Raw genomic sequence first — 223946 nt, 5'->3', positions numbered from 1 at the left:
GCCTGGAATGAATTTAAAGTGGTAGTGAGGTGCCACTTAGGGTTTTAAAGTGGTAGTGAGGGGCTGCCTGGTTATTTAAAAGGTAGTTAGGTGCTGTCAAGGACAGTGAGGTGCTGTCTGGTTGTGTTCTGGTGTGTTTTGGGTGTTTGAGGGACAGTCAGGTGCTGTGTGGTGTGTTTGGAACAGTGAGGTGCTGTCTGGTCATTTTAGGGACAGTGAGGTGCTGTCTGGTTTTTTTAAGTGGGAGTGAGGTGCTGTCTGGTGTTAGGTACAGTCAGGTGCTGTCTGGTTGTGTTCTGGTGTGTTCGGGACAGTCAGGTGCTGTCTGGTTGTTTTTAGGGGCAGTGGGATGCTGTATGGTGTTCTAGGGACAGTGAGGTGCTGCCTGGTGTTTTTAGGGATAGTCAGGTGCTGTCTGATGTTGGGACGGTGAGGTGCCGTCTGGTAGTTTGTAGGGGCAGTGAGGTGCTGTCTGCTGTTTGTAGGGATGGTTTTAGGTTTATGGAGGTGCTGTCGGGTTGTGTTCTGGTGTGTTTTGGGACATTCAGGTGCTGTTTGGTGTTGGGACAGTGAGGTGCAGTCTGGTGTTTTTAGGGGCAGTGAGGTGCTGCCTGGTGTTGGGATGGTGAGGTGCCGTCGGGTAGTTTGTAGGGGCAGTGAGGTGCTGTCTGGTGTTTTTAGGGATGGTTTTAGGTTTATGGAGGTGCTGTCGGGTTGTGTTCTGGTGTGTTTTGGGACAGTCAGGTGCTGTTTGGTGTTGGGACAGTGAGGTGCAGTCTGGTGTTTTTAGGGGCAGTGAGGTGCTGTCTGGTCTTTGTAGGGGTAGTGAGGTGTTGTTTGGTTGCTTGGGGCAGTGTGGTGCTGTCTGGTGTTAGGGGCGGTCTGGTGTATTTAGGGACGGTGAGGTGCTTTTCCCTGGTTATGTGTGCATGCTGCCGGTGTTTTAGGGGCAGTAAGGTTGTTGGGACGGGGAGGAGCCGTCTGGTAGTTTGTAGGGGCAGTGAGGTGCTGTCTGGTGTTTGTAGGGATGGTTTTAGGTTTATGGAGGTGCTGTCGGGTTGTGTTCTGGTGTGTTTTGGGACAGTCAGGTGCTGTTTGGTGTTGGGACAGTGAGGTGCAGTATGGTGTTTTTAGGGGCAGTGAGGTGCTGTCTGGTCTTTGTAAGGGTAGTGAGGTGTTGTTGGTTGTTTTTGGGGCAGTGTGGTGCTGTCTGGTGTTAGGGGCGGTCTGGGGTATTTGGGGACGGTGAGGTACTTTTCCCTGGTTATGTGTGCATTCTGCCAGTGTTTTAGGAGCAGTAAGGTGCTGTCTAGCGGGCAGTTAGAGTGGGCAGTTAGGTGTCATCTAGCGGGCAGTTAGGTGCCATCTGGGTCATCTTTGGGGGCAGTGAGGTGCTGTCTAGCGGGCAGTGAGGTGTTGTCTGGGTCATTTTGGGGGCAGTGAGGTGCTGTCCATCAGGTAGTTAGGTGCTGTCCAGCGGGCAGTGAGGTGCAGTCTGGTGGTTTTAGGGGCCGGAGGTTCTGTTTGTGTTTTTAAGGGTTGTGAGATGCTGCCTGGATTAAGGGGGTATTGAGATGTTTCACTGTGGTGTTAAGGGGTAGTGAAGTGCTGCCTGAAACATTTTTGTGGTAGTGAGGTGCTTATGTTTTGGAGGTTTTAGGAAAGGCAGGAGTGGTATATATTCATTTTAGGGAGTGATTTTGGGGTGGCATAGGGAGGTGCTGATGCCCAGTTGTTTTAGGTATAAGAGGTGTTTTGGGGGGCAGTGAGGTGCTGCTGGTATTTTAGGGACAGTGAGGTGCTGTTATTGTTGTTATTCAGCTGGTTGATAGTGGAGTGTTGGTTCTTCCATGTCGTGGTTTATTCAGCGAGTTTGTAGCTGAGTGGGCTCAGATTCTGGGGAGAGGTTGTGGTTGAGTTAGTTATCGGTTTTCCATTTAAGATCTGGGTTAGATTTATAACTTTTCTGGTAATTTACACTATGGTGGGTTTCCATATTGGGTATAGTTTGGTGTTATTGAAGAGAGGGGTCTATGTCATATTATGTGCTGGTCATGATTATGGCGATGAGTGTTGTGTTGGTTAAAGAGAGGGACATATGTCATAATCTGTGCTGTGAGTGATTATGGCTATGAGTGTTGTGTTGGTTGAAGAGAGGGACATATGTCATAGTCTGTGCTGTGATTGATTATGGCTATGAGTGTTGTGATGGTGGAGTGTTGGTGTGGTGATGTCACTGGGACTCTGGTGGAATGTTGATGTATGTTTGGTGGGCAAGGTTCTACTGGTGGCAGTTGGACCTAAGCTGCTGGGCTAGATGGATGTTCCAGTGCTTCCTCTACTTAATAACTAAGAGAATAAACCTACATGTAAACTACATACCTTCTGGTCTTTGTCTTATGGAGAAGGAGTCATAGTTTATATCATTATGCTCTTCCTTTCCCCTTCTGCGGAGAAGAGATATCCCTTTACATGTGTCATGGCCAAGGGTTCCTTGTCGAAGGCAGCCACATTCTGGTTTGCGGTTGGCGCACCATTATGACATCTCCTGATTCCAGATCATTGTCTCTTGTTCTCATCCGCTTGGCTGTTCATGTTTTCCTTGTCCTGTTCCCGCTTTTCTGCATCCCCTTTGTATCTCACTTCTGAGCTGGTGGCATGGGGTATTCTCGTCCATATGTTCCTGCCGAACATTACCTCCGATGGGGTCTATCCTGTTGTGCTATGGGGTTTATTGCGGTAGTCTTGTAATAACTGGTATAACATCTTCTCTACGTGTTCCCCTGTCAAATGTGCACATTCCTATTGATGTTGCTCATAAAGCGCTCCACCGTGCCATGGGCTTGTGGCCATAGCGGTGTGATCCTTCGGTGCACGAAACCCATGTACTCAGCAAACACTTTAACCTCTTAAGTGCCAAGGATGAGATAGCAGGGATAGCGCAAAACTGAAATCCAACCCCTGGGCTATGGGAGGGGGAGGTTCCTCCTCACGGCCCGGGGGTTGGATTTCTTTCATTTTCGGCTGCTGCAGTGAAAGAGAGAAGGTGAGTGCCTTTCTCCCTCTCCCTCGATCTCTGGCATTATTGTGCCATTGAGATCGAGGGAGGTGTCGTTGGAAAGGGGAGAATCTCCCCTTTCCAACTACACCTTTTTTGAAGCATTGCTGGTTGTGGATCGGGCGCAGAGCGCTCGATCCGTGGCCAGCAATGCCATTAGACCACCAGGGATCTGTTTGTGACATGGGGGAAGGGGACTGCTTACTATGTAAGCGGCCCTCTCCCCCCCATGACCCCAAAGCATGGGGCTGTAGGTTTGGGCCCATCTGGGGTCAGATGGGTGCCCATCTGCCCCCTAGGGAAGTGCCCAAACAAATGGAATAAATGAAAGGTAAATTTGGGGGGTCCACTAGATCACCAGGAATTATTATGAAATGAAAGGGGTTGGCCCTCTCCCCCTACCCCAAGTGGATTGGGGGCACCTCATGTAGCCCTCCCTGGGGGCAGATTTCTGCCCTTAGGAAAGGGCATCTGCCTCCAGGGAGGACTACACGAGATGCCCCCCATCCATTTGGGGTGGGGGGGGAGGGCCACTAGAAAAGTGTGGACAGGCCCCCCAAAGGATGTGGCCGCAGGTTTGGCCTCCCATGGGGCAGATGGGTGTCCATCTGCCCCTAGGGAAGGGTCCAAACAAAAAAATAAAAATGAAATGAAAACATGGGTGGATTTGGAGGGTGTGGGGGGCCACTAGACCACCAGCAGAATTTCCAATGAAAGTGTGGTGGCCCTCCCCACCCTAAGTGGATGGGGCACCTCATGTAGCCCTCCCTGGGGCTGATTTCTGCCCCTAGGAAGGGGAATCGGCCCCCAGGGAGGACTACATGAGATGCCCCCACCATCCATTTGAGGTGGGGGAGAGAGGGCCACAAGAAAAGTGTGAACAGGTCCCCCAAAGGAAGGGGCAGTAGGTTTTGGGCACCCTGGGGGCAGATTTGCACACTACTGTGCCCATCTGCCTTAGGTAAGTGACAAAACAAAAAGATAAAAGATCAAGAAATACCCGTCCCTGTAGGAGGGTGTAGGGGGCACCCTAAACTACCAGTCATGTATGTCATGAAAAGGGGGTGTGCCTCTCCCCCCACGTACGTAAAATGGAGGGGGGGATCTCGTGCAGCCATCCCTGGGGGCAGATTTCTGTTCCTATGTGATGCTACGGAGGGCTACTTGAGATGCCCCCCCATCCATTTGGGGTTGGGGTAGAGGGCCACCAGAAAACTTGGGGAAGGCACTCCAATGGATGGGGCAGTAGGTTTTGGGCACCCTGGGGGCAGATTGGCACACTAATGTGCCCATCTGCCCCTAGGTAAGTGATAAAACAAAAAATAAAAAATAAAGAAATACCTGTGCTTGTAATGGGGACACCCTAAACCACCAGTCATGTATGTCATGAAAAGGGGGGTATCCCTCTCCCTCCCCAGCCAAAATGGAGTGGGAGTCTCATGCAGCCCTCCCTGTGGCAGATTTCTGCACCTATGTGTCACTACGGAGGGCTACTTGAGATGCCCCCATCCATTTGAGGGGAGGGGTAGAGAGCCACCAGAAAACTTGGGACAGGCCCCCCCAATGGATGGGGCAGTAGGTTTTGGGCACCCTGGGGGCAGATTGGCACACTAATGTGCCCATCTGCCCCTAGGTAAGTGGCAAAACAAAAAAATAAAAGATCAAGAAATACCTGTGCCTGTAAGGGGCGCTGGGAGGAACCCTAAACCACCAGTCATGTATGTCATGAAAAGGGGGTGTCCCCCCTCAAAATGGAGGTGGGGCTCTCATGCAGCCCTCCCTCGAGGCAGATTACTGCCCCTATGTGTTGCAACAGAGGGCTACTTGAGATGCCCCCCCATCCATTTGGGTTTAGGGGTAGAGGGCCACCAGAAAACTTGGGACAGGCCCCCCAATGGATGTGCCAGTTGGTTTTGGGCACCCTGGGGGCAGATGGGCACCCTAATGTGCCCATCTGCCCCTAGGTAAGTTCAAAACAAAAACATGAAAGATCAAGAAATACCTGTGTCTGTAGGGTGGGCTGGGGGTAAGTGGCAAAACAAAAAAGTAAAAGATCAAGAAATACCTGTGCCTGCAGGGTGATCTGGGGGGCACCCTAAACCACCAGTCATGTATGTCATGAGAAGGGGGGTGTCCCTCTCCCCCCAACCCAAAATGGAGGGGGGATCTCATGCAGCCCTCCCTGGGGGCAGATTTCTGCCCCTATGTGATGCTACGGAGGGCTACTTGAGATGGCCCCATTCATTTGGGGTGGGGAGTTGAGGACCACCAGAAAACTTGGGACAGGCACCCCAATGGATGGGGCAGTAGGTTCTGGGCCCCCTGGGGGTAGATTGGTACACTAATGTGCCCATCTTCCCCTAGGAAAGTGACAAAACAAAAAAAGAAAAAATCAAGAAATACCTGTGTAAAGACTGGAGGGGGGTGTCTGTACTCCTGCTCTCTATATGGTAGAGGAGATGCACAGAGGACCCCAGCCAAGATTCTCTATTGTTGGTAGCAATGGACAAGCATTCAAGGCCTAGCTTCTCACGAGTTGATGCGGGCTGGTTCTTAAGTACAGTGTAGTCCCCAAGCACCCACAAAGGAATGTCCGCACACTGTATTAGTGAAAACACAGTCTTTATATAATTAAAGTTCAAAGTTATATACACAATAACTCATTTTGTGCTCAGTTAATCTACAATGGCAAATATATGCAGTTCTAAATGGTATCACAATTATTATCAGATTTCATTAAAGTGTATCAACTGTACTCTGGTCAAATGTCACACAAATCGATTAATAAAGGTAACCAACAATAGACATAGGAGGAAAGCAGTTGGTTAGAACAATTGGCAGAATACTGGCCCCGTTACCCAGACACAGTTCTGTGTGGAGATCCCCCCACCTGGGCAACCTGTAAAATAAAGATATACTACAAGCCCAGTTCATATATTGTTCAATGAGTCTTATTTCCTTCTAAAGTGTTTCTACCACCCCAGTGTACCTGGAATAGCAGAGTTCCTTGAGGAGGCGTCGATGGATCCTTCTTGAGTGACTCCCTTTAAAGCAGGAGCCATGGATCGTCGATGGGCCTCGTAGAAGGTGAACTTGGCGACGAGGCAGCAGCTTCGGTCCTGACGGTGCTCGTCGACGACGAGTGGAAGACGTCCTGCAAGGATGAGGCGTGCGGGGCACCTCGATGTCGATAGTTCAGGACCGCAAAGAGTTGGTGAAGAACTGTGGTCCAGCAAGGGCGTCGAGTCGTCCGCTGTCTCTACGGTCTTTGGGTGGCGGGAAGCCCACCGGCGGATGCTCCTCGGTGGGTCAACACCCTGGACGTCTCCGGCAGGATAAGGCAGTCGGCGGTGCGGACGAGCACGTCTGGGAATCAAATGTCTTAGGCAATGCAGCGTTCCGGCTCCAGTCGTCGACGGCACAGTGTCAAGCAGTCCCCGCTTCTGGGCAACTAACTTCGACGGGCCTCCAGCGGTTATAGCAAACCTGCGAACCCTGGTCGACGACAGTGGACGGCTGTCCGGTGCTTCTCTTTGTTTCTCATCTGCGGTCCCCGTCTCCGGCTGACAGTCTTTCGTAGGCTGACTTCCAAGGCGCTTCAGCAAAGATTAGCAGTGGACGATGGTCCCTCGTAGCTCGGGAAGAGGGCGCCTTACCAGGTCCTCTCTGGATCAGTTCTTGAAGACACAGCAGCTTTCAGATCTCGACTAAGTAGAGCAACAGCACTACTTCTCTTCCAGCAGGGCTTTAAGGTTAAGCTTCAGTTTCAATGTCAGTTTCAACTCCAGCTTCTGAACGAATTCTAGCAGTGAGAGGCTCCCAGATATACTGCTGATCTCCCATTCATTCTGCTGGGTCACACTCAGGTAACCAATCACTCAGAGGGGCATTCAGGCACTCAGTCAGCCAACTAGGTGCACGGTGCATTCAGGACATTCTTCTCCATCCAGACATTTGCAACACAGAATGTGGATTCGGACAAGTACCACGCCATTCAACACTACACACTGCATGCATACCAGTTTCGGGCAGGGCTGTCTCAGTCATTGTGTCAAACACCAGATACTAGACATCCACAACACAGAATGCGTATTCGTCACACACTCCATTCACCCAGGTCCCACCCACAGGCATACCCACAACATACGGTCGTTGGGAAGGCTCCAGCCAGTCTGGTCAACACATCCCCGCACTGCCATACATGGAACTTGCACCCAGCAGCCAGTCAGGGGGAAGGGACAGAGTCGGGGCTTCCAGGGACTTTGGGAAAACCAAGGTAACAGGCGATGGAAGGCAAGAGGCCACAGGGGCCATCTTGTTTCCATCAGGAATCTACTGATTCCAATGACATGGCCTGGGCATCTCAAAATGGAGGATACTCGGACCACCTGTCAAATTCAGCATGCGGCTGCCATTAGCCCATACCCTGCTCTGTGGGCCTCACACAGGTGCCCAAAAACATACACTAGGGGCACGGGGTTGTACCCCCACCCATGGGTGCCATAAGGGTATCCAACGGGTCTGTACACCAAACCAAAAGAGAGAGCTGCACCGCCAGGAGTCCCACATGAACTCCTGCACGGAAAACACGACAGAACACACGATAAAAAGCAGTAAAGGACAAGGATACAGCATCACAACCTGTGCCTATAGGGGGCCCTGGGCACCCTAAACCACCAGTCATGTATGTCATGAAAAGGGGGGTGTCCCTCTCCCCCCCCAGCTAAAATGGAGGGGGCGTCTCATGCAGCCCTCCCTGGGGCAGAATTCTGCCCCTATGTGTCGCTGCAGAGGGCTACTTGAGATGCCATTGTATATTATGTGGGGGGCGGATTGTTAGTGGGGATGGAGTGTTGGTTGTGTGAGCGGGAGTGGATGCTTGGGGAAGGTATTGTGGTGGCCTGGGACACACTTGCAAGGGCAGGCCACAAATTGCCCCCAGGCCAGCTGAACAGTGCTGTTCCCCTGGGAGGGTAGTTAGCCAATATGCCATCTGCAAAATGTTTACATACCGGTGGGGATTTCCATACGCCAATTGGTCTTATTCCCATTTCTTACCAGTGTGCAGTTCACCCGTCCATGGTGGTAGATGACTGGGATGTGCCATGTATCTGGTTGAAGGAATCAAAAAGTTTGCAGATAGCAGCCTGAAAGTTTGGATTGGATGTATTATTGGTGGCTGAGTACAGATTGTAATTCTTTTGAGTTTCCTCTGCAGTTCTGGCTAATCGAAAGCTTTCGCTGACTTATGAAAGTAGTACAACATTTCCTTTTGTTAGTATGCATTGTAATGTGGTGGTGGATGGTTACTGTGGTGGGAGGAGCTGTGGCTGTAGTGTCATTGGTATGGGTGGAAATGGGTAGTGGGGAGGTCATGTGGGCAATGATGGGTGTGGCCTGAATAGAGGAAGTTGGCTGCTTTGTAGAAAAGAAAAGAGTCAACATAAAGAATACCAATTTCTGAAATATGTTTGCGCTAGTAATGCAGATGGTCATTTCTTCTGAGCATGCAATGTGCACTTGGTATGGAGATCTTTCCTTTTATTGGAACAGTCACCATTTGTGTCGTCCAAGTCCAGCAGTGGTCCCAGTGAGCCCCGCCAGGATCCCCATACTTTTGCAGGGGGCAAAGCTGCAACACAGACCAGCCAAAGGGCCAGGACAGTCGGGGTGATGTTGCTGGCCTTGTGCGCCCATCTCCCATGTGGGTCTTTCACCCCCCAAGTTCAGCAGTGGTTGCAGGGAGCCCCGGTGGGGTCCCCATCCCTTCCTGGAGGGGAAAGCTGTAGCGATGGCCAGCCAGAGGTCTAGGATGGTCGGGGTGGATGTGTGTGACCTTGGCCGCTTCTCTACCTTGTTGGTCGACTGCCCCCAAGTTCACTTGTGGTCCTGGATTTTGGCCGAAGCTCTCACAATGAAACTGCCCAAAATGTTATCCATTTGTGATGATTTGCGCACATTCTGTCAGGGTGCCTATATTCAGAGAGCATACAATGCACACTTGCTATGGAGTTAATTTCCTCTGTCAGAATAGTGACCCAGCCAAAGTATCACGGTGCAGTACGTGCAAGTCACCTTACCACTGCGCAGTACATTCGGTGAGCCACAGGAACAGAAACCTTCACTGATTACAATTGTGCCAGCACAACTGTGCCATTGGCACAAAGTGACATAGTGTGTCCTTCACCTCTTTCCCAGAAAAGTATGTGCCAATTATGTATTTATCTACTGTTCTCTCACATGTGAAGTGCATGTGAGATTGGGGGGAAGTGTGTGTCTGGGATTGTTGCAAGAGACATGTGTTGAAGCAATAGTTGTGCTAATTGATAAACTGTATGTCTGGCCATTTTCATGGGGGGTTTTCATGTTTCCATTTCCTAGTGAGGATGAGGGTTGTGTGGATTATCATCCAAGGGCTGCAGGACATTTCAGAGGGCCAACCACATCTGGGTCTCAGAGGGATGCTCTCTCCGTCCACTGGTTTGGTGTCGGTGGAATGCACCTTCAGCAGCTCAGAGGAGCCATCAGCAATGCCCAGGCAAAAGGAGATGTCCCCCCCCCGGACCTTATAGTGGTGCACCTGGGAGGAAATGATTTGGCATCTATGGGACGGAAAGGGGTACGGGAGCTATTGATGGCAGAACTGGAATGGATATCACAGAGGTTTCCAAACACTCTGGTGGCCTGGTCCCAGATGATTCCCAGGAGGGATTTGAGAACTCCAGGGAAGGAAAGGGCCATCAAATCCTCTGTGAGGAAACTGAATGGCGAGCTGGCAAGCCTGACAAAGGGCAATGATAGAATTCTGACAATTTACCATGGCTTTATCAAAGGTGATCTGATGTTTCACTGAGATGGGGTGCACCTTTCAAAAAGAAGCATGGACATTTTCATCGCAGACATTTTGCCCTTTGCCCAGAGGCTATGTTGCGGAGGGGAGCCCAGTAACTGATGGATTTACTGGATTGTGTGGCATGGTAATACAATTGTGAGTAAATATGTTGACAGTGAGACTCCGACTTCCTAGCAATTGATTAGTACGCTGTGTTCATGGCATGTCAATGTATTCAATATGACGGTGCTGCTTATTTCTTTACAAACCATCACCACTTTCAGCAGCCTAATTCCACTTGCTGGCCCTTGCAGTAGTTCCATCCTTGTGACCTTCCCCCTTCTAACACAGAACCCTATGTGAATGAGCAGGGGGTTTTGTCGAAAGTGTGCCAGCAATTGTCTGGAAGGGCCTGCCATGTACTTTCCTTATCTTCCCTGTCTGCGTCTTGAGCACCTCTGCCTTTTCAACTCACCCAATCACTAATGAATTACGTGGTTGCTTCTCACCTCCATTCCCATCCACCTGCACCCCATGGAGGAGGGGAGGGTGCAACGCACGTTGGCGGTCTCTGAATTGGTACTGTGGATTCAATCCTCGTCCCCACACTTGTATTTGTGTAAGGTATACCTGAAGATGGCATCTTTCTTAGATTTTTTGTTGTCTTTGTTGTAGGTGCAGGTGTGTTGTAGCTGTCTACCCACTTGTAAGAAAGCAGTGAGCTGGTCCTTTGCATTTCAAGTGAGTGTTTGCAAAATAGAACTCTGTGCATCATATTGCAGAGGGCTGCTACAGTTTGTGAGCAGAGTCTGGACATTTTGGCGTACTTGTGTGGTCTAGGTCTGTGGCATTGAATACCACTTACTCTACTAGGTTCCATACTTTGAGAAGCACACATACTTATTGATTCAGTCTTTATCTGTTCTTTGGGCTGTCAAAGGTTCCATAGCGACAGTAGTCATGGCTCCTCGTCGAACAATGTCTGGTGCAGAGGCTTTCGCTGCAGTGATGGAGTCCGGCTCCATGCAAGGCACAGAGCCGGATGTGCATTCTGAAACAGATAGTGCTTTTGAGGGTGAGCAGGAAGTTGATTCGGGAAGTGAGTTTTCGATGGATGCTAATTCCTTCTCCTCATCATCTGATGACAGAGGATGAAAGAGTACATGCATCTTTTCCAACACTTCCCACATGCAGGGGACCTGTAAGGGTGAGGGGACATGCAGGACGTGCTAGGAATGTGCCAGATCCTGACATGGCTGATGAGTCGCAGTGGGTGCCTCCAGCAATGGCTCAGCCTGTTGTGCCCCCTTTCACTGGTATATCAGAATGCACAGTGAATACAGAACAGATGGGTTTCAGCATATTGACTTTTCAACCTTTTGCAGATGTGGTTCAGCAAACAAGTTTGTACTCTGCACAGTTCTTGAGGTCACAGGGTCCCACTCTCAAACCCTATTCCAGAGCACAATCATGGATTCCAACGACCAATGTTGAGATGAGAAAATGGTGGGTCCCATTCTGCTCATGGGAATATCGCTGAAGCGTCTATCTCAATGTACTGGCCTACTGAAGCTGTATTTTTTTTTTTTTTCTCGTCTGTTTATTAGTTTTCAAAATAAAAGTTTGACAATCATATACAGGCATTTACAACCGAACGGTTAGGTACAAAAAAAATAATAATATCACATCGATAGCAAAACAGTGTATAAAAACGTTTGGGATCTGATGCACATCGCATAAACTTTGAATAGGTTCATCAAACCCAGTTACCCCTACTCTCCCCTCTCCCCCCCTTGCACATAGTACCGTCTGAAGGGCTGGAAGAAACCAGTATCTATCTCCGAACCACTATTAACTACCTGATATCGCATTCATAGACATATTACAACTTGCAAGTTTGGCCTAGCAGCGAGACTCAGCCATCAACCATAATGCCTCCAAACATTGTAACGCTTTGCACACGTTTTTTATATCACATATTTAGCCCGAAACTCCGACCATGCATTCTCTACTGAGGTGCGATCTCCATGTAGGACCGCCGTGAGGTTGTCCATTCTATATATATTCAAGGCCACACTCAGCCATTCGGTCTTTTTAGGGAGCCTTGCTCTTTTCCACACCATGGTGAGGCACGCTCGAGCGGCCAGCAGTAAACCCAAGACCATTTTAGGTGCTTTCTTAATTGCGTCTTCCGTTTCAAACAAGCCAAATAAGATCAGAAGTGGGTGTACCTCTCTGTCCTCCTCATCCAGCTCCTTGATCCAACTGAGGACCTCCGTTCAGTAGGCTTGGACCGCCTCACACCCCCACCACATATGCCAGTAATCGGCCCGTTTTCCACAGCTCCTCCAGCAATGTGGGCTTATTCCTTGGTACATTTTGGCCAACCGGACCGGGTCATATTGCCATCTGTATAACAACTTAACGGCATGCAATTTATATTGGCATGATATGGAAGATTTGGCTGTCCTTCTGCAAATTTGGAGCCATAGCTTTTGTGAAATCTGCCTTCCCATGTCTGATTCCCATCTGTTCCTCAGTGTGTGTGATGGTGTGATATCAACCTCAATCAGCGCTGAGTACATTGCACTTATCAAGCCCTTTGAACCCGTGCATGTGTTGAGAATGCTTTCAAACGGGGTGTGATCCCTTTGTAGTTGTTCCTTCCATACCGCCCTTGTCATCACCCCCTTGAGTCTGAGATATAGGAAAACCGAGAGTGGGCCTATGTTGAGCGCCTCCTGTAAGTCCTGAATTGCAATAAAGGCACCATCTCTCCAGAGTTGACCAGCCCTCTCTAATCCCGCATCGTACCATGTCTCGAAGCTCCCTGGTTCTGGGATAGCGTCCCGAATCCCCGGTGACCACAGGTGTCCAAGGGGAGATGGCCAGGTTGTTACTCCCACCATTTTCCTGCCTGGTGTCCAGATTGCCATATTGTTCCAATAATAGGGTGGTTTTTAACACTATCTCGCAATTGGGGCCCCGGAACCCATAACCATTCGCTTAGAATGAATGGCAGGAGATGGTAGTTGTCTAGGGCTATCCACTGTGGCTCTGACTTTTGCCTGATGTGCGGGACAAGGACACGTAGTTGAGCTGCCCTGTAATATGCTTCTATATCCGGGAGGCCCACTCCCGCATTGTCCTTCCGGAGCTGTAGCAAGGATCTGGGGACTCTCGGCTTCTGGCCCTGCCACAAGAAGGCTGAGAGGGTTTTTCTCATGCACGTAAAGTATTCTTTGGGCATTTTAATGGGGAGCATTTGGAACAGGTAAAGTATTTTAGGGAGAATCACCATTTTTATTGTATTTAATCGGCCCAGCCAGGAGATGGTGAGTCTGGACCACCTTTGGATGTCCTTTTGGAGGGAGAGCGATAGTGGGGGAAAGTTAGCCTCATAAAAGGAGTCAAGGTCTCGGGTCACATTAATACCCAAATATCGAAGCGTGGTGAGGCTGACCTTTACTACTAAGGGAGCGAATCGATCTGCCTCAGAGTCTCGACGTTTGTCAAGAGGAAGGAGGATCGACTTTCCGGTGTTGATTTTAAGGCCAGCCAGTTCCCCATATTCTTTGATGATGCTGATCGCGGCCGGGACAGAACTTAGGGGGTCAGTTAGGTGCAGTAGTATGTCATCCACATAGAGGCCTAGTTTGTATTCGCAATCTCCTACCATAATGCCTTTTTACCCTAGCATCCTGCCTCAATCTCTGCGCCAACGGCTCAAGAGAGAGCACAAATAGTATTGCTGACAGTGGACAACCCTGCCTCGTTCCCCTTTCCAGAGGGAACCATCGCGAATAGCCCCCGTTTACTGTCACTGATGTTGTGTGCCGAGGTTTCCTTCCTGCTGCCCTCCTCCCCTATGCCCACGTTCTCCTCACCTGAGCTGTTGGATTCGCTGGTTTCCTGGAGGCGTCGCCGGGTGAGGTAGTCTCTTTTCTTTTTGGGATGCACTTGCTTGTCACGGAGAGAAGCCACAGTGACAGCTAAGGAACAGCTGTCCTGTGGCTCCCCTTCCGGAATCAAGCCGGAAAGGGAAAAAACCCCAGAGGGAAAAACCCTTGATGAAGGACAGGCTCTTCTTTAGAAGTCTAATCCCCAATGGTGCTGACTGGAGGAGGAGGAGAAAGTTCCAACCGGAGGACATAGGGAGCGATGTCACAGAAGGTAAATTGCAGTCCAGTAGATGGAGATTCTGGACGAGTGAAAAGGAGTAGAAGACTCCACCGGAAGAAGCAGCCGTCCTTACTGTGCAGGGAGGAGAAGGAGGCGGTAAATGCACCAGGTCCAGGAGCGCCAGGAGCAGGTAAGAGCGCTACGGATACCTGGGTAAAAGGGAAAGACCCTGAGGGTGAGAGAAAAGAGAGAGTGAGAGAGAGAGAGAGAGAGAGAGAGAGAGAGAGAGAGAGAGAGAAAGAAAGAGAGGCTCCGTAGAGCCAGAACCGAACACAAGAGAAAAAGTAAATAAGCCAGGCACGGCAGGGAGCCGTAGAGAGAGGAGGAGCAGAAGAGGGGGGAAAGCACAACAGTGCAAAGTATCGCCGAAGCGAAATAGCTAGTCACTGGCAGAACCGAAGGAAGCCAGAAACTCAAAGCGAGAGGGACCCGGAAACAGGAAGCATCCTGAATCGAGGGTTGCAACGCAACGCATCTCCTGTGGGCGGAGCTTAAATACTGCACGGAGCTGTGCGTAAGGAAACAAAAAAGGGACTAAACCCCTCTATGTCGGTTTCGCCAATTCCAATGAGCAAGAATCCGCCAATCTCGTCCTCTGCCATAACGGCGGATGACATGTTGTGAGAGATGTGTACAGGGCCGTAATGGCACGGCGTAACTTCGGTCCCAATCCATTCCGGACTAGTACTCTTTCTAAGAAGTCCCAGGCAACCCTGTCGAAGGCCTTCTCAGCATCTAGTGAAAGAAGAGATGAGCCCCCTCCCATTCCCTGCGCCTCGTAGATAAGATGTAAGGTTTTCCTCATGGTGTCTGCACCCTGTCTCCCGTTGACAAAGCCAACCTGATCAGAGTGAATTAATCGTGTTAAGTATGTTTCGAGTCGGGCTGCAATGACTCTTGCGTATATTTTAGCATCTATATTCAGAAGAGAGATGGGGCGGTAGGAACTGCAACGCGTGGGATCCCTCCCTTCCTTCGGAATGACAGCGAGAAGGGCTTGTGAGAAGGACGGGGGCGCCTGGCCTGTTTCGGAAATGTGATTAAATAAGGATGCAAGGAAGGGGGCGATGAGTGTAGAGAAAGCCTTGTAGAATCCGGGTGTGAAACCATTGTCTCCCGGGGCCTTCCCAGTCTTTAGACGTTTTATGGCCTCTGTGACTTCTTCTTCGGTAATTGGCGTGTCTAAGGATTTGGCTTCTGTGGGTGTGAGTGTGGGGATCCTAACTTCTCTAAGGTAAGTGTCAATGCTTCCTGGGGGAGGGGGGGTCGCATGTGTATAAATCCTCATAAAAGTAGGCAAATGCCTCCTGTATCCCCTCAGGAGACGTGACGATCATATCTGTGAGGGTGCCATCAACCCTTTTAATACTATCTACCCATCTTTCAGCTTTCTGTGCCCGAAGACGTGCCGCCAGAAGAGCATCTGCTTTATCGCCCCTTTCATAGTATTTTTGTTTTAAATATTGTAGGGTTTGGGCTGTTTTACCAACGATGAGTAGTCGGAGCTCTTCCCTGAGCCGTCTGGCTTCGGCCATGTGTTTGGGTCTGTCACACGGGGAAGATTGTACTAATTTCTGGGCTATGTGGAGCTTTTCCCTGATGTTTTTTTCTATGAGTGCACGTTCTCTCTTTTTTTGCGCCCCTTCCCTAATGAATACCCCCCTCCAGGTGGCCTTAGCAGCTTCCCATACGTGTACCTTCCCGACCTCCCCCGTATCAATGGTAAGGAAGAATTGCTCAATCTCAGTTTCAAGGGTTTCCTTGAAAACCGAGTCAGTCCATAGGGAATCGTTGCACCTCCATTTGGAGTTTCGAGGTGCCAAGTCATCGCAGCACATATGGACCACGACCATGTCATGGTCTGACCACGCGGTGGGATGAATACTTGCCGCACGAAGTATTTGCAGGAGGCCGTTGTTAAGGAAGATATAATCAATACGCATGAGTGTGTCATGGGGGAGGGAGTGGAAGGTGAAGCAGCTATCTGCTGGATGCAGGTGACGCCAACTGTCAGTGAGACCATATAGGTCAAGGGTAAGTTAAATTTCGGCTACATCTTGAGAGGTGGGTGGGTCCTGCACATCTGCCCTAGTTTGTCTATCCATCGAGCTGTCCATCCAGGTGTTAAAGTCACCCCAAAGAGCTATGTGTCCCTGTGCCATGGTGAATACTTTCTCCGTAATCTTATGGAGGAACCTATTCTGCCCTTGGTTGGGTGCATAAAGTGTAGCCAGTGTGAAAATTGTGCCGCGAATGTTCCCCACCAACACGAGAGCCCTTCCCTCCTTGTCCGTCCACGTGTCAAGAGTCGCCATCCGGAGACTTTTGCGAATAAGAATCCCCACTTCCCCTTTTTTTGTGATATTGGAGCACCAGAAAGAAGGGCCCACCTCGCGAGATGGAATAAGTATCTCCTCCCCTCTGCGGTATCTTGTCTCTTGGAGAAACAGGATGTCTATGTTCGACTGCCTAAATTCCCTGGCCACCATGGAGCGTTTTGTGGGGGAGTTCAGTCCCTTTACATTCAGTGTGCATATGCGTAGCGTGTTGTTAATGGATGCAAGTGCAGGAGACATCACAGAGTTTATGTGAATATTTCAATGGCTGAATCGCCTGCTTCATGGCCCTTGAGTCGATTGATAGGACGGGGCGTGATCCGTCTTTCTCAGATTGGGACCCAACATGTCCTGAGGAGGCCAGTGAGTGACCCGCCCAGTACGCCTTCGGTTCCTTCATCAACTTGCCTTGTGTTCTTCCGCCCCCCAGGTTTGCCTTCCAGTGTACTATGTGTCGACCCAATCCCCCCACCCATCCCATCCCCCCCCCGTGCAGTCGGCGTCCGGTCCTCCCAGGTTAACATCACCCAGTCGGCCTCGGACCACCAATGGGAACCGCAAAACAAGCGGTCCTATCAACGTATAAACCAATATAACAGTGAGCCCCCAACTTTGCACTCATAACATTCATCAATACCAACTTGTAAATACGACTTCCAGCCTCGATCTTGGGCATCTGTCCAGTGTCTGTGTCTGACAGTAAGGCAAGTGTTCAACCTTTATGCCGGGCATATCAGTGGCGCGCACCGGGAGTCAGATCGACATCAAGTGAGCTGAGTTACTCCACCCATTGTTAGGGGATGCTCATGTTCCCGGGCCTCACCTTGTTATCACCTCAGTGTTTCTTTTGCTGAAGCTGTATTTTCAACCCGTTTTATCCAGCAACAATGAGTAGAAATCGCTTTCAAGCACTGCAATGTATGTTGCATTTCAGTGAAAACTCAGTAGCATTACCCGGAACTGACCCAAATTGTGATAGGCTATTCAAACTTCAGCCTCCATTTCTGAAGCATTTTACTCAGCGATTTTCAGAGGTCTATGTTCCTAGCCAGAACATATCCATTGATGAATCATTGATGTTGTTCAAAGGTCGACTAGTGTTCAAGCAGTTCCTTCTGAGCAAGAGAGCACGATACGGGATCAAGGTTACATGTTCCTACAGCATGAGAGTCTACACTGGAAAAGACTCCACCCTAAACCCTATGGGCTGCCCAGCCCATTTAGGGGTAAGTGAGAATTTTGTTTGGGATCTTCTCACACCATTGCTCCACAAGGGTAACCATTTGTATGTGGACAATTTCTACACAGGAATTCCACTCTTCAAGGAATCGTACAATATGGGCACACTGGCATGAGGTACAATCCGCAGTAACAGCAAAGGCTTCCCCAGACAACATATGTGTAAGAAGTTAGACAAGGGAGCATGTATGGCATTGCAGCGGGATGAACTGTTGGCAGTAAAATTCTGCGACAAAAGGGATGTGCACATGCTAAGTACTATTCATGACAAAAGCACTTTACTAGTCACTGTGCGTGGGCAGGCTCAGCAAGTGCGGAAGCCCAACTGCATTCTGGACTACAACAAGTACATGTGTGGAGTAGATAAAGCAGACCAATTGCTTCAGCCATACCATGCTGAACGCAAGTTGCGCATGTGGAAAAAGTTGGCCGTACACATTATGCATATAGCTACGCACAATGCTTATGTGGTGTACTGTGTAGCTGCTCCACAAAACAACCTCTTGTTTCTGAACTTTGAAAAAGAAGTTGTACAATCTCTGACTATTGTCCATGTACAAACTCCCTCCTTTCCATAGGTAGAAGATGTGGCCAGATTGACATGTCAACATTTGGCTGATTATGTTCCTGCCACAGCCATGAAGACACAACCTTACAGAAAATGTAAGGTGTGTACAAAACAAGGAATGAGGAGGGATACTCAGGTGTACTGTCCCCAGTGCCCTTCCAAGCCAGCCCTCTGCCTACATCCTAGTTTCCTTTTGTATCATACAAAGGAAAAGTATTGGGAGATCGACTGATTTCTGGAAATGCCCATCATTCCTCGAAGGGGACCCATAGGCTCTGAATTCGTGCAAAACTTACAAAGGAACGGCACTCCTGCTCCCTGCACTAGAGGTGTACCTTCAATAAAAATGCAACAGCATTTCAATTCATTTCACTTTATTTAGTGTGCCTTGACAAGCATTGCTAGTCCTGCTCCCTCCACTTAAGCCCTGCCTTGGAAAGGCAAACCACTCCCGTACCTTTCACTTGAGGCCTGCCTTTGAAATAAACATCAGTCTAGCTCCCTCAGCTCGAGGCGTGACTGTCAAACAAACGCGATTCATCCTCTTTCCACTTCAGGCGTATTTTGGAAAGGAATGCCACTCCAGCTCCCTCCACTTGAGGCGTGCCTTGGAGAAGAAGGGAACACCACTGTGGTTCACTCCCCTTTGGGGTGTCTTAGCAAGGCATGCTAGAGCAGCTCTCTCCACTTGAGGCCTGCCTTAGATGGAAACGCCAGTGAAGCTCCCTCTGCTTCAGGCGTACATTGGAAAGGAATGTGATTCTGGCTCCTTCCACTTGAGGCTTGCCGTCAATGTTCCCTCTAAGCTGTGCACATGTGCGCTTGCCCAGCTTCCTTCTGGGTGCCGCTCAGAGGATTTTTAGCAGCGCACACAGGCAATTCTCACCTATTCAAAAAGATTTAATAAGGCACAAGCCACAGCAATTACCTGACATTTTCGTTCTCTTAAAATAACTAGTCTTGATATTCCAGCTCAACTATCGGATACTGGCTGTAAGTAATCAGACTACGTGGATGTGTAACCTTATCCCACATTTCATCTTCTTTGTACATATGACACGCAAGTGCTTTGAAGCGGTCCTCTTGCAAGTTAATACATTATAAAACTCAAATATTAATTTGCCCTATAAGGACTTTGTGAAGCCAAATGTACTTTAGCATTGCTACCATTACCCTGTAAGTGGAGAGCAGCCATGCAATATCATTTACTTGACCTACAAGGGATGATGGGTATGGACTATGCCTGACATTAGTGGTCTATAGTATCAGGGCACCTTTTCACACAATCTGCATCCTTTCCAAGGTGCATAGACATTCACACATTATATGGTAACTCACTGCCATATAAAAACTGTTTCACTGAGCGCTTGTATCCCACACAATGATATAAAGGGGGGGGGGCATGCTGCAAACAATCTTTTATGAACTGCAAAATAATTGTGTACATGCAGAGTCATGACATTCTTAAAATGCACACAATATCATGTTGAGGCATATGCCTTGCTTGCAAATTTCCCAGTGATTGTTTACTGCTACAATCCATCACTTTTTACAGTGCTCTATCAATTAGTATTGTAGGCTAGCACAGGGTCAGGGAAGAGTATGGGTGGAAGGGCACAGGTGCACACTCCTTGTGGGTGATGAACAAAGCAGCAAATTAAGAAAACAAGTCAAACGTTTTGGTAATACAGTGAAGGACATGTGTTTCTTGTTTGCTAAAGGATAGAAGATTCTAGTAATATTCTAGACAACAGCACCTTCGTTTTCTTTCAATGCTCAGGGCTTTTCAATATAACTATGTGCATATGTGCATTCTCTCTAGCATCTCCCTCCATCTTATTTAACTGATAAAGAATTACAGAAGAGGGATCCCTAGTTACAGAAGAAGGCACTCAATCTGTTGCATCTCTGAGAATGTATTCTATTAACTTAAAAGGCATACACATGTGATTCACATCGTTGGGGATCCATAATAAACCCCATTAAGGCTCTTGTTTAATTTTGTCTAGGCTGTGGTGCGGAAGGTTGGTAAAAACTATAGACGTCATTATGTTCCCTGTAATTTCACTTTCTATCTCTGAGAAAGGTTTGAATCCTATTTTGTCCCTTCTTGGGGTCAAATGATTTTTCAGGGAGTAAAAAAGTAACTAGCTTTGCCAATAAGGGTTACATTGTGCTAATTAAAAGATATTGCTTCCCCTTAAAATTCCTCTTGGGATCGGGCATTAATATTATTAGAGTTTCTTCCTATGCCACTGTTCTGCTGGTCACTGAACAAATATCAGTGGAGCTTTGTGGGTTGAAGCGGGGGGGAGGGGTAGGTTCCTATATGTTCATTGTTTCTTATTTCTGTTAGGCACTGTTAGGGAGAATTTTCATTTCTGTGCCAATGCCGTTTGAGCTTAGAGACCCCCAGATCATTTGCTGGACTCTGGGCTTTTTTACTACTGAGTGAGTGGGACTTTTTTTTTCACTCCCTCATGTATTTTCCTGACTATAATTGTCTATGTTCCTTACTGTTTTATGGAGTCTGCAAAAGCAGATGCCTATGGGGTTTATCATTGTGGCACACAGCACCTTTTGTGCAGTACCACTGAGAAGTCCCTTGGACTTCTTCTAATGTTTAAGTGTCATCCAAGTGTCCAAGGACGTAAAAACCCTGGGATTCTATCTTGATTCCACCATATCTCTTGACAAACAGCTAAAATCCCTTGCCTCTTCCACAGCTTACACGTGCAATTTAATAAGAGCCGCTAAACCTTTCCTTTCCAATAAGAGCTGCTTAATCTTGGCTAGAGCCTTAATACTCTCTAGGATTCACTACTGCAACACTCTCTACACCGGAGCGAATAAAACTATAATGCAAAGACTACAAATATTACAAAATAATGCCCTGAGAGCAGCACTAGGCATAAACAAAAGATCCCAACTCTCTGCCGCCAGACGCCATCACAACTGGTTGACCACTGAGAACAAAATAACACTTAAGATGTTATCCCTGACCCACAAAGCCCTTAATAACTCCGCCCCCAAATACCTGATTGACAAATTCCACAGGAGAACATCCCTCAGACCGATTAGAGCTGTCAATTCCAACTGCCTGACAATACCGAACTTTAGACTTAAGACGATCGGAGGTAATAGTTTTCAGGTAAAGGCTGCAAAGACCTGGAACTCACTACCACAAGACTTGAGAGTGGACTCACCCTACCCTCGCTTTAGAAAAAATGTCATCTAACTCCTCACCTCGACTGACCTCAGCTGACCTCACATGACCTATGTCACCTACAACCCTGATTGCCCTCAGTTGAACCTTGTATATTTGTAACTATCTGTGTCCCATGTATATTTTGTAATTATCTGTGTCCTATGACCTCACGGTATATTCTACTGTACATTCTGCCATGATGTAACCTGTAACTTGATTGACCTTTCTCGAATGTGTATACTTTGTAATCACTGTATTTCATATTGCACGCTATGCTCTGATGTAACCTGTAAGCTTTGCATTTTCTTGTCCCTGCGCCCTACTACCCCTGGGTCTGGTGCGCCTAAAAAGTGAATAAACAAACAAACTACATTTTCTTGGGTGAAGTACTGTTCCCAAGAATAATAAGATGACCCCTGTCTTACTTACCTTTACTTTATGGGTCCGGCATATACCACCCTATGTGGAGTGCTGGGGGGTTACATAGTAATTCCTTTAACCCATTCCTCATGTAACATTTTGTTACACTAACTCACTCGAATGGCTTGTGGCAGTGGTTTAATTTTTACGACCTAGTGACATGTATCTGCAGGCTGATACCTCAGCTGCTTTGCCACACACAAGGGTGACCATTTTCTAAAAATGGCTGCTGTCTTCTTCTTTTGCCATTTCTTGTTAGTTTGTTTCTTCTAGGCTTTTACTCTGTTGTTTGCATCAGGTTTGAGTCCTTTGTGTAGTTTGCCTTTGGCGGGCTTCATCCCTGAAGCCCGACCAGGCTCCAGTGTAAAGGCAGAAAGTGAGGGAGGGGCCTGAAACTTCCCTGTCCTTTGTCTCTAGGTGTGCCTGAGTGAAACCAATTCCAATTGGAAAATTGGAAAATGGTGTGAAAGATATCGTTAGAGACACAGTTGCATTATGAGGTGATGTCCACTTGCTGTGAGTGTGCAGATACGGTTAGTGCCACATGACATTTGAATGCAGACACAGTAGATATGCAAGTACTGGAAAATGGAGTGAAAGATATTGCTAAAGACCTGGTTGCATTGTGAGTAGATGTCCACATGCTATAAGTGTGCAGATACGGTTGCTGTGGATCAAGTGATTTGGTAGAGGTGCGACTGCTGAAATGGATGCCTACTGTCTGCAGACACGAAAAATGTTTAAATAAAGGTAGCAGGCGCTCCTCTCTAGAAAGAACATGACATGATAACCTGTTCTGAGATGAGAGTTTGCAGCACACGCTTTTTGCTCACTGTACCTTTCACAGATGGGAAATATCCATTTGCATATCAGTCTTTGTCCACCCACATGGGCAGTCCAGCACCGAATGCTATGGGAATTCCTCTCTGAACAAGAGTACCAACAGCAACCCCATACACGTGTTTCAGCCTTGTTGGGCCTCATCAGTGAGGTGAAGCTGTGCCTCTCTGAGCACAGTGAGCAGGGAGACACGAAAAAGGTGTATGAATGGCCAGTAAAACGGTTGGTGCCTTGACGTGGCTTTACCTCTCACGTGAACTTCCCTTCATGTGCTGAACCAACCCTGTATGTCCTATTGCACTGTGAGCTGTATGTATGAGGGCTGTGAGCAAAGGTGCATGTGAATGGGCTTCAAGAGGAGAAACAGGGTGGCACTGGGTACTACACAGTGATTCTTTTATTCCCAGAGCAGTTACTGTATGGATGATTTACTCATTCTCACCCAGGTGACGACACCCACGCATACAAGGTCTGCTTTTCATTGGGACACCTGTGGGAATGCAGGAAGGTAGGCCATGTGTTGTTGGCAGCGTTTTTCTGTCAGTTGGCGGTGGGAAATGTCTGAAAATTGTGTTTCTTTCCCCTAATTTCCGACTTTGTCAGGGCTTGTGGGTAATACATTCTGGGGTGATTCATGCAAGTCAGACCTCTGTGGATTCCCAAGGGTGTCTTCTTTTCGGAAATGCATGGGGTTCCCTGTTTTCCATGGTGGCTGTGACACCCCAGGCCCAAATCTGTAGGTTGTCCACAAGAGCAAAATTCCTCAAAATCTGCTCTGCCGAAAGACTTGGGGTTACCAATGGTTTGCCTTTTTTCTTTCACCCAGGTAGGTGCACCCGCGCATGTGAGGTACCATTTTCGTCGGGGCACCTGTGGAAACGCGGGAAGGTACGACATTTGTTGTGTTTGCGTGGTTTTCATAATGTTTTGACCAATTTGCTGCTGTACTTTGTCACACAAACCTTTAATTTCCCAAATGTGACCTACATTTAGTCACTGCTTAAGGCACTATACACTTTTGTAACCTGCACAAGTCACCTACCCTTCAAAAGGTCTGCCTGTGCTCTTTCAGAAAATGTATGATTGCCCTTTCTCACCACATTTGTTTTTCTTATTTAAACATGCTAAGTACGTCTGTTTAGGCCGTAAGCATAAAAATCCTGTGTACCATTGGCACGGTTTTTGGCTTGTGGTATTGCTTGTTTTGTGAAACATTACAAAAAATGTATTATTTCCTAAATGGAAGAGTCAGGGGAATGTAGCAGCTCATTGTTTTTCTCAAAATTCACAGAAGCCATTACCTTACCGGGCCAACCATGTCCACCACATACTTACACATTTTGTCTGTCATTTTCCCGATTTTTCCCCAAACTGTAGAATTCTTCCGTACATAGTTTTTGCCTGACCTGCGCAACTCACCCCTTCCTAAACTTGGATTTCTGTCTACTTTTCAGAAATGTATGCCTTTCTGTCCTCCCATTCAGCTTTCCTACCCTTCTCTTCCATTCCGTCCACGCATGTCCTATTGGGAAAAAGGCACAAATCGCCTACCTCTCACAAAACGGCTGGTAACCATATCAAAATATGTTTTTTTGGTTTCCACTCAACCTGCTCTTGAGAGCCTTGGAAATGCGAATTCAGCACAGCAAACCATTTGCTCCTAGCTCTTACAAGGAACAAAACACAGGCTTCTTTGTACATAATTCTATTGGCATTTTCTGAAAAAAAAAACATTTTCTCCCTTTTTGGTCATTTTCTCTCACCCCCCTACAGCAAACTAGGATTCCTTGGTGGTGTTATGACCACCTAAATGTGGGGAAAGAAGGGGCCACATTTTGCCGAGATATCTTATGTAACAAAAGGTCGGACGGGGGGAGGGGGGGACACCCATGGCAGTTAAGTGGTTAAAGTCTTGTCCCGTGAAGGGGGGTCCGTTGTCTGATTTCACGACTCTCAGTATACCATAAGTGGCAAACATCCTGTTGAGTGCTGGTATGGTGTGGAATGGGGTGGTGGATGACACTAGCTGCAGATCAGGGAAACAAGAGTATTCATCAATGGCCACTATTATGTATTCACCCCCTTCTAGTGGTCCAAAGAAATCTATTGCAATTTCATCCCAGACCTTTTCTGGGAGGTCTGTCATGCGTAGTGGCTCTGGTCGTGTGTGGGGATTGATGACAGCACATGTGGGACATAGTTTGAGCAAGTCTTCCACTTGGGAGTCTAGATGAGGGAACCACACCTTCTGCCTTAGCATTCTTTTTGTGGACACAATGCCTCTATATCCCTCGTGCGCTAGTTCCAGCACTTTCCTTGGCAGAGTTTGTGGGATTACTATTTTTGTTCCCTTTAGTAGGAGCCCCCCGTCCGTCTTAGCCAGTTCATCCTTAACAGCCACCAGGCAGCTGATGTCCTGCCATGCTTCTTCTCGTGTGCTTTTGCCCATTTGTTTGGCCTGTTTCCAATGACCAGTTTCTATACATCTGAGGATGATTTGCAGGCCTTGATCATTTCCAGTTTCTTGTGCAATCTGGTGCAGGCTTAAACCACTCTGAGTGTTCTCATGCACTATGTAGTCAATGTATTGATCCGCAATAGAGTGGGTGAGCTGTGATTCCTTGCAGGGTTGACGTGATAGGAAGTCTACAGGATTATTGTCCTTCCCTGGACGATGGATAATATTTAAGCTGTAGTCTTGTAGTCTCATTGCCCATCTGGTGATTCTAGGAGGCATTTGTGCTTGAGGATTTCCATATATAAAGAGTAGTGCTTGATGGTCGGTGAGTACCGTGAAGGGTTTTCCATATAAGAAGAGGTGGAAGTGCTCACACGGCAACACCACTGCAAGTCCTTCCTTTTCTGCCTGCGAGTAGACTTGTTCTGTCTTTGAGAGGCTCTGGCTGGCGTATGAGACAACATGCCTCGTGCAGTTGACCTTTGGGTCGATTTGTGTTAGAATGGCACCCAGGCCCACCGAGCTGGCATCGACAATTAGTTCTGTTTCTGTCTTGGAGTTGAAGTAGGCCATATTCTTGGCACCCGATATACTCTGCTTAATTGTTTGGAACGCTTGCGTGTTGTTTCCTAAGCGCTCTAAGAAGCTTGCTTACTGAGGCGAAGTCCTTAATGTAGCAGAGCAGTAGCTAACAAGCCCGAGAAATGATCACAGGTCTGAGACGTTCTTGGGTGGTTCTGTGTCGGTCAGTGCTGTTACCTTTTCTGGATCCGGGTCATTCCCTGAGGTGAAAATAAGTGTCCAAAGAAACAGAGGGTTTGTTTCCTAAACTCGCATTTCTCTTTGTTGAGAGTGAGCTGTGGTTCCTCCAAGGCAATGCACACTCGGGTGAGGGTGTTGTCATGTTGTTCTTGGTCTTGTCCAAAAACAAAAATATCATCACTGTAGTTCAGGCAGTTGGGTATGTGCTTTATGATGTTATGTATTTCTGCCTGAAATATTTCTGCAGCTGATGTAACCCCAAAACTCAGGCGTTTGTACCTATAGTGAGTGACAAAAGTGGTGATGTAGCGTGATCCCTTGTTTAGCACCAGCTGGTGATACCCCTTGTTGAGGTCTAGCTTCAAAAACACAGTGGCACCATTGGGTAAGTGCACCATGTCGGTGATTCGAGGAGCTTGGTGATGTTGATGTAGTATGGCTTAATTTGTTCATTGCATGTCCACACATATGCGGATATCCGTGGAGTCCTTTTCTGGTATGAGGACGAAGGGTGACACCCACGGGGTGGGCCCTTCCGCTGGCTCTATGATATCAGCTTGAAGTAATTTAAAGAGCTCTTCCTCCATTTGTTTCTGTATGTTTATTGGTATCCCTCTGTAGTGTTGTGACATGGGAGGCACTTGGGGGTCAATATGGAATTCAATCTGCTGCCTCTTGAACTTTCCTAAGCCTTTGAAAAGGGCAGGGAATAATTGTTCTATTTTGGTGGCCGGGTCGAGGTATTTGTGGGCCATGAGCCAGTACAGTACATGTATGAGGCCCATGTCAATGGCAGCCTTGAAGCTCAGGATACACCTACTGTCTGTGGTTGCTTCTAGGACATGCATTGGAATCTTCTTTATCTGTCCTTTATCTGTCCTTTGTAGCTGCATGACCCCATGAAATACCCCTTGCATGGAAGTGGCATTTTTTACCCCTAGGGGTCGATGTGGACTTCCGCTGGTCGAAGTCGTGGGGCATGTGGCAAGCTGTAATACACTTCTTCACTTATGATGTTTACAGTCGCTCCAGTGTCTACTAAGAATGTGGCCGCCATTTTGTTTATCTGGATGAGCAGGACTGGGCTATGTTCTTTTGCTGTCTGATTACCTAATGCGTATAGCTACCCCCTCTTTTAAGGCTCCTCCCGCTGACTATTTATCCTCCTGCTGTCTTCTTCAGATGATGCACTAGACCTACTGTCAGTCTGTGATTGTTCAACGAGGTACTGCACGTACGTTCTGGGTCTTCTGGTCCTGGATGATGTTGATTTGTTCACTCGCCATTCTCCCGAGGTCCTATCTTGTGGTCTCTTTTCCCCCCTTTCTTCTCTGGGTCTTCGCTATGAATGACTTGATGTTCTGATTGGACTTTGCATTTGGGTTCCTGGCAGGCTTGAGATGGTGTATGGGTACCATCTTGGGTATAGGCTTTATTGATTACTTACTCTGTTTGTGCATTCTCATGTTTCCAAGGAGAAGTGGCCTCTTCTACCTTAACTGCAAGTCATTTTATACCATCATCACGGGACCTAAGGCAGGCTCTTATAACTTGGAAAATTGTCCAAATCAGGATTAAGATGATCCAAATTGGCAACATTATTCAATAAACATTTTTCAACCAGTTCAGCAATCCAACCAATCACTGTCTTTTTTAATTCCCCCTCATTTCCACTTTTACATGATGCAGGGCTTTTATTACCACTGTGGGGGACCCGTTATCGTTTGGGGGATTATATGTACAACAGGAGCAGCCCATCCTCTTGCAGACTCCTCCTTTCAGGCTGTAAAAAGATCTAGGACCAATGCTGTTTTGAAGGGCCATAATGCGGATCACCCTTAATAGTTCTCTTATGACATTGAGTCCATGTTCCATTGCGTTTTCAAGCTGGACCAGGTTCCAGCATGTGATTTGCAACCACTTTGCATTAGTGGCTGCTTGTATTCAAGGGGCTTAGAGTGAAGCAAAGAATGTCTCGGTTTTAGTAAACAGTATGTATTGAGTTGGAACTTCTTCCAGGACCAACAAATAATCCTCAGGGATCAAGGGAACTGGGGTGTGCAGATTCATGAGGGAGCACACCCCATTCAAAGATGATGGTAGATAGAAGTAGGCATTGGGTCTACGCTGCCAGAATAGATCCATGATTGTGGCTGTACCGTCTTGCAGTAATGGCATTGTGATGGTTCAATTGCATCCTTTGTTTTGACCCACAGGCAAATTTCCTTTGTCTCTGAAACAGAATGAAGAACGGGTATCTGTTCTTTTACTGGTACCATAAAAATTTGCTTGAGGGCAATCGTTTCCACTTATATATCAGAGATGCTGAAGCTATGCTTGTCTCCATCATACAAAAGGATGCCAGCTCTTTTTGGCGATTGGTGAAAGAAACTTTACATTAGCAATCTCTCTAGTGCCAGCCAATTAAAGCAATTGCTGGGAGGCACATTTCTCCAAATTATACTGTAAATCAGGGCTAGCCTTAGATACGTCTTCTTTTGACCTCTGCTGGTGGAAATATATCAAAGTAGAACTGTTGGATGTTAAAAATATGATTAGAAATAGCAACGCCTCAAATGCTCCAGGACCCGATGGTTTGGCAAACCCCACCCTCAGATCCAACATAAATCTATGGTCCGCTATCCTGAACGTCTTCTTTCAGGATATCTTGAGGTACAATGAGCTCCCTCTTTCTTGGAAGAAAGCATTGATTGTGGGCATATATAAGAAAGCCAATAGGTTAATCCCATCAAACTATCGTCCTATCTCATTGCTGGATTCCTCAAGTAAAATCTTTGTGGCATTAATTCTGAGAGAATTGCAGCTTTGGGCATTAAAGAATGGTTGTATTGATAAATACCAATCTGGTTTTAGACCTAGCCTAAGTACATCTCATCACTGTTTTGCAATTCACTTGCTACAATCAAAGGCAATCCAAGAAAAGTGGGTTATCTATTGTGCTTTTTTTAGATATATCTCAGGCCTTTGATCGAGTACATTGTTCTATTCTATGGGAGAAATTGCATGATTTGGAGTGCCCACCCACACTGATTGGAATGCTAGTTGCCCTAGAGTCAGACACCAAAGTGACGGTCCGATTAGATCAAAATGGCAACTACTTCAGATGAATAAATATCCTTTGTGGTTCACATCAGGGTTGCGTGTTAGCCCCATTTTTTATTTAACATCTACATAAATGAGTTGGGCAAGGCCCTAGGGCAAATAAATAACTTTCCACCAAAGTTGAGAAATCTAATAATACGCTATCTAGCCTATGCAGACGATATAGTCCTGTTTGACCTGACCCCTATTGGTCTTCAAAGATCATTGACAGCTATTAACTCCTACCTTACATCTTTGAATTTACTATTAAATGTATCTAAGTCAAAAATAGTAATGTTAAACTATACAAGAAAAAAGAGACAGCTCCTAAAAGGTCCATAAACCACACTCGTTTAGAAGTGGTTTCTAGTTTTAAATATCTAGGAGTTGAAATCTTTGAAAGACGCTCAGGTCGAACAGTCTTAATTAAGATGAAAACTAAAATTAGATTTAATTCTTTTGAACTATCAGCCTTTGACAAAAAGTATGGAAGAGTTTCGGGTCTTCCGGTTTGGAAATATTACCATCAAAAGTCAATTCCACGTTTGCTTTATGGGGCTGATAAAGGTCTTTTAACACACAAATGGGACAGACTAGAATCAATGTTACTAAAGAGGATGCTCTTACTCCCTAAGGGAATTCCTATTGCAGTTCTCTGACTTGAGATGGGCCTGAATTCCCTCCAGACCTGTGCTTATTGGAGGAGACCCGGAAAATCCCTTAATATTTGCGCACAGTACTGTTTACAAGTTCTTGTAAAGTTCTGCTAAAATGGGTACAGGACTCCTAAGAAATTATGAGAGGATATCACTTAGATCCACTTGCACTGATGATTGCCTCAATCAATACTAAAAGGCTTCTTTGTGAATCTGACTGGATTTGAAACAGAGGTAGTTATGAATTAATGACTTTTTAAAATAATCTTAAATATGAAATAAGAGCTGTTAATACACTGCCTTCCTATATCACACAACATCCATCCAGAAAACACAGATTTGACATGTTACATTTTAAATTAATTTTGCTCCCGACAACATAGGTTGTTGGTGCGAGACAGGGCATTCCTCGCTCAGAGAGAATTTGTAGGTACTGTGCATTGAAACTCTCTTTCACTTGATTATGCTATGCCCCATCTTGGCAGATTTACGGTATGACCTTTTCAGCCACTTTGTCCATGATGATGGTTTTTAAAATTCTGAGAGGTTTTGGGCCAGAATTTTAAATAGCAATGAACTTTCGCTGGACATCTCTATTCAAAAATGGATTAGCTTTGTAGTGCACTTAGCAACTTGTTGTATCTGTTTTGTACCACCTGTTTTAATTTGCTTTATTCTCTTTTTAACATAATGAGCTGAGAATTTTAAAAATAGTTGAATTGGTGTGTATGTGATCAATGCCTCCTCTAATTGGTTCTCAGATTGCATCAGATTGATTTGTGTCGGAATCGGCCGTTGTTAGTTTCTACGGTCACGGTGCGGCTTGACGCGGGACGTTGTTACACCGAGAGGTTCTTTCCTCTAGGCTCGCCAAGCCTCGCCAGGTGAAAGTCACGCCGGCTCGTTGCTGGGTACGCCGAGAGAGCTATGGAAAGTTATGGGGAAAGTTTTGCACCTTATGCACCTTGTACTTTGCGCGGCGCAGCACCAAGTTTATGCAGGTGCTGCTTGACACTCCTGGGCAGAGTCCCGTGCAGAGAGCATAGAGCGGTAAGCGGTAGGCTTGCAGTTAGCAGCATTCAGCCGGAAAGCCCTGAAACTTCTTATTTCTAATTTCCATTCTTCTGAATTTAGACTGCTGCTTGTCACTTCTCCTAACCCTAACTCTAACCTTAATCCTGTACACCGCCCCACACATGATCGCCTCGTGGCTGGCTGTTGGCGGAGATTGTCTTATTTACTCACCAAGTTCCTTGTTTAGTGCCTGGGGATTGTGGGGGGGGGGTCCTTGATTGGCTTCTTCGTTTGAGCCAGGACCACAAGACATAGGAACAATGTAGCTTTAATTTCTAAACTCTAAATTTTGCGTTACCTGTTGCTGGAAATATTTCTATACTGTTCCTAGGGACTACAGGGTGTGACCATTGGTCTCTCCCTTTGACCTAGGAACACATTTACGTATGGGGGATCAGCCTCATTCTTTTGTATACTAATGTTCTCACCTTGCTGGGCCGACGGTCTTAGCCTAATAACCTATGCGGTCCGGGCTACGAAGCAGGGCCGGACTGGAATTACCAACTCAAGACCTGATGACGGACAATGAGACCTTCAGGGCTAAGGGGGATTTGCCAGGGGCCCCTGACCTGCAGAATTCCACCAGTGGAGCCCCCCCCCCAACGGCTGGCTATTTCAGGGAACTTGCCCCTTGAACTGGTGGGGACTCTCTCTCAGGAAGAAAGGGGGGGGGACAAATCCAGGGCTCTAAACCAGCTTGACCCAAACCTGCCATCAAACCCAGATTTTCATTTTTGCCGGTTACCCCCCCCATCAAACATCTCTATACCAGCTGAAGGCCAATTTGTGGATAAATGGATGCGGGCAAGCTCTGCACTATTTATCTTGACATCCTCGCATTGGACACCAAAAATCTACCCCGGGCTCTAGACCTATTTCCGGGCAACGGATTATGGATCATTACTTTGTCAAACTCGCCAGCACTAGTACTGAAATAAAAACCAGGTAAAGCAATGTTGGATCATTTGGTTATGTCCTCACAGCCTAACTTTCGTGAACTTAAGGACCTCGCGGATATTAGCATCACAGAACTTGCAGATCAGGCGGAGGTAGAACTGGAGGCTAACTGCTTTAACCCTATTGAAAGTGGGATTTGACAACCATGTGAGGCATGTACCATGGACTCACCAACCCCCTTGGCTGATATGCTGAATGGAGGTGGCCCCCGGACTTGATCAGTGGTGCCCTCTCCCACCTCCTTCCGAGGTGGGTTTTGGGGGTCAAGATGAATCATCAGCTTTGCAACACACGTTGAGGGAGATTGGTGAGCGCATTTGCTTGACTCACCGTACAGTATCTGCCCTAAATATGGTGCTGAGCTCATTTGTCTCTCTATATGATAATATATGGGCAGAGTTAAAGACTACTAATGCTGTGTTGGCTGATGTCACGATCAAACTTGAGGAGATTGGGTTAGAAGTCAGGTGTGGCCAATATGACCGAGGGATGAGGGAGGCGGAGGCTGGATTGAGGGGGCAGTATCCGCCACCCCTATCTGTCTGTGATGCTATTGATGTAATTCAAATCTCTGATAATGTTTTTGTGAACGACCTTCCTCATATCCTGTGCCGGATAATGAACCTGATGTGAGCAACATCCCCACTAGCCTCCCTGTTTCTGGATCAGGGGGAAATGTCCTCCCAGTTATTAATCTCACTAATTATCTATTTATGGGGGGGGTTTAAACGTGGGTCTGGGATGTGGGGGGGAATTGCCAAATGGCCCGTGCTGCCCCCGCACATTCCCTAAAACTACCAATGTTGCGAAAGGTAAATTGCTGAGACGTAAAACGTGAACAACAAAAAATGAATCAAACTCAGTCCATTAGAACTGCTCACTGAACCCTATTTCGCACTAGATTGTCCCCTGTCCCTTAGCATGGGATCATGCACCCCGAGCCTCCGCTTATTATCAAGGTGGCTGATTCCATAGTCCAAACTGATTCTAACGCATTGGGCTGGTCGGGGGGAATTGATTCCAGAAACGTACCTGAAGTCCATGCCCCCCCAATTTTGGCTTTTTCCAATATGGGGAATAGGAGTGCTCCCCCTGAGGTCACTGGCTCTACTAATGGAAGTCTTGATATGGAGCCAATTGGTCAGTCCGACATCCCCCTTCCCTCTATCCCATGGGGTGGCCAAAATGTGGGAGTGCATCCTCCTGGGGCAATCCTTAACTGCATTGAATCTATTTGGGGCCCATGTGAGGGGGCTTCTACTTCAGCACTGCTACTCCTAAAGGAAGGGGTGGGACAGTCCATGCCAATAAGGAGGTGCCGAAACAGTTCCCAGCGAATCTCAATCGGGAAAGACTGATTGATGGAAATCGACAAGTATTGCCCATGAATTCTGTGGGGGGCACTCCTGAAGAACTATTGTCTAATCCCAATATTGCTGTTAGCCTTGCTAATGTGGGGGTTGGGTGTGGAAGTGGTAAGTCAAGATTCCTTAAAGACCTGGCGGACATACCACCTGAGGCCAATCACCCCGTGTCTGTGCGGCGATGAAAGACCTGTTACATCGACTACACTATCCCACCAGATACATCCGAAGGGATTGCTCTAAGGGTATGCCATCTAAAAGTGTTTGGCAACACAGGTCCTTGGGTGGTATCCAGAGTGGAGGTAACTACCCAGTTGACTCTAGAGGTCCAGTGGCTCTAGGGCTGACAATGAAAGGAACTAATAACAGACTCTACCAAATTAAGTTCCATAGTACCCTGGAGCTGGACTATCAGATTTGCCTTAATCGTCCCAACATCTTAGCCATTCTCTCTGCTATCCCCTGTTTGGCCTTGGTGGTTTCGGCCGACATTGGGAGGGTCTCCTTTCCTGAGAAGGATGATGTGGGTACTAGTATTATTCACTTGACCTCTCCTCTGGTAAGGGAACTTATCCTCACACAAAGTGAAGCCCTATTGAACCTGGGATTCGGAATTTCATCAATGAATGGGGAGAATGAGGGCTTACCTACTAGCAGAGATGTACCACCTCAATCAGTTGTACCAGTGAAAATGGCCCAGAGAGATCATAAAGATGGGGAGAAAGATATGGATTGGCCTCTATAATCTCCTCCCTGTGGCAAAAACTGGTCCTATGAAAGGGAAAGGATTACCTGTGAGGTCCGGGAGGGCGCCCCGTTATGTCTAAAATCTTGGAACACCCGAGGCAATTCTTATCTTTTCTCAAATGTGCCCTGTATTCAAATCTTAAGACTTGCAAACTGCATCTGCTTACAGGAAACCTGGCTGACCTTTGTACCTATTTTGGATGGTTACAGTGTTTTTTCTCAGCCAGCCAAGGTTTGTCCTGGTGGAAGGTCTTCAGGGGGGTCTTGATTGCTGTTGAAAACTACTTGAGCTTTAGCATGCCAGCAATTGTTAATCTTCCATTTGGTGCCCCGGGAGTGGGTTTCCGCACCAGAGATGGGCTGACTAATATCTTATTAGTGAACATCTATTGGCATAGGGGCATTGAACAGGTATACCTATTTGTAGATAAGGTATGCCATTCTATTGATGAGTGGGCTGGGAGCCATCTCAAAGGGAAAATTATTGTCATGGGGGATCTGAATGCAGACTGTGATCTACATGTGGGGGATTTAGATGAGACATCGAATGGACACTCAGGAAAGATATATTTGGGCCAAAAGTGGCAGGCAGGCCTGGGGGGATGGGGACTACAACCTATAGTGGGAAGGAAGACTGACCACCACTCTGTTGGGGAGTGGCACACGTGGCATAGTGGCAATAGTTCCTCCCTTATTGATTACATCTATGTTGACCTGTTCCTGATGAACCTCTGCCGGTCATTTAATGTAGAGAGAAATGACTGGAGTGATCACTCCATTTGAACTGCATTGTTCGACTGGACGTTTTGCCCTAGAGAATTCCAGCCACACTTCCAAGTGACTGCCAACATGGTGGGTAATGCAGTTAGATGGACTGATCGGAACATCTGCCAATTGAACTCGAACATCAAACTGGCAGTCAATTGATCCACTTATGATTGGAAGTTTAACAACTTCAATGCAAACGAGTTCCAGTTACTTGTTGGCTCATTGGTTTCTGGGTTGGTAGCAGGGAGGGGAAATAGAGGGACTGGACCTGCTAGGCATACTCATTATTACAATCCTGAACTAGCGGAAGCAAAACAATCTCTGAGGAGGGAAGTGAAACTAACCCAGCGCACCAATTCTGATAAGGTTATTTGTAAGCCGCTAATTAGGAAAACTACTGCAAATCAATCAAATCCCATATCCTGCAGCGAGATGCTGAAATGATGTTGGGGATCCTGATTAACTCTGAGGTTAGTGCCTTTTGGTACTTGGTAAATGGGCAAGATCCCAATTACGCAATCTCTCAACTGAATTCAATCTCCGAACAGGAATGGCTACAGTTTTATGAGGAAAGGTTTGGGTTCCCTAAGATTGATATTGCAATGGCTGCTGATTTAATAGGAGGGTCAATTTGGGATCCTCATTTAGACATTGCTGTCATCCAACATCTTATTAAATGTAAGAGATCTCGGGCCCCGGGGCCTAATGGCCTCACTAATAACACCTTCAAGGACAATCCAAACATTTGGGTTAACCTTATTTATCTGGAGTTTAGGGACATTCTCGCCAGGGGCGTAACCCCGACCTCCTGGAACACAGTCCACGTGGTACCCATCTTCAAGTGTGGTAGCAGGACTGATCCAGCTAATTATCATCCCATCTCGCTTATTGACGCCGACTGTAAGATCTTTTCGGCGTACCTGCTCTCACACCTTCAACAATGGGCCAATATCTCTCATCCGTTAGACCAATTTCAGACTGGTTTTAGGAAGGGTCATTCCACCAATATCAACAGCCTGGCTCTCAAATGCGTGCAGGAAGAGGCCTGGATGACAACTGGGGGATGTACTTATATGGCCTTGATGATCTAACTGCCGCATTTGACTGTGTTGACCGGGGTAGACTTTGGGCCAAATTGGCAAAATGGGGCATGCCTGATGGGCTCCTAAGACTTATTAGTGGGGTCTTTGACAATTGCAGTATCCAAGTGCGTCTCAGCCAAAAGGGGGACCTCTCGAAGAGAATTCGACCTTACAGGGGGGTGAGACAAGGCTGTACCATGGCCCCCTGGCTCTTCAACCAATATCTCTCCGATGTCGCACTATCACTTATGAAGGAAGGGCTTGTTGCACCAAAGATAGGCAAGGAAAACATTGTATGGCTTGCCTATGCAGATGACCTCCTGATTTTTGATCTTACTAAGGTGGGGTTACAAATGTCTCTTAATAACTTTGAGACATATGCCAAAGATAATGGGCCTCATTATAAGTATGGCAGTAAGGGAACAACGGTGCCAGTAGCGCTAACCGCACCGTTGCTACCGTACCGCCATACTACGAGTTCTGCTCACGGCTACCACCAGCCTCGTAATGAGGCCCAATGGCTTAGTCATCAATGCTGATAAAACCAAGATCCTTTCCTTCAGAAAAGCGAGAGCGAAGACCAATGGGCCTGCTGGCAAAGTCGGGGGTATTCCCTGGCAGCTCTCAGAGTCTGTTCGATACATGGGCTTTAATTTTTCGGCTTACCTAGGCTCTACCGCCATACTACGAGTTCTGCTCACGGCTACCACCAGCCTCGTAATGAGGCCCAATGGCTTAGTCATCAATGCTGATAAAACCAAGATCCTTTCCTTCAGAAAAGCGAGAGCGAAGACCAATGGGCCTGCTGGCAAAGTCGGGGGTATTCCCTGGCAGCTCTCAGAGTCTGTTCGATACATGGGCTTTAATTTTTCGGCTTACCTAGGCTCTAGGGTAGTTACTGAGCCTCTGCTACAGAAGGCAAATTTGTTGGAAGCACAGATTGTTAGGATTGATAGTAAGTTTGGAACATTTTCTCTCAAACCTGCAGTGATGTTTTTTGAGGGTATAATCGTCCTCAAACTGATCTACGGCCTAGAACTAAAGTCTGATAAAGTATGTAACACTCTTAACAGAATTGAGGGACGTATCTGGAGGAGAATTCTGGGGCTTCCGAATGCGGTACCCATATCAGCCATCCGCTTTGAATTAGAGATTGGTTCCTGTGGGCACAGGTACAATGGGCTTGTCGATCTCTCTATGCAAAAATCAAGGCTCCAATCCCAAATACCCTGTACCATATAATGGGAAGAAACTTGAACTTCTCTCGGGCACTTCTCTCTATTAGGGACAGATCAGAACAGGTCCTGGATGAGATTGGTGTGACTTTGGAGACCTTGATTGAGAATCCTATGAAGGCCAAACGAGCCTTATTTGATTCTAATTGGATTCAGACTATGGAGGACTTTCATTCTTACCCCTCCTTGAGCCATTTGAAGCATGAGCACAGATGTAGAGGCTCTTTAACAAAGATTCTGCTCCAATTCCCAAACAGATTATATAGAGGCACTCTACTTAGGGCATGGTGGAACGGGCTCCCCACCAGGGATATTCAAGTGAGCAGGTCCTTAATTCCGGTGGAAGCAGCGTATTGTAGGTTTTGTTCTAAGAAACTGTGGCCCTTAAGGCACTTAGTTTTTGGGTGTGTGCCACTAGAGAGCCTAAGAGCAACATTTTTCGAGCCCTTGACTGTGAAATGTATAATCTATACTGAAGAGTGGTTATAAAGTGTTCTCTACATTCATGATATTCATGAGGGATTGGCCCTTTCGGGTTTCATTCAAAGTCTGAATCTGTAGAGCCTAAGCATCAAAAAATCGTCTGCTTAAATCTGTTTTACTCATTGAGTCTCTTGGCCATGGCTTATGATTTATGCGATGCTAATGTATCTCATTCCAAAGATTCCGTTTTTGACTGATACTTTTTGTACATGCCTCAGTGTTCTAATTTCTTAAAGTTTTCTCTCTCTCTTAGCATTATCAAATGTAAATAATTCTGATTTTACCTGCTATGTTTATTATTATTTATTAATGTATGTTTTGATTTACTTAAGTTCTTATTTGCTCTTCTTGTTTTATTTTGTAAAGGTTTAATTAAACCAATTGCAATACAAACAAAATTGAATTGTATTGTTTTATTGTATTTTGTCTTCATCTCTATTTTTAACAGAAATTCGTCATTTGCTGTTTTTATGATTGTTTTGTATTGCAAAGATTTTGTATAACCATAAGCAATTAATACATTTTTTTAAAAAAGTAATCAAAACTTAGATGAGAGTGAGTGAGCTGCATTTCTTATGGTCGCCGGATTTCCCTACTTTATTTGAGCTGACAATAAAGCAGTACTTTGCCATATTCTTTGAGTCTGTCCGGTTATTTGGCTCCGAGGTCATTTATTATGGTAATTGCATTCTGGGCATGAGAGACGCTCCAAGGTGCTACTGCACAGGGGCATAGCGGACATGTTGTTACAACACCGGCATATGGAAAATAGTGAAATCTCGTAAATGAATCCTGAAGAGCCCGTTACGGGAACCACTGAGATCTTATAAAACGATGTTGTGGTCAGGCCAGCTGAACATTCCTCAGCGCTGGTAGAGGCCCATTTCAAGATGATGTTTGGGGGCACCCTTGACTATAGGTTGGGAAATCTGTCTGAGGCAACTGCAGGGTGTTTTAATTATAACAAATACAAAGGAATACAGCGAGGATGTTAAGCGCTGCAGACTATCATGGGTCAGGCTGCCAGCGGGGAGCTGAATCACGAAGGGCCTGATTTACAAAACATTCCGAACATGGTAAAGTGCATGGTAAAGTGTACAAAAATGTGTTGTAAATCAGGCCCTAAATGTCCACTGAAAAGCTAGTAATTGCTTTTCGTAAGCAGGGTGTTAATGTGGACGAAACCAGAGTAAGAGGCAACCAGGTCATAACACTGATGGATACTGGGTGTCAGCAAAGGCAGCCTGTAACATGTGTTTCCAAAGCGCACATTTGAAGTTTAGAACTAAGGTGCCACCAGCCAGCAAATGCACCCTGTAAGTGCGTGTGGCAAAGCGCACATTTGGGCGCTGATTCATGGATTATTTGCGCCGAAAAAAACGGGATTTGTGCTCCATTATGCCCGCAAATCCCTGTTTAACAAATGGGGATTTGTGGGCAGAATGGCGCACAAATACAGTTTTTTTCGGCGCAAATAATCTATGAATTAGGCCATAATGTCATGAATTAAAGAAATATGTTGCTGTATGGTAATGGTAAGACTGGCAACATGGGCACAGCTGCTGGACGGCCCCTTCTGGCTTGGGCCCCATTTCAACTGATAGCATTGAAAGGCCCTGACACCTTCCCTGGTTGTGGTGCACCAAATCCAGGTGCATTGGCGCAGCCTTGGCTTGGCCCTGTGGTGACCTAAGTGAGGCAATGCAGCCATGAGGTACTACCCCAAGGCTTTAATTGGGCGCAGTCTGGCAGCACAAATAATATATAGGTCAGGAGTGAGGTACACTGACAGATCTGGGAAGGGGCACCATTTAATATTCAACGGGGACATTTATGACAGGAACTGATCAAAAATCAATGATAAAGCAGCTACAACGGAAGTCTTTGCTCAAGTGTGAGATTTCTTGCCAAATGCCAACTATTCACACATACACACCAATAGCTTACCAGCATCAATAACATGAATATTTTGCTATTTTTTAATATTTAAAAAACATACAATCTGTGCATTATCAAACTTCATATACAGTTATTTCGCCTATGAAAATAATCAATTTCTTTCTATACATACTTTTTGCAAACCTCTTTACAATGTCTGGACACCTCTCCATTGGTAACAGTTAAGACGAGGCACATGAAATCACATTAAAATAGATTCTCCTTCAAAGTGTGCATCACACATTTATTAAAGTTTGATTCCATTTGATGTTCTGCTGTTCTTGACTACTGTAGATCAAACCTAGAAAATTCTACTCCGCACTGTTGTATACCTTTCCAACAAGTAGTGGAAAAGTAAAGGGTTCAACACGGACCTAATCGCCTTTACACCTTAGTTTTCAACAGCATGAGTGCAAAAGTGGTAATGTCTCACACATTAGAGGATTCTGGGAGGCACTTACAGTGGATTCCTATGGAATCTGCCTGCTATTAGCAGGTGCAGAAGTCAGTTGGATTCCATAGGAATCGGTTGCTTTACCACCAGCACGATAATCGCATGCCGGCGGTAAGGCAGAATGGATGTATTAGGACCATCCTGCTCCCCAACTGTGTCTGAGAAATTAATGAAAATCCATCAGATCGGTAAAAGTGTACGGCTACTTTTTCCACCATTTTCACCAATCCGCCGAGCTTGGCAAATGGCCCCTTTGAAATAGTTTTGCAGGTGGTGTTTCCTTGGCTAGGCTGGTCATGGGGCAATACATGCCTCATTCTATTCGGAGCATGCAAGGTCAGTCTTAAGGCCTCATTACGGGTCTGGCGGTAACCGTGCCGGTGCTACTGGCAGCCGGGAAGTCAGGCGCCGGCAATTTCGTTAATTGCCATTCCCATAGAGTCCAGCAGGACTCTATGGGAATGGGGACAGAGAAGCATCAGCACCGTTGTTAGCGGTGCCGGTGCTTCCGTGATGGCTTTTCCTGCTGTGACCACTGTGCCCGGGAGGGTGAGGCCTGTAAGCTTAACGGCACTGTTGTTTCCGCACCAGCAAACCCAGAATGAGGCCCTTAGTTTCTTCTTTGCACTCTGGGACTTGATCTGGATTTACATGGGAACATCAAGGACTACACGTCTTAGATTGCAAAGAAAAAAACAGTACTGTGCTGATCTCACCCGAATGCAATGGGGAATGTTGGCGTGCATGCAGCTACCAAGCACTGCACGCAGCGTTGATTTAAAGACGATGCTATGGGGATGTCCTGTGTAGTGAAGGGCTCTTCCTGGTGTGTGCTTTAGTGAGGCATGAACTGCATTGTATTACCTGGTTTCATGGATGCCCTTTGTGAACGTGAAGTTGTGGCGAGGGATGGAAACCACTTCATCCAGTTCTCACAGAGAGATAAGCAGATGGAGGAAGGACTTCGGAAGCGGGCTACTTTGTCTCATGTAAAATAATTGCAAGGGGATCCTCATGATCTGGAATCACCGGCCGTTGCAGATCAGATCCCTGCCCGTGCTAATCCCAGGTAGGAAAGAACTGAAAACTGTGCTGTCTCCTGGTACAGCCACACCGAATGTGATTCAGCAAACTGATCCCTGCAGAATCTCTTGGTTCAAATCCATTCCAAAGGTACACTTTAAAACATTTTGAAAACACCCGACTCCCTCTCCCCTGAGTTCATATGTGTGATCTTTGAATGAAATCCCTGGTTATGATCCCTCTATGATGCTAGATGACATCGGGCCTCATTAGGAGTTTGGAGGTAGCCATGCCAAACTCGGGTCCGGGTCTGGGTTCCCCGAATGGGGAAATACCGGGCTATTTCGACCTCGGAGCGCCCGGTATTTCCACATTCAGGATACCCGGACCCAGACCATCCCCATTCCCATTCCAACCCCCGATAGGGCTCAATGGCAATGGGGAGGGAGCTAACAACGGGCCCGTTGTTAGCTCCCTGGTCCCCTCGCGGGACCCACAAAGGACCTCTGGTCTGACCAGATATCCAGAGCGGGTCCCGCTAGGGAACCTCGTAATAGGGCGGTATGGGTTTAACGGCGCCGGCACCTTTAACGGCGACGTAAAACCCATACCGCCAGGGTCCTAATGAGGCCCATTCTCTTAAAACCCTAGAATATTCTGCCAAGTTTTGCATGTGATCAGACACAAACGTCCGTGCAGGGGCATCATCAGGGGTGATACACTCTGTGTTCATATAATTGGATTTGTAGACTCATCAGTCATCGATAAAAGTAGCCTATGTATTCAATGAAGCATCCATCAATGGCTGATTTTGATGAAGGCTTGAATGTTCCTTTGTAAAGAGAGTACAATTCAACTAAGAAGTACTCTCATAATTGCAGCGTTATTTCCACCATATTTAAGGCAGTCTCTAATACTTTTGTGAGCTATGTATGGCTAGGAGAGCTCATACGTTTGTCAATAAACAAAAACACCCCTGTGTGGACCCTTCATCCGCCCCTAATGTTAGTGAGTCAAAAGCCAAGCTGGAATCTTTCTCTGAGCGACCTACAGAACCTTCCCCTGCCCGGTAGAACCATACCAGCCAATCGGTACATGCTTGGAATCTAATGACTGACTAATTATACCCGTAGACAGCCATATATTAAGTGACACCCATGAGGTCATGATACAGATGAAGCTACCCAAGTTGCACAGCTGAAATACAGAGCGGCCTCAAAGGAAATCTAGACATCCACAGACGTAGACTTACACCAAATATGTTATTTGCAGGAAACATGGGCCGCCTGGTCAATTTAGAAAGAAGGCTACATTTCATGTTGTATTAATTACATTTAGAAAGACCAAATGGGTGGGTATTGGAGGGGTAATTACCTGGTGTGGCTTTGCTTCTTGCATTATCACTGAAAGAAGTAGACACAGGGAGCGACAATGCACAAAATATCAAGTGGACTGACAGCATGCTAAATTAGAGAATTAGGAAGTGTACCGTACCCCAACAACTGAGTTCTAATGGGCCCTCACCTGCACCACTACATTTAGGTGAGCGATTTTCTGAAAAGAGTAAGAGAAAAAAAGCTCCCATATAAAATAGCATATTCAGTTCACAACTGTAAGTTTAGGACATGCAAATAAAATGTAGTTCATGAGAACATAATCTGCGGGTGGCACGTGGACACTCTTTAAGATCAGAAGAAAAAGTCACAGGGGCATCCCTGGTGGCATCTCGTCCTCGAGGCCACAATGTGAGACCATTTACCAGAAAGACCGGTTCAGACTATTCAACAAATGGCAGCGTTGAGGTGAGAAACAAGCAAAGCCTGGTTGACTGTGTGCTAATAATTTTGGCGAGTTGGGAATAAGTGGTCAATATGAAGGTAGAAGTGAGGTGAACTTTGTCATCCAAGCTATCTATATCTGAGCCTTCTTGAGAAATGAATACATGCATCAATGTTTTCCAATGCTGTACATGCACTCAAGTGGACATCCATCAACAGTGATGAAATGTACTGTGAGGTCTCTGGGGGGTGGGGTTAAGCAGTCCCATTCCAGAACGGATGGGCAATGAGGGCAGCATACTTGTGGCCAGGGAAAGATTAACAATCCCTATCCAAGTACACATATAACCGCTGCTCCGCAAGAGCACCGCTTTCATGGTAACCTATATGACAGCACCTATTTCAGATCTCTGTTGATGCTCAGGACTAGGGCAATGTTAGAGATGATGCTAATTTGCTTTGGGGAAAGAAGCCTTTGCACCAAACACTGTACTTAAAATTACTCCTATATTGGATACGGGTCTCAACCGAGAAATCGTCGACCCAGTCTTACGTTAAAAAGAAACATTCATTGATGATTACAGAAGAGTTCTGCGAACCATTTTCTGGAATCTGTAATACTGCCACCTGGACCTTGACACCCAGAGTTAGCAAGGATTCACCAGTTCAGTCCATCACAATGTCCTCTGCTGTGCAGTGATGTGGAAGGTCAGGCTTTACAGAGGTGGGCACACCTCCACTAGACAGTGAGCTTATAAGTTGCCTATCAATGAGTGCAGAATCCCAAGCCTCTGCGAGCGGGCTTTGACTCGGCCCTCCCATCATGTCCATTTGTAATCTAGTGACTCCACTCCTACCATATCTGCTGTCGGCGGAGCTCAATAGAAAACTGGGGGAGCAGTCCAGAAAACCCAGAAAAGGGCTGTAATAAAGAATGAAATATGTAGAAAGTGGACCATAACCAATAATCCTACTGTGCTAAAGGCTAAAGTACTAAGAACCAACCTGAGGTTGTGTGAATATTCAAAGGAGTGCGACCCTAACCAAGGGATCCAAACTTGATGTTTTTCACTAGCTGACCATGGCCTGTGCACAGCCCTGGTTTTGATTTCCTCAGCCTCTTTTTAGCTTCTGACACGATGGCTCAGTGTATACTTAAAGGCCACTTCAAAGCTGTTACAGGAAATTCTGTTGAGGTATTTGGATGTTTCAGCTTACTTATGTGAGCTAGGCTCAACAGGTTAAGCATACTGTAGATGAGGATAGCTCAGGGGCAACATGCTCGACTTGGAAGTAAGACCACACGGAGCAACACAGGTTATATTCCCGGGTCGGCGCTTAGAAAGCTCTGGGTATTAAGCACGTTATAAATAACCAATCCTATATCACATCATTGCTCCCAGCTAGTCTGCTGAATGCCAACCCATAGGCTTCTCTATTGCCAATTCCTACTTTTTAAAATGTATCGTAGACCTCCTAAGGGCTGCATCTGAGGTAATGACTCGCAGCTCCACCCTTACACTAATGCCTTGAAGACATATTGGCACACCTCAGCTGTGCACGACAGTTCAGCACACTCACTACTGGTCACCATGTCAAAGTGAAAACTGCATGACTTGGGTTGTTTTCTAAAGAGAGACGATTGTCACAGGAACTAGGGGCATCTCTCACTGCATGACTAAACTCCTTCATATACCTCTACCCCATATTCCAGGTCTCTCGTCTCTCTTTGATTGAGTTTCTGGAATAACCCCCACTCATCTACAGATGATTCACAATGTTGGAGTCATAATGGTTTCTGGCAACCACAAATGGCCCCCCATTTTTCCCTAATACTCATCTGATTACACTGGTTGATGGTCAACAGCCAACCCACCCCAAAGTCCTGTATAATCTCTACAGTGCTCTTTAAGGCATGAGGATCTTCATAACATTAGAGCACTTTTGATTAATCGCTACCTAAAATACCCCCTTTGCACCAACATTTCCTTACAGTGCGTAGCTCTGTGCTCTCCAAATGTGATGCTGTTATAGGTCCACAGCTCTGGCATTGCCTACTGACACAATGGCCCTCATTACAACTCCGGCGCTAAACCATGGCGCTATTAGCACCATGGTTGGCGCCGGTGTTGTAACGGGTCCAACATGGTTCAATGGGCAATTACCACCCCATTCCAAGGTTGGCGGGGCGGTAATTCCCCATTGAACCATGGCCCTTCCCCATTCCCATTTTCACCACATAAGCTCTATGGCAATGGGGAAGGCGCTAAGTACGGTACCGCAAATTGCGGTACCGTACTTAGCACCAATGTCCCTTTGCAGGTCCCTACTTTAACGGCTGGTGTAGACCAGCCGTTAAGGTCGGGTCCCGCAAAGGGACCTCGTAGTAAGGCGCTAAGTGTTTAACGGCGCCACAGCCTTTTACGGCGCCGTTAAACACTTAGCGCCAGGGTCGTAATGAGGCCCAATGTGCACTATCATCAACTCCCAGCCCTTTCACTGTCAGCGCCTTTGCCAGAGTTCTTTAGAGGTACCTTTTCAAATGCATTTTCCAGTGATATTTTACCAATTGTGCCTAGAAGTTGTTCTTCGAGGCATCCAAAACCTTGTCACCATGAAGCTCACATGCCGCCTACAGGAGCTTGTTTCCAATCAAGCACTGAGATGCAGTTGCAGTCCTCTCCATATGTAGAACTGCACTCTGCCGCTCAGGCTAATGGTCACTATATGTAGATCAGCATGTCAGGTAGCTATATATTGAGAAGTGAGATGGCGATCATTAAGGCACTTGCTGTCCACAGCATGTTGGACACAGTGGCTCATGTAACATTGCTGGTCAGTCAGGAGTGGCTGCATCCCCGGACTCTGCAATGCAGGTACAATGCAGTACAGAGGTTAAACATTCTAATTCCAAAAATGTGGAATTGCGTGTGAAACTTCCCGTCCACCTCAGAATATTGATCCCGGCGTGCCCTCAGCCTCAACTTGAGGACGCAGAAAGCCCTCAAGGAGCTGCATGACCACCAAGCCCCCTCTCGTCTAAACCTTAAGATATGTATGTTTATTTATATATGTATTCAGTGGTTCTAATGCTCTTATACATACAACATGGGATTAAACGAGGAGCACTCATCAGCCATCTCTTTATGGTGGCAGTGTTCAATTGTGTTGATTTCTAATCATTTCCTATCTTTCAATTGTATGTGCTGCATCGGCTACCATAGGGCTGGTTGAGTTGGCATTGCGAACATATGTGCTGGCGGGAGAATCCGAGTAAAGGATGAAATACTGTGAGGAAACAGATTGCATAATAGATGCATGATTATTGCCTGGACTGAGTTGCTGATTTTTAATGTGGACATAAACAAACTGAAAGAGTTTCATGAGTAGCACAGCCATTCTGCTCTTGGACAGAGAATGTGTGCTATGTTTCCTGCCAATTTTGACAAAGAAGAGAGGTATGTACACGGAATAAGACATTCTGGAGCATTCTGCTACTTAGCACTTGGTAGGATGCCTTCTTAGCATTTAAGTCATTCATCGTGATCAATAGCTCAGTCAACTTTGTTCCGCCAGTTCCTGAACCTCCACATAGTCCAGGAGCTGCTCAGGAGGTCACAGTTGTGGTAGATGAACACTCCCAACAGGGCAAGGATAATACCGGCATAGCTGAATGGCGTAAGGATGCCACCAAAGAGAACCCGTGACAGGACAAGGTTGCCGACCAAGCTCAGGTTCCCCAAGACATGTATGGTGACAGCAGATGTCAGGGCAATGACCTGAACACCGGCCAGGTTGAAGAGTACAGAACATATGCAGCTGAGCAGGATGAAGAGCCAAAGCCTGGTGTCACAGCGCGCAGGCGTGTCCCACAGCTCACCAATCTCAAGGAACCAGGCAGCTAGAAAGAGGATGAGAAAGCTAGGAATGGACGTCAGGTACAGCAAAGTCACAGAGTTGATTTTCTCTTCCTTCAGAAGACAACCTGCAATGAAAGAAAACATACAAAGAAGAAGCCATTAAAGTCTTATAATTGTAATTCTCTAAGGATGTCTCTGTGTCCTATATCTATAATGTTTAATTTTGTGTTCTGGCTACTGGTTGTTTGGTAGTGTTGCTAAACCCATACATGTGTTGTGGTATGCACAAACAGTAATAATTAACGAGTAATTGAAATAAACAAGCACAGGTATAGTGCCTACATTGTGGTCCTCTGGTACCTTACAAGATCTGGCAGAGCCCCAACAACCCATGTTGCGTCTATCCATATCCCTTTACCTCCCCATTCACACAATGCTCCCTCAGTAAGAAGGCAGAACCTCTGCAGGACACACGCGATAACAACATCTGTCTCTAAATACCAGGCCCACACCCCAGTAGGTGCCTTGGTTGCTGCTGCTCTCCTTCTACCCTAATAAACACAGCACCGCCTGACAACACTTCCTCTGACATATCTGTGCTCTAGTCTCTGTGCTGAGATGCTGTCCGCAATGGCTGCAGTGGCTCTAGCAAACACACACCCAACAATGCGACTTCGATACAGAGAAAGAGAGAGAGACAGTGTGTGTGAGAGAGAGAAGGCGAAAGCTAGATCCGCATATGATAGGCTGGGAGCAGCTAATTCTAGAAATAATTACCCTGTTCTAAATGGTATCATATCATAATTCACTTTCAATGGACATTGCTTAATCATTTTTAACAGCAGTACATGTGCTTTAAAAACAACATGCACTTCACAATTCTAAATGGCAAAGATCCAATCAGGTTCGATGGGGCAGAATCCTACCAAGGCAAGGTTTGGCCTTTTGGTTTTAGTAGGTGAAAGGTACACCAGTGGGATTACATGCTTTTATCATAGTGGTCATATAAAAATGCAAGGGGCTGACCCGAACCTACTGGCTAACTTTTGCCCTGTGCCTCTCATTCTGCAGTACTCTAAAGGGTTGTGTTCATCTGTCTTACCAATTTGTTATACATTCACAACCTTTGAGACCTCCTACAGCAGGTTTCCGCTCTTGTCACTCCATGGAAACTGCTCTCATGAATGGATCCAACTTCATCGCCTCTGATAAGCACTCAAACCTATCCTCTATCCTATTTCTCCTCGGCCTGTCTGCTGCCTTTGACACTGTCGATCACTCTGACCTCTTTAAAACTCTCTTTCTTCTTGGGATTCACGATCGAGTCCTTGCTGAATTGAATCCTACCTTGCACCTCGCCAATTCTATGTCTCCTGGAGCAACAATACCTCTCAACTCTCTCCTCTAACTGTTGGTGTTCCACAAGGTTCTGTCTTGGGCCCGCTCCTCCTTACACTCTACACCTGTGCTCTTGGGGCACTAATCTCTGCCTTTGGGTTCTCGTACCAACTCTCCACAGACGTCACCCAAATCTTCTTCTCTTTTCCTGAGCTCTCCTCTAATCTCTCTATCAACATTTCCAACTCTCTCTCTGCCATTAAATACTGGATGGCTGCACACTCTCTAATGTTAAACTCTACCAAAACAGAGGTGCTCTTCTTCCCTGTCAAAAGCTCTCTCTGATCTCTTCACTTGTCTATCCAGTTCCCACCTGACACTCTCTCTTACTCTTCTTCAGCTAGAACCTCAGCGTCCTCTATGACCCTTCTCACAGCTTCTTTGCTTTCATCTCCAAAACTGGAACAGCAGCTCACCCCATCCTAAATATTAGGAAAATCAGGCACCTCCTTCCTATCAACACCACCAAGCATCTCATTACAACTGTTATTTTTTGTATTTGTAGAAAATCAGCCTTAAGACAGCTATTGGTGCCCAATGTTGTTGATGTGTGTAGGTTATTTAGTTAAAGATTCTTCCTTTTTGTAGTCAAACTGGCAGCTATAATTCAAAATACAGTTTCCCTCAGGCTGTCCAAGGGTTGAAAAATTGAAATAAACAACAGAACAATACTGTATTGATTGAAATGGCGCCTTTTTATTAAGCATTCATGTTGTTAATTACTGCAATAAGTGTCTTACAGTTGTGCACTTAGTTTATCACTGTAATAAATGTCTTACAGTCTGTTGATGTGCTCATTATTTTCTCTTTATTTAAGTCCTTTATCCTCTTGCTTTTTGCTTGTTCCTCTTGTGTCCTCTTTATTCTCGTCCTCTTTTGGATTATTTGTGTCCTCTTTTCTTTTTGCTTGTTCCTCTTATGTCCTCTTAATACTTGTCCTCTTTTGATTTATATTGTTTCCTCGACACGTGTTTCCCTGTCTACTTATCTGACGGTTCTTCAGGAGGATCTTTATGTTTATCTGTTCTACACAATTGCCTTGCTTTGAGTTTGCTTTACTCAGTTGCCTTTCCTTGTTCCTTGTTAGGTTTGATATTTGTTTGCTGTGGTTTTTTATCCTTGTATTGATGGTTCGGAAATCACCGAAATATATAACTGTTCTTATGCATCTGTGTTTCAAATTGCCTGTAAAAGAAAAACCTGCATCACTGTTTTATTTGCTTTCTGTCGCTCTGTTGTTTAAACTAATACTGATCATTTAGTCCAAAATGAAAACATGGTTATTATCCAATATGTATGAGACAATAATTCTTTTCGGGTTTGACTGTTTCTAAAAAATGCCTTGTTTTCTAAAAAAAGTCTTTTTGTCTCTCTGATTTTCTTATTTACATATTGAGCTTTTAAACAATTGTGTGTCCGTTTTTAAATTCAAACTTATTATTACCTTGTTATTTCTTTCGGAATATCAGATGTTATGTTCGTCATTTATGTGCTCCTTCGCTGGATTCCAATGTTTTTTCGATACGTCTACATGGGAAATGTGAAAATAGTAATGTTTTAACCCTTAGTAGTAGCTGACTCGTAGAGATGTTTAACATCTACTTTCTCATAAAGCACAATCATGCGGTCCTAATCTATCCGAGTCTCTGACATGCTTGTTGCCTTACCGTTGTTTGTGTGATCTCCGTGCTTCCCCCGTGTGCGAAGGTCCGCCTTCGTTTCTTCTGTTTGTCGTATTCGATTCTCGCGGATGTGTTAGTTTCATTTTGATGCCGGTGTTCCGCATCACGTGTCACTCAGGCTTGCGATTGCGTGACGTTTATTAGTTACGATCGCCATTTAAGTTTGGGCATGTTATTCTCTCTCATTTTACACGTTTTGAAACTACATTTGTTATTGCTTCCTTATTTCAATTCGAACTTGTGGTTTTCCTTCTTATTTTGCATTTCATTGGTACCTCGCATTTTGAAAAAAGCATTTCCTTGTTGCGAATGTTGTATTTGTTCTATTTTCTTTTTTACAGGCAATTATTTCTATGTTATTGGGTAGATTCTTACTTTTCTTACATTTCGTCCTTTTTGCTTGCCAGACTTCTAATGTTGTCATATACTTGTATATGTGTTGTTAATTAGCCCAATGGCATGCTTTATTCATTGATGTTGTTTCAGAGGAAATGGTGCATTTCCTGTTCTTTGTTAAGTCCTGTGTGGCATGTATCAAGATGACAAATCCAAAATGCCTCTCTTTTCATTAGCATATTTTCTACATTTCCACCTCTGGGTGGAATTACCATTTTTTCAATGCCAAAATATTTAAGCTTTCCAATGTCAGTTAATGAATGATATTGCTTAAAATGGTATGCCAGAAGTGTTTCGGGTATTTCACTTCTTATTGACCTGATGTGTTCTCTGATTCCGGTCCTGAGCATGCGTTTAGTGCTTCCAATATACAGTTTCATGCAGATACATTGTATTGCATATACTACCAATTTACTGTTACAGTTGATGAACTGTTTAATTTTCTTAGTTTATCCATTGGGCAATGAGATTTCTGTTTTTTTGTTGTCTGAAAATTGACATTGGTTGCAGGATACACACTTGTAATGTCCTGTCATTGGATTTCTTAACCACATTTGTTGTGATGGGGTGATGTAAGTTTTCTCTGAAACAAAAGTGAGATGGACTGAGTATGGTTTTGAAATTTTTAGCCCTCCGATAAGTAATACTGGGTTGCGAGTCTAGTAGTTCTTCCAAGTTTTTGTCGGTTTGTAGTATATTCCAATTCTTGAGAATATTGTTCAAAGTTTTATTTTTACTGTTGTATGTTGTGATGAATCTTATGGTTTCTCCTGTTTGTGTTTTCTTGGGATTGTTTCTAAGAAGATCTGTTCTTGTTTTGAGGTTGGTTTTCTGGTAACTCTTAATTAGATGTTTATAGTTGTAACCTCTATTTTGGAATTTTCTAATGCTTTCTCTTACATGTTTTTCAAAATCTTGTGATTTTGTACAGTTGCGTTTAATCCTTAACATTTCCCCATATGGTATATTTTTAGTTATGTGGCTTGGATGATTGCTTGCAGCATGTAAAATGCTATTAACTGCTGTTTCCTTTATGAAGAGAGTTGTATGGATTTTGTTGTTTTCTATGAGGAGGTTCAGATCCAGGAAGTTGATACTACTTTGGCTGTATTGTATGGTCAATTTCAAATTGTAGTTATTGGAGTTCAAAAATTCATGGTATTGTTTCAATTCATTTTCTGTGCCGTTCCAAATCATGATAATGTCATCAATATATCTAGCCCAATATGTCACCTGGTTAGTTATGTAGAAAAAAGGATGGGTCCACGCATGTTCTCTCTCAAAATGTCCCATATAGAGGTTGGCATAAGAAGGGGCATATTTTGCCCCCATTGCTGTTCCTTGAATTTGTTTATATATTTCTTTGTTGAAGGAAAAAATGTTATTGCGTAATGTGAAGTCAAGCATCTCTAATAGCATCCGATTTTGTTCTAGAAATGATATTGATCTTGTTTTTAAGAAATATTCTGTGGTTGTTATGCCCTTTTCATGTAAGATACTGGAATAAAGACTCGATACATCTAAGGTAACTAACCAGAAGTTGGGTTCCCAGTTGATGTTTTCTAATTGCTGGATTACGTGTTTAGTGTCCGTTATATAGGATGTGAGTCCTGCTGCCAAAGGTTGCAATTGGTGATCTATATATTCTGAGATCCTTTCTGTTAAGGACCCTATGCTGTTAATTATTGGTCTGCGTTGTGGTAGTCCTTGAAATTCTTTATGTATCTTTGGTGTGAAGGAGATAGTTGGCATGATAGGATGGGTACAGTTCATGTATTGATATTCTTCATCAGTGAAATAGCCCATGTTATTCCAATGCTCGCTCATCAGTTTCCAGTCTTCTTTCAATTTGGGAATAGGATTTGTGGTTAATTTTATATAGCATTGGATATTACCCAAATGTTGGTTAGCTATTGTAATATAATCCATGGTGTTTAAGAGAACTATGTTGCCTCCCTTGTCTGCCATTTTGACCGTGATGTCTGAATTGTTTCTAAGGTTGTTGATGGCTTGTTTTTCTTTCAAGGTTAAGTTTTGTCTTATTCTTGGTTGACTGTTTTTCAAATATATGATTCTGAGATCTTTTTGTACCGCTTTGTAGAATATGTCTACCACGTTGCCTTCTGGTAAAATTGGAATGAAGGATGATCGAGGTTTTAATTTTGTGCTGGTTGATAATCCTAAAATAATGTTTTGTTCTTCTGAGAATGATTCTACTGTGTGTATATCTTCTAATTCCGGTAGGTTTAAAAGTTCTAAAGTTTTCAGAACATGATCCACTGACAATTCAGATGCTGGTTGATTAGTAGGTCTCCGATTTTCACTAATGCAGTTGAGAAAGTTCAATTTTAATTTGAGCTTTCTGCAAAACAGGAAAAGATCGAAGTAATCCCAATTACTGGAAGGGCAGAATGATAAACCCTTGTTTAATGCTTGAATCAATTCCGGTGGAAGATCAGTGTTGGTAAGATTCACAGTTAAGTTTTCCTATGTAATTGTAGATTTTTTGATCTCGTTAACATTCCATCTGGGTTCTGTGTTTCACTTCTTCTGTACATATGATCTACGTCCTCTTGACCCCCTGTACCGGTATTTGGTTGTCTGTTGGGTATTTTTGCCCAACTTGGGTAACTTCTCATCTTCTTGTATTGTTGGTATTCTTTTTTGTACTGATATAGCTGAATACAATCAACTTTTCAATATATTGATCATACAATTTACAAAACAATGAAGTAAAATTAAAACCATTAAAAGATTTAAAAATTGTCAACATAGATTACATTTGAATTTTGAAACAATTATCATATATTGAAATGCACAGTAAAAATTGTGTAGACAAAATGCAAAGGGCCTCATCACAGGTTGGGCGGTATCCCTGGAGGTATTACCGCCGGGGCTATTAGCGTTACTGCAAACCCCCTGGCGTTATTAGCGCTGGATCATGGGTTTGGCGGAACAGTATGTCCCCATTCCCCATTTGGCCCATTCGGGAATTCCCCATTCCCCACTGGGACCAATGGGGAATTTTCGGTGCTACTACCGCCTGTGGTGTTTGCGCAACTGTAATAGCGCTGAAAATCGGCAAATTCACAGCAGATTTACCACCAGCTCAGAGCTGGGGTAAATCCTGCCAAACCCGCGATTTGGCAGACACTTAAATGCGGCAGTAATAGCATTACCGCTGCATTTAAGGGTTACTGTCAAACTCGTGATGAGGCAGAAAATCTAGTTCACAGTTTTAAATCTGGGTTACATAATAAAATGCCAGTTTTGATTACATATGTTAATACATGAAGCATTGTAGCAAGCTTGTCTCTCGACCAAATATTCATTAAACAGGTTTACATTGTGCCTTTGTTTTGCTGTCGGGGGAGTGACACATCATCGTTATATGTTCGTTTTCTGGGTTATGACAAGGATTAAATGGCAGCTTGCATCTGTTGCTGCTTACTACTATTACAAGTATAGATGTATACAGGTTTTAAAACATTAACCAATTTAACATATTTCGTCCTGAATGGTGATTAGGGGCAATCTCATCGATTTTTGGATTTGGGCAATATGCCTGTGTATCTCTGTATCCATATTAAGTGCGTTCGCTCCCCTCTTACTTCAGATGCAAGGCTTGTAAAAAGCCAACTATAGCGACCCTTACAGAGGTGTAACGAGTACAAAAAATGAGCTGCCACAGAATGTCCGGCGTGCCAATTCTAAGATGCTGAAAAGTGTTTATTCAAGTACAAAAAAATGTTTCTGATTTAGCATGGGGCACTCCTAAAATGAAATGGCGCAGAGTCTCAGCTTGTTTGAAATTTTTGCAGAATCGACAAATGTCCTTTTTGATGATGATTTTCCACCTCGCTAGGACGTCATTAGTGGGCCATAAATTAAATCTCATTCGTAGAACGGCAGATGTATACAACGGTGAGGGATATTTCATCAGATACAACTCCGTTGTGCGGAATTTCTTAACAACAATGGAGTTATCCCTGAAGTCTCTATGGGCTTGGCACTGCTCACGTGTCACAATCCAGTCAGTTTGGAACAGTTTCAACTTGGCGCGGGTCGGATTTGTCAACAAAAGATCTAGCAGTAGGTCTGCATCCGCTAATGTTTTCAAAAAAGTGGTCTTCCACTCAATTATAAATGTTGTAAGTAAACTAAGTAGCATGGTTGACCTGGGCACCAGAATGCACTTCCTGGCACAGAGCTGCCATAGATACATGCAATGCAGAGAGATCAAGCCCAGCTCGTATCTGAGAAAGGCTACCGGAAGGTATTGGGGAAGATTTAAAACGCACCTCCAGAATTTCCCTTCCATTTTTCACCAATAGAGCTCCGGGAAAATCCTCTTCGTCTCGGCTCCATGCAGAATTGTAGGTGTCACCTTCTGATCGTAATAAGTTACTGCTGGTATTAGCGAGAATTTGCCATACCTTGCAAGTATGATTTTTGTCTGCGAGATGGCGGTGGAGAGTTTAGTTTCCAGGCTACATAAGTAGGCCTTATCATGATCTTCATCATTTATATTTATGCCCAAATACAAATATTGATGCACCAATTCTAATTCAGTACCTTGTAGGGTGCACTTTAGCTCTTTCTTTTCGACGTGTTTTTACGCCACAGTGCATGACCTTGGTTTTTTGCTCAGGTTAATGGAGAGGTGATTCTTTTGCACATAGACTGCCAGGGCATCAAGTAACCTCTGCAGTCTCTTGGGAGTTTTAGATAGCAAACCAGGTAATCTACGTATGGTAATGCTGGTATCTGTTTCGCTCCCATCTTCGGAGCATCAGTTATGATTTTTGCGAACGATTCCCACAAATCACATAAGAAAAATTAAAGAGGGCTGAAGCAAGGATGCACCCCTGCTTCAGCCCATGAAATGTGGGAATAGGCGCAGATAAGATTCCCTCTAGCGTTAGTCTGATCTGTATGAAAGTATTTGTGTGCTTATAGTCGTTGGACAGTGTGACTTGTGTAGTTTTAGTGGTTCCCTAGAGATGGAGTCAAATGCAGCACGAAAGTCTACAAATGCTAAATAGAGTGGCTGTTTAATGGAGTGACAATGTGTCTTTATTGCCTTCTCTAAACTGGACTACTGTGCCAACATCCTCTTTCGCCTCCCCCAACCATGCTTTCTGTCCTCTCAACAAAATCATTAACTTCGCCACCAGGACTCTCTTTGAACTACCTCACTTCACACCTATTTTCTCGTACCATCACCAGGCTGTATGGCTGACGATGCAAAACAGGGCCAGGTTTTTATTTGGTCCTGTAATCTCTGCTCTGCCTCCTAGACTACCCTTGCGGTTCCTCACCCTCCATGTGCTTCCTCTCACTTCTGCTCCTTCTCTCTTCTTGCTCTACTTCCATGGAATTCACTTCCCCCGGGCATCTGAGAAACAGTCCACATGCACTTTTTTAAAACCAAACTAAAAGCTACCTCCTCACCTCAAAGTTACCCTAACCTACCTCTCATCTGCCTGCTAGCTAAAAGAAATTCCCTCGTCTCTAACCTGCCTGCACCTGTCCTTCACTTCCTCTGCCTCCACTCTAGCACTTCACCTATCATGGTCGCATCCCAAGCACAGCTGGCTGTACCACCTACCTGCCCTTAGAAATGTCCAATGTTCATTGTCCTTAATCTATGCATGTCCACTGATGTATTGTCGCCGTTGACTGTTCCATTTACTCTCCTTCACAACCTGGTCAGAATGTCCTTCAAACTCCCCCCATTGTAAGAAGCTCACAGCTTCCCGTCAATTCTGATTTCTTATCTATTCTACGTTCTTTTGTGAGCAAAAGAGCATTTTTCCTCCTGTATATACATATAAATATATCCTTAGTACCAACAGTCAAGGGGATGAGTGAGTCAGAATGTAATTGGTGGATTATGCTAAAGTGGAAGCAACTTCTCAGAGACACAGAACTACACACATGAAAATCCTTAGAAAAAAGCCTCACATTGGTTCCCACACTTGCAGTGGGCACCTGTTTTAATAGTGAGGAACAAATGTGACTGGAGAGGACTTATTTGTTACTTTACTAGACTTGTAAGGACCTAGCTGACGCACAACCTACTAGTGGGGAAACAAGTAGAACCTCACTATATCAAAACACAAGATGTGTGTTTGGCCATGTTGTGGTCTAATTTACTATTTTCTACTGTTTGTTCCATGGATCCTGGGGATGTATGTAACTCATATTTCATTATAGACACATAACCAAAATATACGGGCCACATGACAACTGATAACAGATGAGCCCGCAGAAGAATAGAAATGGTTCCCTAAAATGAACCCATTCAGCTACAGGTTCTGCTGCCCACGCCCTGACTTGTTCTCATCTAGATTGTGCCAACACCCTCCACAAAGGCATCGTGTGATACACCCCAGCCCCTGAAGGCAGACCACCGAGCAGCTGCTCGCCACTTTACCAGTGAAAAAGAATTCCACGATACCCCCTTCTTCTCAGGCAACTGCATGGATACCCCTACAAGCCCTCTTGACAAGCATGCTATTCTTTTAGCCACATGGCCTCATCATGAGTTCAGCGGTATCGGGATACCACCTGGGCTAATAGCGTTACCGCCACCTGGACCGGCGCTATTATCGCCGGATCAGGGTTTGGGCAGTAATGGGCATTCCCCAATCCGCCCATTGGACCCAATGGGGCATTTTTGGCGCAATTAGTGGGCGCTAATTGCACCCAAAAATAGGCGTTCAATCAGTGCATTTACCCTCAGCTTGGCGCTGCGGGTAAATGCTGCCAGACTCGTTATTGGGCGGACCCGTAAATGCGGCAGTAAGAGCGTTACCGCTGCATTTGAGGGCTACCGCCCAACTCATGATGAGGCCCACAGTAAAAAAAGAATTACCTCACCTATAACAAGCATTGGCAAAGCCAATAGTTTGGTCTTTTGAATAGGCACTGTACAGGGTACAAATGCATTCAGGGTCTTGCTCCATTGTATCTCGGCTCTCTTGTCTCGCTCTACATCAACACATATTCTCTTTGCTCTGAACTTCTCCACCTTCTCTCTGTCCCCAAACACACCTGTGCCTCGACCCATTTTCCTTTTTTGTTGCTTTCCCTCAAATTCTGGAATTCCCTCACGGTCTGCTCTGCTACCTATCTTTATCCTGTCCGTGCTGCTCTGAAAAATAATATACTCCAATTACCCCAATGTGTGCTTTCTGTTACATTCTATGTGCCATATTTCAATTTACTATTTACTGTTTTTATTTTCTGAATAGCGCTTTGGCGAAAGCACTAATCAAATTCAATCAAATGCAAACACGTGCACGTTTTTGGCAGCTATTGGCACTTGCACCACCACCAGGGATTGACTTCAAATGTTCAGGTTCACAAACCATTTAGCTGAGTTTCCCTGAAATGCCCAGGTACACAAAACATTGTGTGTGTGCGTGTGAATGTGTGCATGCACTGTGTAGTGTGCAGTGTTTATGGGAGGCAGTTTGTATGTGTGTATGAACAGCATGTGTGTGGGCAGTGTGAGCGTGGCCAGTGTGAGTGTGTGTAGCATGTCTCTAGCCAATGTGATGTTTGTGAAAGGGCTGTATGTGTGGGATATGGTGTATGTGAGGGATGGGTGTAAAACAAGTACATGTATGGGGCAGCATGTGGAGGCCACACTGTGTGTATGTGTGTGTGGAGCAGTGTCTTTGAGGGGATGCAATTGTGGGGCTCAGTTTGCATCATTTGGGGGCAGTGTTTGTATGGGTGAACAATTGTGAGGAAGGAGGACGTGTTTGTGTGCAGGAAGCATTTTGTGTAAGTGAGCAGTGTGTTTTGGGGCATCGTGTGTAGTGTGTTTGTGGCAGTGTTCGTGTGTGTGGGCAATGAGTTTGTGTGGAGAGTGTTGGGACAGTGTGTGGGGGTGAATGGGTGTGAGGGGAGCGTATCTGTTGGTACACTGTGTGTGGATTCAGCATTTCTAAGCATGGGGGAATGGGTTAATGTGTGCATGTGGGGGGCAGTGTGTGCGAGGGCAGTGCCCTTGTGGGGAGCAGGGTGTGGCTGGGGCAATGTGTGTGGGGTCAGTGTTAGTTTGTAGGGACAGTGTGTGTGTGATGGGGCGTTGTGGGTGCCATATGCCAAGTCGGCTGTACATGAGCAGGGTTACACTGGGACTAGAAACCAGCCCGGGATGCAATAAAAAAGTGGCCCACAACAAACACAGAAAAAGTGGCCCACATCTGTAAATTCCAGTGGTTCTGGACTTATTGCAGCACGCTGTTTGGTAAGATGGTGGAAGGGTGGCACTGCGCACATTGGCCTAATTCACAGAACCGTTTTATAATGGCAAACCCTCATTGGAAAACGCTCTGTGAATCAGGGCCAATTGCACACAATGCTTTGAAATTGAATCGAGCTCACATTATCGAGAGGATTACATGACCTGGGATCTGCTGCCCAGGTGCTAGTTGTCTCCTGTCTCCTTACCACCCATCAATTGCACGGACATAGCAAGAACAAGTGGTCCTTTGATATATGCGCATTCAGGCGTCAGGTGCACATTCAGTACACGATATCATGGGCGCACATGATAACTTTGCCCTCCAAATGAGATTTACAGAAGAAATAAGGCATGCAACCAGTTCACACAAAGCAAACCTACCAACTTCAAAAAAGGATTGCCCACCCAAAGAGGCTAATCTTTTGGTGCTGGAGAGAACACGGATTATTGCAGAAGCATATCCAAAAGATATGCTTAATACACACAATTACATACCAAAGTGAGAAAATGGGGACACTGTGGCTTTTGCTAGCAAAACACACTACCTATTAATATGAAGGCCAGCATTGGATTGTATGCCACCTTCTGTGAGCCCTCCCTGAACCATGCCAAAGTCAGCCCCTGTTGACAAACGTTTCTAATGTTTAAAACCTGATCTGAAACGTTCTCTTATACATCCCCATGTACTGAAACACATAGAATGGTTCCCTTTTCCATGTGCGTCAGACTGCCTACAAAATATTTGGCGACCTTGCTTCTGGCTACAGTGTACATGTTTTATGGTATTGCCCGCTGACCCCCAAGTGCATTTTTTGGGTAGTGAATTGCCAATGTCTGTATTTTAGGCAAAAGTGTATTGCACAATATTTTTAACGTTTGGTACCGTTTTATAATAGGGGGCAAGAGTCTGTAATCTAGAGCTGTCATAATAAAAAATGCACACCTTTAATTCCTGTGAATGCAGTTTTTTCTTTTGAAGGATGGTCAACTGACTGATTGAAGGAGTCTCCCACGGGTTATACTCTCTGCTGACTGTATATCATAAGCCTTCTGTGATGGCGTCCTTAATGAGATTGTGGTATGTTGCATCCTGGGTATCAGGTGAGCCAGGAAGCAGCAGCGGGAACAACGCAGGATCCAGGAATATGCAAAAGGAATGTATTTCAGTGTTACAGGTTACAAGGTAAGTGGTTTGCAGGAGAGTAGAGTATAAACATCCACCAGGTGACTACTCCCTTTCTGGACTCCCTCCAACCGTCCCTCCTGCAATCTAGAGAGCCCTAGATTCCATGTTTCATCAGGCAATCCACTAGTACATACCAACTCATGCACCCAAGACAGAATAGCCCAGGCACACAAGATACCACAGTGTATTCAAAGGTGGCCTTTTGTACCTCGCGTCTTGAGTTGCACAAAAGACATCAGACTGCACATAAATTCTGTTCATTTTATTTCAAAGCAGGCCATCGTTCTTGGTCCCACATTCTTGACCCTCCACCATGTACCAGTGTGTAGAGGCCTCCCTACATTACCTTCTCATTCTCAACAAAGCAGACATGTGTGCATTAGGGAAGGCCTTATCTAGGTTAAATGGAGCGCACAGCCTCCTTGCAGCTGAGCACCCACATTGACAGACAGAGCCTTGTCGGTGTGCTATTTGCAAAGAGAAATACATCCACAACGTTCCTATGACCTGAAACCTGAGTGTTGCTCTGCATCACACAGTGTTAATTTACGTCTATCTGCTCTGATTGGAAAAACAAAGGTCCTCTGGCTGAACATATCCCTTTCAACTTCTGAAAATAACAAGCCTAGATTCTTGCTTTGTTTTATTGTTTACAAGGTCTCTTTTTATATGTAAAAATAATAGACTTTCAGTGCTTTGTGGTGACAGAGCCACTTTCGAATACTCCCGCTGCCTGAACCGGTGCTGCAGCCGTTTCTTCTCAGAGGCTGAGCTCAGCCCCGTGTGTCGGCCTGGACTCCCTGTTCCTCGGGTGGCATGGCGGCCCACATGTACGGAGACCCCTGAACTGCACGATGCTTTGCCAGCTGCCCTGCTCGTGACCACTATTTAGGCTCAAACAAAGGGCACACAGCACACGATTTCAAAATATCTGCAATGACTCGCATCTCACGCAAGAGGCAACGTATGCACGTAATGCCTCAAGTAGGAACCTATGATGTCAACCGTTCTTGACGCATGCCACGATTACCAGGACATGGGAAAAACGTGCCTAATAATTAGTTAAGTCAGCAGCTATGCACATAGCTCTCAACTCACCCACTTTGGGTGTCACCCGCCTTGCAAGCAGCTGACTCACCCGCCAAGTCCCATATACGCCCATTCACTTCTATGGACTCTTACCTGCCAAAAAGAAAATCGTGTGTTTTCACCCACCTTGGAGATACAAAAGGTTGGGAGTTATGTATGTAGGAAATTGAGTTGCAAGGTACGTTATATTAACTTAATTTTAGTGAAATACAAATCTACAGTGCCTTTGAGCCATACAGGTCAATCCGATGTTGTACATGAGTAGAACAACACATGTGACCAGCTTCAAAAACAGAAGACGAAAATCTACATGGATTGGACACAACATACAAAATCACCCAAATTATGTGTAGGAGATCATGCACTAATTAGCAAAAATTACACAAGAAAGCCAGTCACCTGGCTTGATGCTATGCCCATGAAGGTGTAGAGGAGCAGGTGAATGCTTTCTCACTAGTACCCACCCCCTCAATTCTGACATATTTAACAGCACACAAAGGGCTATGGTTGGGCCCCCTTGTGTAATCCCACTATCGCATTTAGTGTTATGCACTCAGACAGCCATATCGAATGTACCCTTGCACTGAAAGTGTGGAAGGATGCCAATTGGAAGGATATCAGCACACACCTATGGAAATCATGGAGCATTAAGTGAAATCTGACGAGGGCAGAGTTATGTCATGACGAAGACATATGAAACTATGCTGAAACGATATGACAATGTAACTGAAACACCAAGTGGAATATGTACCTAAAGCTAAGGTAAACATGGATATAAAGAAGAATAAAGTAACTTACTGATCAATAACTGTAAATATGCAGTAATGCAAGATAGATGAGTCACATAGAAGCTTGCTATAGAGGAATATATAATGTGGCAAGGATGGCCATGATAGGAAAATGGACGCTGGCTCATGTTGAATTTAACCAAGCTACCTCAGAGGCAGATCAAGGCTGCAGAAGCGGGAAACACTGGAAATACAGTTTGTGTGCACACCAGCTAAGAGTCGAGGTTTGCCTAGGATCAAGGATACTATTTTAAGAAATAATTGCAAAATACAAGAGGAATTACGCAGATAAGCCCTGAATGTGAGACATTGCCCTTAGATTAAGGAAGAAGAAAACATCTGAAACAGCCAAAGTATTGGACAATTAAAAGTGTATGAAGTCTATGCAAGGTAGAGTGAGCACGTCTCTAGAGGCCAAAACGAGCAACAGCACCCCGCATAATTGAATCAAATAGCAGTAAATAGGCTGAAATGGACCTATTCATGGTCTCTTAATATGTGACTGAGCAGTTGAAGACAAAGGCAATTCATTAGAACCTCAGACAAAGATAGTGGGGTGCTCACACTCCTTCGAATGCTCCAGGACAGTGAGCAGGCTAAAAGGTAAACTGCAGATGGAAGACTTTGGCTTATGGCCACCCAATGAGGGATGATGGATTAATTGGGATGATGGAGAGTAAACTGACGCAATTCAAAGTACCTAGGTTTCGTTTCACGAAAGTGCTGCTAAAGAGCCGAAATTCCAAGGTTGGCATAGTATGCCAACCAATCAGTGGGTCTAAGGGGCATCCTAACATACAATGTTGCATAGACCAATCTGCTGCTATTTTGTCTCCTGTAAACAGAACTATATGTATTTAGAGGTAGTTCAAGGCGTGTCTTACAGATAAGGGGCTGACAATTATTTATTGATTCTTATATGTTCTATAAGTAGATATGTTCCCCTACCCAAACTCTCCCTTCGATAGTTTTTATGATTTGCCACATAGGATGTCATAGATGACGCATATTGAGGTATAAGACCTCTGTGTAATCAAGTTTGTGCATGAGTGTGCATGCATCATTCCGATACCTTTTTTTTTTTTTTGTATAAATTTTGCAGTCCTTTGCGGCTTTGATTTCCTATAATTGGCGATTTCTTACTGTGCAGTAATGAATGATTTCTTTGTTACCTGGATGCTGCACCTGTTGGAGTGTATATTGCGGCTGCTGCAATATTAAACAAACAATTCTTTTTAACTGTACACTTCATTGGAGTGCGCTTCCGGTATTCCTTTTCTGAACTTTTAAATCATACAAAGATACATCTTTGATTGGTTATGCACATCTTTGTTTTTTATTTCCTTTCAAACATAAACTTTCTTCTTCAAATAACCATATCCCTTTTGTCTCTCAACACGTGTTTCTCCACGTTTAACGCACGTGGTTCATCAGGAGAGTTTTCTAATATAAAACAAGAAAAACATTTTTTTGCTTAGCTATATCAACTCAAATACATTGTTTATGTACAACAAATTAGGTGGTAGAGGCAAACCACCAATTGAAATATTCATTTAACATACTCACCAATTTTTTCAAATTCGATAATATTCCCAACTTTTAAATCCTTTTGTTAAAGTTATTTTTTTCCATTTATAGCAAACATTTATCCTTTCTTATCTTCTAGAAAAAATATATGGGATTTTAAACTCTCTCAAGTTACTTTTCACTATATCAGCAATTCTTTTGAATTTAGTTAGACATTTTCACAACCCCCAAACAATTTTTAAATTTCAAACAGAATTTCAAAAAATAAATCATTACAACCAATAACTCATTTCATTATCTGAATTTAGCCCTGTATTGCAAGTGTCCAAAATACAGATCCATTTCGCTTCTCTTCTCCTTAATTGTAGCTCTCTGTTTTATAATCTATTTCGTCTCTTAGGAAAGCATTGGAAGAAATTAAGATACTAAAAGAAACAATTGAGAAATTGAACTTACCTGAAATAACGTTTAAAAATTATCAAATATTAGATGATTATTTAAATAAATTCACTGAAGAATTAAAATCTAAAAAACAAAAAGCATTCCTAAGAGACGAAATAGATTATAAAATTGGAAGAGTATACACATATCAGAGAAAATATGACACCAAAGGAAGAACTACTCCTATTTCAAAACCTTATTCTAAGGCAAAAAATGTGAATATACCATCTTCAACTACTCAATCTTCTGACACAGAAACGGTTAGTGAAGCAGAAAGAGAAATGGAACCAAGTACATCAGGTAAAACACGTGAATTGGGTATAGAAAAAATTGAAAGCATGGAGAGAGGAGGCAACAGAGAGCTACAATTAAGGAGAAGAGAAGCGAAATGGATCTGTATTTTGGACACTTGCAATACAGGGCTAAATTCAGATAATGAAATGAGTTATTGGTTGTAATGATTTACTTTTTGAAATTCTGTTTGAAATTTAAAAATTGTTTGGGGGTTGTGAAAATGTCTAACTAAATTCAAAAGAATTGCTGATATAGTGAAAAGTAACTTGAGAGAGTTTAAAATCCCATATATTTTTTCTGGAAGATAAGAAAGGATAAATGTTTGCTATAAATGGAAAAAAATAACTTTAACAAAAGGATTTAAAAGTTGAGCATATTATCGAATTTGAAAAAATTGGTGAGTATGTTAAATGAATATTTCAAATGGTGGTTTGCCTCTACCACCTAATTTGTTGTACATAAACAATGTATTTGAGTTGATATAGCTAAGCAAAAAAATGTTTTTCTTGTTTTATATTAGAAAACTCTCCTGATGAACCACGTGCGTTAAACGTGGAGAAACACGTGTTGAGAGACAAAAGGGATATGGTTATTTGAAGAAGAAAGTTTATGTTTGAAAGGAAATAAAAAACAAAGATGTGCATAACCAATCAAAGGTGTATCTTTGTATGATTTAAAAGTTCAGAAAAGGAATACCGGAAGCGCACTCCAATGAAGTGTACAGTTAAAAAGAATTGTTTGTTTAATATTGCAGCAGCCGCAATATACACTCCAACAGGTGCAGCATCCAGGTAACAAAGAAATCATTCATTACTGCACAGTAAGAAATCGCCAATTATAGGAAATCAAAGCCGCAAAGGACTGCAAAATTTATACAAAAATCTTGTTCATAGGCTTTCCAATAGGCTGACTTCGTGCATAGAATCAATTAAACCCAAGAGTAAATCAGAATAAATCAAAAAGAAGATAAAAAAAGCAAAAATGTCAGATATATTCGAAAAAAGAGAGGCAGAAGCTGAAGAAATTTTCCTGAGACACAGACAGACACCTGGCGATGTACGTTCAACTCAGACATCGACGTCATTGAGAAATCTATTTGAAAGATTGGAAACAGTTTCGAAAAAAGAATTAGCCAAGTGGTGGGAAATGAAAACCCTGAGAATGTATATGGATATGGAAAGAATTCCACGAGGACTTAGAATATGTATTTTTCCTTCCTTTGAAGATGAAGATATAGAAGACTTGAAAAATTGGGAGGCTCTCCTCGCAAAAACTTCAAAAGATATGATGGTCAGAATAATCAACCATTCGGCAATAGCCCATGAGAAAGCATTGGAAGAAATTAAGATACTAAAAGAAACAATTGAGAAATTGAACTTACCTGAAATAACGTTTAAAAATTATCAAATATTAGATGATTATTTAAATAAATTCACTGAAGAATTAAAATCTAAAAAACAAAAAGCATTCCTAAGAGACGAAATAGATTATTAAATTGGAAGAGTATACACATATCAGAGAAAATATGACATCAAAGGAAGAACTACTCCTATTTCAAAACCTTATTCTAAGGCAAAAAATGTGAATATACCATCTTCAACTACTCAATCTTCTGACACAGAAACGGTTAGTGAAGCAGAAAGAGAAATGGAACCAAGTACATCAGGTAAAACACGTGAATTGGGTATAGAAAAAATTGAAAGCATGGAGAGAGGAGGCAACAGAGAGCTACAATTAAGGAGAAGCGAAATGGATCTGTATTTTGGACACTTGCAATACAGGGCTAAATTCAGATAATGAAATGAGTTATTGGTTGTAATGATTTATTTTTTGAAATTCTGTTTGAAATTTAAAAATTGTTTGGGGGTTGTGAAAATGTCTAACTAAATTCAAAAGAATTGCTGATATAGTGAAAAGTAACTTGAGAGAGTTTAAAATCCCATATATTTTTTCTGGAAGATAAGAAAGGATAAATGTTTGCTATAAATGGAAAAAAATAACTTTAAGAAAAGGATTTAAAAGTTGAGAATATTATCGAATCATTCCGATACCTGTCAGTTCTCCCTGCTTTATCAAATGAGAATAAATCAGTACTTTGCCATATTCCTTGAGTCTGTCCGATTGTTTGCTCTGAGATCTTTATTTGTAATTCCATCTAGCACAAGAGACACTTCAAGGTGCTAGAGCACAAAGGTGACCAAGGTGAATGGATCTGTAGTGACTGCAGACACTCTGGACAAAATCATTACAAGGAATGCCTCCTACATTAAAACATTTTTTTAACAGTGAACATTTTGAAAGAAGACTCATCTGGTCCATGAGAAGAGCACAACTCTGGAAAGGATGCCACAGAGCCTGAACTGCCAGCACATTAAGGCGTCATCAGAAACATCCATCGCCCATCCAATGAGACTGATGGAAGAAGAAATGCGAGATGACAATTGTTTCTTGTGTTGTTTGCTAACCTGGGGAAACTGTAGTGTTCCAATAACGTTTGAATGTGTCTTGAGACTAAGAAGGTTGGACTAATATGGGGAAATAATCTGTATGCTATTGGTGGTTACGACTTAGTAACAGGCGTTGTGGGAGACCTGCATTCTGGTGTCAAGCTAGTAGACCCGCCTGCAGATTCTGCAACAGCGTGGACAATCTATGGCATAGTCCTCTAGAAAATATAGAGTTTAACTGGTTGGCTATTTTGTGTTCTCGCATTCAACGATACAACACCTCCTAGGAACTCTCTCTCCTCTCTACCAGGGAAGGAATTGGGCCGGAACAAGACAGAGCTGTGCTCTGGCAAGAATTGTCTTGTCGGAGCACCATTCCGTGGAGACAAGAGGGCCAAACCCCCCCAATTTCAGGAAGCTCTCTGCCCCCTTATGTCCAGAGTCTCTTGATCGCCACGATTTACTTTTGAAATCTCAAGGTATGCGACAACATACACCTGAGTTACGCAATCTGACATTCGTCCTTTGCTCCCCCGGGAAGGCCAAGCCTGAATAGTAAAACATCCCAATACTTTGAGCACATTTCACTGTTATGGTGAGTTTTCTGATAGATGCAATGAGCAAAATAACCAGTTTGATTGCATGGTCAGACGAAATGCATTCTTGAATTACTATCACAGACATGTTTAATAAATTAAAAAATAGTCCATAGGCGTCTCTCTGCGAGAACGAACACGGTCGGCTGACATTCTTATGTTCCAAAAGTGCATTTTGTTTCTATGCAAAGGAGCCAGCATCCAACATACAGCTCTATGTACTGAGCGGCAGCATTTGCTTGAATATACTGTCAACCAAAGCGCTGCATTTTCCCGTGCTTGTGTTGAGAATATATTTAGCAAAACATAAACATCTCGGTGCGCAGGTCCCTCCGTCCTGCTGGCCGCAATCACAACAGGGTACACCTGAAAGGGAACTGCGACCAAAGCGCCGTGCTGAAACGGCTGGCAGCGAAAGGGCTGAGCCGAAACGTCCGGGATGGAAGTCACAGCAAAGTGAGCCCTTCTGCTTTAAGGTGGGAACAGGGGCTGGCATTGCTCGAACTCTAGATAAGCCACTTCCCTTTATTCTGACCCGGCATGTATGATGTCCACCCTCATCTGATTGTGTCCCACGTCTTGTAATGCGGGTGGGGTGGGGATCTCTGCCCTGTCGATTACCGAAGGAGTGCAGGGTGTTTACCAATGACTCTGCCTCTAGTGACGTTTACCATAGGATCGGTTCCAGTGCCACATGCAGCAGGTGGCTGCAAAGCCATAAAGGTTACATTATTATGGCAGCGAGTACCCGGAAAAAAGGAAGCAACCAGGCACGCAATGTTCCCTGCTGCTAAAAATAAGACTTAAAGCACTCCTCAGAGCCTCACTTTTATCTTCCTTGTGCATTACAGCACTGGTAAACACACGGACAAGCCTGGGCCGACCACACATAATCAGTCATCATAAGAACGGCGAAGGTACAACCCTTCTCCTTTTCGCTCTATCAAAGCCTCTTTTCAAGTTCATGTTAGTTTCTTTTCTTCTTCCAAGCAATTTTTATTTAAACAACTGTGAGCCAGGAGACAAGTGCACGCTGTTTAGATCCAAAACATCAACCACAATGGTCACCTTCCCCTTGATTTCCACAAAAGTAAAACCCAGTCCCCCAACCCTGGATACCCCTCGTACAGCGCCTCCACCTTCCAACCGGTCTCCCGCTCAACCCAGTCCCCAACCCTGGATAACCCTTGTAGAGCGCCTCCACCTTCCAACCGGTCTCCCCCCTCAACCCAGTCCCCCAACCCTGGATACCCCTCGTACACTCGTACAGCGCCTCCACCTTCCAACCGGTCTCCCCCTCAACCCAGTCCCCCAACCCTGGATACCCCTCGTACAGCGCCTCCACCTTCCAACCGGTCCCCCCCTCAATCCAGTCCCCCAACCCTGGATACCCCTCGTACAGCGCCTCCACCTTCCAACCGGTCTCCCCCTCAACCCGTCCCCCAATCCTGGATACCCCTCATACAGCGCCTCCACCGTCCAACCGGTCTCCCCTTCAACCCGTCCCCCAACCCTGGATACCCCCCGTACAGCGCCTCCACCTTCCAAACGGTCTCCCGCTCAACCCGTCCCCCAATCCTGGATATACCCCTCGTACAGCGCTTCCACCTTCCAACCGGTCTCCCCCTCAACCCGTCCCCCAACCCTGGATACCCCTCGTACAGCGCCTCCACCTTCCAACCGGTCTCCCCCTCAACCCAGTTCCCCAACCCTGGATATCCCTCGTACAGCGCCTCCACCTTCCAACCGGTCTCCCCCTCAACCCAGTCCCCCAACCCTGGATACCCCTCGTACAGTGCCTCCACCTTCCAACCGGTCTCCCCCTCAACCCGTCCCCCAACCCTGGATACCCCTCGTACAGCGCCTCCACCTTCCAACCGGTCTCCCCCTCAACCCGTCCCCCAACCCTGGATACCCCTCGTACAGCGCCTCCACCTTCCAACCGGTCTCCCCCTCAACCCAGTCCCCCAACCCTGGATACCCCTTGTACAGCGCCTCCACCTTCCAACTGGTCTCCCCCTCAACCCGTCCCCCAATCCTGGATACCCCTCGTACGGCGCCTCCACCTTTTAACCGGTCTCCCCCTGAACCCGTCCCCCAACCCTGGTACCCCTCGTACGGCGCCTCCACCTTCCAACCGGTCTCCCCCTCAACCCGTCCCCCAACCCTGGATACCCCTCGTACAGCGCCTCCACCTTCCAACCGGTCTCCCCCTCAACCCAGTCCCCCAACCCTGGATACCCCTCGTACATTGCCTCCACCTTCCAACCGGTCTCCCCCTCAACCCAGTCCCCCAACCCTGGATACCCCTCGTACAGCGCCTCCACCTTCCAACCGGTCTCTCCCCTCTCCATGTGACAGTCCCTTGAACCTTTACAGTGAGGAGAAGTGTCTAAGAAGCGGATCGCATTCTGCATAGTCCATGAGCGGCTTCCATATGGCTGCATATTTTACCTATCTACCTTCACATAAGGCTGTAATCTTCTCCGACACCAGGATGTCCCAACATGTCACCCACCACATATGCAGTATCAAGCCACCCAGACTCCTCCAATTCCGGCCAATTGTTAGCCTAGCTGCCAGTAGCAAATGTCCTATGAGAGATGCTACTCGTCCCAACATTGGAAAACCTCCATCCCCCGTGTCCTCCAACAACACCTCCAGCGTCTCCATCAGCAGTTTCCCCCCTGTAATCTCTTTAATCTTGCCCAAATATTCCTTCCAGAAACACAGTTTTCCCACATTGCCACAACATGTGGATAAGAGATCCTCATGGTATTTTCTATGTGTTTCGAACAAGGTCATCAAGAAGGGAATGTATGTATCGACTCTGTCCTCTAGCGTTGGGCTACATGGTGGAGTTTCCTTGTCTGAATTGAGAACCGTGGTTTGTGGATGGATCACAGAGAGCTTTCTGTGTAGTGATTCTCTACCCGGGCTGAAGGCGCATGCTGCGCTCTACGTATGCCCTTACCATACCCCAACTTACCATCTCCAGACGCTTAGTTTTGACTGCTTTCTTGAGATAGCACATCACTGACAATATCCCTGGGGTGAGGTTAGTACTATACAAGTATACTGGCTCCGCCTGCCTGCCAAGCATAATTCCTTCACTGGATAATACATTTGTATAGGTGTTCCCAAAACAAATTTGATAGACTATTGTAGTGTATGTGGCCCTGGTGCGGGCAAGAGTTGTACACCTTTCTCATCCCAGGCCAGGGAAAGGCATCCTGGGGCCCACCCCAAGGCCAGGTGGATTGGGAGGGGCGCCGCACCTGTATAATGACACTGCTGTTCACAGGGGAAGAGCTGCACTCTGAGTTCATATCTGACTTCAATTGGACACAGACACCAAGGTGGATTTTTTTGGGATCCCACAGAGTCTCCTCTTTATTCATAAAAACACTTACACTTTTTAAAATAACATTTTTAACGCCTAACTCTTAACAGTGGCGCAGGCAGTTTTTGGTGCCGGTGGTGGAGGCGGAGGGGGGGATTGGGGAGGGGGGGGGCGAAGGGGTGGCTCCTAGGCAGGCACCTCCATTGTAAATAATTCATGGTCGGTGACCGAGCATATTGTGGGAGGTGTAACCATCGTAGGTCCACTCATGGGGCTGAGTAGAAGGGTCTCCCCACCGAGAATGTTTTTTAAAAAATGAGTTCAAATGGAGCACTAACAAACATTTTCATGCAGAATGTGTCCATTAAAGGCCAGTGTTGCCTCATGGGATCACATTTGCATGCTGGTTACACCCTTTATATACTACCAATCCACTTTAATGGACTTTTCGTGCTGGCTGTGCCCAGGAAATGTGAATATTGCACTGTAAGAACCCACTTTCATGCTGGTATTATCAAATATGCCAGCATGCCACTATATGAACATTTTCATGGTGCCTGTGCCCAATGTGTTTGAACGTTGCTCTTTAAAAACATTTTCAGTTCATCCAATATACACCATTAATATGGGTGCCAGGTGCACAAAGGCATATGTGGTGCCCAGGAAGTAACGTGAGGTCACCAAAATGGCAAGTGTAGTGGGAGTGACATTCTGCCCCCCCCTTTGTCACAATTATATCCCTGTGAGTAAGATCCCATGACTACTACCCCCAGTCAAACCCATGATTACATTACAGGAATTGGGAACAATAAGTTAATAAAACAAAAAAGTCTTAGGAATACAAATGTACAGTAAGAAAGATGCACAGTACATTTTCTCACAGAGCTGCCAATAGGGGAGCGCCCTCCTTCCATAACAGAGTTTTACAACCATTTGTATAACTTTCTCTCCCTTGCCTTGTTTTCCATGTAGTGGAATTCCATTAAAAAACAATGAGCCTTTTCTCTGAAGGTTGCAGATTGTATGTGCGTGCTTACGTCATCTCACAAGTAAAGCTCACCCACGTATTTGCACATATGCCATTATTTCTCAAGTCTGATTCCAGATTATCTGCCCCATTGATTTACAGCACCCACGCCATGTCCCACAGCTCTAAACATGTCCATGCCTCTTTAGATGATTTGCATTCTGGGACGTGTAGTCATTCCATTGAAAGGGAAAAAAAACGGCACTATCAGAATACTAATCATAAAAACAGGAGTGCATAGTCTCCACCCACGGGGATTGGTCTAATTGAGCGTCCACGAGCTCTGCCTACCTTATTTTGATGGCGATTACTGCAAGAAGCAGTATTGGTGGATAGGATAACCAGTGCTCATTGTATCATTGTATAACCGAGTGCCTCCTGAGTGCTGTTACGCTGCATGGAAGCTGCCTCGACGGTGCTGCTGGTTTTGTCCCTGGAGAAAGCTGTCTAATTTTATTGAATAGGCAGATTTATTGGACATTTCTGCCTAAACACTGGTGGCCACGCCCCTGGCGGAAATACATATACTATTAGCCTTCTGTGCGCACCTGCGCACCCTGAGTGTCTCACTGAGTGCTGTTACACTTTTAGGTGGTTAAGAGGCCTGAGGGCCAGGCTATAACGTGATTATTCTGTTTTTTAAATGTCACAATTGTCTGATTGTTATTTCAAACTAATCGGTTTATTCACCTTGATTTGATTTGAGAAGAGGCTTGTCACTAGACTTCCAGATATCCAGATCTATTTTCTCCTATACCAATCAATCGGACACAACTAATTAATTGTATATTTTGACGTAGGAAGTCTTGGTAATGTCTTATGCTTATACCCTGAAATCCACTATATCACAAAACCAGCTCCCAGTATGTGATGATGATTTCGCCAAGAAATCCCATTTGAGGATGAAAGACACAGCCTGCGATGGGTTCTTCCCAGATTCTAGGGCGGTTATGTTTCAGCAAAAGGCCAAATCCTTAACCTCAGATATTAGAGGTTACTGATGTCTCGGGAGGATAGCTCAGCGGCAACGTGCTCGCCTTGGAAGCAAGACGACACGGAGCAACACAGGTTCAATCCCTGGTGCTTAGATACCTCTGGGTATTAAGCGCGTTATAAATAACCTATCATACTGTAATACATTAATAAAAGGAGACTCACTCAATACTAATATTCTGCAGAGGGTTGACTTGCTACCACATCATAGGGTGCAAACATGTGAAAATTGAGGTCTTATGCAGGAGCTCCTCATGTATTATGAGGGTATGACTAACTCGGCTTTGATGGAGGGAATTGCTCAGATTTATTTGGGCCGTACACAGGGTTGGAGGTACACAGGGTTGGAGGACCGTGGAGCTCCCCGCTAATATTGTAGATGTTCAAAAACCTTCTTGGTCCTATACTCCTGCAAGCCACGATAGCCCAAATACACAATGCCACCATTCAGTCTCCGAAATGAAGAACTCTGAGAAACCAAATGGCGGTCCTACAGCAGGAGGCTAATCTAGTTCAGATCTGAACAATATACCTCAGCAGGATTTGGCTTCTCAGCCCAATACTCGTTTAATATCTAGACATTTTTTGTTCACACTCCTTGTCACCCTCAGCTCATGGGGCAATGGAGAGTCCACTGGTACAGGAGATGCGATTGCCAGCACTTCCCTCTGCTCATCGTTTAGATTTTTTGGGATCACTGATACTTTATCCACACTCTTCTAACTCTTCTTCTAATTCTCCCTTGCCCTTTGTGAACCTCATACCTCAGAGATCATTTGGGTTAAATACGGAACCCACTCCCATGATTGAGGTCACCTTGTCAGCAATGAGCACAGCTACAATAAGCCTAGCCAAGCTGTATGAAATTTTACATGGGAAAATTGGCATTCAAACAGCTCTTCTAGTAATTGTGATGGAGAAGATTACTAAAATGAAACAGCATATGGGTGAGCTGAGGGGCGCTTTGGAAAATGCAAAGGTGAACTCTAATGTGATACATTTAGACAATAATGGCTTGGGGAGGTCTTGGAGAAGGGAGGCTTCTCTTATGAACTCTGATGATTTAAGTGCAGAAGCGCTACTTATGCCTCCTCAGGAAGATACCTCTACTAATTCTATTAGAGATGTAATGATCCAAGAGCCACTGGATGAGATCATACAAGCAATAGAAGAAAATAAGAAAAACAAAGAGCCCATTTATTAAATTTTTGCTAAACGAAAAGGGGGACAAAAATCTAGTCAGCAGCGGAAAAACCGAGAACACTAACTACACCCCCAACAAAATCTCAAGAAAAACATATAATAGAAAATAAGATCAATACCAAGAAAACAAAAACACAAAAAAAGTAACCTCCCCATTATCATTGGAAGATAGCTCACAACACAGTCTAATCCAGATTGATCATCCAGATCCAGAGGAAATATATTCAGCCCTCGGGATCTTGAGCATCAAAATCCTACTACATACTCAGAGATAGTAGACTCAAACAGGCAGACCATCAGATTGCAAAGTGGAGAAAGGCCCAATAGGAACCAACATAAAAGGGTCATATTTAATTCAGTTAAATGGTCTACCACATAAACTCCCCCTTCTGTGAACAATTCCTCAAGTTGGAGCAAAAGAGGATTAGTTTACCACAGCTGCATGAAAAGCCTACTTTTAGGCAGCAGGGGGGAAACTTAATGAGGGAAGATAGAATATTGAGGGAAACCAAAATATTGAAGAGACACGACTCTCAAATTAGAGCTGAAGGCCTTGAACAACAAGAAGCCAAAAATGAAAGGGAATATAATCAAAGAAGGCAGAATTCACATTCCTCCATCCTGGCCTTTTACCCAGCCATATTTAAAGAAAGGTTCTAATAAATCTCACTTTTTGACGTTGGGACCTATGGGGGGCTTTGACGAGGACTCAATACTGAATAGATCGACCATCTTGGCAATAATAAATGATATACCAGGATCTGAGGTTATCCATAGGTGGAATCTATCAATGATTTTGATCTAGACAGGGTTACATTGCAAATCCCATCGCAGCTAGTGGTAAATGTCCTGATGAGGCTAAGAACCTTCTTTAACATCAGGGGTCCTAATAAAAGAGGAGATTAGATTGGGCTCCCAAATGCAGAGGAGGGACGACTCTTCGGTCGGTCTCCTCTCATAGGTTGAACACTTCAAGTAGGCAGGTATCAAGGGTTGCTCAGTTTCAGGAATTACCCAAAACCTCTAGAGAAACTGACTATTCAGAGAGGGTTCCTAACAATGAGGATTTGGATTGGTCTTGGTTACCGACAGCTCTAGAAGGGAGCAGCCAGAGTGTTATAAACTAACCATCGCCTATAATCGAAGGTACGATATTAAAAATAGCAGTCTGGAACACAAGAGGGTTCAAGCATCTCCTATTGGAGAAACATAATCCATTAGGGGGTTTGGATATTATTATGCTCCAGGAGACATAGCTTTTGAACCCACCTGTGTCGGATGGCTATGCATTCTCCCTGTTACAGGCAATTAAAGCCATTAGAGGAAGGCCTATGGCAGGGCTGTTAACAGCCTGCAAAATGATCCTAGGGGGGATCTTAGAGTCGTGGGCCTCATCTGATCCATTCACACAGCTAACCAAGTGGATTTGTCCTTCTGGAAAATATGCATGATTGAATCTGTATTGGAATCCCATCTTGCTTTCAGATGATCTTTTTCTGGATGGGATTCAGGAGATACTAGACTTGATTACCCTGGAACCTGCTGTAAGCACTGCAATAATAGCAGGAGATTTAAATATACAAATCTTTCCCGCAGGATCACAACCACTTGGTATGAGAGCAAAGAAATGGTTGGATCTAATGAGTATGAGCGGTTTTATTATGTTGAATGGTACTGTAAGTGGGGATGTTCCAGCATGGCCAACCTGGCAAAGAGGGGCACAATCTGCTATTCATGATTATGTTTTTGTGAAGAAGAGATCCTTGATGAATGTTAAGGATCTCCAAGTGATACCTAAGTAAAACAGTGATCATGAACTCTTGCTGCTTAGCTGGGCATCCGTTTTGGTACCCACCCATGTATCCAATTAAGATTTTAAACTTGAAGTCATTGGAGGGAGAAAAAAGCTCAGATGGTCTAAAGAAAACTCTATAAATCAAACACCCGTATAAAGGATTTACACTCAACACTAGACCCAAATTTGGTGTTGTAGCATTGAGTCTATTTAATGAGCAAAAGGGACTGGGTACTAAAACAATCTTTAGGCATAAGCATATTTTTGATATAGAAATAAACGAAAATAAGCAATTTTTGAGGCAAAATACAAAAACGGTAGCCCATCTAGATTCAATATATAGGCTGCGAAAGAGGCCTAATCTAAACTTGAAGTATCAGAAACATGGAAAGAATATGCTTAAATCTATAGAATCAAAGAATACTGCTCAAATATGGAATCTATTACGGACTGGAACCAACCAGCTCCAGCTCCCCCTGCAGAAAAACCCACCCAAGAACAGTTCTGGACCCACTATTTCAAGATATGATATGCCTCCCAAACCCCTTTGCTTTTCACAGAGAATAATAATTGGAACCCAATGGACTCACTACATGTTGATCTCAATGACATCCTAGACTATATAAAAAGTTAAGCACATCCAAAGCTCTGGGGCCTGATGGCCTCACAAATTTTAAGCTAAAAGCTGTGCCTGAAGCTTGGTCCAGGGGCCTGTTCACAATCTTTGAACAGGTAATAAAGACTAAGTTAATACCACAATCCTAGGAAAAGTCTGTAATAATTCCATGTTTTAAGAAGGGGGACTGAGAGAGACCAGAGCCCTTTTAGACGATCTAGGGAAATATTTGCCTGATTGCTATTGAGGGATATAAAACTCTGGCTAAATGGGGTCTCCCTCTGTGACAAACATCAATCGGGTTTTGTCTCGGGGCTGGGAACTTCCGTAAACCTTTTGGCTACAACTTTGGTGAACACATTGTTATTCAGTCGAAAAACAACTGGTCTGTATGGCCTCTACTGATTTTAAACAGGCTTTTGATTCAGTTCCTAGGGATCTATTATTCTTGAAAATGAAAACGGGGGTCTGTCCGGGATACATTCCGTCATTTGTCTCTCAGCTGTATTCAGACACCACAATACAAGTTAGATTGAACCAACGAGGCTCCTTGCCTCATCCAATTTTAATTAGCAGAGGTCTTAAGCAGGGCTGTATTGTGGCCCCTGCTCTTTTTAAATTTATTATAGCACATATTGGTCAACACCTAGAAACAGTGGTTTTATATCCGCCCGATTACCGTGGATTTTATATGCAGATGGTTTAGTGTTATTGGATAAAACCCCAATGGGCCTTCAAAGATCTTTGCCTTCAAACAATATGCTAATAAAAATCCACTGATTATTAATATTGAAAAATCAAATATTTTAATGTTAACAGCTAATAAGCCTCATATGAAGGTATCTTTTAAATGTTTTTATATAAAAAGCCTCAACTAGTATTGGATGAATATTCTTATCTGGGCGCGAACACTAATAATAGCATTCAGGAAGCCCCATATAAAGCCAACATTTGGCGCAAGATGCAATGTTTGGCAACACAGGGGAAGATGATTCAAAGGAAGTATGGGAAAGTCTCATGTAATCCCCTGGTTTCTTACTATAAGCAAAAGGTGGTACCAATTGTAATCTGACATATCATAGAAGGTCTCTATTGGAAGAAAGTCTTGTCTCGCCTGTTAGGTTTGCCAATCCAAATGATACGTCACAAGTTTGGGTTACTATCATTAGTTATTGTGTATAAATGGCGGACCTTGACTATGTTAAGGAAATGTATCTTACATCAGAACAAAATAACAACAATAATCCCTTCTATAGCCAAATTGCTAAAACCCAACTCGGATGTTTCTATACAGACTTGGAAGAAAATCTGTCTGTCTATTATGTTGGAAGCAGATTTTACTTTAGAATTGCTTTTAACGAAAGCGGATTGAGCTAAGATCAAACTATGGCACTACGATTGGAGAGTAACATGGGACCAATGTGTGCAATACAAGACTTTTAGGGAGGGTCATTTCCAAATGAAGCCACTTAATCAAAAACAGCAATATCTCTTGAAGTTCCCTTGTGCAAAATATATAGGTATGTTTCTACGATTTAGTTTTAACCTCTGTCTACTAGACAAGCTTTAGGATACAGGTTAAAGTGGCCCTTAAATCAGCGAGGATGCTGATTCTGTAAAAATGAAAATTAGATTGAAACTTTGAAGCATATTCTGGTAGTTTCTCCTAACTTAGTTACACAAAGAAAATTGTTTTTCCAGAATTGTTTTAAGGATTATGTATGTTTAACACTCAATATTGTATGGGAAAAGATTTTTAATGCCTACTGAACTGCAGTCATTTTAGCAGCTGTAAAACTTGTATTATCCTTAGAAATGTTGTAATTATAATATATTTTGTAATTGTTGTTAAGAAATTGAATTATCAAAATTCAAATTTTAAAAATGCTATCTATTTTTGTCTATGAATTGTATAAAGTTTAATTGAATATTGTCTATTGAAAGGTTGAATTGTGATTTCAGCCATAACAATAAATACACATTTACAAAAATCACTGTTTTGCAAGTGTGCTTACCCAGTCCAGCCACCAGCTTTTTAAGTCAGCCTTAAATTATTACAAGATGCTATGTCTTAATCTTTGGGGCTCGTAGCACATGCTCTCAGCAGGTTAGGCCAGTACACAGTCTGAGTTGTGTTCCCTGATGGCATACATTCAAATACTAGCAAGTCTTAACCAGACCTTTTACCTTTTGAGAGAAAACACATCTGTTACTTACTGAACTACAAAATAACAGAGCTATAAAAGTAACTGATGTAAAAAAAAAGATTATATGCCATTTCGGATTACCATTATCTTTTTAAATGGCAGGGAAGCTTGCAATAAAGAGAATTGTGAACTTTCCCCATGGCATTCGTGACTACGTGCTCCAGGTAAGTGCTCTGATACTGAATTTAAAATCGAAACTTTCTGCAAAATGCAAAGGTCAAGACCAATTTATGTATTCTTTACACCACTCCATGTAGTGGTTACACATTTGTTTAAAATAATGTTTCTTTATAGGTGAGCTCAAAATAATGTTCTTTCAAGGGAGGGGTGGTTTTGAATGCCTCTCTTGTAATTTCCCGATTCTCTGTGCACTGTGAATCCTTATACAGAACTTTAAGTAATCCCAAAATGATTAAGGTTATTCATAATTTGCTATTCTCCAGTTCGTTTCATCAACCCAGGTAAGAAAGAAAATCTGTTCTGGGTGAACCGTTCACACATCAATCACAATGTTTTAAAATGCTTTCACGGGGCATCGGACAACTTGAAATGTGTGTATACTCGCTTTTGTTTTGTTTAAAAATCATAAATTCTGCACACACACGGGTTGCCCGGGGAAAATTCCTGACAGGACGCCCCATCCAGAATATGATTATATATCGAGAATACAGAAGAGACAACACATATGAACATCGCTACATTTAGCAAACTGTTGATTGTTTGAGCTATCCTAGAAGAATCTAATACATCAGCAGAAGTAACTGTCAAGCTTCAGTCACGCCTTATACACAGTACAATGGGAAAGATCAATTTGCGACAAATGGTATTACATCAACACTGTTTAATTATCAGCCTTGAAAAAGACCTTGTATCCAAACACGTGTCAGCTGTGATCAGAAGGTAATCAAAGCATAATAAATGTAACTCTTGATTATGTACGAAGGGTACAGATTTATCTGTTGATCAAACTTGTTTATGATGGAAACATTCGTGGCAAGTGCAATTGACTAGTGTAATCAGCTATCTGTTTACTATGCATGAGGCTAAGGGTAGCACCTCGACATACTAGTTTTGCAGCATGCCATTGAATCATTGGTCTAAGCGCACTTATAAGCGGTCTTACCCTGACTATTGTAACCTTGTTGTGGATAAGTGTAACACCCTAGGCCACATCAGTAGCAGGCACCAGTATTATAACATCTTCAGCTGTTGTGGAGCACGGTCTGATGATGTCCAGGACATGACATCCTGCACAGTGGGAGGGACCCTGGGCGGATTTAAAGATAATGATTATCCAATTGGAAGACTAAATGTATATACCATTGTATGTGACTTTATTTTAACAGCTAAAGGCAGCTATAAATATTGCTTTTTTAGGAATATGACAATGTAATGTGTTTAGTTATAACCCCTGAAGTACCAGGAATTAGTTGACAATGTCTGTGGACCTTCTACTGGCTGAACGGATCAATAAAACTGGTTTCTACGTGCACTGTGGGTTGCTCCCTTATTTTGCTTGTTGGGGATTATTGGGAGCAGGTTCACATAGGCATGGGAAGGCACTTGCCAAGCACTATTAACTGACCATTGAAGGTAGCAGCTGCAAAATGGTGTGAGTATCTGGGCATCTATTAGCAGTGCCTGGCAAATGCTTATTACTTAAACATCAGCCCAAACTGTTGGCTTTGCCAATGCTTGTGTTTAACAGGACTTCAGTAAAGGCCATGCATAGTGCATATAAATCGAGCGACTGAAGACAGACCTGGTTAAGACATTTGGATTATGCTGTGGAAATGAGTCTCCAAGGGTGGATACCTGTTTTCTCATATAGGTTACTTGTTGCATTTTAATGTATTTTAATGTATTGTATGTCACTTGGTACATGTTCATTTCCTCAAATGTTATTTTACTGTATGCGACTGCACTTGCCCAGACACAGGGGAATGTTGCATTTCAATGTATTACATGAACATTGTTCCCACCCCAGGCACAGCTAACAGCTGGCAGTTTTACAACCAGTGTAAAATCGTCAGCCTGAGAGCTGGCCTGCCCTTTTCCTGTAGTAAACTTCCTTGAGGTCCTGGAAATAGCTGCCCCCCCTCCGAAGGGGGCCTGTCTATGTTTGCTAACCTGCCTCTTTTTTCCTGTCATCTGCCCCTCTGCACCCTGGAACAGTTGTGTGGGAACCCTTCTTCCCATCTTGGGATGTTCTTTGCCTACTTGTCATGTCCCTGCCCACTTATGGTCCCTCCATCCTCCTTCTTGGGATAGCTGTGAAGGAGGGTCTGTGCATCCAACACCCTGTAAATCTCCACCTGTCACTTGGACCCTGGGAACTATTTAGATGCCCTGAGAAACTCTTCTCCTTGCCTGTGGAGGGGAGAAGCGACAGCTGTGGAAGGGGGACCTGTGTCTGCATGTGTCATCCTACACCCTCTAATCCCCACCCCTTCCTCCTTGGACCCTGTGGACGGGTCATGCAGGAGTGGAGCAACAGCCTTATAAGTGGACAGAGAACCAGGGCTGTGGTCTCTTTTTTGGCTGCAGTGCTTAATGCGTGGGTGGGGACAGGTGAGCTACAGAGACCCTTAGCAGGTACACTTCTCCCAGTCTGGCCTACTCCCATTCCATCCCATTGTGTCCCTTCCTCCCCAACCTGCTCTCCTCTGCCCCTGCCTCTCTGTGTGTCCCTCTGCCTCTCTCTCTAATTATATCTCTTTTTCTTTCTCTGTCTCCCACTCTCTCGATGTCCCTCTCTCCCTCTCCCATTCTCTATCTGTGCCTCCCACTCTCTGTGACCCTCACTCTCTCTCAGTGCCCCCGACTCTCTCTGTGCTACTCTCTCTCTATATATATATATCTCTCTCTCTCTACCACTCTCTCTGGGCCACTCACTCTCTCTGCGCCATTCAGTGCCACTAACACTCTATGTGCCACTCACTCGGTGCCTCTCTCACCCCTCTCTATTCTCTCCATCCCCTCTCTCTCTACCTCTCTCTCTCGCCCCGCCTCTCTCTCCCACTCGCATCCTCTGGGTTTGCAGGCAAAGAGCCTACTTCCCTGTCTGTAATAAACATGTTGCCTGATTTCTGCAAACATGTTGGTGCCTTCTTTCTTGTGTAGCCTGCCTGTGATTCCAGGGGAGGGGGGGCTGAGCCCACATACACAACGCACATCTCACCAGGGCCTGTTAATTCTATGACCCAAAAGTGTGGCTCTGCCTGGGGTCTCTCACACGGCCATCCCCATTTTGGCCTGCCTTCCACTTCCACAACACGAGTAGATTGTTTAAACTCCATTTAAGTCATTAACTCTCAAGACTGCTTTGTAAAAATATGGGCAGGCACGTTGAGTGTAAAAAACCTGTTGGGTTTGTATTGTGCTGGCTTATTCCAAAGGGATTCAAAGCATATGCTGTTGATTTTGCAGAATAAGAATGCAACAGCCTTCCGGAGAGTTATTAATGAATTTGGTGCCAACCATCCTGATAATCAATAAAATGCGGTATCTGGAAAATCTTGGATTAACCACTTTGAGGCGGTGTTCACAGGTGGAGAAACTTCAAGTTACACTGGAGCTGCTTTGTTGTCTACACTGGGGGAGGATTGGAAACTTGACTTTGACCAGGGATGTATACATGATATAATATGCAAAATAAGTAATTCTCGAGCTCCAGAACCAAATACATTATCGAATATACTTCTTAAGGGGAATCCGCCCATTTGGGCTACTATTTTAACAATTTTACTGAAGCAGGTAGTAGCCTGAGAAACCTATCCAGGTTGCTGGAGCACTGCTTATATTGTCCACATCTATAAAAAAGCATCAAGATTGGATCCAAAGAATTATCGTCCCATCTCGATCCTTGATGCTGACAGTAAGGGTTTTTCCTCACACCTGCTAATACATTTAGAAAAGTATTCAAAGGAAGCTGGTAGATTTAAGAAATGGCAGACCGGATTCAGAAAATACCACAGAACTATTCTCAACGGTTGTGTGCTCAAGTGCATGCAAGATAAGTCATGGACAAAAAACATGATTCTATTTTTGTGGCGACAAATATGTCTGCCACCTTTAATACAGTTAACAGAGGACACCAGTGGACTAAACTGTAACATTGGGGGATAACATCTGGACTGCTTTGTCTAATTATTGGACTTCATGACCATTCTAATATTCAATTAAGGCTTGATCAGGGAGATTCTTTGTTCTTTGTCCAGGAACATTTTTACTCACACTGGAGTTAGGCGGGGATGCATTTTGGCTCCCTGTCTTTTTTTTTATTTGTCGTAGATGTCGAGGATTTCATGCCCCTTTAGCATTTGTTTCCCCGAAGGTTGATTTTTTGAAGGTCGACTAATTGGAGGAAAATGCCACCGTCTTTTTGTTGTTCACCTGTACTCAGATTGGGCTTCAGCGCTTGATTAATGCCTTTGCTAATTTAGTTAAAACACATTTTTTGAAGATCATTTCTGCAAAAACAAAAATTATGCAATGCACGGTTAAGTTGAATATGATGAATTTTCACTGGTGGAATGGTCCTGACAAATGAGAGAAGGTAGGTCATTTTACTGCAAGCCCATAAAACCCAGCCAAAGGATTGGATGCAGCGTAGGGATGCTGCCCTTGCCAACCACATTTCTAAAGATGACGCGAAGTATGGAAAATTCTCAGTTATTCCAATTTTAAAATTCTATGGGTGCAAAATAGTTCCCAAGATTTTATATGGCATTGAAGTTTTACATCTGTGGGTTTTAGACCTTCCCAGGTTAGATGTCTGAATTTTAAATTGTGTGTATATTTTATAAGTTTATGTGTGTGATGACATTATGATGAAATTGTAAAGTTTTGCACTTTTATTCTTTTTGTTGTGATGTCATTTGTTAAAGGTTATTTATTAATCAATGACAATAAAAAATAAAGCGTCCTCATTCGTAGCACTGTGGTGGCGCCTTAAAATGAGTGTTCCACCGCTGCTCACCATATGTTGAAACTGCTTTAAGCATCTACCCTGCCCATATGCTGGGTGATTAAACAGGATTCCTGACAGAATGTAGCATTCCTATTTTGGAAGTGCGATCTCCTGCCACTGAGTAGTGCCTTCGGTGTTAGATGGGATTGGGGTTAGAAGCCTGTGGCGCAAATGTTCGAGGGAGAAAAGACCGAAAGTTTTTTTTTCTGAACATTTACAATTCATTGTAAGCGGGGAGATGCATACAATGTTTTACAAATGTCTCTGTAATGTTTATGTGCACATCTATGAGATCAGCGTTATAGCTATTACCTCTCTACACAAATGTATGGACACATAGACGTTTGAATGAAGTTGTTATTTCTGGAACTGCCGGATTGCGATAGTTTTAGGGGTTCCTGTGAGGCGTGCTGTGGTAAAACCTCAGTGTTCTGACAGGTGGAGACACTTTTATGTTACAAAACACCAGGAGTTCACAATGGTTGCTAATGCACATTGAAGAGCTTAGGTGTACATAGTGCGCTCTCATCCTGTTGGCACTAAAGGTTAGTAGCATTAGTGTGCCTTAAATTCTCCACAGGGCACTTTTATCGAAGTTAGGAACATATATGTTTACCTCAGGGGGAAAAGGGGGTTTCCTTACATCAACCACCCTTCCTTAAAAGAACAAGCATTTGTAACGCCAACAGTTTGAGCTTTTCTGTAGGCATGGGAAAGGCACTTGCCAGGCACTGCCACACTGGTATCAACTGGCCATTGATGGTAGGAGGTGCAAAATGGTGTGTGTCCTTGGGCATCTAATTGCAGTTGCTGGCAAATGCCTAATACTGTTGGCTTTGCCAATGCTTGTTTTTAATAGGACTTTAGTGAAGGACATGCATAGTGCTTATAAATCGAGTGGCTGAAGCCAGGCTTGGTTAAGACATTTTTATTACACCAGTAGGACGTTTACGGTTCCAGTTAAGTAAACTCACAGAAGACTGCTTTGAAAAAACACTGGTACGCACTTCGAATGCAACGTTTTATGGTAAGGCTTGTTTAAAGTGAGCTCAACGAGTTCCCATGGGGATGTGTTTTGAGCAGAGCGGAAGGGAGTGGGTGGCAATGGCCATGGGGATTAGCGTAGCCATGGGCAGTCAATGGGTGGGCAAACTACCAAACAACACCTACAAGCTGTGTGTCCCTCCTCATATGTCATTCCTCCCTATCTATACTTTAATGCAATAGATTGGGCTTATAGGTCGCACAAGTGCCACCTAATGGCCTAAACTAAATAGTGGGGATGCTCATTAACATATGAAATGAGAAATGATGCCACTGTAAGTGAAAATATCAAAGTGAAATATTTGAATTGCATTCAATTGGCCTTTCCTAATTATAGAAAGTGCATGGGACAAACAACGAAATGTGTCTAAAAAAGTGCAGCTTCTAAACCCAAATAAGCATTGGCAATGGGAACAGTTTGGGCTTTTATGCCATTTCTCCTTTTCTGTACTCTAATGCAATAGTTTCACTTATAGGTGGCGCTTCAAAAGCCCAGACTAAAAATGAATGAAATTATTGCTAATAAAAGGTATCAAAACTTGGATTTGGAGAGTTAACGGAGGAGCGACCTGGCCCTTGATTGACAAAAATGAGGCTAAGCGAAGGGCACTTGAAAACTATATCTCAGCAATAGAGGGAGTGTACAGCTGCCTGCTTTCGGCAAATTAGAATCAACATTTTACTGGGTGCATTACTTGTGTCATGCGTTGCATCAACAGCAGTTGGATCATCAGATTATCCAAACCAAAACTGCGAAGGGCTAAAATTCAGCAAATTCAATTTTGTAGAAAAAGAAGAAAGACAACAACAGCTTTGTCCCACAAAATATACCTGAAACGGCACAAAAAGGCCAAGTACACAAACAGACATATAGCTAGAATCGGATTATATCTGAGTTTGCTTTAAGGAACATTTTGGGGGGTTGTTTGCTTCTCTAGCAGCCATTTTAGGGTTCCTGCACCCATTTTAGAAGCATTGTTTGTAGAGTAAAATGCAAAGCTCTTTTGGCGATTAGGGGCCTTTTTTTAAAAGTCCCAGGATGCAATAATGATGTCATAAGAACCCTTAGCCCTGTACAGCTGCTTTCGTTTAGCACATTCTGTTTGCGCTTTTCACCTAACTGATTTTGTTAGTGATGTCATCTGCTGCCTGGCCTGTGCTCTTTGCATCACCTGTTTACCCTGTTTTATGAATGCATTTGTGACAATGTCATTTGTAATATGTCAAAAGTATTGGCTGGTGTAGCTATCCATTATATGCATGTCTTCATTCAATTGTCTTCTGGATTCATGTGTGATGATCAGAAGCATCAGTCGTGTGCAGCTGGCCACGTTTTGCATCTTCTGCGCGCAACTCTTACTGGTGAAAGGTTATATTATCAGCAACAACGGTCGTTTCTGATGCTAAAATACATAACATCAGACTGGCCCCCTCATGCAAAGCACTGCTGGTGATGTCGGTAATGACTTCAGTTTATCTGTGTGCTTGTGAGTATATGTGCATTTACGTGTGCGTGAGTATTTTTGTGTAAACTGCGTGGGCGTTCGTGTGTTTCTTCAAGGGTTTTTGCATCTGCGAGTGCAATATATGTGCCTACACGTGTGTCTATTAGTGCATCAGTGCGAGTGCATATATGTATGTGTGTGAAAGGGTGAGAGGGTTAGGGAGAGAGAGTTGGGTGTGTGTTTATGTATGTATTAGGGTTCTCCCCACAAAATGCAATCTCCCCGCCCTCACAATGATTTCCTGCATATGTTTAAGCGGGATGGATTACCTGGGGTTCTGTAATGCAGCAAAGAATCCAGTCAAGGTGTGATCTATACTTCACACTCGTCTTCATTTTCTCATTTATTTATTTTATTTATTTGGATTTGTATAGCGCACATCTGCCCAGGGGCATCGTGGCGCTGGTCAGGTAGTCTCACTTAGTACATGTCATTTCAAGATGCATAATTCACAACCGGTAGGTGGTTTGAACGGGTTACATACAATAGTTACAAGTGTAATTGATACAAACTGTTGTCACAAAAAAACAATATGCACGTTGTTATAAACAGATGTCACATACAATCACTAGGTAGAGAGAGTTAGTTGAAGAGGGTGGTTTTTAACAGTTTGCGGAAAGCTTGGTATGGTTTTTTCGTTCCTGAGTGCCGTAGGAAGGGCGTTCCAGTTTTTTGGAGCTAGGTGCTGGAAGCCGGAACCCCCAGCTTTACTTCTTTTGAAAGTGGGTTCATAGGTCTGGTTAGACAAGTGTGATCTGGTGGGTCTGGAGGACGCGATGTGGGTGATCCTTTCAGATAGATAGGGTGGGGCGTCAGCGGAGAGGCATCTGTGAGTAATGGCCATAGATTTGAAGAGGATACATTCTTTTATAGGTAACCAGTGGGCCTCTTTTCTAGCATGGGAGATGCGTTCCCTTTTCGGAATACCCAGGGCTGCTCTTAAGGCATTTTTCCGAGTGAAATGCATTTTTTTAATGTTATTTTGTCGAGGTGTCTAAGAAGCGGAGGACGCTATGGCATTTACCTGCCATGACATGGATAGGGTTGAGTCAAGGTAAACTCCTAGGGTTTTTACAGCAGATGAGACTGTGATGGTGGAGTTAACGATTTTGAAGGTTTTGTATTGTGGTGCGAGTTTGTTTAAGGTTTCTTTGGTGCCAACTATGAGGGTCTCTGTTTTGTCTCCGTTTAGGGAGTGGACTTAGCTGTAATGATGGCTTTTTTATATTGAGTGGCCAGTGATTTAAAAGAGGATAATGAGGAGGCGCTAGGAGAGCTTTGCAAAGAGTTCAGTGCTTTGCGTTTTTTGGTGCTTAGTTCTTTTAGTTCTGATAAGAACCAAGTGTTAGAGTGTTTGATATTTTTTGATTTTTTCTTTTGTAGAGGGACGATGATGTCTATAGCTGTACTGATAGTGGATTTGTAGATGTCCGCCAGTACTTCTGGGTCTAGGGTGGCTGAGAGGTTGTTAGTAAGAGTGTCTAGATACAGTAGGAACCTTTCTTTAGTAAGGTTCGTGGCGCTTCTTGCCAAGGCTGGTGGTGCGGGGCTGATTTTTTTCTCTGTGCTTGCGAGGGTGGGGATGAAGAAGTTAATAAGCGAGTGGTCCGACCAAGAGGTGGGTGTGATGGAGCTGATATCGATGCTACAGTTGTGGTCCGCTAACCAGACCAGTGTGCATCCTTTGCAGTGCGTAGGAGAGAGGATTTTTTGTTCGAAGCCTAGTTCTTGTTGTGCTAGAGCTAGGGCTGTGGACGGTCTGTCCTTCTTGTTGTTAAATCCCAGGTTGAGATTGCCTAGGAGGATAGTTTTGGTGCTTGTTTTTAGGTTTTCAGCTAGGAGGTGGGTAAGGTTTTGATGGAAGTCAGATATGGGGCCTGGAGGGCGGTATACTAGGTTGATGGTGATAGTGGAGTTCGCTGATAGTGAGATCTTAGCTGTGATGGAGTCAATTTTGTCTACGAGTTCCGATGAAGACTGTCTAATTTCTAAGTGTTCTTTAACTATGAGGACTACTCCCCCGCATGTAGTTAAAGGTCTGTCCTGTCTGAGGATGGTGTAGCCTGGTGGGATAGCTAATGAGAGGGCAGGGCCAGCGGCACTGTGAAGCCAGGTTTCCGTGCTGGCTAAGATGTCGAGGTCGAGGTTTGTTAGGAGGTCATGGATTTCTGTGGCGGGGGCAGGAAGGAAGTGGGCATTGATCAGAGCACATTGGAAATTGGAGGGTGCCATGGCAGTTGACTTTCCATTTTTGCTTGTGAATGTCTCCGTAGTCGTGGCTGGAGGTGACAGCTTGTGCGTACTATGTATGTTAGGGTTGGTGTCATTTTTAGGGAGGTCTGTGGCCTGGTGGTTGGCAAGATTGGCAGGCGGGGTTTTCGGTGGGTTTCTAGAGCAGAGACCCAGTGTTTGGCTTCTGGAGCTGGTGTTTCTTGGGCGTGTTGTGTAGATAGGGTTAGGTTTCACCTGGTACACTTGTGGGTTGGGCTTGGTGAAGAAGGTTGGGAGGAAAGGGGTTGGAGGGATGAGTGCTGAAGGGGGTGCGATGTCGGTCATGTTACGACGAGGGTTGTGGATGGATCACCAATGATTAGTATGGGTTTGGAGACGGTAGCAACCTAGTTGTGGTCAGTAGTGCGAGGGCAGCACATCCAGCAGCAATCAATTTGGGCATAAGGCAGCAATCAATTTGGGAGTAGGGCAGCAATCAATTTAGGCATAGGGCAGCAATCAATGCAGTAAAATTCAATTAGGGCATGGGGCAGCAATCAATGCACTAACAATCAATTTGGGTGTAAGGCAGCAATCAATTAGGGCGTGGGGCAGCAATCAATGCAGTAACAATCAATTTGGGTGTAAGTAATCATTTGCTGTAACCTCTGATGGTTCCAGCGCCCAAACTTTAAATTACATGTATACATGGTGTGATGCGCAGGTGCCTAGTTTCTGCATGTGCAGAGCCAGCACATATATCCATTCACTACCAGGCAGCGCAAGGCTTACCCACTGACATCAGTCATCGGAAAGTGTAATTTATTTTCCTGCTATGAACGCAGCCCTTGAAAGATACTCATGTACATTATGCAACTCTTATGCATCCTATCCCAGGGTGCAAAATGTCAAGTTATAGGCCGGTAGCCACACGCAAAAGTCCCTCGTCCCCATTTGTGAAAGACGCCTGATGGAAGACGTGCCAAGACTTCAGCAATAGGATACACATTAAAGTGACCTGAGATCATTGTCCCTGAAGGTGAAGCATAATAGTCTATAATTCCTAACATGTACATTGTCGGTAGATGTAAAAAGTGAGCATTACAATTGTGAAGGGCATAATTTGTTGTAAGTGCTACTCTTACAGAAGAGTGCATGGAGACCTCCATTATTCCTGTACAAAAGAGCAGAATAGGACAAAAATGCAATGCCTCAAATGTAAGCGAAGACAGCCTGCGCGGGTGGATCCTAGACGTTGATTACCAGAAATGTTCCTATGTGGTGGCAAGAGGGATATCTACCTCTACTCCAATAATATTAGCCTTGTTTTCTCCCGGCTCTAATTCCATCACATTGTACTCGTTAGACACTCCTATCAGCATACCCACCATGGGTCGCCCAGCCAAACCCTTTTTAGCTACTGATTGTATTAAAGTATAACCATCAATTACTACTGGGCTGGTTAGCCAGCACTCGTCATTCTCACACAGCAGTGCATGGTCTCCCTTTTCACAAGTGAAGTATAGATGACCATGCCTATTCCAGGAAGTCATTCTGAGAGCTCATGACCTCTGTTGTCTCACAGGCAAGAAATCATTTATCCACCCCACTCATAACCCTCCATACTGTTCGCACGATCGCTCCTATTGCACATCACCAATCGGCCTGTATTTCCAGATGTTCATTTCAGGCCGCCTCTAGTTCTGATCTCCTCCACCCTACTCAACACAGGTGCAGGTTCACTGAATTGTGTACCAGTAGAAAGAGCACAATAATGTTGTGTCTTTAGTGGCTCTGTGACATGTTGTATCAGATCAATGTCATATCCCATCTTTAACAATCGATGGTGGTGGGTTAGAACTAAGTCAACCGTAGCATTCGTATAGCACTGTTCTTTGGAATAGGGCAGCTTAACATCCTCCTGTAACACAACATACTCAATGTCTGATGATAATAGCATTCTTAATTGTGGAATTATATAGAGAACTTTCAGTATAGTTAGCCTACGTTTCCTCTGTATATGGAAATATTCTGCTGATTAAGAATTTTTGACAATTGCCCTCCAGGGATGTCGGCCTTCTCATTCATACTCTCTCCTTGTGCCTTTTCAATTCTTGCAAGAAGCGCCGCCTGCATGTAAATATCCTCATGGATCCGATTGCAAAGTTTTCATGGAATTTTAACTGCGAACTGCAGCGTTTCTAGAGAATCGTGACTACAGTGTACATGACTGCAAGCGGCTGTACTAAGTCCTCCCCACAATTTTCTACAAAGAGGGCTGGTGAAGCCGATAGACGGGTTTCGTTTGGAGCAAGAGCCTCTACCGTTGCCTCCTACGCATGGGTAGCCTTCCCTGTACCAGCTATGGTGATATTCTGGTCAAAGCTATTTATTTCTTTTTGCGAGGAATAACATGGTTCCAAAAGTCAATTATTGTTGTCTCTAATGGTGGACGAGGATTCCGGTGTAACATTAATCCCTTCGCCTTCCGTCTGCAGTGTAGTTAGCCCAGGGTTATTTGGTTCAGCCCTCCTTTGAATCCATCATTTGCCGAGTTTCAGTTTTAGTCGCCATGCTTTATAGCGCGAGGGGCTGTCACCTTGCTTGCTCTCGGGTGCAGATTATATTTACTAACTGTGTTCTTTCTGCAAGGGGGCATGGCAAGCAATGCACAGATGAGCCACGAACTTTATGGAGCACTTTCGCACAGACCTTTGGCACATGAAAGGCGGATCAAAAACAGCCAAAGAATACAGCATTTAAACATCTACAGAAAAATCATTTCCAGTCACCCTTTGTTCTGCAGCAGACCACAGCATCAGGACACCGGATTTCTCAAATGCATGCTGGTCGCCTTTTTATGTCAGCAAACAGGCAAGGTGACGAAGGCAGATGATTACAGCCAATCTAGTCAAAAGCAGAAAAAAACATGGATCTCCTCAGAAATCGTTTAGCTGCCGGACTGCTTTCATACTTGCAACATAGTTCTCAAACACGTGCCCTGTAATGCACAGCAAAAGCTCGCCCCAGTCCAGTTTTCACTCGCCATTTGCGAGTGGCGAGGGGACATTTGGATCCCTGTCCTATCCAGAAATAAAACTGAAATATAACAAAACCATGAAAAACAAAATAAATGTACATTAGCAATTTAAAAAATATTACACTCACATGCTTGAGTGTATCTTTTTATTTGGAAGCTACATGGTATCTTTAGTATTTAAAAATGACCACTAGTTTCAGCTTGTTTCCAAAGAGCTTTCTCAGAGACAGTCATTCAAGATGGCTGCTTTCATGGAAGAGCTCAGAGCTCAAAGAGTTCCCGAGATGGGCAGGAATAGGTGGGATTAGCGATAGGGGTTAACATAACTAGGGGCAGGGAATGGAAGGGATCAATAACCAAACAACACCAAATACACAGTGTATCCCTCCTCAAATGTCATTTATGGGTATCCCTTGTCAGAAGCCTGTATTCCTATGTACACATGAATCAGTATTTGAATGCGATAGTTTGAGCTATTATAGATGTTACCCAAACATGCCCAGCCTGATTAGCGTCTCCACTGCCGTAGCCACTCTACAGCATTCAGGATCACCACCCTGGACTCTGTATATTTCGATGGAACTATGTGCACTTCTGCGAACAAACATCATACTGCCAACACTACTGCTCGCTGCTCCGACTCTCATTCTGTTCTCGGCATTTACATCACCCCAGCCCTCTAACTTTAAGAACTTTACAAATGTTCACTCAAATATACTCATGCCCTAAGACATTCTTGCATCCTTTCGTCCCCCTCACTGCCCAAGTCACCTGTGTTTATGTTGTATTACCTCTGCCTGTTTTCCCGTTTCACTGATGCGAATGCCTGCACTTGATACATGCTCTCTAAATGTCTGCTCCCTGATCATCCGTATCCCTACATTATCACTCTTGCCGCCCTGCTGAATGTTCTAACTGCAGCCGTGTAACTCGTGGCTAGCACCATGTATTCGCCTTTGTTTTTTGCAACTTGTAGTACCTTACATAATTGTCACTGCTATGCTACCTTATCAACTTTGACTTTATGCATGGAACAGTGTTGCGACCCTTCAAGATGGGGTGCGCACCTGTACCCTGCCACCTCACCCATTTTGACCTATGCATGGTAAGGTGCTGCCACCCTTCAAGATGGGGTGCGCACCTGTACCCTGCCACCTCACCCATTTTGACCTATGCATGGTAAGGTGCTGCCACCCTTCAAGATGGGGTGCGCACCTGTTCCCTGCCACCTCACCTATTTTGATGTATGCATGGTAAGGTGCTGCCACCCTTCAAGATGGGGTGCGCACCTGTTCCCTGCCACCTCACCCATTTTGACCTATGCATGGTAAACTGCTGCCACCCTTCAAGACGGGGTGCGCACCTGTTCCCTGCCACCTCACCTATTTTGACCTATGCATGGTAAGGTGCTGCCACCCTTCAAGTTGGGGTGCGCACCTGTTCCCTGCCACCTCACCTATTTTGACTTATGCATGGGAAGGTGCTGCCACCCTTCAAGTTGGGGCAGACACCTTTTCCCTGCCACCTCACCTATTTTGATTTATGCATGGTAAGGTGCTGCCACCCTTCAAGTGGGGCATGCACCCGTTCCCTGCCACCTCACCTATTTTGACTTATGCATGGTAAGGTGATGCCACCCTTCAAGTTGGGGTGCGCACTTGTTCCCTGCCGCCTCACCTATTTTGACTTAGCACCCTTCAGATGGGGTTATGCACCTGTCCTGTGCCACACTACCTGTTTATATTCTGCATTGTATGCGTTGCCACCCTTCAAGACGGGTTTGTTCATCTTGTATGTGCCACTTATACTGACTAAAATGCAAATTTGTATGTCCTGCTAGCACTTATGTAACCAAGTAAGCCTTCTTAACAGCGCCACGATGCCCAAGGGCAGTTGTGCGCTTTACAAATGCAAATAAATAAATAAAATAAATAAACAAACTAAAAACGGAATACAACTAGACCCAACAGAGAAAAATAGAGCTGCTTTTTATTAGGTTGGGCTATTAGGTGTTGCAAGCACCACCTAATAGCCCAAACTAAAAATAGAAAATGGGGCCAAGGGGAATCAGAGAATGAGGGTTTAATGTAGTGTACATGGCATAGTGTAAAATCCCAACTGTTAGTTGTCTTCTGCTGTGCAACCTTCTCAGCCATTGTTCTTGAGATGCCATTTCTGAGGACACTTGGACTTTCTCACATAGTGGTATTTCATGACAGCCCTGCTCTCTTTGGTCAGTGTCTGCTTACCCAGTGCTGTACATTACTTTGTGTCTTGTTCGAGCAAGTTCGTAGCAAAGTGCTTGTCCATTTAAGTATAGCATTATCTGCGTAATGTTCCACACTCTTCATCTTCAACTAATACAAAATAGGACTGCAAGGCTCTCTCCAGCCCTAATTTCTAGCAACTGGCTCCCGGTTGCTGCTAGGATCAAATTCAAAACCCTCTACATCATCCACAAGACTTTCAGGGGCCCGGGACCGCGCTACATCCAACATTCTTTCCCTAAATATCTCCCTACTAGAGCCCTTTGGTCTGATAGCTCCAACTCACTGCAAATCAGACGTTCCTCTAAGCTGAGAGTGGGGGATAGATCTCTCTCCTCCTCAGGAGACTCCCTCTGGAATGCTCTCCCTGCCCCTCTCAAGCTTGAGCCGGATCCCCTTATGTTCTGGAAGCGCCTCAAGACTCTCCTTTTCTCCTCCTCCTTCACTCTCCCCCTCCCCTGCTTACTACATTGCTCCAGGCCCCCTGCTCCCAGTCTACCCCACACTTATCATGTTGCCCCTCACCTCTGCAATCCCTGCCACTTGCCCTCTGGCCTCCCCTTAGCACTTGTATCTCGTCTCTTCCCCCCTTTCCCTTCCCACCTTAGCACTTTGCTTTTTGCGCATTCCAGCACTTCCCCCCCAAACCCGTCTCCCTCGTACCTCTTGTTCTGCACTTGCATGATCCGAATGTCACAAGATCTAGTAGGACCGTTACTGTATCTTTCTCCCTTGTCCCCCCTCACCATTCTTTTGTCTTGTAGTGCCTTGAAACACCATTTGTTGTATAGGTGCTGAATAACCAATAAAATAAATAAATAAATACATAGAATGGCTGTGTTCTGATACACTTCTACTAGCAGAATGAAGGTGCTGCACTTTGACTGTGTCCACCTGTCTTTGTGTTCATATCTCACCTTTTCCCAATCACCTTTCTCAAAGGAGTGTAATTTAGCAGCCTTCCTTTTGTAATGAATTCCCTCCTCTTTTTCTGTTGGAGGTTTGCCTGTTCTTTGATCATCTGCCTTGGAGGTAGTCTTGACACCATTCTCTGAAGAACCCATGCAGATTCTGGTAGATTTCGTACCTGCCTGTCTATCGGGAAAACACATTGAATCCCTAGTCACACGTTTGGTGTAGCCCCGTCAGCTGGTACTGTTTATGGCTTCCTTACCATTCAAAAGTCCTAATATCATCACATCCTACAGGGTAGCTTTGATGAGCTTGTTCATCCTTTCCACCTGTTTGTTTTGTTATAGGGATGCTCTGATGTGATGGATGCCATTCTTTTGTAGGTAAGACCACATCTCCATCAACAGGAATTGAACTCCATAATCAGTCACCAGTTGGGCTTACCTCACTGTCGAACACATAACGAAAGAACTCACTGGCTGCTTTTGTAGCAATGACCTCAAGGAACTGTTTCTCCACGCACATTAAGGTGCTGTTGACGACGGGCACCACAGTCTAACAGTATCAGGATGGCATGCTGTCCATTGGTCCTATAAAGTCGGATTCAACTTTTTTCTAGACCTTCCTTTCCCACACTACATTTATCATCACAGTTGGGCCTTTGCTGGGCTTTGTGTGACCTTCTGAGCACACATGGCATACCTGGGTCCATGAGCAAAACCAGCAGTGCTATCGCAGTCTTTTTTTTTGTCAGAGTGTTTCTGAAAATTCACTTTATGTGCCAGTTGGATGAGTCTCATGTTGGCACTTGTGGGCGACACAATCTCAATGGTCTGAGCAAGATGTTCTAACTGTGCTGTTACTTGGCAGTACGCCTGTTTGTCACCAAGATCGTTTTTTGTGGCCATCCCTTTTGTATGCAACCTATTACTCAATTCTTGAAGGCACCTTCCAGCAGGAAGATTTTCCATTCTTCCTGGCTGATAGTTCCATTGGCATGGTATTGCAAAGCATGCCATGTATGCTGGTCACCACACAGTACATTGTAGGTATGATTATTCTTTTTCTACCCAGATATCTGCTTGAGTGTTCCATGATATTATTGAATCTTTGATGGGATGCCTGCCCAGTCAGACTGTCTGGTTTCCAGAGATGTGCGGGTTGAGTTTTTACTGAGGGTCTCTGGTTTTTCTGGAGACAAATATGTTTTTCTCAGTTGTATGAAGTGGGACGTGGTGGATGTGCCTGCTAACATTTCTATCTCAAAGAGTGAGTAGTGTCTTTCCATCTCTTTGAGGGATTTATGGTGGTGCAGGAAGTGTTTTCATCTTTCTGCAATAGGGTGGCTCCACAGGCCGCATACACTGGCATCCGCTATCACAAGTAGTTCTAGATTTGAGTTGAATTGGGTCAGACAACCTCTTTCGTAGACCACATGGCTTCTTTCATGCTATTCATATACCACAAGGGAGCCCCGAGACATTCCGTTGTGTTGTTGTGGAATCTATGATGAACTTTGCACAACAATCTGCCATCCCCATCAATGGCTCCAGTTGATTTTTGTGTTTGGTGGATGGAGCTTCAGCTATGCTTTGTACCAGACTTCCCTTTGAGTCTATGCCCGCTTAAGAAATTGAATATCCCAGGTAGCCCAAATGTGACTGTAGGAAATCACACTTGCCTTTTCTCAGCCACAGGCTACAACATGGTAGCCGTGAGGAGTCAGGAAAGAATCTCGGACACAAGTTACCCATGTTTTTGGTCAAAGACATTTATTAAAATAAACAGGTTGGGAAAAGACCTCTCTGACGCTGCTCTATGATGAATTTCCCTACCTAAACCAAAAACTAAGGATCTGTCTGTGTCAGGATGTCAAAATTAAAACTGCACTTGTGTCGAAAAGTTCTATCTGACACCAACATTATAAACTAAACAAAAAGGTGAAAAGTGAAAAGTCTTTAACATTTGATGCCTTTTGAAAAAGTGTTTATAAAGAAAGAATATGTAGCTCCAACTCAAAGGTTCTTTAGGGATAAAGAGTCCTTGTTCCAGAGGGTGACTCCCTTCCACTATATTCCTCTTTACCACAAACAGTTCTTTATAGAACAGTTCCTTGTGTCTTGTTGGGTCCTCAGTGGCACTGTTAAACACACACAAAGATCTATGGTTCTTCAGAGTTCTGTGACCAGGATGTTGCTCCTGCTTGTCTGGCCAACATAGTCCTAATATCCTGGTTTACGACATCTTGTTCCAACACATTTGTAAATTGCCTGGTATACTCTCCTGCTGGGGCTTCCTGGGTATACACCCTTGTGGTTTCCTGGTATAGTCTCCTGCCAGGATCTCTTATGTTCACACCCTCGAGATTGCCTGGTACACTTTCCAGCCAGGACTTCTTGTACTTCACACAGTAGTAATTGCCTGGTATACTCTTCTGCCAGAGCTTCGTATACATATGCACTTGTATTTGCTTGGTATACCCTCCTGCCAGGGCTTCTTATATTCATCCGCTTCCACAATTGTACATTTACTTGGTTGGATAATATATCCTCTTGATATATTATTCGTTTCTGTGTGCCCAGGTGTCCATGTATTTGCATTCCATGCATTTACAAACTGGTAAGGGCTTTAGTTTCAATTCACTTTCCCTTCATACAATTAATCTCTTCACTTTCTCTTGTTCTTCAATCTGTTTTACTTTTATTTGCATCTGGCATGCCCACCGATAAGCTTGGTCCCCGCTATCCTTGGGTTGACTCACCCGATCTTGTTGGGGTTCTCAGGCTCGTTCACTGTCAAGCTGTGAAGGTACTCTGCCTGCTTTCCTTTTGTGACTGCTTTCCCGGTGTCCTTTTGCCTCCCGTGGCTTCCCTTCAGCACGCCGGTTTCAGTTTGGGTTCTCGCATGTAAGGTGTTTTCTGCCTCCGTAAATGCCCCAGAGTCTCTTCCTGTTTTCCAGCATCTCTGTAGCGTGTCATCTTCTCGCAGCATTTCCCTTCTTGCCCTGCTTTGAGCCGCATGGCTCCAGCCCTACCTGTTCGTTACCTCGAGCCTCACAGAGTGGCAAAAAGTTCTCTCACCAGCATTTGACATTGGGCTGCCAGACTTTAAATTTCCCGGGTACAGGTATTTTCCCCAACAGCGAGAGTGCTCGCTGGGTTGGAAGCTTCTTCTGCTCTGTACTACTCTTTTCTTCCTCGTCCCAGTATTCAGGGAATTGTGGGAAACAAAGTCTATTGTAGATGTCTGATGAAAATAGTTTGGAAAATCACTTTCAACATGGCTGGATGGTAGAGCAGTTCTGGATGATGAAGAGATGTTACTGATAAAGGCATTCCTGTAACTTCCAGGTGATAAACCACAGCTGGGAGTTTGTTTTATATGCATTGGTGAAGAGTCTTTTCAATTCTTCCAAGGGGAAGGTGTAGAGGTATGGCAATAGGCCATGAGGGTACTGGGTATGGGAGGATTATTTTCAAGGGCAAATGGGGGATACCATGTCTCATTCAATGAAGCCATGACTTCACCCCAGAGGTTGTCTCCTCCCTTGTGATCTTCCCTTGTGATTAGGTAGCAGCTGTTGTCCCCAGGCCACATGGGAAAAAGTCACCACTGGGGTATCACTAATGACTCCATTGGATTCATTACCTAGCTCAGGAAGCTATTTTACTTGAAGAGTGTCGCGCTCTTCGTCTGTTTTTCCATATACCATGGTTTTGTCCTGGAGTATTTGAAACCGCTTATGCCATTTAATAAAGGTCGTTTGTAGGCCATTGATGTTTCAGTAGACCTCAAATCCTCATGGATTATTCCACATAGTAAAATGTATTCGTTTTCAGCTAATAACAAAGAGATGCACAAACAAGGTCAGCCTCCTTGAACAGGGTGTAAAGTCGCACTGCAATTGGCCAGAAGTATGAGGTGAAGTTCTTCCCCAGGCACAGAATGAGAAAGTCAGATTTAATCAGATGTTGCAACTATGAGCAGACCCTGTCAGTGGGAGCTTTAAGAGCCACTCAGGGACTGGTAACAAACAGGCGCAGCAAGGTCCCTCACATCTACCAAATGAAACATACAATTAATGAAGTTCCTGCCCATGTTCTTAGAAACTAAAATACAATGCCTTAGTTTTGTGGGAACGAAGCAATGTGAAGAGACATGCACAAGACAAAGTCACATAGACAGAAGAATTACACGGCCCGGCGGACGAAAATATTCACTTAGAAGTAGAAGCAAAGCACCAGACAAAGTGAGCACCTTTACCATGTATACACAGAGATAGGCAAATAAGATTGTGTATTAAGTGATGTAGGAACTGTGATTAATCCAATGGGCTCATCGGGGACGGCAGCCACTACTTGGTCCTGACCCTGGGGGCGGTTATTTATTTTAAAACGTTTTTATTGGCATTTATAAATACACAATGGTACATATTTCGAATTTTTCTCAATAAAGTTATGCAATTGTATTTAGTTTGTATGCCTTTTAGTAACTAGAAAAAAGGACAAACAACAACAAAACCAACATTCAACACAAACTGTCTTCACTTTAAGGGTTACACTTACTACTTATTCACTTACAAAGTTGCAGACGGTTCAGGGCGCATCCTGAGATCTGCTTTTTCCCTCATCGTGGCACCCCCTACGAATAGCACTTGCAACATGCAGTTCCCAACTACACCTCAGGATCATGCTATACTCTGAGTGGTGTATAAGCATTCACAGGGGCTTTTCATCTGAGGGGTGGAACATGTCCCAGACTAGCACCTTCCAGACTTCATATGGGGCACTGGCATCCGCCTCCGATCTAACCACCACGTCTCCAGACACTCTCATTTCCACCTCTGCCCAACGTTCACATTCTTTGTGCCAACAAGCACATTGCGGGCCCCCGGGTGATTTCCATGCCATTGCAATACATCTTTTAGCCAGCAAGCATGCCATGTCCATACATTTCATGACATGCTTAAATGTACCATCCTTGGGGTACGCACCTAGCACACATTCTCTTGCGCTGCAGGCATATCGTGAAATCCCTGCCCTTCTGCAAGCGTGTTCTATTCTCTCCCAGAATCCACTTACATGCACGCATCCCCAGATCATGTGCATTAAATCCGCCCCAGTCTTGTCGCACCAGGGGCACCTCGGTTGTGCAGCCCTATTAATTTCAGCCACCTTTTGTGGTGTCATATAGGTACGTTACAGTAGATTCAACTGAATTAGTCTAAAGCAGGAATTCCTAGACACTTTGAGGGTGTAGTAATATGCGTTCCCAGTCTTTCTCACTTATGTCCTCCCCCGGGTCTGCCTCCCATCGCTCCTTCAGTATTGCGCTATTGTGGTTGGGCCTGTCCATCAGGAGTGTGTACATTCTGGATATCGGTTTCCAGACATCACTTAGGCTGTACATAAGGGTCAAGAGGGGGCTTACTGTTGGTTCCTCTGGCCATTCCACCCTTTTCCCTTTTGCGACCCTTCTCTCTCTCTGGTACCACAAAAATTGTCCCTTGGGTAGCCCCTCCTGCTCCAATGAGGACCCAAACTCCCTAAACATGCCTTCCACATACAAGTCCCCCCATGTGTAGATAAACCAGTTCTCCCAGTGCCTCATCACCACCAGATCCTCCCTGCTCTTACAGACATCAGCAGCCATTGGGGCCTCCGGTAAATAAGGGCGCTCCAGTTTTAGCAGTGTCAGGGTCCTGTGCCAGATTTTCCGTACCAACAATACAAACATGGGTGTGTTATCTAAGCAGCTCAATGGCAACCACAGAATCTCTTTCAGGCACGCCGGGGCAACCAGATGCTAAAACAGCACTGATTCGGAGGTAGCATCATCTGAAAGCCACTTGGCGACATAGCTAAGTTGGGCTGCTAAATAGTACCGCTCCAGGTCTGGAAGTTGCAACCCTCCTTCTTTGTGAGGGAGGCAAAGTGTTGCCAGCGCAAATTTATGGCGAGCCATACCCCATAGGAATTCCCGTAATAACACTTCCAGTAATCGAAAGAAAGAGGCCCTGACATAGTAATGGACATTGTTAAAGAAGTACAAAAATCTCGTTAATTTCATCATTTTAGTTATATCAATCCTGCCCATCAACGACAGAGGTAGTTTGGACCATAACATCATGGACTTCCTCAAGCTCTTATCACTTGCAGTGTTGCTCTCATGTATTTCTTCAGGCGTATGCCTAATGCACACACCCAAGTACCGGAATGAATCTGGTTGACACAGAAGCCTGACCTCTGCCAGTTTTCCCTCTCCGACCCCCTTCAGACCAGCCAGCAGAAATATGCAGGATTTATTTTTACTGAAACAGATTCCGGACACTTTTGGGTAATTATCTAGAACCTCCATAATTACTGGGGCATTTTGGAATGGGTTTTTCAGGTATAATAATACGTCGTCCGCATATAGTGAAATTAGATGTCCTGTCCCCCCTATCCGTATACTCGGCTCTGGGAACTGCTTACGCAAATAAATCGCTATCGGCTCTAACCCCAGCACATACAGCATGGGCGAGAGCGGGGATCCCTGTCTAGTGCCTCTCTGGATGTCTCAAGTGGATGACACCAACCTCCCAGACTTGACCATCTCCATCGGTTTAGTGTTTAATATCCATACCCATTTGATGAACTGTTTGCCAAACCCGAATTCCCTTAATACTGCCAGTAGCCATTCCGAGTATGTTGAATCAAAAGCTTTTATTGCATCCAGCGAGAGTATGGCATATTGCTCTTGAGAATCAGCAGTTTGTGGAATGACGTGTTGTAGACGTCGTAAGTTCATCGGTGTACTTCTACCAGGGATAAAACCATTCTGATCCCCATGTATCAGGCCCCCAATCACCTTGCGTTGCCGCCCAGCTAAGATTGTAGTAAGGATCTTTATGTCATAATTCAGCATGGCCAAAGGCCTATAAGAGTCGCATTCGTCAGTGGGTTTCCCTGGTTTGGGTATTGGGATCACTAGCATCTCCCTCATGCTTGCCAGGAGCACCCCCTTTGTATAGGCCTTGGTGTATACCTCGTGCAACACTGGTGTCACAACTGACACATACGTTTTTTAGGACTCTGGAGGAAGTCCATCACTGCCCAGGGTCTTACTAGTGGCCAGTGATTTAATTGCTTCCCCTATTTCCTCAATCGTTACATCTTGTTCTAGTGCCACATGTTGCGGTGTACTCAGCTTGGGGAGCCCTATTTCCTCCAATGTACTCAGAATATCCTCTTGGGGAACCTAAGTGTCATGCTTATATAAGTGAGGATAACATTTAGCAAACATGTCATTGATCTTTTGTTGGGTCCCGTGTATAGCGCCAGTTTCGTCTTTGAGCTCTGTAGTTAAATGTCTCGGGTATTCCCTCTTGCAGAGCCACAACAGCAATCAGCTCAGTTTGTCCCCCTCTGCGTGCGCCCTGGTGTTCTTAGTCATGTAATCTAATTTGGATAATCTCCCCCAGGCTTCCTGGCACTTTCTCCTGCCTACAGCCAGTTCCACCTCCCCCACCCCATCACCTTGCGTTCGGTTCTCTATTTGACGTATATGATCTTCCAGTTCCTCCAGCTCCACTCTAAGTGTTTTGCGAATACCTCCCTGAACTAGTGATGGCATCTCCCTCTCACCACCACTTTCATTGCCTCCCACACTGTGCTCCAGTCTTGTACACTACCCACATTGTGCTCCAAGTATTCCTCTAGCTTGACTTTGAGCCTGTCCCTACAAATCTGGTGGTGGCTATATGACGGAGCACCACATGAGAGGAGACAACTACCAGGGGGATAGAATGGCCCCATTGGATGATGCGTGGTAACCCCCCTTTACCCATGGAAAATACCCCCTTAAATCCAGTACGCTAATGGCCTATTGACATCTATCTGTACCGCCCTTTAGGGAAAGAAGAGAAACCTATTCCCAGCAGCTTTCAAACCCATCTCCCATTTCTCTTCTAGGGAGTAAAAGTTCTAAAAATACCTTTTCTAGATGCCCCAAGAATATCTTTTCTAATGGCTCCAAGAATAGATTTTTGTTAAACTCCAAGAAAACCGTTACCCAACAATCTTTTTGGCCAAGCTCCCATCCATGATCCAGAGGATAGAAGCTCCAAGAGAACCTTTTTTGGTTCTAAGTTCCCTTAAAGAAGAACTGATTTGTCATGTGAAATCCTTAAAAGAAACTTCCCAAATACCGAACATCAAACAACATCTGTGGACTTCGATTCCCATAACCACCCAATTACTGGGACGAGGAGGATGAGAGAATCAGTGCAAACCACGGAGAGCCTCAAGCTCATTGAATGTACTAGTTGTTTGGGAAAAGCACAGGTACGCGGGACCTTTAAAAATGGCAAATGGATTGTGAACAGCAGCCCAGGGGAAGACATTGGATCTCCCAGAGAGGCCAGTGTGGTGAGGCAGAGAGGTCAACCACAGAGAAGGAAAGTCACGCTGGGTGATTAGAAAGTGCTGTGGAGATGCCAGGAGTGGAGCGGGAATTCCTAGGCACTCGGCAGCTCATGGAAGTAGTGTTGTCCCTACCAGAGCCTAACCAGAAGCAGGCGTACAGAAGCAAAGCCTCTCAGAAAGCAAGAGAGACGTCAGAGTAACCCAGATTGTGCAGCAAGCGGTGGAGGAATGCTGTGTAAGTGCAAAAGGGACCAAAGACGTTGTGACGAACCAGTGAGTCAGCCCAGACCAGGTTGGGACCCGGGACATTTTGCCGACCGAACCAACGAGAACCTGAATATTGTAAAGCTACAGAGGCAGATAGAAGCAGAACTGTGTTTGAAAGTGAAAAGGGCAGAGAGTCAAACAAGACTCCAATTACATATGAACATCTGGATTGCAGATGTGGGGGGAAGCCTAAAACAGATATACCAAGACAAAGAGGGTATATGTAATTGAGAAAGCAAAGAGAAAATGTGAAGCACGAGAGAGAAGTCAGAACACACCAGGCCTTTGAACGTACAAAAGTGAATTCCTGGCAATAAACATACCAGGCAGGTGAAAATACACAAGAGTAGTCCTGGCAAGAGAAGCCCGCCAGGCATTTGAAAGTATACAAGTGAAGTCCTGACAAGAAGCATAGCAGTCTTGTGAAAATGCACAACAGAAGTCCTGGCAGAAGACTATATTAGGCATCCGAAAGTATAAAACAAGTCCTGGCAGGAGAGTACACCAGGCATTTGGAAGAGACAGTGGGCCTCATCAGAGGTTGGCAGTATCCCGGCGGTAAATCCACTGGGATACTGCCAACGCAAATAGCTGTCACACCGCGGCCGTGGAAACTCTGGGCAAGATGGAGGCGGTGTTGAGTCTCTACAGCGGTCCGCCTGACGGTCTAGTCGTCTAGGACCGGCAGGTATAATAGGAGACCACGCCCCCCTGCAACTTGCGTTGCAACTCGCTTTGTTAGTCTCCTGACTTTCGTCTGCTTGCAGTGCCCCGTCAAGCGAATCTTATTACTTTTGCTTCATCTGTTATTTCGCTATCCTTAGCGTCTTGACCGATCTTTCTCTACTTCTGTCAGCCCTCGCTTGATTCCTCTTCTCTCGTTCCTCCCTGTTGTACCTGCTTGGATTTTCTATCTTTCTTTCGCGGTGTGTTCGGTGTCAGCTGACCCGTGCTACTCCCGCGCCTATTACTCTTTCTCTCTCTGACGCTCGCTTTCCCTCTCTGTCTATCCCTCTTTCATTCTTTCTTTCTCTCGCTCTTCCGTTCTCTTTCGCTATCGCTCTCTCTCTCTTTTCCACTCTCCTTCACTCCTACTCTTTCACTACTGCTCTCTTTCGCTCTCACGCTCACTTCCCCTTTCTCTCTCGCACTCGCATCCTCTCTTTCTCTTTCGCGCTCACACACTCTCACTCTCTCACGCTCGTAGCCTCTCGTTCTATTTCCTCTCTTACCTTGGTCCAGGATTCTTTTGCGTCTAACTACTCCTTAGCCTCCGGTTGGATTTTCTCTTCGCTTCCCGAGAGTGGCCAAACCCTCATCTATAAGGATCAAACCTTGAGCTTGCATTTACAACTGATACCGGACTACGCCAGCCTCTCCAGTCTTCACATCGGACATATCAAGAGCCCCAATTGAAACACAGGGTTTTTTCTGCCTTATCAGGCTTTTTCCCTGTTTGAGGAGCGGACTCCCCTGGGTCCACCTGACTGCCAGATCTATAGGCGGGCAAGGTGGCCTCGGGGGGAGACCGCCCCTATCTCTTCGAACGAAGGAAGGGAAGAAGGACTATTCAGTCAAGTGAAGAAAGTCTACAAACGGAGAGAAGAAGGAGACCGAAGTCTTCAAACCCTGCTGAAGAACCAGGTGAGGAGTCTCAGGGGGCAGGAACTTTTGCACATTGTGACAGATTGCAACGCCAAACTACCGGCATGGCCTCCTTAGAACAATTCCAGGAGATGGTTACAGCTATTCAGGGCCTTCAGGCCGAGGTACAGAATCTCCGGACCGAGAACGCTAACTTACGCCAACAGGTTGCGACACGAGAAGAATCCCGAGGCGATCTACCTCCTCTGACCTTTTCTTTTGGGAAGTACGATGGTAATCCGAAACACCTAAAGGAATTCCTGAATGCCTGTATGGTTTACTTCACTTTTCGGCCCAGGGCATATGAATTGGATAGAACTAAGGTAGGGTTTCTTGTTTCCAACCTTACGGGTAACGCTCTGGCTTGGGCAACCCCACTGATAACACTCGCAGACCCTGCGCTAGCGGATTACGCTCAGTTCACTCAACTGTTGTGTGCCAGGTTTGAGAGACCAGAAGTCCAATATTCTTCTTATGAAACCCTCCTAGATCTCCGTCAAGGCAATCAAGATGTACAGACTTATGCCTCTACCTTTACCAAACTGGCCACAGACTCCGGATGGCCAGATTCGGCTCAACAGACCCTTTTTCGCCGAGGTTTACAGGATGAACTCAAGGATGAGCTGGCCAGAATGGCGCGTCCTACCTCCTTCCAAGAGTTGGTGACTTTATCCCTGCAACTGGAGTACAGATTGCATGAACGAAGGTTGGAAAGAAGGAGATTCAGACTCCATCCCATAGGAGGGAATCCCTCGATAGGTTCTCCTAACAGACCACAACAGGAAGAGCCTATGCAAATAGGAACAACCCGAGGTCCTTTGAACCCCGAGGAACGCAAGAGACGCAGAGACCTGGGTCTCTGCATGTACTGCGGATCTTCGAAACATTTGCTCCGAACCTGTCCAGATGTGCCCCCGAGACGTCCGGGAAACGCGCCTCCCCGGTCTTGAGCAGGGAAAGGAACCGGGCAGGATCAAGGAATCCCTGCAATTCTACTCACCAGGATCCCTCTGCGGATAACAACAGTCTTATGGTGTTTTCTGTGCGTCTAACATTTGAATCCTCCCTATCTGTTGAAGTACTAGCTATGTTGGATTGTGGTGCGGCCGGTAACTTTATTGACATCCAGTGGGCTCAAGAACAAGGCATACCCCTACGTCAGAAGGCCTGCCCTTTGCCTGTAGAAGGAGTCGATGGTGTACCCCTTTCATCCGGTCCCATCATTAAGGAGACAGTTCCGGCTAACATGTCTTTGTCTCAACACCAAGAACGGATTGTCTTTGATGTTATAAGAGCAGCCCATTTCCCAATCATCCTAGGCATACCCTGGCTACGGAAACATAATCCCAGGATTGATTGGTCCGCAAATACCGTCTGTTTTTTGTCACAGTATTGTTCAAAGGAATGTCTACCACAACCCTCTCCTTTGATGAAGAAGGGGAAAGCACAATCGACATGCACTACAGTGGTCCAAACGATTCCACCGCATTATCAGGAGTATGCTGAAATCTTTGAAGACAGGCTACCTCGTTCTTTACCCCCACATCGAGCAGAGGACTGCGGTATCGACCTAAAGCCCGAGTCATCTGTTCCTTTTGGTCGTATGTATCCTATGTCCCTTCCGGAAAGAAGAGCCTTGAAGGAGTACTTGGATGCCAATCTGCAAAACGGTTTAATACAAGAATCCCGTTCCCCAGCAGGAGCCTCAATGTTCTTCATTCCCAAGAAGGGAACCACTGAATTAAGGCCGTGTATAGACTACCGTGGGCTGAATAGCATGACCATCAGGGATAGGTACCCCATGCCTCTCATCAAGGAGGTACTTGAAGCTGTGGAAGGAGCCTCTATCTTTACAAAGTTAGACCTTCGAGGAGCCTATCATTTGTTGAGAATAAGGGCAGGAGATGAATGGAAGACGGCATTTAGGACTCCCATGGGACACTTTGAGTATCGGGTAATGCCCTTCGGACTAGTGAATGCTCCTGCCGTGTTCCAAAGGTTTGTTGACAAGATCTTCTCAGACATGTTATACATCTCTGTGGTTGTCTATTTAGACGATATTTTGATTTTCTCTTCCTCCCTCTCTGAACATCGAAGACACGTCACGCAGGTCCTTCAAAGGCTGAGAGAACATCAACTACTGGTCAAACCTGAGAAATGTGTTTTCGAAACCTCTTCAGTATCCTATTTAGGATTCATCCTTTCTAAGGAAGGAGTACAGATGGATTCGGAGAAGGTTAAGGCAGTTCTCCTATGGCCTACTCCCAGGAATCCCAAGGATATTCAGAGATTTCTGGGACTATCTAACTTTTACAGAAGGTTTATTCCCAACTTCTCGGATATTGTACTACCAATAACCCGTTTGCTTAAGAAGGGTCAGAAGTTCGATTGGGATAAGGAGGCGGATCAAGCCTTTCTCTTACTTAAGAAGACTTTCACCACCGCTCCCATCCTAGTGCAACCTAATCAGTCTCTTCCTTTTGTGGTGGAGACGGATGCTTCCGGAGGTGCCATAGGAGCTGTTCTCCTACAAGCAAGCAAGGATGGAGCAGAACATCCGGTGGCCTACTATTCCAGAACTCTTACACCGAGTGAGAGGAACTACTCTGTTCTGGAACGAGAATTACTGGCTATTCGTCAGGCATGTATAGAGTGGAGACATTTACTGCAGGGGGCTGCCCATCCCTTTCTGGTTCGCACGGACCACCGGAATCTCAAGGTTTTGCAACAGATGGAATGCCGTAATTCTCGTCACGCCCGCTGGGCGTATTTTTTCTCCCAGTTCGACTTTGAAATAACCTACCTTCCAGGAAAGGAGAATACCTTAGCTGACGCTCTGTCCCGCAGTCTGGAGCCCAAGGAAGAACAGAGCCTGGGTGAGATACTTCCTGGTAAGAGAATCTTAGGAATTATCAATTCCTTCATACAAGAAGTTGAGCGTTCGACTAATTTCCCTGGTGTCTCTTCTGACCATAGGACCAGTATGGAAAGGAGAGGGAAACTATTTTTTCATCAAGGATCACTGTATTTACCGTCTGAGAAACTTCAGACACAAGCCTTATTCTGGTGCCATGATCTCCCTTCGGCAGGACATAAGGGCCAAGAAGCAACCCTCCATCTGATATCCAGATATTTCTGGTGGCCGACTATGGACCAGGACGTCAGAACATACGTGAAGGCTTGTCCGGTTTGTGCGGCCAATAAACCCATTACTCATCGGCCCATGGGGTTACTCCAACAAGAACCTCTACCATCACAACCCTGGGAACACATTTCCACTGATTTCATCGTGGATCTCCCTCTTTCAATGGGATCAACGGCTATCATGGTTACGGTGGATACTTTGAGCAAGATGGCTCATTTTTCTCCCTTGCCTGGCCTGCCATCTGCATCCGAAACGGCTGAAGTTTTCCTCAAAGAAATAGTAAGACTGCATGGTCTACCTCGGACCATAGTGTCCGACAGGGGCTCCCAATTCACATCCCGATTCTGGTCGGCTTTATGTAGTACTCTAGGAATAAAGAGAGCTTTATCCTCTGGTTATCATCCCCAAAGCAACGGACAGACAGAACGCCTAAATTCCACCCTTGAACAATATCTCCGTTGTTTTTGCCATCAGGAACAAGATAGGTGGAAATCCTTTCTAACTCTAGCAGAATTCACCTACAACAACACTGTACATTCGGCAACTGGTTGCAGCCCTTTCTACTTTACCTACGGATATCATCCGAGACATATACCTCTCTTTGGAATACCTCCAACTTCAGTCCCTTCGGTAGATCAACGCCTGTTTGAGCTCCGATCCATCCAGAAGGATGCTACTCAGCAGTTGGAGGCAAGTAGAGCTCGATACAAGAAATATGCGGATAAAAAGAGATCTCAAAACCCCGAATGGGAAGTGGGAACCAAGGTCTGGTTGTCAACCAAATATCTCCCACGTTGGGTTCATCCAGGGAAATTCTCAGCCCGCTTTATAGGCCCTTTTCCCATTTTGTCTCAAGTAAACCCTGTGGCTTTTCGATTACGTCTTCCATCCAGGCTGAAAAGGATTCACCCCGTTTTTCATACTTCCCTTCTGAAGGCTTATCATCCTGATCCCATGAACCGTCATATACCCTCTTCTAAACTCCAAGAACCAGAACCGGAAGAATATGAAGTGGAGAGGCTGGTGGATTCACGTTACCGACATGGATCTCTACAATACCTGGTGCAGTGGAAGGGGTATTCGATCGCAGAACGGTCTTGGGAGCCCAGAAGGCATATTCACGCCCCACAACTTTTAAGACAGTTCCATCGCCTACATCCGGGAAAACCTGGGGGAGAGTCGATGAAGAGAGGGCATACTGTCACACCGCGGCCGTGGAAACTCTGGGCAAGATGGAGGCGGTGTTGAGTCTCTACAGCGGTCCGCCTGACGGTCTAGTCGTCTAGGACCGGCAGGTATAATAGGAGACCACGCCCCCCTGCAACTTGCGTTGCAACTCGCTTTGTTAGTCTCCTGACTTTCGTCTGCTTGCAGTGCCCCGTCAAGCGAATCTTATTACTTTTGCTTCATCTGTTATTTCGCTATCCTTAGCGTCTTGACCGATCTTTCTCTACTTCTGTCAGCCCTCGCTTGATTCCTCTTCTCTCGTTCCTCCCTGTTGTACCTGCTTGGATTTTCTATCTTTCTTTCGCGGTGTGTTCGGTGTCAGCTGACCCGTGCTACTCCCGCGCCTATTACTCTTTCTCTCTCTGACGCTCGCTTTCCCTCTCTGTCTATCCCTCTTTCATTCTTTCTTTCTCTCGCTCTTCCGTTCTCTTTCGCTATCGCTCTCTCTCTCTTTTCCACTCTCCTTCACTCCTACTCTTTCACTACTGCTCTCTTTCGCTCTCACGCTCACTTCCCCTTTCTCTCTCGCACTCGCATCCTCTCTTTCTCTTTCGCGCTCACACACTCTCACTCTCTCACGCTCGTAGCCTCTCGTTCTATTTCCTCTCTTACCTTGGTCCAGGATTCTTTTGCGTCTAACTACTCCTTAGCCTCCGGTTGGATTTTCTCTTCGCTTCCCGAGAGTGGCCAAACCCTCATCTATAAGGATCAAACCTTGAGCTTGCATTTACAACTGATACCGGACTACGCCAGCCTCTCCAGTCTTCACATCGGACATATCAAGAGCCCCAATTGAAACACAGGGTTTTTTCTGCCTTATCAGGCTTTTTCCCTGTTTGAGGAGCGGACTCCCCTGGGTCCACCTGACTGCCAGATCTATAGGCGGGCAAGGTGGCCTCGGGGGGAGACCGCCCCTATCTCTTCGAACGAAGGAAGGGAAGAAGGACTATTCAGTCAAGTGAAGAAAGTCTACAAACGGAGAGAAGAAGGAGACCGAAGTCTTCAAACCCTGCTGAAGAACCAGGTGAGGAGTCTCAGGGGGCAGGAACTTTTGCACATTGTGACAATAGCGTTATCACAACTCGATCCAGCGCTATTAGCTAAGTTGGTAAGTGTGAGAAACCAGAAGGTGTCTCACCCTCTAATCCGCGGGCATCTGTCAAACAGGTGGCCCGGACACGGCCATCGCTTTTGGATCCAGTTCCTGGGGGTGAACCATTGCGGGAGGATCACCTGGGTGAAGGGTATTTGGGGAGTGGGACACCGGATGGTGAGACGTGGTATCCCCTTCCCTGTAACACCTTTACCCCATCCTACCAGGTAGGATATTTAGGAACTCTATCCCCACCCTTTTATAACAGAAACACTTTCTCATGGACAGCATGCTATGAGAGAAAACAGACTAGCACCGAGCAGTATACCTAATGTGTCCCAATACAATGGTCCAGCGAGGTCAGGCAATTACAGACCATCACACACACCTGACTTCCATTAAGCTTCCCTACACAGGCCGAGCATGAGAGCACACTCTGAATGAGGCAAGCACATGAGGAAACAGCAGTTTTGAGACGGCAGCTGAACGAGAGAGGAAAGACGTCGAAACAGAAGGGGATCACAAGGAGGCAAGTGCACTTGACCTTTTCCACAAGGAACCATTATGTATAGCGGTGACAACCCCTCTGCCCTCAATTGAATATAGATAACATGATAGGCAGATCAAAGGGTTCCATCATTGAAGAAATCAGGATTAGATTGCCTTTATTAAAGAATTTGTGTGATTTTCCCGCGACGGAAATGTTCGAGGGAGAAATGACCGAAGATTTGCTTGAAATAATCTTCGGTAATGTCTCCCCTGAACATTCCTGATGAGTCCAAACCTCTACCCAAACCCCCACCCACACCCCCACCCCGCCTTCTGTCTCGCTGGACCCAGAAACACTGGTTCCCTTTCACTTCCGTGATCGGGAACCGGTGCCGCAGGGTCCTTTTCTTTTTTTGTTTTCGGGCAGCTGCGGGGGTGTTCCCCACAACCCCTGCTCACTATGCTGTATAATAAGGGGGGGGGGTGTTGCGGGGGACACCCCAATCCCCCCTTTTTTTCTTATTTTAATTTTTTCTGGCAGCTGCGGGGGGGTGCAGTGGGGGGTTAGTATAGTATAGTATAGTGAGCAAGGTGTTGCGGGAGACACACCCTCAGATTTAGTTTTTCTTTTTTTTTTACCTACCCCAACAAAACATACATACCACAAAAGGTTCTAACTTTTGGTGTTCAAACTTTTGGTGGTGCTGTCATGATGCCCGCTCCCGGGGAGCCGGTTCAAGCCCTGCGTCCCCGAAAGCGGACATCCAGTCCCCAAGGAAGGACCCAGCAACCCCATATAGGGGCCCTTTGGACAGTGTCCTGGCGCCTATGGCGCCAGGCTCATAAAAGACATCAGTCCTGGCGCCATAGGCGCCAGGCTCATTATGGGAGTGCTTGGGTGCACTTACCTGATGCAGACCATGCTTCAGGATCCAGGCCTCCTTGAGACCTGAAAGGAACTACTTTACCTGTGGGACTAATTTACCATCCGGGCGTGGTCGGGGAAGGATACATACCTGATTGGAGGAAGGATACATACCTGGAACTTCTTCCAAGGCTATTTAAACCCCACCCGAACAGCCACACGTGCTTCGCGTTGTTCTGCATCTAGCAGCTGGACGCTCACCGTGTCTGCTCCTGCATCCTGACTTCTGCCACGTCTGCCAGCATCCTGGATCACCTGCAAAGGAAGAGAAGAAGAGAACCGAAGAAGGAAAAGTCCTTACCTGCTAAATCCGCATCCCAGAGACATCTCGCCGACAATCCTGAAAAGGAAGACTTTTATTTAAAAGATCATTGCGTCGATCGCTGCAGCGCCGCATTCCACTCACCATTACAGGGCGCCTCCATGTTCAGCAGCGATCATCCGGATTCGCAGTCACGCCCCAGTGCCTGGGGAGAAAAAGACAAGAACAAAAGGTGATAGAGAGAAGGGAATAAGGAAAGCTAAATCTCCATGTTAAGACTTACCTGTTGATTCATTCCCTCTTCATTTCGGGTCCACGCCGCATCCTGGCATTTCCGGACCCGGCTCCTAAGGGGAAAAAAAGCCATCAGCGTTAATGAGCGAATGAAAAGACATTACCAAAAAACGCTCATTAAAGACTTACCTGATTTCTACAAGGATTTCACCTCTCATCTCGGGTCGGTGCCTGTTCCCCGGCATTCCGTACCCCGGCCCCTATGGGGAAAAAGACACTAGCATTAGTACATTAATGCATGGACACAAGGGGAACCTCTTATCAAAAAAACTTACCTGGAAGCCAAGCAAGTTTGGTTCTCACCAATCCGAAAATCCAGTGAAGTAACTGGATCCCAACGCGCCCCTGCATCAGAAGCAGGATGGAGAGCTCGTCCTTCCAGACCCTAAGGTGTGACGCTACGGGGAATCACAGAAGGGTTTCGAGGAGGGTGAGAGGGGAAAGTGGGAGGCCGATTGCATTAACCCGCAGACAGTTAATCCCCTATTTTCGCCTACAGAAGGATACTTCTGCGAGCCAGACAAGCCAGATTTGGGTGCCCGGTCCAGTCCGTCTTCCGAACCGTGCGCATCACCTTAGAAGAGGTCACAGCAGCGCGAACCAGGCCAGCGCCTCCGTGGGAGTCAAGTGAACGTTACAGGTATGCATTCTAGGTCTTATGGTGGGGTAGGTAAATTGGATTCTGTCATTTCCACTGAATCCTTATTAAAGGTAAAAAGTGCACATTTCCTGGACTTCTCTGCAGCGTTTGACCTAGTGGATCATGCAGTTTTATGTAACCATCTTAGGTCGGCGGCGCACTTCTCAGGGGAAGCCATAGCCTGGGTCCAATCCTTCCTGGCCAACAGGACAATGCGAGTCTTTTCCCCACTAACGGCTGCTGACCCAACTCAAATTTCCTGTGGAGTACCCCAAGGATCCTGTGTCTCACCCACTATGTGTAAAATCTTTACTAAGCCTTTGTTCGACAAATTGGACAGACTGGGTATCACTTACACAAATTATGCAGATGATACCCAGATCCTCATTCCCCTTTCTGGCAACTTTCTGGAGGACACAGCCTTAGTAAACAGAGTATACCTCCTCATTCAGGCATGGATGGCATCTCATGGCGTCTGCCTCAATGACGATAAAACTGAGATACTAATCCTAGGGTCTGAAACAAACATAAAAAAACTCAGCCCTAACTATACCGCCGTCAAAATCGACAACAATCTCATCAAGGTGATGCCAGCGATAAAATAAAAGGCTTCTATCTTGATGCCACTCTCTCGCTTAAGAAACAAGTCAACTCACTCGCATCCTCTACAGCTTATACCTGTAAGCTTATCTGAGCCTTCAGACCATTTCTCTCCACCTCGAGTTGCATCACCCTCGCCAATGCCTTTGTAATGTCGAGATTAGACTACTGTAATGCTCTCTACTCAGGCGCCAACAAAAATATCATTGACAAAATACAAAGAATGCAAAATAACGCCCTAAGAGCAGCCCTAAATATCCCTGGGAGAGAACACATTTCTAATGCAAGAAGAGAGGTTCGTTGGCTAAACATATCTGACAGGATACTTCTAAAAACAGCCTCCCTTACCTCCAAATGCTTAAATAACTTGGCCCCACCCTACCTTGCTGAAAGGATAAATAGAAGATCGTCCACATGCCCAACGAGAACAGCCAATGCCCATACCCGGGAAACACCTAGATTTAAACGTGTCACAGCTGGAGGATCTAGCTTCCCAGTTATTGCAGCACAAACTTGGAATGCACTACCGCATGACCTCAGAAAGGAACAACCATATCATAAATTTAGACTCAATGTAATTAAATGACTACGGACAAATGACTGCTAGCTTACCTTCCCGGTACCTTACACTACTGTCTCTGCTGCATGTCTCTTAACCTTCTTCCTTCTGCATGCCACTGTAACTATCAGGGTAGCCTATCGTCAAATTGTTTTGTATATTATATGCTTCTTTGTACACATTATGTAACCAAGTTTAAGTTGTCTTGACCTCTACTGCGCCCGGCTACCTAATGGGTTTGGCGCGCAATACCAAATAAATAAACAAACATCCCACTGTGCATATTTGGGTTAGGATGACCTAGGAAATTAAGGGTGCTTTAAATATCACACACATACCAAAAGTGTATAAAGATGTATTATGAATAAAGGATATACAGTGAGAGATACTTAATTCAATAAATAATAGCTCCCTGAAGAATAAATACAGTGTCAGACAAAAATATATTTCAAAATGGATAACTCAAGTGCAAAATGGTTTACAGGCCAAAGCCAGGTGTGAAGGACTATGTCCCATGCCAAGAGTTTTCAGACAAGCAACAGACACTGATACATTGGAAATAGTCTTTAGCAGCATCTCACAGTGAGTTAATTGGGTTTGTTAGGTTAACATTGGAAGTTGTCAGGAAAATCAGACAAGATTATGATGAAGCCAGATAAGTAAGGGAAGTTTTAGATACATTTATCTAGGTTCATAATGAACAGGGCACAACGTGTGTCATGAACACCGTTCTGGGAGACCAATCTGTATTATTTGGCACCATATAATAGAGCATATCTATTTCTCTAACAGTATAAGGCACTAATAACTAACTAGGCAGGACCTCCAAAATCAGATAAAGATTAGATATTGGCTCATCAAAATGTCCTTGGCAGAAGTTGAGCACTGTCATAGTTGTGTCCAGCCAAGTCTAAAATAAGCTTATCAGTTTCATGAGTCAGAGAAAATTGTCGATGCCAGATATGCTAATGGTGGCTTGGTGTACACCAGATAAGCCATCCAATGATATTGAAGGGATGTGTTTTCTCTGACTAAGGGGACCTATCAGAAACACACCATGTTGGAGGTAGTCATTTGCATAAGGATGTTACATCCTCCAAAATGCCTATAAAGCAGGAGTAAGGGAAACATTTCTTTGAGTGTCTCGTGAGTGTGTTGTGTTATTCCAGCAAATAAAGACCATGATGGAAATGCTTCCAGGTGTCTAATTTTCTCTTGTCTCTCTCTGAGGAGTGTTCATAGATGTCTGGTGCTGATGGAAGATGGGGACCAAGGCCATGAGTTCAGTTATTTTCCTGAACCCTTGAGAATAGAAAGTGTAAAGCCAGGAAACCAGGCTGAAGAATCCTGCATTGTGTGTCTGAGATACCCGGGGCCCGCCTGCGTCAATAATCAAGGAGCAGAGAATCACCAGCTGCCATGGTACCATCCTTGGTTCCAAGAACAAAGCAGCGTCAGTGAAATCAACATAGCCAGTGAGTTGAGGAGACCGATACAGGACCGGTCTGTGTTGAAGCCAAGGTTGCAAGCAGAAACATTGTATGGCGAGCGCTGGGAGGAACATTGTTAAAACACGTGTGATAAGAAGAGTAAAGTTGAATTGCTAATGAGTGACTGAAATTTAAAACCAAGATACAATACCTTTGGCAGAGTGGTCTGGCACTGCGTGGGTGCTCAATCGTAAGGTATCCAGCTGAGGAGTGGCAAATGTGAAAGTGAGAAAAAGTCATGTCAAGAAGAGAATGAGTAATTGTGAATCGAAGTGGTCCTGCGACGGGTCAAGCTAAATTGTGCACACAATCGAAAGTCTTAGATTTTGATGAAATAGAGACATTTGGTCTGAGCCCGACGGAGGGAGACCGATTGAAGGTTTTGTGTTAAAGTGGGTCTGATCCCGGCGGAGGCGAATCCGGGGTGAACAGTAAATCACCCGAGAAGTTGTATATGTGAAATCCTAAGAAGAAAGGAACTTTAATGTTTTTTGTGTTAAATCAGGGCCTCTAAAATAAGAGACTTTGAATTCTAAAGAGACTTTGACTGGGACTGCGTTATTATTATTTGATGGTCGTAGCTTGCTCCCATTTTTAGATTTAGGTTCAGATAGGCATTTTTCAAACCCAATTGAAGTTCAATAAACACCCTTGAACTGTGATCACTTGTGTCTGTCTTACTGTTTGATATCATTCCCGCCTTACATAAAGCTGTTACTCCCCATTTTGTTAAGAGTCCATAGGACTCTATGGGGCAGTATCAGCACTATTACCGCCAGCACCCTAGTAATAGCATTGTAAATGGGCAGAAAGTGGCTAGATTTACCTTCAGCAGAAATCTGGAGGTAAATATGCTACTTTCCGTCCAAACACAGGATTGGGCGGAGCGGTAATGCAGCGGTAATAGCATTACCACCACATTCTTACTGCTCTGCCCAACCCCTGATGAGACCCAGTTTTTTGAACCAAGAGGATACTTGTGTTAAAGAAAGACTTTTAAAGATAAATAACTTTTTACCTAACAGGAGTATTGTGGGACAAGAAAAGACACAAGGAACTCTTATACGAAAAGACATTGTTGAGGCATTGAAGAATCCAGGAGAAGGGAGTCACCCACTGGAGCCAAGGTTTTTCCACCTTGAAGAACATTTAAGTTGTAGCTATTCTATTTTTATTTAGGAAACACTTTTTTGCCAATATCAGGTTGAAACAATTTGCCTTCTCACTTTGTTGTTTTGTTTCTAGTGTGAGGGTCAGGATGGAACATTTGGACACAAGGACAGCTGTTGATTTCTAACATCCTGACATCCTGACACACAGTTCCATAGTTTTTGGTTTTTATATAGAGGAGTAGGGAATTCCTCTTAGAGCAGTGCCAGAGAGGCATTTTCCTAACCCATATCATCAAACTATATAATAAAAGGCCAGATGTATGTTTGTCTGAAGCCATCCTGCCAGCTTTACCTGTTATCACTGCTAGTGGGAGCTATTGCCTTACACATACAACAATAAGACTTCAAATTCATCTTCCAGGCGAACAAAATGTGTATTTCAACAATGATAACATGCAATTATTTGCAGAAAAGACCCAAGGGATGGATAACACTTTAACAGCATACTTAAAGTTGCATAGACAAAGAAAATATATAATTTTTTCTTAAACATCGAAATAGAAATTCATTTGATAAAGCACTATTTCTCTAACAAAAGAAATTACTTTTGTTCAATGTACTTATGTATTATGTAATTATGAATTGTAATATTTCTTAGTATGTATTATTATATCAATAATATTCGTTATGTACTTTTTAAACTTTATTTGACTTCAATTTCGTTTTTTTTATGATCTCATGTCTACTTCGAATCATGTTGCATGTGAATTGTATTACTCCGACATCTCTCAACAATATACATTTGAGCCCAAGTGGAATCCAAGACAATGAGGAGAAAATACAACAATTGGCCGCATGTACTATGTTGAACTTTCAACGGATTCTGTGAGATTTTGTTTGAGGTTACTACTCCATGTAAAAGGAGCAAGACCCTTTACAATAAAAAATATGTTTCTATTAACAGAAATTCCGTTAAATTGCACCACATACTATATTTACACTCTGGAAACATCTTCCTTTATGCACATTAGCCAGTGTACACATGCTTTCCCACTAGTAATTTAATAAAAGTCTTTAACCAAAAACATGACAACTTTATGTCCGGCATTCCTTTCTGACCCCTCACAGGACATAACACATAGAGTGTCCTGGCACTTGTTAAAACACACCTGCATTAGGTATTCAGACCATGCACACCCACCCATTCATTGAATACACTATTTAGTCGTGCCAAGAAGCACGCCACATGAAGTCAAGTAGGCACATTATGGGAAAGGAAGCTAAGGGTCACATTTTTTTCTACGAGAAGTCGCCATATTAATTGTCCAGTGAACAAGGTTGAGAACGGTGAGCTGGTGACAACCTTTTGAGTCTCATGGGAACGGATGTGACATATTCTTTTTTGTTGCTACACTGTTCACACCTCACATTTTTATTGGTCACTCATAACAGAAGCAGCCCACCCTAAGACAACCAAAGAGGCCAAGCCAATCAGCAATAGAGTTATATATGAAGCATGTCAACTGTCCAATCAAATTTGATTGAAACTAGATGGTCCCACCATGGGATCATCACCCTGAGTTAGTCATTAGAATGGTCATGAGGGATAGGAAAGGCCAATAGGGCTGGGCATTGTATAGAATCACCTGTAGAACAACCAATACTGTCCAATCAGTGAATATGAATTTAAATGCATCTTGAAACATTGTGTAAAACTTCATTCCACTACTTACTTCCGGGCACTTATTGGCCCTCATTACGACCCTGGCGGAGATCGTGGTGCAATATGCACCATGGAGCACGGCGGAAAGCTGCCGATACCGCCATGGGGGTTGGCGGATTTACCGCCCCATTCCGACCTTGGCGGGGCGGTAAATCCCCAATCCCCATTTTACCCTTCCCCATTCCCATTTTCGCCCCATAGGGTATAATGGGAGTGGGGAAGGAGTTAATTACGCCACCGTAAATTACGGTGGCGTAATTAACGACGAGGTCCCGTAGCGCCAGGGATTTTTCCGCCCGGAAAAACCGGGCGGAAAACTCACCATGGCGCTACGGGATCTCATAGTAGGGCGGACGGGTCCGCCGCGAATACCGCTGGCTTAGACCCACTCCGCCAGGGTTGTAATGAGGGCCATTGTCTCATTGGATTACTTTTATAACATTTTTTTGGGTCTTAACATACAACCTCCACCCACACCTTTTTCAATTGTCCTTGTGTTGTTTTCTTTCATACATAAGCACTATAGGCAATATGAACATGAAGCTTATTTACACTGTTACACAGTAAACCTTTGGCGTGTCTGGTCTAGGGGTTCTGTAGAAAGCCACTTTTGTTTAGTTTCTGTCTATAAAATATTTATTATTAGCTGAACTGAAACCCAGGGGCTGGGCCAATAACTCTCCACAAACAGTTCGCAACTCTCTGCTGGCATGCACCATGCTGTGTGTGGTAGGTTTTTGTGTATCTACAAACCTGGGGCACCTGGCTGATAGTGTACTGAGTCTTTTCTTAGCTTCTTGCAAAGGCCTGCCCTTTGGTCTCTTTGTGTCTAAACAGGGGCGATTTTGCACCTTTTCAGTGGGTTGTGTTTGCCTACATGGAATGCAAGGCACGTCTGTGAGCTCAAATGCACTTTGGCTAAAGAAATGGCTCTTGGCACATAGAGGTTTGATGCAGTTTATTTGAACACATAATCAGAGCCAGGGCATGACTCCTCTTCGCCTGGTAGTACAAAGCCACTTTGCAGCCGTGTTAACGTGCACATTAAAGAAAAATGGCCTTGTCGCATATTGCACTACTGCAGTATATGGAAGTCCACAGTTTTTGTTAAGGTTTACTAATACTCTCACAGGAGCACAGGGCATTAAGGCCTGTGAGCAGAGCTAACTAATTTTGTGTAGCAATGTATTTTAAAAACACAATCTGCACTCCTCTCTCAGCTGCTTAAGTCATTGCTCCAGGCCCACTTCTTACCTCCCACTGCCCGCCTTCCCCGAACACAGATTGGTGCTCCGTAAAGTCGCGTGATCCGGAACAACGCGGGATCTCGCCCAAGCTCAAATGAATATTCGATAAATAACACTTAAAAGAGTTTCATGAACTTGCAATATTAACTTACTTTTGTAAATTGTACTTCAAATAATATTTCGTAGAGTTAGCATCAGGTTTTAGTCTGGAGTGCAGCGAACCTATAAATCTCCACATCTATCTCAGAAAAATGCTTAGAGTGCTAAAATAATATGAATAATCTGCAAATCGCAAAGCCCATCATGCCTAGCCAATTTGATCAATGGTGAGGGATCATGGGAGGTGTAGTCCAAAATATCTGGAGAGCCGCAGGATGCTTACTCTTTGCTTAACATAAATAATACCCATACTTTTCGCCAGCCTTTCCTTGCAAGCCAAACTCTTGTTCAAAATACACTTTTTGTTCCCACTCATTATCTCAAAAAAATCTTTCTTTAAGCCTTTTCGTTTCCAATTAAAAGTCACCAAAGCAATGTGCTCTGTCTCGCATCCCAATGTAGATCAATAAAGCCGTGTCACCCTCCTTTTTTGAAACCATTGAACTCGAATCTGCGCCATCTAAAATCAAGGAACATCCCCATAGCAACAATTAGTGTTATTTATGCATGCATTCTCCTTCTGCAGCCAAAATCAAAAAATAACACCTGCAGGAACATCAAACCTTTACCCGAATGGTTGTGTCCCAACATACATAAGAGGACCCACAAGCACTTTTCCATATCATGTCTAACCGCATGGTATGTGTGAGGAAATGACTATTGCCCTGCAGAAGTCTCTGAAAAGGTAATGGTTTCTAAACTCATACTCAGCCCTACATGGTTACTAGAACATCAGTGACCTCTGTCGCGAAGGTGAAACCGGCACAACATGGATGAATAACAGAGACCTTTGCCTCTTTAAGGTAGCATAGACCAAAGGCAGGCTATTCTCTTCAAGCGAGTGTGAGACAGCATGAAAGCATCCAAATAAAGTAAATGTCCATGTAAGGTTCTGTAAAAGTAAGACTTTTGTTAAACTAAAAGGACAGACAAACTATTAAAGACACTGAAAACCCTCCCTGCATAGAGATGAACAGAGAACACATACTTTGGGAGAACAGAACAGGGGCTTCTTTGTAAATGGTCTTGTAGAAAATGTAAGCAAGTTCAAAAATACGTAATTGAGCAAAAGGTAGGTTCCTCAATATGACAAGAGCCCATAAAAGCAGGCCAGGGAGACAGTGCCACTGATAAATACCGTTTCATCATCTTTCAGGGTCTCAACAGCATCAAGCTGGTTTTCTGGGCGCTTTCGGGTTTTAGTTGGTGAGCTGGCTCAACGGGATTCAACACAGCAAAGCAGTTCATCAAGAGGAAACGACTTGTGGCTCAAAGAAACCTGGGACAGGAAGTGATGTTTGTGTCGGCGTAGCTTAAAGGTGCTTGAAGCAGCTTCATTTTGTGAGAGAGTCATGGGCATCTGTGTTGGGTTTTTGCAGCGGCTCAAGGTTGCTTCAAGCACTCACAGCGACTTGAAGAGGCTCCACATTGCAGAGGATACCAAAGGCAGCTTCATTTGTTACTTGAGGTGCTGCGGGGCCCTGGTTTCAGAGGAAAGGTGAGTCCATCTTCTTCCCTTTCCAGCCCGGAATGGTGCCATGGATACTTGCAGGGCTTTCCACGACAACAGGCAGAGTCCTGGGTGCCAGTGCCCAGCAGCAGTAAGGCTGCAGCAGTACATCACTTCAAATGTTACGCAGCAGTGGTTAGGGACAGGTTCTGCACCCTCTTTAGAAATCCTTGTCCACATCCAAATGAATGGGAACTTTGGCCAGCCTTTACCCCAACAAGGCTTCAGGTTAATTTTCTTCAAGACGTTTCCAAGGTGATCCTTCAAGGTGATTCAAAGAGGATACATTTAAGATTTAAGGGGGGGGGGTCACCTTCCTTATCTAGTGACTTTGCCACAGCAGTTTGGTCCATTTCAAGCCTTCTGTAAGAGGCCTGTCCTTACTGTTGTAACAAGCGTCATTCCTGGTGATGCCAGCTCCCAAAGAACCTTGTCTGCAGGATGTTAGGATGTGGCTCTGAGGGGTTGCCTGAGGAAGAAAGTGGGGGGGCTTTTCAAATTCAACATAGCCCCTTCTGTAGCTACACTATTCTTCTCCCTCGCCCCTGTCAACCTCAGATCAAAGGGGCCCTTGGTAATTATCTCTCTGTTGTAACTTACCCATTGTTTGCAGAGGCCCCTTTGAAACTCCCAGCTCTCACCCCGTCTCCAGAGAAGTATCTCTTGTAAAAGATGTCAGAGCTTCACAGCAGAGAAGAAAGAGATCCTGGACAAGGAGCTCCATATGTTGTGGGTGAAACCTGCAGTCCAGATGCACCACGCAAAATGCTCAGCCCTGCAAGTCCAGTTGAAAGCAAGTGAAAATAATACATTACATCAGATTGGGCTTTGGCATTTTTAACTGTGCCTCCCCATCATCCACTACATAAAAGTGGATATAGCTTTATTTTGCACACCCTAGCAGATGGTATTCTGTCACAGTATCGTATGCTATTTTATACTATGGCACTTTTAAAGCGCAATACTAGCTGGGCTGCAACAGAGTGCTGCACATAAGGGGGCTGACCCAGGTAGTTACAGGCAGGATGCAGGGGTTAAAGAGTTTGCTCGAATGGGTTGTGGGAACAGAGGATGGATGGAGTTCCACAGAGAGAAAAGTAGGGATGCGTGCCACAATTAACAGTTCCCAAGATTGTATCTAAAATGTAGGGTCTTCAGGTCCTTCCTGAAGTGTAGGATGGAGAGTGACTACCTTATTTTTTTTTTTTTTTTTGTTTTTTTTTTTTTTGTTTTAATCAAACAAATGATTTTTACAAATACTTCTCCGTTTGTCGATGTGTCGAAGTTTTGTGGGTTCACTGGGAATTTCAGCCAACTCGTGGCCCTTTGAGTTTGACGTCTTATGTTGAGTTAGTTTCTATTTTGTTCAGAGCGAACTGCAGTATTTTAGTAGTCGCGATTTGCCAGGTTGATCTGTCTCCACTAATCATCCTTGACCACCAACATGGCTCGGACTCCAGCGTTAGGTCAGATGTGAAATGTTGCATGTAACTGGACCTGACTTTGTCAGTTTCTGTGCAGTTAAGGAGAAGATGCCTTACTGTTTCTTTTTCGTTTGGTATTTTGCAAAGTCTGCAGTCATTAGTAGCTGTTAAGCCTCTAATAAAATTGATCTCGTTCGTTGGAAGCAGGTTTAGCCTGGCTCGCAAAAGATAGTTTCTTGCTTGCTTGTTCGGAAATTTTTTTACGTAGCCCTGGAGGTCGTTCAATTTTTTTATGTTTGGAGGCAGATGGAGCGTTAGTTTGTTTTCTGAGGCTTTATCCAATGTCCGAATCCAATCAAGATCTTTCAATTTTCTTAGGATCCTTGATGGGTTAGACCGCAGTTCCTCTTCATTACTCTCGATTGATTCCAGTAGTGTCAGCATCCTTTTTTTCCAGCGCTGGAGCGGTTTGTTGGTGCCCTGGTCCAGCTCCCTCTTTATTAACTTAAACAAGAAGGGGCTCGTTGGCATCAGACATTTTCTGTATAGTCTTAGAGAGCTACATTCCACTGACCCTAACAGGGACAGTAAGCTCAGTTCCCTACGAATCGAGGCAACAGGCGTAGAGGAGGGCAGTCCCAGGACGGTTCTCCAGTAGTAGGCTTCGAGTTTGTGCCAGATAGTAATCGGAAGCTGTAACATAGCCTCCACTCCGTATGTAATAGAGGGCACAACTTTGGATTTATAGAAGTTCAAAGCTGGAATCATCGAGAATCGTCCAAATTTTCTATCGATTGCTTTGCCTTTTGTTGCTAGTTTTCTCATTTTTGAAAGGAGCGCTTCCTGCATAGCTAGGTCGTTTTTTGTACTATCCAGAATCACACCTAGATATTTAAAGCTCTGAACTTTTTCAATCGGGCACGAGTTGTAGTACCATTTATTGTTGTCAAATTTCTTCACTGTTCTTTCAAAAACAAGGATTTTTGTCTTTTCCTTGTTTACCTCTAAGTTATTTGTTGTCACATAGGAGTCAAGATTATCCAGCTGACGTTGCAAGCCCACTGGAGTCTGATCTATCAAGATTAAATCATCCGCATAAAGGAGTCTGCTTATTTTTTGCGCCCCCAGTTTTGGTGGGAAGGATCTTACCATAGGTTCGGTTAGCTGAAAATCTCCAATGTAAGCCAGAAAGATTGCAGGTGCCAGGGGGCATCCTTGTTTAACTCCTCTGTTTGTCGCGATAGCTGTAGTGAGAGATCCTTTACAGTTTAAGCGAATTCTAACCTGTGTGTTCGTATGGAGGGCTTTGATGGGATCCAAGATTTCTTTTGGGCATGCCCAAGCTTCAAGTTTTTCCCATAAGAGTAGTCTATCGACCCTGTCGAAAGCTTGAGTAAAGTCAATGAACGCCAAGTATAGCCTGGAACCTCCTTCCATCATTCTACTTTTGAGAAGGCTCAGTGACAAGATGTTAACGGTTGCTCCCGTGTTCTTCTTGAATCCAGATTGGAAATGGTCGTTACATGGGGCTTCGTTGGCCCAGGTTTGGAAACGTTTCAGAAGCAGGGAGCCATAGACCTTTCCAATAGGGTCTAATAGGGCTATTGGCCGATAGTTTGCAGGATTGTTTGGATCTCCTTTTTTGTAGATGGGGACTATGATGGCCGTCGTCCATGAAGCGGGAATCGTTCTAGAATCCGAACATCTTGCAAAGACTTCGCTGAGGAATGTTGTCCAGGCCACCGGGTGAGCTTTCAGGTCAATGTTGGTGATGCCCTCTGGTCCCGGAGCTCTTGAGTTTTTTAGCGACATTATTAATTTACAAATTTCATCTTTGTCGTCCAGTCTGGCCCACCTGTACACATTTTCTGTGGAAGTGGTAGATTGTTTGTCCGATAGTGATTTAAAGGTTTTTTCTATATGGATTCTCCACGCACTTTCTCCTATTGTGTTTTGGATCTTTCTAGAAGGCATCGATGTTGTAGCGTTTAACAGGGACCAGAATTCTTTGGAGTTCTTTGAACATATAGATTTGATGATTGCCTCAGCGTCTTGTTGATGCATGTTCAGTCTATGGGTTCGAAGCCATGAGCGGTAAGTGATTTTTGCGGCACGTTTTAGACTTTCGGCTTCCACAGAGTTTTGTTTTGATGCGTTTCTCACAATTTTCCGATAGATCCTTCGCTTTTCGACTACTTGGGTGTCGTAATTGTGATTTTTTAACTTTGGTGTCAACTGGGTCTTGGTACTGGGCTTCTCGTATAGTGTAAGTAGGGGACCGTAATCGGTCTTATTGGGGCGTTTCCTAAATTTGAAGGTTTTGTAGTTATCCGTCAACTCCTTGATGTTTTCTGCTGAAAGACGGAGTCTGTTTCCTTGTCTGTTCGTTTCCAGTTGATAGCCCAAGATCTCCACGGGTTCGGTAGAGGTTTCCCAGGTAACTGATAGCAAATTATGGTCACTGTGTTTCGTTTTAATTACCTCAAAGGTTGAGATCAGATCCAGAAAGGCTCTCGAGGTGAATATGTGATCAATTGTTGAGCTCGTTGCTCCATTTGTCCATGTTGCAGTGCGGTCCAAGTTAGGGAAGACCAGCTCAAGGTTATGCAATTTTCTAGAGTTCATTAAGTTCTGCCATAGCATTCCTCTCTGATCCGCAGGGGTGCAATTTCTTTTAAGTTTTTGCGAGGGAGTAGTTGAATTTAAGTCTCCACAGATTAGTAGATAAGAGATTTGGTAAGTAGCCAGGATATCGTCAATGGCCATTTCCATTTCCTTCATGTATGTTCCAGCTTCTATTTTATCCGGGTTCCAATAGGTGTTTACGATTGCCACCGGCGATGAGTGCGTTTCGTTACCGGTGACTGACTTGTGTGTCCATGTTAGGAGTACCGTCAGTAGAGACTGGTTTGCTGTTAGTGTTTTGTCCATCTTTAATCCATGGCCAATGCGGATTGCTGTCAATAGACCAGATGATGGGCGGCCCTTAATACTCTTTTTCGCCGGGGCTAATGTTAGTTCATAGCCGTCAAGTCTCGGTGGTTTGGTGAGCCAGGTTTCTTGTAGGCACAGGATATCAAAATCGCCCAAGTTTACATCTCCTGAAACAGTTAGATGGCTAAAGCCTCTAGTATTCCATGATCCAAGTCTTATATTTGTTACTGTTGGTTGCAGCCGTTCCTCGTCGCCCTCAGAAGGGGGTCTTTGTTGCTATGAGGATTTCTTTTCTGTGAGGGCTTTTGGCAGCCATGCCCAGAACCTCGAAATAGGCGTAGATTTAGGTTTCAACTTTTCATCCCTGGCGCCAGGTTGCCTTTCTTCTCTAATGATTTTCCCCAAACCAGAGGAGAGTGGCTTCGTTTCTACCAATCGTTGTGTGTTTGTGTTGTTTGTTCTTAAACCAGATTTTTCCCCTTTTATCGTGCGGCTCTTTAAAGATGTTGGCTGATCATAGTAACTATGCCGGGGTCGTAGGATCTCAGAGGTCTGTCGTTCCACGCTCTCTGATTTGGACAGTTTTCTGCCTTCTTTCGGGATGGTGAGATCGTATCCAAGCCGGAGCAGCTCTTCAGCTTCGTTAATCAGGAGATTTTTTATGGTTTCTGAGGTGATGTAAAGATAAGTTTGTGCTCTGCCCTTTATATGGCTAGGTTCCACAATCTTCAGGTCGTCAGTTGTTATTGTTCTCAGATTGCGCACATGGTGGAGCAGAGTTAGCACTGATCTCCTGTTCAGAGTTATGTCGTCAAAGTTTTCTTTAATTTGCTTCAGCTTTATTTGCCATCGCCATTTTATTTTTAGTTTTTGATCTTTATGATATTTGTCTGTCTGCGAATGGTATCGCTGGTCTGAAGAATAGGGTTTTTTTGAGTGGGAATTGGGTGACGAGTTTCTTGTTTTTTTTTTGTTGTTTTGATGAATGACTGGGTGAGTCTGTGCTATTTTTTGACCATCGGACTTTCTTTGCTGGGCTTTCTAGCATAGGCGATCGTTGTCTTTTCCCTACGGACTGCTGGACTTTTCGAGGCTTATACTCCGTTCTAGCTCCTACGCTTTCTATCGTCTTTGTTCTTAGAATTTTTTTGCGACGTTCTTCGATTATCAAGAAAGCTTCGGGGCTTTGGGTTCTGTTCTTGGTGGAGGACGTCGCTTTTGGGCTGTCAGGATAAACTTCAAAAGTCACTTTTCGAACTGGTGATAGATCAGGGTCGCCTAAGGACGGTTGTCCGGAGTCTTCTAGGTGCTGAGATAGGTTCATTAGGCTTTCGTTTTCCATGAAATCAACCACCGTCTTCGGTGAGTGTGTGACTTGGTCTTGGACTTTGTTTAGGAGCAGCTTGGAACAATGGCTTTCTTGCAATCCCGGTCTTAATGGTTGAGGGTCAGATAGTTTCTTCTTAGTTCCATTAGTGGGTTCTTGCATCTTTTTTTCTCCTGAGCAATTTCTCTCTATTGCTAGTACTTTTGCTGGGTCAGGAGCCTTTTTTGTAAAGATTTTAAATGGCTCGGTCGTAATGGCAGGTTGCGAAGTGTTGTTTTCGTCTATAATAAGAAGAACTTCCGTGCTTCTGCAGTTTTCTGCTGCCGTTACACATTTTTTTGCTGCTAGTGTAGTCCTTGACTTGCAATCTGAAGTTAGATGGCTTGGAGTTGTCAGATCAATTTGCGTTGATTTTTCGTGAGGTTTATCCTTTACTAGTTTGTTTGCCGGACAGCCATCGTTTAACAGAGATGGTAGGGCTGCTGAAGAACGAGTGGATAAGTTGCTGTTCAGGTTTTCTTCCAGCTGTTTTTCCCGGTCTGTTTGGGCCGTTACGTATCCTTCTAGATACGTCAGTTTTGTGAGTATCGTGGCCTGAAGTGACGTATGGTCTTTTAAGGTATCGTTCATGGACTCGTAGAGTTTTATGAAGGGAGCTAGCGCAATTGTGATGGCTGACATGATGGTTGTCATGTCGGGTTTTTTTGTCGGGGTCTCCTTTACTGCGAGTGATCCCTGGGTGGGGGTCTTCCTTGGTGTAAGAACGAAAGAGTTTGTCGTACTCGGCGGTTTTTGTTGCAAATTGTTCCAAGAGGTATCGAGTGAAAGGCCTCTATGCAGATGTCGCTGGTGCCTGACGTCCGGTCCTTCTTCTCGGCCTTCACATCTTATGTGCCCAGAGTGGTTAGAGGCTGGCATCATTATGGATAGGGAGCCAGAAGTGGAAAGGGGCTCAGTAGTCTCTCCTGCAGTTGCGCCTGCCGTCCCCCTATCCAGCAGATTTGATGGGTCCGTCTCCTGCTGGGTGGTCTGGTCGGTAGGGAACTATTGGATGCTTGTCCAGCTGTAAAACTGGGGTCAGGTATTTTGAGGGCAGGTTCTGGAGGTGGTTTCGTTGTCGATGCCAAGGGGACATCCTCCCCAGTTTGTCTCCCGTCTCTCTCGTGTTTTGAGCTAGTCGTTAGCGTTTTGGTTTTTTTTTGGGGTTCACCAATATGTTCCCTGTTTTGAGCTTTTTCTACCACTACGGGCGAGGTTTCACTTTCCTGTTCTTGTGTGGGCGGGACTGTTTTCCCTCTATCCTGCAGTTCCTTCGGGTTTAGGCACACCACCGAAGGGATCTGCTGCTCTTTTGACCCCACGTTAATTGGCTCTTTTTGCAGAGCTTCCGGTGCTAGCGAGCTTTGGGAAGTTGATGGGGGATCAAATGCCGCTTGTCGTTCCATCCTCCTATATTTTGACAGGGGTGGGTAATCTTTAATGGCTTCTAATATTTCCAGATCAGTTATTTCAGTGTTGGAAGGAATGCGGCCAATACTAATGCCTTTAAAGAAGCTCATTAAAGTCGGCTGGGAGGGTGGGTTTTCGTTCTCTTTCCCCTTTTTCATGTTCATATCTTCGGTCTCTCTGCCGGTGCTTTCTTTGAGGGTATAGTTTGTCGCTGGGCGTCCCGGCCTTAGGCGGTACTTTTTGCCTCGAAAGATGTTAACTCCGTTCTGTATAGAGAGGCCAGATGCTCTTGGTCTTTTTTTTGCGTTACGTGCAACCGCCAGGCCAGTTTCGATTGTAGTCGGTGTTTTCGGGAGTCCAGCGTCCACGCCGACTCCTTGGCCTATCTCTCTCGACTGGCCCGACTCCTTTCCTTTCATAGCTGGGGCCAGGCGTACCTCCAGCGGCTCCATCTGCTCGACTCCCGTGTGGCCATGGATCTGTGCCTGTACGGCGATCAGGGGGGACGGGTCCTCCCGCCCCTCCCCTACTTCCACTATATCTCCCTCCAACGGCCGAGCCCCTTCGTCCCCTGCGTCAGTGTCCGATGTTGCAAGCATGGCACTTCCTGAGGTTTCCCGCGGACCAGCTAAACCGGGAACCACACCACCAGGCCACGCCGACTTGGACCCCCCTCCGGGAGTGTCTGGTAAGCGGGGCAATGTGTGGGGGTTTCCCAAGTTCGTGATGATTGATGTTGGCGTCTCCGTTGTTGGGATGCACGAGTTTGTTGTTGTTCTCGAGGGAGATTCGGAGCTCTTCCTTAGCTCGTTTTCGGTCTCGGCCAAGGGCATGGCCGTTGTTGATGGAGGATTTAGGTGAGGTTCAATTGGGAAAAAACCATTTGAGGGTTTAAGCATGTCATGCTTAAGGGGTCTTCCTCGTTTCCCTTTTGGGCTTTTTGCGCCTACAGTTCTTTTGGTGGCTGACGAGTCTTTAGGCAGCGGTTCGTCAGAGTCCCAGTTGGGACGTGTACTGCGCAACCTGCGCTTCTCCTCAGTTGGGGGGGAGTTGACGGCGAACGCAGCTCCCGCAGCCTCGGCTGCCATGACTGCAGGACTGCCACTCGCCGCCACTCCGCGTCCGCTCCGCGTCCCGCGGGGGTTCTTGTAGGTAGGTTTAGGTGAGGCTCCTCCTCCAACAATGAGAGGCAGGGAGGACAGACTCTGCTTGCACAATAACCTGCAGGACTGCCACTCGCCGCCACTCCGCGTCCGCTCCGCGTCCCGCGGGGGTTCTTGTAGGTAGGTTTAGGTGAGGCTCCTCCTCCAACAATGAGAGGCAGGGAGGACAGACTCTGCTTGCACAATACCCTGCAGGACTGCCACTCGCCGCCACTCCGCGTCCGCTCCGCGTCCCGCGGGGGTTCTTGTAGGTAGGTTTAGGTGAGGCTCCTCCTCCAACAATGAGAGGCAGGGAGGACAGACTCTGCTTGCACAATAACCTGCAGGACTGCCACTCGCCGCCACTCCGCGTCCGCTCCGCGTCCCGCGGGGGTTCTTGTAGGTAGGTTTAGGTGAGGCTCCTCCTCCAACAATGAGAGGCAGGGAGGACAGACTCTGCTTGCACAATAACCTGCAGGACTGCCACTCGCCGCCACTCCGCGTCCGCTCCGCGTCCCGCGGGGGTTCTTGTAGGTAGGTTTAGGTGAGGCTCCTCCTCCAACAATGAGAGGCAGGGAGGACAGACTCTGCTTGCACAATAACCTGCAGGACTGCCACTCGCCGCCACTCCGCGTCCGCTCCGCGTCCCGCGGGGGTTCTTGTAGGTAGGTTTAGGTGAGGCTCCTCGAGAGGCAGGGAGGACAGACTCTGCTTGCACAATAACCTGCAGGACTGCCACTCGCCGCCACTCCGCGTCCGCTCCGCGTCCCGCGGGGGTTCTTGTAGGTAGGTTTAGGTGAGGCTCCTCCTCCAACAATGAGAGGCAGGGAGGACAGACTCTGCTTGCACAATAACCTGCAGGACTGCCACTCGCCGCCACTCCTTATTTTTGCATTCAACTGTTTAATGATGCCAGATTGTTAAGCTAGTTAGTTTAATTTGCTACTGGCATCATTTCTGAACGCTGGATGGATGGAGTTATAACATTTCTCTTCTGAATTCTAGAGGTAGTCTATGTTATGTTATTTGGTGTTATGTCATGCTGCATTATTATTTGCATGGTCTCTTGGTGCTTTGGTAGATGTGAAATAGAGGGTGGGTGAGGTTGGCCAGTGGGGAGAGAGGGAGGATGGAAGATATATATGCTGTTGTGTTGATGCTTGCAGTTCAGAAGTACATCGGTACACTTTGTTGGTGTATTCTATGTGGTTCATGTCAAGAGCCCTTGCGGTATCTGTGTCTAGAGGGGAACCTTGTGTGCCTGGGTGCAAGGATACATTGGCAAGGGCTTCAGACTATATGTTGGTTGAAGAAAAGTAGGGTTTGGATGTTTGATGTCTTTTGGGGGGTATTTGGTTGTTGTGTGTGGCTGACTTACTTGACATGCGTGTTGTATATTGGAGCACAAAATCTGAGTGTGGGGAGGTCAGTGGAGAGCCTGATGACAATCTGAGGCTACCATCCGAATTGGTCAAGGTTACATACTGGTGGTCCTGCATCTCTTTAAGGTAACTATTAAAAGAAGATCAGAGGCACCCCAGAGTGACTGCACTCCCTAGCAGCAGACCATGGGCAGCGCCTCGTCCTGAATCACAGAGGGAAAAGAGGGGAAGAAATACTAGAAGGCAGCATTGGGTAAAAGTCAACAGTGAAATTATATTGTTCCAGGGTAAAGCACAGTAGGTACACCCAGGAGCATATTAAAGTGTACGGATTCAAGTTGGGACACCTACAGGAGAATGATAATTGACTAAATCACAATGTGACCCCCAAAGACCAAATTGTGGTGGGACACCTTTGCGCAAGGTATGGTGGGGCACCTAGAGTGATCCGCAGTGGGGCAGAATTGCTGTGGAACATCTTTGAGCGAAATCACACTGTTCATATATATCGAAATGTTATGTTTCTTTTAAATAATCAATTCAAATATATGGCTGAACTTAATTTTGAGATCAAGGTACAATTTTCTAAAATAGTTAATGTACCATAGTTACTGGTTGTACCTATGTAAACATGTGTGTGTCTCTAAGGATGCAGGTTTCTGGACAGCTGAAAATAAGGATCTAGCCTGCTTGTGATAGGAATGGCTGGTGGTTGAGGACAGTGAGAAGGTTTAGCAAAGCAATATTAGCACATGCAGAGTGTCCTTTACTTAGTTTCTCCTCTACTGAAGTTTCTGTAAATTCCATGATATATTTGGCTTTGTTGAGATTGCACAGAGCTCCTGATGGCTGGGAAACAGTGGTGATGTTATGCACGTCTGGACATATTATTATTTATTTATTTTATTTTTACATTTATATAGCTCACAGACAGCCCAGGGGCATTGTGGTGCTGTTACTTGCAGCAAACTTAGTTACATTGTGCATAAGTCACAACATTGGCACACGGAGATGTAGTACATGTTATACATAAAACGAGCATAGTTAACATATCCATGGACGTCATGACAGGGGTATGGTGATCAGGCGAATAAGGTGGTTTTCAAGGTTTTGCGGAAGGCGGTGATTGAAGGTTCAGCTCGCAGGGCAGTGGGGAGGGCATTCCAGTGCAGGGCAGCTAGGTAGGGGAAGCTGGCACCACCTGCTCTTGCTCTTTTTACCATGGGTACGGTGAGTAGGCTGGCATAGGGGGTCCTATTTCGTCTTGAGGATGAGGCAGGGTGGGTCCTTTGTGGTAGGTATGCTGGTGCGGCGAGGTGAATGGATTTGTGGGTGAGGGTCAGGGCTTTGAAGATGATCCTCTGTTTTATGGGGATCCAGTGGGAGGCTCTTCTGGCAGTACAGATGTGATCTCTTTTGGAAATGCCTTGTGCTGCACGTAAGGCATTGTTTTGAATAACTTGCAGTTTCTCAAGATTTTTTGTGGAGGTCCCTAGCAAGAGAACGTTGCAGTAGTCCAACCGTGATCCAGTGATAGCTCTTGCTATATTTGTGCAGGTGTCATTGGAGAGGTAGGGTCTGACTGCGTTGAGGAGTTTAGCATGGTAGGCAGCTGAGGAGGCAATGGCATTCACTTGTCTGGTCATGGACAGACTTGAATCCAGGTAGACGCCTAAGGTTTTTACTGACTCGGACACTGGAATTTTGATGGAGTCAATGATGAAGTGGCTAAACTGGTCATCAAGTTTTTTGAGAGTGTCAGGGGGGCCTACAAGCAGGAGTTCGGTTTTGTCTGAGTTGAGACCGAGGCTGTTAGCAGCCATCCAAGTTTGGATGGTGTTGTAGATGATGTTAAGGGTCTTGGAGTCAGTGTCATAGTCGCCTGTCAGAGTGAGGAGGATCTGCGTGTCGTCCGCGTAATTAGTGTAGGAGATCCCCATGGCGTCAAGGATGAGGAAGAGGGGGCGAGTGAATATATTGTAGAGGGTGGGCGAGAGGCATGAGCCTTGTGGTACCCCACATAGCATGATGGTGGGTGAGGCAGAAGCTAGATCAGAGAAAACCTGCATGGTTCTTCCTTGTAGGAATGAGGTGATCCAGGCACTAGCATGGGCTGAGAAGTTTGCAGTGGAGGTCAGGTAGTGGCATAGGATGTTGTGATCAACAAGTTTGAACGCGGCAGAGAGATCGAGAAGGAGCAGGACGGGTTTGCCTAGGTCTCTTGCATCATCCATCTGGTTTTTAAGGTCGAGTAGGGCGGTCTCAGTTCCGTGTTTGGGGTGGAAACCGGATTGTCTCAGACCTAGGAGTTTATTCTCTTCGAGAAATTGTTGGATTTGCAGGTAAGCTGCTGTGTCTAGAATTTTCAGAAGGAAGGGGGCGGTGGTGATGGGCCTATAGTTGTTGGGTGAGGTAGGTGTGTTTTTTTATGAGAGGCCTGACCCACGCTTCCTTGAGGGATGAAGGTACTTTCCCTGAGGTGAAGGAGGCATTGACAAAGGCTATGAGAAATGGGGCGAGGGACTCGGCGCAGTCTTTGATAATGGTGGCGGGGCAGGGGTCTCCTTTGCAGTTGGAAGGTTTGATGCCTTTCACTAAGTTAATGATGTCTTTCTCCTGGATGGTTTTGAAGGAGAAGGTGGAGGAGGCATCTGAGGTGTGAGGGGGGGCGGTAGTGGTGGGGGCTAGGGAGAGTGAGTCTGGAGTTCATAATTTTGGCTTGAAGCAGGTCCAGTTTGTTACGCATGGCCGTTTGAATGCCACCGCACCAGGCCTTATCTTTAGTGAAGTTTTGGGGTGCGGGGGTAGGGGTTTCAAGTTCCCTGAATATGGTGAACATTTCCTTTGTGTTGGATTTTGCTTCGGTAATTCTGGCTCCGAAAGATTTGGCTTTGGCTTGGATGATGCCTTTTTTATACTCCTTGGACCGGGTTTTGAAGTCAAGTTTGTCTTTGTCATCTTGGGAGGTTTGCCAGCGTGCAAGGGCAGAGCGTTTGTCCGTCCGGAGTTTGAGGAGGTCTGGGGTGAACCAGGAGTTGGTGTGGCTCGTGGGTTTGGATTTCCGAGGTTTGAGGGGAGCAATGGAGTTGATTGCTGCCGATATAGCATTGCTGTAATTTTGCGCCAGGGTTTCTGGGTCGTTGGAGAAGTGAGGTCTGAAGGCAGGTCCCTGAAGGAATGTTAAGAGTCTTTCTTTTGTGAGAAGGTGGGCGCTTATACTGAGGGCAGGTGGCAGGGGTTGAGGAGGGTGGGGTGGGGGTGTGGTGGTGGGGATGTCGAAGATTATGATGTGGTGGTCCGACCACGGGGTGGGAGAGTTGCCTGTGATTGTGAGAGGGCAGTTGTGCTGTGCAATCCAGTCAAGTGTCCTCCCTAAGGAGTGGGTGGGGTTTGTGACAGTGTTTGTGAAGCCCAGAGTTTCAAGGGCTGAGTTGAATGATTTAGAGGCAAGGTCTTTGGGGTCATTTAGTCCAAGGTTGATATCCCTGAGGAGGATAGCTTTGGTTGACTTCTTTAGATTGTCGGTCAGGAGGTGGGTAATGGCGGATTGGAAATCCCCTATGGGGCCGGGTGGCTGATAGATAAGATGGAGAGTAATGGTGCAGTGGTGGGAGATAGAGAGTTTGAGTTGGAGGTAGTCGCTGTTGTCATTGGTAGTTTTATCATTTTTTCTGATGGCGATGGAGTCTTTGGCTATGATTGCTACTCCTCCACCTTTGGTAGGGCGATCTTGCCTAATGACAGCATAGCCTGGTCGGAGGGCAAGGGGGAGTGTGGGACCTGAGGCTTCGTGCAGCCATGTTTCGGTGACCAGGAGGAGGTCTATGTCATTGGTAGTGATGAAATCATGGATGTCCAATGCATGGGCATTGACAGACCAGGCGTTGATCAAGGCACATTTGAGGTGAGAGGGATTGGGTGGGTTGGATTCTGGTACGGGTACAGAGGTTTCAGGGGTCACAGGCATACAGTGGCAGGTGCATCAATACATTGCAAGGTTATGGTAGAAGAATTGGCAATAGTGGGGGTCCCATTTTCAGGGGTCACAGGCATAGTAACAGTGGCAGGTGCATCAATACATTGCATGGTTATGGTAGAAGAGTTGGCAATAGTGGGGGTCCCATTTTCAGGGGTCACAAGCATAGTAACAGTGGCAGGTGCATCAATACATTGCATGGTTATGGTAGAAGAATTTGCAATAGTGGGGGTCCCATTTTCAGGGGTCACAGGCATGGAGGTTAAGGTTGTGTGCACCGTGGGTTCGCCCTTAGGGGGTTCCAGTGCCTTGGTGGTGGGCATAATGTTTGTTGCCATAGCGGCAGTATTGTTTGTAAGGCTGGATAAGGGGCAGGAGCCTTGGAGAGAAGTCAGCAGGTGGGTGGTAGCGCATGTGGTTATGTGGCGAGAGAATGTACTTGCAGCAGTCAAGCAGAATAGTCTGGAGGCAGCACATGGCCTAGAAGGAAGGCGTGTATTACGCGTGCTTGTGGGCTGCGGTAGAGATCTGTGTTGAGGAGTGAAGGTACGTGAGCGTAGATGTTCACGTCTGGATTCAAATAGGTGGGGCTGCGTAGGAGGAGATGCGAGGACCCTCTTACCTGTGAGCATTTGCAGCAAGTCGTGGCAGGCGGTAGGCGGCAAGCAGCGAAGAGCTGCAAAGAGGAGCACTGGCCTTTTTCTGCAGCCTTCTTCTCCCGGCACATATGTGGCAGAGTGGTCGATGGAGGTGGATGCAAGAAGCGTGTCAGTCATCGTGAAGAAGTGTATTGTCCCTGCTTGTGTGAACTGAACAGGTATAGTGGCATTTCTGGAAGGATTCAGTTGAGACACCATTTCTGAATAGTTGAATAGTTTGTAGACCTCATCATGGCATAGATGTATCCTTTTTCATGTATATATCTGAATGCTCATTATGTACGTCATCCAACATGACCAGGTTTCTATGTAAGCAAAGGGAACTGTCTAGTAGCTATGAATGTGTGGTTATGTAAGCCCCATAGTGATGTAATGGTGTAGACACCACATGAGGGGAAAATTGAAAGCATTCCAATGTGGGGGTTAAGTTCAATATTGCTACAGGAACACAAAGATTTGCATGCAGAGGACGCATTAGGATTGCACTATACCTCTAAGGTGAGTTTTAAGGGAAAGCGTGGTTGAGTGAGACAGCAACCCTTGTTTCAGAAAACGACTTGTACACAAAGTAAAAAGACCACGTATATATTTGTATAATCTCTACATATTGGGATACCCCAATATGTGTAATGATAGAAGTCAGATACCACAGGTGGTAACGGATGGATAAACGATCAATTCTAAGCTCCTGAAAATTATGAAAAAGGGCTCTTCCATTAGATCTAAATCTATAAGTTAAGGCAATTAAAGAATACAACAATCAACCCTGTGCCCATGGGTGTACAGGACCAGTAACAGTCCCCCAGCCCGAGCCTAGGTGGGCCTGAACAAAAATCTCTTTCTAAATGTGGTAAGTCAATTGCTGTGTATAAGAGAAAGATATTAAAACGAGGACATTTTAAGATCTGTAAAAACTTTGGAGGTGTGGCACATCAAACCTGCTGTGTACTATTTTTGATCTGACTATGGAAACTCTTCAAATGCTTTTAGATTATAAAGCAAAAGTAGAATGGTCTACTATCTAGTTTCATGACATTTAGGGAGAAAGGAAGACAATTCTTTTGCTTTTTCCCCACTAGATTAATTTGAAAAAGACTTTGAAATGAAAGGATTTTTGAAGGATATACTTTTTTTTTGTTTCAGTATATAACAGGTATGGGACATCCTCCGTACATTCATCATGAATTGGAATGAGCCTGAAGAAGGCTGGGTTACAATTATTTGTACAGTATTTCTAACCATGTACAATTTTCAATCAGAAAAAACGAAATTAAAAAAGATGTATGTTATTTATTTAACACGCAAATTTGAGAGACTAGAGGTTTTTGGTCTATATTTTTGTCTTGGACCTTCCTGCAACAGCCCTCCTAAAAATACTGCCTACAACATGGTATTCAATGTGCAGAAGGTCCCTTGTTTTCCACTATTCAACCAGCTATTAACCATAAACACGTCTTATTTCAATTAAATTTTGACATACTACAAAAGATTTTGTATCAAAAAAGATATCACAATTTTCATATAAAAATATATATAGCAGCTTCATTACATGTAAAAAAACATACATATTTCATCAACTTTTAAGACAAGCAATTTTTCAATTTTTTCTTATCATTTTATAAATTGTTGCATACAAACGGTCGACTTTATATTCAACAAACCTTTTCAATAATATATTTCACAAAGGCAAATCATCTTATATCTAGTGTGTTATTTAGATAAACCAGGAGTATTGAATTTCACCTTTGTTGTATTTTCATGATGATAGAATGACAATGTTCGTAAACAATGTAAATCTCTTTTGAAATAATGGGAAATGTATGAGCAGAAAGAGCACATAGTCCCTGGTTGGACATAGTTTGTATATTTGATTGCCATATCTTCTAGTTCATATACGAGGTTAAAGGGGTATTCTCTTGTTGTTGCAAGCACAGTTTGCCTACAACCTTTAAATAGAATCGTACCCAAATTTCCTCCAACATGGAATGGGCCAGTACACAATACACAATGTAGCAGCCAACGAGTCCTGGAGATCAGACTTATTTCGGTCAGTCTCCTCCTCTCACCCTTTAAAACAAACAAGAGCAGTAAGAACCATTTCTAGCACATAGAGATCGTTATCGACCTCTTCTCAGCTAATCAGAATGTTCAGAGTGCAGTCAATACCTACTGGTATTGACTGCATTCTGAACAGTTTGACTTCAAAAGCAGACAGGGAAACAACAATGAAAATGTAAGGCAATTCTTTTTTAACAAGACACTTCCTCTCTGGAAGTATAATTATTTCAATGCAACATCCAATTTGATTCAGCAAAGAGAGAGCTAAAACATGGGAACATATATTCACTTTCTTTTAGGGAACCGTTTCACTGTACTACATCTTATGTATGCTCATGTTAAACAGTTCCAGTTCAACCAAGTTTGCAATTAAAATGCTTAATTTATGAAGACAACCTTGCTATTTAAATACTACAAAATAAAACCATATTTAATCTACTGTTAATCTACTGTTTGTGTTGCTGCTATGTGCTAATAGCCTTATACATCTTGGGAGAGGTCATTATCACTTGCGATAGTGACCTTTCTCCAACTTGTGGGTGGGTCACAATCCCGCGACAATCACCCCTCCGTATGTCTATAAGGCTATATTAATAAAAATGCTAACCAAACAGTCTATCAACACAGAACCAAAGGTTTACCAACGACTTCACCACTGCCCATCCCCCTCAATGCCAAACACACCTTTATCTCTCTCAACCAAACACGACTCACACATTCAACCCTTGCACATGGCAGCAACTACCTACAAACACACCATACTAACTAAACCACACCACTGATCACTTCTTGGGCCCTGTAAGGTCCTCCACGCTAGCAGCTAACTGTGTTGCATACAACTCAGGGGTGTATTGTGCGCGTTGCCGCTATTCAAATACATAAGAATCCCCTGCAACATCTTAGGTTCAAGACACCTTGAGACACCACTGCTGGAACGCCATGATATGTAAGGACCTCGTTATGAAATTGGCAGAATTTGACTCACCACTATTGCATCCAGTTATTACCATTACGGCATGAAGTAATAGAGTGTCTCTTCCTCATTATGAGAAATACACCAATACGTGGTAATGCATGCAGATTCTCAGAAATGCTTCAAGCTGTATTTTTGAAATTCTGCATTCAACATTTATGTATATATTTGTTATTATCCATTTCCACCCCCGGTATGAGGGTGGAAATGGACCATGTACAAATAATACCGCTAATCTACAATTGTTTTTTTCCATAACCTTTTATTTGCATTTTCAAACAGTAACACATTCCAACTTGAATGTAACCCCCCCCTCTCCTCAGCCCATCCTCTCTTGCCCCCCGCCCCGGTCCGAAAGAAGTCCTTGTGTGGGCAGGCTCCCTTAGGAAGCGCTGAAACTGGTGTTTGCAGTCTGTTCGGCATCTCAGCCTTGCGTTGGTTCGTTGGCGGTGTCTCCTTCATATTTTCCCTTCCCCGGGGTGGTCTGTTATTCCCAAGAGGCCCATGCTCCTAGGGCACCATACTCCACGTGCCCCATCCCTTGGATATCTCAGTAACCTTGACCAGTCTGTACTGAACCTTTTGTAGTCCCCTTGAATGGGGTAGGTAAGCCACCCCAAGGCAACAAAGCTCCAGATTTTTGCCACCCATTCGTGGTCTTGTGGGGGGTCTCTGGACTTCCACTTACGCACCAGTACCAGCGATGCTGCCATCATCATAATGATGTAGAGCGTGCGGCCCGGCTTTGAGGTGATTTCCTCCAGAGCCCCATCAAGTCTTATCATTGCTAGTCCTCTATTCCCTTTGCTATTCACCCCTAGGACCTGCTTGATTGCTATTTGTATGCCCCCCCAGCATGGCCACCTTAAGCAATTTTGGGGCCCTGGGCATGAACATCTTTGGGGCCCACCACCACCAAACTAAAGGAATTAAGGGATCAAGAATACTGGTTGCGCCCCCCCACTCGTCACGCTCACAACATATAGGTTGATATGCTGTCTTGCAGCATGATAAGCAAGTTTACTCCCTTTAAGTGCCCATGCCCTCTTCATTCTTGCTCTAATAAGAATGATAAACAAGTAGCATTGGAAGACCAAGATTAACAGTCTACAAAGGGGATACTTTTCTAGTACATACGGGATACTTTTCTATCAATAACATCCAGGAACGTAGATGTAGTATTAATGCAGGACCGTATGTTAAAGGTACATGTAACCCATAATAGACAGAGAACCCACATTCGCTGCCTCACAGAATGCAATAGAGCTCATGCATGGATAGAGACCACCAATTGGAAGGAAGGACACATACCGTAGCATGGATAGTGGAGGAAGATTAGAAGCTACCAGGAATGTGTCTTTATCCAGACAGACTGAGATTAGAAGTGGGATATGGTTTTCAAATAGTGTTGCCATTGGATATCAATGGAACAAATGCCTGTGGTGTGCAATATGCTCACTATAACACAGTGAAACGATTAATAAGGCTTTTATGAAGATCATAACATGAGAAGGCAATCACTCGGAAGGGCTGAAAATTTTGAAACGTTTAGGGACTGGCAATATTGAGAGGTTCGGCAATTCAAGATTAAATGAGACGCCCAGGATCACACATTGGTTAAGGGGTGAAGGGGTGAAGCTGGGATTTGTGCCAACTCTGCAATTTCTGCATTTGAAAACTTTCTTTTCCAGTTCTTACCATGAACTAAAACAATCTGATTTTATGTAAAAAAACGGACTTGGAAAGTACACAAATCACATTACCAAACATGCCCATGTTTAAACAAAATATTATCGAAGGTTGTTAGGCAAAAGGGGAATGATTCTAGCTTCATTCTTTCCATCATCAAGGGAATTATATAAGAACCAGCATACCAATCGATGTGATTTAACAAATTTAATCTGGGTTTGTCTTTTGTATTTTAAAGCTTTAAATACTTCCAAAACAATGGCTTGTGACATTCTCATTTATAAACGTGCATAAAAACCTTTGACCTTTCCCAAAAAGCAAACAGTTTTTTGTGTCAAGCAGACCTTAAAATATGCTTGCCCGAGGCCTGCAACATAAGTTCAGCTCTCTTCTGTCTACAAACCCTTCCACCCAAATGGCTTACATAAGAAGAAAGATCGAGTAATGGGCTAAGTGATACCAGCAGCATGCAAGAAGGCAAACCTCACAGAATACAGCACAGTAATGTAAGATATGGTGGATGATTTGGCCAGGATCACTGTATCGTCTGCTGGCAAATCCAGGATACAAACATGAACACTGTCGTTCCCTAGTCGTGAATTTGGATACTTATTCACCTCTTGGACTAACAGTTTATGCCATAATTGGCAGCAATTTCCTAGGTTTTACAACACCCCATCTGGACAAACCAATTTCTAGACCTTCACCATACGTATGATATGTTTGTTTTTATAGCAACCCCTATCTGGTACAGGTACACTGCTGATAATAGCAGATGTTGTTCTGCAAATCCAAGTACATATGCAGGCAGGTTTATAAACTTCAGACATAGGAAAGGCCCAGCCAGCCTAGTTATATCCTGTCCCAAGGTGTCCCTTTTCTCTTCAGTTATTTGTATCAGGTCAACCTCATTTATATAAGATCTCTGGAGTGCTGACGATGGATGATCTGAGCTGTAAAGCCTAGAGTAGAACTGGACACATTCTCTCTCGATATCGTTATTGTTGGCACTAGTCCTACCTCTGTTGACTTTAATTTTCAGAATAGTTTTATCTTTTTCTTCCCTCCTCAGCATGCTGGCCAGCAAGTGATGGCCTTGTTTGCTTTAATGTAGTATTTTTGCCTGAGGTGTAATAAATTGCGTTCCACCGCCCTTGTCTGTTTTAAGTCTAGATGACCCTGTGTAGCCCTATACTCCCTTTTAGTGGCTGGGGTCTGAGCTCTTCCCATCTTGGCCATTATCTCCTTTAGTTTATCCTCTAGCCAGGCCTCCTCCAGCCTCATTTCCCTATCTCTTCCTGCTTTTATCACTATGATTCTGCCTCTTATTGTAGCTTTGAACGCGTCCCATCTGACCTGCAGTGCCTTCTCCCGACTCTGCTGGTCTCAAAGAAGGCCTCAGTTTCTTCTGCAATTTCCCAGACTAGCATGGCGTCTTTAAAGAGGGGGGCTGGGTAGCGTCACCTCCACAGGTCGGATGGGCGCTGGTTCCTTTTCAAGTTGAGGATTATTGGGGCATGGTCCGAGAGTATGATCGCGCTGAGAGTAATGCCTGTTGCTCTTCCCAGTAACGCGTTCGAAACCCAGGTGTAGTCGATTCTCGAGTGTGAACAGTGTGTGTAATAGGTATAGCCCTCCCTGTCCCCCTCCAGTTCCCTCTGCATGTCTATCAGCGCCAGTTCTTGGATTTTTCCCCTGAGGTCTCCTGAAGGTCACCACTGTGAGCCTGGAAAGTTGCTACTCCTGTCTTTCGTGGGCATAGACGTTTTTATAGGAGGGCAAAAGGGGCACTTGCCTAGGGCCCCCACCTTGGAGGGGGCCTCACAAGGCTAGCTGATGTGAAGAAGTAAGATTCCATAATTCACCAGTCTTAAACAGCACATGTCAGGATATTTTATGGGGTGCTGTTGAGGCTCTATGTAACGCTCACCTGATTCCCGCAGAGGCGGCAGTCTTGACTGGGTGAATGCCGTATCTTCAAAGGTGATGTGTAACACACGGTTGGCTCTTTGGGCTGGACCTCTGTGCACTGTATGTCTGACTCGAAGAGTAAGATGTCTTAGGTAAGTGAACGCCGAGCTCTCCATCTGCCTCGGGGCAGGGTGCCGTAACCAGTTTCTTCACTGGATAAGGGTGCAGGCCTCTTGACCTCAGAGGACTGCTGTCCGTCGTTAACTGCACGAATGGTAAGTTCTGGGCACTTCAAATGTCTTAAAAGTCTTTTGTAATGATATCTCTTGTTTTGCAGGGTTCCGGAGATGGCGGATGGCGGGCTGATGAGAGTTGAGGATCGAACCCGCGTGAGGAATAGAAGCGCCTGGAAGCACGTAAGTAAGCGCTTGTAGCCTGCTTCACGATGCGCACTAACTGTCCCTTTTATCTTGCAGGTACAAGTTCGGAGCTTTAGAGAAGCTGAAGGGTACTGGAATACCCACTGGATTCGGCGTGGGAAGGAGTAATGGCACGTGTGTAATAAAGTTGCCCAATGTCTTTAAACGCACCTTCTTTTGTCTTTCAGATGCGGGATGCAGCGCCGAAGGCCTCCGGAGCGTGCGAAGAGCTGGTAAGCTATTGTCTTTCAGATGCCGGAATGCAGTGCGAAGACCTCCGGAGCATGCGAAGAGTAGGTAAGCCTTTGTCTTTCAGATGCCGGAATGCAGCGCGAGGCGTTGGTGACAGCCGATGGACCAGGTAAGAGATGCGCTGCCACTGAAGACCGTAGTGCTAACCTGTTCTTTCTTTGTCTTTACAGGTGCTGCTGAAGACTGGATTCCAGGATGGTAAGCCTTTGTTCCCTTAGGCCCAGGATCAGAAGCAGAAGACACGATGAGCGTTCTGCTGCAGAGAATGCAGAATAACACAAAGCAAGATTCATCCATCGGGTGTGGTTTAAATAGCCTCCTGTAGTGCTTAGGTGTCTCCTTCCACAGCCACGCCTAGGTAAGAAAAGAGTTCCTGCTTTCCAGAAGAGTTCCAGTGTTCTGAACCTAGGGAGTGGCTCCTGCCCCACCCAACAGGAAAAGTAGTCCCAAACAGAAGAGGATCAGGGGTTCAACTGGCAGGTAAGTAAGCAGCATGGTCTGCTGCAGGTAAGTCCACCCAAGCATTATGAGCCCGGCGCTTCCAGCGCTGGGACTGGGCATTTTTATGAGCCTGGAGCCACTGGCGCCAGGACAGGGTCCAAAAGGTCCCAATTGGGACTGGCTGGCCGGGGTTATGGGTCTGCTTCCAAGAGAGTCGGGCAGGTCCTGATCTTTTGGAAGCAGAGATCATGACAGCACCCCCCCTCAAGGCCCCTCCCAAACCGGGCTTCTCCGGGGGTTTGGGCTTGTTAGGAAATGTTCGATGAAATCTTTTGATTAGACGAGGCGCGTGGACATATTCTGCAGGTTCCCAGGATCTTTCTTGGGGACCGTAGCCTTTCCAGTCAATCAGGTAAAATAGTTTAGATTTGGAGATCTTGGAATCCAGGATGCTTTTGACTTCAAACTCGAGTTCTCCATCAACTAGAATAGGTTTTGGAGATGTAGTTAGTCGGGTTTGAGGTTGCACGGGTTTTAATAGAGAGACGTGGAAGACCGGATGTATCTTCATGTGAGGGGGCAAGTCCAACTTGACCGCTACTGGATTTACTATGGTAGTGATGGAATAGGGACCAAGGTATCTTGGGTTGAATGTGCGTGGTCCTTTTAGAGGTAGATATTTGGTGGATAACCAGACTTGATCTCCTACTTGATATTGGGGGGCTTCCTTCCGATGTTGGTCTGCTCCTTTCTTGTATTGTTCTTTAGCCCTTTGAAGGTGAGAAACGGCTTCCTTAAAGGCCTGGGTGATTGTAGAATACAGGTGGTCTACTGCTGGTGTTCCAAGATCTTGGAGTGGATCCAACTCCGAGGTTCGAGGGTGACTACCGTATAAAAGAAAAAACGGGGTCTTCCCAGTTCCCGAGTGGACAGAGTTATTGTAGGCATATTCGGCTATCCAAAGGATATCTTTCCAAGTTTTTTCAGTTTGTTGTAGCATGCAGCGCAAATACTGTTCCAGAGTTTGATTGGTCCTCTCGGTTTGTCCGTCGGTTTGAGGGTGGTGGCTGGTCGAAAGTCTCACATCAATTTGAGCCGACCGACAGCAACTTCGCCAAAAATGAGAAATAAATTGACTACCTCGATCCGAAATTAGAACTGAAGGAAAACCGTGCAGTCGGACGATGTTTTCGAGAAATTCTCGGGCCAGAGTTGCTGCTGTTGGTAAGCCTTTGAGTGGAATGAAATGCGCCATCTTGGAGAATAGGTCCACGATTACTAGGATCGTATTGTATCCGGAGCATGGAGGTAGATCGGTGATGAAGTCCATAGAAAGTGTATGCCAAGGGCGAGGCGGGATGTCAATAGGGCGTAAGAGGCCGGCTGGTTTTTCCTTTTGACTCTTGTTTTGGGCGCATACTCCACAGGACATTATAAAGTCTCTGATATCTTTTTTCCAAGATGGCCACCAGAAGTAGCGCTTGATCTTTTCCGAGGTCTTGGTCATACCGGGATGTCCTTCCATTAAAGAATTGTGATAACAAGAGATTACCTTTTTCTGTAAATCTGTGCTGGGCAGGTATAACCGTTCTTGGAAATATAATAGGTTGTCCTTCACCGTAAAGTCCTTTCCCTGCAGATGCCAATTCTGTATGTCTGCTGGAGTTACCAGTAGCCTGGCTTTATCCTTAACTTCCTCTTTGGATTGTGTGGCGATTACACCTAGAATTCTTTGTTCGGGAATGATAGGTACAGGTTTAGGATTGATCAAATGTTCTTCCACTCCCAACCGAGAAAGGGCATCAGCTTTACCAATTTTTGTACCAGGTCGATAGGTAATTATGAAGTCAAACTCGGCAAAGAATAGTGCCCAACGGAGTTGCCTAGAGGATTGAGCTTTTGCGGTTTTCAAATATTGCAGGTTTCGGTGATCTGTAATCACAGTAACGGTGTGTCGGGCCCCCAGAAGATAATGCCGCCAAGCCTTAAAGGCGGACTTGATAGCTAGAAGTTCCTTATCAGTAATAGTGTAATTGATTTCAGGAGGCGAGAATTTGCGGGACCAAAATGCCACGGGATGCAACTGATTGGTTACTGGGTCCTTTTGTGATAGAACTGCCCCCATGGCAAGGCTCGAAGCATCAGTTTCAACGATGTAGGGGAGTTCTGGGCGAGGATGTTTTAAGATCGGTGCAGAGATAAATCTAGTCTTCAAATTCTGGAAAGCTTGTTCCACCTTGGTAGACCATTCAAAACGTTTGTTTTTCTTTAACAAGGCGGTGATGGGCTGGACTATTCGAGAGAATTCGGGGATAAACCTGCGGTAAAAGTTAGCGAAGCCTAACATGCTTTGAACACCTTTTACGGAGGATGGCGATGGCCATTTGAGAATTGCATCGACCTTCTTTGAATCCATACGCACTCCGCTAGGTGATAATATGAATCCCAAGAATTCAACTTCAGTCACGTTGAAAACACATTTTTCCAACTTAGCGAAAAGTTTGTGTTGACGCAATCTCTCGAGGACCATTTTCACGTGTTTCCGATGTTCAGTTTCCGATGAAGAATAAACGAGGATGTCGTCAATGTAAACAACAACACACACATCTATGAGCTCTCTGAGGACATCGTTCATAAAATATTGAAAGGCGGCCGGGGCATTGCAAAGTCCGAAAGGCATGACCTGATATTCAAATAGCCCATACTTGGTGCGGAAGGCCGTCTTCCATTCATCGCCCTCTTTTACTCGTACCAAGTGGTAGGCTCCTCTAAGATCCAGCTTTGTATATATGCATGCTTTTCTGACTTGGTCCAGGAGTTCAGGGATCAAAGTTAACGGATATCTATTCTTAACGGTGATCTGGTTCAGGGCGCGATAATCTATACAAGTTCTAAGGTCCCCTTCTTTTTTTGGAACGAAGAACAAAGCTGAGGAAGCAGGGGACTTGGAAGGACGAATAAACCCATTCGCTAGGTATTGATCCAGGTATTGTCGGAGGTGAAGATTCTCAGGCTCGGTGAGGGCATAAATTCTACTACAAGGAGGAGTAGATCCAGGTATCAGGTCTATTTGGCAGTCATAAAACCTATGAGGAGGTAGAGAGTTAGCCTGATCCTTCCGGAAAACATCTTGGAATTCTAGGTATTCAGGAGGTAACTGGGGAGCCTCCGAGGAAATTGCTGCCAGTGCAACACCAGGTCGAGGGTGACAAGTAGAGACACATTCTGGAAACTGAACCGTTCTTGCTCGCCAATCGATCTGAGGATTGTGCTTCTCTAACCAAGGAATTCCTAGAATAATCTGGAACTGAGGGGCCTTGATCACATCGAACACGATCTTCTCATGGTGTCCATCTTGACTTACTAGCGTCACTTCTTGGGTGGTATGCGTTACGGGTCCGGAGGCTATCTCCGTACCATCCACCGTAGTAATGATGTCCTTTACAGCCTTTGGACAAAGAGTCAGATTCATCCTCAAAACCATTTCATGATCCACATAATTGCAGATGGCACCGCTGTCGACGTAAGCTTCAATCGCATGTAATCGATCCGGATGTTCAGGGCTAATGAGGACCATAGGTATCACGAAATGCGAGGTCACTGAACTGGTTTTAACGCTCGGCAAGAGGACCTCTATTCTTGTCGGGCGAGGTCGTTTCCCTGCTCAGAGTTTGTGACCCTGGTAACTGCAGCTCCTACTGCCTTCTTGGCTGGTTTCACCGGACAGTCTCGAAGAAAGTGCCCCGAGTTTCCGCAATAGAGGCATAATTGCAGCTGTTTTCTCCTTTCCCGCTCCTTTTGTGTTAGTGGTCCTTTCAGGCCCCCTATTTGCATGGGTTCCCCGGAGTCTACTCCTTTGGTAGGAGTTGGTGGTTTGGAAAATACTCGAGCATCAAACTTGGAACGATCGGCCTTCCTGTTCTGCAGTCTGTGGTCAATTTGAACGACTAAGTCAATATAGTCCGAACAGTCTTGCGGGGGATTCACTACTTGGGCTAACACATCTTTGAGCTCTCCACGTAGACCTCTATAAAACAGCGTAATCCTTTTGTCCTCAGGCCATCGAGTTTCCACTATCAGTCTGTTGAAAGACGCAATATAAGCCAAAAGGTCTTGATTACCCTGTCGCAATGAAAGGAGCTCATTGTCCAAGGCCTGCCCCTGTGAATGTCTTGCAAACAGTTTTTCCATACTGAGCTGAAAAGCTTGAAAATCATGGAGAACCGGATCATCTTGATTAACTAGAGGGATCGACCAGTCTGCCGCATTGCCACTAAGGTACGAAAGCACGAAAGCTACCTTAGCTTGATCAGTTGGAAAGGCTGCTGGCCGGCATAAGAAGTGCAACCGGGACTGATTAATAAATACTGCAAACCTCTTTGGGTCACCAGAAAATCGTTCGGGCGGAGCCAGAGGTACATTCCCAGGTAGGTTGATCTGCACTGGGTTCGTAGAGGATGTTGAAGGAAGATTTGCCCCTGATGCGGGTAACGGAGTTTGTCCAGCTTGTGACTGTAGCAATTGTCTAGCGAGATTGTCTGTTCGCTCCTTGGAAATAATCAGTTCCCTTCTTAGAGCATTCGTTTCCTGACGGGCTGCATGTACTTCTGCTCTTAGTTCCCCAAGTAACTGGGCTAGCTGGTCGGGATCCGAGGTTTCCATAGCGCCTGGGTGGGAGTTTTGCGGTAGGCTTTGTGTTCTGTAACGCTCACCTGATTCCCGCAGAGGCGCCGGTCTTGACTGGGTGAATGCCGTATCTTCAAAGGTGATGTGTAACACACGGTTGGCTCTTTGGGCTGGACCTCTGTGCACTGTATGTCTGACTCGAAGAGTAAGATGTCTTAGGTAAGTGAACGCCGAGCTCTCCATCTGCTCCGGGCCAGGGTGCCGTAACCAGTTTCTTCACTGGATAAGGGTGCAGGCCTCTTGACCTCAGAGGACTGCTGTCCGTCGTTAACTGCACGAACGGTAAGTTCTGGGCACTTCAAATGTCTTAAAAGTCTTTTGTAATGATATCTCTTGTTTTGCAGGGTTCCGGGGATGGCGGGCTGATGAGAGTTGAGGATCGAACCCGCGTGAGGAATAGAAGCGCCTGGAAGTACGTAAGTAAGCGCTTGTAGCCTGCTTCACGATGCGCACTAACTGTCCCTTTTATCTTGCAGGTACAAGTTCGGAGCTTTAGAGAAGCTGAAGGGTACTGGAATACCCACTGGATTCGGCGTGGGAAGGAGTAATGGCACGTGAGTAATAAAGTTGCCCAATGTCTTTAAACGCACCTTCTTTTGTCTTTCAGATGCGGGATGCAGCGCCGAAGGCCTCCGGAGCGTGCGAAGAGCTGGTAAGCTTTTGTCTTTCAGATGCCGGAATGCAGTGCGAAGACCTCCGGAGCATGCGAAGAGTAGGTAAGCCTTTGTCTTTCAGATGCCGGAATGCAGCGCGAGGCGTTGGTGACAGCCGATGGACCAGGTAAGAGATGCGCTGCCACTGAAGACTGTAGTGCTAACCTGTTCTTTCTTTGTCTTTACAGGTGCTGCTGAAGACTGGATTCCAGGATGGTAAGCCTTTGTTCCCTTAGGCCCAGGATCAGAAGCAGAAGACACGATGAGCGTTCTGCTGCAGAGAATGCAGAATAACACAAAGCAAGATTCATCCATCGGGTGTGGTTTAAATAGCCTCCTGTAGTGCTTAGGTGTCTCCTTCCACAGCCACGCCTAGGTAAGAAAAGAGTTCCTGCTTTCCAGAAGAGTTCCAGTGTTCTGAACCTAGGGAGTGGCTCCTGCCCCACCCAACAGGAAAAGTAGTCCCAAACAGAAGAGGATCAGGGGTTCAACTGGCAGGTAAGTAAGCAGCATGGTCTGCTGCAGGTAAGTCCACCCAAGCATTATGAGCCCGGCGCTTCCAGCGCTGGGACTGGGCATCTTTATGAGCCTGGTGCCACTGGCGCCAGGACAGGGTCCAAAAGGTCCCAATTGGGACTGGCTGGCACTCGGAACCGGGGTTATGGGTCTGCTTCCAAGAGAGTCGGGCAGGTCCTGATCTTTTGGAAGCAGAGATCATGACACTCTAAACCCATTGGGAACAGAGGAACACAAGCTCAATTACCCCTCTTTATGTCCGCCTCGCAGAAGGGCAGGGACAGAGGGATTTTTTGGATAGATATATTTCTTGTCTATCTGAGAGTCGCATAAAAATATTTCATTATTCAGGGAGTAGTCACAGTAAAAAACATATTTTAATAGTATAATTTATACACTTTTATAGGTGGTTGGTGCTTTCCACTCTAAACCCATTGCCTTTCTCTTTTGGCAAGTGCATTCTGCTGTGATCAATTCATCATGTATTGCTTTCTGTGTTCATTGTGGTATACATAGTTTGTGTGTTCCTTATGGCCTAACTCTATAGCATTCTTTATTTCCGGTGGGAATTATGTTGTTCGTGTGCAATAGGTAATGGTGAAATGCATATTGATAAATTGAGTTCCACAATGGTTCAGAAGTTAGCTCAGTGTGTGAAGCACCTATTGCAGAGATATGGGTTCATATGCAAAATTAGAATATCACATTCCAGCAACGCTGGCTTAGCCTTTCCTATGTCTGAAGTTTATCAACCTGCCTGCATATGTACTTGATTTTGCAGAACAACATCTGCTATTATCAGCAATGTACCTGTACCATATAGGAGTTGCTATAAAAACTATCATAGCATCCGTATGTTGAAGGTCTAGAAATTGGTTTGTTCAGATGGGGTGTTGTAAAACCTAGGCAATCGCCTCCAACGATGGCATAAACTGTTGGTCCAAGAGGTGAATATGTATCAGAATTCAAGACTATGGAAAGACAATGTTCATGTTTGTATCCTGGATTTGCCAGCAGAGGATACAGTGATCCTGTTCAAATAATCTATCTTAGATGACTTTGCTGTCTTCTGTGAGGTTTGCCTTTTTGCATGCTGCTGGTAAAGTTTAGCCTATTACTTGATATTTCTTCTTATGTAGGCCATTTGGGTGGAAGGTTTGGTAGACACAAGCGAGCGGACCATATGTTTCAGGCCTTATGCAAGCATATTTTAAGGTCTGCTTGTTTGACACAAAACACGGTTTGCTTTTTGGTAAAAGTCAAAGGTTTTTATGCACGTTTATGAATGAAAATGTCACAAGCCATTGTTTTGTAAGTATTTAGAGAGAGCTTTAAAATACAAAAGACAAACCCAGATTATATTTGTTAAATCACAACGATTGGTATGCTGGCTCTTATATACTTCCCTTGATGATGGAAAGAATGAAGATAGAATCATTCCCATTTTGCATAACACCCTTCCATAATATTTTGTTTAAAAATGGTCATGTTTGGTAATGTCTGTTTTTTAAATAAAATTCGATTGTTTCATTACATGGTAAGAACTGGAAAAGAAAGTGTTCAAATGCAGAAATGACAGAGTTGGTACAAATCCCAGCTTCACCCCTTCACCCCTTAACCAATGTGTGATCCTGGGCATCTCATTTAATCTTGTATTGCCTAACCTCTCAATATTGCCAGTCCCTAAACCTTTCAAAATTGTCAGCCTTTCCGAGTGATTGCCTTCTCATGGTATGGTCTTCATAAAATCCTTATTCATAGTTTCACTATGTTAATAGTGAGCATATTTATATCACACACCACAGGCATTTGTTCATTGATATCTAATGGCAACACTATTTATAAACCATATCCCACTTCTTATCACAGTCTGTCTGGATAAAGACACCTTCCCTAATATGCCGTCACTATCCATGCTATACGGTATGTGTAGCGATCTCCTTCCTTCCAATTGGTGGTCTCTATGCATGCATGAGCACGTTTGCACTCTGTGAGGCAGCTAATGTGAAATTTCTGTCTATTATGTGTTACATGTACCTTTTACACACTGTCCTGCATTAATACTACATCTAACTTCCTGGATGTTATTGATAAAAAGTATCCTGTATGTATTAGAACAGTAACCCCTTTGTAGACTGCTAATGTTGGTCTTCAAATGCTACTTGTTTATCATTCTTATTAGAGCAAGAATGTAGAGGGCAAGGGAATTTAAAGGGAGTACCTGTGCTTATTATCCTGTTAGACAGCATATCACACTATAGGTTGCGAGTGCGACGGATAAGGGTTGGGGGGCACATCCAGTATTCTTGATCCCTTAATTTCTTTGATTTGGTGGAGGGGAGCCCGAAAGATGACTGTGCCCAGGGCCCCAAAAGTGCTTAAAATGGCCCTGTTTCTGGGGTCCCATGCTATATTAAAGTCCCCTGTTAGTATAAGGGGGGTCTTCGGAAACCTTTTGAGCCTAGTCAGTGCTTTTAGGATGAAGGCGCCTTGGCCGGTGTTGGGTGCGTAAAGTGTCGCTACAGCGTAGGCCTCTCCTCTCCCCCCCCGGAGTTACTGCCAGGTATCTCCCCACATCGTCCCATTCCTTCCCTGTCATGGTCAGGTCCGGCCTGTTTTTCAGTGCCAGCAGAACCCCTCCTTTTTTGTTGGATTGAGTGGCCTGAAGGATTGTAGTGTACCCCCAGAATGTTATTCTTCGTCTATCCCGGGTATGGATATGTGTTTCCTGCAATGTAACTATGGCCGGCTGCTCCCGTTTAAGGTATCTCTCTTTTTCCTTTTGATTGGTGAATTCAGCCCATTGACATTACGGATATGATCTTTAGCTTATCATTACTAGCCATCATTGCTTGCGTGAGTCTGTCCTATTTGTCTGGCTCCCAGAGTAAAATTGTAGCTGCCCCTTTCGTACCTCTGCCCTTCCTGTTCTGCCCCCTGCACTAGAATTTTGGCTACCTCCGGACCTCCTCCAGCCCCCCCTTTTCTCCCCTCGTCTCCCCTCCCCCAACCGGGCAGGTTTGACTGGCCTCTAGCCCCCCTTGAATGATGGTCTCGAGAGTTGAACCCTAGAGTTCCCCCAGGTTTGCCCCACGCAGGATCACCCAATCCCATTCCAAGATTCCCCCCTCCCCAGGTGAGCTGTTGGAGCAATAGTGCTTCCTTGTGCTGTGGTTTCAGTTCGGAGTGTCGACAGGGTTTACTGGCTGGTCCTGCTCCTTCCTGGGCTGTGGGCCCCTGACGAGTAATTGGCACTCCTCCCTTCATGGACCTTTTGGATTTTACCGTGGACCATTCCCACAGCCTACGGGCGCCATGTTGGATGGCAGGTGAGACGGATGTTGGTTGAGCTTCATGTTCGATTCCCAGAAGGGTCGCTCCTTGTTCCAGTGTCTTGACTCTTTGTTGCTTCCCTTGCCAGCCGAATGGGTGGGCCCATCTGCAGCGAATTTCTTGGACTCTCAAAAATGCTAGAACTGGGCCCATTCTCCTCCTTTTGATGAGGGTTGCTTGTGCCAGGTCCTGGTAGAGGAATATTTCCTCTCCATTGTAGGTGATCTGTTTCGCTTTCCTGGCCTTACCTATTATTTGTTCCTTGACGACGTAGTTATGCATGGCAGCCAGGACGTCTCTTGGTCTTGCTCCTGGTTCCTGTCGACGGGGGCCTACCCTATGGATTCTGTCAAATTGGATCTCCGAACCTGCTTCGGGGTTCAGGAGATCTCCAAAGTAGCTCTTGAGTGCTTGAGGTAGGTCCTGGTTCCTGCGTCTCTTCTGGTAAGTTTTTGACTCGTATGTTAGACCTCCTGAACCTATTCTCCAGGTCCTCTGCCTGCAGTTCAAGATTGTGAGTGGCCGCTGCTAAGGTTTCCAGCAGGGTGTTCACTTTCTTTGCATGTTCAGTCAGCTCCTGGATTGCTCGCTCATTAGTGTCTACCCTCTATTCCCTTTTATTGATGACTTTCTTTATTTCCAGCAGTGCCTCCGACAGGTCCACACTTCATGTGTCCATTTGTTTCTGCCCTGACGTGGGGATCTTATCCACTATCTCGCTGAGAAAATGTTTGAGCAATGATTGTTTTACTGGTTTATCCTGTTGCTCCTGCGTGGGGTCCTCCACTGCGTCTGAGATCCCGTCTGTTGTGGTGTGCCCCCCGGCGGGGTCCGTCTCTTTGGCCCATATCTTTGTTAGTGCACCTTCCTGCGTCTTTTTGGGGTTCCTGGGTGCCGGTTGGGACTCTTTGTCCCTGTTTTTCGACATCGCACTCTGGGTATAGAATGCCTGCTGTCAATGGGTCACCTGGTCTGTGCCGAGTCTGGTCCGGTTCCGCCGCTGGGGTGTGCAGCTAATTTTCCCAGCCCCATGGGGTATCCGAGGCGTACCCCTTCGTGCTGTCTAGTGCCCCCCTTGGGCGGTATCCCTTTCCCTTGTGTTGAGGGTCTGTCCTGGGAGGTCCCCTTGTGTCCCCATGGGCCTCCTGACCTCTGCTGTATGCTCTCCTTATATGTGGAGAGACCGGCGCACGCTGTAGTTTGGGCTGTTCCTCCCACCCCTGGGTCACCTCTCTTTTCCTGTCTAAGTGTGCGTTCTGTGACTCCCTCTTTTCGGAGTAGGTGGGTCCCCTGGGTTGCTTGGAAATCCCCCGGGCCGGGCCCCCCTTCGCGTGTCCGTCTGGCTCCCGTCCATCACTTGATGTGTCCTCTTATTGGGCCCGACCTAGGGGCGCCCCCCGGCTGCATCTGCACACTTACTGTATCTCCATGTGTGGGGAGTCCCACTCAGGCAGATCCTCTGAGGTCCCTGGGCTCCCCCTGGAGCATGGAGCTCCACTGGTTTAGGTCTTGGCTGCACCGGGGGGAATCTCCCCTTGCCCTGCGTGGGCCTCTGCTTCCTGGAGCCCCGGTGTTGTTGTTGTGGTTTCCCTGGCTCTCCGCTTTTACCGCCTGATGGGGTCATTTTGCGTCTCCCGGGTTCAGGCCCCTCTTTGACCGCTAACGTGTGGGGATCTTAGTAGGGCGTTCTCCCTGGTCGCGTGTCACTTTCCCCAGCGTGTTTGTTGGCCTTATTGGGAAGGGGGGGCATTGGTGGGGGTGCTCCACTCCTGCTTTCCTAATGTTCCTTCTCCCGTCCTGGGTTCCGCCTCACCGTTGTCTTGCTCCTGTTAGAGCTCCATGCTGGGCCGGATGCCTCGCTGGTGGTCTGTTCCTGGTTACTGCTTCTGTCCGTCGCTGGTAGCCCTTGGTCCTCTGTTGTGCTCTTATGTCCCCCTGTGTCCTCTGGCGCCTGCCAGTGTCGGTCGGGCCGCCTGTTGCCTGACAATGCTTGCGGTTCTTCCCTGTACCCCCTCTCACCGTTGCGCCACCTGCTTTGGGGGGGAAGGGGAAGCAGGGTCTCGTTGAGCTCACCCCCTCTGCTCCTTGTGCTCGGTTCTCAGAACTGGTGCCTTGCTCTTTGTATGGTGGTGCACCGGAAGGGTCTATGTGCTGCTGTTCCTCTTCCCGACCGTGCTGGCTGGGGTGTGGGATTCTGTGGGTTCTGTCACCAGGTGCGTTCTTGGGCTCTCTCTGTAACCCGGTGCCGTTTGCTGTATCTTCGGTTGCCTGGGGAGGGCTTGTTCACAGGCTTTGCATACTTCTGCGGCCTTGCTGATCGGGAGCTCAGTGGCCACAGTGTTCACTGCAGTGCGGCCATCTTGAAATCTGCTAATATACAATTTTTAATAATGCACAGAGGGGTCAGTATTGGAACCCACATGCAAGATTGTTTTTCAATTGAGGCAACGGATGCGCTAATGCATCCTTGCACCTCAAGGAAAATAAAAACTGCTGGGAGTTTTTTCAAGAGAATTCTATGAGATATTTGACCTCACAATCAGGGAGTATTTACTATTTTCAGTATACTAATAAATACCACATGAGGTATACACCCCATATACCACTGAGTATGGTAAAACAGGCATCATTTCCCAATCCTGCCTGTTTTTACCATTCCATTCGACTTCAGGGCTTAGGTTTTTTAATTGTGCTTAGAGATGCACATGGCCGAAGTTAGTAGTTGTCTTTTGTTTTGTGGGATCAATGCCGAAAAGGCTCTGGGCCCGTGTAGCACTCAATTGCATTTTCAGCTGGAAGACTCTAGCCCATAGCACAAGGTGCCTGATCAACCACTATTGTTGTCTCACCAGGAAGTGTCCAAACCCATACTGGCCTGGCACTCGCAATCTGTGTGTGTTCCAGTAAAGGCACAGGGTTGCCTTCTACTGATCCTCCCAGGCCCGCCACCGCGGCTGCAATTATCCTTGTTTACAGCCCTCGGCTGCCGAGCATTTATTTTTTATTACAAACAGAGCTCTTATCGCAGGCGCCTTCCTTGACCGAGCACCAGTGATTTTGACCTATACATTTTTTGCCTTTAAAATCAGTTAACATTTTGACAGCACTGCATCATTTATTACATCATCTGATTAAATTCCTTTTTGTGTCTGCAATAAACCTTATGTAAACCTTGAAGCAAAACTTGCATGCAATGTTTTCCATTGTTTCTTAAAACACTATAGTCAAATTGGTCATCAATGGTCAGATGACCATCAACTCTTTTGTCAGTTGCATTTCCAGCCTTTTTACAAGCCATGGAAATCTAAAAAGCTGCAAAGCCCTTTCTGAGGATTTTCAACCTGCAGGAAAATGGCCGACCATACCAGAGCTGCAACCACGCCCGAAACCACTGAGCTGTCTTCAGATGAAGATGATCGTAGAATTGACATTATGGGCAGGAAAAAGAGGGTACGCAGTAATACTGCCTCAAACTCTCCCTCTCTTCACCTTCTAAGAAGGCAAAACAACGGCAATCACAAATCAACCAGGTGGAAACTGGCAACCACTCTGCTGCCCTTGATGGCAGTCACTATGAGCCACCAATGACTACCTCGTCAAGTTACATTCACAACCAGCCATACGACGTATGGGCGGTGGATGTAATTCCATGCTCGTAGAAGGGGCAGGGAAGAAATCCATTATTTTGCATTGCTGCAAAGATGCCGATTTTCTGGCTTTGGGATGGGCAGAACAAAGTCGAAAGAGGGGCAATAGTTACTTCCGGCACCGAAAGGTCACTGTTAGAACCAGATTAGGCAGTGGGCGTGTGATCAATTAACTCCCGATTTGCAGGAATACTTGGCTGCAGTGTTTTAGCTATGCCAGGCTCGGCAGGGGCAAGGCATTATTCCAGTTTAAAGAAATGTTTCCGGTGACGTAGCATCTAAGTCAGAAGTAGTCTCTGACTACACATTTGTAGGCTGTCCTTGTTGCTGGAGAGGTCAGTACACTCAGTTGGGACATGCAGGAGTCTGTTGTTGGATACCGATTTACTTTGAAAATCGTACATTACGGATATCCAACAGTTGGTAATTTAGCACTCACCCTCACCAACCTTATAGTCCAGATCACCACTCCACGCAAACCTGCAGATCTGAGGACAGTAGACTGCTCTGTACTTAGCTCAGTAGATAATACAAAGTGTACACAACTCACCTTTCCACCTCGAGCACTCGCTCAAACTGTTTCGACATATCTACCGCCGCCTGTTCACTTTTCCAAGCATTGCCACCATCCAGTGGTCACAGGCTCGCTGATAAGAATAAGGGGCCCAGGGGCCGACCCGTCCATGCGGTAGCCAGGACCAATACCACAGGGAGGTCAAAGACGGAAACAGGGACCACCACACAGCCACAAAGCGGTGTTGCCATGCACGCAAAGACAACAAACGAAGCATGAGGAAAGCACCACAGAACGTGTCTCGCTCACAAGAGGTAGCTAATAGGTCAGCTTTTTGCTGCAATATGGTACTTGGAGTAATAATCTGCCCATCTTCCAGTATCTATCAAGTTATGTTATGTTATTGGGATTAATACTGCGCACCACTACATGATCCCTATGCGCTCTGATGGGTGGGAAAGAGAGGGGGAGTTATGCTAGAGGGGAGAGAGGGGAGCTTTGCTGTTGCATTGACACATGCAGACCGGAAATACACTGAGCTCTACGTGCAGGCTTGCATCTAGGTGTCTCGTGTCAAGAGCATAGAGGCATTTGTGTCCAGAATGTAGTCTTGGATGCATTAGCAGGGACTGTGATATATGCGTTGATTGTAGCGGGGTAGTGTTCTGTTGTTTGATGTCTGTTGGGAGGGTTATTCAATTGCTGTGTGCGAGTAGCTTACTGTGTTAGAGTGTAGCAGTCAAGGATAGTGCAGGAGTCCTAGTAGGCAACTTGCAGCATTCTTTTCATGTGGCCTCAGTGATGTCTCAGGAGCGGTGCCATTCAGGTGGGCCAGTTGTGTGGAGATGGTTTGAGGCAAACTGGAGTGGATTGGTATCTCTGGCAGTGCACAGGAGACTGGTCCTTTATGAGATTGGGGAACATGGAGAGGAGTGGAATATATAGAGAGCATGCACCAGTGGGTACTGAAAAGCCAGTCGGTGTGATTAGTTCCCATGGGGAGTTCAGAGTAGGGATTTAAGAGAGAGCAGATTTCCGGTGGGGGCCTTAGGAACATCTCCAAATATTACAATGTCAGGGTGCCATATTTGGACCCAGTAACATGAATTACATTTGGTATCAGAGAGCAAAACACGGTAGCACACTAATTGCACTGGGCACCAGGGGCAAAGTCACAGTGGGACACCATGGAGGAACAGTACAATGGGGCATGTGGTAGTAACGCCCAGTGGGAAGAATCAGAGTGGTGCGCTAAGGTGCAGTATAGAATAAGGAAGAAAGCCCAATTGTGAGCAGGTTAGCTAGCGGTGCAAGCAAACAAGACACATATAGCAAGACATAACATGGCCTAGCATGGCCTGATATGGTCAAGACAAAGCATAAGAACATATTAACAGTTGTGGCAAAGCATGAAAAGGCCTAAGAAGGAAAAACAGCTTGTTCTCCTCCCTGCACTCTTACCACTGGCAATTTCCTCATTTTGCAACTGTCAATCACTTTCTCTCTCTTGCTCACTCTCTCTCTTCCTCTTTTCCTAGGAATTAGTAAATGAGAGGAGGGTACACACTGGAAACTCCAATACTTACCCCACCATCAGGAGCTGTACTAGCTGTTAGTGCGCACACGGTATAGGAATGAGGTGCATGCATGGGGCCTGTAACAAAGAGAAGAACACTGATGGCCAGTATAGCAATAGGTGGAAGCACTGGAATGACTAATTCGACTTAAAACAGGAACAGACATAGAAAACTCATTTGGGAGGAAAGACTTATAACAGCCAACAGGCACAGAAAGGTGAGAGGGTCATTAAGATTTCAAGCACCAGTTCAACTTTTTGAAGAGCTTGCCAAATGGAGTGACAGCCATGTGCGAATTGTGTTGCTAGTTTCATAAGACGTGAAATGAGATAGGATGTACATTGGGGTGCTAAGATCCATCAACTTCTGGGAGTTCTGTGAACAACAAAATAATTGCTGGGTGAGTGATAACCAATTAACTGCAGGGGGCAATAAGGAGATCACATTTCAAGGCAATTTCCAACACATGTCTTTGCAAATGGGAAGTTATGAGGGACAGATCTGAAATTCCATTAGACTGCGATGAGAAGTTGGAGAAGTGGTCCAAGATGTAACCATTAGTGTAATACATGGCGCAGCTTGAGACTTTCCCCGAGGAAAACAGGACCATTGACTCTCTCACCTCTCCACTTTGGTTGAAAATTCAAAAGAGACTTTGAAGCTAAACAAGAGGAACTACATACAATTACCTATAAGGCCTCAAATACAAATGCGTGAGGCTTATTTGTTTCATGCAATCCCAGGAGAGCAGAAACTGAGCCAGTTAACCTAGTGGCGAGCTAGTCCAGAGAGTGCTTTGAGGGGGAGGTATTCGTTCTTTGCTGAGGCTGGACCAAGCTGGTGGGCTGCACAACTGAATCCAGGTTGTTGGTGAGGCTCTAAGGCCTGAAACCAGTAGTGGTGATCTAAGTCTAGGAGACAGTGTCACTATAGGACCAAAAGACACTGGCTAACCATTGCAAGAGCTGGGAGAGCTCCTGTGCAAGCTGAACATATGTGGCAGATATTTGTAAAGCAGAGAGGTGTGCCACAAGAAGACACAGGTCACACCAAGGGAACTGGTGAGCTAAAAGGCCCGAAAACCAATGGACTTCGTAAGAGAAATTAAGTGAACATATCAAAGCATCTAAGAGACATTGTAAGATAAAAGGGAGCCCTGATGATGCATTCCGGGAATCGCAGTACTAGTACCAAAATGTAAAGAAGCGGAGTGGCGTATAGTGGCAGTCCTGCAATCTACTTTCCGTTGGTCTGTTTTCCCTGGCCACTCTTACCTGAAGGAGGAGTCAAACCTACCCACCATAAAGACTCTGTGCTACCGCGGAGCGGACGCGGAGTGGCGGAGAGTGGCAGTCCTGCAGTCTACTTTCTGTTGGTCTGTTTTCCCTGGCCACCCTTACCTGAAGGAGGAGTCAAACCTACCCACCATAAAGACTCAGACCTATCGCAGAGCGGACGCGGAGTGGCGGAGAGTGGTAGTCCTGCAGTCATGGCTGGCATGACTGGACTGACTGCCCCCCCACTAACTGCTCTGGAGGAAGAAAACGGGCACCTAAAACGTCTGCGACCCCGTCCACACTTTGAAAAACTCCCTCTAGAAGAACCTCAAAATTCACCAAATACCTCAGCACCCACCATCAAATCCGCCAAAATTGCTGGAAATAAAGTGGGAAAGAAAGTATTCAAACTACCCACACAGACTTTAAGTAAAAGCCTGTGGCCTGTGCCGAATGACCCTCAGCTCTCAACTGATCCTCTCTTGAAAGCACCTGAGGAGCTCGAGACATCTACTATTCAGTGTCAACAAACAAATTCAAACACCACTCCAAGATCACCAAACATGACCCCTCCCGCCACGTCTCTCCTCGCTCGCTTACCGGCTCACCCCGGAGGGGGTGCTGTGTCTGCAGTCGTGGAGCAGACCTCTGGTGGGTCCGGATCCGTGTGTTGGTCCACGGGGACAGTGGTGGAGAGTCTGGAGACCCATCCGGCCTCACTGGGCTCCTCCGCCTTCCCTGGCGTGTAAGCGTCGTTGGGCCCGGCGAGAAATGTGGTCGGAAACCCTGATGCCTGCCTGGCCGCTGCAGACTCTGTGGCCGGCGATGCTCCCGCGGCTCCGCATTCGGTCCTCGCCCTCGTCCACGCGGAGAGAGGGAGCCTGGAGCCGCGAGACTGCTGCAGCGAAAATACGGAGGCGGTTGGACCCAAGCTTGCTGCGATCACAAATCGCCAGCTCCACGCCCTGCCCGCAACGTCATCAGATCAGGAGCTCTGTGAGATCTTTGAAGATCCTGGGCCACACCTCCCAGATACTCAACCTACAGAGAGACAGAATGCAAGCCCAACCAACTCAAAAAAACGTCCGCGCCAAGCACAAATGACGATGAAAAGAAAAAGAAAAAGACAACTCAAAGTCAATACTACTTCTGAAAACAATGCAACAGCACAAAAAAACAGCATAAATATGAAAACATGCAAAGCCAAAAACAAAATCTTAAATATAAGACCAAAGCTTTCGCCATTGTCAACACTGACAAAGTTCTTTAAAAAAAAAAAGGGGGGGGAAACCACATAGACGCACGATATGAGCTTACAGATGCTGAACTACTGGATGCAGCACACGATCTACAACCACTCAGCAAGCACAGAAAAATTGAAGGAAATGAAAAGGACACACCAACCTCTTCAAAAGCCAAGCCACTCTATACAGGACAAAAAGCTACTCAACTTGCTAACCTAGAAAGCGATTCCACACCAGACAAAACGATCAGCATAGTGATTCCTGAGGAATTTATCTTTGGCCAAGCCCCGCCTTCACCACAAATTCCAGCCAGTTCATCTTCTCCTGTGATTATTCCCCCAAGCCCATTAGCAAGTGAACCACAACGTGCTATAGACCCTGAGATCGCCCCAATTGCTGTTCAAAACAAGAAACAAACAACTATTCCACCCTCTCCGCCAATGTCAACACTACTCTTCCCAGTCTCACAGGATACAACTATTCCCCCATCCACTCCACCAATTGAACAACAAGATTTAACACACCAAGAACCAGAAGAACACAATGAACTTAACAAAACTGGTCACACAAATCGACCACCCCAGGAATCCAGAGACAAAAGGAAATCACATTGCGATTACGACCCACGCCTGGACAGATCAAGTTTCTACGTTCCATCCACTCCTACACATGGGCCAAGTAGAAAATAGTCTGTAGCTGCAAATGAAACACCTTCAAAGAAACCGGACTTACTATCATATATGTCGGCACTATCAATTTCCATGATTCCCTTTACCAAACTATACGAATCACTAAATGAAACACTAAAAGATCATACAGCACTTCAAGCCATGATCCATACGAAACTTACTTTCCTTGAAGATCACGTCACAGCTAAAAAAGACATAAAGAATATCCCCTGGACAACCTTGGCAGAGATCAACGCCCGCCTACAGACAATAGAATCAACTCTGAACCTCTTAGAAAAACGATCAACAACAAATGCACCAACTATCCAATCCAATACATCTGCTCCACCTATTGATCTCACAGCTGAAAACGTACACAAAAACATTGCAGCTAAACAAGTGAACTCGATCTCCAAAAAAAACCAACAGCATCTACTTCCTCCCACAAATGGATCAATTACCAACATCGTTCTAGTAATCGATGACGAAGAAAACAGAAGCAAAGCGGCTAAAGACCAAATGGAGCAACCCTACTCAATCTTTGATTCAACTAGACCCAAAAACTCAAACAATCCCACAGTCTTAGACGCTACCAATAAAACGCCTCTTCCATCAAAGAAAATTACCACCAAAAGAACTAATCCCGATATATTACCCATGAGACAGCAGACTTCTCAAAAGAACGTACCCCAACAGACAAACATCTCATCGAGCCATCAACCTTCACTTATTACCCAAGCCACCAGGGGCTCACCGACAACATCGGAAGACTTCCTACAAAATTCAGACCTAATGAATCCTTCAGAGCACTTAGACCCAACACCCGATACGGGAAATATATCTCACCTACAAGAAGAAAATACCAGTCCTTCTAAAGCAGACTTGAAAAGCAAGACTCCCAGGATTAACACTAACCTCGAAGAACAAGAAAGCCCTCCGACTTTCTTAACCCTGGAAGAACGTCGACAGAAGATAGAACGCTCAGCTGAAATCAAGCAAAGAACAGAACCAAATAAAATTAATATGCGACCAAGATTTGTTAGCATGAAGGGCGATCAAAAAAATCAAAAATCAAGTGCTGAAAAAGACAACATCCAACCAATATGTCCAAACGAATCAGACCGATTGACTGCTCCAAAATACTCACCTAAATCATCGTGAAGTAATCGTGAACGAAGAAATAGTCAAAGACAAAATATTGTCTACTCTACTCAACAACAATACCCCAAAATAAACACACAATATAATTCCACTAAATCCGACGTCAGACGGAGAAATGGATTCTGAAATTAGAACAAACGAAAGACAACAGAGATGAAGTCACACTAAACAGAAGAGGAGTCCTGACGCTGATACATCTTGTTCCAAAACTGACCCAAATAATATCAGACGATCTAAGAATTGTTGAACCAAACCACTACCATGGAAGAGCAATGTGTCACCTCCACATCACCTCGAGAAGAATCAAAAACAAACTGTTAGACCGAGAAAGAGACTTTCGCAACCTGGGATATCATCTCTCACAACAGATAATCAACTACGAGAACTCAAGCTCTAAAAACACAGTACTCACACTAAAGAAATTGCGAAACAACAGAGAAAATGCCCATTATTCAAGACCCAAATACAACACAAATGGTAGCTCATATGAACGTAGACCTTCATATCGAAATACCTCAACGACTGCTCAACAAAACTCAAATATGCTACCATCAAGTCAGCCCCAAGTTCCATCTCAAACCGCTCGAACTCCAACCAAACCAGATGCTGCTATTAAAGACAACCAAAAAGCGAAAATACCCTTCCGAAAGGAACGACATGACCAGCATAAGAATCTTACCAAAACCATCCACTTACCACAAAATCCACCTTCAACGCCCAAAACCAATAATCCGACCTCATCTAGTTTTTGGGCTTGGCTCCCAAAGGCACTGGCAACACATCAATCGAAATAGCAACTCATGGACAGGACCAACTTACAAGATTCAACAAACACCCAAAAGAGACCACCTCGTGATCTGAAACTACAATCATGGAACACCAGAGGATTCAAGCACCTCACCGCACCCAGCCATGTCAATTTAGGATCAGCCGATCTATGGTGCTTCCAGGAAACCTGGCTGACCAAAACTCCATCACTCGACGGCTTTGACCTCCGTTTAGCACCAGTGTCAAAACGATCAGTTGGTCGACCATCCTCAGGCCTCCTAATCGCATGCCGTATCAACAGTGGTTTGGCAATAACAGACATTATTGTCTCAAACTACTCACTACTGGCACTACTGCTAACATGGGAACTCCCTTCTAACAATGAGGCACTCCATCAGACGATTCCGGTGGCAATACTAAACGTCTTTTGGAACCCCGCTGCAATTGATGAAAAAAACGTTTTGGCCTTAATCGAATCCACTGTGGACGAAGTACGTACCACCTACAACACCTACCACATTATAATATGTGGCGACCTAAACGCCCATTGCAAACAAAACCCTACTAAAGCCAATACGCAGAGTGAACGACGAGGCGAAGCATGGACCAAATTGATGAACTCGAGACACCTTCACAACTTGGACACAGTATACAAAAGCAACACCCGTCCTCCAACATGGGCAAACAACAATTCGGCATCAACTATTGACTACACTTTTGTATCTGAACCCATGCTACCTTTAGCAACCTCCTTTGATGTCCAGCTAACTACATCTAGCGATCACAACATCCTGGTAACTACATGGAAATCACCACACATCAACCGGGACAAAATTGAGAGTGGACTTGAGCAAAATAACCAAAAAAATAGACTGCGCCTCTCAGCCCAAAGCATAAGAGATCTCACAAACCGATACTCAAAATCCAGCGATACACCAGAACATGAAACTACGGACTACGCCCCTCTGCTTATTTCATACAAGACACAGCGAGCCAATCCAAACAAAATCTCTCAAATACCTATCCATACGTACGACAAACTCCTGGTTCTTAGACGCCGTGCCTTCAGGAAAGCAAAAAGATCTGCAGCAGTATTCCCCTTGAACAAAAGAGAAACAACAATTAAAGAACTAACTAGAGAATACAAATCCTGGGTGAGAAGACACAGATGGACATTACACCAACAAGATGCCGAAACCATGCTAAAAACCATCTGCACAAACAACTGGAAAGAATTCTGGTCACTACTTAACAAAACATCTTCACTTACCGGCCCAGAAATTACGAACTCAATTGACGAAGCTACTTGGGCCGCCCATTTTAGATCACTCTTCGAGCTGCCAAACACCCTATCTAAATATGAGCCTCCAAAACCATTGTTGACTGATAGGAATCCCCTGAGCCAAACTAACACCTGGACAAAGTTGGATGACTTAGACAACATCTACGATATCATCAAAAAATTGAATAAATCTCGAGCCCCTGGACCTGACGGAATCACCAATTTCGATCTAAAATCACATCCTATTGAATGGGCTAAATTTATAAGAACTGTGTTCACACGATGCGTGGCTACTCAATCGATACCTCCAACATGGCTGTCCGCATTAGTGGTCCCGATTTATAAGAAAGGTGATAAGCAAGACCCCACAAACTACCGTCCTATCGCACTACTGGACCCTATAGGGAACGTTTTCGGGTCTCTTCTCCTAAAAAAATTCCAATCTTGGGCCTCATGTGCCCCGTGCAATGACAACTTCCAAGCCGGATTCAAAAAAACACTGGGAACCACGATCAACATCTTTCTCCTAACCATCTTGAAAAGCAAAATAAAAGACGGCCATCCAAAAGTGTACACAGCCTTCATAGACTTCTCCAAAGCCTTTGATAGAGTCGATCGCACCAGACTCTGACAGAAACTACCTCTCTGGGGCTGCCCAAATGACATCCTAAATCCGATTAAGGCACTTCACATGGATACCAACATTAAAGTGAGATTAAACCAGCAAGGCAATTTATCCATCCGAATCGACACACAAAGGGGAGTCAAACAGGGCTGCCCTTTGGCCCTGGCACTCTTTATCGCTTACATGGGAGATTATCAACACTCCGAAACTTTAATCAGATCCTTCCCACCAAAAATAGCACAAACGTGCATCAGTAGACTGCTATACGCGGACGACCTCATCTTGCTGGATTTAACGGCCATAGGCCTCCAACGCCAACTCACCAATCTACAGTTATTCTGTAACGAGAACAATCTGGAAATCAACATCGACAAAACCAAAATCATGGTGATGGAGCGCAAAACCAGAGCACGGGACAAATCTAATTGGTTCCTAGAAAAAACGAAAATTGAAAGAGTAAAGAGCTTCAAATACCTTGGCGTAATTCTGGACAATTCAGCAAAAGAAACGTCTATGCAAGAATCCCTACTCGACAAAATTCAAAGCCTGGCAACAAAAGGCAAAGCAATAGACAGAAAATTTGGTAAATTCTCCACCATTCCACTACTGAACTTTTACAAACAAAAGGTGGTTCCCATTGTAACATATGGATCAGAAGCTATGCCGTGCTTACCAAAGACTCTCTGGCCTAAACTGGAAGCCTACTTCTGGAGGACGACCCTCGCTCTACCGGATTCAACTCCAATTACACTGATTCGTCGAGAACTCAGTCTGCTTTCCCTCCAAGGCACTGTATATTGCAACACTCTGATGCTATACAGGAATGTATTCTTCCAAATTGCTCCTTCCTCCACGACCTGGTGTCCAAAGAAATCTTAGGGGGAAGCTGCACTATGCTAATCCAATGGAAAAATGAAAACCAAGCTCTACTAAAAACCATTGAAAGCACAGAGGAGGATCTGATTAACAACCCTACAAGAATAACAAAAAAAACAAAAGATATGGACTGGATCCGCACTTTAGATGCAGCCTCAGAATACAAGCTTGTCTCTCACTTACCCTCGCTATGGAAAAAATTAGACGATCTACAGAACTACATCAAAAAATTTCCCAGCCGAGCGGCACGTAATCTCATAATGAGAGCAAGACTGAATCTTGTGGACACAAATGAAATCCGCCACATAAGGAACCAATCGCTGACTAACATCTGCAGATTTTGTGGCAACGAGAAAGAGACCATTCAACACCTTACACTGTCTTGCCCAAGTTTGACAGACATCCGTCACCCCTATATGAAATATATCTGCCAACATTCTGCGGTAACTGATGAAGAAACATGGTGGAAAAGGATGATAAGTGGTGATCGCACATCGTGGCAACTAGCGACATTTAAAATCCTTCACGCCTTAACAGAAAAACTCACTGTGAAACAAAATGAAAACTAAGACTCTTTCTTAAAGCGACCAGAAATACGAACACAAATCCCAAACCAAAGAGTCAAATGATGACTATACTCGAGTAAAAGAAAGAGAAAAATAACGAAGTTATAAAAATCAAATTTTTGATTAAATACTCAAAAAAAAAAAAAAGAAGACAGAAGATAAAGAGAACCCAGTCGCTGCACTCAAGGCAATGTGAAAGTACCAAAACATCACAAAAACATGTAGAGACAGAGTCTTGAATGCGCATTCTATGATACAAGTGCAAGAGTTAAAAAAGTATTGAGAGATAAAGAAAAGCAAGCTCTGATGCAGCATACTGAGAAACATAGTGAAAGTACTAAAACATTATGTAAGTCAAAGAGAGGTCTCAACGAATCAGCAGGAGATTTTATCAAAAGAAATGCCAATCTGACAATGACATCCTGGAAATTAAAAAAATAAAACTTGTAAATAGAATCTGTGCATATGCTTCTGCTGGTTCACCACAACTGTATAAAATACACTTTGTTAGGTGTTGTGAGGAATCAGCAATGAGAGTCAGACACAAGGTTGTCATTTTGTGGCTAAAGACTTTTATTAAAGGAAAATGGGTTGGGAAAATGCCTCACTGACCCTATTCTAAAGAGGAGTTTCCTTACCTAAAAAACAAAATGAAGGATTTGTCTGTGTCAGGATGTCAATAACTGAAAAACCGTCCTTGTGTCCAAAGCATCCTACCCTGACCCTCACGCTACAATCAAAAAACAATAAAGGGTGCAAAGAAGTGTCTTCAACCTAATATTGGCAAAAAAGTGCTTACAACTGAAAATAAGAATAGCTCAAACAAAAATGTTCCCCGAGGTGTAAGACCTTGGATCCGGGGGTGTTCCCCATCCCTGGGATTCTTAAGTAGGATGGAAATTGTCTTTTTTACCAACAGTTGCTTTGTATCTCTCTCTGATTCACAAGGTTCCCGCTTATGCTACAAGTTCTGCAAGAGTCTTTATTTAAGACAGTTTTCTCCTCTGTTTAGAAAACACTGTCCTTCTTTATTATTTCTGGTAGCTTTGCAAATCGCCTGGTATACTCCGCTGCCAGGACTCTTAATGTAATTCCAACAACCTGGTGTACTCTCCTGCCCTGCCAGGATTCCACATTCAATTCCAACAACCTGGTGTACTCTCCTGCCAGAACTCCTCTTGTGACTTCACTGCCTGGTATACTCCCCTGCCAGGACTTCGTATGTGTTTCAATTGCCTGGTATCTTTTCTTTGCCAGGACTTTTTAAGAATTTCACAGTTCCTCTGTATCACCAAAATTGTATGTGTGCGGGTGGATCTCTGATCACCTTAACCCAAAGTAGGCCCACCACTTAAGAAGCGAGTGCACGTTTGTCCGTAAAGCAAATTTATTGTACAAACGGCTGAGAGGGGCTAGATGACATTGTAGAATCAAACTTACCCGAGTCACCCTGAACCACAAAAACACTTCACATTATATACATTTTGCAACAGTTAAAACACTCCCACATATTTTATTACAAATCATCCCCCCGCACATGATTGGTCAAACATATACAAAAGAAATTCAATCTTCTCTAATTCCCACATTCTCATTGGTCACATTTATCTAACTACCATCATTGCTCAGATTTACAGTACACAGTTTTTTGTGATTTGTCTGTGACATTGTCACATAGTTACACATTTAAACACAAACATAATTCATTACAAGTTGCAGCTGACCTGGGACCTTCCACCCCCAGATGTGATGCACATGGTTTGCAAGGACACTTCAAACAATATGGGGAGGGGGAGAATTAACAAGTTTCCTTTGAACTGGTGATAACTTTCTCACCTGCCCAGGCTTGCTAGCATCCTTGTTTCACTATAAGCTAAACAACTACTAATTCAAAATGTGTGGCCTGCGGACACAACATGAAAAAAATAATCGAAACCCATAAAGTATTGGGCAACTCTGCCCTTAGGTGTCCCTTCACCCCAGGTTTATTGTTTGGTCAAAAGCAGATGGCCGGGCTACCCTGAACAATGAGTAACAGACTCCCATGTACTTAAAAAGATTGTATCTCCTTTTTGCAATAGTGCCAAGTCATAAAAACCCAGCCAGGCTGTAACTGACCATTTGATAATGTTCCGGCTACTCATTGCCTTCTCTTGGCCACCAACCAAGCAAAACCAGTTTTCCCAGTTCACCTCGGAAACCCTGGCTGCAGGGCCTGGCCAAACTATGAAAAAGCACACGGCATACAGATTTGTACATTCCCCATGTACCCTCAACTGTCCCAAAACACATTTCCCATAAAATCCCCATGTATGAATATCGGTGTATATAAGTTCTAGACTACCACATCCTTTTTTTTACAGTCGTTCTTCATTGCAAATCTCCTTTCTCACATGCGCATTATGAAGCTCCTCATTGCCCAGTTTCTAGATGCTTCGTGGCACACCATACCTATATTGCATTTATATTTCACCTGTGATTTTGGCATTTATCTTGCTGCACGTGTGCAAATCTAAAGGTGTCAACTTAAACACAAAGTGACACTAAAAGTACACATATTCCATTCTCATGAACTACGCTAAATACATGTAAAATTGCAACATTGCGCCAACTTTACCATTCCCCCCAGTCACCAATATGGTGCATGCAACGTGAACCCCACTTTCTCATTCGTACCTTTCCTGACCATCCCAACATATGTGTTGTTTTTGGTTTGCTATATATGTTTGCTGTAATGTTCGCTCAAACTTTGCCTCACATTTGCATCTCATGCATCTCTAGCTCACTGGGGTTTGAATCTGTATGTGTCTTTTATGCCTTCAAACAATCTTCTTGTAGTCTTAGCAATGGTATCACATTCAAATTGTCATTGGCGTGGTCGCTGGTACACCCTGGGGTCCCCACTGGTTTTGGGTTGACTCACTGGTTCTCTCCAGCGTCTCTGGACTGGTTTGGGCATCTGCAGTGAGGCTCTTCCACTCATTTCCCATTCTGGAGTGTGCAGAGGTCCTTTCTGGCTTGCTTCACAGCTATGCGGTCACACGCCTGCTTCCCTTCAGGTCCCACTGTGGAGAACGCTGCCTCTTTGAGCTGCTGAGCATCCAGGAACTCTCTCAGGGTTCCCAGCGTTTCCACAGCACTTCCTGCTCGTGCACTTCGTTTCTCCTTCGATCTTGGCAGTCTCCTCTGCTCTGCCACACTGGTACGTGTTTCTCGCATTGGCAAGCCTCTGCATACGCCTCTGCATACCAGCCGAAATCTTCTCCTGCACTACAACACAAAGTTTGGTTACCATCAACTTCAAAGGGTCTCACCCCAGCTCGTTAAGCCAACAAACTTTCTCCAGCCTCCCCCTCAGTGAGGGATAGTGCAGTTTCCTCTGGGCTGGGGCACTCTGGGTTCTCCTTCTTCCTGGACAGTGACATCTTGATGCAAGGGCAAACGGGGCTCATGCCCTGGGCCCCCATCCTAGGATTGTTTGAGGGGGGGCCCACACCACTTTGGGGGGGTCCGACCCAGGAACAGTAGTGTTTGTGTATTGCTTTCACTCAGACATTAGCTGCCGCGCAGTTGTGCACATGTGCTGCTGAGCCGAAGAGACTAGAGTGACACGTGCCTGCCTGCAGGCACGCATGGTTTGGGTTCAGCTTGTGAGAAAAAAAAAGCTTCAACAATATAATTGAGGTGAGCAAGCAAGTGTGAAGTCTCTGATGATTCTCTGTCTGCACTGGTGCTCCCCCACGCCATATCAAGCGTACCAATCACAGGCCACGTGATCACTCCTAGTGACTGACTTCACCTCCTCTCTTTTAACTTCCACCTCAAATCTCCTCCTCCTTTGAGACTTTAACATCCACCTTGACTCCACTGTTCCTGCCTCTTCACTCTTCCATGATCTCTGTACCTCTCACTCCTTCACTATTCTCACTTCCGGCCCTACCCACTCTGTCGGACACACTCTTGATGCCTTCCTCCCCACTGATCTCCCTTTCTCCGACCCTTTCACTACCCCTCTGTCTTGGTCTGATCACTCTCTCCTCTCTTCTCATCTAGGTCCTCTCGGCTCCATGACCGAGCCCCCACCAGCATTGCCAGCCTCCTTCGCAGTCATCTGACTGATGAAACGAGTGTCATCTGCTGCGTTTGCCTCCACCTTCATCCCTCCCATTTCCCCTCCTCTTGACTCTCCCACTGACTCTGCCCTTGCCAATCTTCATCTTGCTATCACTAACACTCTTGATATTCTTTCCCCTGTCGTGAGGATCCGCCTAGAACCTGCCTCCAGCGTAACAGCTGGTACAACTAAGATCTAGCAGCTCTGAAACACAAGTGCAGAGTTGCTGAACGGAGGTGGCAGACCTTGGGCTCATCCTCTGACAAACTGGCCTGTCGCCTACTCCAAAGGCTATACTGTCTCTCTATCCATTCCAAAAAGAGGGCCCACATCCAGGTCTGTATCTCTGGTGCTTCGAACAATACGGCCGAACTCTTCAAAATCTGCAAGGAACTAGCCAATCCATCTGCAGTCTCCACCTCGCCTCTTCCTTCTCAGGCGCTCTGGCCACCCATTTCACCTCCAAAGCGCAGGACATTCTGACATCTCTCTATCCTTCCCCTTCCTCCACTCCTCCCCCTGTCTCCCTGCCTCCCTTGGCTTCTCTTCCATCCCCACCCACTCTCTCCTCCTTCTCATCTATCACAACAGATGAGATCTCTATTAAGGACAACATCTTCTCCCTCACTCTGGCTCTTGCTGACTTCTGCAATCACTCCTTAGCAGCTGTTTCTTTCCCTTCTTCTCTCAAGCACTCCCTTGTGCACCCCCTCCTAAAAAGCCTTCAGCCTTCATTTCTGGCCTACTGCCGCCCTATCTCTACTACACCCTTCTTTGGGAAACTCCTGGAGAAGCTCGTCTTCCCCCAACTCACCCAAAACACTGAGCTCGTTGGTTGTTTACACGACCATAACATGATGACATGATCAGCCTGCTAAATGGGGCAAAAATATTCTCAAAGCTTGACCTAAATAAGGGGTATCATCAGATCAGAATAGATAAACAATCCCGATACATCACCACCTTTGCCACACCTGTTCAGATACAAGAGACTCAGCTTTGGCATCTGCATCAGCTATAATTTTCCTGGAGAGTGTGCCGAGGGTCATTCGCCACGTGCATAACTATTTTAACTACAGTGATGATATCCTGGTGTTTGGAGCTACCACCGCACAGCATGATCAAGCCCTTCAACAGGTGCGCACAGCGTTGGTAGAGGCCCGCCTGACACTGAACCATGATAAGTGCGCCTTTCACTAGTCTCACCTCAAATTCTACAGACATATCTTTTCACATGAGGGCATGAGCCCTGACCCAAGCAAAGTTGCTGGCATCTCAGAGATTTCAGCCCCAAGAGATGTCAGCAAGATCAGGCTCTTCCTAGGGATGGCTATTTACTGCAGCCGGTATCTTTGAGATTTCACGACCTCCAATGCTCCTCTCAGACAACTCACCAAGCAAGGCAGGGTATTCCAATGGTCACAGCAATGTGAGGAAGAATTCGCACAAATAAAGAGTGCCATCGCCTTGACTGAACGCATGGCATATTTCAATCCGAACATGTGCACAGAAGTAACTGTTGTTGCTATTCCCATTGGCCTGGGGATAATCCTGGTGTAACATCGACCAGGGCGAGTATCTTCCAGGACAGGGATTGCCTATGCCAGCAAGAGCCTGTCAGAAGTAGAGACAAGATACTCACAACCTGTAAAAGAAGGACTTGCCCTTGTATGGGTTTGCGAGCACTTTAAAATGATCCATCTCGGTAAGCCATTCATGATCGTGATGGATCACCAAGCCCTGGTGACCATCTATGGCAACTCTCAATGCAAGATGCCACCACGAATAGAAAGATGGGACCTGCGACTACAGGACTTCGACTTCACGATTATTCACAAACCAGGAACGGAATACAACCCAGCCGATTTCATGTCTCGACACCCACTACTAGACACGTCCACCGATGACTCAATGGCAGAGGAGTATGTTATTTTCTCACTCATCACTGGCCCCCAAGGGCCATTATGCCACCAATAATTGTGGATCAAACGAGGCAAGATGCCATGTTGAAGAAGTTGCAAGAGTTGATTAAGTACAGAAGGTGAAAGTGACCTGAGTGAGGATGCGAAACAGATTTGAGAGGTGGATGCCTGCAAGAAACAGGACATGAAGACATATGCTGACAGCAGAAGATGAGCCAAGAGCACTGACCTGCAAACAGGGATAAGGTACTTCTATGCAAACGACAAGACAGGAAGCTGGATTCAAGATCCGATCCAGACTATCTGACAATATCTCACGTGAATGGAACAATGCTAACTGCTCGCTCCCCCATGAAAGGGATCACACGATATGTTTCCCATTTTGAGCTGTACAAGGAAGAGGATCAAGGAAATTACGAGGTAGACAACTCAGCAGCATTGCCTGATGGGCCGGTGAGAGAAAAAGCTGAAGAAGAGAAGGAAGAACGTTGGGTAAGAATGGCAAGGTGCATCAGAAGGCCTGTGCGTCTAATTGAAGAAATATGAGGACAGAACTGTAAGTGACTTTTTTGTTTTGCTCCACTTGGGGAGATGTCGTGTCCAGGAGAGGGCACAGTTGCCAAGCTGCATAGCTCCATCATGAAGCACAGGGACCAATGAGAATGCACACATGCGCATTGGGGACCCCGCGCAGCAGGTTCAGTTTGCTGCCTCCAAGAATAAAGATGGCTGAGTTTATAAGTGGCTTCTGTGACATTGCACGCGTGGTGCTGTGTGTGTATGCATGTACATTAGCCTTCTCACTGAACACCTCTTCTCCAGCAGGAGACACCCCTAGAGACCTGGAAGAATTCAGACACTATGGTGAAGGCAATGGGTCCCTGCTTTCTGATCTTTTCTGATCGATTGTGGGTCTAACAGTTTTATGGGCAGTGTTCTGGGACTGGCTGATACCTTGGAATGCCAGGGGTCGTCGGATGGGGGCATTTGATTGCTATTACTTAGAGTTAAAAGGGGAAAGGTTGGAGGCTTGTGCCCTCCTTCTCATGGGATCACTCTTTACCTAGAGCTCTCAACCCCCTCATGGCCTTGAACAGCGCATTCTTTCTGGGAGACGAACACTGGCAACAAGAGACAATGAAAGGTCTATAAATCTCTACAGCTCTGGCTTTTCTCACCGATGCCCATGCTACAATCTATTCTCGCATACAATCACCTACTTCCCATGTGTGCCTTGGGGCATGTGGTGCTAACTGCAGCGCAAAGCTAGCCTCGATTTTGATATGGCTGCTGTTATACAAGATGGTGTTTGGTTCCTCATGTATTGGACTGTAGAAAAAGGAACTAGGCTGTTTAGCCATCGGTGTGGGCCACACACCTATAATTACCACGTGTGGTTAATTGTTTTGTATTATACTTTGTCAAAAAATAATAAGTACCAACAAAGTTCAAATAGTTTTAAGGTAATTTTCTTTAATCCACTAAGTTGTGAATTAATAAATGCTTATCATTTGTTGAAAAGCACCAATTTGCAATATGCTGTTTTTTAGGCAAACGAAAACCCTATGGCTAATGCATTTCGGAAATGCTGATTTCCTTCTTCAGAGCCGGGTAAATCTACACAGGATTACGCAAAATTGTTCTTCCATTAAATCAAAAAAATCATCAAGAATTACACATTCATGTTACAATAAACAGATTGTAAAAACATTTGGAAAGACAAATTGCAAAAACATTTGGAAAAACAGGGTACCCACAGGGGACAACAACGATTAACAACCAAATATAAAGCGAAAGAGAAAAAAGCATATGTCGCTATTAGTGACTTGTGTTAAAATACCTGTGAGTTTATGCAAGGTTCTTATTTAGCTAATTCTTTACACACTCATAATGCAATGGTAAAACATGTTCCACATATTACAACAATTTAAAGAACTATATATCTCATCTTCTCCGTAATCATAGAATTACTTATGCATTTTATCTGGTCAATCCATATTATTTAGCGCTGGTAATTGAGCTAAACATTGTTAGTTCTCACCGAATGTTGTGCTTATTCATACTTTCATTTAGCGTATGCGGGCACTAACCTGCAAATGCTTCTACGACCCGGGCGCTATCCGTACTGGTCAGCGTTATCGGTTGTGTTCAAATAACGCTGTAAGAGGAAATTAAAATAAGTTGAACGCGTGCTGTAGCGTGTTTGTAATGATAAAGTGCATGGCTGCTCTTGGTTAAGTGGCTGCTTATTGTTTCTTAGTGCTTACCTTAAATGCTTTGCTATCTGTAAACTTAGTTCTTACGAGTCTTCCCTTCTGAGCTGCTGCCTGGCTCGGTGGTCACAGAAAAGTGAGACGTTGTCTAGGCAACGTATATATCCAAAATGGCCACTCACAGTAGAGCAAGTCGGCCATGTTGGTGTGCGCATGTCAATGGTACCTAATGTGAGTTACTGTGCTCCATCTCCGTGTTCAGCTAATTGTCTGACTGATCGATATTTGATGGCTTAAGGCAATTCGTAAATGTAAATAGTATGTTTACAGATTATACTACCATATATATCGGTAATTGAGTAGCAAGGTACGTGTGTAAAGCGTGTATGCTACTTTGTGCACATTAAAATTATGATGTTACGTAATTGGCTGGTTGGTGCCAATGCAAGTAAGTGATGCCCATAGATGATGTTTCTATCAGGCTTATGTTACGTATAAAAAGTAAAAAGAAAGTGAGCAACTAAGCCCTTCTGAAGATGTAAATATGTGATACTCTTTTAAATGTTTACATACCGAGCGTGCATGATTAGCATAAAGTAATACCAGTCTATCTATGTGGATACATGATACAGCGCTTGCAAAAACTTAAATAATGAAGAATGACAATACATAGGGCCTCATTACACGGACGGCGGTAAGGGTTTACCGGTACCGGTAAGGGCACCGGTACCGGTAAACCCTTACCGCCTTACTACGAGGTCCCTTTGCAGGTAGGTACTTTAACGCCTGCTGTTTAGCAGGTGTTAAAAACCAACCCGCAAAGGGACCAGGGTGCTAATTACGGTACCGCAATTTGCGGCACCGTAATTAGTGCCTTCCCCATTCCCAAAGAGCACTATGGGGCAAGAATGGGAATGGGGAAGGGCAATGGAGGAAGGGGGAATTACCGCCCCGCCAACCTTGGAATAGGGCAGTAATTCCCCTTTCCACCAAGGTGGTGCCGGTATTTTCCCGGCATGGACCAAGGTGCTAATAGCACCTTGGTCCTCCGCCTACCGTGTAATGAGGCCCATAATGTTGTTTATGCAATTTGCAAAGTAATTAAAGAAAACAATTCAGATCAAATTCATCATTAATTCCTCTCGGTGATAATGCCTCTAGTCGATCAATCCAATATGCTTCTCTCTGCTGTCTCTTCTTTTTAGTGTCTCTGGAGGTCTTGTCAATTAGTTCTAGTTCTTGGAATCTGAGTTGTGAGATATTGTGATTTTTCTCGTTGAAAAGTTTTGTCACTGCTGAGTTGGTATTTTTATTGCGTATACAGGATTTGTGTTCATTGAGACGTATGCGTAGTTTTCATCCTGTTTCTTCAACATAGTATATACCACAAGGGCAATGTATACAATATACACAATTATTCTTTTAAGCTCATGAGCTTTCATCCACAAAACACACTACGTAACTTGCCCTACGGGCAAATGTTGCGTCTTAAAAGAATGATCAGTGATCAAAGTGAATTCGAACAAGAGCTAATCAGATTGAGCAAAAAGCTTGAAGACCGGGGATACCATGAGGAGGATATATTAGCAGCAGCAGAGATGGTTGCAACAAAAACAAGAGACAGTACCCTCATGCCAAAAATCAAACCATCATCACCATCACTGGTCTATGTATCAAGATTTCCTACCCAGAGCACGCAAATTAAGAAATGCATAAACAAACATTGGCAAATACTGATGAAAGATGATAGAACCAAAGATCTTTTTCTGCTCCCCCAACATTTGCGCATCAGAGATCAAACAACCTGTGAGACTTACTTGTTAACACACGAGAAGACAAACCCAGAAAAAGCATAGTGACAAAAAGAACTGGAACTTACCCGTGTTTAAATTGCGGGAATTGCAACAGCATAATAAAAGGAGGAACAGTGGTACATCCCTACACAGGAGAACAGATTAAATTAAAATGCCAAGCAACTTGCAACACAGAAAATTGTGTATATTGTATACATTGCCCTTGTGGTATATACTATTTTGGAGAAACAGGACGAAAACTATGCATGCGTATCAATGAACACAAATCCTGTATACGCAATAAAAATACCAACTCAGCAGTGGCAAAACATTTCAACGAGAAAAATCACAATATCTCACAACTCAGATTCCAAATACTAGAACTAATTGTCAAGACCTCCAGAGACACTAAAAAGAAGTGACAGCAGAGAGAAGCATATTGGATTGATCGACTAGAGGCATTATCACCGAGAGGAAATAATGATGAATTGGATCTGAATTGTTTTCTTTAATTACTTTGCAAATTGCATATAACAACATTATGTATTGTCATTCTTCATTATTTAAGTTTATGCAAGCGCTGTATCATGTATCCACATAGATAGACTGGTATTACTTTATGATAATCATGCGCGCTCGGTATCTAAACATTTAAAAGTGTATCACATATTTACATCATCAGAAGGGCTTAGTTGCTCACTTTCTTTTTACTTTTTATACGTAACATAAGCCTGATAGAAACATCATCTATGGGCATCACTTACTTGCATTGGCACCAACCAGCCAATTACGTAACATCATAATTTTAATGTGCACAAAGTAGCATACACGCTTTACACACGTACCTTGCTACTCAATTACAGATATATATTGTAGTATAATCGGTAAACATACTATTTACACTTACGAATTTCCTTAAGACATCAAACATCCATCAGTCGGACAATTAGCTGAACACGGAGATGGAGCACAGTAACTCACATTAGGTACCATTGACATGCCCACACCAACATGGCCGACTTGCTCTACTACGAGTGGCCATTTTGGATATATACTTTGCCTAGACAACGTCTCACTTTTCTGTGACCACCGAGCCAGGCAGCAGCTTGGAAGGGAAGACTCGTAAGAACTACGTTAACAGATAGCAAAGCATTTAAGGTAAGCACTAAGAAACAATAAGCAGCCACTTAACCAAGAGCAGTCGTGCACTTTATCATTACAAACATGCTACAGACCGCGTTCAACTTATTTTAATTTCCTCTTATAGCATTATTTGAATGCAACCGATAACGCTGACCAGCGCGGATAGCGCCCGGGGCGTAGAAGACCTTGCAGGTTAGTGCCCGCATACGCTGAATGAAAGTATGAATAAGCACAACATTCGGTGAGAACTAACAATGTTTAGCTCAATTAGCAGCGCTAAATATTATGGATTGACCAGATAAAATGCATAAGTAATTCTATGATTACAGAGAAGATGAGATATATAGTTCTTTAAGTTTTTGTAATATGTGGAACATGTTTTACCATTGCATTATGAGTGTGTAAAGAATTAGATAAATAAGACCCTTGCATAAACTCACAGGTATTTTAACACAAGTCACTAATAGCGACATATGCTTTTTTCTCTTTCTCTTTATATGTGGTTGTTAATCGTTGTTGTCCCCTGTGGGTACCCTGTTTTTCCAAATGCTTTTGCAATTTGTCTTTCCAAATGTTTTTACAATCTGTCTATTGTAACATGAATGTGTAATTCTTGATGATTTTTTTGATTAATGGAAGAACAATTTTGAGTAATCCTGTGTAGATTTACATCCTCTGAAGAAGGAAATCAGTATTTCCGAAATTCATTAGCCATAGGGTTTTCGTTTGCCTAAAAAACAACATATTGCAAATTGTTCCTTTTTAACCAATGATAAGCATTTATTAATTCACAATTTAGTGGATTAAAGAAAATTACCTTAAAACTATTTGAACTTTGTTGGTACTTATTATTTTTTGACAAAGTATAATACAAAACAATTAACCACACGTGGTAATTATAGGTGTGGCCCACACTGATGGCTAAACAGCATAGGTCCTTTTTCTACAGTCCAATACGAGAGTCCAGCACGGAGGCACTTCTTAGTGGGCTGCACGCATGGCAACTATTAACTAATCAGAAGTTAACACGAAGAAAGTTACAAAATTATTGAATACATAGCTGTGCACCCTCTCCCTTCTCAAATCATGGTTCCTCATGTATACCAGAGTGAAAATCCTGCACCACACTCCCCGCATTACGGCTCCTATGGACACCACCTCCCACTGTACCTTTACCTAACCCCTACTGCACACTGCCAGACCTCTGCCTCATCCGAAAACTTCCCTCCTTCCCAACAGATGCCCTGCTGGTATTGCTTGATTTGACCATCACATTTGATATCATGGACACGCAGACTGTCTGGGATTTAAAAACAGCTGCGGCCAGGGTGTCACACCATGCACTAAGATGCTTTACACGTTTTTTTTTTAATCTACTTGTAAAATATCTATGTCTCTCTTTCAGGTCTTGAAACTAAAAAACAGAATGAACTGTGGTGTGCCACAGAGGTCCTCTCTCCGACCTGTATTATTTAATGTATATCTCAAATATCTCCATGGTCTACTTTTTCATTTAGATGTTGGACACCACAGAGATGCAGATGATACCAAACTCTCTTTTAAATTCGCCAATAATCACATTACGGACAATACCAAACTGCTTTCAACTTTAACTACCACCAAAGTGAGGAAACGTTCACATTGGTTGAGCTTACATAGTTCAAATCCTGAGTTTGCCAGCATTTGCAATCCAGCAAATGCAAAAAAACTCTCGAGTAATCCCACACTTTTGCAATTTGACATCCCAACTATACCTATTCTATCTAAATGAAAACATTGTGAATTTTCCTTGACGCACTACTTAAAATGTTCTCGCATGTTAATTCCATTGTTAGCTCTACAATGCATTTTCTCCAACTTTATTTGGAAAATTTGCTCATTTTTGGATAAACAGCATTTGGGTCCTTTTGCAAGGGCGACCGCAGTGCCAAAAATAAAATACTGTAATGCTCTGTAGAAGGGTTGCACACAAATGTTACTTCTCACTTACAGATGCTTCCAAGCAAATTTGCTTTTCTCACAGGTAAATATATCTATTATATACTTACTATTTAATAGCTCATGTCTTCAGGTTTAAATCTGCTGCCATTAAAGCTTGGTGGACGAAGGTAGACTTATCTGGACTGAGCTTCTGATCACACTTAGATCTCAATCAAACCTTAGCATATGTAAAAGAAAATCTAAAAACATTATTTGTTTCATCAATGTCTGAGTGACAGACTATATCATGTTTATGCTCGCTGTATCTAGCTACGCAGGGTTACACAGTAAAGCGCATTAATACCAAAGGGTCTTCTGCACATACAACATCCGTAAATATAAACATAACCATCCATAAGAGGGAGAGTGCCAAAAAATTCAGACACCACAAGAAGGTGATAAAGAAAACTAGCCGGCTAGACTGCAAGAGACAGCCCATCCAATGACTAGTGGGTAAGTCTGAATGCAACCCACCACCACATCTCCATGTTCACAGGCAATTATTTTGTATGTATGAGGGGGAAGGCATAATGCTCTGTAGCATTTATACCTAGAGTGCCTATATTTCTGGAAGGAACGCTTAAGAGCTAAGCACTTGCTTTAAACATGAAGTAAGCCTGCACATCGCAAGTTCAAATCCTTGTAGGACCAACTCAGCACTTAAACCTTCCGAAGTTGATAAATTGAGTACCATCCAATTGTGTAATAATAATCCCTATTATTATAGTGCTCCGTAAGAGGCAGGAAACGGGCTTGAAATTATATATAAATATCACATTATCATTAGAGATAGCTTGGAATCATTTTAGTGAGTAAATTGCCACAAGGAGGTACAACCTGATATTTTGGATTAAGAGGATGGTCAAAGTGATATGTAAGAGAAAATAAGAGATCCTGTGCTCTTGTCATTTACATGAAATTAATTATGGAGACCTCGGAGTGTCCTCGGAGAACTATCTGGATACCTGACAGATACTACACTGACACTTGATTGAGTATAGGCGTGTAGACCCATGTGGGGAGACTGGGAGTGGAGACTGTTTTCTGAAATCAAATGACGGAGCCTCAAAGCTAGACCAGCAAGGGCACTCTGAAACAAGCCCCAACTAGATTTCCATGATGTACAACCACCCAAATTGCAGGGTGGTAGACATCGGGGCCCTGAGAACGGAAAGGAATGGTGAGGAGTCTCTCCTTATTTCCTGCTAACACGCATCTCTCAGTGTTAACAGCTCCAGACGCCTTTGCTGGGGTGGCGTCCAACTGGATCTCAAGCAAAGAAAATCAACATTCAACTGCAAGAAGTCACTGCTCGTTCACGTTGTTAGACATTCATTGGGAACAAGTTTGGATAGCATGTGGCTTTATTTTTCTTGCATGGGTTAGAGGTTGAACTGAACAAATAGGCTTTGTCCCAGACAACACACAACATTATTTCTAGATTGTCACCTTTAATGAACACAGGTTACTGCGCTGAGGGACAGTACGTCAAGCAGTACCTTTGAAGATTCTACATGAGTTATAACTCCCTAATGATAGCCTAGTTTGGGATTTAAGGAGAGCAAGGGAGAGGATTCCTATGGCTGTGACGATAGTTCTGTATCATGAGATGACACAGGCTACATCTTAAGGGACATCTTCATGATTCTTAGATGGGTGCAGGTGCTGCAGGATGACAGATTGCTAGAGGGGAGTGTTCTGTGAGGGCATCCCCTTTAGCTGCAAGCAGAAATCTCCACACAATAGAAAGGGTTCTGGTGAGCTAGAGCTAATCTTGCGGCCAAGGGTCCCAATCCTGGGACTTAAATGTTGCCTCTCCTGAGGGATAGGAACCAGAGCTGCAGAACAGGTCATGTGTGACATGGCTGAACTTGAGGCCGCAGGGGGAGCGCTGGGCAAAAGTCAAATGCCCATGAAAGGGGTTAAGCGCCTGAGCTAAACATGACCAACTGGAAGAAGGGCTCACATACAGTGTGGCTAAAGAAAGTTATCTAGAAATTCCACTCCAGATCAGAGAGTTGGTCAACCAGATTTACAGGCCTCAGGTTGTCATACAAGCGGAGACGTAACCATAGAGCTAGAGGTGCTAGGTGAATCGTTCATAAGCCTTGGGTTTGTCCTCTGTGACTACCAGGTGGACAGGTCAGTGAAGGGAAGATGAAGATTCCATCCAACATCTCAAGCAAGGAGGAGGGCAGCCCCAGAACGGAGACACAGTGTGCAGCGCACTGTGCAGATAGTACCCAGATAAACGAGCCTCAAGAACTCCGAAGGGATGCCGTTGCAGGTCCTGGCAGAGCACAGTTTGGGATACATTGCAAGAGATATTGTAAATTCCATATTGGATCATTGTAACTATCTTTTATCTGCATGTCCTAAACATCAAATATCACACCTTCAAATTTTAGAGAACTAAATTGCCCCCCCCCCCAGTGGCCAACATCCCTGTATTTGTGCACAGTACAAAGACTTTGTATAATAATAAGATTTCGTTTAAAATTGCCACTTAGCTCACAGGTAATTGTTTGATATCCCTGGAGAATGTTTTAAACGATTCTTATTCTGGTACTTTCCTGGTCGTTCTCTCAGACCTTCGGACGCAAATCTGTTAGTTGTCCCCAGATTTAATCTTAAAAGCAGGAAGGCACATCATTTGCAGTTCAAAGACCACCAGGATGAAAAAGACGCAAAGTGAATTATGGAATATTTAATAAACAACTAAAAACCTACTTATTTTCAAAATCTTTCCCAACAGTCTCTTAAGAGCCCTAGAATTGCCAACAGCAGTTAAAGATTGGTTATTAGCGCCTTAATGCCTTCAGGTATTCCATGCGATATAAAAGAAATTAACACAATTTATGGGTCTTTGCCTGAATACTGATAAAGGGTTCAATGAGCAAGTAGAGGTTCTAACCACAGCCTGTGCCGAGTGAACACAGAGAATGAGGACTTGAGATGGGTTGAAAGAGCTCTGACAACTAAAAGAGGAAAGGTAGGAAGTTCTTTAGGGGCTTCCACTCATCTCTTGAATGAGGTGATCCTGGTCAGTAGAAAAGGTGGCTGAGGGAATTGGTAACTACAGTTCAAGAACATTTCCACAAGCCTCTTCTTTCTGACACTGGAGTTGCTCTGGACGCAGCCCAGTGTACCCCTCATCCTTATCTCAGATGTACAAGTGGTTGCTGACCTGCTCTATCTGCAGGCGTCGAAATAGTACTCAGGATGGTCACTTAAGTGAATAGTTTGGTAGCTCTTCAACCACTAAGGGATCCATACAAGATGCTATGGGCAGGTGCGGGAAGATGTGAAGACGGGTATTTAATCCTCTTACTGTGCAGTCAATGACCTGTTGTGCTTGCTTGGCAAAACACAGATTAGAAAAGCACATTTACCTGTCCGCAACCTGTTGAGAGTACCCGAGAAAAACTAATTCCACCTTGGAAGCAACCAACAGTTGTCAATTCAACTATGCAACAGCAAAAGGCCTTCGAGGATTTGCAATATAACAAGTGTGTAGCTCCTGTTCCCAAGCCCACTAGGTCCTCTAGGATTTAAATTGTACAGATTCATAAAAGTAATTCTCATGTTTTATGTAGCACCCCTATCACCAGAGATCCAGACTCAGAGCGCCTGGGTGGCAGATGTTACTTCTTACTGTCATTATTACCCGCAATGTAGTACTCAGCATCAATATGTGGGATGGAAGGGTGAAGGGATGCACCTATGATGCACAGCATCATCCTGTTCCCACGGTGAACTAAGATCAGGGCTTTATTAACTGAATGAGAAAGAAGCAGACCAATAAGCAGCTTTAATCAAAAGAAAGCCCCATCTTTGAGAAAGAAGTTGAGTTTACTTTAAGAGAAATGTTTAGCCAATATCTTGGTTTAAAATAATGTTGACCATACATGTTTGGTACTCATTGCAATGTCCAGACTGGTCACCTTCCTTTGTAGTGACCTAGGAATATGGCTTATCCAAATAAGAGATTTAGATATAACTGTGATTCATCAACTAGGCCATCTTCATGAGAATGCTAATGGATTAATTAGCGCTCATCATATATCACAGTACAGGGAGAGAGCACCAACCAATCAGAAGGCCTGATATTTGTTACCCACTGGTCGCAAGCCCAGGCCCTGCTCCTGCCCCTTAGCCCTGCAATCCCTCACGTTCCTTTGCTGCTTTCTGCTCATGATCTTTCTCACCGCACTCTCTCATCATCACTCGCTTTCCTCTGCATTATAAAGCAGACTAGCACACAGGTACAGTCTCAAAAGCTGCTTTATTCACTTCACAAGCAGGTATCAAGTGCGTGGGTAGAATGGGGCCCCCAGCTGCTCCAGCTCCAATCAACGTCCCCAACTGGCCCTTGACTTCTAGATCCTGGCCACCTTCTCATCACCCAAACATGTCATCCCCAAGGCGGCTCCAGAAGATAATACATTCCCTCCCAATGTCACTGCGTACAACCCACTTCAGATACATATACATATAGCCCAACGGTAAATATTGAATAAAACAATACTACACATCTCCCCCACCCACACAAACAAGCTCTACTCCCCCGTTTCCTTTTCTCCATGGGCTAATTTTCCTTTGTTCACACCTGACCATCCTCCATCACAAGAGCATATTTCAGCACCCTCCTGATGGTGTGTGGTCCCCAAATCCTGCTCTCAGATTTTGGAACATTACCTGCTCTCAAAATAAGCATTCAGGAGTCCACACTCCTCTCCTCACGTGTTACTGCATATCATAACCATCCTTCATGTTCATGTTCTTGCACACCACCCTCTCTTTCAAACCTTGGTCATCCCACTCCATGAACCCATTCATCCCCACCACAGTGGATTGGTTGCGGTGTGAGGCTTCCTTTTCCTTAACTCCTCAAACAGGATGAGCAGTAGCATGCAGAGCCAGGTAGTAGGAACAAACCCTTTTTCCACTAACACCTCCCAGCTCCTGCCTGCCTCAACCACCATTCTGAATCCCTGCATAAGTGTGTGATTAAATCACTCCACAGCTCTGTTAGTCTCGGGATGATGAAAGGAGGTGCGAAGATTACTTACCCCTATACCTTTCAAAAATGATTCCATGACCCTCCATGGCAACTGCACACCAGAATCGCTCTGGGAAATCCTTCCTTCTCGAACACAGCATTTAGAAATTCAACCACTGCCCTGAAGTCGGCTTCCCAAACAACTTTAACCTCGTCCCACATGGAAAATAGGTCTATCAACACAATGACATACTTCTCCACACCTCTGTCCCCACTTATTGGACACAGGATAGCTAATGCTATGAACTCCCAAGGCATGCTGGGCAATTCTATAGCGTTCAAAGGCTGTACAAAGTTCCTAAGCATCTTGTCTGCCTCTCCACACATATCACAACCTTTGACCAACTCCTCAATATCAGAATCTAACCCAGGCCACCAAATAATATCCTATCAATATCCCTCTAGTATTTGACATTCCTGAACCTCCCTCTAATACTTCTTGGCGGCACCAAGCGACTTGTCTTACATAAGTACTGCCCTTCCAAACTTAATTCATCTCCACTCTATGAAAGGCTGACAACCAGTCCTTGGACCCCACCCTCTCCAAGCTGGCCTAACAATATATTATGACCTGCTGTACCTCTTTGCCCAGTCATACTTCTTCTGCCCATTCACACTCAGTGATGGTCTCTTCACAAACCAGAAAAGCTTGTTCTCCAGCTTCATTTAACTCGTCACTATCTAGATCAACTTGTATCTGGTAGCTTCCCCTCGACAAATAGTCTGCAATGTCATTCTCCTTACCAGGTACATTCTTTACCGTGAAATAATGTCCCTGCATGGACATACACCACCTCATTATTCTCCTTGAGACCCCTTCCAGGCCTTTGCACATAAGCACATCCTTATATATTATAAAGGGTCTTGCCCACAGGAAGGCTCTACACTTCTTCACTGTTTTGATCATGCTGAGTGCCTCCTTCTCAATCACTGAGTACCTTTCCTCCACAACATTCAACACTTGTGAAGCAAAAGCAATTACTTTGACAACTCCACACTGCTTTTGGAGCAGAACTGCACCTAAACTTGCATCACTAACATCGCTCATGATGTACGTCTCACACGTAGTGTCAAAGTTACCCAATGCTGGTGCTGCCATAATGCCACTTTGAATGTCTTCAAATTCTGCCTGACAGGCACTGCTCCAGACAAACTCACAACCCTTCTTACACAGTTCTCTGATGGCCCCACATCCGTACGCAAAGTGCTTTACAAATCTATAATAATATTCCATTAAACCTAGAAATTACATCACCCTTCCCTTATCTCTGGGTGGTTCCACATTGACTATAGCCGAGACAAATTATTTCCTCGGTTCCAGCCCTCAGCAACTCAGCTTGTGACCCAAATAATCAACAGACTCTACCCTGAATATACACTTTTCCTTTCAGACCTGCCTGAGCAATTATCTCTAACACTTCATGTAGTCGGTAGTTATGCTCTACAACATCCTTCCCAGTGATAAGAACATTGTGTTGAAAGTATACCACATCCTTAATGCTTTTCAAAAGGCTATGTATCACCCCCTGGAAAAATATGGCCACTGAAAACAGCCAAAATGGCACTCTTTTGAGTCTAAATGTGGTGTAATCTCTCGAACCACGACAAAGCCTAATCTTATGGTAAACCGAGGCCAAATCAAGTGTACTGAATACCTTGGCACCCACCGATAAACTTACTAATTCTCAGATATTAGGAAGGGGATGTTTGTCCACCACCACAATGTTATTAAATCCCTTGAGATCGACAAACAGCCTCACCTGTCCATTGTTCTTCCGTACAACACCCACTAGAGTTGTTTCTCTGATGTTTCCACTTCTTCAATCAAGCCATCCCTCAACAATCTCTCAATTTCTTGTTTCACCTCTACCTTCAAGGAAATCGGAGGAACATCCTTGACACATGCCACAATGGGAACAGCGCTATATTGTATTCAAATCTTATGGTGCTATCCCTTGAGACATCCTAAGCTCCTCTAGAAACACATCTCTCATTTGTCCTTCAGGGCTAACATCATCCCTCACTGTAGAAATATTACATGGTACGCTTGGATCGATTTTAAACCCCATGTCACTTGGTTTGTACCAACCTAAAAGATCCCCCCCTTTTTGCTGAGACATACATTTTAGCCACCGTTTTTTCCCTTTAACATTCCAAGAATGCCTCAAACATTCCTAACATTTGTATGTGGACTCCCCCAGAGGCATTCCCTCTCACATTCGGTGATGGCACCTGCATCCCTGCAAACTTCTCTTTCCACACATCACTTTCTATGCTAGTATAATCAGATCCAGTGTCTAAAAGCATGGGGACATCAACACTGTTTGAGACGACCTCCATGTGGGGTTTCTGCCTTTTCCTTTGTCTGTACTCAGCTTGCATGCCAGACCAGCTTACATATTCAGTAAGAAAGCACTGGAGTCATCTTCTTGACCATCTTTATTAGGCAGTCCCACAATCTCCTTGATAGATTCACATGAAAAATGTTCATAATAACGGGGAAGAGTGACCCTTTTTTCCACAACTGAGGCACTCAGTTTTGATAGCAGGAAATGTTTCAGAATTTGCAAAGTGAAAGGTGCTTCTGCACCTAAAGCATCTCTTAATTGTAGAGGGTTGCAATCCTCCGGCTCTTGCCTTTTTCATCTGTTCGCCCATTTGTGATATAATGGGTTTCTTTGCTTCCATTTTGTTTGTCCCTTGCTGTGGTCTAAAGTTGGTACTCCCCTTTTCTCCAGTTCCTTTACACATGTCATCATATGTGCCATCTTCTTAGTGAAGTCTAGCACTTCTTCCAAACTGGGATCTTCTTTCATCCATATCTCTTCTCTTATTTTATTTTCACAAACATTAAACATGAACTGATCCCTGAGTCGTTCATTGCAAGTTGTGTCAAAATTGCACTGATTGGGCAGCTCTCTTAATCCTGTTATAAAATCCTTAATGGATTCTCCAACACTCTGTTCCCAAATGCCGAAATAATATCTTTCCAGAATTATGCTGGTTTTCTTTTCAAAATGAACATCCATCTTGCGCAGGATAACTTCATATGTGTTCAGCGTCTCGCTAGTAGCTTGTCCTTGGTGTTCCCCGCTGCCAGACACACTACCGGCGTCAGGGAGGATTTTTTTAATCCTTCGCCCCTCAAACCCTAAGCTGTGCAGTAGAAGCACGGGCTTTCTACCTACACCCAATGATGGGCCAAGAATTGCTAACACACAATCCTGAAAATCTTCCTTCCAAGTGTCCCACCTCAGCACAGGTTCTCCAGGGTTGAGGAAGAATTGCGGTGATAGGTGTGCCATTGTATTTCTTTAGGCACCTTTAGTAGGCAAATATACGTGTTCCAGCTGTGTGCAACTCCTATAAGTTAAAGTGGGCCTTGACACTTTATGAACAACTTATTTATTGAAGTGTTAATCCTCTGATTAATTGATTTCATGTGAAACAATATTATTATATTGATTTATGTAGTCCACCTGACTCTGAAATGGTTCCTCCTGTGGTGTGAACTAGCATGCCCAAACATGCCTGACCCAAAGATGGTCACCAGGATGCTAGATAGGCAAGTTAGAACGTGCCTGCTTCTAAAATGGCCATAATTGAGGACAGCATTGCATGCGTGCATGCACGGATCACTCAATCTGGGACAGCCCCTCCCGGGCACTGTGCCCTACTCAACGATGCGCTGCACTACTCACTGCGGAATGGCCTTCTTAGGCCATTCGCTTCCTTGTCCAGTGCTCAGCTTGGTGCAGGCAGGGACAGTCTCCGAGCTCCTGCCACTCCTTTTGCTCCTAGTGTCTATCGTGCGGCATGGATAACCATCCATCAGCTTCTCATGACTCCAGAAGATGCTGAACAACAAAACGAACCCTCTAGGGGCTCCTGCTACAAGCTCCTCCTTGTTCGTATTATAAAGCAGACTGGAACTCAGTTACAGCCTAAAAAGCTGCTTTATTTACTTCACAAGCAGGTACGCAGTACATGGGTAAAGTGGAGCCCCCAGTTGCTCTGGCTCCAATCAACTCCACCAACTGCCACCTGCCACTTGCCTTCTAGATCATGGCCCCAAAAACTCCATCCACAAGGCTCCAGAAGATAATACATTCCCTCATATGATATGATATGATAGGTTTTTTATAACGTGCTTAATACCCAGAGGTTTCTAAGCGCTGACCCGGGGATCGAACCTGATGCCAAAGCCCCATAACCCACTTCAGATACATATAGCTCAAAGGTAACTATTAAGTAACAGAATGCTACATGCTTTATGCTAGTGTTGGGGGCCTGTTACTGGCCCTGTTACACCCCAAAAGCAGGGTTTTTGATAGAATCAGAAAAATGCACCCTTATAGGGAAAAATAAGGTGCCTCCCCTGTAGTCACATCTTCCAGGGAGTGGTGATGAAAAATGATTCTGTCTCAGTGCTTCCTTGGACACTTTCACTTTGAGCATCACATTCTTGTATCCAGTGACTGAACTTCTCCCAGAAAAAGCCACAGGCTAAAATCGCATGCCTAAATTAAGGCAGGAAATTAGAATTACTCTCTTCCGGCAGGCCACCATATGTATGAACACCTTTTTGTTGAATTGCTCCTGCCTGACCCATAGTTACTGTACAAACTAAAACCAATATCTTTTCGGGATCCCCCTTAAAAAGAACTTTCAGTCTGTACCCAGCTTGCATCACCCTGGTTCTGCAACTCTTGGTCACTGGTCCACTCATAGCAAGGTATGTACGTGTCGCTGTACATTAACCACATTACTGGGCCATGAAGTGCCCCAATGACAGCTGGCAAAGCAGCCAAACAAATCAATGACGTGATTAAAGAAGAATTGTGCTTATTGCATAAAACGTGTAGGTAGTCTGTGTATTCGCACATGGAAATCGTTATTGACCTTTTCTCAGCCAATCAGAATGCTCAGAGTGCAGTCACGAGCTACCTGTACACGTGCTACTGTATTGCCTGTATTCAGCACATTCTGACTTCAAAAGCAAACAGAGAAACAATAATGCAGTTTCCAGGCATGATGTCTCTAACCGAGAGACTTCCACTCTAAGAGAACCATTTTGTGTTCACTGCAACATCCTATTTAGCAAACCAACGACAAAGCTGAAACACGGGAACATTCTTTACATTTTATTTTTATAGAGAAACTGTTTACTTTTATAAAACCCCTAATGCATGCTCATTTTAAACCTGCTACAGTTTAACCAAGTTTGCAATTGAAATGTTTAATGTATGAAGACAAGCTTTTTATTTGAATACTATAAAATAAAACCAGCCTAAATTACTTTACGTTCTCATTATTAAACTAAAATTTTAGCTTCAGCACCAAAGCTCCAAACCAGGTCTTGCAACTACAACTATATGCAAATAGCCTTATAGACCTCAGGAGGGGTAGTTATCCCTTGTGATAATGACCCTTCCCCAATGAAAAGCCCTCAGCTTTGACTCAGGCCATAACTTGAAATGTGCCATCGCCTTTGGCCCACCCAGAGAAAGGTTCCTTGCTGCTGCTCTCAGATTTGCACAGGTCCCAACAAGTGCCTCATTACAAGTTTGGTGGTAATTCCACCGTAAATCTGCTGCATTACCGCCCAAATCGTTTACCGCTACTGCAACTTGGGACAGTGGGTTTACGCAATTACAAGTGCTTGTAGGAAGGTGTTAGTCCTCATTTTTGGAGTCCACAGTACTACAAGGGGATTTTGGCAGATTTACCGGCAGCGGTAATTTCACTCTGGTAAATCTGCAGATTATTTGAAGAAAAATGGAGCATGCACTTTCAGATTTTTGCTGGAGGTGAATTCTCCACTTTTCCTCCAAACTCGGAATTCGGCGGTGCGGTAAAAACAGAGGTAATTCTGTTAAAGTCAAGGTGACCGTAACTGAATTACCGCCAGCTGCACTGCCAAACCCATCACAAGGACTAGTGACTGTTCGGTCCGTCTCCGTGAATGTTTCTGGCACGCGGAGATATACTATATGCTATATAGACAGATATACTAGTCTCAGCAGATTTCCCAGCTAAACAAGAACTGTCAGTTTCTTAGGAAGTTTCCTGCTGGGCTGATACTAAGATTTCAGTCTGTCTTTTATTTTTAATGGGCTCCTTTCTCCCATATTTTCTTTTGCTTTTATCGATGCCTTCTATTGCTTTCTATTTTTATCAGCACAACATGTTTCTCTTCTCCCACCGTTCACACGTAGATTGGTGGCTTGCTAACACACAAAGGAGGGGTAAAAATTAAAAAAAGACTATGCATCCCCTCATCCTGGTAGCATGCATGTGTTTACCCAAGTGACACATTTTGTGTGGTTAAGGAAAATAAATCAGTGACCCAAAGCGGACTTCTCTTGCTCTCTAACCACAGTTAGGGACGTGCCGCTATAATATTCACTTGAGTTAAGAACCCGTCCGGCTGGGATCGCCCTTACTTATGCGTGGCTGAGTCACCACAGTACATGCCAAAACAACACAGCTCGTATCTCTAAAGTCTCGAAATAAATCAGCACAGCGAGAAAGACCACGGTGACTCACTAGAAGCGCCCAAGCAGATGTGTCAACACGACACACGTCAAAGACTGGTGGAAAATAGGAAGGGCAAAGCAAGTGAGAGCAGCACTAGACAATGAAAGGGGGCATGGAAGTAAATAATGCCTGCTAGCACAGCTTCGCACCAGCATCTGATAAGTGGACCTCTCTGTCTCCTGCGCCCTACCCATTACTCCCTCTCCTTGAACATAGTGTGTGAAAAATCAATTGCGCACAAAGGAACCTGTCCTTTAATGGGTAAAGGGACACTGGGCCTCATTCCAAGTTTGCCGGTACAGTAACACCAGTACCGGTAAACTTGCCGGTATCGTTGTTACCGTACTGGCAAACTACAGGTTCTGCTTGCGGGTGCCTTTTCGCCTGCCAGGTCTGACCTGGCGGACGGACCGGCACCCGGGAGCAGAGCATGCCGGATGCACTGGCACAATTCTGAATGGTGCCGGTGCATCCAGCCTCCCCATTCCCATTGAACCCCAAGGGGCTCGAATGGGAATGGGGGAGTAATATATTCCAGCGCCCAGGAATGGGCAATTACCGGGTCCGGTGGGGCCGTAATGACCCGGTAATTGCCCATTCCTGGGCGCTAGAAAAAAATGATACCGGCGGCAGCCGTGCCTGTTATACCGGCATGGCTACCGCTGGTATTGTAATGAGGCCCATTGTCCTATCTGCTTATGGTTGACTTGGGGTAGTAACTGCTACCACAGGCATGGTGCTTGTAGCCCCTGTGGACTGTTTCACCCCCTGCAATTTAACCAACCAGATTGGTGACCATTAAAGGGTAGGTATTCCTCCATGTTTTGCTACATTTCGTAGTTGGTTGCTTATGCCTACTGAATATCACTGTTAACTTGTTCTAGCCTAGAGTTTTCAATAGGGATGACTTAAAACATGAAAAGTTAAGTCACAGGGGTCAAAGTTTACATGATGTCACTTCCTGTGACTTCTTAAAAGGGCCAATACTCGTATTATTTCCCATCCAGAACTCCTGGTGTTTGTAGTAAAAGACACCACTGTGTAAGGAAATACCAGGGCATCTCTAATCAAGGCCAAGAACTCAAATCAAGGAGGAGGATTACTCTCAACTTAGAAATAAGCCATTCTTTGCCTTCACCTGCCATATCAACTGGCCTACTAACACATCTACTTTACTTGATGTTCCTCTAATTTGCCCGGGACATGACATTTGTCTTTCATCATGAGTTATATCCTCCACTGCTTAAATGAGTAACCATTCACTTCACTGTGCCTTGGCCCTACTGTCCTCCTCTAGTCATTGCGCCCCTGGAAATCTACTGCTTTCTAGACCAGTCTCAGAGGAGTGTCTCTGGTCACATGACCAGCTCCGCCTTCTCCAGATTTTCCTGCCAAACGGTGACTACTTATGGTGCTTTTTTTCTCCCTTGCAGTGTTCAGCCACTAGGCTCAGAGGAGTGTCCCAGGTCATGTGACCAGCTCAAATCTACCTGCTTTTGACGCCAAATAGTGACTAGCTCTAACTCCTCCATATCTTCCTGCCAAACGGTGACAACTTAAGGACTTGTTTTTTCCCTCCATTGGAGTATTCTGTCACCAGAGTCAGAGGAGTGTCCCTGCTCACATGGCCAACTCAGCCTCCTCCAGCTTTTTTGTGCCACGCAGTGAATAGTGCTACCTCCTTCAGCTTTTTCCTGACACTTGGTGACTACTTATGGGCCTGTTTTCTGTCCTTTACTTGCACAGCTCCTCCACCAGGCTCAAAGGAGTGCCTTTGTGACCAGCTCTGCCTCCTCCAGCCTACCTGCGAATCATGGGATAGCAGCTCTTCCTTATATCCTGCTTTCACTAGGTATCCTCATCACTGGTACCTTCATCGCTAGTGGCCTCACTGTGATGAATCGAGGGAATTCCTCCCTTCTCCCCATGGGGGTGCCCCCCCCCTGTGAGGCTGGTGAGGTGAGCCTGCTCCGTATCACCCTGCCTAGGGGTTAAGGCACCTGGGACCTAGACAGGAGAGACTTCCACTTTTGGGACATGGACTCCCGTGCCGGCGGGTCCTCCCTAAGCCATTTCCTATGGTGGCATACATGGGACTATCAGATATGCAGAACCCTATTGAAGCCAGAGATTGGGCAAAAGCCAACATTGAAATTGACATCTGCAAACAAGAAATAATATCAATCTCTTTAAGGCGAGACCTCCATATAATTAAGAAGAGTTAGAATGATGATAGAGAAAGAGGGACAGTATTCGCCGAGATGTGGCGAAGTCCAGAGAGGAAGTGGAGAGCGTAAGCAGGGGAAGGCCCCTGATGCTGTGACACCTGTGAGGGTGGAGCAGAGGAGATCTGCAGAGCCTGCGACTTTTGTAGGTGGCCTGAATGCCAGAGCAAGACACTGGAGGCCCAGTATCTACATGCAGTTAGGAGAGAGGGAGATGGGAATCCGAATACCAATGCACCGGTCCAACAATGCTGAAACAACTACACCCAGGAGGCAGCGACACATCACCTTAGCGCAAACGTACCTGGTCCTAGGGAGAGAGAGGACCAAGTGTCGGACGCAGACAGATTTGACAAGACAGAGAACCAGAGGAAGTACAGGCCCCGGCAACGTTCTCCTGGAGAGTCAGAGGTAATGGGGAGAACCAGGAGAACTGAGAGACCATCAAGGAATCGTTATAAAGCAAGAGAAACTCATCCCAGAGAAATTGACAAAACATTGAATTTGAAGTTGATGAAGTGGAAATGTATTAATGTGAGAAAGAGGTTAACAACAAAACCTGAAAGAGAGAGCACCACTACAGGGGTGCAAATACCATAGGAAGAGGGGAAAATACCCCATGACCCAAGAAGTAAAGAGTGGGGAATCCCCAAGAGAGACTTATATGAAGACCAAGAGAAGTTATGGGAACCGCTTAAGGGAAAAGATACTCAGAGTCTGAGGAAAGGGGAACCCTAAGAGCCAAGACAGTGTTACCTAGCTCAGAAGTTATATGTTACTGAGCTCAAAATGGTATAGCAACCTTAACCTAAGAAGAAGCAAGAGACCAAAAGCGGGGTATTGGAAAAGTACCCCTAAAGATGGAGGAAGACCCAAAGACATTGTGAAAGAGTGGCAAGAACTGAAACAGAAACTGACAAGAGACTATTTAAAAATAACCTACTAACTAGGAGTCATGAAAAGAAGGAGAGACATTGCCATATCATAATCCGGAGTAGGGAGGCATCCTCCTGATCTTTTCTAAGTTGGTTAGAATAGTTGTAGGGTCAGCTAGACCTAGTTTTGGACAGCGGACTGACTCCTTTGAGACTTTCTGACGACTGACGAGCACCGTAATTATTTATATAGGCATGGACCAACCATTTAGCAATAGGGAAAGATGGGCATTCTCCTTATTATTTAATAAATAACTAGTAGAAATGTCATCACAGTGTCCACATCCTTTTTCTGACCCACCACATCGCCCATGGACGAACACTAGAACATTGCCTGTTTATTCGTTTTAAGGCATGGATGGGGCCAAGGGCTAGAACTCCTGTCTCTCCAACATCATGCTGACATCACAACTTTTGTTCAATAGCCACAGTCTGCTCCTACACTTTTGGGACAGAAGCTCACAAATTCTCACCTCCCAAATGGCCAACAAATCCTCTCAATTTCGTCCACATACTCCTTATTAACATGCCATCTCCAACAACCCGCCTCACTCGCAACAAAATGCTCTTGAATGTACACTCAGCTTTCTGCCACGCTGCAAACGTCACCAACCTGATGTCATTTTTAATCACAGAAAGTTGATACCCCCCACCCATGACTCGACGTCGCCATCTCGCTAACGTAAAGCATCCAACATGTCGGTAGGGGGAGGTTTGGCAGCTATTCACCTATCAGACTGAACTTGTGCCATGCTCAGTGAAACACCCACAAACCCCTTTGAGCTTCTCTCATGCCACATTACACTATTGCACAAACAGACCTCCACATTAGATCTGATCTACCAATCACCTCACAGGTGGGGGTCATTCCTCGATGACATTTAAGATCACATTACCTCAGCATCAATCGCAAATTCAACAAACAAACATCTTCCATGGTGATGTCGATCTGCGAGGGACCCAAGTACCAGGGTTGCTTTCCTCCACCTCATGAATCCCCTGGACATAAAACACATACTAAACCTCACACCCAACTCAGAGGAAACATATTGGACCTTGTCTTCTCAGCATCCCACTGATACAATGCCTTATCTCTCTTGACTGAACAGATCATGATCCCATTCTCATCCTCCTTACACACACCTTCGGTACAACAAGGAAGCGGGTAATCCCACTGCGTCCTTGAGTTGCTCCTTTAAGGACTACCCCATGGAAGTACCAGAACACAAACCAGCCACTCTAACAAACCCCACTCCCAAATGTCTAGACTCTCTTATCAACTCTCAACCAAACCATAAGGGAACTGGTTGATGCACATGCGTTGCATCAGGTTTAAACCCTCTGCCCCCCAATACACAGAACAACTAACCAACAACAAGTGTGCAATCCAGTCGCTGAAAAAATGCAGGTGTAAAATGAAGAGGTACGAAGACCTCCTCACCCCAAGACCTAGTATGCGCTGGTCTATCATCATCAAAGCAAAAAACACATACTTCTCATCAACTATCTCAGTGGCCGTTGTCAGAAGTAAAGCGCTGTTCCCAGCAGTCACACACTACTCAAACCAACTTTTTCACAAGATAGATAAGACAACAGACTGATACTGCAAAATCAGTCACCCACCGCTCTTGATTCCACAGCACATTACACAGACCTGGACCACTTTCACTCCCCTCACCCTCAAGCAACTTGCTGCCACCCTCTCCTCACTTAAATCAACCATGTACGAAGATGTTGCCCTACCCACTGCCATACTAGAGCAAATCAAGATGGTTGACCTTACCTTTCCCTGAAATAGTAAAATGCCTCACTCATTGCAGGCATCTTGAAAAACACTCTAAAAATAGGACTAATTTGCCCTCTTCTCAGAAAACCCACCACGGACGCAGACAATCGTGTAAACTATTGACCGATCATAAGCCTCCCAATCATTGGAAAGATCATTGAGATGACACGTGTCAACCACCTTCAATATCGGATTAAACAGCACAGACTCCTCAACCATTAGCAACCTGGGTTCAGACCAAATGTAGCACTGAAACGGCCACCATCCAGACCATAAAGGATTCTCTTCAATTCCTGGGCAAATGATCCTCTTCTAACTCCCTGCTGCGTGTGACATGGTTGCCATCTCACACTGACCATCCTACTTGCATACAGAATGGGCCTTTCAGGCCCAGTTCTCAAATGGTTTGCATCGTACCTCTCAGACAGGCACCAAGCCATACAGGTGGGCAACTTCAGGTAAGACCACCATCCGGCCACCTGCGAAGTTCCACCAGGCTCAATACTGTACTCAGTGATCTTTACTCATTACCTGGCACCATTGGCATTACTAGGCAATGACGCCAGCATCTGCGTCCATCAAAACATGTATGATACAAAATGATACATAAAAGTCAGTGATCATCCTAGGACAAACCAAGCCTCAGGAATTGCTGCGCTTCCGTTCAAGTCTGTAATGAAAGCACCTACATGAAACTCAATCGCACAAACACAAAATGTATCCTACTCAGTCACACTTTTAAGCAGGATACCAGTCACGAGTGGCTAAGCGCCATGCACAGTGACAGCTTCACACCTCACTTGCTCTGACTGCCAAATCACTCGGGTCATTATACAAAGCACAATCTCTTTCAGACAACATATCAACAAAAAGGCCCAAACCACCTGATACCAGCTAGCCCTTCTCAATACCAAGGTGCCACCGAGGCTCCTTATGTTCCCACTTCATATCCCACCTCCATGCCCAGAACATCCTGTACCACATATTTTAACCCTACTTCTTTACCTCATAAAACTCAGTTTATGCTATATAAAACCCAAATGCAAATACCATTCACTTCCCCGCATCACCTGATAAGACTTCAGTAAGCGCAGGAGAAAAAAACAAGTGTTTACCAATTAAATCGTGGCTTATAGTCCTGTGGTGTTCCCACCTGGACTGCAAAGGCTGATAGGTATCCAGAGCAAGCTGATTGCTCACGAGCAGACCATTATTAAGGGCTTTTGTCTGTTTTTAGTGATTACTTGATGTGTAGTCACTACGCACTTGTGCTTTTATTTAAAATATGATGCACAAGTGCTGCTACAATAGCAGAAATTAAATAGAAATTACAAAGAAACAGTTTTTGAAAGGCTAAGGGCTATGGTAGGGCCGGTGTGATCCACAGTGCCACGGCCTGGCTTTCTATAATCCTAATCTGAGACCGTCTCTGATAATGGCCTGCCAGAGGAACCGATCTGCTGGAATGGCACCTCCAGACTTCGGCCAGGCCACTCCTCCTCTGTTTGGAATCCCCATCTATTTATTTTTGGGTGTGCCAAGTGCTCTCGTCCACTCTCTGCCAGTGACTGCATAAACTTCATTCCAAGTCGGGCGGTCTGGTAAAAAAGTGCTGGTATTCGTGGATACCGGCACTTTACCAGACCGCCCGACTATGGGTTTGGTGGTGGGGCACCTGTAAGCCAGGTACCCTACCGGCAAACAAAGTCCTCATTACCAGTACCGGCAATCACAGCAAATCTACTGATGGAGTCCTACGGGACCCATGAATTGGGATTTACTCAGTCCCTCTGGCACTTGTAATCCGGCGGAAAGGCTGCTAGACCGAGTGCTGGAAACGGTAACAGCCTTTGCTGGTATCCTGGCGGGTTAATCCAGCAAGGGTGTAACGAGGCCATGGGGAACGTCTGTAGATCATGGATGGAGGAGACTGACTTTAATCCTTTCCGGTTAGAGCAATAATGGGAGGTGTTTCACAACAAACATGGCTGCTATTGTTACTACAAAATGCATTCGGCATTTCTATTTGTCTAGGCCATTTTTATCTTCCCGCCTGCTCAATCGCCACCCTCGCTGTCTGATCTCTGGCACAGTTTAATGTATTTCTGCTTGTACTTTACCCCTATAAACTGCAGCACCGGAAATTGACACTTTCTTTGCAATTGCTACATACTGCTAGTATAAGTCTCTATGCTACGCCACCAGTTAAACCCTCTGACATCTGCGTGCAGCCCACAGTCACAAGTTCGAACCTTGCAGGACCGACTCAGCTATCTTCCTTCAGAGTGGTTAACTAGAGTACCATCCCCTTGGATAATGATAACACTTATTATTACAGGAATTAGAAGCGGGTTGAATCTGCCATGAAGCGCTATATCAGGAAGTGATAGTATCATTATATTAACTGAAAGGTAGCAGCATATGCCCTTCTGAAGCCACGAGGCACAACAAAAACCTATATGTTAAACTATGCAACACCAATGACGCCACGAACGATTTGGCAACACTTGAAACCTCATCAACCATGTCAATAAATAACGATTGCACTGCATTGTAATTTCGTGTGAGAGACACTCTCGGTTGAATACATGACACACACTAGGAGCTAGCCTTTTCGACCAAGCTCTCCCTACACTCCAACATTATCCATTGCATTCAGGAGGCGCTAGTCCAATCCTGGGTTAAACACGGCATTCTGGGAATTCATAATGGGGATTGCATCATACTTTGCAATGGGGATTTTTAATGAGGATATCCAGGACTAAAAGTCTGGCAAAGCACATATAAAACCAGGACTAGACTAGCATGTCCCGAATGAAATAGAATGGATATTGTTGGCATGCATGGATCTCCCTGGAACTACTAAACCAGGCTAACATGTATTGGGGCACGTGACAGTGGCTCACCACTTGCTAAGTGCTAACCCCCTGGACCGCTCTCTGGCATTGAAAGGGAAGGCATTGAAAGGCATATGTGATTTGAGTCAACTTACTTTGCTGAATCGATTTTAATCCTCGAAGAAAAGTGGAGGCAAAAAGGAAGAGGCAGCCCGCATGGTGAAACTCTACCTCGCCCAGGATGCTAAACGAGGCTCCCAAGCAAATAGGCACCATAGCTGCATACTTAAGTAGATGGTGCCGGGTGCCCAGTAGCACCCTCGAAAGTACCAAGGTGAAGAGTGGCGTGGTAGTGTACGTCATCTGTGCGAAGGACAGCTGCACATGGTTTAGGCCTAGGTTGCCAAAGGCTATGCTTGCACAGAAGCTTAGACTCAGAAAGAACACTTTGAGCCTGGCACTTTCAGGGAGAAGCCCCTCGTCCTCACCTTTCGGCTTCACCCAGCCACACCGGAGCAGGGGATAGACCACCCCAATAGCGGTGAGCATGTGCATGGCAGAGAGCAGCAGTGGGTACCGGAAGTTGTACACATGAAAGATCCATTTGTTCAGGCTGGAGATGGTAGTGCCAGTGGCTAACCAGAAGAAGACTGCAACACAAAGGTGGACCCTGGGGGACTCCTCTTCAGCCTGCAAGCCACCTTCCTTGGAATGCGGGGTCTTTGAAGCGGGTTCTCCCGAGTCCAGGGCCATGTCCACTGCATCTTTCCTTGTGGAGTCCAGGCACATCTGGCCTTCCTTATGAACCAGGAGGCCCAGCCTGATGGTGCGGGTGGCAGATCAGTGAGAGCCCAGGCTTCAGTGAAATGCAGAGTGTGTCTGTCCTACCAGAGTTCTATCCTAAAACATATACCTGTCATCATTGGGACTATCTTTGGACAATATCACAATCACTTATGAGCCAGTGTGAGCGAGGGTGCTGGTGAGGCGTCAGTATCCAGCCAAACCTTCTGCAACTGACAAGCAACAGGTCCACAATCTGTCTCGTGAGTGCTGATGGGTAGTTCAAGTGTCCCGGCCCTCAATGCCACTGCAATGGTGGTGTGCTTCCATCTTGTAGTGGGAGGTTCATGGGCCATGAACTCTATGCACCCCTAAGACTGATCCCACATCCATCTGTGGCTCTTGTGGGACAGCTTAGCTTCATGCTTGTGAACAATGAGGGTGGGGGGGGTGAAGCAGGCACCTACCGCCAAGGAGGAATGTAGGTCCTGTACACGAGGATCGCACGTTTTCTTTCAGTCGGATGGGAGCTTCTGAGCAAGAACGAGAGAAAATGAAAGAGCAATGCCAGAGGAGGGGTAAGAGGGTATAGCTACAGGGCGAGGCCGATGCTCACAGGGGAGGACAGAACAGGATGAGGCAGCTCACCCTGAGGAAGGGTGACTCAGGCGCCTGCTGCGGTGGTTGCAGGGTGGGGTGCAGTCCCCCAGCAGAAGACTTCAGCGGCAGGTTGCTTAGCTGCCAGTCGGCGCTCGGGCCCCGTCAGACAGGGAAGAGGACGGGAGCCTGGCCCAGCCCTCTCAGTGCCGGATCCTCCCTGGCCCGGCCCTGCCTCAGAAGCACACTCCCCGCACTGAGCACAACACACCGCAGCCGTGCGTACTACGGCATGTCACCAGCGAGCTATATTGGGAAGTCTCGTGGGGACGTCTGCTCTCCATTTAGACGGCGATGTGCGACCCTGAAACACGAGTCGCGGCTGTGACCTTACCATCCTGACTTGCACATCCCAGCACGGACAGACAGACCCTGCGGGGACAACACGAGGTGGCACGGGACTTTTTTCTTGACACCGCCCCCCTGTCAACTAAAGACACATCCTACAGGTGGCATTGAGCCGACTGCTTCAGGTGACTTGGTCCTCATCTCTCCTACGCCGCATCTGGCACAGACCCCGAGCCCCCTGGTCAGGGTTACCCGATTGGGGGGTGCCCTGTCTTCCGTGTATATTCACAGCTTACTGTGCCTATGGACAGCCTACCCCTATGTCTCGATTTCACATAACACTTCCAAACTATTTTCTGTGGATAATTGGCCGACTTTACTGCAGGGTAAAAGAGAAACGTGGAGTGGGAAACAGCAGAAAAGGGAAGCTGGAGATAAGGAGTGGAAAACGGGTTGCTTGGACCTGGGCACAGCCTTCTGCGCTGCTCAGTCACAGCTCAGGGCTGTTTTCAACGGTGAGTTTTTATGAAGTAGAAGAAATGTTCAGGGATAAAACAAAGCCACGTGTTACGCTGTTCTCTCGCAGGCAAGCTGCGTCCTGAGCTGTTTTTCTTTCTTTCAGACAATGGATAATTGTGATGAGTGCAGGTAGGCGGGCAGTTCTGGTTCGAGCCCCTCCTTTCCCCACAGTGTAAAAATAACTTGCAAAGAAAATAACTCGCAGACGAGAAAATACTGCACCCATGGGCAAAAATGGGGCTGCAACCTGGATTGGATTCATTGAAGCCACGCTAGTAGTATGTACCAGAAGGGATTGTTGAATAACAGGGAAGAGCCACACAATATAAGGGGGGGGGGGTTAATTCAACAAAGTGCTGTGGAAGTGGCACCTCAGGAAGTGATGGCCCATGACCTTTAACGCCGATGACACCATTTGAAGTGATGCCACGCGTTCTTAAGTGATGTCCCCCTGAAGTGGTGTTACTTAGGTTAATTAACCAGATAAAAAAACGATTTATGTTCTCAATGATATTTTAACTAGGGTGCTGCCTTGATGTGCCAAGGGCGGGCGCATGGAATGACAGGGGAACACCCAGAAGTAAATGACCTACATATAACCTCCCGTGCTTAATTTGTGTGGGTGTGGGGCGGCGTTTTTCAGGCTTCAGCCCTGGCACTGATTTTTGAGTCCCGGCACTTATTGTCTCAGACTCAGTTTGATTGTGAAGTGGTGATAGTCGGTGCATCCATCAACCGAAAAAAAGAGCAGGTGCGAACGGCAGTTTAACCCTACATATATATTGACACTGTGACAAGCAGCTGTGGGTGGTGGCCGCAGTGGTGGGGAACTGGCCGCCCACAGTGACACAGTTGTGCTAGAAAAAATGTGGGCCCTGGCACTTATTATATATTTTTTTTTTTTTACAAATTAAGCACTGAAAGCACTATTTATTTATTTATTTTATCTATTTGAATGTGTATAGCGCACATCGTCCCGGGGGCATTGCGGCGCTGTTACAGTATGTTCACTTGGTACGGAATACATTACAAACAGGTAGGTAGGTTCATTGTACCGCCCAACTTTCCTAAGTGCTGTCAGAATATGCCAATTCTGGACTACACTATATGCAGATTGGGCTATCTGAAGCCTGTTTCAGACCCTCATGGCAGGTATTGTCATCATATGTAAGGTACAGCCTGACATAGCCAGATGAACCCATCAAATGCCAGGTGCAGCTTCCATTTCCTTAGAACTTCCTCAGATGCCAATGAATCCCTCATATCCCTTGTATGCGTGCCAAGCAAGCCTCAAATGCGTAGGTGCCACCCCAATATGTCAAGTGCATTCTCACATGCCTCATAAATGCCATACAATTCCTCCTATGCAAGGTACACTCTCAAACACATTTAGGTTCTGCCATTGAATGCCACAGTCACCCTCATATGCCTCAGAAGTTCATTTAATGCCCGTTAATGCCTGACAGACCTGGTATGGTCATCATAGGCAAGCTGCAGCCTCACATGTTGAGGTGCTGCCATCACAGGGCAGGTGCATCCTCAGATGCCTCACAATTACCAAACCCCATACATTTATATGCAAGGCATGGCCTCACATGTTTAGGTGCTGCCATTGTTTCCCAAGTCCAGTTCAACCGCCTCAAAACATGCTGCCTAATGCCTGTTGATATCTCAAGTCTCTAGAATGTTCACCAAATGTAAGGTGCAACCTCAAATGTGCAGGTGCTGTCAATATCCCCCAAGAACACATTTAAAAATGACATCTAACACCAGTTAATATCTGGTATAGTTATCAAATGTTAAGTGCAGCCTCACATTCCCAGTTAATGTGATCAAATGCCAAGTGCAGCCTCAATTGCACCTGCAATGCCATCCAATGGTCATTAATTCCCCAGAAGAATAATAGCCAGTTTTTATATAGGTCTTCATATTTTTAGCTCCTGCTTCTAAGTGCTGTAATTATGGCTGTGTTTATTACTCAATTTAATGATACTCCATTTATAGATCACAGAAGGATGAGTGGACGAGTCAGCACTACAGGGTTACAAACTTGCCACCTGCTGGCTAGACCTATGTCAGAGGCCAGTGCTTACCTCGTTTAGCTATCCACTGTGGCAAAGGAGCAGAAGGACTCTGACGATGGTGACTCACGGTTTTTTATTTTTCATTTATTGGGTATTTATAATGTGCCTATACGTGCAACAAGACAAGAGGGAGGGGGAAACGGAAGACAAAACAAAAACGAATCTACTAGTCCTTGTGACATTCGGAGCATGCAAGTGCAGTTAAAAAGAAGTGCAGGGTACGGGGGGGGGGAAGTGCCGGTCCGGGAGGCAGGGCCCGTGAGAAAAGCGAGTGCCAGGGGTGACCACGTGGACAGAGCCAGGGGAAAGCAGAGTGTAAAGATGAAAGAAGGTCCATGAGCTAATTGCGAGTTAAGGGGCTGAAAGGGCTACAAGGGTGCAGGCCCAGCCAGGCTAGAGTGGAGGGAGGGGCCCAGAAGGGCAAGTGCCGGTTGAGGTAGGGGGGATATGGGGTGACCAAGTGCATGAGTTGACTGGATTAGGGGGGGACAGTTCCCTCTAAGACTCTGCAGGATCCAGGCAGCCAGTCAAGAAGCAGACATGGACATTATCAGGGGATGGCGAGAGGGAAGGAATTAAAGAAAATGAATGTCTTGAGAAGCTTCCGGAACTTAAGGAGATCCGGCTCAAGTCTGAGAGAGGCTGGGAGGCACCAACAGAGGAGAGAGATCTTACTCCCACCCTCTGCTTGGAAAAGCATCTGATCTGCAGAGAGTTGGAGCTAGCAGGGAGGTATTTAGGTAGAGAGAGTTGGATGTAGAGGGGCCCTAGGCCCCAGAAAGCCTTGTGGATGATGCAGAACTTGATCCTCGCAGCAACCGGGAGCCAGTGGAAAGATTTTAGGGCTGGAGAGATGCAGTCCCTGGGCTTGAGGCCAAGGATAAGTCTAGCAGTCCTATTCTGGATTACTTGTAGGGGGCGAAGGGAGGAGTTAGGGCGATTTAGAAAGAGGCTGTTGCAGTAGTCCAGCCTAGAGAGAACCAGAGCTCTGGAGACATTAAGTTTCTGGGCGAAGGTGAAGAAAGGGAGAATGCCTCTATGGATGTGCAGCTGAAAGTGTACCTTCTTGGCAAGGTCTGTGATGTGAGGACAGAAGGAGAGAGAGAGCGGAGTCGAAGATGGCACCAAGGTTTTTTTCCCTCACAGGACGGTGAGGGGAGGGGGCCCATGGAGGGCGGCCAGAGTGTGGGAGGGAAAGTGGGAGTAGGGGTCCCAATGAGAAGGATTTCTGTCTTACGGGCATCAAGGCAGATATCGTTAGATGTGCACCATGCCTGAATAGCAGACAGGCAGTCAGGAATGAGAGTTTATTTGTATTTATTTATTTATTTATTTATTTATTTATTTATTTATTGGTTTTCACCACGCTCGAGCCCACAGGCAGAAGAGGAGGAGGCACAGGAGGGAAGCTTGAAGGAGAGCTGCATGTTATCTGCATAACACTGGATTGGTCAAAGACTTTTATTCAAAATAAAAGGATCAAAATGCCTAACTTGCCCTATTTCTGTGAGGGAAGTTCCCGACCGAGCAAACAAAAACTAAGGATGTATGTTAAAGTTCAAAAGAAAGTGCTTTAATCCAAATCCTATCCAACTAACTGGCCCTCCCACTTTAGAAAACACCTAAGTAAAAAAGGGAAAAGGGGGGTTTTGTACGCTAGCCTCAGCAAGGTTTCTGTAAGGCCCAATTTACACCTGAATTGTTCTCAGTCTTCAAATGTCCTTTTTCACAGCAGGTTACTCTTCCCAAAATTAACGATTATAGTCTTCCCTTGTTGTTAAAGAAAAACTGTTTCTTGAAGCAAACAATCCCCTTCCTCTGCTGCTTGCTTAAAACATTTGTCTTTTTCTCCTTCGAAGCAATGGGACTCCCCAAAGTCTCACAATCCTCAGACTGTTTACTTTCTTTCACAAAAAGGACTTGTATGTATAGGGCTGTGTTCCACCCTGGTGGTTCAAAGTTCGTAATCTCTCTCTGGCTTTCTTAGTCTCACATGAAAGTCCTTATATCTCTTTTCTTCCCCTTTTCAGGGGATTTGCACAGTCAGATTTCTCAGGCTCCTGTAACCTAGATAGCTTCCCAGCCGTTATTCATAGTGTTGATACTTCTCCCAGTCCCCCTTTAATTGTTTTTTTTTTTTACTCTCGGGTTTCCTGGGCTCCCGTATCCTGAATAGCTTTTTCCAGCAGTTTTCTACACTTTTTGTCTTACTCCCATACCCCCTTTCATAGGGTGTTTGCACTTTTCCACTGCTGAGTTTCTCAGGCTCCCGTAACCTTGATATGTTTTCCAATCATTTTTTACAATACTTGTATTTCTTTCAATCCCCTTTCCATAGGGTTTTTCCACTCTCAGGTTTCTCAGGCTCCCGTAACCTTGATATGTTTTCCAATCGGTATTTAAAATGTTTGTAAAGTTTTCATCGGGTTTCTCAGGTTCCTGAAATATCTTTGGCTTTCCCCATGGCTATGCGTCCCTACAACCACGGTCTGACGAGCGCCAAGCTCGAGGATCCAAGCTACCTCGTACAGTCTGGTCTCAGAGTCAAGGATGTCAATACTGCAGAGGCTCACCTCTACATAGCAGTTCGCCTCCCTCCATAGGGGTTTCCCCTGCTTTACAATCCATCCTCTTTTTATACGCATCAGGATAGCTGAAACGGTGTCGTTCTTCGTTGACCAGGGTATTCAGTTTGTGTTCAGCATTGCCTGCAGCCAAAAGAGGTAAAGAAGGATTCTTGTGAATTCCTGTTGTTGTGGGAGATATAAAAGTATTTTCCATATTCATAAATGCAAACAAGGTGGTTTGGACTGGGAGTTGCATTTTGGAATGTGAGTCCTTGTCCCCAGAGGGGAGTCACACCCAGTGAGGTCCCACTTACCCAGACCTCTTTTGAGGGCCTTGCACCACCCTAGCCTCAAAGGGGGTTTCTTCCTTCTGGGGAGAAGGCATGAATAGTCCAGATTTGTAACACCACCCTCATATTATGCTTTATCCAGGTGTCAAAATTGTAAGCTGCAGTCTACTAGCCAGGCATAAAAAGTCACCACACCCTTTACATTTCTACATACACAGAGCACACCAATTTGTACTCACCCGGAGTCAAATATCACTAACCAGTGGCGAGTGCAAATCTTGAGGCCATACAATCACAGAAGTAAGGCACTGGCCCGATTCATGGAATTCTTTGCACAGTTCGAAGTGACTTTGCACAGCTGAAAAGTGACTTTGCGCTGCCAACACAAACCCTGATTTATGGAACTGTGTAAGGTGTAGTGCAAAGTCAGTGCATAGTCATTTTTACAGTACAAAATGGCTTTGCACTGCAAAAATACACTTTGCACAGTTCCATGAATCAGGGGTTGTGTCGGCAGTGCAAAGCCACTTTTCAGCCGTGCAAAGTCACTTCAAGCCGTGCACAAAATGCCATGAATCGGGCCCACAGTCTCACACATCCAGTTGCTACCATCATAGGGCAGGCACAGCCTCAAATGCCCCATACCAATGTGTTAGGAAAATAGCATTCCCCTAATAATTTTGATAATATACAAACGTGTATAGATTGCCAGAGAATACATAATTCAGTTTCAGTCCGCTTCATATTTTGCTGCCTGTTGCAGGCTATTGGGAACAGCTTTTGTTAACAAAATGGAGTGCTTTGGCAGTGACCTATAGCTGGTCTCCGTCACAATAAAAACATTTTTTTTTAACACACAACCTCTAAATGTTCCTCACATATATGAAAGCAGCAAGAGTGGGACAAAGATTAGGAATGGAGGAACTCCAGAACCCGGGTCAGATGTCATAAGCAGGCGGCCTGGCCAGCACTGGGAGGGTGCCTGGTGAAGGGAACAGACATGAAATGTGTGATTTATTACATTCACGTCAGAAGTTGGTGAGCATCTTCTCGGCATTTTGGAGACAGCGGTAAAAGCTTAACCCAGGGGCTGTCCCTTTACACAGCCTTTTACTTCAGAGGCAATTCAATGAATAAATGACTGCATGAAGGCCCTCTCTGCCTTCTACCCCTCACACAGCCAGGAGTTGCAAGGGAAATGTCAGTGGTAACACATGTTATGCCAGGAGGTGAAACTGCAACCCACGCGGTCCCATAATTGACATCATTCTCCGATATAATCAGCTGTTTGCACCTCCTTGGGTAGATAAGGGGTGTCCTTTGGAGCCTCCCCACTTCTAAATCTGGCTGTTCCTGGAGGTGTGGGTTGAAGGAGACCTCCCTGCTAGCCAAACGCACATTATTCCTGTTCCGTGGCTCACCGCCCAGGCGCCATTCAACACCATCAATCTCTCTGGGCTCTTAGCTTTCTTCACTTCTTTAGCAGAGTGTTATTGGCTAGTTGGGGGTTGCCTTATCGTCGGTAATCCTTGCAATCCCCAATACATGAACATTGATGTGCCTTTCTGGGCAGTTCAGACATTGTGGGCCTCATCACGAGTTCGGCAGGGCAGTAATAAAGTGGCAGTAACTCTATTATTGCCACTTTATTTAACTGCCACTTTTTCTGCACTGCAGAATTATAGAGTTGGCCTTAAAGTGGAGGATTCTTCAAGTTGCCCAACAGCCCTTTTACTACCCTACTCACACTAACATCCTCAATCTCTATTCTCAAACACACTTTATCATAACAAATAAGTCACTTGCACACAGGAATTGAACAATCCGCCCTATAGACATCAAAGAACAGAATCTCTGCAATCCACATCTCCTCATATATCTGACGTCTCTAAGAAGTCACACTACCAGCTGCACCTCCTCAGAGGTATTCTTCCCTTCCTCTCCTTCCCCCAGAAGCTCACTGTCTCCCGAGCCCTGGTTCTCTCTAGGCTGGACTACTGCAACAGCCTCTATCTTAATCTGCCTGCATCCACTCTACGCCCTCTGCAACTCATCCAGAACAGGACTGCGAGACTTGTCCTTGGCCTCAAGCCCAGGGACCGTATCTCTCCAGGACTGAAATCTCTACACTGGCTCCCAGTGGCTGCGAGGATAAAGTTCAAAACCCTCTGCATTGTCCACAAGGCCTTCTGGGGCCTGGGGCCTAAATACCTTCAACTCTCTCTTCCTAAATATCTTCCTTCCCGAGCCCTTCGCTCATCCGTCTCCAACTCCCTCAGGGTCAGCCGCTTCGCAAAGCAACGAGCTGGTGGTAGATCTCTCTCCACGGCAGGGGCCTCTCTCTGGAACAGCCTTCCTGCCTCCCTGAAATTTGAGGAGAACCATCTCCGGTTCCGGAAGCACCTCAAAACCTTCCTCTTTGCTTCTGCTTTCTCTCTCCCTCTCCCCTGCTAATTCTTCACTGAAACTGCACTGAATCTGCAACTGGGCCACTCTCACCGACCTCAGTCCTGGGCCCAGCCACTCTCCACTTGCACTGCCTCCCTGGCAACCCCTGCACTGCGGGACTGTCTCTGTATCCCTACAGCCCCCCCTTCCCAGCACTTGTCTGCACTTACCCTGCACTTGCCACCAGCTGGCCCTTTTCTTGTACTGCACTTCCCCCCTTCCCTTCCCCTTGCACTTCTCCCTTCCCCCTACCCCTGCACTTGCGCAATCTGAATGACACCTGGCCTAGTAGGATCCTTGTCTGTCCTCCCCTTGTTTCCCCCCTCCCTGCCTCGTTGCACCTTGAAACACTTGTGTATAGGCGCGTTACAAATGCCATATCATATCATATCATATCATATCACAGTCCTAGCCAATGGCTCCTAGCATTATGGGCACAGGGCTCCCATCTGGACACAGATGCATTTACACTCTCAACATAGTACACCAAGACACATACCCACAAACAGGGATCAGGAAACTTCGATCTGCATGCATCAACACAACAGCAAAAGCTATCTTGCACTTTCCATTTCTTCCCACCATGCTAATCTGTCCTCTTTTTTCAAGTCTTTTTCAGATCCACCAGAGCTCCTGAAGACCAGGCAAATGGCAGTGATGCATGATATAAATGCCACGGACATAACGTAATGTAACATAACATGAGTATGGCTCTTTTCAAGTGTTACTGTTATGGCTGACTCCCTATACACTGTAACCCCCTTACTTATCTTCTCAATCTGTAACCAAAATAAACCGAATGACAGTACACTCATCCCTCATTGAGGCGAATGACATCTTGCATAATCGACAGTCTGGCTTCCGGGCAGCCCACAGCACAGAGACAGCAATGCTGGATTTGCTGACACACATGCTGAGCATCTTAGATAGAGGCAAAGTGGGCCTTCTCATACTCCTTGATCTCAGTGCAGCTTTCGATCTGCTGGACCACCAACAGCTCCAATGGGCGTTGGAGAAGGTGGCCAATTGCTCTAAAGAAGCCACACGCTGGTTGGCATCTTTCCTAGCAGACAGGAAATCGAAAATCCATTGGGAGTGGGGCGGGGGGGATACAGTTTCACAAGAGACACCTATCTTCTGCGGCGTTCTACATGGTGCCAGCTTATCACTGCTTCTGTTCAACCCATACCTCAGGTGCCTCTGCGTAGTACTAGATAACATCGGAGCACATTTCAAAAACTACGCAGATGATACCCAGCTGGTGGTAGAGTTGAGCGGCAGTTCCTCCTCGGATAGTACCAAAGTCACTGCATTATATAACACAATTGAAGCATGGATGGACAACAATTGGATGTGCCTTAATGGCAATAAAACAGAGATGATGATCTTTGGTTCCCACCAAGCCCGGGCCAAGCTCGGTCCACAATATGAGTCTTTTAACATCAATGACTCCCTTATACAGGTAGTAGGGAAAGTGAAAACATTAGGGCTATTTCTGGAAGCCTCCATGAGTGCAGAAGCACAGGTCATGTACCTGAATAAGAACTGCTCCTATTACCTTCGACTCCTCAGAGCTATTCAACCTTACCTGAGTGAGGAAAACTGTGCGACCGTCACCAGAGCCACCATACTATCACAAATCGATTAAAGCAATGCATTGCTATTAGGCGCTAATAAGAGATGCATAGCAAAATGCCAAGTGATTCAGAAAAGTGCAGTTAGAATCGTGAAAAGGAAAACAAGAAAAAAAACACATCAGTAACGACAGAGTAGCTCTGCACTTGCTGTCCGTGGAAGATAGGATTCTGTTCAAAACTTTTACCCTATTTGAAATGCCTATATGGGAAAGCCCCAGCATATCTCAAGGAAAAGATCACGCAGTATGTTCCCGGGCGAGCCTTAAGACCTCAAGCTCTCGGTCAGATCTCCATTACAGCCCACAAGCATGGGCAAGGCCTTTCCAGTGATAGTAGCAATGAAATGGAACAACCTATCCCTACAACTAAGACTGGAGTCTAAATACCCAGTCTATCGAAAAAAACGGAAAACACATCTTTTTAAGTGAAAACACCAGTTGAGACAGGATAGGATTCATTAGACAGCGACTATTTTATGTTTTGTTAATTGTCCCGACCCATATGTAGGTCGGATGTCTGTGTCTAAGTGTTTTCGCCCTGATGCCTGCAGGCTTTCGGCGTGGTACAAGCCTATAAATAAAATAAATAAATAAATAAAAGCATTTGCATCCCCTTTTCCAGAGCCTTTTGTGAGCTGACTAGCCCTGGAAGGGTATTACCCAAATTGACCTTTTCCAATTGACCTTTTGACCTAATTGACCTAATTAGAGTGGTCCTAATTGACCTTCTGCACAATTGACCTTTATATTATTTCAGTTATTTTATATATGTATTGGGTTGGTTTTGGATTATAAATAATATAAGGGGAATAGGTGGGTCGTTTTGGGGGTGTTTTTGGATTGGGTTGAGGGTTGGAGGGGGATTCCCCGCATAAATGTCCTATTTGACCTTTTAAATTAGGTCAATTCTCCCGAGGTCAATTCTCCCAAGGTCAATTGTGAAAAGGTCAGTTGGTATACATGCCCTGGAGGAGGATACTAATGGAATGTTATGTGCAGTGTGGGAAATGTTTGGTCATCTGAATGAATGATACTGCCACTGTGGCATTTGGTTTATGTCAGAGCTTAGGTATTGAGCTAACCCTTCTCAAGTCTGTATTGGGGAATGAATGTTAGACAAGTTATGCATAATGTGACTATTTTCCTTTTTGGGTATTGTCAGCTGATTTTACATGCTGCTCTTTAGTGGGCAGTGTTGATATGAGGCTCTCTTGATTATTCCTAGTGTCGAAGTGCAATGGAAGGTGATACATCACTATACTTACAGCATTCATACAGGGATGTTGAGAGAAATAGGTAAGAGGAAGCCTACGTGTGTGAACTAGGGAAGGAGGATGTGACTAATCAACTTCCGGGGCACCAGTGGTCCAGGGATGAATATCGGTTTCTAAACTATTAATCAGCCCCACACCTCGAGAACACCAGAAGGGATCCAAACAGATTAGAAACACAAGTAAATTATAAACCCCCTTTTCTAATTTTGGTAACATGGACGGATCGACAGGCTTATCTTCACAAAGTTGTACATCGTTGGTTAGTTGCAACACAGCGAAAATACAATTATTACCCAATGATAAAAGGGACTAACCGATCAAGGTTGTATACAAATATCTACTTTATGATTATTACAACAGACAGTTCTAGCACACTACAAAATACAACTCACCCTGTAAAGGAACACAGAGGACAGACAGTTTCACGAAGGAAAGGGATGCACTCTGCATACTGACAGGAGAATAGTCGGTAAAGCAGTAAGTCTTAACTGTTCAGGATTATTTGGTTTCAGCACTAAAGGAGCAAGGGGTCATAAATGTCACTAGGGCCCTTCAGAGAGGGGACCAGGGGGACAGAGGCACAATGTACCTGGTACTTGAGATGATCTTGATGCTCGACAGAGTCAACTCAGTTCCAGAACGCCTTGCAGCTCCTGTGACTGAGTTCAAGACGGGAGACAGCTGCGCGTATCAGGTGGCAGGCAGTTCGGGCAAGCAAGACTGGACGGATGGCTGCAGGCTAGCCTACACGGCAGCTCTGGGTCAAGAATCGCTGTCTGTGCTGGTTGGCGGATCTGGAATGCTGGTCGAGGCATCTCGGATTGCTTTAGTGACTGTATCGTGATGACAGTCAATGGTGCAACGGTCGCAGTTTGAGGGCTTGACTGCCTCGAAAATGTCCTTAAAAGATGGACGCTGGTTGATGCTTGTTGTGGCACTCCTCCTAGTTTCTTCACTGGGTACCTGCCATCTTTTAAAGGTGGACGGCCCAAAGCTGAGGAGGGTGTTTGCAGGCAACAGCCTTGACCTTTGGTCAGAGACTTCCTGGCACTTCCCAACTAGGAAGCTTGCTGGCAGAACCTAGCAGGGCATGCTGTGTGCTGGCTGGGTACCGGTTCTGGAGCTGCTGCATGGGTCATCTGTGTTTGGTCTCTACCTCTGTTCCCTGGGAGATGCTTAGGGGAGGGATCTTGCTTCCATCTTGGAAATCCTGGCCTTCCTTCACTGGTGGAAGCTGTAAGGCAGACTGTACATTCAGCCAGAGTCCAAATGAGTCTTTCTTCTTACTCCTTTCAAAGTCATCGGATGATCTGCCAGAAAAGGGGCTCAACCATTTTTTAAAGCCAAATGGGCCCCAGTGATTGTTGCAGGCTAAGCCTACCTTAATGAACCAATCCTGGGTCCCCACCAACAATCTTCTGGTATGCTTGAGGTCATAACCAGAATGCTTTGCAACAGGAAAGGTAAGGGGTGACAACATGTACTACCAAGTGCGACCCATCTTCCTGTATGTTGTGGCTCAAAGTGTCTTTTTGTTTAGTTGAGCTCTCTGTGGCTTCTGATCAAAGTGCAGGTTTCCCTTGAAGTTTGTGGCAAGAACAGACTTTCTGTCGTCATCAAATCACATACTACTTCCATCTGAAAGGAGGTCCACCTGCAGGGGTTGCCTAATGCAAACAGTTGTCCCAGACATGCCATTCACTGCCCCTCATACTAAGGGGTGGGAGCTGACTTCAGTTGACACAGATGCATATCAAAAAGGTGTTAGGTTTCTTGCCCTTTATTAGTTAACTCACATCAGTATGCACTGCCAACACACAGAACTGACAATGAGAGGGTGGATCCATGGAGCCTTTGATATTTTACTTAGGCTGGCCATGGCAAGAGGAAAGTGTTGCCTTCTCCCTTCTTGAGATGCTTTGATGTACCCTTGGCTGTCACATTCCAGAGGAACATGACAGGAGGACTGCACCTGTAGGCTGTGTCCCCCCATAGTACACTTGACTATGTGTTTGTTGTGCAGCGATCATAGGAAAATGTGTGTGGATTAGCCCCCTATATTTTCCAGAGGTTGATCTCCCAACATTTAATTACAAAATTCCAAAAAAGCACAGGCGAACGCACACTCCCCGTGTGGACGGTTGAATTCCTCACAGAGGAACCATCAGATTTTCTGTGGCAGGTGAACTACAAAGAATGGTGTCAGGCTATGTGAAGGTTTGCCCCTGAGGAGGAAGACCTTTATAAGACACAGAGCCTTTTGTAATAATGCAGGTACTGCAGACATCCATACTGTCACACCGTTATAGCATTTATTGGGCTGCATGGCCTTATATTATAGAGGATTAGGAGGAGGTAATATATCCCCCCACGAAAGAATTGTGGGCATTGGTTCTTTGAGGTCTGTCTGCAAGAACCCATCTAGAACCCAACATGTTTCTGGATTTTGTGGGGAGTCAGAAGAAGGTCACAGACACTTTCTGGACATGATTCACAAAGTTTTATTAAAAGGAAGGATAAGGCCTATCTTTCCCCCATCTCTACGGGTGGTCTCTGCCTATATTTCTAACTAAGGTGCTCATCAGTCAGTCGTGAATGTCCAAAGGAAATAGTCCATAGTCCATAAGTATCCTAACTGACTCTACCACTGTGAAAACTAACCTATATACAGAGAACGTCTCCCTTCTCCTTGAGGGTACTTTAGTACCGGGTACTCTTAGTACCGATCTGTAGACATATCTATTGATCTGAAAGTCTTTAATAGTCTCTTGAGATTTCTTTGATTAAGTTCTGTAATTCTTCAATTGCTTTCTATACTTTTACCTTCTTCTTGTTACTCCCTTTGGGGTTCTTCTCCAAGCTATGGAGGTTTGGTCATCAGTTCCAGCGTGTCCTTGGAGGATACTATTATTCAGATAGTCTTTCTCTCTGGTTAAATTACAATTCAGCTTGTTTTGCTCTACTTGATCATTTACTTAGGTCAGTGGTATATTTCCTTTTCTGTCTCTTATCACAATAGCATGTTTCTCTCTCTTGTATCACAACAATGTAGGTTCCACTGATTTGTTCTCACAATGTAATTTCTCTCTCTTGTATCCCAACAACTTAGTTTCATCTTTTTCATGGATAAGACTGTCTCATAATTTCTACTGGTATGAGTGGTTTGTATGATATAATGATCCATTTTCGTTCTCCCATTGTTCCTGTGTTCCCCGTTACCTTCTACTATGAAGGCCCACGTCCTCAGGAGGATTGTTCCTCTGTGACCTCTGTTCCGCTTCTGAGCATGGCCGGGTTGCCTTCATCAGTGAGCTTCTTCTTGCAGTCTATTTTTCCTATACAGTGTTCATGTCTTCTGATGAGGGGCCAGAGAGACTCTGATTCTCTATGCATAGTGGTATGAAAGATGTTGCTGGGACCGCCTGTCCACCACAGGCTTTCCATGGTCTCACCCCCACCTTCTTCTTGGCTTCTCTCTTTCTGGTCTCACGCACTGGGGTTGCACCTTGGCTCTTGGGTACCAGTCTCTTGTTCCGGGCTCCTGCCCCGCTGCTTTCTCATACTGCGGTTGCGCCGAGGCCACGGCATCACAGTATCTCGTGATTGGCTCCTGCTCTGTTGCTTCTCCTAACGGGGCTGTGCTGTGACTTTGGTATTCCAGCCTCTCTTGTCGGGTTCCTGCCCTGTTGCTTTCTCGAGCCGGGGATGTGCAGTGACTTTGACAACCCAGCCTGCTCTAGCGGGTGAGTTTGAAACCAATGGGTCCCTCAAGAGTGCGTACTCTGCCTGCTCTTGAATTTACGATATGTGGGGCACTCTCTAGCCCGTGTAGGCAACCCCCCCCTCTCGCTCTCGCTCTCTCTCTCTCTCTCTCTCTCTCTCTGTCTCTCTCTCTCTCTCTCTCTCTCTTTCTCTCTCCCCTCTCTCTCTCTCTCTCTCTCTGTCTCTCTCTAGGGAATGTTATTGAACGTACTCGTTTCAGTGTGTTGCATTTTTTAATTTAAAGGGACATAATAATTTCCAATAAGATAATGGTATCTCTGAGAAGTTTCCTCATCCTAGTCTATATATACCAAGGCCTCTGGTAATGTAGAGCCTGCCATGTAGGCCATAGTGTGTGTGACTGTAGAGAGTTCCTCATGGGACCAAAGTCCTTTCCCCCTAAGGGGGAGTCTCACCCGGTGAGTTCCCACGTGCCTCGACCCGTAGGCAGGGTGTTGCGGAGCGGGCTCCTCCTTTGGGAATATGGACAAATTCCCTTGATTTATCACAATTCCAAGAACCTCACTATTTGGCCCCAGAAATGTAAACTTGCTTAAGTAGCACCTGTTCCGGAGCGGATTTGATGCTATGGGTGAAACTGGTCTTGCATTTCTCTTTCCAGACCAGTTTTCGATGAAAGCACATCACCTGCTGCCAGTCTCTGTGGTTGGTCAGATGAAAGACACAGTCTCTGATTAGACATTCTGCTCATGATTTTATTCAAGAATATAGATAAGGCCTATCTTTCTTATTCTACAAGGCTTCCCCACCGAACAAAACTAACTAGAGTGCTTGTCAGTTGCAGGTGAATGTCTATAAATAAAGAACTGTTCACTGTCCAACTCTAACCTATCTCACACCAACACTATTCTTAACAACTTAAAGATAGGAGAAAACTTCCTTTCTCGTCAGGTTTCTTGACTTGTCTTTCGGGCCCTATTCAATAGATGATCTTTAGCTAGTCTCTAGTAATCACTTTTGCCAATTCATACAGTTCACTTTGTGTGGTCTTGACTTTGGGTTTCTTCTCCTGATTTTCCTTTTAATAATGGATCCTTCTCTCTTTCCCTGGGTTGTTTTTCTAACAATTACTTTACCCCTCAGGATATTTCTTATATTCTGAAACAGTTCATTTTCCTTGAATCTTTTATCCTCAGCTTTCTGAGATTTGCACAAAGTTTAATTTATTGTTAAATTCCTCTTTTATGACTGACTCTTCTATGTTCCTTAGACCTTCTTCATATGCTTTATAATCAGTTGGATAATTTCCAATATCTTTGTCTTGCAGGTTTCTTTTTACTATTCTTTTTACATTTCCTCTCTCCTAACTGTGACAAGTAGGTGCTTTACCATAATGATTCTTAGTTTCTCTAGGCATGCTTTCTTTCTCTTCACTGTGACAAGTAGGAGCATTCAAATAATGATTATCATTTACTCTTATTATGACTTTGTTCTCTTAACTGTGACGAATATGAGCCTTCAAGTAATGATTCTCATTAACTTTTATTATATCCTTACTCTCTTGACTGTGGCGAGTAGGAGCATTGCATTAATGATTCTCATTCACTCTTATTATATCTTCACTCTCTTGACTGTGACTAGTATGAGCATTGAACTAATGATTCTTATTCACTCTTCTTATTTCTTCACTCTCTTGACTGTGACGAGTATGAATAGCCCGGTAATGATTCACACTCCCTTCCACTTATTCCCTTTAACATCCGTGGTGAGGGTAAGCATCACTGGGCTCTTCACAGGTTCAGAACTGGCTTCCTTTTCTCTCTTCCTGGCATCTCGTGTCTCTCCACCAGTTTCTCTTTCCTCGTTTCTTCCTGGTTGGTGGTCTACTATCTTGGGTTTCCACTCGTCTTGAGTATGCCGTATGCAAAAGGTGCAGATATTTGGACCTCCAGTCCACCACGAACCTCTGGTGGTCACCCAACAACTCTTTCCTTGCTTCTTCCTGGTTGGCTCTCTACTACTCTCTGACAGGACCACCCAACAGTGCACAACATGAGTAGCATAGATTACCTGCACCAGCCTAGCAATTGGGCTCTGAGTGTGGGCGATGTTGCCACTGCCATACTGAGGCGGTAACCCCCAGCATCTCATTCACCATAGAGCAGGGTTCTCAGGACTCTTCTGCCGTTCCCCATTCTAAGACACACCTACCCCAAGTATTCCAGAAAAAAAGAAAGCCCAGCAGCAAAGTAAACTAATGACCACTGTGGCGACAAGGAATGAAGGGACTGACCAAGTGGTGCCATAGTGATTGCTATAGACTTTTATTGCATGATAAATCAAACCTATCTCTCCCCAATTCTAAGGGGATTTACCTACCTAAACTAAAGAAACTCTGGTTCTTGTCAGGAAGTCCATGTGAGTCAAAACAAAAAGTCACTGTCTCGGTCACAAAGCTCTCTATACTCTATACTCACTGCAACAAAAAAACACTGTTAAGTCCAACTACCGTTCGTAATCCAGGAGAATGACTCCCTTCTCCTGGATTTAAAGCATGGATCCGTAGGATTCTTCACAATATCCTTTTCCTAGAAGGGCAGCCTTTTTACTACTCTGGTTTCCCCACTACACTTGTAACCATAGACTGACAGGGATAGGATATTTTCCTGGTTCTCCCTTCGCTTTGACAATGTGACTTTATACCAGCTTTGACCATATGTTGTACAAAACATGGGCAACAATGTTCACTACTTGTGGTTCTCTCGTTAGCCTCCTTCTGCTGTTGGCAATATCTGTTGTATTGTATTTGTCTTGATTCTAGTCTCTCTTGGCTTGGGCAATGCTTGTAGGATTTAATTATTAACCCTGTCGCCCCATTCGGTTGCTGGGTTTGCCACAGACTCTCACGTTTGAAATTACAGTCTTTTGGCTTTGTTATCTAAGACTTTTTCTGCGTTTCACTAGTTTGGTATTCAAAATTGCTTTCTAAACTACTTTCATTCATATGCGAGTGTTCCTTACTTGCCCAACACCTGCCTTGCACACGCGAGTGGTTATGGAGCGCTCCTGGGTCACTACCAATCTGTGAACTCACCGGTTAAGACGTGCGCTTCCATTCCCCTGGCAGGACTTCTGTTTCTGTGGCTTCTCACGACCCGGAAAACAGCTTCTCTGAGTCCTCCTTCACCTGCGCCACCTGCAATAGGAATTCCTCTTGCTCCAGAGGCCCTTTGGTGCACGCCAGCCACAGGAGATAGCCTCAAGGCTCTTGGGTGCATGCCAGCTACCAGAGACAGCCTCCTAGGAAGGGAAGCTTCCCTCGCTTTCGCTTCCTAATGCACAGCCTCTGCAGAACAGGCCACAAGGAGGCAAGTTTCTCTTTTGCATGCTTCCCGCTGCACGATCTCATCACTTCAGGTTTCGAGCGGCACATACCCTCTCAGGACCAGTAGCTGATATTTTCCAAACACTGGTCCTGGCGTCTTCTCTCTCCTCCAGCTTCTGCCTGTGTTACCCCACAAACCACGCTGTTTCTGCTTCTTACTTCCTCTACTCTTGCGGTCTATGGCCTGCACCTGAGGGTGCTTGTTAAGCCTCTCTGTCTCCCTCAGGTGTGGGTCATTTGAATTAATGATCCGACCACTCCTCCAACAATGTACCTTTTAGCCATCTTCTTCATCCAGTACTTAGGGAATTATGGGACTTGAAGTCCCTAATGACAAAGTTAGATTTTCTCATTTCTGTCATTTTACAATACGCCATTAGAAGAGTGCGGCTTCGGGGAAAATTGAACAAGGGGGTTTCCCATTCCTCCTGACCTGCTTCTCCCCTCATGTGATCCTCCTGCAGAACACCCCCCCCAAAGTCGGCAACAGAAAGCATCTGCCTTTCCCTGGCCACACGAGGAGGTTTCCAGACCAGGTTTTCTGGGAGAATCATTGATGATTCATCCCAACAGTCTTTTGCTCCCTCCTGATAGTCACCTACACGGCTCTGCAGAAGCCTATGGTACGCGGTCTCAGCACCGTTGTCGTACCAAACAGTCCATCCACTACATGTCGTGCCACCACCTCTCAGTCTCTGCAAGTCCATCATGCCGGTTCCCAACCGACTCACAAGACACTTTGCGCGGTCCCTCTATTCCCCTTCTCAACATTGGAGACAAGCCTTGTTGCAGTCTCCCGAAGCCCCGTGCCAGCTTTTCAGGCTTTGATGCGGACTCCTCAGTTACCTGGTTCTCCCTCTGGTTGTATCACAGCTTCCAGCTTGCCAGAAACACACGGGCCAATATCGGATGGGTGAGAGGATGACGAAGAACACAGTCCTTGTTTGCTGTTCAGTTTAAATAGCAAGGACGGCCCCAGCATAATGTCCTACCAATGGACAGCAGCTGTGCTAGCCTTTGTCCCGCTCAAATGTAGCATTTTTGAGCGCTTCCTCATTTTAGTACTTATGTCATCAGGTGGGTTTGATATTTCACAATCACACATATTTTCGGAGGTGATCTTATGTAATCTAATTACTGTCAGCCTACGTGGAAAGATTCGACAGGGGCTCTGCCTGCCAATTCCATCCCTTTCCCTTAACCATGACTTCCTCCCTCATGGTACCACCCCTAGCGGGACTATTCGTTAGCGGCCTCACCTCCCTGGCCTCATGGAAAGGGATGTCTCCTGGGGAGATATGATGCAATCTGAAGGATCGTCACACCACTTACACAACAAACACTCATCATAAAATACTTCTCTTACCATATTCGAGGTGATTTTGGCTATCCACTACTGCCACGGTTGATGATGCCCATTGGGAACACTGGAACCCCACAGAAGGTGGCCTACAATGAGGCACACATAGGGCCTCATGAGTCAGACACAGACAACAGGTTCAAGTTCTTCAGGCAACGTTTTGTTAACTCAAAAACCAGGGTGGACTAATGCCTATCTTGCCCTTTGCTAAGGTAGGATTTCTCTACATAAAGAAAACTAATGATAGTCTGCATCAGGTAGTCCAAAGTAAAAACATTAGTCTGTCTCCAAAAACCTATACTTGCCCTCACAACTAACTGCATTCAATGTGTAGGGATGTCAGCATCAAAACTAAATAGTGTTCAAAGAAAAGTTCAGAGCTCCTTCTGTGGAATCAGAAAAAATACAATATTACGGCTGTTACACCGAGCAAAGGAAAATACACCGACACAGGTTTATAAAGATTCCCAGAATCTTTATTACAAAACTGAACAGTATTCAACAAAGTACACAAATAGCTATTTGGCCGTCAATACATCACAGAGACCACCAGCAGGGTTCAATGTGAGCAGTGACAGAATTTCCTAGCTGGACATCGACGCATTTATACAATTTGTAAAATGATGTCCAGCCCTTTTACAGGTTAATCATACATTGGGCTAGGGTCGCGCCAGGTTCACTTTCCTAATTTACATATCTCGTGCATGCGGTTTACTTTTCAATACATTTACTAACACACTCCAGTATTCTTTAATTTAACATTTACACTCTTTACATGCTGGTTTAATACAGACCAAACAAATGTTTCACTTATTATATTTTGGGATAGCATTACTGTCCTTATACACTTGTAGTTTAACTTTGCTAATTCAAGTAAACCCCTGCTCCCGAGGTCAACAAAGGACAAGGTCTACATGACCCTAACATATAGCCTGAGGGCAGGTTGGACATTAACTCCCCTACAGAGTTTGGAAAGTTTAAGGCAAGAAAAAGGACACATGAGACGGCCATTTTAGATTACAGGGTGACTTTGGATAAAACCCCAAAATGGCGGTTTCTAACATAAAATGGTGGCTTGATTCAAGATGGCCGCTTACATCAATTTCTAAGGTCAAGACCTTGCTGTAGAGAGTTATTCGCGTACAATATTAAGCAACTTGGTGTAGGCCAATATACATACAAAACGTTTGTAATAAGAGGCATAATTTAATATCCGGTTTGACACTTCTACCTCTTTGGCTTGTAACCAGCTCCCCTTCCCCAAGTTCAAAGTAGTTCATCAAACACAGGGGTTCCCTTCCCCAAGAGTTCAAATCTTCCAGCTTTAAAACACAACACTTGATCTCACAGTCACAAAAATGTCTTTTCCGTTCAGGGGCACCCAGTCTAGGTGCAGTTGTCGGACCACACGGTCCACCCATCACAGGTCATGCAACCGGTACCCTTCATTAACTGCTTTTCCTTTATCACCATTTCATTGCTTCTCCTCAGCAGTTAGGCTTTCCTCAATCACACGTGGCACCCTCTCCTGACAGGATATGGTGGCTTGTTTGGTCAACATGCACTTGCTACACCTCCTTATGTTTCATCTGCTTGTGCCAATGCTAGCTTCTTTATCATATACAGTTCTTCTGTGCACTTTCTTGACTTGGATCAATGCTGGATTTCTCATATCATGCATACACATTTGTATGCTCTCTTGGCTTTGCTAGCACTTGTTTCAGTCAATGCAATTTATTATTTCATTTCAGTTCAAAGACTTCCTTTCAGTCAGATGCACAATCTTTCTTTCACTCCTCTTAAGATGTAAGAGTGTCCCAACTTGCTTTCCTTCTGTTCGGTATTCGAAATGCCTTTTAAATATGCTTTCACTAATGTCCTTAACATTATTTGCATCACTGCCTGCCAGCCCGATGTTCCCCCTTCCTGGTTACACTCACCGGCCGGTTTTACAGCTCCTTGCGAGGTCCTCCACAGCCACAGGTTACCGTTTCTCAGTGCACACGCTCACGTCTTCTCCCAATGGTCTTCGTGTGGCTCGCGCACACCCAGCAGTACTTCCACAGTGAAGCAGGACTCACATGACCATTTCCTTTGGTCCCGCTGGCCTCCTTCATATGGCTTGCAACCGCCACCAGCTTCTTGTGCCTTTGCTCCCTGCTGCATATGCTCTGCACATTTCCACAGGTCTCAAGAGCTTCTCCTGCTACGCTGCCACATCAGAGAGGTCTGCCTGCACACAGCAGCTCGTGGGCGTTCTCGCACAGATGACTTGATGTCCACAGCTGTCTCAATTTATTTCAGGCTTGCAGCTTTTAAAGCTCCCGCATCCATTTTCTGCCAGAAAGGACTAAACGACCCACCATCAAAGTGGCAGTCCTGCTTTGCTCTTGTTGTCCTCCTCCTCGTCCCAGTACTTAGCTGGGTTGATGAACGTTTGTTTTCACAAAGTGTGATGTGTGGTTCTAGTTGTCCTCTTCTTCGTCCCAGTAGCATACTGGGGTATTTCAGGGAATACTTTAGGGGAGTCACAAAAAGAGGCTGCCAAAAGCCCATAAACGCTTGGGGGATGGAGAGTTCATGGTAAAAGGGAATTGGGGGATACTGTGTCTCACCTAAGGGCGTCCTCTCCCCACTCCCCAAGTCTCGCCACCCAGTTGATCCTCCCTTGCATATCTACCCCCAGGGTCAGAATCCAAAAGCAATTACCTTTCCCTGGCCACCTGAGATGGGGATACTGGGAGAAAAGAAGTGAGGGCGCACTCAGGTTCCTCACGGTGTGCATATAATGGAATTTCAACTGCATAAGGGAAGATTCTGGTGGCCCTACTAGATAGCTGGGGCACTCATTTTCACCCCTTAGAAAATGGGAAAGAACGTTATGTTTTGTGCAAGGCTGCACATGTGCATTATGAGGAATGTGCCCATGCCTCTAGAGGATGTCAATGCTCACCCAGACTCCGATGATTTTGACGAGGATGCAGGTGATCACAGGCCTCGGGAAGGATGCCATGATGGAAGAGAAGAATGCATCATCCGTCGGGAGCTCATTGAGAACTACTTCTGAAATACATATTAATTCACATTTCACTGTGCAAGTACTCATCACTAAAAGCACATCCATGCTAGCCATTAAATACCTACTGTATTCTTTTCCTGGAATGCCATTTTATTCATCAAGGTCACCCACACACCCTCATGTCGTGAACCTTGATTGATGTGTGTTACATGCTACATTGACGCCGTAGCAGCTGCTTATTTGTTCAACATTCAGTATGTCCTATCAGACATGCAGTGGTAATATGATATGATGTAAGTTACCCAGCATTGGCCACCATATGTATGCCTAGCCAAGCCATGTCAGTCAGATTTCATCAGGTTTTTAGTCCACGGTTTGAGTGAGAGAGTCGACCTGTGGTTCATGGGGAGGTACTTCATATCTCATGGACACTCTGGGTCAAATGACACACCATGTGAAAAATAGCTTTGGTACATTCTGTTAAATAATTTGCTCGCTGCACGTCCTAGTGCATAGGTCTGATCTCCCTTGAGCATGCATTACTGGGGTCGCTGTATTGATTGTAACCATTGTTCATGTGCAATGGTGGCCACAGAGTCTACTGGATGAGAGGTAGTGCACCTCTTCCACTTGTATATGGGCTACTTAATTGGCAAATTATCAGCCATGTGGAGGGTGGAGCTAGCTGTCTCTTCCCATGGGGATCGATCTGGGCGGCTCAGCTGTGCCTCCTCCTGTTGCTTCTGTCTCTTTGTTTTGGTGTGCTAGCTGTGAGCAAACCCTGCACTTGAAGTCATCCAACTTCATTTTAATGTTTTCAGTGTCTCGGGGCACTGTCCCTACTGCCACCACCTAGTCCCAGACCTCATTCCAGTCTTTCTATGATGTGTATTTCTTATACTAAGGGCCCCAAAGAAGTCTTCGGAATGGACCACAACATCGTCAACCGATACAGTCCGCTTTGCCTCTATAAACCGTGGCTTACTGATCCTCATTCTGGACACCTTACATTACCCTTTTTCCCCAGACATTATTGCACCCTCCTTCACCCTTGGATGGCAGCAGGAAATGGGTGATTTTCAATGGAGTCAGGTTTTTAAGATGGCCGCCGATCTGCTTCCCATTTCCCACTGCATATGGTAGCAGGTGGCTCTACAGTTTGGCAACCATGAGTGATTCCCAATCACAATGGCATTTAAAGGGCGAGAGGAATGATGATTGGTGGGCTGAACCTTTTTATCAGTGGCCAAAAAACTATCTTGTAACGTGCAAGATGAAACACAAGAACACAAGTGAAAATAGGAAGCACATCTCGTCTTCCTTCTCTTCCTCCAGGTCTCCATCTAAGGATATCCATCAAAACGTATATCCATCCGGAATAAACAGACATAAAACACTCCACCACAGATATAGGAGGCATCACAAGGAACAAATGTCCAAGCAGAGATTTGGCAGTTGGTGCAGACATCAGTGGCCT

General features: G+C 45.2%; 1 protein-coding gene across 1 annotated transcript; it reads right to left on the bottom strand.

Moving 5' to 3' along the window:
• Positions 1-39327: 39327 nt before the first annotated feature.
• Positions 39328-200034, bottom strand: SLC35E4 (solute carrier family 35 member E4). The gene is made up of 2 exons (XM_069619155.1): positions 198592-200034; positions 39328-46549 (listed from the first exon to the last, which is right to left on the bottom strand). The coding sequence occupies exons 1-2, from the start codon at positions 199223-199225 to the stop codon at positions 46119-46121; spliced, it is 1065 nt and encodes a 354-aa protein (XP_069475256.1). The 5' UTR covers positions 199226-200034; the 3' UTR covers positions 39328-46118.
• Between the last annotated feature and the right edge of the window lie 23912 nt (positions 200035-223946).

The sequence above is a fragment of the Ambystoma mexicanum genome, chromosome 10, assembly GCF_040938575.1.
Source record: "Ambystoma mexicanum isolate Mex_15411 chromosome 10, UKY_AmexF1_1, whole genome shotgun sequence".
Lineage (NCBI taxonomy): Eukaryota > Metazoa > Chordata > Amphibia > Caudata > Ambystomatidae > Ambystoma > Ambystoma mexicanum.
The sequence above is the reverse complement of the archived record's forward strand: the minus strand, read 5'-3'. Positions and strand labels throughout refer to the sequence as shown.

Bases quoted from the DNA above. Each gene is read 5' to 3' on its own strand.
- SLC35E4 (XM_069619155.1), bottom strand. From the start codon at position 199,225: ATGTGCCTGGACTCCACAAGGAAAGATGCAGTGGACATGGCCCTGGAC. The intron at 46,550-198,591 runs GTAAGTTGACTC...CTTTCATTGCAG, and splicing joins ATTAAAATCGATTCAGCAAA to GTTGTCTTCTGAAGGAAGAG.